Source organism: Bombus vancouverensis, chromosome 3, assembly GCF_051014615.1.
Source record: "Bombus vancouverensis nearcticus chromosome 3, iyBomVanc1_principal, whole genome shotgun sequence".
In the NCBI taxonomy this organism is placed as follows: domain Eukaryota; kingdom Metazoa; phylum Arthropoda; class Insecta; order Hymenoptera; family Apidae; genus Bombus; species Bombus vancouverensis.
Window position 1 is genome coordinate 12,658,741 of NC_134913.1, and position 282,651 is coordinate 12,941,391.

At 33.7% G+C, this 282,651-nt stretch overlaps 33 protein-coding genes and 4 long non-coding RNA genes across 63 annotated transcripts; 19 read left to right on the forward strand and 18 right to left on the reverse strand.

Moving 5' to 3' along the window:
* Positions 1–9,862: 9,862 nt before the first annotated feature.
* On the forward strand, positions 9,863–24,798 carry LOC117154306 (cholesterol transporter ABCA5). 4 transcript variants are annotated; one of them, XM_076628068.1, is made up of 24 exons: positions 9,863–10,134; positions 11,395–11,516; positions 17,031–17,204; positions 17,289–17,470; positions 17,558–17,762; positions 17,858–17,933; positions 18,080–18,233; positions 18,386–18,572; positions 18,647–18,790; positions 18,876–19,026; positions 19,110–19,183; positions 19,251–19,715; positions 19,802–20,151; positions 20,231–20,637; positions 20,710–20,970; positions 21,050–21,317; positions 21,455–21,629; positions 21,716–22,052; positions 22,214–22,488; positions 22,569–22,715; positions 22,791–23,170; positions 23,262–23,469; positions 23,555–23,894; positions 23,965–24,798. In XM_076628068.1, the coding sequence occupies exons 1-24, from the start codon at positions 10,107–10,109 to the stop codon at positions 24,066–24,068; spliced, it is 5,214 nt and encodes a 1,737-aa protein (XP_076484183.1). In that variant the 5' UTR covers positions 9,863–10,106; the 3' UTR covers positions 24,069–24,798. The 4 variants fall into 4 exon arrangements, with proteins under 4 accessions (XP_076484183.1, XP_076484184.1, XP_076484185.1 ...); XM_076628069.1 differs by having other exon boundaries at positions 19,263–19,715; XM_076628070.1 differs by lacking the exons at positions 21,716–22,052; positions 22,214–22,488.
* On the reverse strand, positions 14,056–15,778 carry LOC117154312 (tubulin polyglutamylase complex subunit 2). The gene is made up of 2 exons (XM_033329213.2): positions 15,535–15,778; positions 14,056–14,854 (listed from the first exon to the last, which is right to left on the reverse strand). Exons 1-2 carry the CDS (start codon positions 15,776–15,778, stop codon positions 14,250–14,252), a joined length of 849 nt encoding a protein of 282 aa, XP_033185104.1. The 3' UTR covers positions 14,056–14,249.
* Positions 24,799–27,476: 2,678 nt separating the features above from the next.
* Bre1 (E3 ubiquitin-protein ligase Bre1) lies at positions 27,477–35,811 on the reverse strand. 2 transcript variants are annotated; one of them, XM_033329191.2, is made up of 16 exons: positions 35,648–35,811; positions 35,366–35,539; positions 34,735–34,921; positions 34,475–34,663; positions 34,282–34,403; positions 33,977–34,213; positions 33,777–33,902; positions 33,383–33,556; positions 33,043–33,300; positions 32,820–32,951; positions 32,461–32,729; positions 32,236–32,389; positions 32,046–32,159; positions 31,565–31,967; positions 31,397–31,491; positions 27,477–31,288 (listed from the first exon to the last, which is right to left on the reverse strand). In XM_033329191.2, the coding sequence occupies exons 2-16, from the start codon at positions 35,513–35,515 to the stop codon at positions 31,007–31,009; spliced, it is 2,892 nt and encodes a 963-aa protein (XP_033185082.1). In that variant the 5' UTR covers positions 35,516–35,539; positions 35,648–35,811; the 3' UTR covers positions 27,477–31,006. The 2 variants fall into 2 exon arrangements, with proteins under 2 accessions (XP_033185082.1, XP_033185083.1); XM_033329192.2 differs by having other exon boundaries at positions 31,565–31,949; positions 35,648–35,810.
* Positions 35,812–36,839: 1,028 nt separating this feature from the next.
* Tektin-C (Tektin C) lies at positions 36,840–39,758 on the forward strand. The gene is made up of 6 exons (XM_033329199.2): positions 36,840–36,977; positions 37,221–37,511; positions 37,616–37,888; positions 37,978–38,200; positions 38,739–38,957; positions 39,040–39,758. Exons 1-6 carry the CDS (start codon positions 36,892–36,894, stop codon positions 39,175–39,177), a joined length of 1,230 nt encoding a protein of 409 aa, XP_033185090.1. The 5' UTR covers positions 36,840–36,891; the 3' UTR covers positions 39,178–39,758.
* LOC143305184 (uncharacterized) lies at positions 36,861–39,842 on the reverse strand. Its single transcript, XR_013061933.1, has 3 exons — positions 39,743–39,842; positions 37,215–37,338; positions 36,861–36,999 (listed from the first exon to the last, which is right to left on the reverse strand). It is a non-coding gene; the product is annotated as an uncharacterized LOC143305184 (long non-coding RNA).
* Positions 39,843–40,067: 225 nt separating this feature from the next.
* LOC117154303 (F-box only protein 21) lies at positions 40,068–43,807 on the forward strand. The gene is made up of 9 exons (XM_033329193.2): positions 40,068–40,434; positions 40,803–41,075; positions 41,146–41,581; positions 41,670–41,800; positions 42,109–42,259; positions 42,344–42,553; positions 42,616–42,711; positions 42,797–43,025; positions 43,105–43,807. Exons 1-9 carry the CDS (start codon positions 40,268–40,270, stop codon positions 43,293–43,295), a joined length of 1,884 nt encoding a protein of 627 aa, XP_033185084.1. The 5' UTR covers positions 40,068–40,267; the 3' UTR covers positions 43,296–43,807.
* A 121-nt stretch (positions 43,808–43,928) lies between these two features.
* Positions 43,929–49,785, reverse strand: LOC117154301 (uncharacterized). 4 transcript variants are annotated; one of them, XR_013061930.1, is made up of 17 exons: positions 49,436–49,784; positions 48,840–49,105; positions 48,536–48,746; positions 48,145–48,461; positions 47,849–48,058; positions 47,613–47,792; positions 47,428–47,542; positions 47,169–47,359; positions 46,737–47,079; positions 46,532–46,646; positions 45,881–45,983; positions 45,343–45,803; positions 45,029–45,221; positions 44,775–44,950; positions 44,634–44,706; positions 44,348–44,530; positions 43,929–44,167 (listed from the first exon to the last, which is right to left on the reverse strand). XR_013061930.1 is itself a non-coding variant. In XM_033329188.2 (16 exons), exons 1-16 carry the CDS (start codon positions 49,502–49,504, stop codon positions 44,506–44,508), a joined length of 3,045 nt encoding a protein of 1,014 aa, XP_033185079.1. In that variant the 5' UTR covers positions 49,505–49,785; the 3' UTR covers positions 43,929–44,505. The 4 variants fall into 4 exon arrangements, 2 of the variants coding, with proteins under 2 accessions (XP_033185079.1, XP_076484187.1); XR_004463750.2 differs by having other exon boundaries at positions 43,929–44,172; XM_033329188.2 differs by having other exon boundaries at positions 43,929–44,530; positions 46,737–47,076; positions 49,436–49,785.
* A 1,317-nt stretch (positions 49,786–51,102) lies between these two features.
* Positions 51,103–52,960, forward strand: LOC117153976 (lys-63-specific deubiquitinase BRCC36). Of its 2 annotated transcripts, none has more exons than XM_033328524.2 (7): positions 51,103–51,192; positions 51,604–51,771; positions 51,854–52,058; positions 52,144–52,232; positions 52,301–52,402; positions 52,561–52,663; positions 52,740–52,960. In XM_033328524.2, exons 2-7 carry the CDS (start codon positions 51,658–51,660, stop codon positions 52,880–52,882), a joined length of 756 nt encoding a protein of 251 aa, XP_033184415.1. In that variant the 5' UTR covers positions 51,103–51,192; positions 51,604–51,657; the 3' UTR covers positions 52,883–52,960. The 2 variants fall into 2 exon arrangements, with proteins under 2 accessions (XP_033184415.1, XP_033184413.1); XM_033328522.2 differs by having other exon boundaries at positions 51,109–51,479.
* Positions 52,961–53,143: 183 nt separating this feature from the next.
* Positions 53,144–58,403, reverse strand: ksr (kinase suppressor of ras). The gene is made up of 16 exons (XM_033328521.2): positions 58,056–58,403; positions 57,369–57,512; positions 57,128–57,275; positions 56,774–57,037; positions 56,558–56,711; positions 56,296–56,474; positions 55,959–56,222; positions 55,737–55,876; positions 55,229–55,352; positions 54,958–55,169; positions 54,701–54,877; positions 54,156–54,341; positions 53,940–54,073; positions 53,731–53,868; positions 53,532–53,661; positions 53,144–53,414 (listed from the first exon to the last, which is right to left on the reverse strand). Exons 1-16 carry the CDS (start codon positions 58,206–58,208, stop codon positions 53,262–53,264), a joined length of 2,700 nt encoding a protein of 899 aa, XP_033184412.2. The 5' UTR covers positions 58,209–58,403; the 3' UTR covers positions 53,144–53,261.
* Positions 58,404–60,288: 1,885 nt separating this feature from the next.
* On the forward strand, positions 60,289–65,971 carry LOC117153835 (ankyrin repeat domain-containing protein 13D). 6 transcript variants are annotated; one of them, XM_076617506.1, is made up of 15 exons: positions 60,289–60,557; positions 61,005–61,194; positions 61,307–61,442; positions 61,519–61,643; positions 61,977–62,022; positions 62,095–62,238; positions 62,383–62,454; positions 62,868–63,048; positions 63,133–63,358; positions 63,435–63,563; positions 63,640–63,790; positions 63,874–64,035; positions 64,126–64,226; positions 64,310–64,398; positions 64,809–65,971. In XM_076617506.1, exons 2-15 carry the CDS (start codon positions 61,171–61,173, stop codon positions 65,044–65,046), a joined length of 1,824 nt encoding a protein of 607 aa, XP_076473621.1. In that variant the 5' UTR covers positions 60,289–60,557; positions 61,005–61,170; the 3' UTR covers positions 65,047–65,971. The 6 variants fall into 6 exon arrangements, with proteins under 6 accessions (XP_076473621.1, XP_076473620.1, XP_033184156.2 ...); XM_076617505.1 differs by having other exon boundaries at positions 61,025–61,194; XM_033328265.2 differs by lacking the exon at positions 61,005–61,194 and having other exon boundaries at positions 64,129–64,226.
* Positions 65,395–68,860, reverse strand: mip40 (Myb-interacting protein 40). Of its 2 annotated transcripts, none has more exons than XM_076617512.1 (7): positions 68,788–68,860; positions 67,668–67,746; positions 67,426–67,564; positions 67,143–67,358; positions 66,704–66,887; positions 66,450–66,598; positions 65,395–66,327 (listed from the first exon to the last, which is right to left on the reverse strand). In XM_076617512.1, the coding sequence occupies exons 1-7, from the start codon at positions 68,788–68,790 to the stop codon at positions 66,306–66,308; spliced, it is 792 nt and encodes a 263-aa protein (XP_076473627.1). In that variant the 5' UTR covers positions 68,791–68,860; the 3' UTR covers positions 65,395–66,305. The 2 variants fall into 2 exon arrangements, with proteins under 2 accessions (XP_076473627.1, XP_033184171.2); XM_033328280.2 differs by lacking the exon at positions 68,788–68,860 and adding an exon at positions 67,844–67,985.
* Positions 67,889–70,923, forward strand: LOC117153836 (Multiple inositol polyphosphate phosphatase 2). 4 transcript variants are annotated; one of them, XM_033328271.2, is made up of 9 exons: positions 67,889–68,019; positions 68,625–68,815; positions 68,921–69,231; positions 69,304–69,429; positions 69,499–69,643; positions 69,723–69,823; positions 69,887–69,996; positions 70,074–70,268; positions 70,345–70,923. In XM_033328271.2, the coding sequence occupies exons 2-9, from the start codon at positions 68,647–68,649 to the stop codon at positions 70,511–70,513; spliced, it is 1,326 nt and encodes a 441-aa protein (XP_033184162.1). In that variant the 5' UTR covers positions 67,889–68,019; positions 68,625–68,646; the 3' UTR covers positions 70,514–70,923. The 4 variants fall into 4 exon arrangements, with proteins under 4 accessions (XP_033184162.1, XP_033184163.1, XP_033184164.1 ...); XM_033328272.2 differs by lacking the exon at positions 67,889–68,019 and adding an exon at positions 68,128–68,146; XM_033328273.2 differs by lacking the exon at positions 67,889–68,019 and adding an exon at positions 68,380–68,512.
* A 126-nt stretch (positions 70,924–71,049) lies between these two features.
* Positions 71,050–97,148, forward strand: LOC117153945 (venom acid phosphatase Acph-1). 3 transcript variants are annotated; one of them, XM_033328471.2, is made up of 8 exons: positions 71,050–72,389; positions 92,456–92,886; positions 93,000–93,124; positions 93,291–93,407; positions 94,570–94,783; positions 95,502–95,710; positions 96,050–96,391; positions 96,776–97,148. In XM_033328471.2, exons 3-8 carry the CDS (start codon positions 93,038–93,040, stop codon positions 97,037–97,039), a joined length of 1,233 nt encoding a protein of 410 aa, XP_033184362.1. In that variant the 5' UTR covers positions 71,050–72,389; positions 92,456–92,886; positions 93,000–93,037; the 3' UTR covers positions 97,040–97,148. The 3 variants fall into 3 exon arrangements, with proteins under 3 accessions (XP_033184362.1, XP_076473622.1, XP_076473623.1); XM_076617507.1 differs by lacking the exon at positions 92,456–92,886; XM_076617508.1 differs by lacking the exons at positions 92,456–92,886; positions 93,000–93,124.
* LOC117153837 (venom acid phosphatase Acph-1) lies at positions 72,874–77,292 on the reverse strand. Of its 5 annotated transcripts, XM_076617509.1 has the most exons (8): positions 76,054–76,306; positions 75,777–75,871; positions 75,253–75,451; positions 74,857–75,032; positions 74,522–74,768; positions 73,743–73,869; positions 73,395–73,597; positions 72,874–73,168 (listed from the first exon to the last, which is right to left on the reverse strand). In XM_076617509.1, exons 3-8 carry the CDS (start codon positions 75,439–75,441, stop codon positions 73,028–73,030), a joined length of 1,083 nt encoding a protein of 360 aa, XP_076473624.1. In that variant the 5' UTR covers positions 75,442–75,451; positions 75,777–75,871; positions 76,054–76,306; the 3' UTR covers positions 72,874–73,027. The 5 variants fall into 5 exon arrangements, with proteins under 5 accessions (XP_076473624.1, XP_076473626.1, XP_076473625.1 ...); XM_076617511.1 differs by lacking the exons at positions 75,777–75,871; positions 76,054–76,306 and adding an exon at positions 77,120–77,292 and having other exon boundaries at positions 75,253–75,445; XM_076617510.1 differs by lacking the exons at positions 75,777–75,871; positions 76,054–76,306 and adding an exon at positions 77,019–77,292.
* On the reverse strand, positions 78,837–89,909 carry Acph-1 (venom acid phosphatase). 2 transcript variants are annotated; one of them, XM_033328469.2, is made up of 7 exons: positions 89,739–89,909; positions 84,519–84,645; positions 84,089–84,199; positions 83,362–83,627; positions 82,702–82,985; positions 82,084–82,292; positions 78,837–79,746 (listed from the first exon to the last, which is right to left on the reverse strand). In XM_033328469.2, exons 2-7 carry the CDS (start codon positions 84,636–84,638, stop codon positions 79,510–79,512), a joined length of 1,227 nt encoding a protein of 408 aa, XP_033184360.1. In that variant the 5' UTR covers positions 84,639–84,645; positions 89,739–89,909; the 3' UTR covers positions 78,837–79,509. The 2 variants fall into 2 exon arrangements, with proteins under 2 accessions (XP_033184360.1, XP_033184361.1); XM_033328470.2 differs by lacking the exon at positions 89,739–89,909 and adding an exon at positions 85,474–85,656.
* Positions 97,149–97,328: 180 nt separating the features above from the next.
* LOC117153941 (uncharacterized) lies at positions 97,329–100,403 on the reverse strand. The gene is made up of 3 exons (XM_033328465.2): positions 100,085–100,403; positions 98,396–99,837; positions 97,329–97,941 (listed from the first exon to the last, which is right to left on the reverse strand). Exons 1-3 carry the CDS (start codon positions 100,332–100,334, stop codon positions 97,489–97,491), a joined length of 2,145 nt encoding a protein of 714 aa, XP_033184356.2. The 5' UTR covers positions 100,335–100,403; the 3' UTR covers positions 97,329–97,488.
* A 533-nt stretch (positions 100,404–100,936) lies between these two features.
* LOC117153946 (mitochondrial import inner membrane translocase subunit Tim13) lies at positions 100,937–102,292 on the forward strand. The gene is made up of 4 exons (XM_033328476.2): positions 100,937–101,049; positions 101,333–101,602; positions 101,676–101,744; positions 102,158–102,292. The coding sequence occupies exons 2-4, from the start codon at positions 101,498–101,500 to the stop codon at positions 102,254–102,256; spliced, it is 273 nt and encodes a 90-aa protein (XP_033184367.1). The 5' UTR covers positions 100,937–101,049; positions 101,333–101,497; the 3' UTR covers positions 102,257–102,292.
* A 463-nt stretch (positions 102,293–102,755) lies between these two features.
* On the reverse strand, positions 102,756–108,364 carry LOC117153942 (uncharacterized). Its single transcript, XM_033328466.2, has 6 exons — positions 108,192–108,364; positions 108,007–108,060; positions 107,281–107,550; positions 106,389–107,184; positions 106,113–106,321; positions 102,756–105,994 (listed from the first exon to the last, which is right to left on the reverse strand). Exons 1-6 carry the CDS (start codon positions 108,285–108,287, stop codon positions 105,917–105,919), a joined length of 1,503 nt encoding a protein of 500 aa, XP_033184357.1. The 5' UTR covers positions 108,288–108,364; the 3' UTR covers positions 102,756–105,916.
* Positions 108,365–108,891: 527 nt separating this feature from the next.
* On the reverse strand, positions 108,892–110,626 carry LOC117153984 (EEF1A lysine methyltransferase 1). Of its 2 annotated transcripts, XM_033328555.2 has the most exons (6): positions 110,490–110,553; positions 110,151–110,198; positions 109,711–109,943; positions 109,419–109,566; positions 109,122–109,331; positions 108,892–109,059 (listed from the first exon to the last, which is right to left on the reverse strand). In XM_033328555.2, the coding sequence occupies exons 3-6, from the start codon at positions 109,858–109,860 to the stop codon at positions 108,926–108,928; spliced, it is 642 nt and encodes a 213-aa protein (XP_033184446.1). In that variant the 5' UTR covers positions 109,861–109,943; positions 110,151–110,198; positions 110,490–110,553; the 3' UTR covers positions 108,892–108,925. The 2 variants fall into 2 exon arrangements, with proteins under 2 accessions (XP_033184446.1, XP_033184448.1); XM_033328557.2 differs by lacking the exon at positions 110,151–110,198 and having other exon boundaries at positions 110,490–110,626.
* Positions 110,572–113,956, forward strand: GlnRS (Glutaminyl-tRNA synthetase). The gene is made up of 10 exons (XM_033328553.2): positions 110,572–110,703; positions 110,893–111,197; positions 111,292–111,482; positions 111,578–111,833; positions 111,911–112,208; positions 112,359–112,738; positions 112,823–113,141; positions 113,224–113,444; positions 113,527–113,719; positions 113,787–113,956. The coding sequence occupies exons 1-10, from the start codon at positions 110,581–110,583 to the stop codon at positions 113,835–113,837; spliced, it is 2,337 nt and encodes a 778-aa protein (XP_033184444.2). The 5' UTR covers positions 110,572–110,580; the 3' UTR covers positions 113,838–113,956.
* A 65-nt stretch (positions 113,957–114,021) lies between these two features.
* LOC117153983 (parkin coregulated gene protein homolog) lies at positions 114,022–115,167 on the reverse strand. Of its 2 annotated transcripts, XM_033328554.2 has the most exons (4): positions 114,884–115,167; positions 114,501–114,819; positions 114,264–114,413; positions 114,022–114,198 (listed from the first exon to the last, which is right to left on the reverse strand). In XM_033328554.2, exons 1-4 carry the CDS (start codon positions 114,986–114,988, stop codon positions 114,038–114,040), a joined length of 735 nt encoding a protein of 244 aa, XP_033184445.1. In that variant the 5' UTR covers positions 114,989–115,167; the 3' UTR covers positions 114,022–114,037. The 2 variants fall into 2 exon arrangements, with proteins under 2 accessions (XP_033184445.1, XP_076473617.1); XM_076617502.1 differs by having other exon boundaries at positions 114,264–114,819.
* Positions 115,168–115,308: 141 nt separating this feature from the next.
* LOC117153816 (RNA polymerase III subunit A) lies at positions 115,309–121,963 on the reverse strand. The gene is made up of 20 exons (XM_076617500.1): positions 121,673–121,963; positions 121,267–121,402; positions 121,059–121,208; positions 120,647–120,982; positions 120,226–120,558; positions 120,016–120,153; positions 119,720–119,917; positions 119,031–119,267; positions 118,552–118,885; positions 118,227–118,476; positions 117,908–118,137; positions 117,482–117,832; positions 117,258–117,426; positions 116,861–117,200; positions 116,577–116,764; positions 116,308–116,455; positions 116,056–116,208; positions 115,799–115,999; positions 115,570–115,704; positions 115,309–115,463 (listed from the first exon to the last, which is right to left on the reverse strand). Exons 1-20 carry the CDS (start codon positions 121,714–121,716, stop codon positions 115,377–115,379), a joined length of 4,158 nt encoding a protein of 1,385 aa, XP_076473615.1. The 5' UTR covers positions 121,717–121,963; the 3' UTR covers positions 115,309–115,376.
* Positions 121,964–122,140: 177 nt separating this feature from the next.
* Positions 122,141–128,004, forward strand: Gnf1 (germ line transcription factor 1). Its single transcript, XM_033328213.2, has 17 exons — positions 122,141–122,340; positions 122,485–122,616; positions 122,744–122,884; positions 123,467–123,511; positions 123,578–123,683; positions 123,770–124,185; positions 124,259–124,438; positions 124,508–124,912; positions 124,993–125,158; positions 125,241–125,456; positions 125,964–126,190; positions 126,261–126,595; positions 126,867–127,085; positions 127,161–127,334; positions 127,416–127,491; positions 127,573–127,755; positions 127,833–128,004. The coding sequence occupies exons 1-17, from the start codon at positions 122,332–122,334 to the stop codon at positions 127,959–127,961; spliced, it is 3,159 nt and encodes a 1,052-aa protein (XP_033184104.1). The 5' UTR covers positions 122,141–122,331; the 3' UTR covers positions 127,962–128,004.
* LOC117153818 (angiotensin-converting enzyme-like) lies at positions 127,973–136,897 on the reverse strand. Its single transcript, XM_033328214.2, has 9 exons — positions 136,733–136,897; positions 133,146–133,503; positions 132,332–132,650; positions 130,906–131,130; positions 129,595–129,958; positions 129,142–129,303; positions 128,644–128,898; positions 128,386–128,561; positions 127,973–128,239 (listed from the first exon to the last, which is right to left on the reverse strand). The coding sequence occupies exons 1-9, from the start codon at positions 136,741–136,743 to the stop codon at positions 128,181–128,183; spliced, it is 1,929 nt and encodes a 642-aa protein (XP_033184105.2). The 5' UTR covers positions 136,744–136,897; the 3' UTR covers positions 127,973–128,180.
* A 4,545-nt stretch (positions 136,898–141,442) lies between these two features.
* LOC143302457 (uncharacterized) lies at positions 141,443–142,370 on the reverse strand. Its single transcript, XR_013057982.1, has 2 exons — positions 142,176–142,370; positions 141,443–142,057 (listed from the first exon to the last, which is right to left on the reverse strand). It is a non-coding gene; the product is annotated as an uncharacterized LOC143302457 (long non-coding RNA).
* A 202-nt stretch (positions 142,371–142,572) lies between these two features.
* Positions 142,573–144,600, forward strand: LOC117154282 (actin, clone 205-like). The gene is made up of 2 exons (XM_033329164.2): positions 142,573–142,731; positions 143,383–144,600. Exon 2 carries the CDS (start codon positions 143,404–143,406, stop codon positions 144,532–144,534), a length of 1,131 nt encoding a protein of 376 aa, XP_033185055.1. The 5' UTR covers positions 142,573–142,731; positions 143,383–143,403; the 3' UTR covers positions 144,535–144,600.
* Positions 144,601–148,272: 3,672 nt separating this feature from the next.
* On the forward strand, positions 148,273–152,311 carry LOC117154283 (actin, clone 205-like). The gene is made up of 2 exons (XM_033329165.2): positions 148,273–148,400; positions 150,905–152,311. Exon 2 carries the CDS (start codon positions 150,931–150,933, stop codon positions 152,059–152,061), a length of 1,131 nt encoding a protein of 376 aa, XP_033185056.1. The 5' UTR covers positions 148,273–148,400; positions 150,905–150,930; the 3' UTR covers positions 152,062–152,311.
* A 398-nt stretch (positions 152,312–152,709) lies between these two features.
* On the reverse strand, positions 152,710–153,967 carry LOC117154285 (uncharacterized). The gene is made up of 2 exons (XR_004463748.2): positions 153,814–153,967; positions 152,710–153,025 (listed from the first exon to the last, which is right to left on the reverse strand). It is a non-coding gene; the product is annotated as an uncharacterized LOC117154285 (long non-coding RNA).
* A 3,132-nt stretch (positions 153,968–157,099) lies between these two features.
* On the forward strand, positions 157,100–158,911 carry LOC117154284 (actin, muscle). The gene is made up of 2 exons (XM_033329167.2): positions 157,100–157,250; positions 157,343–158,911. Exons 1-2 carry the CDS (start codon positions 157,125–157,127, stop codon positions 158,345–158,347), a joined length of 1,131 nt encoding a protein of 376 aa, XP_033185058.1. The 5' UTR covers positions 157,100–157,124; the 3' UTR covers positions 158,348–158,911.
* On the reverse strand, positions 157,810–160,440 carry LOC143302458 (uncharacterized). The gene is made up of 3 exons (XR_013057983.1): positions 159,810–160,440; positions 159,510–159,686; positions 157,810–159,376 (listed from the first exon to the last, which is right to left on the reverse strand). It is a non-coding gene; the product is annotated as an uncharacterized LOC143302458 (long non-coding RNA).
* Positions 160,441–160,855: 415 nt separating this feature from the next.
* LOC117153820 (uncharacterized) lies at positions 160,856–165,147 on the forward strand. The gene is made up of 11 exons (XM_076617182.1): positions 160,856–160,870; positions 160,984–161,123; positions 161,210–161,546; positions 161,835–162,536; positions 162,600–162,933; positions 163,007–163,341; positions 163,415–163,640; positions 163,717–164,055; positions 164,156–164,309; positions 164,382–164,545; positions 164,634–165,147. The coding sequence occupies exons 4-11, from the start codon at positions 161,887–161,889 to the stop codon at positions 164,931–164,933; spliced, it is 2,502 nt and encodes an 833-aa protein (XP_076473297.1). The 5' UTR covers positions 160,856–160,870; positions 160,984–161,123; positions 161,210–161,546; positions 161,835–161,886; the 3' UTR covers positions 164,934–165,147.
* Positions 165,148–165,301: 154 nt separating this feature from the next.
* Positions 165,302–166,080, reverse strand: Sem1 (Suppressor of exocyst mutations 1). Its single transcript, XM_033328223.2, has 3 exons — positions 165,910–166,080; positions 165,724–165,820; positions 165,302–165,487 (listed from the first exon to the last, which is right to left on the reverse strand). The coding sequence occupies exons 1-3, from the start codon at positions 165,992–165,994 to the stop codon at positions 165,439–165,441; spliced, it is 231 nt and encodes a 76-aa protein (XP_033184114.1). The 5' UTR covers positions 165,995–166,080; the 3' UTR covers positions 165,302–165,438.
* A 791-nt stretch (positions 166,081–166,871) lies between these two features.
* LOC117153823 (sugar transporter SWEET1) lies at positions 166,872–173,863 on the forward strand. The gene is made up of 6 exons (XM_033328222.2): positions 166,872–167,416; positions 168,583–168,660; positions 168,925–169,048; positions 172,079–172,234; positions 173,343–173,462; positions 173,558–173,863. Exons 1-6 carry the CDS (start codon positions 167,340–167,342, stop codon positions 173,663–173,665), a joined length of 663 nt encoding a protein of 220 aa, XP_033184113.1. The 5' UTR covers positions 166,872–167,339; the 3' UTR covers positions 173,666–173,863.
* Positions 173,864–186,171: 12,308 nt separating this feature from the next.
* Positions 186,172–214,998, forward strand: Gyc88E (Guanylyl cyclase at 88E). Its single transcript, XM_033328221.2, has 13 exons — positions 186,172–186,563; positions 195,957–196,150; positions 197,390–197,603; positions 198,094–198,367; positions 199,706–199,829; positions 200,302–200,443; positions 202,182–202,308; positions 204,482–204,686; positions 205,290–205,436; positions 206,376–206,508; positions 208,510–208,737; positions 208,943–209,272; positions 210,128–214,998. Exons 2-13 carry the CDS (start codon positions 195,983–195,985, stop codon positions 210,511–210,513), a joined length of 2,478 nt encoding a protein of 825 aa, XP_033184112.2. The 5' UTR covers positions 186,172–186,563; positions 195,957–195,982; the 3' UTR covers positions 210,514–214,998.
* A 1,113-nt stretch (positions 214,999–216,111) lies between these two features.
* LOC117153937 (odorant receptor 13a) lies at positions 216,112–223,729 on the forward strand. The gene is made up of 9 exons (XM_033328456.2): positions 216,112–216,255; positions 217,810–217,935; positions 218,005–218,125; positions 219,006–219,267; positions 221,072–221,194; positions 221,322–221,412; positions 221,496–221,635; positions 223,155–223,287; positions 223,679–223,729. Exons 1-9 carry the CDS (start codon positions 216,112–216,114, stop codon positions 223,727–223,729), a joined length of 1,191 nt encoding a protein of 396 aa, XP_033184347.2.
* Positions 223,730–230,793: 7,064 nt separating this feature from the next.
* Positions 230,794–234,117, forward strand: LOC117154127 (uncharacterized). The gene is made up of 3 exons (XM_033328823.2): positions 230,794–231,089; positions 231,904–232,108; positions 233,839–234,117. The coding sequence occupies exons 1-3, from the start codon at positions 230,794–230,796 to the stop codon at positions 234,115–234,117; spliced, it is 780 nt and encodes a 259-aa protein (XP_033184714.1).
* Positions 234,118–276,902: 42,785 nt separating this feature from the next.
* On the forward strand, positions 276,903–279,165 carry LOC117154055 (uncharacterized). Its single transcript, XM_033328694.2, has one exon. It carries the CDS (start codon positions 276,903–276,905, stop codon positions 277,887–277,889), a length of 987 nt encoding a protein of 328 aa, XP_033184585.1. The 3' UTR covers positions 277,890–279,165.
* Positions 279,166–282,651: the final 3,486 nt, after the last annotated feature.

The window sequence follows — 282,651 nt, forward strand, 5'->3', positions numbered from 1 at the left end:
CTCGATGTCGTGGGGTGAAGACCCTGCTCGTCTAGCCAGAGTCTCCCGTGCATTTCGTATTTATTATTTATACGCCGGCAAGTGTCTACATCCGGTAGGATACGCGCGGGAAATCCACTTCGTTAAAAGTCTTGCGTCGTGCTCTCCGACGCGGAGTTACACGATTAGGGGCATCTCGTCGGGCACTTCTTAAAGTGAGCATACAAATTCGATATCGTGACATGGTAAGTTTTTTCATTTTATATATGTAAATAACGTAAGTAAGAACGAAACGAATTTCCAGGAATAAACAGTAATAAAATAGCTGAACATCTAAGAAAAAAGGTCGTATGAAAATTGATACAAAGAGGGTTAGGTTTGCGATAGGTTAGGATAAGTAAATTGAGAAATATGATATTGCGCGTGTGGAATCGTGGGGTTATTTACTTGGCATGAACGATGTTTATATTAATAGTTTTAAATCCAGAGAAATGTTTTTATTTTATATTTGTTGTATTTATGGTAAAATATTGTAAAGAGATATAAATATATTTTTTGATTACAAGTGTGATATTTATTAATAATTACGTATCAGAAGCTATATTTCTTATCATTTTCAGATATTAAAATAGATTACTTTCTTTTAAAAGCTAAGATAATTGTCCAGATATATTTAGCTATTATATGGTAAAAGATAATTGGGAAATTAGATAAAGAGAAATAACACAAAGGCAAAAATTTTCGAAAAATGAAATTAGCAAAAAAAATAAAATTAGATAATACTTCGTTACTCGTACGATAACAGTATATCAATTTTAATTTGTAGAATTTAGAAAAAGCCACTATCTTCTGCGTTATGTCAAATTCATAGGAATATTGGATTCTTTTCTTTCTTTGATGCGTGTGTGCGTATTTTTTGTTTGCTTGTAAGTACACGTATTCTCAATTGCTTAAATAACAAACGAACGTAGATATAAATAATTGTAATTCAGATATAAATGCTAGTGTGTGGTCGAGTTTTCTTCGGTCAGATCGTGCCATGTTTCATTATTCATTTCATCATGCGACATGTCACCGCTATAAACAACCAAGGTTTCCCGATAAGAATGTAATTTTGACAAATTCTGCCCTGTATTCCGCACCACGGAGAGATGAACTTCTGCGTCATACAGTTAACGTGGAGGAATTTATGAATTTCAAACGCACTCTTTGTTGATTACTTCGCCATCGTCAAAGAAATAGTATGAATGAAAAATATGGGAATTTTCAGACAGTAATATTTTATTACAAAATTTGCAACAAAAGGAAATTAATTGAAATTTTGTAAAATAGTTGAAGATTTTATAATGGAAGGATTTGATGAGTTATTATACTGTTTAATTTTTAATTTTCAAATTTTAACAATTTAACTCTGGTCTTTTTTACGAAATAAGGACAGATTTTAGGTTTAATTCGCGTAATGTTCAAAATTTACCAAAAAGAATAGGCTAAGATCAATTTTCTAAACGATGGGAGTATTTCTGTTTATTTAAACATGTTTAAATACTGTTGAAATCTAACCTGACCTGTCTCAATCTTTTTGGAAAATTGCAAATATTAAGTGAATTAATTAGATTGTAAAATATTACATTTCTACTTGTTTTTATGAAATAGGGAAAAATGTAAAAATGCGACGCTTTTTTTAATAATAAAAAGTGTATTAGTTTCTCATGCTTCTCCGATTGATTTCTTGTTTTAGTAATAAAACAAAGCTTTTAAAAAAATAAGAGTCAAATAACCGAAATTGAAGAAACTTTATTATATAGTAATATAAAAATTTTGTCAAGTAATATTTGTATTATGGAATTCACGATAAGGAAACTGCGAGAATTTTTTTAAAATAATCAAAGGTTTTTGGATTAAAGAATCTGTATAGTTATATTTATTTAGTGATATGAGAACAGCGATATTTTTTGCATTATGCATTATGAATAGTACGCGTAATGTCGTGAATATTGTAATTCTGAATTGAAGAATGAAATTGAAATGCAATGACAATTGGAATTATGTAAATTTAGATTACAAACAATGATTGCCATTCATGAACTAGATTTGAATAAGAATCTTAGAAAAGTGTTACCTTCGTGTATTGATTAAATCTCAAGTCAGAGTTCGAAACTTAAGTAGAATAATAAGATGAGATATCTACACGAGTTGTCGATATCGTTGTTGGTAAAACAAGCCACGATTCATGGCGAAAGATCGTGATGACCACACTCAATCATTTTAACTATAACCTAAGCGTTAATCTAACCAGCCTAAACGTTTCATTTTCAAATCTAATTATTTAGATCATGATTGTGATCACGAAATACAAGCAAAATATTTTTCATTTTCTTTGTAGCTACATTTTTACAATTTTTTATAATTAATTCGCTAATTATATTTTATTTCTCTGCTTAATACGATATGCATAATGAATTCAATTTGAAAGAAATAAGACGTAAAGGAGAATACTGATAAGGTAAAGGTATCGGTGACTGTAATTACAGGGTTTTCGATTTTCTGCTTCTCTACTTTGTCTACATTTGTAAGTATCGACAGAAAAGGGATATCTTGTAATAGAATAACTTTTTAATGAATTTTTGTTAGCCTTGTGACTGCGTCTTATTTCTAAAAATAGGAAGAAAGTATGATATAAATATGAGTCCACAGCGAAGTATAAGGAATGAAATGATATTAGACTGGCTATCGATATGATAGTGTGTAAGAATAGGTCGATGAAAAAGTGATGGAAAGAAAATGAAATCTCAAGGAAATGAAGCTATTAGAGAAAGAGTTCTTATTAAATATTTTAGTCGGGGCAATTGAAAAACGGAAGAAAAATACTTTTTCATTAAATTGAAAGAAATACTTATACGATATTATTCCAAGGAAAGTAATTTATTTTTAATCTATTATAGAAATGAAACTCAATTCGCCATAAGTTCTACTGTAGAGTTAAGTTTTTAATAAATATTATCTATATATTAATAATTATTTCTTCAGTGTTCGAATTCTAGAAATATATTACGCTTTTTTAACGTTTAAATTTTAATATTTATAATGTTTCAATAACAAATTTATGCAATTAAATTTACATGAAATTCTTTCGTTATTTTCCATAAACAATGCAGGCTGTTATTAATAAAAACAATAAAGTGGAAAGTTTCACGTATTTTCACGGAATATAAAAGTCGACATCGATATAAAGATTAATATTTGTTAAATTTCTGAAGCTCCTTTCACTTTGTTTTTTTCATTTTTCCATCAGATTTTTTATTTCTGTATCTTCTATATTTTCACGGAGGAAGTACTTTAAGAGAATTCCTGGCAAAATACGGTTTGCTGAAGATATAACATACCGAATCAAGACAATTAGAGTCTCGCGTTTCCGCACAATTCAACAGAATGAATCAAGTTTCAGGGACGAAGGAAATGTGGCGTGTTTCATGTGCTGACTTTTTGTTGAACGTGTACGTGACATCCGTGGATTCGTTTCCCCCTGTTTCTAATTGCATTTTAACAATATTTTAAAGGATACAAGAAATTATATTGACAATTTTCAGTTGTATTGTTCACATCTTAATATACTAATATATAATGATTAAATATTAATAATAAAGACGATGTTAAAATATTAATGAAATGTTAATTAAATACTAATGAGATTAAATAAAAAATGTTAGACATTTTTTAACTAAATATATGAATTGATTATCTCCACCTTTAATACAGCAAGTTTCAAAATTTGTGAATTCCATTTCATGAAAATACGCATGAAACTAATATAAGATATGATGTGTGCAAATGATTTCATTGAATTCAACAATTATATCGTATTAAGAGTCAAACATAAAAGAGGCTTGCTAAGATTTAAACATAAAATGGATGATCACTGCATGCATATTATTCCAATGATCGATCGATGATGATCTCACCAGGTGTCACACCATCTGCAGTGCTTTCTCAATAAGCCTGGCACCACGTGCGTTTCCTCTTCCTCTATCGTAACATCCATTATTTAAAGAATAATCGACGTAACATCCTTCGGTAAATCGGTGCTTAATTAAACATCTGCGTAAAAGTTCGACAGGGATTTTTACCATCGGCGAAAGATGCCCCGTACTTAAAACATTCTACTAGAAATTGAAATTCTCCTTTCTTTATTAGCTCATTCCGCCGTATCATATTTCTTCTTCGCCTTACAGCATTTACACGATGTCTATGTATCGAAAATCGACTTCAATCTTTCGCGAAATTACTTTCCTTCGGCTATTAAGTCCTTCGACGCGAAACAAAGCTTCTTCGTTCTTTGATACGAGCCATAACGAGTAAGTAAAAGAGCCTTTTCGTTGTTATTTGTTGGTAGATGAAAGGCAAACCCCTTGGTTCCAATCGAACGTAGCCCACATGGATGGAGCAAACCGGAAGGACTAAGAGTCCATCCCGAAACACGTCGACCCCTTGGCCTCCGACTCGCTTCCTCATCGAATTGTGTTCGTCGCCTGAGGATTGGATTGATTTTATCGTAGCCAAACGTGAGTGTTACCTTTCACTTTTATCGTCAGATATAATCGGCATTCTTGAAGATTTTATAAACAACATATCTAGTTCGACGATTCGTTGTCCAATGAAAAAAGAAAAACTAGTCCAATGTGTTTATGGTTATCATAGATAAGTCTATACGCATATTTTATAAACTTATTAATTTAAAAAATTAAGAACCAATCCATTACCACCAATTTCTTCTCATCTCGCGATTAGACTGCGTATTTTTGTGCATTCATAGAAATTTCACAGTGAAAAATTGCATAGAACACACATAATATGAAAAAATATATAAAATATTCAAAGCATACAACGTCTTCTATAATGCTTAGTAAATTAAACAATTTTCTACCGAGATTCTACTTTTTTAATAATATTGTATAAAAATCCTTAGAAAACTGCACTTTATTTGTGATGTTATTATATATGTAGAAAACCGCAAACTGCGAGAAAATCGAGATCTGTAAAGATTATTGACCAGTGTACAAGATATTTTATTCAATTTGCACAGGAATTTACAAAATGTAGCCATATTCTAAATGACTGATTTCTAATTCGAAAATGGATACAGTCGATGCATTTCCTGATGAATTGGCACGTTTGAATCATCCACCAAATGTGTATATCGATGTATATAGATTCTTATACAAGTAGTTATATCACTTTTCAGACATTTAATTCAACAGAACACGCATCTACGTTAACCATAGTGTAAACTCTAAACAGGTATATCGTATAACATGATTTCGATGAAGAGGAACTATTTTGGGATATACCAAGTCGACTGCGGATTTTCGTGCAATTATGCGAAATTTAAATATACGAAAATGCACAGAATGCATACATATAATATAAACAAATACATAAAATATTCACAATAGAATATTACTCCTTATAGTCTCATAATAGATACATAAAACGAACTTCTATTTGAGTTCTACTTTTTCAAGTATAAACTTCTATAAAAATCCGGAATTTGCTAGTAAGAGGATCGAGCCCAGTTAGAATTGGACCATAGGCTCATTGTCCATAAAGCGTCGCTTCTCAGAAGCGTAAAACCGAATCTACACTGTTCCATTCTGGAGGAACTTTCATTCCTGGATGGAGACGAGGATGAGAGCAACGTTCATCCACAGTGTTGCTCCAAAGTGAAACAGTTTCGGCTTAAGCATAGTCTATTAGACGTGACGATACGTCTACGACGGTGTTCGATCTACGAGGCGTATATTAAGATACATTTTGTTGTTACAACATTAAAATAGCGAGCGACGAGGAACAAGTTTTCATCCTATATATCACTTCATATTAGATATTAGATATACTATATGTCACTTATAGCTGCAACGTACGCCTCGTTACTGACCATGTTAACGCCAGTCATCATGACGAAAACGCGTAACGACGAGAACGGTTCGTTGCTGTTTCGTGAACGGATGCACATTACTTTACAATGAGCGTTGCATGGAAACGTACTGTTAGCATCAATGCGTCTAATACGCGTCTATGAAGCGTCACTTGGCGAACAGCAGGCCTTAGCCTACCGTTATATCTCTTATAATATTATCGATTTCGAAACTATACTCTTACGATAGAGACCACCTTGTTGAATTCCAACTGCAAGTAGTTATCGGTAAAATCATGTATGTATTTGATTGTTTCAGCCTGACGGCCTAGAAATTGGACTTGGTTTTACATAGTTTACAGAGACAAAACAAAACTACAAGTAAACTTATCTTCAAATATTTTCTCTTTATACAAATACTCAGCCCGCTACGCTTCATTTATCCGTTCGTTCCGTCATTTATTATCTATCTTATTAGTGCGATTATAAACCCAATGTGTTTGTTGAATTACAGCGAAGAGAAAATCACGGATAATCGGTGACGGGGACGAGGATGGCCAGGAGCAGCGGCATTACAAACGTATACCGGCGATGCACCGATTGCACCGTCGTCGTTCATCGCGATGCCGTTGTCGCAGCTTGTAGTACGTCCGCTCACGAGTCACGATCGATCGGAATCGGGTACGGTAGAAACGGCCACGACACTGCTACCTCTGACTACATCGACTATTCTGCTAATTTCGATCAGGGAGAGGGTACGGCCGATTAGAGTCGCCCTTTTCGATACAACTGTCCAGCAGCACGTGATTCACGTAAGTTCCACGCCCCCAACAAACTAATTCTTCTCTCCTCTTTGTTTGCTTTTTCATTTGTTGCGTCAGTCAGTCGGCTACGTGAGATTAATCTCTTCTTTCTGTTTAGCATTTCGGGATTTTTATTTGTTCCTTGTTGGTAGAAAGATATCGAACGACCCCATTCTTTTATTATCGAGTAGGGGGTTGTTAACGGATAAAGTCAATGGACTCTTTTTTAAGATACTTTATAGCAATCGAGGTTTGGATTTTTACGACCGAAATCTCATTAAGTCGTTACAAATGAAATGGTTGAATTCTTAGTAAAACTTGCAACGTTTATCGGGTCTTTTTTTCGAAATAGCAGTGTTCAGATTATGATTCAATATACAATGACTATTACAGGTGACAGTTCTAATTATTATATATATTATTATATATATTATTAAGTTCTAATTAAATACTTATACTTTGGTTAATTTGATAATTTCTCCTAGATATCTATCTCTTAGATCTTCTTTGTGGGAACAGATAATCTAATGTTAGGTGACGTCTTAAATCGATGGATAATTAGAAGTTGTAACTTTTATCCCAATATTTAGTTGTTTTTATAGCAGGATTTTTAAGAACGTTTTTGATTTTGCAGTTAGCTTTGTAGAGCGAAAAGGATCTAAAAATACAGTTCTGAAAGTGGCACAAAAATTGCTATCGATACCATGGCAATGTTCGGCCGTGAAAAAAACAGGTCTTTTGTTACGCAAACAAGTGTAAAGAAAGGGAATATTGATTTTTGCGAAGGTTTCACGATAAACGTGTCACCGTTTCGTTATCTATCGGTTAAATTAGATTCTAAATGCTTGGTTATCGGTTTTATTGCCAAGTATCGAAACTTTTATGATTCGAATTCTATGAATCATGTACGAGTATTTTTGTTTGTTATTGATGTAAACGTCTAACAGCTGCATAGTTACTTAATATACGATAAGCAACTAGTCGTCAGTCGTTCGTAGCTCGTACCATGGGACACGACTCAGAAAATTATTTAAAACATATATTCTTGGGAGAGTTCAACCGTAATTTCAGGTATCTATTTTTTCAATTTAATTCTTATCGTTTAATATTGTATTTTCACATCTCTTTTTAAATAATTCAGTTTCATTCGATAATAACGATAAGCTTCGTAAAAGTTACAAAGTATCAATAATATCTTGCATTTTAATAACTAGAATAGAATTTCCATTATGATGTTTGATAGGTAAAACACGCTTTTACTTAAATTCTATTTCTTTAGTCGTATCCATAAGAACATACGTTTGCATAAAAATTTGATGATTCGCTGGTCTCGATTTATTCCGCTTGGATCTCGATTTATAACAATAAGCCCATGTTTGAAGATTTAAAAAGTTGCTACTTATCTTTCCATGAAGAAGTTTTCCGACTGCAATAAAGAAGAGTTCTTTGATACGGCCGGAAGTTCGATTTGCACGTAGAATGAAGTCAGTGTTACGCAACAGCCGCGTTGTGATGCGATGATAGAGAAAAGAATGCATGAAGAATTTCTTATCGGCTGTTTGCATCGTTGATTATCGTTGCGCATTAATTATAATCGTATCACATGTGATCTTGCAAATTGCCATCTTTTTCTCGTTACTTTATGTACAACATGGTGGCGTTATTCGTGTATGATTTTTCTAGTCAGATGGCAAAACTTGATATCTACGTAGCTATTTTAAAGTTTGTTTATCTGGTAGAAATCATGATATTTTTAATACTAAAATATCAGTTATTTTTTGGTAAAAATTGCCACTGAAAAGGATAATTTAATACTATTCCCAAAACACGCAGTGATATTTGTATCTTTATAAAAATCAATCCACTGAATGTTTAATAGCGAAAATAATTTTTATTAATTCGTTTTTTCCAACTCTATGAAGCTGGTTTGTCCAAACTTTTGGTCGTCACTATTCATCGATTCCCAGATTTAATTCATTTTTATGTAGAGACTACGTATGAACTAGTTCAAACATTATTAACATTAACTTTCTCTGCCCAAAGAGCGATAGTAAATAGATTCTGGAAAATATTCTCGGCCACCCACGTAGTCAATCTTCGCGTGGGGGAAATTGTACCACAAAAGTGTAGACAGTAATGCTTTAAAAAGAGTAATTCAAAAAGACGTTCAATTAAATTACATTATATTTACAATTTTATAAATTTGCTCCACTCACAAAAAGATCCTGATACTTATGTGTCCTTTATTCTATACGATTAAATTAGCTCTAATATTATTGATTTCTTTTCTTATGATATTTCCATATATATATACACGCCAACAATAAAATATTGAAATGTCATTATATTAAATATTAAACACTGAAAGTATGTACTTAATAATTCATAGTCTCGTAATTTGGAATTAAAGTCAGTGTTGAAATTGAACTTCTTAATAAAGAAAGGCTTAATATACGTAATAGACTATATGTTGCAGAATGACATTATAAAATAAGAAAAATGTATTGTATAAATATAATAGAGGCAAAGGCTTATCAACTGATTCATTGGTATACCTTACTACCAGCGTATATCTATTGATTAATAGCAAAATTAAATCGTTTATAATTCGTGCAACAAGCCTTAAATTATGATTTTGAAAATTGGGTGAATTTTTTTTATGGGATTGATGCCTAAACTTACATCTTCTAAATGCCTATTGTCCAATTTTCATTAACATCTTATAATGCATAAAAGAAATATGACATAAAGGCATTCTAATATAAATGAATTTTCTATTATAAGATAGAATATAATACATACTTATAATACATTTATATATAAAGGTATAATACTCAAACATATTCTTCGATATACTTGGCCTTTACGCCTTTGATTCCTGCATCGAAGACGTAATAGCATATCTGCAAGATTACCAACTGCGTACGAATATTTTATCATCCATTATCAAATGCACGGACGAAGCACCGACGATGATCACCAAATAAATCACGCGTTTAAATTCACGACTTTCGTCAGAGATAGATTTCCAAGATTCATATTCCATGTCCATATCTTCTATTTCCGATCCCACATATGTACCTAGTTATTCCAGTTGCACCTTTTACTTCCGGTTCTTCCTACATATTCTTATCGACTAACGAACCATATTTTCTTTTTTTTTTCATAGGTCAATAATATGTATAGGAACTATGACGAAGACCTTGACATATTCGGTGGCATATTGCTCGCTCTTACACGCGCGAACGCTTAAATAGTGCAAACGACGAATTATCGACCACATCGCGGCTGTATCTGTGTAACTTAGGTGTACGTGGCACAGGCAGACGACTTTCCAACAAAGAGCTCCAACGTCGAAGTGAAAACTCTCGTCACGGCCGGGGGCCAATCATCGGCCAAACCGCCACTGCTGGATGTTAATCAATAAGAATCTTTCCCGCGGTTGGTTCGCCCGATACCGCGGAACTATAATTTCCTAATCTTTTTTGAGTCACGGTTCTCTTTTCTAATAGCCAAATATTCTATGATATCTCTTTTGACACGACTAATGATCATAGTGATGCAAATCAAGATTTTGAATAGTTGGATTTAATCACTATAAAACTATCATCCCCGTTAATTTAAATTATTACTTTCATTCTCTGCTGCGATATGTTTTCATGACTTGAAAGAATGCAATAAATTTGTTATGATAACAGATGGAGGAAATTATACATTAATAAATTGGAAGAATTCGCAGCAGTAAGAGGGCAAATCGCAACGTTTAAATTGTGTTTATTAAAAAAACAAGGAAAGGTATAGGTTTCATATTCAGAAGTTTTATATACAACAGTTCTATTCTGTTCTTCTTAAGCAGGTATAACATGTTGCGTTACGTTCCTTGAGTTATCAAAGATTAGAACTACATCATTAATAAAATATGGTAATATAGTTGTATTCAGGTAAATTCTAAAAACCTTCAGCTAAAAATAACCATAGCGACTCCTCAGAAAATATCCCATTCCAGTTAATGGCTGGAACCTATCACGTGTTTTAAACAAATATTTTGTTTATCTGCGCTATCTCGACCGGTTGTTATTGATTCCATTTTATTGATTCTAGTAGCTAATAGATAATATATGTAAATTCATATTTTTAGAAATATTGGTAAAAAAAAGTGAAATTCATGTGAGAAGTGCCTTATATTCTAAATATTGTAATAAGTATTTCGTGTATTTCAAATTATTTATTTTTATCTATTTTCATGTGTCTGTATTTGGTATAAACGCATAAAGATCCACGATCTAGTAATTAGGGACATCGGTAACGTTGTAATAGGGCACGGAAAGACGATTGTGTTCTGATAGGATTTGTTCGAATTAGGGAGAGCATGGAAGGTTTAAAGACGTTTGATTGGATCAGGGAATCGGATGAATTGATTTATGATTAAAGAGGTCGTTAATAAGGAATGATCAATGGAATGGAAGTTATAATAGAATAGAAAAAATCTATGGAAAGTAGCATGTTTTAGAGGTTTGAATAAAATCGTAGGATTTAGGTAGAGACATGAGCGTTGGCAGGATCGTAATGCAGTACTACAAATATCGTTAAGACAAACTAAAGCACGCTTGAACCAAGCTGTCGTGTTAATTAGTTTAAACAGGAGGCCCATATGTTCTTCTCTTTCAAATCCGATTCATTTGTTTCTCGTTTCTGTTGCAGAAATTAGAAAGACAAGTACATCTCGCAGAATGGACATGTGCGGGGTCTACTTGTCTCAGCTGCGAGCGATGCTCGTGAGGAATATCCTGTTGAAGAAGCGCGAGAAGCGGAAGACTACGGCGGTACGTTAATTATAAAGCAATTAACGCTTAAAAAATTGATTTAACAAGGTTTAACATCCTTTATGATGAGCGATCCTTGAAACTGAACAAAATATGTACTCTTATATAGTGGGTCATGAAAATATTTGATCGCTTGATAAGATTTTTTAAATATATTATGTATACTACACAGAAGATCTTGTATAGTGTATGAATCATGATCACATTGGTAATATTTGAAACAAATATTATTAAATATTATTTATTGTAAACTAGCCATTGATGCTATACAACTTAAAAGATCTTTTCACATGACCAACAGTTTATAAGTAATTCAAGTAGTGGAGTTAGATGACTTACCCTGTATATTTCCACATTGGTTTGAAATTCTATCATTGTAATCATGATATCATGATCATGTAATCGTGATGTCTCGTTACTCTGCTAATGAAATTGAAAAGTCTTGTGTAACGCACATATTATACTCATAAAAATACTAATACAAATACTTTCATGAATTACTGTATATTTGCTAGAGGATTTGATTGTTTTATTTATCGAATTCTTTATAGAACTTTCATTAAGATCGCTGTGGAATCAATCTTATCAAAATTTATATACATAATATAATTTTCTCTATAGAGTTAATTGTATCATAATTTATAATATGTGATTTACCAATTTAAATAGTTTATAATATGTGAATTACCAATGGCGAATATTCAGTGAAATATCTCAGGATAGAAACGACAAAACCGCAAATCATTCATTGAAATTGCTATTTTTATGTAATTAAATATCGTTGCGCAGCTGTTTGACCTCATTTTAAAGTTTCTGTAGAACCCTTCAAGTTTGCATTGAACGTGTCGGCATACATTGCGTTAACGAGAAACTATGCGCTAATATTTCACTGATTGTCGATGGACGGGCAATCTGACTCAAACAATCATGCAAAAGGAATACACGATCGCGGTTTCATAGGATTTTTATGTGACCGTCTTAACTGTTTTATGGCACAAGGCGTCTTAATCGAATAGTGGTTCGCGTTGGGAGGCCAGGGCTAAGTATAGATACAAATACTTATTTTATGTATAAATCGATTTTCTCTACCTCTAACGAGCTATATTTAGGTTCGCCTTTCCTCTCTTGTCTTCGATCTGCCCTTTATCTTAACAAGTCAACGCAGAAGTTTTGACGAACAGCGTAATACACGACCATACCCGAAAGAAGACATTCTATTAATACGGAACTCGAAGAAGAAAAGATCAAATATCACGATAATTAAATAAAATGAAACTTATTAAGAATTTCAGCGTCAACCCTTTAATACAGACCACCTGAACCGTTTATGAAACTTCATACGTGCATTTCTTCTAAGCAAAATTCTAATTTTCTTCAAGAAACCTTCAAACGTTTCAATTAAAAATGGACTGTATAATATAGTAGAAACTTCCATAAATGCCACAGAATTTTTTCAGATTGTTCGAAAGCCTAGAACAGATAAAAAGAGCTTGGCGTGAACAGTTTGCTCAACAGATTGCCCAAAATATGAAAATATGCTTGTTATGTACGGAGAACTAACGTAGAAATCAACATAACATTTGTAGACTGGACATAAATTCGAATTGGTAATTTCAACATTTGAAACGATCATTTATTTGCCGACCAAAATATTTTTGGAAACAATACCTGGGGGAGCTAGTTAAAAAAACGAAGATTTATACGTGAACGGATCGGCGGATTCGATGAATAGCATTGCTAGGGGATAAATCGAATATGCGATAGAAGAAGAACCGGAAGACGGAGGGAGAAAGAAGGAAAAGAGAGAAAATGTTGGATGCCAGTAAAGCTGCAATCCGAATTCACTGGCCACAATCGAGAGAAAGATGCGCGGATAGTTTCCATGGACGGCGACGAAGTGACCGCGTCCCGTGGACGTCCACGTTTGCCAACGGGGGAGGGCGTATTGCCAATTCGTTTCATTCGGTGTTTTTGCGTTAGCTTCGTGCCAACTAAGCCAAGGGTCGCCGTGGACGCCTACAAAATAGACGAAAAGGAGAAAAGTATACAATTTTCTGTCTTTATTGATATCTTTTTCTTAATCATCCTCGATTGCTTTTGAACAATAGATCAGAACAAAGCGCAGTGCCCACTTCATTTCATTGACTCACGTGACTAAGGATAGCGCTAAAATATTGAAGCATCGCATGATCTCAAGTTCTCAAAATAAACCTACTCATCCGAATGGTTTCGTCGTTTGCCTGGCCAATTTCAACAGAAAGGGAAAAGAGTATATTATTTCTACTGATTGCTTTATGCGGTGGAATAAGTTTTTTTGAGAATGTAAATGGTGGTTGGATGAAGAGGATATTGTTTGGAGAAAGGAAATATGGTATTATGATGGTAGGGGTTAGAGAGAATTTATTGCTACGAGAACTGTGGGTGGTAGAGATATTGGATTATAGGAGAATTTTGGAGAGTTTTGGTAAAATACATTAAACACTGAAATTCAATAGAGTTGTATTAGTCTTCTACTGCCAATATTTATTTCTTTATATAATTATATAGCAGGCTTCTATTCTATCATAGCAATACAAATATGATTATGTAAGGTTTCATCCGCAAAGTACAACAAGATCTTTCATTAGAACAGATTCCACTAAACTTGAATATCAATTTTATCTACTTGGGAACTTCATTTTGCTGTAGAGATTCCAATAACTACTACCAGATAACACCAAAAGATCATACAAATTACTTTTTCTTGGAGCTCTTCTGCTTTCCTTCCTTCCCTTTAAAAATTGCTGGATCGATAACATTTATGGGCCCGTTATTCCATATGGTAGTAGAGATGGTCTCCGTGGGCTCAACAGCGGAAGGAAGTAGATGAGGACCAATGAGAAAGTAGACTTGCTCGACCCATGGAGGCAGAGACAAACCAGACACGCAACACTGCCACAATGGCAAACCCAAATGGACCAGCATCATACGGAAATACACGGTGAAATTATTTGCCAAATGATACCATCTATTAGTATCTTCTCGATGCAACCAGATTGTTGGTGATTCTTCCTCATGTTTCATGCGGTATAATAAATAAACTTTGGCCATTCCGCTCTCTGGGAAGCATCTTGCGATTTCAAACATCTTGCAACCATGGTCATTTCCTTGCAAATTAATTGAATTTGGATTCTCAAGGTCAGTTATGCTATTGGAAGTAACTTCATTATCTGGCTTATGAGTGTCGGTGTCGAGTTCTTGCTTGGTGGAATCTGTTTGATGATCTTTGGGATTGTTTGCGTAGCGCTTTAGAGAGGAAAGCGTGCCAATTTCCATACGTCCTACAGGAAATTCTTCACCTGTGTAAAGAAGATGTATCGTGAGAACAATTTGAGAATAATAATTAATAACCATGTAGTTGTTTTCATTCAATGTGGGATCTCTAATTTAATTGCATTTTTTATGTATACGATCTATTATAATATCTGAAAATATCCATAGATATGAATATGTAAATACAATATTAAATAACTGCTTTCGATTGTATGACTTCGGTAATGAAAGTAATTAACATCTGTAGCCCTTCAAGCTGCCTATCAATTATTTCAACCATGAATTATTAATCATTATGTATTTGATATTCATTCTGAATAATAGGGCTGAATATTTTTAATCTAGCCAGAATTAATAGCTACTTTTATTCTTTTAAAACGATCGAAATCTTTATTTTTAGCAAGAAAACAAAAACAATTTTCTGGAAAGAAAAGCGAAAAAAGGATAATTTTCGTTGAAACAACACAGGATTATATAAGGATAATTGTTTTGAGGAGAAATGGAGTAAATAGAAGATAAGATCCGAGAAACCATAGCTACACAGCAAGAAACTATAGATGCAAGAATATATATATATATATTAAAACAGTGGAAATGACAATGTCAAATAACCACTAGTAATGTACGGGATCAGAAGGAATAGTTGCGAATGAAAGTCACTAAAGAGCATCATGAAAATGCGTGGACAATTTTAGGAGGGCCTTACCTGCTATCTCGAGGTTCCACTGAAGCAGGAAACCGTCGATTGCAGCGTAGAAGTTTCTAACGTTCTCCGGCAGCGTAACACAATGACGTTGCTCCCAGTTGGTAATGGCCATAGTCTCACATCCGTTTCTACGGTCGACTCGTACATTTTTTACGTATGGGAAACTCTCGAGAATCTTCACTACACCCAACGTGAGATTCTCGTAAAAGGAATCCTCCGTTACGATATCAACGAAGAACGACATCTAATTATGTATATGTATTTTTTAATTTGTCCACCAAGAAATTCCAAGCGATGAAAAATAATTTTGAAGGAATATTATCCAATTGGATTAGGTTGATATTTAATAATCTAGAGTACCGTGTTTCTTTAAATAATGGAAATTTTTAATTTCGATAAAGTTTAGGATATATCTAAAATTATGTAAAATAAATTTACGAATATTTGAAAAAGGTACGAGTTAAATTTCACTAAAATCGATTATCTTTTATCAGAAAGAAGAAATTTCCGAAATTTCCAATTTTAGAATTTTTAAACCAAAAATATTTCCAATAAAATGATAATTAATTATTTATGTAAGAATTATCAAACGTGCCTACAATAAAGGCAATTTCAACTTTAAAAAATCCGGAAATTAGAACCAATCCAATTGTTCTAGAATAACTTTTCCAGTCTATTTTACTTTATTGCCATGCGCCGTTATTTCTTGTTTTCTTATTAAATTAATTGTTTGGCGAACAAGAATTTGTGATATAGAAAGAAAATCGTAAATTGTTTATGAATGGCCGTAAAACTGTAAATCCAGAATAATCGTGCTGATGAATCGAACTAGCCTGGTCCGTTGTTGATCGTCATGGTGACGGAATACGAAAGCGAATCAGCATATCCACTTTTCCCTTATTCAAACGGACCGACAAGGGGTTGTATCGAACGCTTGCGCAGGTTTACGTTGCACGACAGGTGTAGGAGAAGAGGGTGCAGGTAGAATAATTATTATGCACGCACGGGGGAGGTACTTTCCAGAAGCTATCGTGTATACTACCTTCGCAACCCTATTCAATCGAAATCGTCGTGTACGATTTTTAACGTATGCATTATTAACCATAGGCGAGAGGAAACAGCTGCTGATGGTGACCGAGGGTCAGTTAAAAAGTTATCGATGTCTAGTATTAAAAATGTTTGTCTATTTGTTTCATATTATTTTCTAAAAACTCATATTATTTCTTTTCCTTCTTTTTTCGTGTAGCTAATTGCTCTCCTTTGCAGTCCTTCTAGTCCCTTTTACATTGGACAACTCATCATCATAAATCATTTGATACAGTTTGCCTGAACACGTTTCTGAAATATCATAAAATTCAATTTCTTATAAAATTTGTTCTTTCAGATAAATAAATTTTTAATCTGATATGATTTCTGTATTATTATAAAAGCAGATAATGAAGCAAGGTGTAGAAATCTTGATATGGTTTTTAATGATTTTTTTGTATTATTTACAGGAGATTTTCCTCCCCCTTTGCACCCTAGGTGTATTGATAGTGGTAAAAGTTTTGCCACCAAATCCAAACTATCCCGCAATGACGACGCAGAGGCAGGAGGGTGGTATATTCGAGACGTTCAATGGCTACAGGAACAACACAATAGCCGTTGTTCCAAACTCAACAGAAACTTTGGTACATGTTCCCGTCATTAAGACATTATAATCTGCCATACACTACAAACATGTAACCGTCTTTACGATATTATCCTTGTTTCAGACTTTTTTAAATTCGATGAATGCCCTGTGGGCATCAATGTGGGATTATCCTGGCAAACTTCCCTTAAATTTCATGGTGTTCGATACAAAGGATGATCTGCAAGCAGCGTATTGGAGAGACCCATATAGCGTACCTTTAGCAGTAATCTTCGAGGATTCTCAACCCATATCTCAGCGTCTCTCGTAATATTTAAAAACACTTAATAGAAGTAATCAGCTAAAAAAGCAAAAATCGAAGACGTTTAACCGTTATGTCGCAATTTGTACTAGATACGAGATAAGAACTAATCCATCATATACGAATCCACCTTCGCCAACTGAATTGTATTCCGCGCCAGTTACTTGCCGAAAGGATACGAGCCATTGGCTGGGAGGTGTATTGTCGATGGAGACTGGTGGATCATGTCCTGCGAATAACTATTTGCACTCAGGTTTCCTAGCATTACAAATGATAATGGATATCACAAAGATAAGAGTATGTTTTGTGCTGCTTATGTTAATAATCTTGTAATATAATAATGAAAATTTTATTATATACATCTATTGATTCTGTATATTGACAATTTGTAGCTAGACACAGGGAATACAGATGTAACTGTACCGGATGTTAAGCTAGAAATGTTCCCTAAAGAAGCTTTCACCGCAAGTAAAAATATAGAATATTTAATTATGGGTGATCCCTAATTAGTATATTAAATTCTTGTCTATAAGAACAAGACATATGATTTAGGATTTAAATTAATAATTAATGTGTCTTTTATGGGTACATTTCTAAGGATATTTTTTATTTAGACTGGATGCTGGCCTTGAGAGTTGTTATACCTCTTTTTATGGTCCTCTCTCTTTCACAATTCGTCACTTATCTTCTGATCCTAATAGTCGGCGAAAAGGAGAAAAAGATCAAGGAAGGAATGAAGATAATGGGCCTAAAGGATTCGATTTTCTGGTAGGTAAATCTTATTTGAAAATCAACGAGTAGATTGTGCTTCACTTCAAATATTAACATATACTAAATGATGTATGAATTATGTCGCACAAAAAAGATATATTAGAAGAACAAAATTCAGATTTCGAAAAATGAAAAAATTTTCATTACAGGTTATCATGGTTCATTATCTACAGCGTTTTTGTCTTATTACTCTCTGCCGTCGCAGTAATACTACTTTTCACACTACAAATGTTTCAACACACACACTTTTTACCGATATTCCTTTTAGTAGTGCTCTACAGTTTTTCCATAATCATGTTCGCTTTTATGATAACACCTTTCTTCGACACGTCACGAGTAAGTATTTCATTGATGCTATTCTACTCTTAGTGCGTTCTTTATTAAATTATTTATAACTATTTTCTTATCAGACTGCCGGTGTACTAGGCAATTTTGCAGTCACGATAATGAGCTTAATGTATTTTATCCAAGTCTTTGTGAATGACTCTAGTTCAGTTCCGTTTTGGTTAGTCTCTCTTCTTAGTCCAACAGGCGTTGCTTTGGCTATGGATAAGGTTTGTATTACAGTGTACAATAATATACTAGAACAATGAAGAATGGGCAATTCTATAAATAAAAACGATGTGTATCTTTTCCTAGGCTCTTGTATTAGATCTACAAGGAGAAGGAGTTAACTTTGACAATCTTTGGTCAGGTCCTGGTATACCATTTGGAGGAAGTCTTATTATGATGACTTTAGACATAATTCTCTATGCTTGCTTAGCTTATTATTTTGACTGCGTCATTCCAAGTACGCTTCTTAAAATACGTGTTATCATACTCATTATATTATTGATAAATAGTGAATAATCAAATATTATATATTTAATTTAGGTGAATACGGGACAAAGAGAACTCCTTGGTTTTGCTTCACGCCTGAGTTTTGGTGTCAAAGAAAAGCTCCACGGGTGAGTATCATTAACAATAATTTAAAGTGTTGAATATGAAAGAAAATAGAAAAATATATATTCACAGTCGTATTTGCAGGTACCATCATCAAATGGTGAATCAAATTCTTTTATTCCTGGTGAAGAGACTAATCGTGACGTTGAACCTGTGGTGCGCGAGATGAAGGGTCGTGAAGCTATTAGAATAGTCGATCTTTACAAGTCCTACCAAAAATGTCGTAAGCCAGAAATTAAAGCCGTAAATGGCATCAATTTAACGATTTACGAGGGACAAATCACAGCGATACTTGGACACAACGGAGCTGGAAAAACAAGTCTCTTCAATATTTTAACTGGCCTGACCGCACCTACTGCTGGCACTGCCTTGATATTTGGTTATGACGTTCGAGATTCCAATGATATGCAGATGATTAGAAGCATGACTGGCGTTTGTCCACAACATGATATCCTTTTTGATCTTCTCACACCTCGCGAACACCTAGAATTTTTCGCTGCTGTACGTGGTATCCCAAAATCGATGATTGAACATGAGGTAATGTAATGTATAGTGAACAAGTCGCATAAAATTTTTTACATACATTTTGAATAAAAAGGATTGTCGTGTATGATTACTTTTAGGTGAAAAAAACTTTAAAAGACATCGATTTAACTGAAAAAGCAAATACTTTTGCGAAATACTTGAGTGGAGGACAAAAAAGGAAATTGTCTGTAGGTATCGCCATTATCGGTGATCCGAAGATTATTATCCTGGATGAACCTACAGCTGGGGTTGATCCCTACTCCAGAAGACAGATGTGGTCTTTCTTACAATCTAGACGTCATGGAAAAGTGATTCTATTGACTACTCATTTTATGGATGAGGCGGATATATTAGCAGATAGGAAAGCAGTTATTAGTAAAGGAAAGCTGAGATGCTGTGGCAGTTCTTTGTTCTTAAAAAATAAATTTGGTATTGGATATCACTTAACGTACGTTGGTTATTTCTTAAATAACGAAAAGCAGAGATAAAGCATGTTTAATAAAAACATATTTGTGAATGTATAACAGGTTAGTACTTGAAGGAAATGCAAGAGAACACGCCATTACCAGATTAGTAACGTGTCATGTCTCAAAAGCGGAAAAAGCAAGACGTCATGGGCGTGAACTGAGCTTTATTTTACCTCATAATTCAGTAGAAAACTTCGCACCACTTTTCTCAGCTATAGAACACGAAATTAAAACCCGATCGAGTAGATTAGGTATTAGCAGCTATGGAGTATCAATGACTACTTTAGAAGAAGTATTTCTGCATTTAGAAAAGGATGAAGGCCCTGAATACACAATGGATAATTTATCAAAAAAGATGGTGCGCAATCGTGCATTAAGCAGATCTTTATCGTTGCAATCTAAGAGTACTTCTTATCAGAGTTTGCAGAATGAAGGTGTCACTGTTCAGAATGATGGTCAAGCAAAAGGTACATTCAATTCAATATTTAAAAACTGTTATAAAGTTCATAATTTATAAATTTTATTGTATTTTACTATAGAGGCAGGAGATTTGCCGGATGGCGTCCATAGTGATAGAAATCCTCCTGTTCTTGGCCTTGGACTAGACCCCATAAAAGTTCGGCCTAATTTCCTCCAAACCTTGTACGCTATGCTTCGCCTAAGGATACTTAGACTCATCAGGAACATTCAGTTATTGTACTTCACTATCTTCGCGCCTCTTCTTCTAGTAGTCGTTGGCCTCCATTTAAATAGCATTGAAACAGTTGAAATCAAAATGCAATCTCTTACATTGAATACTGGTATGTTTTAAAATAATTACATTTTTATGAATTTAGAAAATTTAGTGTCTACTTTAGTCTACCGTTTTTTCTTTTACAGATACTTATGGAAATGAGACTAAACTTTTGTACGCGAATAATACCGACCATGATATCACAAATTTAATCGATGGAATAAATCAAGATGTGAAGTACATTGAAGAGTATTACGGGAATTTTGCAAATTTGTTAAAAATCGCACCGCATATGTCTGCTTTCAATATCAATGAATATAGTCTGTCCAGGATCAATTTGACTGTCGCATATAATGATACCATGCAACATTCCCTACCAATTTTAATAAACTTGTTATCAAACACTTATTACAGGTACAGTCAATAATTTATTAATAATTTAAATTTAATTAAATAAAATAAAATTAATTATTAATAATTTAATTTAATTAAAAATTAAATCGTAGATTTAAATAACCACGTATAAAATTCATTTATTTTATTCCAATTAGATTACTCTCAAATGAAAACAATTTAAAACCGATTGAAGTTAAGACACATCCTTTCCAACAAACTTCTCAGCCACAGGGATTCAATATTGGCACAGCGAGTACCGCACTGTTTATTGGAATGAATTTTGTATTGTTGCCAATAACTTTAGTTGTGGACGTGGTCTATGATCGTGAAGTAAGTCTTGTTTTTATTAATGACATTTTTTAAATAAATGCTTGCTATTTAAAAGCAATACTCCTTATGGTATCTGTTATTTTCAGATAAAAGCGAAGAATCAGCTTCGTGTGAATGGTCTGTCATTTTCGATGTACTTTCTGACGTACTTTATTGTACTTGTCGGCCTGATGTTTTTCATCTGTTTATGTATTCTTGGCATCATATTTCTCTTTGACGTGCCTTCGCTTCAAGAAGTACCAGCGCTCATCACCCTAGCCGGTCTTTTCATGCTTTATTGCCCATCATCCATTCTATTCTCTACGTGTTTGAGTTACATCTTTGACAAGATGGATTCCGCTCAAAGCATTTTGCCCAATATTGCAACTTTCATTGGACTTATACCGTTTATACTAGTCACGATTCTTGACATGCTGGGTCTTAGTAAGTTATACATTCAATTTAACACTTCAGAGATTAAATTGTTTAGATATCGCTCCCAATTTTTATTAAGACTTTTATGTATAAATGAATATGAAAATAATGAAATACATTTGTTTAAATATTACAATTTATTACCACGGATTAATTAAAAATCTTCTTAGGTGGAACAGCAGCGTTTGTTTTACACGTAATTTTTTCTCTACTGAACACATTGTACGTACCATATGCTGCAGTGTATTATGTAGAAAGAGTACATCTAATGTGCTCTATCAATGCTGCTTGCCATCATCTGACTATGTCTGATTATTTAACCACGGAGATCATTCTAATGGCCTTTGGCGTGCTTCTGCATTGTCCGGTGTGGTTCTTCGTGCTTTTACTGTTGGACATTAAAAAGAGTGGTGGCAATGTTAGTGATGTATTAAAGTATTTCCTGGTTAGTGTATAATTGATATAATGGGTTGAAAATTGAAATATAAAACTGTTCCATTAAAAAATATTTCTTGTCATTTCTAGCGTAATGGCGGTTCAATTGGTGAAGAAATAATGGAGAACTCTGATATTGGAGAACATGAAGATGCAGACGTTAAAGCAGAAAAACAAAAAGTTTTTAATCTCATTACTTCATCTGCCGTTCAAGAACCACCTGTAGTTCTAGTACAGGTATTATTTTATTATATATTATTTTCATTATTATAATGTATTCATATTATACAACTAAAGTTAAATATTTATTAGAACTTGAGAAAGGAGTACCGACAGCAGGATACAGGTTCATGTAGTTGCTGTTCAAAACAAGATGAAGAAGCTAGCCAAATACAACGAAAAGTTGCTGTAAGGAATCTTTCGTTAGCGGTTGAGCCAGGAGAAGTGTTCGGTTTGCTGGGCCACAATGGTGCTGGAAAAACGACGACAATGAAGATTATCATAGCTGAAGAAGCGGCCACTCGAGGCAGAGTACAGATCGGTGGTCATAATATTAATTCAAGTATGACAGAAGCTTTCAAACAAATGGGATACTGTCCCCAACATGATGCTCAATGGAAGAATATTACCGTTAGGGAACATTTAGAATCTTACGCCGCGATTCGTGGTGTACCATGGAGTGATATTGGCAGGTAATTAATTCGACCCATTCGAATATCTGTACAATTCTTAAATAAATATTTAGTAAAAAATTACAAACAAGAACAAAGTTCCATATTATAGAATCGTAGATTTATACCTCACCGGTTTGCAAATTCATGAGCACGCCGATAAACAAGCTCATGAGTGTTCGGGTGGAACTAGAAGGAAACTTAGTTTTGCCATGGCAATGATCGGAGGTCCAAAAGTTGTTCTAATGGACGAACCTAGTGCAGGAATGGATCCTAGGTCAAAGAGGTTTTTATGGGATACAATCCTTGCTAGTTTCCAGGTTTGTTCCTCTACTGAAACTTGTCATTTCCTATAACACACGATTGTTGAAGGTTATTTCATTATTGATAAATTTTTTTTAATAGGGTGGTAGAGGAGCAATTCTTACCACTCATTCAATGGAGGAAGCTGATGCTCTTTGTTCTAGAGTGGGTATAATGGTAAAAGGAGAGTTAAGATGTATTGGTTCTACTCAACATCTGAAGAATTTATATGGTGCAGGCTATACCCTCGAAATGAAACTTTTAGGCGGTGATTGTACACCAACGACACCGTCCGGTGATAGGATTACGATTCTGAAAGAATTTGTTTCCAGTCTTTTTCCAGATGCAACTCTCGAAGAAAGCTTTGCCGACAGATTAGTTTTTGCTGTTCCCCAACATGCAGTTACCTCGCTGGCCGAGTGTTTTACGCAGTTGGAGAAAGGTAAACATTGAATAAACGATTCAATTATCATACATTACGTAATTAAATTAATTGAAACTTTTATTATTAGCCAAGCTCGAGCTGGATATCGAAGAGTATAGCTTCAGCCAAACCACTTTGGAGCAAGTTTTCCTTAAATTTTCCCACTATGACGAATCTAACTCGGGAGAATGATGACTCATACAAATGAGTGTATTTATTCCCATGTGTTGTATAGTGAAATACTCATGGAACTGCTCAAGTTGTGCAAAAAGTGTAAAAAATGTTATTCTTATTGGAAGAAGTGATTTGTTCTTTAGTGTTCCCACATACTATTGAAAATCACAATGACAGAGACAATTTCTGCATTCTAAAATATCAAGAGTATTCTAATAATTACATAAAAGGACCTTATATTATCTTTGGATGTGCTGACTTTGAAGATTACCATATAAACCATATTTTGATCTTCAACGATTCTGTGAATGAAAGAAAACGTATTTTTACGGTATACATCGATCGACCTAATTGCTAAAAAAAAGAATTACATATTTTTTTTGTGCCGATGTATCGTATTGTTACGTTCGTCAGAATTAAACAGTGACTTCCTGCAGGTAATGTCGTGAGATAAATGGACATATGTGTAAAATTCATTGAGCTGTAAATAGTGGGAAACTGTGGACGATTTATTCGATTGTCAGCAAAAAAACAGTACTAATACTATTTAAACAGTAATATTCATAATTTTGAAATTATATTGTAATATAGTCTATTATTCAATTCCTACGAATATTACGAATAGGTCTCACAATTAATATTGCTGTGGAATTGGAACGTTATTATCATCATTATAAATATAATATTAAATATTGACAGGGAAGAGAACAAGGATCCAAGGATCAATATTAAATTCTTTTTAAATGGAGTGAATTCAATGAATTACCTATCTACATTGATAAACGTAGGAAGAAAACACCTGTATATTCATTTTAGTGATATTTATGATTGCTCGCAATTATTTCGGGCACTGTTAAAAGGAATGGCACCGTTGTTCAGAAAGGGTGCTATTATAGCGAAAAAAGCTACGTAATATACAATCGGGTGATTTAATTTGAGCGTATAAAGTAGTGTGTAGTACGTATTTATAAATACTTCTCCAGCTCGTTTATGGTCTTTACTGAAGCCTTTTGAATAATGAGAAAAAGAGATGATAGGTTGTTAATCTTGCCTCGGTAGAATGTGACGATAATAATTTAATATGAAACTTCTGTGGCAGAAGCAATCGAAATATAATGGAACAACTTGAATTCAGTAAAGTACATTATAGGAAATTTTTAATAGTCCATGAATGATTTAACAATTTCTGTTAAAAAAATTTCATTATTATAAAATTATTTATAAATATCTCTTTATATAATTTTCTATTCCGCGTTATAATTTAATTATTTATTTCCCAATGGTTTTAGTTTTTCAAAAAATACTTTATTTTGCTGCAAATGCAAATATTGAGTAAATGAGATAGTCTGAACAAAACGAGTTGATACTGAGAAAAGAGCAAAACCTAAAAAACAAGAATTTTGTATTGCATTATGTAAAGCTACATTAAATTTAACTCTTGTTAGAAGTGAATTTCATAAGTAGAACTAAAAAGGGCTAGATATCTTGTTTTATATGATCAGTTTTCAAGCATAACCAAGAGAGCCTGGTATGTGTCAAGAGTAATTCATTTGAAACGTAAAAAAGAAAAGCTTAAAAAAAAATTAGTTGAAATGTTATGAAAAAAATATGTGCTCTCAAGATGTCCCATCAGAAAACAAATTTTTTTAGATATCTATGTGCGTACACTCGATCTTCCGTGATTAAAAAAAACTTTAAAATATTGAACGGAAGGAATAGTAAGAATACTGTTTGGAGGACTGAATGAAATATTTTGTAGATTATAGTGCATAGGTAGACAAAAAATAAAAATTTCATTGTGTAAGGGGGTATTGATTTTTGTAAATAAAATTCAGTGTAAGAAGGATTCTTACATCTATAGGAAATGTAAAATGAAGAGGAAACGTGCGTTGGGCGTACGCGCATTTATAAAGGGATTGTGTACGCACAATTCTTGTTCTAGCTAATACTACATCAATATACAATTTAGTCAATTATGGAATTAACTTGAATGAAAGGAAAAACTGCAGATAATTTTATGAACATTATATATATATATATAAATATATAAATACATGTATATTTATATATTTATATAAAACATGATATATACATATATGTATGCCGTTTTTTAACACCGATTATGTTTTAAGTATATCACGATTACAAGATACGGGAATATTATAAAACATTCCTAAACACAAGTACTGTTGCTACATTATGAAATAGAACATAACTTGCATTCACGCTAAGCGATTTTTATTTCTTTTTGTCTGTAGCCATATCTACATTATATCTTCTCTGCTCATATTAATCGCCACTTTTTGGCTTTTCCTGTTACGACTCGTTCATATTTGTCGAGCTTTTCACATCGATCGATATATATGTATATATACATATAATAAATTATATATATATATATTAATGATATATATTTATATTTATGTAATTAAAGAGTTTGCAATGAGAATGTGACCATTGATCCTTAGATTATCTCAAATTTTATTAGACTAATTCGCGAATTATTCGATTTAATCATAAATAAAACATAAAAGTACTTCTAATTTAAAATAAAAAGACTTCAAATTTCTCTATAAGAACAATTTTATTGTTACAAATAGGTGATATTATTATTAAAACTAGATTTCGAAGTTTCTTTCAAATATAGAAATCAATTATTATCAATTATTATCAAGAATTAAATCAAAGAATTAATATAAAGGTGTAGAATTCATAATTTGCTTTTAGTGCAAACACTTAAATTCATTTATAAGATATTGATATTATAATAATATCTTATATCATTAAATTAATTTGAAGTTCTTCTTGAACTTTACTCGTCCCGAGTAACTTTTATCGTTGCCATTTAAAGATTTCTCGTCTTTACATTAATTTGCAGCATAGCTAATGAAATGTATATAGAGAGACATCGCAAACAATCACAAGCATAGTCGAACTTGATGCTTGTAAATCAAACATAAAATCGATCGTCATTGGTTACATATGATTTTTTAGAGATAATATATACATATATTCGCATCGAGACATTACACGTAGGCCATTGTTCGGCCGACTTTCGTTTCAACGAAAGAGTGGAAACAAAAGAAGGAAAAATTCTTGCACACACATATATACAGTGGCGTGCAAAAGCTTCCGGCCAGATAGATCTTTCACTTTATATTTCAAAAGCGGTATTTTAAAAAATTTTAAGTAATATTATACAATTATATAACAGTGTTTGTGTATTATTTAAAATATTATTTAACATATATATTACAATATTATTTCAAATTCATCTAGACATCACCTTTCGAATATAATGTTAGAAATTTTCTTTTTCCGGCTGAAATCTTTTGCACACCAATGTATTTACATACACAACCATACATGCATGCACGCACTCATGCACTCACGCGCGCGACCGGTCATCGGATAAGGATTTCGCGCTTTTTAATAGATGCACTCACACACAAGACATTAAGAGAGAAAGAGACTCATATATAGGTACAATTATTAAAGAAAAAAAATAATGCTATTATCACGAGTAAAAGAAAAAAAAAGAGAAGAAAACTACACGTCGAATACACCCTGTCGATGAACGGTTGACTTTGCGAAACTACAATATTTGTTGTGTAAAGTAAATGTAATCGATTGGTTAAATGGAAGCTTTTTCACAAATAAAAAGATGATCAGTTGAACATTTACAAAGTGTCCTTCTTCAAGCGTTTCATGTTTTTTAAAACTATAAACAAAACAGATATAAAGAAAAAAAAAGAAGAAAATACAAGAAGGCCCGAAAAATACACACGAAATATTCTTGAGAAGATTCTTGCTTCTCAAAATCGATCCATACTGTTGTTTAGTATATAATTTTAGAGTAACTTATAGCAATGTACATTCGATCTAATTAATAGTGTTTGTTATGTACTAATTAGCAGAGTAATAGGATAAGTACTATTTCCATTGAATAAATCTTTATTTTTCGTAGAGCGTACGTTAGAGCGTACTGCGAATGTTAATAACGAAAATATCGCAGATGTTTCGATTATCCATAAATTCTGTATAAACTGATACGACTGCTTGTTTCAGAGCATAAATGTTTGGATAAGTAGAATTGTAACGATTACACAAAGTTTAAGCTTCTGATTTTTCTATTCTTTTTTTTCATTTTTGTCTCTCCCCATTCGGCAGTGGCATATTTTTTTTCTTCCTAAAAAAATTTCGTGTTTATACCTAATAAATTTCATGTATTTATTACTATCTTGTGAAACTATTAGAAATTATTTGCTTATAAACCAGAGATTTTTTATACAAACGATTTAATTATAGTAACGTATCGAAAGACACTAGAAATTTTGGGGAGAAAAATGAAATAAGTATTGTACTAACATAAACAATTCGACAAACAACTGGTGCCGTTTATTATAACATTGTTCATTTTTACAAAAAAAATTTGTTAAACGGGAGGTAAATTTATATAATCTTTTTATACAATTTAAAAAACGGTAGCTTTCGATTAAATTAATTATTGGCTCTGATTCTATTTAAGGTTTTATGTATAAACTAATTATATCTTACGTTTCACAGGGAAGACTAGCTGAAGAAGATTTTTTGATTATTACCATAGATAGCACGAATTCTATTATGAAATAATTAATACGAAATGTATTTGTCCTCCATTCATATTTACATTACAAGTTTTTACATACTATATACACGTATACGTAGGTACACGTACATAACTATATGCTTTTTGTCGGACAGAAAACTTGCATATAATAAAAAGTGTTCGTCATATATTTCATGAAGTGCAAAGTGTATCAAAGAATTTCCGATTACCCTTTAACAATAGCGAGTCTCTTTTAATAAGGTATTTAGATGATTTGTTTACTAATGATTGCCGACGATAACGATAATAATTAACTCTGTAAAAGGGACGTTAGGTCCCTCGCTTCGGATAAATAAATTTACAATATTGAATTTATTGTATTATTGTTATATTGCAATAAATATATGTATACAAGACGGTTTACAAAATTTACAAAATGTTATTTATAACTAGCTCGTTTTTTTCATCGGGTGTCATATTTTAATAAAATGTTCGTTTATGCGAATCTAAAGTAATATTGTAAGGATTAAATTCAATTTTTCATAAAACTTTAATTCAATATGCTACGTTTCTCGACATTTCCAAAGTTGAAAAATTTCTGACTGAACTATTGCATGTGCAATAATCTTGACAAATATTGCAGCTAACTTGAACTTCTTTGTGAAATTTAATTTTCAAGATTGTGATAATGATTTGCAAAAGACTAAGTGTCTGTGTATATTGAACTCTAATGTATGTGTACAATTGATTTATAATAATTTATTTTCACATTTCATGTTCAGTTTTGTTTGAAATAATTTCTACATTTATAGTTAAAGAATGTTCATGGATTATCAATGAGACCTTATTAATTCGTTGCTTCTTCACAAGCATGTCATTAAAAAGATGATAAAGTGTTATACGATTTACTATAGATACAAAATTTATTGTAATAATCTTATATAAATGAAATGATATAACTTTCTTTTTACCATATCAACATATAATAAAACCTTGTTTGTAGAAATTTGTGAAAATATACATATATAATATAAAATTGCTTTAAGTTTTCAAACATTGTTAACACAGTTATATATTTCACAGTTAAGTATATGAATATCAAAATGTGCATTAACAAATTTTTGTTAGATATTTATTAGTATTATTATCAATATTCTAATAAAGGAGGTAATTATATGTTAGTATCATGAAAGAAAATTTTAATTAAGATCAAATTAAAATAACAACAGACTTCTATGTAAGTTAGGAAACATCCTTTACTGGGTATATAACTTGATACATTTGTTAATTTCTTTTAAAAACATGATACAATCAATTATTATAAATCATTAAAAATTTGATTTAAAAGCTATTTTCTCTTCTATTTATGCTTTAAGCTATTGATATATATCTTTTGGTCTTTGTTTACAAAATATTCTAAATTACATTATTGAACGACGATTGTTATTCTATTTTTACATCATATAATGCATTTAATCTTGTTTATTTATATATATAATAATATGTAATATATAATAGGAATATTTTCATATTTCTTCGCTTCATAGAACTGAGATATTTATTAACAAAAGTAGAAAGATAATATTATACTAGGCAAAATCTAAAAGAACATTTCAATTGAATAAGTAGAGATATCTAAATTAAGCATTTTTTTCTACTTTTTACATATATTTTTATCATAATAAATTATGTCTCTAGTTTTCTAATATTTCAATTTCTCGAGAAAAGGATAGTATCAAGTGATTCTTACAAAGCTAAATGTCCCTTAGTATTTTAAATAAGGACTTTTTATAAAATAATAATTGTCAAACAAATGTTTTCATTTCTTTGTGAAATTACGATACTTTAAATGTCTATTTATAATATATTACAATATACCTGCTATTTCGAACCATTCATAAAATTGAATCTACTCCTCAATTCAAATTTTCTAACTTTATGAATAAATTTCATACAAGCGCTAAATTTTATATCTAAAATTATCATACATTTCAGTTTTTATTATCTTATCCATTGTGTTACTATCAAAAGAAAGAAAAACAAAAGAAACCAAAACACATTTTGTAAGATTTGATCTTACATAGAATTTATGAAAATAATATCTTATTTAGTGAAATCATCACAAAATAGATTAAAAATGTAGTACTATTTTTTATATCACATTCGAAGAAATAGTAGGAATATTTTTACAGAATTTGGTTTTTCAGCCTCCTTTCTTTACAAGACATGTGCAACTATATTTTTCATTTACCAATGATCACGACAATAAATAGAAAATATAAGAAAAGATGCACATCGTAAGAGTAAGAAAGATTTACACAATTCAGCTGAGAGACACATGAATTTTAATAATTTAAGCTTTTCTTCTTCATGTGGATAAATATAAACGATGATAATCATTAGCTCCAAAAGCGCAATTACATTTTGGACATTTTCGTTGCCTAGTCTCATATCGTGTACGTAAACAATCCCAACAAAATACGTGAAAACATTTTGTTAGAACCGCATCTTTACGTTTAACTTTACAAGAAGGACAAGTAAGCGTTTCTTTATATTCTCGAAGCTCCTCAGCCATTACTTCATCCAATGTTTCAGCAAGTTCTATTTTCTTCATTCTTTCAACTTTACGTCTCAATTGAGCTATTTCTTCCTATAATGAGATATAGCAGTGTTAGCAATAACTTGAATAAAATAATTTTCATCCTGTAATATTTCCTATGAAATATATAAAATATATTATTTGAGGCGTTAATATTACCTGTAATCTTTTTGTTTTATATGCTTCTGCCTCCAAAGAACTAGTTTTTTCAGCTACAACTTGTTGTGCTTCTTTCATTTGAGAATGATATTTTTCTACATAAAATTCAAAGTATATGAAAGATATTTTTATAAAACAATTACAAGTATCATTAAATAAATTTCTTACCAAGATGAAGTTTTAAATCAGCTGCAGACTGGGCACTTTCAATAGCTTTTCTTTTATGCATTTCCATTGCCTGTTGCCTCAAAGCCAATTCTTTTTCAACAGTAGCAAGGGAATTTTGTAAAAGGCGCTCCTTCTCTTCTAATTTACGAACGACGACATTAGCAGCTTCAACTTGAGTTGTTAATGTAGAAACTTGTTCTTTTAGAACATCTTTCTCCTCTCTAGCTAATTTATGTAATTGATTACTTTTAATTCTTTCTGTCATAAGTTTAAAATTTGCATCATCTTTTTCACGTAACTGTTGAATTAGCCTAGAATTCTGTTCTTGCATGTCTTCAAAAGCTTGCCCAGTTACCTCCATTTCGTTCAAAAGAGCCTCCTCCTCCTGAAACCACACACAATTCTGTTTAGCATTACCGATAGTTCAACAGTTTTAAATAAAATTCGTATTTTATAGAATTTATCAAATATATAAAGTTACCTGCTTTTGAGAAGCAACTTGACGCTGAAGAGTGTATGCCTGTTCTTCTAATTTCTTAATTTTTATCTGTGCATCTTCATCTGCCAACTTTTTACGCTCTTCTCTCTTACTTTCCTGAAAAAATTAACTTATTCATAAAATTCTAAAAAAGACAAAAGATTCACAATTAAAAGTCTACTTGCACAAATACCTGAATTTTCTTTATCTGTTGGCGTAATTCATCTAATTCTGCTCTCGTTTTCCGTTCAGCTGCCATTAATTGCACTTTATCTCTTTGTTCTTTTCCAACACCTTTGTACATATCTAATAATAATTTCATTTCTTTCATTTCATTCACAGCCTTTCTGTAATTAGAATGATCAAATGTAAATTATGATAGTGATTAATTTAAAATAGTATATAACATATGACATACTTTAGTTGCGCTTTCAGGTCTCTAACAAGTTCTGATTCCGCTACTTTCGTGTCTTTGGCACGATGAGCAGGATCGCGATGTTCGGTTTTGACAGCTTCCTTCTTTATATCTTTTTCACGTTTAATATCTTTTTCTTTCTTTAGAGTTGGAGACGTTAATGTCAAAGAATCTGGGGTACCTTTGTTTCCTTCTCCTTCTCCAACTTCGATAGTTTCTACTTCTTCTTCTCCAGATTCTCTTTTTATTGAAACTCCACTCTCTTCCTTTATCTATATTAACATAAAAGCTATCTAACTCCCAGAAACTTATTTTTATAACACACTTTGGAAATATAAGTTCCTTTAAAGGATTTATTTTACCTGTGCAGAACCTGGAAGAGAATTCGATGCATCTTCTTCTTTTCCACTGCCATCTGAATTATTCCCTTCTTTGTTCTCCTGGGATGTTTGTTGGCCCAACTTCGTCGTTAATTCCTCAATTTCTTTCTTCAGCTACAACAAAGCACGGATATCAACTGTAAATACTTTCATTCTTTTGTTAATACACTCTCCTTAAATAATTTGAAATCAATGATATACATACTTTCGGTATTTCTGATGAAGCTTCTTTGTACTTCCGTTTATAACGATGAACCTCGCCTTTAAGCTGTTGATTGTGATTTTGCAAAGATGTGATCAAATGTCTCATTTCTCGATTTATCGGTCCTGTTTGTTCGTTTGCAGCTAAATTTTGTTCAAATTCAATTCTTAACATTTCATATTCCTTTCGTAATTGAGCCAAAACATCTTCCAATTGTATGCATTCTCCACGTAGTTTTTTTTGTGCCATTAACTCTTCGCTCTGAAAATATTAACATATAAATATTATTTTTATATAATTTTATAATGGAAGAAGAAAAATAAATAAAATAAAATGCACTTGCCTCCATCATTTCAATATGCCGTAAGTGAGCGTTTTTACTGGATTGCAGTTGCTGACGAGCATCATCTAATTGTGTTTTCAATTGCATAGATTCATTGTACAATACAGAAAATTGCGATTGTAAACATTTGTATTCAGTCGTCTCAACAATTACCGATTCTGGAAGTTGTCGTATCTGCAAATATAAGATATTTTCGAAGTGAAAACAACATTTTATCATAATATTAAATAGGCTTCCACCCAATTTTTCTTATGTGTACTTTATTCAAATGTAAAGAAGTAAAACACAAGAAATCAGCGAAAGCAAGTACTACATGGGTATTTATTGCACAAGACATTAATTTACATTCTATACTGGACACCATAAACGTGTGTACAAAAACCAAAGAACTCACATCCATTTTTAATTTTTCTACTTCTTTCAATGCATCTCGATGCTGTTGATGTAGTTTATCCAGTTCTTGTAACCTGTTATTAGCTAACTCTCTGGTTTCTTCCAATTCCCTTTGCAAATCTTCGAGCTATATGATATGAAACAGGATTAAATATATACATTGATTTTAAATAAAAAGTAATAGACAACAGAATATTATACCTTTGTCTGTGACACACTTGAAGCAACTAAAGTATTGGGTTTATTACTTCCTTTTTCATCTGTACCGTGTATTTGTTGAAACGCTTTTAGTTTCTCAATTGCTTCTCCAAGGTGATGTTCTAATTTATCATTACGCGCTCTCACTTTATTCAATTCGTACTGAAGATCATCCACCTGGTTACGAAGTTCTGCGGCAAGTGTATCTTTCCCTGTTATGGTATCTTGCAGTTCTGACATCTATGAGAAGATATACTTATTAATACACAATAAAATGTAATTTATCAATATAAATAAGCTTAATTTACCTTCAATGAAATAGTGTGGTATTTTTCATGAAGTTGTATATTTATTGCTTGAAGGTTCCTATTTTCCATTTGTATCTCAGAATTTGCTCTACGCACAACTTCATCAATATTAGGTGCTTCTTCTGAAATATAATAACATTGTCATTTTTTATTTGATATATTACTTTCTTTTTTATACATTAGAATTAAATACCTCCATCAAATTCCCCTTTAAGTGCAAGAGTAATCTTTTCATTTCTTTGAGAAAGACGGTCAAATGCTTGTACTACTTTTGAAACTGCACGTTTGGACACTTGAACACGATTTGCTAATTTATCATCTAACTCTTCTTTGTCCCATGAAGAAAGCTGCATAAGAAATGATGTTGTAGCTTCACTTTCATCTATAAATCATTAAAAGTCATTAAAACATTTGTCTAAACATTTAATAGATCAGTTCATTATAACTGTTTACTTTTATTTTCAGATTCATCAGCTGTTTCAGCATCAAATCTCTGAAGTAATACACGTATATCTTCATTCAATTGATTCCAATAACGATTGACAACATTAAGCACTGCATCATCTTGCATTTGTCGTTTTTCCAACTGTTCAATTCGTTGCCTTAATTCAGCCTCTACTCTATGACGCTGCTCTAATCTCTACAAAATCAGAATAACGTAATATACAATACAATTTCATATCTTATAGTGAAAGGACTATATGAAAAAAGTAACTAACTGAAAAAAATCAATTTCAAATAACAAACAACAATAGAATATTGAAATATCATAACACGTCTAAATATAATATAATGTCTGTGTTCATTGATTCAGTATAAGATACAATACAAACTAACAATATAGCAAAGCTAGATCATATGCTTACATAATAAATTAACATTTTACATTGAAGAAAATTTTTTCATAATAATATCTACATTTACAACAATCATAAAATACCATATAATATTAATTATGGAAAAACAATATTTTATTAATTATAAATAAATTAATAGGTCAAAAGATTATATTTTATAGGTAATATTTTTTTCGATTATTGACGTTTTATAAATACCTTTGTCAAAGTATGATTTGAATACTAACCTGGGCCAATTTTTTATTTTGAAACTGTAAAACTTTCATGTCCATTTCTTCGAGGGTTGAAATAGGCCCGATTAAAATCGGTTCAAATTGAACTTTTTTAATAGGTGGTTGGGAACCCGAATCCCCACTATCTACAGGTCTTTTTGACATTTTGCCGCGAGCGTTTTTCTCTTTCTGAAAAATGTGAAAGCAGTTTTTTAAACGAACAAGGCAAACACTTTGTATTTGATTTCTCATTCAAAGTTTCTAATAATTTTATTATTGATCAAAAGTAATCCGTACCTCGGTAACGCGTATTAATACATCCAACGATCCTCTCCGCAAATACCTTACAGTTTCGATATCGCTATGTCATTTTAGACACCTAAAACCTGCCGAAAAGATTATTCTTTCGACAGTTTTTTACATTTTAATGAAAACGGTCGACAAAAAGTACGTGCTTATAACGGAAGCCGCCATTGTGTCACGGCGTTGCATACGCGGCAAATCAAAAAATAAGGCAAAAACATCGACATTCTCTGTGACTATAGAGTTCAGTTAGATGAGAAACGCAGTTACCACGTTGCATTTCCACCCTTGAATTCTATGGCTGGATTCATAAACGAAAACTGTGAGTCCATTTGATATAAGGTGAAGTAACTAAGAAGGCAAATAACATCACTTTTTGCCATTAAAGATACATATAATACAGACTCATACATATATGTATGTACATATTTACATATGCGAATTGATACTTTTATGGAAACAACTAATGAATTGGAATAAAGAGTTGTATTACCTTCAAAATATTCGAATAACTACTTTACTTTGAATATTTTGTACATGTATGTATATATATATATATATATACAATTACAATATACAATTATATACATACATATATACAATATACAATAATTATATACAATACATATATACAATTAATAATTATATGCATGTACATAAATTTAAATATTCCCAGCATATAATTTATATAAGTTATATTTAAATTATCTTTTAGTAAATAATTATCTTCAGTGGATAATAAATTATTACTAATAAAAATGAAAATCATGATTAGAATAAATAGAAACACTGTATATACATTTTTTTAATTAATTGGAATTTTACAGATTTCTCCGTTTCACCGTTAGATATCCATAGCTTTCAATTCTTAGCGATCCCTACCGTATCAACTGTGAGACAGAGTAAATTTATTGTGATACCTTAAGAGTCAATATATGTGAGCGCTAGGTTTATATTTAAATCATTTGCTCTTTTTTTAATTTCTTTATAAATAATCTATTTAATGATTAATATAGAGTATATGATTTATTTCGCTACAGGCAATGTCTTATGCTTAGTATATAATTTCCTCATTGCGAATGAATTAAAATAAACCATTTCTTAATAGGTTAAATGTTTCCATGGAAACCATCCTTACGCTGATTCATCCATATATAGATCAAACCTGTGAACCCGCCTCTTTAAAAGAGCGTTGATCCTTCAGAAGCACAACAGTATTTTCAAAATTGGAAAATACAATGCCGAACAAACAACCGCCTGAAATAGCTCCACCGCCTCCATTGAAATTTAGTTTGCATCAATGGCATCTAAATAATCGCCACAGGTACGAGTATTTAATTTCAATTCTATAAACAAGAAGTTATATGCTTTATATTTATATAATACTCCAAAATACTAACTATTTGAAATTAAAAAACATTATATAATTAATAAATTATTAATAAAAGAATTATATAATTATATTATTATAATTATAGAATTACAGAATTTTAGAATTATAGAATTTAAATTATAAAATTAAGAATATTTACATAAATATAGAAATTATCTATAAAATTACGATTAGGTATCGATGTTCTGAAGCACAGCAGGAACTAGCAGATCGGCTACTTAACGAATCTCAGCGTGTTTGCGAATTAAGCTCCGAGAAAGTACGAAACAATAAAGATGAAACAGATCACAGGCTGAAAGAAAAAATCGAGGACATCGAGTTTCGTAAAAGAGAACTGCTGCGTATAAGGAAGGAAGTTCTCCTTGAAATCGATGCTTTGTCAATATACAAGGAGCGTATCATGGATGCTCTGTCATCCGTGAGGAAAAACGCTTTTGTCATTTGCGAAAAATGCCTCATTTTTAGGTTCGATATACAAAACTAAAAAGAAAACTGTAACCATTTCATATAGGTTTAACTTTTTATAAAAATAGGATATCTGTTAAATTGTACTATTATTTCAATTATAGAGAGCATAGATTAGGAATTGATTTAGTTCACGACGATATAGAAAAAGAATTATTAAAAGAATGTGAAGTGATCAAAGGCGTCGAAAGTTTATTAGTTCGGACTCTGGAACAAACGCAGGAACAAATACGTCGTCTTAAAGCGACGCTTTATTACATGGATCACGAGCTCGAGGATAAAGAAAATAATTTGCGCATTGATAAGCACAACTTGACTTTGAAGGAGACCAATTTAAATTTAAGTATTTATCATGGTACATCGCGACTTGATCCATCGCAAGTATCACTTTAGCTCTCTTATTTTTCCTTATTTCAGTGTTTTCTTAAGTTTACCTAACTTTTAACATTTATTTTTATATATTAAGAACGATAGAGTTGAACGAATGGGAAATGCAGACTAATAACAATATCGTTAGCGCTTCGAAAGAGGTAAATAGCGCTAGACCATTGCGCTGTTATATCGATACAATTATAAAGCAAGTGATCAATGATCTAAATGATCAGAAAAATGCTACTGATGAGGCTTTTAGGCGGCGCATCGAAGAAACGAAAGAAGCGAAAATAAAATTAGAATTACAACACGCTGAGGTACATGGAAACAATCATTAATGTTTAATTAGAGATTCTTAAAATTTCTGCCACTATGTAGCGTGTCCTAAGGTTTAAAGCCAAACTTTGTTAGTGTATAGGTATAATCAAGCAACAAATGTTATATAAATATATGCCATTTAAAGTTTATTAAAAAGTTATAATAAAAATAAAAAAACAGTAACAGACTTGTGGTTACTATATTATAAGACAGAAATAGGTTAAAGAATCAATATATGTAATCATTAGCTATCAATATTCCATTTCAACAAACAAAATTTATAAAAAGTTCGATATAATATCTTAGAAAGCTCATTTCCATTTTGATGAACTATGCTTACACAACACTTTTTACTTGATTATGCTCATAGAATACACTGCATTTTTAGTTTAACCATTGGACCACGAAATATCTTGACATGCATTTGTATGTAAGCATATATAATTTGTTAATTATGCATGAATATTCATTGCATTTTCTAGTTTAAATATGAATCATTGAATAAAAACGTTACATGTATGTATGTACACGAAACAGATCATGCGACAAGCAGCGGAAATGAAGGATAATATTACACGCATTGAGAAATCAATCGCGGAGAAGGAAAGTTTTTTAGCTTTGGCGCATACGAGACTCGGTAATCGTTGTCAAAGGCCAGGATTAGAACTTACACGAGATCTAGTGGAAATTAATCTTGTAAAGGAAGTATATGATTTACGTGAGATTGTGTCGAAACTACAAGCAACTATATTCGAGGTTTATAGTTCATACGTTTTATAGTTTATCATTCTGTTGTTTAATCAGCTTATTATAAATGATAATACAATTATTGTTTCAGTCTCAGGCATCGTTGCGTTATTTACTCAAAACACAAATTCAAATTGAGGAAGATATCAATGTTAAAATAAACACGTTAAAAATCGATGAGGTCGACTGCATGACTCTTCGTCAAAGCATGGATTATCACACATATTAAATTAATTCGAGCATCGATTGAATCCATAAAAATTTTTATGTAATAAAATGCAAAAAAAGAAGTGGCGGTATTTATTATAAATAGACTGCAGGTTTTTATGTATTTATAGAAAATTTAAGAACGAGATAATACACTGAATGCGAGTAATATGCAAAAACATATAAAACTGTCAAGTACAAACATAAATCAAATAATTTTCTACATAAATTCCATTTTTTCAAACTTTCTTCATAAAAATATGAATTTGGATAAATATTCACAGTCTATTTATAAAGTTGAAGCAATCACTTATTTAAAAAACTCGTTATTTCTTAGAAAACTCGAATTCTATTTAATAAGTCTTCGTACATAGAAAGTTCTCTTATGTGTCACAATATATACTACTTTTAGAATTTAATTGTATTTGAGATTGTGTAGTGCTGATTTTCGGTAAATAAGTAAAAATGCATGCATCAGTATGTGTTGATGATTCCCCTGCATACAAGCGCGGTGCGAGTAAGATATGAAGGCTGCATGGAGGGTTAAAAAAAAGACGTACATATGTGAGAATAAAAGATATACATACATCTGTTACTAGAAAACTGTTGATATTCATACAATTTTTACGAATATAACTAAAGAAGTGGAATCTAAATATTTTACACTAGATATTTTATATATTTCTGCATACTATGTTATAAATTTTTACATATATAAATTTCTCATTAATATTCGCAGTTTGTTTATTAGTTTATAAACCGTGTATTTTAATACAGAGCTACTATTGGAAGTTCTTGTATTAGTTTAGAAAAGAATGTTGTTCCTATTGGTTAATACTCGTGACTCGTGCAATACTGACTGGCCGACTATTGCCATTACCGCGGTGGTAGTATTTTATCTGTAAGCAGCGGTATTAGTAAGAATTTTCCTCCTTGTCCACGTTTCTTTATGAAGGTGTCAATTTGAGTGTTCTCGAGTGTAGAAAACTTCTGTCGTTAAGCTAATGTAATGGCAGACATATATTGGGAATGTGTTTCGTTCAATTTGTTGATGATATTTTACGTATAGGAGATTTAGTTTAATCACACGTTAGAAAAGGAAATTATAAGAAATGTCAAGTGACGCAATAATCGTATTACCTGGGGAGGTAATTGTGCACATTTTGGAAGATGAACGACTTAGCTTTTCAGATATCGTTCATTTCAGTTTGAGCTGCAGGAGTTTGTACAAAATTGTCAATGAAAATAATAAACTTTGGAAGACAAAATTTTTTCAAAGGTATATCGCTATTTTTCAAAGTTATTATTGTTCAAATAAAAATTGAGTGAATTACATACGTCCTTTGTGTCCTTTGAACGATTATGACTTTACTTATTTTGAATAGATCAAATAAATTATTTTTGTACTAGCAAACCAGAAACGCAAATTATTATTTAAAAGTTCGAGATATAAATTCTTATTTATGTACTATTTATAAGTATAGATTGTAAACACTATAAATACAGAATGTCCCAGTTAGAAATATTTTCTTTGATTGTTACAAGATAAAATCTTTTCTGAACATAATTTAAACAACTTTTCAACTGATCTTATTTAAAACATTCGATATTATTTTTATTATCAATAATATTATTTTTTAATAACAGATGGCCACATTTGAGAGAAATATATCAAACAAATAATGAGTTGGATCATCGAATGATAAATTGGAAGGAGGAAATAAAGAGTAGCTTGAGTAGTAGAATAAAATTGCTTTCTCTTTTATCTTCTATGTCCAGTAAACATTATAGAATGCAAGAATTATCTAATTCGGAATTTAAAGAGTTTGATCCTTTATTTTGTCCAGAAGAAGGTGCTCATCCTTTAGCTTATTATTTTCTGGTAGATGAACTTATTAACTTAATCAAACATCCTGCTATGTAAGTATATGAATATAAGGTATTTTTGTCTTAGAATTCTGGGTAATGATGTTATTATAAACTTTTTCAGAGTCAGCAATTTAACACATAGGTATTATGCTCTTAAAATTGTTCGATATTTGAAACAAACCCATTTGAAGGATGAATGGAAAAAATTTCTATCTTTACCACCAAAACAACAGACCTTAGAACGTGGTGCAACTATTGTGGCACAATGGAGTCAACCAGAAAGACATGTGTCATATATTGCAATATCATCAACATTAGATACTATTGCAGAACAAACTAAAGAGCTGCTCAGAGAACAATATCCAAATCATACTATATTTTCAATTCCAACTGAAAAATTTAACTTTTGGAAAAATAATATTATTGGTGACAACCAGTGGGATGTTACAGAAACGAGACAACTAACAGATGCATTATGCGAAGTATTATTTAAAAGGTTAGGATTCTATGGAAACAGTGAAATGTATTATTCATCGGAAAATTCATTCATAGATCGTGTAAGTTATGAATATTATAAAAAGTAGAAAAGGTAACATGTAACTTCATATTATAAAATAAATGTAATATTTACAACTTTTCATCTAGGTTTTGGAACGTAGACGGGGAATTCCTATAACTTTAGCAATAGTATTTGAAAGTGTTGCTCGAAGACTTGGCATACACTGTGAACCTGTTAGTTTCCCATCTCATTTTTTGCTACGTTGGAAAGAAACATAGTAAGTTTACAAATAATATGGGTACAATTAATATAATTATACATATTTCAGAACTCGTATAGGGTTAAGTTGAGTTAAGTTAATTTATATTAAGTTTTAAGTTTTAGTTGTAATGGTTTATATGTTAGAAATAAGACTTATATATATCTACACACATACAGTGGTATATAGATGAAGAATAAACAAATAAAATAATAATATATATTTCAGATTTATATGAATCTGATAATCTTAATGCAATAAGCATTTGATTTTTTATTTTATCTATACTATATTTTTTTTAGATATTATTACATGTTTTATTTTAGTGGACCACAATTTAAGGATACGGAAAATTTTTATATTGATGTTTTCAATGGTGGTCAATTTCTAACTAAGAGGAATTGTCCTCGAATTGGTGGTGTTTCAAGATGTCCAGTAGAAAAATATAATATTCACGAGGCGGCAACTCCTATAGAGGTTTATACATTTTCTTTGACCTGAAAATTTTTTCTTTCTGTTGTTCTTTGAATATTTAATATGTACAGTAATACTTCTTAACAGGTAGTAACAAGAATGGCAAATAATTTGGAAATAGCTGCTAGGCAACATACTCATATAAACGGTAGAATTGCAAGGTTACGTTCTGCTCTTGAACTCCAATACATGATACAACCCAATGACGCAAATACGATTTTACAACTAGGTCGAATATATATCTCACAATTCATGGACTTAAGTGAATTAGTGAAGAAATTAGAAAACATACCAGAGGTATTTTATGAAATTAATATCTGTTACGAAAAATTAGTTTTCATTTACATAAGAAATTTTAGGATTTAGAGTTAATATCAAGAGGACAGGCAAATCTAATATTACAGACGTTTAATGTCCATATTTTCCAATCATATCAGAAGCAGTTAGAATCTAAAGTAAGATCATCAATAATATATGTCAAGATTTTCAAATAATATCAGCTTATTACAAAAATGTATAAGTTGCATGTATTTTATTCAGGAAGAAGTAGAGCCAAAAAGAAGAGATCCAAACGTAAAATATGCGATAGGGTTGATAATGAAACATAAAATACATGGATACATGTGTGTAATAACAGGATGGGACACCTGTTGTACAGCGACTACAGAATGGATGAATGAAATGAACGTAGGTGGATTAGTGGATGGTCCAGGTCAACCATTTTATAACATATTTGTTGATGATGGGTCATGCCATTATGTGGCACAAGGTAATATATTACTTATTATTCACTTATAAAGAAAAAAAAACAGAATATATTTAAATAATACATATGAATTTATTATTAGAAAATTTAGAGTTGGCTTCTAATCCAGGATGGATACATCATCACGCAATTGGCAGGTACTTTTATAAATTCAGTGGTGCTCATTATATACCAAATGAAGAGAAAGCAAGAGAATATCCAGAAGATGAAAAAATTTGCAATGAATTACTTGTTACATACATGCAAAATGGAATGATATACAGTACCACTTAACAATCTATTTTCCTTAGCTCTAATACAAGATAATAGTAAGATAAAACAAATATCTTTTTCTTATTGCATATTCCACATATAATACTAAAAAAGGTAATATTTTCATTAAAAAATTTTAATAAAAAACAATCATTTTTATTTGCTGTATGGTCCATTATTGAGTTTCTTTACTTTAAATAACTTTTGATATGCCTAAATAATTTTGGATAAGTCTCGTAAATAGACGAAAATAAAGAACAATACATATAAAAGATTTTGTAAAGCATACAAAATATTTGTACACACTATTGTATATCTTAATCACTGTTTTATGTATACTATTAACAGCTTAGATAAAGTAATAATGTATAAGCATCCTGAAAACATTAAGCTACTTCTAACTCTCGACCCCATTCATATGTGATATAGATGTGTACGAATGTATTTGTTATATGTGATGAGTAAGAAGTGGTTTGTGTTTTAATGACATTTTATTATGTAAATGTAATAAACGCCAAAGCTTGAACTGCAAACAGTAATTAACTTATACTTTTTATACATAAGTCTCTAACGTGTCGACACAATAAGACTCTTTTTTTACGTACTTATAGTAAGATTTAAGTACATAATAGGTAGAATAATAACGGATATATAATTAGTTATATTCTTTATTTTATTCCACTGTCATGGGCTGTGCTCGCTTTATGTATAATCACAAGCAGTCACATAAAAATAATATAAAATTTGTTCTCATAATACTTGTAACACCATAACCATCTGCAGAGATAAACGTATTGAGTATTTTGACTATACAATATATTAATATTGGAGCCTAAGTTTACTTAGATTTGGATATATTTTATATACATAGCATATTTTTTTATATATACCTTCTAAACTGAAAAAAATGGGTTTTGTATTACTAATGTTCGACTACGGTTTAAAGAAGTTGTTTTACAGCAAATACTGAATCACTCTTATATAATCGTGAATATACATGCAATATCTTATACTTTTTAATAGTATTTGGCACCTGCTGCAAAATATTGATTTTAATAAAGTATTTCACTTACCACATCAAAATATTGAAATATCAGGTCTCCAAATCTTACTGTTCTTACTATCGTTCTATTACTTTTAATAATATTAGTTAACATAACGTTTAGATAAATAAAAAAAATCACAGAACATTTGTAATGTTAGGTGTCACAGATGCAATTCAAAGCGAATTTCACGAGTTAGTTTCTTCTAACGATCTGTAACAATAATAATATCATTTTATGTTTTTAAATATACTATATTTATAAAATTAAGAAGTACAAGTAATATTTTATTAACAAAATAGTAAATTGTATTTACTTCTCCGCGGTACATTTATTGGAAGAATCATTAGAAGATGCTGGCATGGTAGTCTCTAAAACATTCTTCTGACCTGAAGTAAAATCATCTTAATGATTTAATATTCATTTAATATCATTATATATAAATGATTATACTAACCGTGTTTGTGTTGATACAGCGCTGGTGCCCAGCTGTAATTGTTGGGACTCGGTATAGAATCTGTTACTGCATTGCTTGTGGACGATAATGGAACATCATGTCCTAATGAAAGTGCAGTAGATTTGATAGTGGTAGTGACACAACCATTAGATTTTCCCTCTAACGGAATATTTTTCCTATTAATAGTTTTAAGGTATTAAAAAATGCAATTTTGTTAAATATCATCTTTTAAAATAATTAGAAATGATAGATACCTTAATTTATTGAAACAACTGGCAGTATCCTTTTGAAACATCGAAGACAATTGAATGGTCTCCAGCAATTGTTCGAATTCAAATATTTTGTTATTTTCATTATTTATAATATTAACGTTAGCAGACGATGACGGTGAAGATTGTCGTCGCGATAATAAATGCTTCGACATAATTTTATTGCTATCCAATAATACTGAAACAGTATGTATTTCAAATGATTATATATGTATATATAAATAAAGACATAAATTGTGAATAAATGTATAACATATTTTACTGTATGTATAACATATTGTATAACATATTTTACTTACCATTTGGCACTATCAAATCAGATCTGGATGTTTCTACCTCGTGATTAATTTTATTAGCGACAGATATATTTGGAAGTTCTTTTTCACAGTCTATTGAATTTGAGCGAGTTGCAGGTTCAGATCTTGTCTGACTTCCGCAAGCAATTAATCCGGAAACTTCTTGCTGACAGATATTAGATAATTGACTTAATTTTGGTCTACCACTGCACATCATTTGTGGCTGGCATAGATGCGAGGAACACGTGGAACGTTTGTCAGTAAATTGATCATTAGACGTTGAGTCATGTTCTGGTTGTAAAGGATTGGAATTATGGTGTTGTAAAGCTGCTAAAGACGTTCTTGAATCACAGTTATCATCTACATGTTGATTAAAGCATAGTGAACTCCAAGCAGAATTTCGATCTTGTATTTTGAATAGCTGCAACATAATCTCATCTTCCAAACTATCATTCCCGCCTAATCTGTAATGGCAAATTAAACTGTTAAAAATTATTTTGTAAAGCATAATTATAGCTATACTTGAACTTCAATAACATACCTCCGAATATCTCCTGTACCCTCTCGATTACTCTGCTGCTTTGTACGTTGCTTATTCTGAATCCACGGTGTCAATGATTCTGCAACTTCTACATCGTTTTCTCCTGCAAACATAATCATATTAAAAATATCTTTTTATTAATAAATATAAAGAGAAACATATATAACTATGTATCGCAATTGATAGAAGTTATAAAGCAAAATCCATTAGATTTATGAATAAATTAAGATCAAGTTTCTGTAACTTGAACTAACATAATACGTATACAGGAATATTTATTTTTTGTTATAGAATCAAACATAAAGGGACGGAGAATAATTAAAAAAGAAAAAGACGGAGAATTTCCTATGCAACTGCTTGAAAGTGATTGGGAGTATGGGGAGTAGGATTCTCTTTCACAAAATCTTCGTCTGGTTTCTCATTCGTGGGTTTTTCATTTTCGACACCTTTATCTAACTTGCTTTCCCATTGTCTGTGTCTCTGCATATCATCTACAGAACCTCTGTTTGAACTTGTACCTAGTTCAGTACATTAGTACATTATATTGCAATGTTATATGATGTAAAATAATATAAGAAATCAAGCTTGCTTGAATAATCTGATATTACAAATTATGGATATCACGTTTAGTAGAATGGTATCAATGTATACCTGACATTGTTTCATCATCTACATCATTCTCGTCATTAGAATTGTCATCCAGAAGGGTTAGATGTGGTTCATTATGTTCGCATTCATCCAAATATATATCATGTTCACTTAATTCCTATATATAAATATTAATAGTCAATTTAAATAGTATATAAATTCAATATAAATTAAATTATTCAAAAATTTGTTAATTTCAATATCTTACTCCACTATCACTACTGCTGCTACTAGACAGGAGATTTAGTTGTTGTTGATTAAGCACTGTCGGCGAAGAATATGAAGGAGGTGGAGAGTGAGTACTCGTAGCTGGACAATCTCCTACAGAACTATCGTTTGTACTATGCATACCAGGCGGTTCAGCTTCAACAACGCTTAAGTTATTTATTCTGTGTTGTTTTAAGCTTGTTTTGGACGAAATAGAAGATAACGTTGAAGAGGAACCAAGAGCACGCATATTTGAAGGTTCTCCCAATTCACACAAGGGCAATAATTGATCTGATAAAATACCACTGTTACCTCCACCAGGCAAAACGTTTTGTACTGATCTACTATATAAACAACATAAAATTGTTCAGGTCTTAAAACATTGTTTCTCACAACTTTGAAGATGTCAATTAGAAGGAAGATATTAATTTACCTTGTAGATGTGCCATTTTGATATGTTTCAGCTGAACGTGTAGAATTGGAATTAAGTAATGGATCACCAACAGCTTGTGACTGTTGCTGCATCATTATAGATGTCACATTTGATGTTGACCCACACAATGTTGCTCCACTAGGTACTCTGGTTGCAGCCATAGCATTTCGCGATATTTCAATTGCTAATCTCTACAAACAAGTGTATGTGATGAGGTATGTACAAATATACAATTGAATATTTCAAAGCTGCATAGTACCTCTTTCAATTCATTAATTTGAGTGGCATATTGATTCTGGACTGTAAGTAATTGACTGATATACCATTGTTGATCTCTGCAACGCTGATAGAATGTTGGTGGACGTACTTGAAACCTGTTATTGATTTTTATGTTATAATTACACAGTATTGTGACAAAGAAGAAATATCACATATTTAACTTACCGTAATATAAGAGTATCCAATTCAGTATTTAAATAACCCTCGGTTGCAAGTAAATCTAATCTGAAAAATCTATTGTAGCCCCAGCATTCACCGATTTCGAAATCAGAAGCAAATTCTCGAACGATGTTCTTACTTGTATCTCGAGATCCTTGATGAATCATTTCAACTCGATATTCATACCTGGAAAAATAATTTTTGACTAAAACGTAATTAAAAATAAAATTATCTTTACGTACTTCGATGTTTCCGGTAAACCTGCGCTTAGTTCTAGAAAAACAGATAAATAATTTCCGCGTACAACACCATTTCCATCAGGATATACTTTTAACCTCCAGCATAATCCATTCACGTGTAAGGGCGCAGAATATACTGGATCTGCTTTTAACTGCAATTGTGTAAAATTTTGCATTGCAAATGTAGCACTATCATATCCCGGAACGATTTCGCTAAAATAGTAAACTATTATTAAACATTGATATTTTCTTGACATTGGTCTTACATTGCATAGAAGCATAAAGAATAAATATGAAACCTATGAAAATCAGCTGGAACAGGAGCAGTAACAAAACTTGTCATCGGTTTCTTTCGTACTTGATGTATCATCCGCGAAAGATCTGTACTTTTAATTATAAGTTCGGAACGAGTACAAGTGTGCAATTGATGTTCTACTTCTTGCAATAAAGCTTCTAGCTGTTCTGTTTCTAATGTCAAAGAATTCTTTTGACCCATTAATGTTAACAATTTAGCTTTTAACTGAGAATCTAAACGTGCTATCATCAATTCAACTGCATTTCTAATTTCTCTAACTCTTTCATCTTTTGCAGCTCTTACAGATTCAACATTTCGTTCCTAGTAAAACATTAAATATAAAATAACACTTTGATTTTATAATATTCAATATACTGGATGAAATTTACACATACCACTTCTTGAACAAGACTTATTAACTCCATCAATCTTCTCTTTAATTGACCTACTTCTGCCTTTATTTGTGTAACATGTTGATCATAAACTTCTTCTAATGGCTTGAAAGTATGTCCTGAATGGGTACCACCCCAAAGAGCACATTGATGACATATGCATCTACGACAAGTCCAGCAATAAACAGACAATTTTTCACGATGCACAGTACACCTGTTTAAAAAATACATAGTTATTACTATATAATAATATATAGTTATTAATTACTAAACTAACAAAGAACTATAAGCCTAAAATTACAAATACCTGTCTCTATTGGAATCATCATGCCTAGAGTTTGAAATACCAACAGCTTGAAGTGTATCAAGCTGCTGTGTTACTTCTTCAACCCATCTACAATTAACTAATTCGTGTAAAAGCAAGGAAGCTCTACAATGAGGACATTGTGAACGTTGTTCTGTCAACCACCTCCTGATACACGTATAACAACATAATTTACTGCAATGGGGACAAAGATGTGCATCTGTCAATTTTTCCATACAAATGAAACACCTGAAGACTTCTGCCAATGTCTAAAATATAAATTCAAATTTATAATTAGCACATATTGGATGCTGAACACTTACTATTAAAATTACATTACTATAATATGCATGTAATCTTTAATATAATATGTGCATATATAGAATAATTACTATATATATAAGATTTTCAGATGTACAATAATGATTCTTTCTAAGTGTATGAATTGAAATATGAAATTTTATTGAATTAAAATTTTATTTCATTGTTTGTGTAATATTATTGGATGAAAGATTGAATAATAAAAATTATGGACTTATAGTGCATATTGTTAAAAGCAGTTATGAAAATTTGGAGTATTTCATTGCAAATTTACGAACCTCGACACTGTGGTCATCCGAGTTTTTCGAATTAATTGATGTTTCCCTACTAGCCATTCTATCAGTCATTTATTAATAAAAAATTAATTGAATGTTATTGATCGTTGCATGTATCGTCAGCTCTGAAAGTTAGGCACATTTCCGACATTTCATCTTTGCAAACTTATATTTGCTCAACTGTATAACCGATTTAACGAAACGTTATTTCCGTGAAATGTGTTCATTATTAATCATTATAACTTAATAATTATCAAACGTACACGAAATGCTACTCCAGGTACTCTTAAAAATTTGACGAAAATTGTTGAATATTAAGTTGTTATGAATCGTAATTCGCCTTGAAGTAAAGTAATCTATAGCAAGCAGTGCAGGAAACATTTAATCCCGTTAATTTAATTTATTTTTAAATTCTTTAAAACGAGTATATGATATTTTATTCAATAGCTTTTTATAATTCGATTCTGTAAAATGATTATATAAAATAAAATACGAGCACGTAGAGAATTACATATATGTCTATTGTGTATAGTCCTTTTTTAAAAGTAAACTGTTCTTCAATTTAAATTTCAATATATTGTTAATATTAAGAGAAAAATAAAAAATTAAGATTTATAAAAAATAAAGACTATTCTTACCAATATTTATAGATATAATAATAAATATTGTTAATAATATGCTACAATTTTTAATGAGCATTAGGTAAAATGCACAGGGTGTTCTGCCTAAGTAGACTTTAAATACCATTTGTTCTTGATGAATCAAACAAATTTCAAGGAAAAACATTATTTATTTTAAAAAGATAAGTATAATGGCGCAAAAATTGTTTTTCAAATCATATTTCTTAAAATATCAAGATTCTTATTTTTTTAAATTGATGTTTAATTAAAACGTATTAGGATATTTCAATTTGGAAATGATCTATTTAAAAAATATTTTAATTTCAAAAAATCTAACGTATGAAAGATAAAGAAGACAATACTTTTAATACCTGAAAATAATACTCCTGCATTTATATTTTTCTTATCTTCCATAAGTTTCACAAAATTAAAATTAAAATACCTTTCAAACTAATTCTTCTCAAATACAAGTACTTACTTTTAATATACTTCTTTTATAGAGAATGAAAAGAACGTCAATTGGTATATATTGATATATACAAAGACATATAGTTCAATTAAAAAAATAGGAATTTTGGAATCTTCGAAAATCCCCCATTTAAAAAAAGAAAGAAAGAATTATTGATATGATACGCTACAGTCCCCTTTGTAACATTATAAACAAAATTTTTTCCGTATGTCTACAAATTACAGAAATATTTAAAATGCAGAAGTTAGGCGGAACTTGTATAATCAATGTATTTGAATTACCATTTATAATTAACGAGTGAAATATTTTTTAATGTTCTATTCTTTTACGATTGATCTCTCTTATTAAAATAATTTTATCTTGTTCATTTAAAAAGAAAGATGTAATATTTTGTAATAAAATAACTTCTACAATTATAACTTTTTCACTCGTTTTAAATCTTTTATATACTTTCAGTTTAGCAAATTTCATCGATTTTAAAATATACATATGTATATGATATATATTTCCACGTGGTATACATGCATATTTACTTTTCATATGTACAGATTATATTTATTGGAAAAGAAATGTCGTTTAACGCCACCTACCTTGGTTGTCACATTTTCCAAATGCGAAAGGGGATTCCACTTAGAGTAATAAGTGCACATCGATGCATAATTAGTGACAAAGTTTAGTTTGAACATTTTAATATTTCACGAAATATAATTTGCATAATAATATATAAAAGTTTAAAAAATACGAGAATTTAAACAATATTGTTATTTCCGTTCCGAAGATTTGCATAAATATATATATGCGTGTAATTCGTATGCAAACTTTAGTGATTTTCAACATTAATAAAACAATAATTATTTCATAAGTTTGTTAAACGGAATAATTGAAAGTATAAACATTGGAATAACAATATGAATGATAATTGGTTTTAAGTTTGTTTTTATTTTAAATAGTATTAAAGGTTACTTTTTCTTTTTTGTTTATAAAGTTTATATTTTTAAATATAAAAGAATGATTATACTATTTACCTTTGGTTACTAATATAAAAGTTAATCTTTCAAATCTCATGTTTAATATGATTACAGGCTCTCCATTTATAAAAAACATTGAGAATAATAATTAAGTTTAAGATTTGCACAATGTCTGCATTTACATTGTCAAAAGTAGAATTACAGACTGACGTATACATGGTATGCTTACAACATGCCCTATCGACAGAAAGCTTTGAAGTAATGGGTCTATTAATGGGGGATGTATGTTCATGAGTATATATATTTATATAATTTGTTATATATGTAAAAAAATATATATTGCTTCATTAATAATTCATGTTAGACAGTACGTGATGTTGCAAAAATCATAGCTGTCATTATTTTACGACGTCTGGACAAAAAGAAAGACAGGGTAGAAATTTCAGCTGAACAATTGTTGAAAGCTGTTACTGAAGCAGAACGCTTAAGTGAAGAATTGAAACGTCCTGTGCGTGTTCTTGGATGGTATCATTCTCATCCTCACATCACAGTTTATCCATCACATCTTGGTCAGTATAGAAATTATTTTATATTGTTATGAGAACAGATTATAATTACAAAAGAATCATTTTCATGTAACGAATACTTTCCCAGATATTAGAACTCAAACAAATTACCAAACAATGGATCATGGTTTTGTGGGTTTAATATTTTCAGTATTTTCAGAGAGTAAAGAAACTAAGGTAAACAATAAATAAATAATCTTAATGCTGTGTTACATTTTCAGTTTGTTAAATAAAATATTTTTTAGGAACAAGAGATTTCTTTAATTTGTTTCCAATCTCACAATGAGAAAGTAATAGAGATTCCATTAGAAATTGTTCATACACCAATATCAAATACATGTTTAAAAGTAAGTTTTCAAATAATACGGATTTGGTTACTTTTGGTCTACAAGTAAATTTCAATTATAATTTAATTTTTATATATTTTTCAGACGAATACAGATTTGGTTATTTTTAATTTATAAGTAAATTTCAATTATAATTTAATCTTTATATATTTTTTTAGACAATGACAGATTTGCTAAAACTTTTGGTACAAGAAGAAGATGAGATGGCAGAAACATTTAAAGATCATCAGGATATTCTTGCCAACATATACAATAATGCTGGTTAGTTTATTTATTTTATAGTATGAAGAAGTTCTATTTGTTATAAAGAGAAAATTAATTGAGTTATTAATTACAGTGAGAACTCGAACATTGGTTCACATAACAGATATAATTACTAAGCCTTTGGTGCTAATGTTTAAGAAAAGGATAGCTTTAAATAAATTACGCGCTGCGTATCTTCGAAGGCAACTACAAGAACTACAAAAAATGTGTAACTGATGAAAGTTTTTGTTGTGGTTAAATACAATGTTTCTCAATCTTTTTGTGTGTTATAATATACCATATAAGTACATTAAATTCAGTATTTTTTTTATTTTATAACAATGAATTCCCGCTTAATTTTCGTAATATTTATTGTTATGAAAGATGAAACGATGTTTTGTATACAAACTGTGATGTTACTTAAGAAATAAAATATCATTAATTTTTTTTCATGCTTATTTTAATGACGTTTGTTAGCCTAAATGAGAGGTAAACGAATGAATCTTTCAGTGATTATTTTTATTTTACCTTTCACGAACAAAGATCTGGCAATACTTGCACAGTTCTATATTTACACTACGAGAACAACAGTGTATTTAAATAGACTTAAATGTATTCAAAACACGGATTCTGCAGAACGAGAAAGATGTATAGGGTGAGAAGGACTACGTGCTAACCTTTTGCGAGGCAGCTTTTCCAAAGTAGTTAACAATTTTGCAAAATCGGGCCGATTTTCTGCATGATATGACCAGCAAAGCATTAGGATGTCCTATGAAATATATAAATAAATCAATAAGAAATAAGAAAAAGACTTATGAATTTTCAGGGAAGCTTGAAAATAAATTAATTAGAACTTTATAAAGTAATATTTGAATATGCTTTGTACCTTTACATCACGCGAAGCTTGCAAATTAGCTAAGGTTTGCTTCATTCCTTTACCAACTTGCCAAATGATAGCTTCTGGAGGTTGTCCTTTAAATGGCCATTCTCCACATAAAAGCTCATACCACACGGTCCTATAGTAATTTTTTAATGAAACGGATAATATTTTTAAATTGCAGTTTATGTCATCTTTTTGCACTAACCCAAATGCATAAACGTCGGTAGCTTCTGTAAAGGGTAATTCTTCCTGATCCCAATTCTGTTGCGGTCTCAATCGTCGAACAATTTCAGGAGCTAAATAACATAACCAGCCAGGTGGTATACTCAGTGCATTTCCTTTTCTGTTTATCAAAAAAAATCGATAAATATAAAATCACATTTCACGCGATATAAAACTAAGTAAAGAACTTACCTGTTTACATAACAAAGTTTCGTAACGCTGAACAAACCGAAATCTGTAATTACAACTTTTCCGTTTTCTAAAAATATGTTTTTACTTTTGAGATCTTTATGAATTATACCACGAGCATGAAGATATCCCATTCCCTAAATAATGAAGGACATATTAAAGATTATTAAAGTAATTAAACTTTCATACTAAAAAATTCATATAATATTCTTTATGTACCTGAGAAATCTGTTGAGCGATGATAGTGGTTTTGTTCATATTAAATTTATCTTTACGTAAATGAATGTGAGTGTAAAGAGTCATGCCTTTGCTCATACTAGTCACTATCGCCAAGCGCGGAGGCTTCATGCAAGCTCCCATAAATAAAACTAGATTTTCGTGCCTAGTTTTTCGGAATGTAGCCACCTATAATTTCAATAATGCATATCAATTAATTCCAGTAAGTAGTATTAAAATAATTCTATATTAAAATATAATTTCATAATAGATTTTTCAATATTTATGTTTACGAGTATTTGTACAATGAAACCATTTGTACATAGAACAAAAATTTAATTAGAGATAATAGTTCATTATATCTTTAATCACATACTACAATTAATCAATCAGTTCATGTTATATATAAGCAAATACATAAGCGTTAGAGTAAGCTGTCTTTCTCGTAAAATACCTTATATGAAATTTTACAATTAACAGAACTGCACTATACCATATTAATAGAAGCATTCGAATTACGATATTTTTTTATTATGACATTTATTTACCTCCAATTTGAATGCTTCCAGTGTTTTGTCATCGTGTAAATAGTAGTCCATATTTAAAACTTTAATTGCAACATTACCATGCCAATAGCCCCTGTACACTGTACCAAATCTTCCAATACCTATAGGTTCCCCAATTTTTAATTCATCATAAGGAATGTCCCATTCTCGCATAGATAACTGTAATAAAAATCATCAATTCCCAGTCCAAACTGATTTAGAATATAATAATGTTGCAAAAATATATTGGCATTACATACACTATTCTGTCGTGGCCAACGACTATCTCCTGGTTCTCCATCCGAGACTTGAGAATCTTGCGAATCAACTCTAACCGGTGTTCGCTCGGAATCTGTGCTAACACTACCAGATCCAGAAACACTCACAGTTCTTTCACTATCACTTGACATGGTTGTACCTTCGAGTCGATGAGTCTCTAATGTAACACCTCCTTTCTCATTGAGCACAACATCTACAAGTAAGGTATCATAAATTTGCCATCTATTGCAATGAATATTATGAAGTAATTACCTGGAAAATGAAACTGTTGTTTGGCAGGTGCCTGTGGGGTTTGGCTAGTATTGGCAGGTAGCAAAGCTGGACTAGAAGGCGTTGAGCTGTTACAGCTCGAGGTATTTGAACTAGAATCCGCGCCCTAAAAAAAAGAAAGAAAAAAATTAAAATTATATCATTAACCTTTTAACCTACAATATCGTGTGAGAGACGTGGTACGTTGATCGGGCCAAACATAAACAACACGTGTGAGAGGTGGTACGTCGACGTTATTGATTTATTATTCATTTCAAGATAATAAATATATCTTGTTCAATGATCAATTGATAGTAATTATTTATCAAACATCTTGTAAAAAAAATTAGTTGTACCTTACACATGTATTTACATATTAAAAGACATGTGGGATTTGCACAACTTCAAACGCTCAGCCAAACCATAAAATAGCTCGACGTGTGTCCGACCTTGTTGTTGTTTATGGCACGCGATATTGGAACTTAAATCGTAAGGCAAGAGGTTAACATACCTGAAAAGGTATATTCATAGAAGAATGTGGATGCGATCGTTTTCGATCCCTTCGATTTAAAGAGCTCAATAAATTTGAATTATGATGATTGGGAGATGTTATACCAGGCTTGCTTAATATTGGAGAAACATTTACCATACCTAAAAATTAAAATTTACAAAACATTCTGAAGAGGAATTTGTAAGAAACGATAAAATTAAATTGAAAAAGACATATATATACCGTCGCCTTGTACGCTTCTTTTAAACTCGTCAAAGAGTTCCTGAGGTAGGCCACAAGAAGGTGGTACTTTGGATTCGCAATCTCGATGACATTTGTATTTACATTCTTTGCATTTCAAACCTGTGCCTATAAACATCTGCTTATCGCAGTAGTCGCAGGTTGTCATCATTTTAAACGTTTTGGTAAAGCGGTGGGCAATTATATGGCCCATTCCCCGGGTTACAGTCGGAGTACGCGGTGACTTTGGCACTTGGAGACTTGTTACTACCATAAATAAAAACAATTTCTAATATTCATTTAACAACATAAAATTTCTAAAATGAAGGATTATATTTACCTGTTCCCTTAAAACTGTTATCATCACTTTCAGCACTAGAATAAGGTGGTGACTTAACAGGACTATTACTATTTAGCAAGAGATTTTCCCCTGTAATGTCTGCATTACTACTGCAAGATCCTGATTCTGTAGGCAAACGATTTCTTCTCCCGGCAGAACCAACAGAATCATTTCCACAACTGTGAAGATAATACAAGGGTACTTAATATAACTTTCCTTTAAAAAAGGAAAAGGACCATGTTACTAAAAATGTAATTATTACCTTGAAGCTGTATCTCCATTTTCAAGACGGTTTGCTAATTGTGATTCATGAGACTTTGACTTAGTTAAAGGAAACACTTCTGGTTGTGATATTGTATTTTGTAAACCTATTTGATGTTTTTTGCAAGGAGGTGGAGTTGTTGGAAATTTAATTCCTGTTTGGAAAAAAGAACATTTTTTACAACTGTATAAATTAGAAAAAATAAGAAACACTTACCACGTCCTGGCCTTTGTAAAAGAGGTGTGGAAGGAGGACTAGTTGAAGATAAGGATGTAACGGAAGAAGCTTGTGCTAATATATCACTGTTAAGATTGTTGTTATTATTATGATATGGAATGCTGTCTTCTGAAGGAACAGAGCACCTTGTCGTACGTGATCTTGCTGGCCTAGGAGATGCTCCAGTACGTAAATGAGGTCTATCCCAAGAATCCCAATATAAATTCATATCACTGTTATCCATATCTCCTTTTAGGAGAACGTCTAAATAAAGTGTTATATAAAATATGTATATATATCTCAATATATATTTATAATAATAATTTTATTAAATATAATCAAATAAATCATTACCCGTATATCGACGAAGATTGTGCAATGCTCTACACAGTCTACGTAATTCTTCCTCATGTTTAATAGTAGTTTCTCCCAACATAGTACCTAACTCATGCTCAGATTTTTCTTGAAGAGCTTCAAGTGAGTTAGCTTTAGAACAAATCATCTAAAATTTGTTAATGATGTAGAAATAAAAAAAAATCTCAATAACTATTTAAATAAGAATAAGAATCTCATGTTTCTAAAAATTTATTTGTACCTGAATAGATTCTTGAGTAAGACCCACTACTCTTAACCATTGCTGCAAGGATGGATATTGTTCCATTTCTGCAGACAATGATTCTTCTGAAGCCATTCTGGCTTTGGTTACAAGTTGCTTTGAATATAATTTGATAAGTTTTCCCTAAAACATATTACATTCATATAAATAACAAAAAACAAATAAAAGAACATACAATTTGCATCTCCTTTAATAGTAAATTAAATAACTTCATTACAATTTTGGTTTAATTTTATGATTACCAAAAATGCTTCTTAATCATTGATTTTTAAGTCATGAACTATTTAAAAATCCTTCTTATTATGGAGTGGTTAAAAGATTGATTTAAAAAAAATCAGACAAATCTTTTCAACAACTCGAAAGACATCCTACTCTAAAATATATAAAGCACAATTCCTTAATTTGTATTAAAATCATTACCAGTAAAGAATACATAGTAAAAAAAAGTAGCAGAAGATTACTTTCAAAGGGAAAAAGCTTTAGAAATATTCATTATGATAAATCGTCAGCAGACACATAAATACAAATTTCAAGACGATAAAGAAATATATTTGCAACTTGTTGACAATCAGAAAGCAACCCTTCGCGAGGTCAAGGCAACCGTGCTGAATGTAATAAAGGATAAATTAGGGAAGGATTGAAAGGATCGCGCACTCTTCAAGGTACCTCAAGCGTTCGAATTTCCTGTTGAGTCAGTTCTGCGCTGGTGGAACATTGAGTCCTCAAGCCTTCAAGTCGATCAGCGGAGATGTCAATCATGGATTGAACGACAACTAAGGTTCGACCATCTTCTAGCTCCAACTCTTCATCGTCCGCCATCCCGCGCCACGATGACGGCCCCGATGTTTTGTTGAACGGGAGGCCGATTTCCTATTTCACAGGCATAATTTCGTTTCGCACGAGGCTCCTATCGGTCGCGGATTTATTACTGACTCTCCGTGTAACCAAACCACTTATCAACATTGACAACCATCTTGGCCGCCTATCGGTGACGTCAATCGGTGCCCGACAATCCGGGATCTCAGTGCTCAGTGCGTTCATTCGAGCGACATCCAAGCATTCCTAAAGTCGCTTTTCTCGATTGCACAGGGTGTCACAAAATATATGGAGGATTATTTATAGGATGGGCTTTAGATATCAAAACGATAAAAAAACATAGAACAAGAAATGAAGGTTGTTCTTTGAGTTATAAAGAATTTTACATAGATACATTATATTAAAAATATAAAATACTTATCTCTCTATCTCATTTACATACTTGATATCTTTTACTCTAAGACTGCTTCTTGATCTTTTGTCTACCACGGATTCCCTTTAAATAATCTTTTGTTGCTATGCATACCCAAGATTTAACTCAAAATTTTAATCCATAATGTGTTTGACATATGTATATTTGAAACATTCAATCAATTGCTCATTAACAAGATTTAGATTTAAAGAAGAGAGGTTTATTATAAATAAATACACATCCTATTAAATATTTTTTATTCGGATAATAAAATAATAACTTGCGTGTGTGAGGACTTCGCGGGCTTTGCGACACCAGGGAGTCCATGGATCACAAGTTAAATTTCCGAACTGAAATAAATGACGACATAGGATAAGTATGGATAGAATTTTGGCTGTTATATTAGAGTGAAATATCAATTATAATGCTATTATAATTGAAGGCTACAAGGGAAGGGCACAATATATCACATTTTTTATTTTTACAAAAGGACAGTTTTAATATTCAATATGTTGTCGATTCCATATAACTAAAATTATCCTTTTTTTTGACTTTGAAATTCTTTATAATTTTAAAAATATTGCTTGTTGTGATATTAAAACATTGGTAGTTTTAACAATTATTTTTCGTCCTTTTTAATAAAATTTCGTCAACTTATAAACTATTTTTAAAAGACCCATTTCTATCTTTGAATTCCACTTGCAATGTCATGTTAAAATACTTTTTATACCAAGCGTACTATAACTAAAATACATTTTAAAAATGCGTAATAAACCTAAGAAGTTTTGTATAAAATCACGACGATTATTGCTATATATTTACAATATATATAGGTATCAATACATAATTATAAAATGTTATAAATAACTATAACTATTAATCAACTATCAATATTTTAAAAATATATTCAAGAATAGTGAAATAGCAAGAGCACATATTTAATTTCTAAATTTTAAATAAGCAGAGAAATAGGTTTGGCTGTACGGAGATATAAATATTATATTTCCAATAAAAGATGAAAGTTGCAAATTATTATATTTCTTCTCTATAGTCTTCATTTATTATTTATTGTACATACAAAATGTTCTCTGTGCCATCGTGTGAACCTGATTATATATCTAGCGATATCGATACGTAAGGCAGGAGTGAATTTTGAAATCATCTATTAGGTTGTCCGAAAAGTGTCTTTCTTTTACAGACACGTCTTTTACAACAACGCATCTTTATACAAACATGAAACCTAATCTGTGGAACGTTATGATCTTTATTTTGATAGAACAAAATGGATCATACTTAATTTGATAAAATAATATAAAATGAAAAATGTTGTGTATCCATTATTTCCTTATAAAACGAAAGAAACTTTTCGGACGACCTAATATATACGCATGCAATGGAGTTGTATTTTAGATTCATTCTGTTTTTTTCCTTTTTTATATTTCTTACGATATGTGTAATATGTGTACAAAAACAGAACGATATATGTTTCAATGAATAAAAGACACATCAAATTCATTTGAAGCACAGGTGAAGAAGAATTAAGGCTGTAATAGCGTAGAGTTGAAGTGCATTGGTTTAGGAACGTTAAAAGTCTGATAGCGTCATATATGTATAAGCGCCACTTGCAACATTTCTTTCGTTGACTTTGGTGCATTCAATATGATATTCAAGGTTTCTTATCTAGCTATTTTGTTCGGTCAATGAATGATCAAAATTTAGTCGTTGCTTATTCGTTTCGGTGTCATGTATTTGTTAGACGAAATTTTATGTTGTTCATTCAAGTCGTGGAATTTGTAATAATTGTTGGTGTTGTATGTTACCGTTAACAAAACTTCAGAGAAATGGTGAATATAGACACGATACAAAAAAATTATCCGCTCCATTGGCTTGTGTGGAATAATAATTATGTAGAACTCGAAGAAGAATTATCTACAAAGCTGGTTGGTAAAATGATAAAAAATAGAAAGAAAAAGGGAACTGTCATTTGGTCATTAATCGTGTTTAATCGTACCTGTGATTGAACAGATACTGACAAGAACGATACGCGAAGCAACTATATTCATCAATTGTTTTCTTCTTTCTATAAAACACCTATAAAATGTATACATGACAGATGACAGTTTTTATTTCATGTTAGATATTAGGGTACTTGTTTCGTAATTGTCAAAAAGTAAAAAATATATATAAATATGATAAAAATAGCTCTATTGATATTAAAAATTTGATATAAAGAAATTGTTTTTTGCACATATGTGTGTTATTTAGATTATAAAATACAATATATACATACATATAAATTTTATTTTTCTGCTAATTATATTTTATTGCGTCAGATGGTTAATTTTGAAATTATTGAAATTGTTTACATATTATGATATTGATTTAAGATCATTTGATACACTGACAGAGAGGCTGCTGAGTGAAACCTTGTATGAGTTAGAAACCCTAAATGTTCAATGACTTGTAACTTCTGATGCTATGTGTTCAATATACCAATGATTTGATAAACCTTAATAAAACTACTGTGCTAGTTATTAATGTTGAGAGCACGTAATGTCATTTAATATTTATCCATATGTATGTATTTCTTAAAATTCAGATCATATATTTAAAATAGCTTAATAATATATTTATGAAATGTCTTAAATTGTTATATATTAATAAAGTAATAATATGATATTTTTTATAGCATGATATTGAAAAGCTTGATAACAGAGGAAGAACACCATTGATGTTAGCTGTGACTTTAAGTCATATGGAGTCTGTCGGAGTATTGTTGCAACATGAAGCTAATGTTAATACAGAGAACACTCAAGGATGGAATGGTAATAAACATATAATTGTATCTATTAAATTACCAAATTAATCAGTATTCAAATTTTAATCTTATTATTTTTACAGTGGTTCAGGAGGCAGTTGGTACAGGAAATCCTGAGTTAATACAAATGGTGCTAGCACATAGAGATTATCAAAGATATTGTAATCGGGTAGCTGGTATTCCAGAATTACTTCATAAACTTAAACAAGTAAGCTTATTAAGTCATGTATTTATTAGCCATGCAGAATGCTTGAAAAGTTTGTGAGCATTTGAAGATCTTATTCAGCATTTGTAGTAACAATTTATTAATTATTTCCATGAGATGAATTCTTATGAAAAAGAAAGAATATTTTCTTTCATATGTGCATAAATAATAAATTTTGTCATATTCAGAAACAGTGACAAACCTTCACAAACACATATACATGCATGTCATGTGCTTTTCATCAACCATTAAAGAAGCTTATAAGTGTTTGTCAATCATTCTCATGGCTGATGGAAATCTTGATTTGGTGAAACTGAAATTGAATAATATTTTTAGGCTCCTGACTTTTATGTAGAAATGAAATGGGAGTTTACTAGTTGGGGTAATTATAAATTACATAATTTTTTATTGTTTTTGATTAGAAACATTAAACTAATAATTTATTTATTATTAGTTCCCCTTGCCTCTAGAATATGTCCTAGTGACACATACAAGGTATACAAACAGGGTAGCAATGTAAGAATCGATACAACTTTATTAGGGTTTGATCATACAAAGTGGCAACGTGGAAATCGTAGTTACATCTTCAAAGGACAAAGTGAGTATTTGAATGTGGTTCTTTGCATGAACACATTAACATTCCTTGAGTTTATTTTAATCGTCAGGTTTTTTTTGTATGTTTTCTTTTATATTAATAGTAGAGTCTTTTATTTGTTCTATAATTGTATATATTAAATGCAAGCTGCATCACATGTACCTGTGGCAATTAGATGTGAACGGAGTTATGTGTTCAGTATGGTGGGACGAGAGTCAGGTGACAGAATTACTTTTAAAATTAATGTGGTGTGCAGAATGGTAGAGAATATTGTAAAACACTTCTGTGAAGTAGAAAAGTTTTCTTATCTACATATTTATTTATTTCTATTTCTATTTATTACTATTTTCTTACAATTTTATTACTTTTGAAAAGTTGATATAATAAGTTGAAATTCTAGATGGTAAGTGCAATCTAGACATTGTAACAAAAGTAATTACTACTAATATATTCTATATCTTTCTAAGTAGTTAAATATACTTAAATAAAAAAGAAATATTTGAAATGAATTAGTGTTGACGTAATTAGTTGTAGAAAATTACAAACTTAAATAGAACAATGTGAGAATTTTATTTCGATAAATCTTTCTTAAAATATGTCTTTTCAGTAATAAAAAAAATTTATTTATGCAGATGATGGAGCAACAATGATGGAGGTAGATCACAAAACAAGAAAAGTATATGTTGAGCATATTAAACTCGTAGATATTGATGATATGCAATTAATGGAACCCTCTGAAGAAGGTGTTTTAACCCGGCTTACGAATCCGATTGTTACTACTTATATAGATACGGATAAAATTAGCTTTGAACGGTAATTATTTTCCTTTATTATTGCTATTTTATTAGTGTTACTACATTCACGTGTTTTCATTAACAATTATTTATGTTCAACTAGCAATAAAGCTGGTTTGTGGGGATGGCGCTCTGATAAAAGTGAAATAGTTAATGGACATGAGTGTAAAGTGTTTAGTGCATGTAATGTAGAATTAATAACGAAAACTCGATTAGAACATTTATCTGATCCTGATAAGGCACGAGCTCGTGCTCCTCGTACACCTCTTCAGTCGTTTCTTGGCATGGCGGAACAACAGCAGGAAAACAGTAATAGCGCAACTACTAGTGTAATTTTCTTTTTTTTAAACATCTTTGTACATACATCATGTGATCATAATAAAATTAATTTATTATTCGTTTTAGGAAGAATATAACAATGTCGGAAATCCTTCTAATATAACAGCTGAGGAATATTTTGACCCAGACGTTGATTTAAATGGAAGAGATATAGGTAGACCAAAAGAAGTTAATACAAAAATTCAGAAATTTAAGGTATTACAATAAAACATTATACATACTAAGCTAACATCTGTATATATAGTAAATATGATTAAATATGAAATTGCAGGCAACTTTATGGCTTAGTGAACAGTATCCACTAAGTCTTCAAGAACAGATTATGCCAATCGTCGATCTGATGGCAATATCTAGTTCACACTTTGCAAAATTAAGGGATTTTATCCAAATGCAATTACCAGCTGGATTTCCTGTTAAAATCGGTAAGCTTTAAATTTATTTATTTTTTTTTTTTAAGTTAATTGGTATTATTTGACAAATGATGAAATTATTCTCCTTTTTGTAGAAATTCCTTTGTTTCATATATTAAATGCAAGGATAACGTTTGGAAATATTTTTGGCATGGATCAAGAAGTGCCTCATGTAGGACATTTAGAAGAAACTAACAGAATGACTTGTTTAGTTGATGATATTTGTTTTGAAGCACCAGTGGGATACGTAAAACTAGGTAAATTTAATATTTATATAAATTAGATATTAAAGGAAGATATCGAATATGCATTTTATCTACGATTATATTATGTAATTATCTACTTAGCAGGTGCTGAAGTTCGGACGCAATTTATGGAAGAAGAAGACGATCTTTTACAATTTGCTATACAACAAAGTTTGTTGGAAGTTGGTAGTGAACGCGATGAGGTACAGATGTCTAAAGCTTCTTATATCTCTCCAAAAAGATTTATATTGAAATAAATTCTAATAATGTAACTCAATTTATTAAGGTTGATATATGGGAAGCCTTACGAGCGCAGAAACCATCACGGCCCACAACGCCCAATATGACAACTGAAGAAGAAAGGCAATTACAAAGGTATGAAAATACGTCATCTATAGGAATGCATATGTCATTTCAGATATTTCGCTTTTATTGTAAAAGTTCTAAACATTTTATTTTGCATGTGTTCTTATGCAACAATTCAAATTCAGAAAGGTGGGTGATGGATTGCTATCAGTATTAGATGCATAATAAATATTTAAATTGACAATAAAAAAATTAACAACAAAATATATATATAAATATTTTTGCAGAAAATTCAAGGAATTGCAGCAAATATTAGAGAAAAATACAATTAATCTTGGTGTTCTATCTTTTGTACATGTTAACAATATTATAATAAATTTTGTTTAATGCAAATAATTTAATTACATATAATAATATAATATTCTTAGGAAATTTGTTTAATAAGTCATTGTAAATCTTCAACTTCATTTTTAATGCAGGGCGATTCAGGCAAGTCTGGCACTGTGTCAAGACAGTACTGCTGGGTGTGCGAGCGGTCGGAATAACTTGGATAAAACAAGTGATATAGAAAATGCTGACACGCTCGAAGACACAGCGGAACAATTAAGACTGGCATTAAGACTTTCGGAACTACAACAATTGGAAGAAGAACAACGTCGATTGTTAGAAGAAGAAACGTTTCGACAAGTGCTTGAGTTATCTCTTACAGACAAGTGAACGTGCAATACTTATTAAAAAATTTGATCAAATTATACTTCCACAACTATGTGAAATCTTCCAGCTGCGCAAGCATCATGTGGCTGTCATGCGCGAAATCATTTCCTACAGTTCACAAAACACATTAAATAAGTAATCCAGTTGTTTACAACAGACATTTGTTATTATAATATATATATATATATAGATATATAGTTACAGTATACATAACTATATATACATATACACATATATGTATATATATAGTTACGAATACAAGTCAAACGGTGGAGATAATATAACATTAACTATGAAAGTAAATGATTTAAATTATGTTATTTATTTCTTAGCTACATTTTATATGAGTGAAAAGATTGAGTAGTACGGAGGAACATGGTATATACGAGTATATATATATACTCAGAAGTCTTGAAAATTACAATTGCTCTAATAGAAAGGACGGAATATTCTCGGATATCCAATTAACATTTATTCAAATAACATCAAATAAATAGGGATAAAATCTCGTTGAAAGTACGTACTGTAAGTTACGACTGTCAATATTTCGAATAAAAAGCTTGTAATTCTCAAGCCTTCAACGGTATTCGTTTTGTCCTTTCTCCTAGTCTCTATAGACTCGAATCTTCAAAAACTTTTAGCATCAAAATCTAGGGATATATGTATCGGATTAATATTTTAATTAATATTCTATATAATAATCTACTAAAAAACTGCCTCTTAATGTTCGGGCAATTCCAAGTTCCTTTTTATACCCGTGATAATACAATTGTAAGTAGCGTTTCGATTAATTGAGAATAGTACCACTGTAATGAAAGTATATTATTTATTCTTTATAGTTTATTCATTGTAGACGAGTAATTTCGTTGATAAGTTTAGTACAAATCAAATGTATGAAATAAAAAACAAAAACAGAGTTATTACTTAACTTGTTGCCAGTATACCAACAGTTTATCGAAAAACAAACAAATTGTACTACATATCATTATTCTGTAAAAATTTTTATTCCAAAAATGAATTATTGCTTGTCATAACATTTCTTTCATAGATGAATTCATTTGTCTTAACAAAATATAGTTACAGTACATTAATTATATTGTAATAAAAAGGTATATTTCTACAAGCAGTATATAGCAGGTATAATTATGTGTATAAAATAAAACGTGTGTAGAAAAATACGAAAAAAGATATTTATATGACACTAAAACTAAAATTATATTTATTACCAATGGGTGATAGTAATCAATCTACCAGATAATGGGTTACTCAAATTCTGATTGTGCCCTGAAATAGAAATAATGTTTTTATAATAAAATTACCTTTCACAGTATAAAATATAATCTAAACGATATTTTTATATAATTCCATTTGTTTGCCTACGTAATTCCAAATTTTTTAATATGTACCTCTTAAATATAGTATTTAATATATTTGCACCTTGCGTAAAACGCAGTTCATTTTTATGTGCTTGTTGATGCCATTTTTTGCGCACAGCATTCCAATGTACTCTATGTTCTCTCAACAACATTTCTCGTGATTTTAGGGTTTGTCCGTCCTATAATGTATCATGTATAACAAGTATTTATATTACGCTGTAAGTAGTGATTATGATATCATATTAGATCGATAAACATAAGATTCATCAAAGTAGATATCTCACATAATCTAAAATCAATTCTTCTTTTTCTCTAGGTATTGGTGAAGGTATACGATTTCTAGGTATAGCTTCTTCACAAGGTAGTGGAGGTGGCAAGTAATAAACATCACGAACTTCTCCATTACTATCCAATATATTATTACTTATATTCACTTCATTCACTATTTCTGGACTTGGACTGCGTACTCTGAATATAAAAACAGTATAAAAATCATTTTTCTTTAATATTATATTTTAGAGTTCAAAATATATGTAATAAACTAATTAAATGGGTCCTTCTATGATATTTTATGAGTAATGTTAATTATAATATGTTAAAGTTAATATTTATGAAACTATAATAGAAATAAACAAATATTAAAAAATTATTATACATGGAAATCAAAATAGATGAATAATAATTGGAAATTTACAGCTTTACGACTGTCTTCTATTTACTCACTTTGGTACAAGATTAGGATTTCTTGGTTGATTTGCCATCCATGCTCTACATATGGGATAAAGTGGTGTATCTTCTTGAAACTGAGCTAAATCAACACTTCTATCAAATAATTTCATTACATAAGTATGATGAAATGCAGTATCTATTTGCACTTGTCTACGGCGTCTAACTTTACGTGGTTGTTGAAAACCCATTGATTTTGATCTGTACATATCACTGTAAATAAAAATATATTATTTAATTATAAGAAAAAGAAACATTTATACATATTAAAAGAAATTACATTTTTTTCATTGAATGTTTATAATCTTGGGCAGAACTTTCTTCACTTGAATCTGCTGATGATCCTGTATCACTATGCTGCAGTAATTCTCTCAGAGCACCTTTTAAACGATCTCTTGCAACAAGTACATCATTATCTCCTAGAGCAAAATATATTTTAATATCAATTATTTCACACAGTCAATTATAATATTCTACTAATTATTACTTCAAAAATTAGGTATAAATAATATTCTCTATTACCTAATTCATCTTTTATTTCTATCTTCACACGACCAGGTATTGGTACAGGTGGTGGTTGAATATTTCTCTTCTTCCCCATCTAAATCACAAAATGATTAGCATTCATTATGTCATATAAACATTTACAATAGTCTTATCAATTTCTAAAACTCTATAATAATGTATTACAAACATACCTTCCACAAAGGAGTTTAATTCATTTGAGCATTGAATTACAATTACAATTTACAAATTACAATTTTCTTTTAGAAACAAAATTGTACGTAACTATTATTGCGAAAAAGAGATATGATGAATCAATATTAAGTATTTATTAATAAATGTTGTAATATTGCGTATTCGAAAATATAAGGTTAGAATATAAACCCTAACATGATTCTATAATATTTCGACATAAACGAAAATGAAATAATTTTCAATTATATTTTTGTTTTATTTTTAATCTTTTCAAATAAAAGCTACGTTATGTTAGTTGGATAGTAAGTAATTATTGTAGGAACACAAATCAAATATATAAGCATCTCTGCATGTAGTCTCCAGTAGTTGTAAAAGTTACGAGTTTGTTCGCTATAGCATAGTTTACTACTGAATTATTCAATTTTTAATATTTTTATTGGTCCCAAATTAACTTTTATATTTTTGGAATTCGATCATGATGAATGTTATATTTTTTATTTTTACATGAATTATTAATTTAGTTGGTTATATACGTTTTTGTAACAAAACCTAAATTTTTCAAAATTGTATCTTGGCTAGTTGTATTGAATTACATTTTATTAAGTGCTAAAAATTTTGTAATTTTAATTGAATTTACTGATTTAAAAGTTATTGAAGTACATATGTGTGTATGTGCATATTAGAAAATTGTGCAATATAAAATTGTGCATTTTTGATAGTTTCATATCAAACAATGTTTCAATAATGTCTTAAATTAAATACTAATTTTGTATGTTGCAGGTAGTCAGAAACTAATAAAGAGATGCGACTATTAAATGCTCAAGTATTTTTAATTATTAATGCAATAAGTGCAGCATTTATCTTCGCACACAATTGCCTTTTGGACAATAGAGATTATAAATGTAGAATAGGAACTAAAACACCATATAGATTTATATCAAACCATGATGATTCTCCTCTTGAATACCCAGGTTTCAACCCAGTATTTAATTCAATACAATAATTCAATATATAAAAGATTAAAGTATTCTTTATCTTACTATTCAATACCAAAAAAGAATTTTTATTAATCACAGGTTGTATTTCAAGAAAAATATGGTTAATTTTAAGACATGGTACAAGATATCCTGGTAAAAAGTATATACCATCCATGATTGAAAAATTGCCAAAGTTACAAAAGATTATCCTAGATAACTATAAAGAGAATGAATCAGAATTTACAGATGAAGATATAGACTTATTTAAAGGGTGGAAAATTACTTTTAACGAAGATGATATTATGAAATTAGCAGAAGAAGGAGAAAATGAAATGATCGATATTGGAGAAAGATATCAATCCAGATTTCCCACTCTTATGCCAGAGATTTATGATAATCAAACTTATAGAGTAAAAATATACAATGTATAATATTAATACATATTTTTATTATATTTATTAAATAAAAATATGAATTTTTAGTTTAAGTACACTGCCACTCAACGCACAGAGGAAAGTGCTAAGAACTTTGCTACTGGTTTATTTGGAAGACACAGTAGTTATCGAGTTCAGTATCCAGAAGCAGAACACAAGGATCCTGTGTTAAGAGTAATTTTCAACTATATAATTCAATAATAATATTTTCTATTATTTGATCATTTTGTTTTAAGTTTCTAGTTTTATAAACGTTGTCAACGTTGGCGTTCTGAAGTGGACAAAAATCCGGATTCGCGAATAGAAAAAGAAAAATTCTTGAAGAGTAATGTTTATAAGAAGATGTTAGAAAACGTTTCTAGACGTATTGGTTATCAGGTTGATCACGGTATGCAGTATACATGGAAACTAATTATAAAACACAAAACTAAGAAGAAAAATGTATCAAAATAAAATTTACGTTTTAGAAATTGTACATTTGATGTACGTGATGTGTGGATTTGAAACTGCATGGCACAAAAACTCCGAGTCACCATGGTGTAGAATATTTTCACTAGATGAGTTCAAAGTAAAATTTTAAAGTCTAATTATTTGTTAAATTATTATGCTAAATTAATTGATATTTTTCTAGGTACTCGAATTTGCAGATGATTTGGAATATTATTGGAATGATGGATATGGTTACAAATTGTCTTATGAGCAAGCTTGCCCAGCTTTGAGAGATGTTTTTAACTTTTTTATGTAAGAATACATCATTTTCTTAGAAAATTTACTTACATTGAATATTATGTTATTAAAATCTTGTTCTTAATTTATAGGGCAGATGAAGGACTGGTAGTATCGGTGTATTTTAGTCATTCAGGAACCATTTTGAAACTATTAGCTCTATTAGGAATCGCTAAGGAAGATCAACATTTAACGCATGATTTATTTTCGTTATATGCGGAGAACAGAGCCTGGAGAACTGGGGTTATCGATACTTTCGCATCTAATATCGCATTCGTTTTATACAAGTATATTTATTTATATATTTTATATGTAATCTAACTATAATAATCTAATATAATAATGGTTTTCTTTTTATTTTAGTTGTTCTGGAGGTCCCAGTATTCTTTTCATGCATCAGGAAAGACCATTACATCTACCAGGTTGTCCTATGAATGTGCCATGTCCACTGTCTACAATGAAAGCACTTTACCCTGACCAAGAAGAGGAATGTCAGTTCGAAACATTGTGTTCAATGGAGGAATCATCATAAGGATGATGCAGGACCATGACAGACTTTATAAATTGTATCAAGTATATATATTTGCAGTTTATTATACTTAAAAAAAAAATGAAATGAATCGAACGTTCCATTTTAATATGACATGATATATGACATATGTATGTACCGACCTGAAATATCGACCTCGTAAAAGATCAGAGTGTTTGAATTATATACAATTCAATCATCGAAAGGGATAAAAATGGGCTACACGACATCGCGCCATTGGCTATGAAATTACAAATTACAAACAAAAATTATTTTGACGAATAAAACCATTTAGTTATAAAACAGCATCACTTAATCGGCAAAATTTAGACTGCACCGTAGAGAGCATAGTACTTAGCTTGATATGATATATCAAAGACTAATTGTTTGATATAAAAACAATGTAAAAATTATCTTTTAGAAGACTATGTTAATTACGAGATCCCTTCATAAACAACTCAATATTATAAGTAAATCTTGGCATTTAAGCTGTTAAGAAGAATATGGAATATTGACTCTACTTGCTCGCGTAGGGAGAGATATTTCCTAAGTTGCGGAATATTTATCTTTGTCCAGCGATATTTTACAAGGGAGTTTTATATTAGTAATTTTACTAGCAGCACTTCGTGTCAAAGATACTTATTTAACTTAGAACGGCAGAAAGAAAATGAAGTTACTAACACTTTATTCATAATTTTGTGTTATTACAAAGATCCGCATTCGTTCAATTTTGGAGTCATTAAATCAAATTCGCGAAGTTTGTATATAGACATCCTTGCGCAGGCGTATAAGAAAAAGACGGCCGATCAGCAGGACCGAGTTAAAATTTTTGAGACCTAGGATTATTGACCCAGAAGTGGCCTCTTTCATAAAAAAAATGGAGAAGGGTGTTAAAATGAAATAAATTTACGTAAATATAAAAAAAAGCTTATTTTTAATAAATTAGATTAACAATTTTTTAATATAAATTTTGAAAACACAGTTTTTTTTAAATATTTTCTCAAGACAAGTCACTCGTTAAATACAATGCATTTTTCTTAAATAACGAGGCCTGTGGAATAAATCTTATACATTCGCTCAAGTCTGTTTTAGTTTGTAATACAAGATTATGCTAAAATATTGCTCTAATTTATTTACTATTTTAATTATTTATATTATTTTATTTAATAAATAAAAAGCATTATATCCACTATACTTAATTATAGCAATATATAGTAAACTGATGAAGATAGCAAACTTTAAAAACTCCTTATGATTATCTATTTTAATACTGTATAGTTCGTTGACTGAAATAAACTTCCCGGCATATAATATTTTAATCTGTGAGCGGGTTTAAAACAAATGAAAAGCCGTTCTCAGCTAAGTGGGAGTCAGTTGGACGAAGTTTTGGCGCGGAATATCATTTTTATTGTGAAAAATCGTGGCTTCAAGATATATCCTTCATAGTGCGTGTTTTTAACTATGTAGTATTTGTGTTACTGTTTTATTATCTTTTATCGATTATCATTAGGTTCATTTAACTAATACGTTCTTATTTAGTATTTTGCTAGATATTGTTGTAACAAAGTGCTGTAGTTTTCCGAACTTCCTGTGTTCTTTTGTCGTCGATCGCTTATTTTAGTGTTAGTGTTACCAACAGCTTACATTGTAAGTTTTTGAAACAGAATTTGAGTTTGATTATTGCTTCATTTAGACACAACTGGTTCAGTTCTATATATTAACTTTAGACCTTTGGTTATGTTTTGTGCATATCATTTCGGAAGAATGGAGATATATAGACGTTATAACAATTAACGATGACAATTATGGTGAATTATAAATCGTCAACATTTGATGCGTAGCGATTATTAACGTTTGAGTTATTTTAACAAAAATGGATGTAAGTATACGTTTATATTGTTTTTTTTTTATTGATTTTATTGACCTGTGTGATAGGTTATTGTTAAGTATCCGATTAAATATGTAACATGTTGCGTATTCGCAACTTCAAAACATTTGAAGTAAACCATGGACATAGGAATTAATTATAAACAGAAGATAAGTGGCCGACCGTCGGAAACCAATACTTTAACCATAAGTTAACCATAAGTTAATAAGTAAACCATAAGTACAGTTATAGGCAGAATTCATTGTTATCGGGAGTTTTTCGCGAATATTTCGGAACTAAACGAGTATAGCTTTTATATTTATAAGAAAAGGTTGATCAAAATGTTGAGTTTTACAATATATCCAAAAATCATCGAAACCAAAGTTTAGACAGTCTTTTTACAGTTTTACCTTGTTATTTTGTAATTGAAGGAAATACATTTGAGCAACAAGATTTATAGGTAGTCTAAGTTTCGGGTTTTAATAAGCAGTTGTAGTACAAATGACATGTTTTTAATAAACATTGTTTTAATATTACACATTTATTATTGAATTTATATGAGTAAATAGTAGAATATTATAGAAATCATTTTATGAATCCATTTAGTATTGGTTTATTACTATCCATATTTATATTAATACTTTACTTTTTTATTCCTGTCCACATATTTCTTCCAGATTTGTCGGTATTATAGGCATTACAAATTTTTTGAACTTATCCAATGGACACATTTTGTCATCACAATTAGGGAATTTGAGTAATTGAATATTTTCTTTGTTTCTATAAAGCATCTGTGAATAAAGGTTATAATCGTGTATGTAGAAAAATTATGAACAATATTATTAATCGTGAAAGTTTCAAAAATTAAATGTTGAAATTTTCCGTAATATACATTTTTATATTAAATTGTATCTTTATCTCCCAACTTCAAAATTAATACTCTGTAGAGACATATTTTATAGAAAGATGATTTTTTAATAACAATTTGCATATATACATACGTAATCATATTGTTACCTGAATATAATATTCGTTATCCTCTTCATGTAATTCAAATATCAGAGTACTACCATAGTAAGGAATTTCGTTATCAAAATTGTCTAGTGCTGCAAGTATGTAAGCAATATTTAGATCATGTGCCGCATACATAAATGCTTTTCGTGTATCATTCTTATTTAAATGATCATCAACATGATTTAACCATTCGCGAATCCACATTCCTGTCAAGTAGAATTTATTTTAATTGTATAAGATAAATTAATATTATAGTAGATATTAAATATAGATATATGGGTAAAATAATTTTTATTCTGACGCGAACATAAGAAGAATAAAAAATTAAAAGTTATAAGATTTAATATTTACCAGCTAATAATTGCTTCATTTGTGGAGTACGAGTCCGAATGTAAATATCGTTTACGGCTAACTCATCTAGCTTTCCATGTGGAAAAACAGATTTTGTCCATTCGGGTAATTTTAAACCAATATCTTTCTAAATGAGTATTTTAAATATTCAAAAATATATCTATCACCTTGGTTGTCAAACCAAACTCACATTATTTATATAATTATTTATTAATATTTAGATATGTATTATATATGATTGAAAATGTTTAGCATATTAATACTATAAAAATAAATATGCAGCCGAAAATAAAAATAAATGGGCAGGTAGTAGAAATGGGTACTAATAAAGTTTCATTAAGTACAAATTGTTTACATAAAAATGGAAATATGTATTAATTTCCATTATTTTCTAGATACTCTATACGTGTATGCTATAAGAATAAGTAAACTGCAGATTTTTGTGCATTTATGGAAAATGTAAATATATTAAAATGCATAGGATACACATAATCTGTAAAGATATACCAAATATTCAAAGTACAACATTTGTTATAATATTTAGTGGTAAAAAACAAATATTTACTGAGGTACTATTTTTCTTTAGTATTATTCATAAAAATAACAATAAATAGCGCAGTCCAATGATAAATCAAATTTGTGTTGTATAATATTAGTACTAATTCGAGTAAACCTTACTGATACCTATTTTCACTACCTGTTACTTATTTTTATCTTCGATTGTATATTTATTTTAAACATCTAGCTCGTAATATTTGCTATGAAAAGATATTATTTACCTGTGCGTACAAGAATTGACGTAAGTTGAACGTTCTAGATTGTATGATATTACCACCTGTATGTTCAGATAAATACCTATAAACATCTTTATTCTGTTTTTGAAATTGCACTATAGCCTCATCTGTTTTCTCCACGTTATTTCTCCATGTATAGAAATTTGTTAAAAATTGCCCATTATACAGGCAATCGTTCGAATTCAGCGGTGTCCATACAGGTATCGGTTGCCAATTTAAATTAGAATCCCACCTATAAAGCTTATTTTTTTAGATCAAATTACCGTATAATTGTATTAGAAGTTAATTGTTTATCAGGCAGCTAAAATTTTATTTAGGACCTTTGTTCTTCACACGGAGGATATAATCCAGCTGCTACTAGTTGTCCACTCATTACAACTCTCTCTACCTCATCGGCACGGAACCAAATATCTTTTGAAGTGTAAATTCGTCCTAAAAATTGGTCGTATCTTTCACGAAAATATTGGCCAAGTTTGTACAAGGACAGTTTACCAACCTAATATATAAATTAATATTTTTGTATCGTCAAAATCATTTATTATTAAAATGAATTGATTTATTATTGACATTAATTATTTTGTATCATCAAGCACCATTGACATTTAATTTATCTTCTATTGAATGTGCAAAATTTGAAGGAATCGGAATTTTAACACGTGCAAATTCATAAATATTTCACAGTTTTTATGATGATAGTTATACAAGAAGTAACATACGTTTGTTAAACCTCCTCGTCCGGCTGGTTCGTAAGTGTAGTTAACGTAAGGATCGTTCGGATAGTACTTAATATTCGATGGCATTCTGTTTCCATGTCTAAATATCGTTTGTATGAGCTTCAGCTCGGCCCAAGATGCTTGACAATAAAGGAGGCAAATGATGATCCTTGAGATCCATTTAATATCCATGTTTCTGGAACTAATTGAAAAATGCTCAATACTTTGAACAAATTTTTTTAATTTAAGGTAACATCATTATACATATTTATTATCATGACGTTGCCTTAATTTATTGCATGAATTTTATGATGCTTTATTTCAGTGAGGCATGTTGTAGGACTCGTTATAAACTTAATTGTAAAGTTACAATATTTCAATGGAATTTAGTAAGAATAACATAGATCATTGAACTTTTTAAGCGCTATTTTCACTAAATATTTACATGCTTTGAAACTTTTATTGACAAATTGATAAAACCTGATACTTTTATAGTATTCATATAACAGACCATATTGTAACCTTACCGAATCTCGTTGACTGTAATTCTATTTTAGTGAACTCGCTCGTTCATACTGCGAAATTTCATTGGTGTGTCACATAAATTATCATTGAAGATAGTCTATCGATAAAATCAACATTATCAGTTAATTCATATTCTATTGTTTTTTTTTTCTTATGGCTATAGAATAAAATATATCCACGATCATAACGATTATGAATATTTTATTCACCGTATTATTTACCACAATATAATTTGCCAGAAAGTTCGATTAAAAATTTTTAAGAAATTAATAAATATACCTAGAAGAGTATTGTACTCTGTAACACTCTATTGATTTTTAGGAAATATTTTCGCCTTAGTCTTGTTCACTTTTTCAACTTATATTTACATAACACTTGATTGCTTTTTAGGAAATACTTCCGCCTTGTTTCTGTCTACTTGATTTATATACTTCTTTCAATTTATGTTTTATGCATAGCACGTGTCAATAGACTAAACGGATATAATCTGGTTCTGCAACATCGTTCTGATTATTTAAATTTCGATGACGTCCGAGTTATGTGGTTCTAAAACATTTAGAAAGTACGGATACGTTGTAGGTCACTAGTTCTTAAAACTTTGAATTTACTATTATACAATTCAATTATATAAGGTTTTATAAATTTTGAATAATTTTGTAGTTTCCGTAGACATAAACAAAACGTTAACTTACTTAATCTCGTAAAGTAGTCGATAATATAATATTTGAATCGATATCGCAGACACAATATATATATGTATGTCATATTCATTAGATATTCGTAAACAATAAAAAAGAAGTATTGTTATCTGTAGACAATGTCATTTTTTTGTAGCTTGCTAACGTCAAACATTCAAATGAAGAAACTATTTGAAACACTTCGAAAAGCTATTGATAATATATTCAAGGAAGAATAAGTCTCTAAGAGAATGACAATAAAACTATTTTCCATCCTTTTTCTAATGGTAGCGATAATTTCCTTCTATATGAATAATCACAGAAACAATATGAGAATGTACTATCATTCATTTATTTCAGGAAGGTTAACTTTATTCATACTTATGAACGAACGTTTTCTTTCCAGTAATTTCATTGTGTTCCATTCTCCGTATGTAATTTTTTATATATATTTCACAGCAAGCATAAAGAAAAATTGTGCAAATACGGAGAAATCTATTATTTACTAATCGTATTAAAAGTGCAATGAGAAAAACTTGAGAGTTTTCGCTTGAATTTTTTACTCACTTGTGTATTATGTTGACACGTTGAAGAAACAGGAACAAAAATAACTAAGTTTACATACACAACAGATAACAATTTTCTGAACTGTACTTTTTATACAATACCTTTAGTGGATCACAGACTCTTACAATAATCTCAGAGTCAAGGCTTTAAAAATAAAACACGGTATGTGCGAATGTCAATGCAGACTGAAACTGGCATGAATGAAGATGATATGAAAATTGTTTTAAATTGTTAGTACCGGGAACCGCGAGAATTCATATGTTGAAATTCTGTCATAAATTCACAGTGACGCATAGATCTTTTTCGCGTGTGTCACTACTAGACAAAGAAATTAAGTTATGTAAGATTTCTTAAATCAATAACATATTTTCTAACGCTATTGGTTCTCACGAATAGAACTATATAATCGCACAGATACTTCAACCTCTGGTTTCCTTCTTATCGAGCTGACAATATATTAAAGGAGAAACGTAGCAACATACGAATAGGGAAAGAAGGAAAAAGAATATTGTGAGCTATAAAAGTAACAAGGATTTTTCAATGTTATACTGATTCTTAAATCGTTCATATTTAGTTTAATTCATCAACAAAATTATCATCCGCATTCTATAATGTAGCTTCCACCGTGCAGTTATTGCTATTGCATTAAACGCTAGAAATACTATAGTTTCCTTATTTTGGCACTTTTATTCTTAATATTTTTCGCTTTTAGTATTTTTAATCACTTATCTTTGTTTCCGAATAATTACAGTTCTTGAAAATAACAACTTTTATCGATACGTTAATGCGTCACATATAATAAATTAATTAGTCCGTCTGCATATGTGGCATTAATTTAGATTAAGCCTACAATTTAGCGAATAAAATATTTTTGAGAATGGACTGTACGATAGCTACAAGATTTCTCGAGAGTTAAATACGTATATCATATTATTATTATTATAGTATATTTACGATGGAAATTCCATAAGAAATGAAAATAAAATAAGTTGACTTATTATTTTTACAGCAGGTACTCCGCTTTAAATTCAGTTTTCTTCTTCGTTGTTGCTTTAAAGTAATAATGCCATGGATTGTGAAACTCGTCTTGTTACAAACTAAGACATAGCATTGCGAAAAAATAGATATTAATAGATATGCAAAAAAAATGATCTTGGAATGAAGTTTAAGACGATTTTTAGGGAGCTTCTTTTATTATCATCAGATACGTATCTTGAAACTATTCGTTCTTATTCTTCTTATTCATTTTTTCTTAGCTTTAACAGCTGCTAAAATAATTTGCATGTTCGATTTAAACGAGATACTCTGTATAAGTACATTATTTTAGTATTTCCTTTTGACGATCGATCTTTCTTTCTTCAATTACCAATTTTTATGAATACATCCGATATTGCGAGTATATAAATAATATATTATAATTTGAGCACCATCCTATATATTTGAAATTGTACATTTTTAAATAAAATCGATATTGCAAGTTATGAATATAAGGGCATATAAATGAAATGAAACTAGACTTGTAGATTTTAAATGTATTTAATTGATGTTAGGTGAATTGATACATAATACATCGAATAAATATGTATTCAGAATGAAACAATGCATTTTCACTATGAATATGTATATCAAGTCGTGCTTTGGTTACAAAATAAATAATCTATTAAATTAATCGCGCGTTAAATACTTTAATGAATTAAATACAAAATAATTATATAATGTGCATAAATATCATTGTATATTTAAATATATTTGAATACCTTTGTGGCCAATAATTTCTAATTTCTTTATAGTAAAATATAAATAATTAAATTGCAAAAATATCGGTGCTCTTTCATGTATATTTTTTACACACATAAAGTTTTATAAACTATGTCATCCCAGAAGTAACGTCGTTATTTATAAAATACATACGTACAGAAATTTTATAATATGCTTTCGATATACATAATATTTTCTGCCATTTAACTCGTCCAGACTCTGAGTGGGAAAATGCAACAAACATATATTTTAAATGTCAGAAGATATTAATAACGCTAATTACAATTTTGAGACGATGCTTTTGATGAACCATTAACGTTAATTTTCAGTTTGATACGGCATATTATTAAACATTCTACAAATACGAGAGAACCAAAGATACTAAAAAAGGGACAGAAACTTCGAATTTGAACGATAATACTGTTCTTTATTTGAAACAAATTCGTCAAATAACGTACCTTTTTAGTAGTATCAAATAAGTAAAAGGACGATATTACTTATAGGAAGAGCAAATATAATTAGAAATATGAATTACATTCCTCATGTCTAATCTTGTCGCATAAGATCAATGATATGTAATTAATATCGCTAATTTATAAATTAAAAGCTATTCTAAATTCATTTCTATTGTATATTACGCATTTATTATGTAACACTTCATTTTTAACATGAAGTTTTCTTTGGTTTCAAAGGAATGTAATTCATCTTTAACAATTACATTTTCATACACGTATTATTTACTTTCAATGATTCCTGCAGTTCTTATCAGATTGTATTTCAATAAACTCAATTCCTCGATTGACTTTCTGTCTACAAATGCTTGTGACAGACCTTTGTCGCAAATCAGTTCGTCGTTTGATGGCATCACTCCTTCTATCAACTGTAAATACTTGTCCAAAGGACAAAGTATCTCACATCCAGGTAGTTGAAGTTCTTTTGCTTCGGATGGAATGCCCAAGTAGTTAAGTACCTACGATGATAACAAATAATAGAAGATACATAAACAAATAATTTTAAGTAATATAGAAGATAAGAGTATAGAAGAATAGGAGAGGAAGCAATAGTATATATAGGAGAACTCTATTTATTTGAATTTATCAGGAGATAAACAGTTTATGTAATTATGTAATTCGAGTTCATATAATAGAAGCTCGTTAACTATTATTATTTTCCGTTCACGTAACAACTCACGTTCAGATACATATTAATCAACTAGAAGAAGTTCAGTTAATCCCTTAAAATCTACCTCCGTAACATTACTTTCGACAGATATACGATTGTCTTTTCTGTACTAGATTGATTCAGAGGGGACTATGCAGTAATGAGAAGATGGCTCGGCTAAGAAAGGGGATTCGATTACTATATGTGTAACGTAAAGAGAAACGAAATAGAGCAATATTCCTTTTGTCCCTGTGCCATTCTGCTGGCCATATTCTCATCTTTTTACAGCGCAGTAGTGGGATAACTCGTACGAATATCTAAAGAATATTTTTTGTTCGATTAGTTGAGGATTATCTTTGGAAGAGAGTTGTACACTTTCTATAATCTATCATATTGATTAGGTCGTTTTTCTGTATTGTTGAAAATAGAAGGCTTCTTCGAAAAATTCTGGTCGATATAAATTTGTTAACATTTATATAATAAAATAATAAAATAAAAATAGGCGATTACTTATTGCAATTTAATATGTCCTTAAGGGATTAACGGGACATTAATTAAAATTTCATTCGGATAAATAGAGTTCTACTGTATTAAGTAATGTTAATAAGATAGGTTACTAAAAAAGATATAGTAAGTAAAGATATAGTGAGGAAATAGGGAATAAAAAAATGTAAATGAGAGAAGTTGAGCGAATGGGAGAAGTGAAAGGATAGTGTTGATAAATGTAGTGTACATATACTAGCTAGGATTCTATAGACAAAGCTAATTTCTTAGTCGCTAGGCTGAAGATAAAGAATATTATTTAGCGAACTAAGATAGAATGTAAAAATTATTTCAAATAAATATAATATTAAATATCTTGAATAAAGATTTTTTCGAAGTAGCAGAACATTAATTTAAAGCCGTTTAATCACTAAGAAAATTATTATCGTGGAAGATAATAACTTTCTATATAAAATTCTTGTATAATGATCCTTTTTTTGGAATATGATACAAAGATAATTACATACAATATTACTATGCCAGTATAGCATTGACTCGTTGCAAAAGGAATCTATTAACGAGGGGAGTAATTTTCTGAGTAATTGTCTCGGTTCATTCGCTACTTAAATGTATCAGAGGTTCCATATTGTAGAGTAGAATAATTCATTCGATAATTATTTCCTTTTTATGTGTCATACTGTCATATTAATTAGATCTGATGTCTCATATTATCCGTATAAATCAAATTCATTTAAACATAGTCATATTTGGTATAAGTTCTATTCGCTAGACCGCGGCAATTTGACAAGGATAATAAAATAATTGCAAACTAAAAGCTATAAAAATTGTATTCTTATTTTTGATGATTCATAGCTGATCGAGATATGATGAGTAAGAAACAACACAAAGTGTCGGAACAATTTCTATGAATGGCAGAACTAATTCCACGTCTATTAACAAGGCGTTTATTAATTGTAATTCTTCACGACTATTTATGTAAATATATACTTTCTAGCTATTATTAGAGTCAAAGGTTGAAAAATATTTTTAAGTGAGTTAATATTTTCAATTTTAAGAATTTTCTAAAATATTATTCTTTTAGTTAAATTTACACTAATTCGCTATCTAGATCTATCATATTCACTATATACACTGTACTATACACTATCGAAGATATTCCGTATCTAAATTCTTCGAACACTCTTCGTACAACAATCAAATGAATATCTAGCGTTGAAAAATTTTTTAATTAGCGACTAGCGTTAAAAGTTGATTGTACGAAATATGAATACAAAAACAACATAGGGATCTCAGACTTTTAATAAGCAATAATTCACGTTATCACAACTATAAAAGTATCGAAGAATTAACGTTAACTTTAAATATGTTTGCAATATTGTATGCACATGTACACATATCAGAGGAAGCAAAGAAAATGAGAATATTAATGAGATCAGCTACTAATACATTTTATGATCGTTGACTTTAAACTCTGGTCGTTAATAAATAAGATATTCGTTTGTTATCGTCGTCAAAAGTCAATATTTATATGAATATCATAAATTAATATCGGCATCGGCATTAATTCGATGATACGCTGTCTTTGGAAATATTACTTTCATATAAAAATGTGGATGTGGCTTATGCACGTCTCATTACGTACCTTTACGTAGTAAGCGTTGTTGTTTTGATGAAGTTCCAATATAACAGAACTGGAATATTCGGGAACGTGTGGATAAAAAACTCCAAGAGCGTGCAAAACGGCGGCAACGTTACTTTCGTGTCCACTAAATAAATTAATTTTTCGTTCTCGATTTTGTGCACCGGTTACATGATTTAACATATGCCTTGTAACGATCCGGAGGAACGGACCTGAAATTGAAGTGGCAATTTAAATTGTAAAATCGAAGAAACACGATACAAAACAGCGATGGCGATTGGAAAAGTGCAAGCTCGATAAATCAGCGTGCAAACGATTTATTAATAACTAAACATTTTATAATTTAACGAAATAATAAAATTAGAATATATTCAACATGAAGTGGTACAAAAGGTGCATTTCAATAGCTTATAAAAATGTGAAGTTTATATATGCAATAATAATTGATATTATAAACAACAATAAAATGCACTGAAGTTGAACGAAAATGTAGAATAACAATGGGCAGAATTATAGTTTGACAGCGGTTACGTTTAAAATGGTTATACTACTACAAGATTTATAACAGAAGATAATTAGCAAGTTTAAGCTCAATGAATGTGCAAATACAAATTATATTACCTCCGTACAATCTTTTCAACAAAGGAGTCGAATTAGCGATGTTATACGAAAATATCGTTGCATTCAATAACTCTCCATTTGGAAATATTGCGTGTGACCATTCTGGTAAAGTAAGACCGAGAGAACTCTCGGCCATCAGTGTATGATATATGTAATACATATCCCATGGTGTAGATATGTTTTTACCAGTCCACTCTGTTAATTGTCTCATAAGTTTGCTATATTTTCCAATTTCCTGTTTTCCCGCCGGTGACTGCAATACTCTATTATATTCGATCGTAAACCTGTAATCGATAAATTAATATTATAGAAAGAGAAAAATTAAGTAAATTTTACATACTACGCTTACTACGTTTCTCTGTAAGAATAACATACACAAAATTGCATAATATTTCCATAAATTCTACTATAGCTTTGATACTTATTTGGATAATAGCAATTTTTATTGTATAAAAAATGGGCTTATATATAATTATCTGATCCTATCCACTAATTGTAAGTATGATTTGTATATCGAACAATCCTTAATTTCTGTTACAACTGAAATTTCATTTATTTATTAAATCATCGTTCTCGTTATCCTTTTTTCTTTCAGAAAATTTTTTACATATCGAATTGTAATACGATGTTATTATTATATAATGTCAGATTGTGACTTACAAAAGACAATCCTCTGGCAGAAAGAGATTATCCTCGTAGCGTCGTAAATATTTCGCGGGGATAGGTTGCCAATTTAGATCGTGATTCCATCGTTGCAAATTACTTGGCGGGAAGAGACCAGCGAGAACAAGTTGCAAAGACATTTTCGTTCTGTCATAATCTGAACTGATAGCTGAGACAGCTTCGCTTCTATAAACATCTCCGAGGAAGTGATCGTACCTCTGTCTCAAGAATTGTCCCAGTACATATTCTCTCATTTTGCCATTCTAAATTTCACATAAAATCAACATCCTTTTTATCAAAAATCCCTCAAGTGTTTCATGTATATATAACATCATCATGTAATGCATTGAAACTGCTTTGTATTCACTTTCCTTTTTTGTAAGATTTGTCTTACGCGACAAATGCCATCAATGATGTTTGTCGCGTAAAACAAAATTAAACGACTTAAATCCAAATCATTATGGATCGTCTACGGTTCAAGAGTACTAAACGAGGGTTAATAAAATAGATGGAAATATTAAACTCTTACTCGTTTGAACAGATCATCAAACTTTCATTCCCTTAAACTATGTGTTATTAATATTCAAATTAAATTTTAGTATCAAGGACTAAAATTTTTAACGATCGATCAATTGCAATTGCCAGAAAGATGCTACTGCTTATAATGTTCAAGCTAAAAATTGTTCAAGGAACGACGAGAATTTAGAAGAGACGAGATACTCACGTTAGTTAACTGGCCCCGACCCATTGGATAAAAAGGATTATCCAGGTAAGGGTCGTTTGGATATTTTTCATCGTTAGTGGCATCGGGTGTCCTATCGCCATGACGGAATAACTGAAATTATACAAGGTACGTGTAAGATCCGTGATTAAGCTATCCTTTTAACTGATTTCGCTTTTTCACGAATGTGCCGTAACATTTGAATCACTCAGATTCGTATTTCATTTAAAATAACTTCAAATACTCGAGATTGATCAAGGATTATCGCGAGTAGACTGTTTCACGAAAAACCAGAACATATGAAAAATTTCGAGCACGACTGCGTTGCTTATTTTAACTTAAAATTATTCAAAATTTGACATAAATCCTGAGCGCTTGAACGAATGTCTCGGGACTAGGGAACGCGCTAAGTATAAATAACCGTAATTTTTACCACATTCACTAGTTTGAGCTCTGCTTGAACAGTTGTAATACCAATTATGGCAGCCAAAGCCACGACCATGTATATCGATACGAAATTCTTGAGATAATTAAACGAAACCATATTGTTCATGTTGGACCTGGAAGCAGTAAAAATGTTCGAATGAAATTTCTTCCATTAATAAAATAATTATTATCTTTTTAGTTGGATAAACAGTAAGAACATTCTGTAAATATTTTCAATTTGTTTTGTTTGAACATTTGTTTGAAATTTGTTTGAACACTTTTATCTATATGTTTTCTTTAAATTGTCCCTATACAATTCTCGTAAATTGTCCAAATACTGTAAGTCAGCATTTACCGGTTATCGGCAAGAATTTTAAGGATGCAACATGTTTCATTTGTTGATCAAATAAACAGCGTCATAAATCAAACAGTTAATAGCCATAAAGACAGTGAAGTACCAACGGATAGATTGAAGAATGGTCTTCTGCATATCTTTGCGCGAAAACGTTAATTTTCAAGTGCATACTATTCTGTAAGCTATGCGAAGCAATGATTTAGCAAAAACCGGTATCTTATATTCATGGAATTTGTTATTTAAACAATGGCGAAAAATCTTAACGTAATGTTTTCTGCATGGAGAAACTACTATCTCCATAGAAAAATTGTAGTAATATTTTTATTATCAGATACCATTGTATCCACAAATTTTTATTTATATTTATCGATAATATCTTTTAATATATATATATATTTTTTAATTTTAGTAATATACATATCTTATAATTTAATAATAATTCTTAATATATATATATATAACTCAAAAAATTTTGAAGAAAAAAATTTGTGAAAGTAATTAAAAAAAAATAATCACATAATAGATCTCTTATATTCAATGCAATTTTAATTTTATCGCCTCACTCTTTTTTTTGTATTAGTATAGTGATAAACTGAAATACACTTACGTCTGCACAATTTAAATATCTATCGTAATGGTACACTGCAACAAGCAATTAATATCACTGTAGTATCGATTGTGAGACCAGCCAGTGAAATACTGGTCATGTTGCCTATGTGCAAATGATTTTAAAGGACAGTAATACGTCAAACGGACATATCTTTCTGTGGAATGGTTTCACAATCGCTGATTTCGGTGCCATTAGAATATGCATGGTATTTATACGAAATGGAAGTCCCCATTTTCAGGTTACATGCGAAACGCATTACATATGGGCCTTCATCATATAATTACACGCAGGACGATAAGAGAAACCGTATCAAGGTTTTTTAAATGATGACACGTGTTCCAAATGGTGGTCCTAAAAATGCTATGTCATGGGAATTAACAGGATCACTACTCATTAGGAAATATTCAAAGAACACCGAAATTTCATAGTAGATCATTCCTTTTCCTTGTGTACTTTTTTTCCTTGAATCGTCATATATCTTATATATATGTATACAGGGAAAGTAATTAAGAAATACTATCTAAAATAAACATTTTAAATGAGTTATGACTATAATTACTACAAAGATAATGTTACGAAGACACCGTTTTGTGTCTTTCCTTGTCTTTCATACATTAAACTTGACAAGTTAAAGTTAAAATATCTAATAGCTACGTAGATAAGTAGCTTAAGTATTAAATTTAGTAGCTAAATTCATGGTTTTTCGGCATAAATAACTTAATCTTTTTCTGTAGAGTATCCAGCTGGTACGACTAATGTTATAAAATAAGTGCTATTTAAAAAACTCAAGGTTAGTTTAATATCTCAGAAAGTATAAGATATTGGGAAATAAAATTGTATCCATCCGATAAATCCCTTGAAATGCTAAATCATTCATTTAATACGTTTTTCGATAAAATCAATAGATAACGAGTTATTTTATATAATACTTCTTAACTCACTCTGTATACATATTTGTTGATATTTCCTTGATTGTTCATTACACATTGGATAGCGTTTAAAAATTACCTTTAGTAAATGTTTAATGGTACAAACGATATGGAAATTTGCTATTGGATTATATTTATATACACAGCAACTACTAAAAGTATTTGCAGATATTCTTATTTTCCAATGAAGCACTTTCTTTTATGAGATTTCACATTTCACTTTTAATATCAAAATTTCATAATCATATAACGTATTGGTATTGGTAAACGATACGCAATTTAATATACTTGGACCGAATTAATCAATATATAGATACTATCTATACAATATACATACAATGTACATATAATAAAATAAATACAATCGTGTACAAATACTTTTTGTATCCACCATTAGATAAGTAGTGTGCTATAACGAATCGAAAAATAGTGAAATAAGACAATATGAATCTGGTTTAGCATTTCCATATAAATAGTGGAAGAAAAGATGTTCTTGTAATACGTGTGTCTGAATATTTCGTTTGTATAATTGATTTATTCTAGTTGTATATAGCAGGTATAACATTAAGGAACGAAACCAAATAGTATGCAAAATGCAGTTGTCTCAAAGTCTAATAACTTGTACATTTTAGTGACAATGAGCGTCAACGTTTTATAGTCTTATCTGATATTTTATTCACTTCTTAAGCTTTTAGAGACAAACGTAACTTATTGTACGCTGTTTAATACGTGGACAAACACACGAAAAGAGAGAAAGGAAAGAGATGTATTAAGACTCAGTTTTTATAAGATATAGGAATTATTCAGCAATTGTTCGTGCGTACTTTCTCGCAATATATTGATAATAATGACACAGCGAATAAATTATTCTTGGAAAAACTTATCGTTTCTATTGAATTGGTATTTCTATAAAGGTGATCCATGTTAGTTGATTAAATCTATATTTACTGATAGCGACATCACAAATAACATATCACAGTATATTATGATATAAATACACGAAAATGACTGTAAATAATAAATTATAAGATACGTAACAATTTTCAAAGAAATAGCTTTATGAAAATAATTATCTTTGCAAGTGGGATCGCTATTCGCTTACAATTTCGATTCTTTTATGAAATACGGAAGGCACGAATATTTTATCAACATAGAATTACGATAGACATTTATCAGGAGTTACTAGTATATATGAATAGAAATTATATCAGATTTATAATTACGAAATTTATATAAATAGAAACACGATTTTTTAGACTGATCCTTTCTTAATCGCGTGTTAATAATCAGATAGAATATCAGATTAATGTAATTAATCAATTTCTATTTCATTACATTTTGTAGTATCACGAATTGGCTTTAATTGATTAAACTTAAACACAACACGTGCAGCTTATCGCACAGTACTGCACGATTTTTATTACTATTTTTATTATTATAAAAGAAGGATACTAATATAGAGAAAGTTCTATTATATTATTCTTCTTCAAAAATCACTTGCAGTTGTCTTACGTATAAAAGGTAGGTGTCTGGTAAAATATCTATCAGTTAATATATTAAGAATTAAAATTCAGTTGTATGTTACTTTTTTTAATGGAAATGATTATGTTTAAGAATACAATGTCATCTTGTTGGTCTATTTTATATACTTTGAATAAAAAGTATAAACTATTTTTAGTCCATATGTAAAATATGGTGAAGGTTACTTTCCATAATCATATGTTCAACATTTAGGTCAATAATTTAAAGAGAAAAAAATAAGACCTTAGAAAAACATATTTATAATACAAATGTACTACAGTTTTCTATAATAACTGATATTTTCGCTAATCAATTTAATATTAATTATCATGGTGACTTCTTTTCACCGATATAGTATATTTATACATATTAGTATATTTATGGTATAATTTAACATATCGAAATATGTTCGAAATCATCATATCATGATCGTTAAAGACTTCGTCTTTAGTAAATTTGATTTACTCCGCAAATTAACAACTGTACCATTGGATATTTTGAGGAGCGTAAGGATGTAGCACAATTGCAACTACACGTACAAGCAGTTGTGTAATTCTTTCGAAGCTTTGAAAAACTATAAAATCACGTAATCGGTTCGATCATTAGCTGAATCGTTAAACCATAAAATTTGCAGTTACTTAGAAACGATATTCATGAAAGATCGTACGATGATAAGTCGAGGATTTATACGAAAAATTAGCCAATCTGCGATTTTGCGGATACGGACTCGTAGTTACATAAATTCCGGTAGAATAATGAATACGAAACGAACACATTATACCTGTGTGACTGATATTTGATATACGATCAACAAAATCATTAATTTTCTCACGGCAAAGACACGCTGTCGCCTTCCTAGTTCTCTTCGCGTGTAATTATAAATAATCAGGCGATTGTGTGCGAAAATACGAAACTATAGCATAAGCATGGTATATATAAAAACTAGGTGAAGGAAAAAAAACGTGGCATTTAATTATTATTTGCAAGTTTCAATATTAGTTATTCTTTCACCGTATTTTTAAGACAACATGAATATCGAGAGTACACGATTGTTTCGAATTATTTTTGTGATAATGTGAGTAAATAATAAATATATTAAAATATAATAGCAATTATTTAAGGAATGAAGATTAAAGATTTTTTTTTAAAGAATTCTTTTACTTAAGAATAAAGAGAATAGATTTACAAGAAAGGAATATAGTTTGGAGAATTCATTAAATATTACTCTTAAGTAGTATTAAATAGAATTGCAGTAGCACAGGGTGAAATTTTTAATATAAATAGCTTAAAATTGTATTAAATTATTCCATTCATACGAACATTCACCAAAAGTTATTTTTTCATTTCACGAAAGAATCTCCCCAAATAATGTTTAGTATATCGAGAATAATTCAGTTGTATGCATGTACTCTTTGTTCTCTGTATCATTGTTATACGCACTTCATTATTATGTTCCATTGTTATCAGTACAAAATGCTTGCTACTGTACATAAAAAGTTATTATCGTGCCTAACCGAAAATAGTAATCTACAGACGAAAAGAAAGAAGAAAATTTGTATTTATCAAATCCTTATCTATATGTTAGCACTAGAAAACATTGAGAAGATTTTAAGAAGAAGCTGATCACTAGTATTAATAACAAAAGAATAACAAACTTTCGTTCGATATTTTTAATTGCTTGCTCTTCGTGGTTAATATTTAACACAAGAAAATATAAATCTAACACACAATTTCTTCATGATGTTTGAACGAAACGTCTACTTTCAAATATTATGCAGAAACGTATGCACTTTTAAAGAATTGACGTCTTACCTTTGTTTCCAGTTCAAATATCAACTGACGCCGAGCGTGGATTTGGAATTGATATATGTACAGGCAGGTTTCTAGCGCAACGTTCCAAATATTGCGTGTGAAATGTGAAAAAGTAAACTTTATCAAGCGCTAAGTTACACACATTCCTTGCATTTAAATGTTCAGTCTTGTTGATAGCTTACTTGCGTACTAATCGCAACACGAGCGCAGAAATGTATTATCTCAACAATTATTCGACCAGTAACTCACGATACTATCGTTAAATTGTTCGCGGTAAATATAAATCTGTACAATACTTAAACAAAAGAAATTAACCTCGTTGAACAAGATTAAGTTTCGAAATTTGATTTAAAAGTAAATCGACGATGATAACAGATAATATCATCTCATAGTGGAAGTAGGGAGGATAGATTTCTTGTTTGGCGTAGTCTTCATAAAGATAACTGAAACACGCTAGTTTTAATCTAAGTATGAATACGTTAAGAAATGGTAATATTATCCGTTATTATAGCGTACCATGCATGTTTAGCACGTGGTCGTATGTTTTATCACGTGAACACAATCTTCAAACCTGAAAGTAGATGATAAGGTTTATGATTTGTGCTGTCACCAAACATGTTCCACTGATATGCAGAAAACTGGTTTGTGGAAACCCGGTTACCGATAAACAAAATGATCAGAAGAAATTTATATGGTTTTAATCATTTAGAGAAAGTCAAGTTGAAATAAAATTTGATACCTTTCTCTTTTGAACAACTATTAACAAACATGATACTTGAAAATCAAACGAATCAACATATTGAACGAGTTGTAATTAGTGACGACTGTAGCGAAATAATTTTTTGTCTTCTGCAGAAATGTTAGACAATAGAATTTCTATACTTATGTTATAGTAATGTAAAAGTTAAAAAAGATATTTTCCAATATCATCGTTAATTAACGCTAAGAATATACGATTCATAGGCGTTGATTAGCAAAAATTACGAAGCGTCGCAATCGAAAATTCTGATTAATTTGTAAATATAAGTACACAATATGAAAATATGGAAAGTAATGATTATTCGCGAATTAATCACGTATTATTGATCAGTCTCTATGCACTGAGTTTCTATTAAGCATATGTCATGTTCGTTAATTATTATTTATCTAAAATATGTTATTAAAGTTTATCCTCTAGGTATTTTTCTAATTTAATTTGATTCCTAATTTTAATTTTTCATTTGGATGAACACATGCAAGTACTCTTATTGAAATAATTGTCTGTCGGAATCGGAAAGCATATTCAAAATTTTATCGATAAAAAATAATAATCATTTAAATGACTATAAAAGTATGTCTCTACAAGTTGATTTATTTGTTCCTGTTAAATATATTTATCATATTATACTGCACATCTAATTTGTATCTAATGGATACATTACAAAATAATAAACATATGACATGCATATTCAGAAAGATGTATTTTTATATTTTTCTATGTATACAATATAAACGTAATTAAAAGTTTCTTTATCTGAAGTTAATATATATATTTAGAATTATACAGAGATTAGATTGCAAAATATCATTCATTGATTCCAAGAGTTATTAATTGCAAATGATATAATTTATCAACATTTCTATGTCGATAGGCTTGCGAAATATTGTAGTCTATTTTCAACTCGAACGTCTAATTTTTCGAAAAGAAAGTTGTTCCACTCCTTTGATCAGATGCATTTCTGTCATAATTAGACTTACTTGTTAATTACGTTTCATTGTGAATTGTTCTGTGTCAAAATAAAAATTCTCGCCCGATAGCCCAAATAAATCATGGAGCATCGTGATTCCACCCCCTCTTAAAAAGTTCATTTTATCAAAATTACGTATTATCTGATACAATTAATAAAAGTGAGATAGTGGAGGTTATCGTTCTTGATATTATAAACGTACGCTCTTTCATTTAGGAGATTTATTGTCATAAATAGAAACAAATTTATCTATCAGCTTCTTATCGACTATTTACAATTCTTACAACTGTTTTATCGAACAAATTACTACGACTTATCCCAGAGGATCTCTAACAAAAATAGTTTACAAGTTCAAAGGACCGATCTAGCTCTAAGAAAGTTAGTGAAATCGTCAATAATTTCTTGTCCTTCCAATATCCAAAATGAAAATGTCATGGGTTCTTGTATTACAAAAGGTGGAATTTATGATTCACTCGAGCCAAGTAATACTGTTTTCAAGCTATAGTTTTCACGTATTATGTGATATCGTCAGAATTCAATTGAAGGATGAATGATCTTTTGAAGAAAATATTGGAAATACAATTTTAAAGTGACACAACGAAAATGACGAGGAAGTCACGGTAGAGAAAAGAGGTAACGACGAACGAATCTTCGAATACGTTGTTCGTCAGAAGCATGATCCCTTAAAAATGATAAATTTTATTGTAATTAATTGATTAATTAATCGATTCAAACTCGCGTTAATAAAACGAAAACGTGAAAATAATAATATTAGGGGAAAAAATGCCGGTAAACGCTCACTATACGAGAAAGCAACAAACAATCAAGACGTTCTTACTTTGAACTGCGATACCTCCCATAAATCGGTGATAAACTCATACCATGGTATGTCACAAGATTAAACAATTTCGATCGAATGCGCTTTCATTTTATAAGATCCGTGATCTTTTGATTACGAAGCTTTATAACTGGAAGCGAACTGATTGCCAGGAATTGTACAAAGCCCAGTAGATCGCTACCAGTGATAAGTTGACGATTCCACGCGAAGGTTACCGATTAAATTTATACACGGCTGATGCACGAATGCTCGGGGACACCATCGAGAAATACTTTATCTAATTGCTATCATCACACCAAGAAGCAGACACTGCGACGCGGTTACCATGGGAAGTTAGAACAAGTGTCAGCATCACAAATGTGTCTGCGGTGAACACAAAAGCATCGACAGGTAGATAATTGCCTATAAACACGCCGGTATTATTTCAAGGCATCTGTCGGTCTAATAATTAATCGTGTAGTTATCTATTCAAGCAAATCATGTTCTATTGTTAACGAAAGACTAAAAGTGAAACGACTTAGAAAAAATATTTACTTCTTTCGTTCGCCGTAAATGAACGGAACGTTCCTCTTAATTTGGAAAGGTAAGATAGAAATATGAAAAAAAAAAAAAAAATAAATAAATACGATAGTGTCGCGAGAGACGAAAATGAAACTGTAAGAAATAAAATCTTAATTAAAGTCGAATGGTTTTTAGGGATTTGTGTCGTGAAATAAGAACCGAAAGAACTGAAGATGAAAGTGGTTGTATCTGTGCTAAGCATACTGTATATCGTAATAAGATCTGCCGAATGTGTACCAGAATTGCAGTTAGTGCAGATCGTAAGGATCAGGATATTTAAATAAAATAAAAATTGCGTGAGACCAAATGCGTTTCGTTAAAAGCTTTCTTATTTGTTTTTCTTTTACTTTAATTTTATTTTATTCTTCCTTAAAAAGCGAGAACCTAACAGAATAAGCTGCTATAACACTCGAAATAATTTTTCAGGTATTCGCTCATAAAACGCACGCTCCAATTTTGGATTTGATAGGTAACAACGACATGAATTTACCACGCAGTTTAACTTACGAATACTTTAACACAGCTCCACTCAGTATGCCTAACGTAAGTTCCTTTCCTTCCTTTTAAAAAAAAAAAACTGATAAATTAAAACGCCCTGCTAAAGAAAGTTCAGTACTGACCTTCATTAGTAGAGAAAATTAAAATATAGTTTTGGAAAATATGTCAGCTAATTACATATATTCATGTATTATCTACGAGTATATGTAGACATTAACATTGATAACGAGCCAGCTTATGTAATGAATTTTATTTTCAACAGAAAACTGTTGTGTTAAAATTACATATTAAGCCAATTGGACATTTTTGTCAATTTCTTTCTAAAAGAAATGAAATCAGTCATTTCTGGCTAAAGTTTTCGTTAATTCGTTTTTCATATAATATTTCGTCTTTTAATCATCCAGAAATTTATTTACTCGGTCGGTGGATAATTTTTAATTTGTTTTATTAGAATATTCTCCCATTGATTTCATAGCCGAATTCTTACCATTGGTGTTGAGTATCTTCTGTATAGACAATTTCCTGGAAATCTAAACAAATATTGAAGATAATCGAAGCAAGTACAGGAGATAACTTATTGTTCTTTGATGGAAATTCTTAAAACAATCTTCGTACCGTGCGCGTGGATACAGCAATTGATCCAAAAATGATTATATCGTTTTCATAACTCTTTTTATAATTTACATTTTAACAGTTACTATACAGTTAACGATGCAACTTTCTGATGAATCTACAAATTGATATTTATCTTATATTTACTTAGCGCTTTATGAATTATACAAATTTTTATAAAAATTTGATAGAAATAGCATTACAAATTATCATACGATATTTAAAATTACACGCGAATTTCTTTTTATACGTTGAAAGATATTTGTTCATTAAATGAAAGTTGTACTTTGAACAACTATCAATAGTGACTCAGTCAATATGATGAATCTAAATAACTTTAATGACTTTGCAAGTTTATCAAACAGACAAATACTCCATAGAGTCGTGGAAATAATTTAAATTTATGATCAATCATGATCTTTCGATCCTTTGGAATTCATCCTGATCGAAATTTTTTGGAAGTATCTTTGTATCGTGCGTGTGGATAATACTTGATTTAACATTTTTATTTGTTCTACTACTTAATAAAGCATGATATAAATTAAGAGCATGACGAATGATAACTCTTGTTTAACTGATTAATCTTGTTTAACAGGCCAGCATGCTTAACATGTATAATCTAGGAGTCCATTTACGAAAGGTGTACGGTGAATTTTTGGGTGATCTTTACATGTCTGAGACGATGAAAATGCAAACGGCCGAATATCCACTGTCGATGCTATCTGGTCAATTAGTAAATGCAGGTCTTTGGCCTCCAGCAGAAATTCAAAGGTGGAGCGCCGATATAAATTGGCAGCCAATATCCACAGGTAAAAATTCATAGCATTTTCATTCATTTCTCATTTGTTAATTTCTATCAAATAATGAAATATTCGAACAAGTACTGTCCTTAGTTCGGTACTAAAGAGAAATAAGGGAAACATGTCAATTTCGTTCAAGAGACAGTGGTACACAATGTTGGACCTCGTATATCCAAATGGAAATAATTTCTTTCTGACAGTGAGACGATCTCATCTGGAATGTGCCTCTACTAGTCTTATTCATCGAATACAACATAATGTCATCATTAGACTGCAGATACAATTTAATGGCAAATTTATATTTTTACTAAGATATAGATAAAGAAGTGGAAGCTACGAAAAAATTTATTTCTCCCCTAGATATCAGAACAAATATTATATTTTGGATATTTTATACGTTTTTGCATATCATACTCATTCTGTGGATTTTTTCATCTTTAAGTTCCTCACAAATATAAATATAACTGTATAAGACAAGATATTAAGTACTCTGTATAGAAGCCTATAAAATCTATTTAAAAACATTCATTATCGAATGGCGAAAAATTTTTTCAAGAAGAAGCTTACGAAGTCGTAGATGATAAAACGTGTAATTCTAGTTGAATCTTTTTTAACTTTCGCTACAAATTTTTCAAGCATCCTGACAAACGAACCTGTGAAAAATTCGTAAAGAAAGTGCAATAGGCAAACGATATAGAAAAAATATAGTAATTTATCAATTTTGTAGATTACACTGTCGCACAGGAAGATACTTTATTAATGGGAATACAGTGTCCGAATTTCGTTCTCGAAATGGGAAAAGTGCTGAATATGGCTCAAGTGCGGGATAGAGTATCGGATTATTCATCTTTGTTCGATCATATATCTCGATCTATTGGAATAAAAGTTCAACGACCATCGGAAGTGGCTTTACTATATGCTGTCCTTGAGACAAAAGTAAGATATTTAAATGAGCAGCTCCTTGTAAAATTGGACATGAACGAACATGATGTATAATCGATACGTTCCTATTATTAATCATATCTGAAACAAAAATATCGCAATGTAAAAGTTTTTTGAGGTAAAATGTGTGTACATCGTTTATAATGCTTAACTTTTATTACTTCGATAGTCTTTCGTTATTTTTTAAGTTAGAAGGTTTTTAAGTTAGTTAGGTTTTTTAAGTTATCACCGTCGGATTATTATTATTGACGACAAGTTCAAAGTGTCAAGCGTATCACGTGTATCGGTTAAATGAACCTTAGAGAACATAAGTGAAAATGAATGTCATTGCAGGCTGACTTAGAACAATCGCTCCCGCACTGGGCAAAAGACATCTTTCCTGATGGAGCAATGTACACTGTGTCGTTGTTGGAATATGATCTCCTTTGGCAAACCTCACTACAAAAGCAATTAAATGGAGGAACGATTCTAAAAGAAATTTTAGCAAATTCGCTGATGTATATCAATGGACGCATTCCTAAACAACGGAAGCTCATGATGTATAGCGGCAATGAAAGAAATATCGTTGGTGTTTTGAAAGGCCTAAATCTATGGTCACCACATATTCCTAACGAAGCCGCCTCTGTGATATTTGAACTGTACTTTGACAATGAAACAGAAAGTTACGGAATGAAGGTATACATACTCTTACATTATTTTATTTCATTACAGATACGAATGTTGAAAATAATTACGAGATTCGTAAAATAATTAAAAGTTAAAATATATTTTCGACAATAATTATAAAATACGATGATAGTGCTATTTACTTAAGCAAGATAAAAACAAAATAATAATCAATATGGAATAATTAAGAATGTGACATACATATATTCATAAGAGAGAAAGACGTAACAAAAGATTTTATGTAATAGTTAATTAAAAGAACTTAATTTAATTTTTATTAATCGATAATATTATTAACAGTGTAATTTTTCTAATTACTTTAAGCATTTATACATACATAATAAATCCTATTAATTAACTGATTAAACGATATTAAAATTATTATTATTTTAGATTAATTACTATACGGGAGTAGATGGTATCACTCTCTCTTTGAAAATGCCAAATTGTACAGAAATTTGCCCGATTAAAACGTTTTTGTATTCGATAATGGATCTATTACCGCAAAACGCAGAACGATTATGTAACTGGAAGAAGATTGATCTTCCTATAATACCAGATAATGCTATTTATAGCAGATCTGTATCGCATACATTGAAAAGTATTACATTTACGTTGTTATTAGTTATTACTTTATTAGTAATCAATTTGTATTAATCAATTCAGATTCGTTGCAAATATTCGAATAATTTTAAAAAACTCTTTAAAACATCTCTCTCTCTCTCTCTCTCTCTCTCTCTCTCTCTCTCTCTCTCTCTCTCTCTCTCTCTCTGTAATCTCTTTAATCTCTTGCTCTCAACATTGAAATCTCAATATCTTTAATAACAGTTTATAGTAATATAGTCATTGTATAGGTAATTGGAATATATAAAATATGATATATTGAGTACGTAGATATTATAATTTACAAATAGTTGTGAAATTTTAATGAAAATTGTATAAAACAAATAAAGAACATACTTAATGCTTTAATATTTAAAATGTATTTACTATATACAAAATATTATAAGACTTTTATATACATATAGAATATGATATTTAGTACCTGGTATATATCTCAATATACTAAAATTACGTTTAAAATGGTGCACTTAAAACGAAATCATTTATTCATACGTCAATAAATTGACTAATTTTTGCGCTTTTTTTGCAAATTGAACAAAATTTTCTATAGCAATTACTGCAAAATCATCCAAAATCATTAACCACCTTCGTTCCCTTGTCTGTATACTATCCTTTACTATTATACCTTCGAAATTCAGTTGTTTTTTCCATAAATCGACGACAGGTGGTATTACTTCTTCTTTTTCAAGTTGATTATTTTCTTTATTACAGAAAACTGCTCGATATTTTTGTAAGCAAAAATTTAAAGTATAAAAGATAATATGTAATTGATTTATTACACTATGTACATCGGCCTTTTTGTTATTTATCAGAGAGATTAAAATATTTCCGTAAGATTTTAGTTTTGCAGTTAAGTAATTTATTATTTCGACACAAACTTTCATAGAACTGCATAATTGTAAAATAATGGAGATCTGATGAGTCAGTATTGTAACCTAAATAAAAAAAACATGACATTAAATAAGAGAATAATTTCGTGTCTAAATATTACCATATAAACATTTAAAAAATTTTTAGGAATATCTCCAATTCTAACAAAGTGTAAAGATGTGTTTTGTATTTTAAAACAATGCATTTTTTAAAAGCTACTATCATAATTTCCTTGTATTATGACTAATAACTTTACCCATTTATTATGGCTATAATTTTTATGTTCAACTTTTACTTCTCCTCTTATCTCTAACGACAAGGAATTGACATATTCTATTCCTTAAATGTCTGTGCATATATTATACTTACAAGTATATCTAACATGTATTATGCAATACGCGCTATAGCATTCAATTTAACATTAGCAATTGCGCATTAAAAATTATTATTAAAAGTTAATAAATATAGCTAATTTTATGTATTGTATCCATAATAGAAATTATATATATTATAATTTACCTTGTTAAACTCACTAGTTCCTATACTCTTATCCAGGATATCAGTCACTACCTGCACAATTTCTTGCGTATACTCATTAGTTTTATTTTCAGCTTCAGAAACGTCACAGTAATCCAATATCGCGTTTACAGCCTGTTCTTCTAAAGTATCTTTCCAACATCTTTTTCTCATATATTGTTTCGCTATTCTCTCATTTTGGAGAACCATAAGAATCGCCTTTATCGACTTAAAAGCAATGTCGTCCACATTTAGAGTATCAAGCGTAAATTTCAACCATTTCGAAGAAATTTTCTTCTCTTCTTTTTTGGTAGCCTTAGATACAGTCGTTTCATGGACAGATTTTAATTTCTTTCTCTTGCTGCTACTTCTTTCGTATTCTGCATCTTCGATCAAATTTTTATATCTTTGTCTATTTTGCACGCACAATTCTTCACCGTCATCGTTTGTGTTTTTATCGTTTTCTTGTTGCGAACAAGATAAATTTTGTTTGGAAGTCCAATTTTTCTGTGTCATATCTATGGTAAGAGACTCCAGATCATGCGTGTAATTCACGATATCTTTTTTTTCATAAGGAGTAATATTAGCAATTTTTTGACTAGGCGAGATACTAATATCTTCATTATAAATGCAATTCGTCGTTGGTAACCATTCTGCGCTTAATTGATAAGTATCGTAAGCGCTGTCTTCTTGAAGCGAGCATGTGTTATTAATCCGATTCGGTGAAATTATGGGACTTTCATTGAAAAAATTCGAATCACAAGTTTGTGTCAATGGTTTCACTATCTGCTTATTCGATTTTGAAATTAATTGTTCTCTTAACTGACTACAATTCTGTTTATATGATGAATAATTTTTGTTAGATAAAATAATGTCTGAAAGATCGTTATCGTCTGAAGCAACAGTTAGATCATCTCTCGTTCCGAATAAAGTTCTCGTTAAAACATCGCTGTCCTCGGAAAATAATTCTGCCGATTTTTCCTTGATAAAATCGCTTTCTTCGAGTAATGTTTTATCTTTCTCGTTTCGTACTATGTTATTAGTATTTTGACTCTCCAGAGAATCTTTAATTAGGTCAGAAACAGAAGAGCACTCTTCGTCTGAATCTTGAATGATATAATTTTTCATAGTAATATCTTGATGCATGCAAGGTTGTACATTGAAGAATCTATCAAGACTTTGAGAAGAAGTAAAAACGGAGGGGCTGACTCCTTTTTCAGTGAAAATTCCAATTTCTTGATTTATTTGTTGGTGATAAGGTTGCAATGTGTTATGTTTTTCATTGTGTACATCGCGTGACGGATCAGTATTACTAATATACTCTGAATCAATGTCGAAATTTGTATCATTCTGTTGATCATCATTTAATGAATTGCTCAAATTTTTATGATCGTCCTCTTCAATATCAGACATTAAGTTTTGACTATAAAGATTAAAATCTTTTCCTAGAAAAAATGTAGTATACCCTTAAATAGGAATTTTATTTTTATTATTTTACTACAACATATTAACTAGCCGTTTGAAGATACAAATTCACATGAAGTTATTTGAAACAAATACTTAAATAATCTGTAATAAATTCCAATTGAAATTTGACTACTTCGAACTAAATAATGAAATAAATGAAATAATTTAATATATTAAAAAAGATATCTGTTAAAAATATTAAATATCGAGTTCTTGTATCATTACCTGTGTTCTTCCATTGTTTATAAAATACCGAATGAAATTGCTCGACGGAAATAGTTTTCATAAACATTGTGGCTGACTTTAACCAGACCATACTTTGCACAAAATTTAAATCATCCACACATTCTCCCGTATAATCCGATATCTTCTCAGAAGTTTGAATAAGATCTCGAGGAATATTCAACAAATGTCTACACCGACAACAGCTTGTATTATTACTATCACTAAATTTTTTTAATTCCCTTCCATTCATTTCTATTAAAAGATCCTCGACGATAGAAGAATACAATTTTCCATCTGTTTCTGATAAACTACTTGTAAAATTTCCTGTGCATCAATAATTATTTATAAAAAAGTTTATTAATATTTTATTAATTGCGTTGAACATAATTATTCAATAATTATTATTAGGTAGTCATCAAATTTATTAGCATAAAGATGAATTATATTAAATAATTATTGAATAAAGATAACATTTATCAAACAACCTAATTCGCATGAGTTACGGTACGAATATTTCGCATATGCACATTGTAATTCAGAAATAACATTGTTCCGGCTTTCAACATGTAGTTTCAATCGTTCATTTTTATTAATATCGTTTTCCATCTTGGACAGAATGATATGTAGAATTATAAAGTAATAACAGGAATTTTAAAAGTACACCATTATAAACTATATATTGTGTCATGTTTACTGATATATTTTTTAAACAATATATATATTTTACTAGACAGCATTTTGTAATGTTTCAATTTTCTATTCAACTCAGGTTGATGCGCCCGTTAATTGACTTAAAAACAGTACTGCCAATCTCACCACGAATCATACCTAGATCATACACTCTGCTTTCCATTGTCATGCATTTCCATGCTATGTACGTAAGTACACATTACGCACGTTTTTCCCATCGAAAGAACCGGAAGAAGAAACATGCATATAGTTTGGCCGTTTGATCGCTAGGGACGGTAATTCGTGGAGCATACTTTTGACTCAATTTCTTCTATGCTCATCGGCGATATCCTTACTAATCTCTAGTGTATACAGTTCATGTGTTCCAATTCTTTGAAATGAGAATAACATTTAAATTAGAATTCATCCTAATAGTTTCGTAACACCGCGATTATAGTAGATATGCATAAAGATAAAAAAACATTAATGAATGCATAATAACTAAATATCTTTTAATATAATATATACATTAATATATATACAAATGCATTACAAACATTAATTCGTTCAACATTTCAGAATTGTAAATTTGTAAACGACCTTTTAAGATGCAGTTTCACGTGCTTCCGGTTTATCGATCGAACCGGTAAGAACATAGTAGTTTGGATTTAACAAACGGGAGCAAAGTGGTTTTTGATTTTGCTATTATTACATTGAAGAAACACTTAATACTTTACTGTAAATATGAATTCACTTACATCTGAATCCCTGACTGATAAAGAAAAGAGTGATCTTATGCAACAAATTAAACAAGAAGTTGCCGTTGCAAATGCACAAGAAATGCTTTCGGTACGATTGTAGAAATACATTTGCAAATTTAAAATGAATGAATAACATATATCACCTGGTTTCGTATTTTCAGAAAATGTCAGAAAAATGCTTTAAAAAATGCGTGATTAGGCCCGGTACTTCTCTGGATAATACCGAACAGGTAACCTCTTTTGTTTGTAGAACGTAACCTTAGTATAAAATGTAACCTATCGTGTTCGAAGCCTTAAAAGTATAAAATAAATTTAAATGTAATATTTTTTATATCACTATTAAGTAAATATTATTTAAGCAGACGTAGAAAAGATATAGCAAATATTTTATTAAATACGAATAATAAAAAAACTATTTAATGATGTTATATAAATATTGTGAATATTTATATAAACAATATGTGGAAATTATATTAAATATATTGAATTATACTATATATAAATGTAAACAAAGATAAAATATAAGAATAAAAATTGTTATAAGACCTCATAGAATATAAAATATATTAATGTATATTTGATGTAAGTGCACATTTTCATTAATATTAATATAACAATGTAAGTAATTTTAATTTACTTACAGAAATGTGTAGCAATGTGTATGGATCGATATATGGATGCATTTCATCTTGTATCAAAAACGTACAGTGCTCGAATACAGAGAGAGCATGACAGAATGTAACAGTACAAATTGTTAAATAAATTGTTTCTGGTTGTACATTGTGTAATTGTATACCAACTATTTTTCAAATATTGTTTAGGAAATATTATAACTGTAATTATTATGTATATTTATTAGCAAATCTATGTCATTTATAAATATTGAATAATTTTGTATATAATGTCATTACTTCTGATTAAGTTTCAAGACAGAATAGATTTTTACATTTGTAACATTTTAAAAGTTAGAAACCCAATTTTAATATTACACAGTGACATTACACTGCCACCTGTATTTCTAAAACGTTAACAAATAAATAAAGATGCATAAATTTATAATTTGCGTCTCATTTATTTAATGTACTTTTTTCCCATCTTTCATATATCTGTTAATATATCTATAGATAATCTCTCCCAGAGTTACAGAAAAATTAATAAATACTTAAAAATATAAAATTTTGTTAAATAAGTATGATGAAGTATAAGCTAGGATTGATTATAAGGTGTAAAATACACAGCAATTGCAAAAGAGAAAAATCTTTATAAAATAAATAACATATACATGAATATTGTTACATCGTACTTCAAAATCATAAATAAGTAACTTAGGTATTTTGTAAATCCCGCAATTCCATAGTATGTATTTGCATTGTTTCTTATTCATACACACTAAAAGGCACAATATAGCTACCAATACTTCAACGTGGTTACAAAAATAAATCTCTAGAACTGTATGAAAAAATATTGTGAGTGGTTTATTAATACTTCATCTGTTCAATTTGATAATATAAATTAGTAAATAACAATAATTACAACTATTTCATATCAATGTTTGCAAAATCTATAATTAATTTGCATACCAGTGCATTATATGCCATTATCATATATACAGATCAATACAGACAGTTTGTAACATAACAAATCGATGTTATTAGTTATACATATCTTTTTGTTATCAAAAAACAGCTGCAAAGATATGTGTATATAGGTGTAGATATATATGTGTATAAAAAAGAAATTCATTAATATTTCTTCTAATTTTAAAAAATATATCTTTTCAACCTCTTTTATACTGTACTTACTTATATGTTTGGTATAGAAAATAAAAGATTATGTATTCATGTTATGAATTTTCCAAAGGGAAAAAGAAAGAAGTATTTATATACAGAGTGAACCAATGAAAATTGTTATCTGAAATATCCTGATGTCCGTTGATTTGATTAAAAAGTGTTTCATATGAAATACATTGCCTTTGAGGGGGTATAAGGAAGTTAAAATACATTAATTGGATCCTTTGACTCTACTATGCATTTCATATGAGATATCCTTTAATAATAATGAGGCATTTCAGGTAAGAATTCTTATTAATTCATCCTATATATATATATTTATATATATATAACAAGACTTCCATATATACCAAAACGCATATGAAATGTGAGATTTCATATTAATCAGCTTAGGATTAATTGAAATCATTTCCAAAACTACATAAATATAAAAATGTTTGTGTACCCTGCAATAGAAATGCTTACACAAAAACACTTTCTAGTTTCATCAGAATGTGAAATAAAATTTGTCGATATACTGTGATAAGTTGTGAAACATTTCTTAAATTACTCTCTCTCTTCTTCTCTCTTATAATTTATGGTGAAAAATACTTATGTAAATTTCTTTACTAATGCTAACAATACAACAAAAGTGCAATAATCTTAATAACAATGGAATGTATCTATATTTTACATTCTATAAAGTGTAGGAATGTTCAGTATCATCCTGAAATTGTTTTTATAAAATTATATGTTATATCAATATTAAAATGTAACCACGTTGATTGGTCAGGAACACACCTGCTTTAATATATACATAGAAATAAAAGCTGATTCAAACTAAGGGATTTCATTATACTTAATACTGTAAAAGTAAAGATTTTACTTCATTCAAATGATTTATATGATTAATGGTATAATTTCTAAATAAACAACTTATTTTTTAATATGTGTTATAAAAAAAAGATGAAAAATAAAATATGTTATAACAGTATTTTGTTTTACTAAAAATAATATGTTTATTTATGTGTATATCTTAGATATCTTTATAATAAGAACAGCAATTTTCTGTAGAACTAGAGTTATGTGGTATGTAGAATAAGTTAATGACATAATTATAATATTATTATAAATAAACTCTTGTTATACAATTAAAATTCTAAGGCGTATTAATCAACTATGAAATCTCTTTGTTTGAATCATTTACAATATTTACTATTGATGACATTACAGTAATTGTGTGCTACTCAAAGTTTTGTGAAGGAAGCAGGCTGTACAAACAGATTTTGATTTGTCAAGCATCCAGTTGATCCATTATGAATTGTACTTAGTTATTGCATCTTATTTGGGGCATAGTATATTTATAACAATATGTTTATCAAGGTATTGGATTGCCCAAAAATTGAATTACTTAGTCTAAAGCTCTCATTAGTTATTTAAATATTACGATTCATGGATGCAAGAAAACATATAAGCACCTAATCTTTCATTGAATATCAACTTCAACTTTTATAAATACTTTTCGTTTTATGCATTTAGCACCATTATCTTTGAAGAAAAATAATTTTATATATTTTTTAGGCAATCCATTTTTAGACGGATGATTTACTGATATTGCTATCAATACTATACCAGTAACTTTAGTTAAATGAGGTAATGATACTTCAGTCATAAAATCAGACACAGGAATTATTTTGATAAACATAACAAAATTGCTACAAAATTTTTTCAGAAAGATATAACTAAGTATTCAACAACCATTAATGTAACTGATTACTTTTCATTTTTTAAGATATTTTAACATTGAGATAATTGGCTTTATAAGTAATAATACTAGACATATTTACAGAATAACGTAGAAGGCAGTTTGTCTGAAAGCTTACAAGCAAGAGTTTTAATATTACTCTTCTAATTTAGTTAATAATGTATCATAACTTAAAAAGATGATTTAATAGTATATTCACTTTAATTAAATAGTGTTTCTTTGTTTTTGATATCAACTTAATTTTTGAATTTTTAAGTAACTACTTCTTATTACATTATAAAATTATAAATATGTTTACAACGTGTATTTTATAAAAAATTTTTAATGGAACTTTTATATGATTCTTATTTTTAATATTCTCAATTACTAAAAATATAATTTAACACTTTATTACAATAATAGCAGAGAGTAATGGCAGTTTATCAGTTTATAACATCTCATCTTTTTTAATAAAATTTGTGTAATATTTTTATAAAAAGTTGAGTTTTCTCATGTCATAACCAATATAATATCCTTCGTAGAATATTTTTTGTTTAAAAATTATTTTTCTTAAATACTGTTAAAATGAAATTCATGATTTATAAAAATACATTTTTGACAAAAAGTTCTTACAAAGTAGTGAAAATATAACATTTATAAATATATATTCAGACATTTCCCTTCTACGTTTTTTTGTAGGGAACTTATAAGTATTGAGCCACAAACGGCAGTGCCATGTTAGAAACCAAAATAATTTTGCAAATTCATGAATTCATAGCAATTTGCATTAATATACTTGATGCCCTGACATAGGAGGATATTGAATATCAATGCTCTAAATGAAATAACATTTTAGTTCTTACAGTAATTCACTAGTGCAATTTATGAATTACAGTTCCTTTGCACAATTTGCTGTAATACCCGTTGCAAAATTTGACATGTTTTTATCCATGTTTATATCTTCAAGCTAAAATGGAATTATACATGCAATACTCAAAAAAAATGTATATATATATGTAAAACCATCTTTATATGGAAAATTATGTATCAAAAAATGCATCTAAATTCATATAAAATTTACTTACACATGATGTGCTGCTTAGTATATCATTTATATCTTCAATTTCTTCACTTATGTCCTCGCTATTAGTACTGTGAATTTTATCTTGTTTTTTCGTTTGTAATTTTATTGGACTATTTGATTTTTCAGGATCCTTCGAAGGACTTTGATCATAAGCACTACCAGACGCAGATGAAACAAAATCTTCTTCATAATTATCTATACCATCAGTTCCTGAAAATATTATGTTTATGATACAAAGATTATGAGAAATATGTTTCAAAGATATGCAACAACATACCAAGCCCAATATCCATTAATTCCTTCAAATCATTAATATTAGTTTTTTTACTATTTAATGGTGGGAGATCGCTAAGTATAGAATGTGATTTTTTATCTAAAGATGGTAAATCTTGTAAAAAGGTATCAGTATTACGTATATCATTAATATTTTCTCTTTTTCCGTCAACAATAATTTCTTCGAAGTATACAGTTTTTCCAAAACTGTTTCCAGTATTAACTGGTTTTCTGTTTTGTATATTATTTACTATTTGTAATTCCAAACTATTTATATTATTTTGCTTACTTATATCTTCATTTTGATTTGTTTGCATTTCAGTAACTATAGATTCATCAAACTTAATTAAAGGCTCGGTTTTATTTAGTAAACTTGTTTGAATGAGTGTATCTATCTCAGTCTCCTTTGTTGTATGATTCATCACTGTACTTGTGCCATTTGGACTTTTAGGGAGTGTATCAAAATTCATACTATTGTTCCCTTTGCTATCAATTCCATCGTTCTTTTCATTGTATTCAGAAGTTGTACTATTCCTGAGAGAATCATTTTGCATCTCACACTTTAAATCATCTATTGAAACATGAACAGATGTTTCTTTATTTCTCTTATCAGTTATTGTCACATTTATTGGAAGTTTTGGACTTTGCTGTGAAATGCTTTCTAATTTATCCGATACATCATTATCATTTGACAATGATGTAGTTTCATTATTTAATACTTTTGGAATGGAAATTTCAAATGTGGCATTAGCAATATTTGTTGTAGTTTCAGTTGTACTAAATTTGCTGTCAGTTTCATTCTATAAAAATATTCGTAATTGTAACAGTTTTATTTCTGGGTAATTAATTTTTTAAAATATTTATAATATTTTATCTTACAATCTTAACCTACATACCTTCTGTGTGTTATTAAAGGCACTGTTCATGCTATTTTTTAAAATTTCTCCAAGCAATGGCTCATTGGATTCAATACCTAATTCTTCACATAATTTATTTCTTCCAACATAATTATATTCTTTTCCAAAATAAGTTTCTGGATCATATACAGATATTGTATAATCAAGACCAAAATACTCTAGGAACTCCCTAACCAAGGAAAACAATAATTTTCCCTCTGAATTAGCCAGGTACTGTTTTACAGTTTTATTGAGAAGTGGTTCAGGGTTCTGAAATATTTAATTTACATGATGAAAACTATAATTATAACATTGTCTGATGTTGTTATTTACTTTAATATATATCAAATGTATATTTGCTATTTATAAATCTATATAGGAATGAACATTTATTTAAATAATGTAAAAATAAACTATGACAAACTATGCATACACACAGATGCTGTAGTGCTGGAGCAACAAAATACATTCTTCTATTTACTGTTACTGATGGACATCAAAATTATGATCAAAATTAATTAATCCAAAATAATTTTGTTGACTTTGACAAATATTATATAATTTTGAAATTTAATTGCAACTCTTATTAATTCAAGTTTGTTATTTACTTTTGTTATTTTGTACATTTTATTATTACCAGCTATGATTTAAAATGATGTAAAAGAACAACTTTTGTGCATGAATATATAAAAAAAATTGTTTGCATTTATCTACTGTAGAACATACCATTACAGATTCTTGTTCTTCTAGAGCTAAGAAAACACTTGCCCTGAGTTCCGCCTATAAACATTATAAAAAATTGTTAAATCAATACTACGACAAAAAATATAATTTTGATGGGAGAAAGTTCTTTGATGTGATCTACATAACCTATAAAAAAAATATAGTTCTTAGAAAAATTTTTATCATACCCGGACTTTTGCAAGAACACCATTGTTTTCAAGTGTTTGTACCACCAAATCTCGTAATTCTGTATCCTCCTCCATGGAAATGTTTCCGTCTATCATGATTATAAATAAAAATTACTCTCACAAACACTCAAGAAATGTAAATATTTACGCTTTCCATCGCGTGTCTTCTTTTCACATCTGTTTACCTAGAGATTATATTTTTCTGTCTAGGGAGTTTAAATTCAGAAACTGAAAAAAATTTTATTTCTATCTGATTATTGTTATGACCATATATTGATTGCTACTTTATATATTAGTATATATAAAACAAAAGTAGAGCATATTTTATAGTAGACATTGTAAAATAACTAATATGTAGTAAATTGTAAACTAAATTATCAAATTTTATTATTTTATTCGAATATGTTACAAATGTATCAGTATTACCAATATCTTTCACTTCCTAATTAAAAGGAATTAAATTTATATAAAAATTTTCTTTACAATACTGAAAATTACTTGATTAGGTAGAAAAATATTTTCATTAAATATTCGATAATATTCGTATACGAGAAACATTAAAAATTGTATTTAATATACCGGAAGTAACATAAGCTCAAAAAAATATATATGAAATTTGAAAATAACGAATAATCGTAAATTTAAATTTCTTTTTATATTGAGTTAAGTTAGTAATACCAGGTAACATAGAACGCTAAAATTTTATATGTGTACAATTTCTTTATTACACAGTTTTATTGTAACATTTTATCAAAATCGAAATTTGAATAACAGTAAAATTCATTTGCAAGATTATTTCGATGTTGAGGTACAAAGTTGCAAATTTTAACATTCAATAATCTCTCTGCCAAATCGCTCATAATAGCACCTGCAATGTAAGAATAAAAGTAATTAAGAAATAAAAAATTGATTATTGATTATGAAAAGTACCTGTACAAAGTACAATATCCTTTTTGGCTAAGAATTTTATTGTAAGGGCAGTTTTTGTTAAACATTCATCAGAAAGAAATGGTGGATCAGCTATCACTAAATCATAAAAGTTTGACATATCTCCAGGTATATTTAAAGGAAATTTATAATTGTATGGTACAAAATCTGAACCATATGCTTTAAAACGTTCATCATACTCAAAAAGGGTGACTGTAAATAAATAATTAATATTAATAATAACAATAACATATTTGATATTACATAAATCATGAAATTACAAATAACATATTTTCAAACCTTTTCGTTCACCAGAAGTTTTTTTCAGTTTACTATAAAGTGTAGGGCATGATATTAATGCAATTTTTCCATCAGACTCTGTACACCCTATAGCACCTTTTACAAGAGTATCTGTTGTTTTGTCATCATACCAAAACTGACTTAATTGCTAAAATTCAAATTATTAAATCATTAAACATCTTAATCATAAAATATAAAATTAATTAATAAACTATTTCACAAATTACAAATTTACAAATAAATATGAATTGTTAAGAAGGACTACTAATCTATTTAGTAAAAATTAACTTACCCAATTCTCATCAAAAGAGACATCTAAATGTTGATTTTCTAAAGTATGTTTTAACTGATTTTCTCTTTCTTCCTTTTCTTTAAGAAACTCTTTTAAGGCAGCAAGTGTCGTAGGACATAACTGTAAATCATCATCATCGCTTTCATTCATTTTTAACTACTTTTTGTATATGTGTATGTACATATATGTATTTTATTTATAAATAATAATTTAAAATGTCACATTTTGTGTATCTGTTGAAAAGCAATTAGTTTTAATTGTACACAAATATATGTGTAACATAACCAAATATTAACTTTTAATTAATTAAAACATGTGTTAAATTTGTATTATTTTTAAAATAATAAATATCAGTTATATAAAATTTTTCAATGAAGAATACTATCAATTTGACATTTAAGATAATATAGGTATCTTATCGAAAGTAAAACATATTGTACCTATCTATTAAAAATTTAGTAATTTTATGATAGTTGATTAGGATATTTCTGCAAAATAAATTTTATATTTTTAAAGTTTGTCAATTTATTAATTTATTGATTTCATTATTTAATATTAAAGTAATTTAATATAATCCTTATATAAAATTTGTATATATATAAATTTTTTATCATATTTTTTAATTAATAAAATGTAAAAATCTTAAATGTAATTGATTGGTTGTAAAACATAAGCATAACGATAAATATACGAGATTTAATATGTAGAAAGATATAATAATTTCCTTGGAAAAGATTATATTCCTTATCACATTATTGCTTTAAAATCCACGTATTTACCAAGTAATTTTACCAAGTATCTTGTACACATATGTCTTAATTCCCGGCTTCAAAATCACACTAAATTACGTATTGAAGAAAAGAAGAAAATATGATGATGGATTCACAAGACGACGTAAAATTATTTCAGTCTATTGGTTTAAGTGAACAAAAAGCTAAAGAAACTCTAAAAAACAAACAAGTTTCCAATAATTTGAAACTTGCTATAATAGAGGTTAGTAAGTTATACATACAAGATATCTTTTTAATTACGTTTTTTATTATTTAGTGATGTAATCTTATAAGTTTGAATTACATATTATAAACCTTTTCACTTGTTTATATTTGAACAAAATGTAAGCATTATTGCTACATATGGTATACCTTTGTAATATCTGATTATACCATGTGTTATTTTTTGTAGGCTAATAAGTATGGAATTATTACATCAGAAATTGGAATTTTGTTATATCAACTTGCTTCGAAAATTAAGAATCAGATTGCAAATAAATTGTCATTTCTTGCTAAATACATAGCTGAAAAGAAATTAGATACAACTCAAAGATTAGATGCTGGGTTAGATTATTTACTTAATCATATAGAAGAATATGTCAATGTATCTGCTTTTGAGAAAGAATGTGGTATAGGTATTGTTATATCTCCAGAAGAAATAGAACGTGAAGTTGAGAAAGTAATAAGCACACATAAAGTGGAAATAATAGAGAAAAGGTATATATGTTATATTTTTAACATTAATATTGAAAATTTAGCATTCATATTGTTAAGAATTTTATGAGTTTTACAAAACAAAATGTTTTTACAGGTACCATTTTAATATTGGTCCATTAATGCAACATGTACGTAATACTCTAAAATGGGCTGATGGAAAAGCAGTGAAAAATGAATTTAATGTTCAAATGCTTGATTTGTTAGGTCCAAAATGTGACTCTGATCTTGTACCACTACCTAAACCAGCAAAGCAAGCAAAAGCACAAAAATCAGGAAAAGAAAAAGGTAAATCAAATGGTATTAATGCAAATAATATGTTCATCTATATGTAATTTATGTATTATAATTCATTATTTAAAAGCTTCCTAACTGTTATTTAGTGGAACCAAAAGGTGTGACAGCAACAAATGAGAAAACAGATGCTCAGACAATAAGTGAATTAATGAAAACTAAAGTTCATTTTCATAAACCAGGCGAAAATTATAAAACTGAAGGATATATTATAACACCAAATACACACAAATTACTTCAAGAACATTTAAAAATAACAGATGGCAAAGTAATAACTAGATTTCCACCAGAACCTAATGGAATTCTACATATTGGTCATGCAAAAGCAATTAATATTAATTTTGGGTAAGCTGTATCCTATTATAGATATGATTCTTAATTTCTGTAATATAAATTATATTTCAAGTATAATTCCATTGCAGGTATGCAGCAGCCCATGATGGAATATGTTATCTACGTTATGATGATACAAATCCTGAAAAAGAAGAAGAGAAATTTTTTATTGGTATTCGTGAAATGGTAGAATGGCTTGGGTATAAACCAGCTAAAATTACTCATTCTTCCGATTACTTTCAACAGTTGTATGAATGGGCTATAGTTCTCATTGAAAAGGATTTAGCATATGTTTGTCATCAGTCTAGTGAAGAAATAAAAGGTTTCAACCCACCTCCAAGTCCCTGGCGTGATAGACCTATTTCAGAGAGTTTACAATTATTTCATGTAATAATTATTTATTTCAGATAAATTATTGTAGCTTAAAATTTTTGATTATTTAAATGTTTTTAATGGGTTTAAATGTTTTATGGGTATGTACAAAATTTTAAGTTATATCATAAAATTTCTTGATTAACTCTATAATTTTCTATATAGGATATGAAGGATGGGTTGCTTGAGGAAGGTGAAGCTACATTAAGAATGAAAGTAACATTAGAAGAAGGGAAACAAGATCCAGTTGCATATAGAATAAAATATGTTCCTCATCATAGGACAGGAGATAAATGGTGTATTTATCCAACTTATGATTATACACATTGCTTATGTGACAGCATAGAAAATATAACTCATTCTCTTTGCACCAAAGAATTTCAGTCAAGAAGATCATCTTATTATTGGCTTTGTAATGCTTTAGATATTTACTGTCCTGTGCAGTGGGAGTATGGTAGATTAAATGTATGCTATACAGTTGTTTCTAAAAGAAAAATCAGTAAGTTGATTGATGAAGGTATTGTATCTGATTGGGATGACCCAAGGTATGTTTTAATGTAAAAATTCATTACATTAATACATTTGAAAATATAAATTTTTGATGCTTATTGTACATATATTTTTTGTAGATTATTTACATTAACAGCTCTTCGCAGACGTGGTTTTCCACCTGATGCTATAAATAATTTTTGTGCACAAATGGGTGTGACTGGTGCTCAAGTAATTGTTGATCCAGCTGTTTTAGAGGCATCTGTGAGAGATTTTTTAAATGTAACTGCAAGTCGACATATGGCAGTTCTAGAACCATTAAAAGTAACCATTAGCAATTTTCCTCATGAAAATTCTATAAAACTAACAGTTCCTAACTTTCCTAATGAACCAGATAAAGGACAACATGAGATTGTCTTTGATGAAATTGTATATATTGAGGCATCTGATTTCAAAGAGGTATATATTGCTATTTCAGTTCGAATATATGATAGAAAATATTTGTTATCATTCTATTAAAGATGTCATTACGCATTTATAGAAAGCAGAAAAAGATTTTAGACGTTTAACACCAAACCAATCTGTTGGTTTAAAGCATGTAGGGATAGTATTAACGATCAAAAAAATTGAAAAAGATAACATGGGTAATATTGTGAATTTGATTGTTACACAAGAATCCATTTCTGAAACTAACAAGCCTAAAGCTTTTATACACTGGGTATCAAATCCTATATTAGCATCCATTAGATTATATGAACGTTTGTAAGTATTGAGTTAATGTAATAATTTATTATTATTGATCTAATAATTACAATGTTCTATTTGTTCATAATACAATTTTCAGATTTAAACACAAAAATCCTGAAGATTCTAATGAAGTACCAAACGGTTTCTTGAGTGATATTAATCCACAGAGTAAGAAAGAAATCGTTGGATATATTGATGCAAGTTTGGCACGTTCAGCGAAAGTTTTTGAAAAATTTCAATTTGAACGTATTGGCTTTTTCTCTGTAGATCCGGATACAATATCAGAAAAAGTAATTATAACTGTGGTATCTAAATTTAAATATTACTATTCTTACTAATTTCATTCGCTTTTTACAGCTCGTTTTTAACAGAACGGTAACGTTAAAGGAAGATGCTGGGAAAGTGTAAATGAAATGAAATGAAACATGCATTCAAACATTATGTATGAATAATTGAGTGTTATATAATTTACCATGCTTTATAATGTTTTGTATAATATTTATAAATAACAATTATGTTTAAGATAATATGTATTTTTTTATAGTTTTAGAGTTTTACATCTTAAAATCATTACTAGATAATTAGTGGACAATATAAATAGGTATTATTTAATTCATCATACAAGATTCGTATGTAGGAATCATATATTTAATATTTATAAAAGCATCTTCACCTCCATATATTTCAAGTAATTCAAGAGTTTCTTGTATTATATCTGCGACGTTTTCACCTTTTTGTTGTGAGTAATCGATACCTTCTCCAAGATTCACTGGAATGTCAAATTTAATTTTTATCATTTTTATATAAAATTATAAATATAGATTAAAATCTTACCATTTCTATCTTTTAATAAATTAAGCACTGGTAAAATTTGTCTAAAATACGGTACTAAAGCTTCTCCAACACAATCTGTTGAACGTACAAGATTTTGAAGAGCTCTAAGTGTTGTACACATAATTTCTGGCATTTTTGTATTTAAGGCTTCTACAATAAACAAGAATTTATAAAATCGTATAAACACAATTTTATACAGTTTGCAAAATCTTTTATTAGAATAAAAAGAAAAATCACTTTTAATAGGAATTATTAATTGTGGCACAACAGGTAAAATTTTAGGACCACCGTGTTCTAACATGTCAGATATTCCCTGTTCTACTATAAACTTAATCGGTTGTTCAGTTTCCGTTAACCCATCAAAAAATAACGGTAAATAATGATGAAAATCTAAATCCTCAATGTTAACTTTCCAGCTAAGTTTTGTCCCATATTTATCCTTTTCCAATGCAACTGGAAATACGCCCCATTCATAGAATTTTCGAAAAGTTGATGGTTTAGGTGGTTGAGGTTTATACAATTCATATCGAGGAGGTTTTTTAACTACAGTGTTTTCCTAAATATATTATATACAAGTATCAGTTCACATAAATATAACGTTTAGAATATTGAAGTGTTACCTGTAAAGCTTGAATGGTGAAAGCAGGAACAACTCTGGGTTTTCTCTTTTTATATCGTGGTAGGTCTTTTCGAATTTCATCCCAAAATTTTGTTTCATTTACCATTCCGATGTTCTTTTCTCGCGTTTAATCAAAAGATGATTTGATAAATGAAATGTTGTAGAATATCTTATACAATTTTATTCATGAAGAAAATATTAAAATTCTAAACACGTCACCGTAACTAATATCGTCGATTCATCCTAGATATATTGCGTTATGGTAATTTAATGTACAACAAATATGGATCAAACATGTTTCTTAGCAACTATACTTACATATGTTACATACAGCTATACATATGTATATCTATATTTAAAAGCACATTTTTATTTTAAACATAAGTTCTAAATGAAACAAATTACTAAATATAAAAAATGTACGAGTTCTATTAATATACATATTTTTATTTATGTACATTAAATATTTTGCTATAAAATATACAACAGTTACTTTACAATTTTTTTGTGGTTTTTGTAGTTTTGTTGAATTGTGGATCGTCAAATATCAACTCCTTTATTCTTGGCTCATCTTTGTCAGCTGTATTTTATTATTAAGGAAAATAATATATTAAAAATATAATAAATAATTAAAATAGTAAATTGACTAGTCTCTTTAAATTTGAAGAAATGAATTTGAAAAGGATATTTGTGAAGTAATTTGAAAATTCCTGTTCCTACAGGAACTGGAATACCCATTATGATTGATTCAGACACTCCACAAATAACATCTTTTTGACCATAATAAGCTGCATCAAATAGATGATCAGATGTTTTTTCAAACTGTTAAACAATCATCTATTAGTATTTTTGTATACGTACATAATATATATTTAAATGTAATATTAAAAATGTATAAATATATATAACATTTTACCGAAGCTAAATTTAAGACAGATTCCTTCATTTTCGCTAAGCCTTGTCTTGTAATACCCAGTACTTCACCTCTACTAGTCATTAAATCTGCTACAAGCATTGGATGTCTTCGATCAATACTCATTCCATGATTTTCCATCACCAATTTGATTTCTGTCATTATAGTTGCTCTTGCAGCCTCAATTCCTAAAGTTTTGAAAACCTAAAACATCATATTTATATAATGGATAAGTAAATAAAAGTGAATTTTATACTTACCTCAATAGTATTGTTTGAAGTTGTTTTTCTGCCCAGAACGCCAAGAGTTGCCATTACTTCTCGCATATTGTTTCCTTCTACAAACAATTTATACCTTGTTTTACCACTTGAATCATCGTTATGAATTACAGCTCTAGAAACTGATGGTAAACCCTATAAATTATATAATCATAAAGACATATACAGTTTAAAAATTATGGAAATATATTTATTCATAATGAGTATATTAATATGTATATTTTCTCATTTTACCTTTATAACAATATTTGGAATTGTCTCTTTAAGCTGTGTGAGGGCATAATTTATGCTGTATTTACTTTTGCTTGGATTTACAGTGATAATAGAATCTCCTCTAACATTTACTAATTTTGGATTCAATCTTAATTTTGATGTACAGATCCTACATAAATTATCATTTATTAATTTAATTATTTAGTTGTCAATTAATTAAATGTATACTTATGTAAATTTTTATTACCAAAAAATATATTTTATTTTATGTTGTAAATTTGTACACTTACGAATAACGTATGGAGTTAACATCTACTTCTAACTTCAATAATTTTATTCTATCAATATCTAACTTGACCAATAAGAAACAATCATCGGGCAAATAAACTTCTTCAATATATTCTGTCACTTCTCCTAAAATAGTTTTTTCAATCCTGCCTTTTACTCTTCTAGCATATTCCGGATCTACGTCATTTTCCTAGTAAATGAATCAATAAATAAAACATAACATGTTTATTTTTTCACACACATAGCTATTGAGATGCATTATAATGCATTTAAATGTAGAACTTACTAAAGCTGCTGAGATGATTGGAGTACTAATCTTAGGATTTGCATTAATGATTTCTTTAATACGCGGTACACCCTGAGTAATATTCATAGATGCTACACCGGCGAAGTGAAATGTTTTTAATGTCATTTGTGTACCCGGTTCTCCAATACTTTGTGCGGCAAGTGCACCTACAGCAGTACCTGGTTCTATTTTTGCTTTCATATATTTTTCTTTACAGGTATGAATAAATTCAACTAATTGAGAAACTGTGATTCGTTCGAGTTGGAAAATTACAGGTATATTCGATGGAGCATTATATCGTAGGTGTATTATTTTGCGTGCTACACCTTTAAGGAATGTGCTGCAAAAATAAATAATATTTAATATCTTATTTTCAGTAGTTATGCTTAATACTTACGATAATTCTTGTTTAAATTCTTCACTGAGACATTCACAATCTTTGGAACCTAGTAATTCATTTGTAGCTTTAATAAGATCAGGACCGTCTAGTGGTTCTTCATTTTTGCATGGCGACTTAGCTGTTACATGATCCAATACTCTCTTATAATCCACTGGACAATCTTTTCCTATTAAAATAATTGTTTGATTACTTTGTGATCGATATTATAAATAATATCTTACCTTCCATGTATGTAGGATCTAGACCATCTCCACCATACAATATTTGTACAATATCCCCCACTGAATTACGAACTGTCATATCATAATGAAGGCACAGATCTTCTAAACTCTTAACTAGTCGTCGTTGCATGTAACCAGTCTCTGCAGTTTTAACTGCTGTATCGACAAGACCTTCTCTTCCACCCATAGTGTGGAAGAAAAATTCCGTTGGCGTTAAACCAGAATAGAATGAATTTTCTACGAAACCTTTAGCTGCAGGGATTTTTGAATGTCTTTCAAAGTGTGGTAGAGCTCTGTCTTCAAATCCATTTGGAACTCTATGACCGCTAATAGCTTGTTGTCCCACACACGCTAATTAGAATGAAAATATTACATAACAAAATATTCTTTGTATATATATACACATATGTATATAGACAAGCATACCAATCATTTGAGAAATATTGATAAAGCTTCCTTTACTGCCAGACAATGCCATAATTAATGGACTGTTACTTGGATGGAGTTCTTTTAAACATGCTTTACCAGCATGATCACGAATTACTGAAAGTTCTTTCAATATCATTGCTTCTAATGTTTCTTCCTCTGTACAGCCAGGTTGACATACAAGACGTCCTTCTTCCATTTGACGAATGTATTCTGTACATTTAGAATACCTAAATCATAGTTAAAAAACAAATCTACCTTATTCGTAGATACTTTTATTCATGATATTTAATAATTTACAAAAAAAATGCACATTTACCCGGCATTTAAAAGCTTTTCTTTGGCTTTAAGAAGTCCTTGTCCTGGTGTAACATCTCCAATACCAATAGAAAAACCTCTATTCATAAGAAAGAAACTTGCCATTCTTGCTAGTCGCCACATAGCTATTGTTGCAATATCTTCGCCCCAGTCGCGTAATAGAATATAAAATATATTCTGCTTTGATCCTGAACCTAAAGTCGATTTATCCATGGTTCCTGCTAATAATTCTGAATTCCGGATAATAACATCTGCAATTCATCACTTTCATTATTTTCCTGCGGTTTTAAGGAGAGCAACAAATTATACTACAAAATTATACGTACAAGAATCATTAATACATAATTCTTGATTGCTAGTATAAGCTCTTCCTTTTGTTTTTAAATTAGCTTTAATATTACAAGTACTATTAGGTTTTAAAATTAAACTAAAGATTTGTTTCCCTGTCCATAACATGCTTGGCTTTAAAATAGCTGGTTCAGGAAGAGTTATAGACATGGCAATATCAGGTCCTGCTAGAAGACAACCAGCTAGTTGACTTGCTTGAGCTTTATTTAAAAACATGTCCTTTTGTGTCAGCAGATATCCACCAGTAATGAAATCTTGTGTCGCAGCTATTAAAAGTTCTCCATTGCGAGGTGTAACTAAATTTGATTTATTCTATAAGCAAGTAAATGATAATATTATTATAATACTATAATATATATATATATATATATATATATATATATATATATACACATTAATATGGAACATAATATAATTCACCCCTTAAGCAGGAAATAATATAACATTTGCATATTACCCCCATTAAAATTAAAGCCTCTGCTCTTGCTTCTTCAGTTTGGGGAAGGTGTAAATTCATTTCGTCCCCGTCAAAATCGGCATTATATGGTGTACAAACACACTCATTAAATCTAAATGTTCTGTGATCTAATACTTTTGCTTTATGTGCCATGATGCTTAATTTATGCAACGACGGTTGCCTATTGAATAATACTACATCATCGTCTCTCAGATGCCTTTCGACGATATCACCGTACTATTGAACAAAATGTATATAATTATTTTGCTGCAGTATAATATGCCGGCCAACATCCACTGCAAATATCCCATTTAGAAAATATAGTCTAAAATGTTTTAACTTGGCACTAACACAAGCGACAGTCTAATAGCGGCCCCATCCTTATCTAATCCAAGCCAATATCGACTCATTCTAGTAACTGACATACTGATGATACACATATGCCAATTTCACTGGCAAAAAGACATTCACGAGAAGGAACAATATTACCAGCGTCGGGTTTATACATCTTAGCCTGTATTTTCTAAATAGGTTTGCAATAGTTGAGACCCTCTTAGTTGAAGTCCTCTACTTCTAAGCTTTTCATTAATATACCATATTCCACTATGCACTATATAATTTAGGCTAATTATGACTAATTATTTTGTACATATAAAGTACATAACAACATTTTATACACGTGAAATTACCTGTAAATCTTGAGCAATTTTTTGTCGGTTACCATATTTTAAAAATTTTTTAAATTGTGTTTTCCCTTGTTGTATGAAATTTGCACCTGGATGTATATCTGGACCATTCCTTACAAGTTTTCGCATTAGTTCTATATTTGATGGATTTACTCTTTCAGGATATGTTAAAATTTTGGCAACATGAATAGGTACACCAACCTAATAAAAAATGTAAAATATATATATATATTCAATTTTATTATTAAATATATATATTATTTAAATGTTTGAAACAATTTATTTAAATGAAATCTTACTTGCTCAATCCTCAGATTAGGATCTGGTGAAATAACAGTACGACTAGAAAAATCTACACGTTTACCGGATAAATTTCCTCGAAAACGACCCTGTTTTCCTTTTAATCTTTGAACCAATCCTCTACCAGATTTTTTTGGCTAAAATAGTTCAATAATTTATCATTAAAATATTAAAGTAAGCAAAAGATTCAATAATTCTTTATAACATACTTGCATATTAAGGGGTATACCAGACATTTCACTATTTATATAAAGGGCACAATGCAATTGTAGAAATTCCCAATCTTCATTGTACATTTGTACTTTAGCTCCACTTTGTCTATGTTTCTGAATAACATCATTGATAAAAACAATTTCTGATAATTTCATTGTTAAATGATCTTCTGTTGTACCAGCTTTTAGATCAGACACAACACTAGGTCTAATACAAATTGGTGGCACAGGAATTCTTGTCAATATTAAGTCTTTTGGTAATGCATACTCCGAATTCATCAATAACAAAGGAATGTCACTTTCCGGTATTTTTTCCAAAATGCTTTGTACCTTAAAATATGACATAGTTTCTGTAATACAGAATTTTACAAAAAGAGGTAAATAGAAAAAAATATTATAAATGAATTTTATTTTTTACCTCCAAAGGATTTAATACACTAATCAAACCAGTTTGAAGTACTCCTTCTAATGCTTTATTATCCTCAAGCACATTGTTATATTCTGCTAATTTTTGTTGAACAATAGCATCTATTTTCTTTTTCCCTTTATACTTTTCATGCACTATTTTAAGTAAACCGGCTTTTTTAACAGTTCCGTTAAGATCCCGACAATGTTGACAAACTGTAGTTTTCTTAGCTTTATCTAGAATCTGTTTACGTAATGCTTTACGTGTTAAATATCCCAAATTAGGATTTAATACTCTGGCTAAATAATGCTTTTTGTCTGCTTCAGATAGCATAACATGAGAACAATTCTATGAAGTAAAATATTACAATTATTATCACTGTTATTAACTAATTTGAAATTAAATGAAATAAATGATGAATTACTTTACAAATAGTTTGAAGAATACCAATAATAGACCTAAAATAACCAACATGAAAAACAGGCAGTTCTAAATCAATGTAGCCAAAGTGTCCAATACATTCGTTTAAAGATTTACCACATGATATACAATTGGTAGTATTATTACAAGTACCCTATAAATTAACATTAACAATTATTTATAAAGAAAGCATTAACATATGAAAAAATTACCATTTTCCTATCGAGAACTCCATATGGAACTGGAGTATGTTCAACATCCTGATTATATAAATTTTTAGCCACAATATGTATATGGGCTTGCCTTTCCATGTTATGGCGGCTGTCCACTCCGAATGATACATGAGAGCTAATTAATTATAAAAAGTGAATGAATAAAGTAGATAAAGAGTAATAGATATCAGTTACATATGATAAGCATTACAGTTTTATTATTAACTTTTTCCATTAACCAAAAGATCTAATCAATTAGATAAATACAAAGATAAATAATTTAACAAGAAATTCAGTTATTCATATTATCAAATCTATATATTTTTCTAAAAGCACTTAATATTAAAAATAATGGAAATAATAACAAAAAATCTATTAGAAAAACAAATTAAAGTAATTTACATACATTTTGCGAGCTACGTCTGTTTCTCTGAATTGTTCTTTTACCATTGTGAAGGTTATATTTTATTTCCTTTCGTTCAATATATGCTATCTATAGTATAAGCTTATTTATAAATATTGTACGATATCAAATAAATAAATTTCAAACTATTGTAAAACATGCACTACTCTTTTACGTAGATCATTTATTAAACATCCGAAAGAATTCAGAGAATTCTTTAAACACGTGTTGTTCTCTACTCGTGGTGCCATCTTGAATTTGACAGTTTTGTACAAGCTGTCTCACGTCGCATTACGGCATTACCCACAATCTTATGTCAATTAAACAACCGCCTTGCAATGTTATAATATATGAATGAAACTTCTTTATGGCAATATTAACATTAATTGATTCATATTTTTCTCACTAGGTCAGATTTTATATATCTTTTTATGTTTTATATAATAGAGATTATAAGTAGACTTAGATTCGTTACTGAAGTTCAAAATTATGATGCCAACATACCAATACTATAACAGCATGTATCGTAAAAGCATGCGTTGATGCGTCATTCATTAAATCAGTGTGCTTTTAATTATATTATCTGTTTATTTTTCTCGTATAAAATATCATTCGGTTGATCTAAATATTGCGTCTCTATCAAATTAAAGTACGTTTGAAACATGCCAAGGGTAAGTTTTGAAATTTTCTATTAAAAACTAATAATCGAGGTTAACTACATTTGTTTTCATCAGTATATCTACATTTTAGGATTACATACTTATTGAAATTAGAATTCAGGTTTTATAACTCAATATTTTGTTATTTCATTTTAGGATATACGATCCTATTTTCAAACTATTAAAACAAATTCCAATGTTGCTCCAGCGAAAGCTACCAAAAAACGAATTATTATTTCGTCTGACGAAGATGAGGACAAATCTCAATCGCCACGTAAACGGCCCAAGGTTTTAATATAATTGTTTATCGTAGTTTAAGTTATTAAAGTTTCAAATCTTGGTCATTACTTTTAAAATGGGGATATTGTGGTATTTGTGTCGATAAATATAATATAATATATTCTGGTTGTCATAGAAGACAAAGTTATTGGAGAAGAAAGCTATTAAATCTGATTCCAATGAAGATATTAAAATCATTTCTCCTGCTGATATGTTTGGTAAAAATCCAGTAAACAGACAAGAAGCAACTAAGATATCTAGACAGTCATTAAAGCAGGTAATACATATGGAAGACAATAAGAAAAGGATTCAAAATTTTTAGAACAAATAATACCTGTCAAATAAAGGAAAAGAGTTATAATAAATATAGGTCAAAAAATTATTTTCAATGTTACAATATAATTCTTTGTCTTGGTTAAAACAAGTAACTTGCTAAAATACTACATGAAAACAATAAATTATCTGTTCTGTCAGAAAGTAAAATATTTTACCAATGAAATAGTTAAAGTATGTCTAGAAATCTCTGAAAGAATACACAATTTCTAGTATAAAGTTGTCAAACATATATATGGAAGGAACAGGGTGTAGAAATCTTCTGTAATCAAACACTTATTTTATCATAATAAAATAATTCATTATTTTCATCCAGCATAATAGTTCTCAAAGCAAGCAGGTCATTTGTTTTAATTGAAATGAAAAGTTTTTATAACTGAAAATATTAATTTTTCCATTTACATTTATTAGGGCTTTTTTCTTCATTTTCCTAAAACTTCTGAATCCTTCTTCTTATCATCCTTTATAATATTTGAATGATAATATAAAGTAATTATATACATATTAATTTTATTAAATATTATAGAAAGCTGAAGAAGTACCTAAGATATCTAAAAAGTTACAAAAGAAGGTAATTTACAATATTTGAATAATGTTGCAAAGTGATTATATATACATATTTTATTAAATATTACAGGAGGCTGAAGGTCATAATGATGATGATTTTGAAGCTACCTTACGTCAGTTAGATACATCTGATATTGAGCAGAGATATTTAACAGAGAGAGAGAAAGTTAATGAAGGTATCAATTAATCAACAAGTTGTAATAAACAATATGCCAAACTTATTAACATATTGTGTTAATATACTAATTGTTTGTATTTATAGATACAAGTTTACATGAAAGCAGTATTGAAAATAAAGAAAAGACACCCATTAAAAATAAAGAGGATGTTAAAAAGAAAACAAGATCTGATAAAACAAATCAAGAAAAGGATAATAAAGAACATGAACCAAAGAATAAAAAACATTCTAATAATATTTTAGACGAGGACATTAAGCATAAGGGGTCTGAAAATAGTAGCAAATTTAAACATACAAAGAAATCTTCTAAAACTTCATCTGCTATTTCTAAGATGGAAGTAGAATATCTGAAAGAAAAAAGCGAAACTTCTCCCAAAAAGATAGACACTTCTGATGTATATGAGGAAAAGATTGAAAAGAAAAAACAAAATGCTGCAATGTATCAGCAATATCTTCAAAGAGGAGGAGCCAGAAATCCAGGCTCAAAAGAAATTCCTGTTGTATGTAATAAGTGAGCATTATCGCTTGTAGAAAAATTTAAAATATGTCTAAAAAAAAATGTCTAAATTTCAGGGTGCTGAACAGTGTCTAACAGGATTAAGTTTTGTAATAACTGGCGTTTTGGATTCTTTAGAAAGAGAAGAAGCTGAAGAACTTATTAAACAATATGGTGGACGAATTTTACACCAAATTTCAAAGAAGACTGACTATGTTATAGTAGGTGACCAAGCTGGTCCTGCAAAACTGTCAAAGGTAATATTGATTAACAATATATATTTAAATCTTATTTAGACATTATATTGTATATTATAAATTCTTTAGGCTACCAACTTAAACATAAAAAAAATATCAGAAGATGATTTGCTTGAGCTGATACGTACAAGGCCTGCAGGTCAAAGTGATAATGTAACACAACCTCGTACAAAATCAAAAGAAAGATCAAAGAGAAAATTTGCAGAATCTAGCGAAGAGTCAACACCAAAGAAGAAAAAAATTACTGTAAACGAGGAAACGAAAAAAGCAGCAAAAGTACATTCACCACATGAAACCGAAAGTAGTAAAAGAGAAATTGAGGACTCATTAAAACAAGAACTTTATAATAAGGATGAAAAAATAAAATCTTCAATTGAAAAGAAACAGAATGAATATAAAGAATCGCTTGTACAGGATAAAAAAGAAATAATTGATGTGAAAGATATAAAAATACAAATGAATACTTTGCAAGATGTAAGAAATAATAAATAAGTATAATAGTAATAATATTAGTCCTTTTTATCAGTTTTATATTGTCTAGATTTTTCTTTTAGATAAGTGGGAACATACCAGTGCAGGCATTGGTTGAAAAATATAGGCCAAAAACTATGAAACAAATTTTGGGGCAACAAGGGGACAAAAGTAATGCTAAGAAAATACACACTTGGTTAATGAATTGGCATAAAAATCAAAGTGGTCAAGTGAAACATACAAGACCTAGTAACTATTTTATTCTTCATGTGTAAAATATTTTTGGTATATGCTTAATACAATTTAAACCTTTACTAATTTTGTTTGTTAGGTCCTTGGGCAAAAGATGATAATGGAGCTTTTTTCAAAGCTGCTTTGTTATCTGGTCCTCCTGGAATTGGGAAAACCACAACTGTCCAAGTTGTCTGTAATGAATTAGGTTTTGATCTTATAGAATTTAATGCATCAGATACCAGAAGCAAAAAACTTCTGCAACAAGAAGTATCAGAACTTTTATCTAATACCACAATAAAAAATTATTTTAAAGGTATATCTATTTATTAACATATTTTCTAAGTTAGTTTGAAATAACTAATTAATTCTTATTAATCCGTATTTTACTAATTATACTAGTGAAAAAATGTAAATCTATAAATATTTTATTTCAACAAATAATTTAAAGCTTTAGACTACAAAATAGATGTTGACTGTTTAATTAAAAAAGTGATCTTTATTATATGGAATATAGAAATATCCTTATATATTTTAAATTACATGATGGTGTTCACAAAAATCTAATAAACAAATAATTGGTCTTCAGTGAATAATTATTTGAGATGTTTTTTTAGTGGAGAAAAGGATTATGGATTAGTTAATTTTAGTTATTATTGTATATATATTATTAGTATTTATTTCTTTCAATTCTTATAGAACGCATTTTTGTAAGTATAATTAATAAAATACACTACTAAAGTATAATTAAACGCGCTAAAAATATCAAGTTTTTAAATTTAAACAAAATTACATTGTTATTTTTAAATGCTCTATATTATAGATGTTAAAAGCAAACCATCATCGAAACACGTATTGTTAATGGATGAAGTAGATGGAATGGCTGGTAACGAGGATCGCGGTGGTCTACAGGAATTAATTACTTTGATCAAATCAACTGATGTACCTATTGTTTGTATTTGCAATGATCGAAATAATCCCAAAATGAGAACGCTTTCTAATTATACATTTGACCTTCGATTTCCAAAACCTAGATTGGAACAAATTAGGGTAAAACAATATTGAATTCAACTATGTTTAATGGTTATTCACATTATTTGACTTTTTTCTTTTCATGCAGGGTGCGATGAAATCTATGTGTTTTAAAGAAAATATTCAAATTTCGAATGAAGATCTCGATCGTTTAATTGAATCAACTAATCAGGATATTCGTCAAGTTATAAATCATTTGGCATTATTTGTTGGACAAACTGGTTCTCAGGAAAAAAATGAAAAGAAACATATAAATAAGGATTTGAGATTAGGTCCTTGGGATGTTGTAAAAAAAGTATTTTCCGTAGAAGAACATAAACATATGAGTATAAGTGACAAAAGTAACTTATTTTTCCATGATTACAATATAGCACCATTATTTGTACAAGAAAATTACTTGATGGTTATACCTCAAGTGCCAAAGTATGTATTTCAGTAAAATAATGTATTTATTCTTTTTTTCTTCTATATGTGCAAGGTGGATTACGTAATTTAGAGTCTGTTGTCTTACATACCAGAAATTATAAAAAGATACACAAGAAAATGAATTATATTATAAAAAGAATTAAATTCATTTAATAAGAAGTTGTTATCTATGGAATATTAAAAAAAATCAATATTAGTTAAATGCCTCATTCTTTATATTGATTTTAGCATTGTTTGTATTTAACGTTATTTTTATATTTTTATATAGAAATGAATTGTTAGGAAGGGTAGCAGAAAGTGCTGAAAGTATAGCATTAGGAGATGTAGTTGAAAAATCCATAAGAAGTAATAATGCTTGGTCTCTTTTACCAATACAAGCTTATTATTCTTCTGTAATACCTGGAACAGCAATGTCTGGTCACATTGGTGGTCAAATTAATTTTCCAGCTTGGCTTGGACGTAATTCAAAAACTGGTAAACTTAATCGGTAATGTCATAATTATTAGCTTTTTCATTTATTATTATATTTTGTATATGAAGTTTTTAATGATATGATTTATAGCTTAATGCAGGAAATCACTTTACATGCACGTTTGGCTACGGGTGCGAGTAAGGAGGCTATAAACTTGGACTACATTAGACCTCTTAGAAATACTATTCTCAGACCTTTAGCAGTTGGAGGTATTGAAAATGTAGATACAGCAATTGATGTTATGAACCACTATCATTTACTCAGGTTAATATTTCATTAAGATCAGTTATATAAAAATTAGAGTTTTTTGTAGTATTAAACTTTATTATTTTTTATTGTTAATAGAGAAGATCTAGATTCATTGGTAGAAATTTCTCTATGGCCTGGTGATCGTGATCCGTTTCAAATTATAGATAGTAAGGTATGTTATAAATTCCAGATAATTTTTAATCATTTTGACATAGTGATGTATAGAAAAGTATAATAAAAACTCATTTTATAGGTGAAAGCTGCTTTTACAAGAGCATATAATAAAAGTTCTGTGGCTCTACCTTATATAGTGAGTGGAACATCAAAGAAAAAAGTAACATCAAGTATACAAGAAGAAGGTTTCTTAGAAGAGGAGGAAGAAGAAATTGACTCTGATCAAAACGACGATAACCTTGATGCAGATAAGATGATTAAGGTTTATTGGAAAATAGTTTACATTATTGAAATTATATGTTTATTATGATATTATTTATTGATTAGAACGCATTTCAGGCAAAGAAAGCTGGTATAAACAAGAATACTGAATCAAAGGGTAAAAGTACTGATAAAACTGAGAAGAAAGACAAAAATAGTAGTGATAAGTCTAATAAACGTGGAAGAGGACGGGGGAAAGCAAAATAACACAAACATCGTAAAATTGGAATGTGATTTTTATTTGGAAAAAGTAAGAATTTACGATTTCGTAATGTACTTATTTATCACTGGATACTTACATATTTTTGTCTTTTATTCTGCAAGAAATAATGCCATAAACTATTATTTGATGCGTCTTTTATGTCAAAACGGAGAAATAATTTTTTTGGAGTATTCAATGAGATACTATTCAGAAGAATGTATTTTTTACTCTAATGCTTCAGTTGTTTCAACAGCTGCAAGTTCTGATCTGGTTTGTACACATTCTGGAGCAAATAAATTTTGATAAATTACTACACATTTTTGTATTGTTGTATTTGTGTAGTCGTGTATTTTGTGTAGTGTAGTTGTATTTAAATTGAATTGTATTGTATTATATATATGAATCATATTTTATTGTAAGAATACATACGTCTTGCTCTAGGTTTCCATCCAATATATTCATTAGTTTTCTTGTTTTCTTCTGTGAGCCAATCTGTCAGTGGTTTGAAGTATTCCAAGAGTCCAGCAGAGTCCATGTTTTTCTGGCCTGTAATTTTTTCCATTGCATCTTGCCAAGGTTTCGAGGCTCCCAGTTCCAACATGGACCTATATTCCAATAATAAATTTCCATAAATTCTAAGTCATTTTATATCAAGTGAATTATAAAATTGGAAAAGTGGAAACTTACTTTAATAAGTTTCCTGCTGCTTTGTTATTATAAATATCACATTCATGTAGTAGTTTTGAATTTGGATTTTGTGGATCGTATTGTTTTGCTTCTGTACAAAGTGCTTTATGGAATTGGAATTGCACCACAAAGCTTACGAAATATCTCAAATACTCAACATCTGCTATTATATGATATTTCGCACCAGGGTCAAAATCATCTTCTGATCGATCCACTGGTGGTTCAATACCTTGAAATTCTTCAGCAAGATCCCACCTAATTATTAATAATTAAAAATTTATGAATTACAAGTTAAAAAGAATACATCAGCATTATAAAATCGTTGTATATCAAAGGAGATATATGATAAATTAAATTTAATAATTACATTAATCTATAATAATTAAATTATTTTAGTCAATAGAAATTGCAATTTTTCGTTTGTCTCTTTCTCTTCGTAATCTCTCCAAATTTTAATTATTGTAATTTATATATTAATAACTCAGAGACAGTACTAACCAGTTACAATTATAATTATCTGGTGTGACTCGTCCCTGGAATACATTCCAGCGCCATTTGTCCATCATATATGCAAATGGTAAGAAGACAATTTTTTCAAGGCCTTTCAGGAAAAGGTGATTGATATTGGTCTCCATGTCGGTTGAATCATCATCCAATAATCTAAGATATAATAAAATGTATTTCCATTATAAAATATTCAGTTTTTAATTATCAAATTTTTATATTTTCATACACTATGATACAAGGAATTAATTTATATAAAGATTACGTCCCTACTAAAAAAATTGCACATATATGTAGTTGCATTAATACCTTATTAAATTAAATGTATACAAATTATTTCAGTATTTGAATTCATTATATACACTTTATAGATGGACTAATCAAAGTTTGAAGTTCAAAATATATAAATTAATATTTTGTAAAGTATGTATAATTAATATCATTTACTTAATGGTTTTCAGGTGACTCGGTGTAGATGCGCTAAGCGATATAACGTCGCCGACAGCTTCATGGAATCCAGGATTCGCACCCTCCTTGAAAATGTTGGGTTGATTTTTGTATTGCAAAAAATATTCCACGTGACCCATCTCGTGATGCGCGGTCAACAGATCTTCCATGTTAACTCTGGTACACTGTTTAATTCTAAAGTCCTTGCCATCATAGAAGTCCCAAGCGCTCGCGTGACAGATCAGTTCGCGATCCTTTGGCTTTTCTAATATCGATCGTTCCCAGAACAGATCTGGCATTGCGGTGAGATTGATTGAGGTGAAGAAATCTTCAGCAACACGGAAAATAGTTGTTGCGTTGTATCCTGAGGACGATTATATAAAGAATACAGGAATCTATCTGTAAGTTTGACTTCTAACTTCTTAGCTTGATACATTGATCAACATAATGAAAAAAATCTCGTATTTGAAGAAAAATTGTATATCAAAAACTGAAAAGATACGTTAGATTTAATAACATTGAATTTATATGAAATGTTGATATAGTAGCTTTTACATACTGGAAGTAATTTCTAAATATTATTATTTTTTAATTATCAAATGATCTCTAAATATTTTAAGGCATATGTTATCGATTGATATATCTATTAGTATTTCAGACGTATATTATACTTATAATTAAAAATATACTATACTATAGTTTCCTATTTTACAAATATTTTTTGTATATTACTATTTATGCATATTAGTATTTACCATTATTCTGATCATCATACGAGAAGTTCTTTTTTAAACATATTGTCTATTAATCTTTTAAGGATTTTAATCCTCTATAATAATTAATATTATTGTATTCTTTATATCCTACATCGACATAATATTCCTCCTGTGTTGTTAATATTGGTGGATTTTCTCCACTTAATTTAATCTCTACATATTGACTACAAAATCGAAATATAAAAATAAATTAGCGACCTTTGAACAACTCGTCAGAATTATAAAGTAAACATTTCAAAATGTTTCAAATAATTTTGTACTATCAGGATCAGAGATTTTATATCTAAATGTAAAATTTACAGACATAATATAAACACCAGCATAATGTACGCCGGGCAACGAAACGAATGCATATAAATTAGAATATAGCACAATAGATTCGTTTATACATTCATAATTAATATGAAATTACAGATTCTAACGTTATAGAGAGTGAGTTATACAATTTCTGTTGCCAATTTTTTCTTTACGAAATAAATTCTACTATATGTATGTATATGTACGTTATTAATTGACGTCTAAATGCTAATCAAACCTTGTTTAATCATTGCATTGGTGACATCTGGCATTTGTTTTCCCGGATATGGAATAGCGAACTCTGCGACGTTCGCCCAAGTTTGCGCCCACATATTGCCCAATAAATGTGCTGGGATGGGGCCATCTTTCGAAACGATATCCTCACCGTATTTTTTCCGAAGTTCTCGGCGAACGTATGCGTGCAATTGCAAATAGAGAGGTTTCAGTTGTTGCCAGAGTGCCTCTGAAAATATTTTATTACAAATGAATGTAGCATTTCAGTAATATTTATTCGGACTTATGTTGAGAATTAGATGTTAAACAGTGTCACTGAAACATTTTTGAACTTCTATTTTCATAAGTATTATTGAAGTCAAAGAAAAAATATTTTCGTTTTGGAAGCAAGATGATTATTAAGCTAGTAAGCGTTTCAATAAAATAAAATGTTATATGTATTATGTATATTTACATAAATACATTTAGATAGTTTATCAGATACTTGGTAATAGAAATTTCACGTCTCATATGTTGATGCAAGGACCATTTATGACTTTACAGTTTCTTCAAATAGGATGGAAATAGTTGTTGGTTTCATCATTGGAAGTCTAATATTCAGTGACAATTAGAATTTATTTTCTTTTGTCTTCGATTTTTAAGCACACAATACTTTTCGTAGAGATATATTAATTTTACTTTTGATAATATTGTCTTTTAACGACAAGGATTGAATTTAACGAGAGAAGTATATTTCCTTGAAAAATATAATGTATTGTATTAAAATTAAGAAAGAAATATTAATTTTAACAATCACGTTATGTAACGAAAATATTAATTCATCACAGTTCATATATCGATGCATGAGACGCGATACGTATTTCGTTTCTGAATATTTTCTAACTCATTAAGTATTTATGTTAAGGACTAGATACTTTTTTTTCATCTTTTTCTGTTTGAACAATTTCGAAACGATTACTAAACATTCTCCTGTAAACTTTCTACGCTTCTTACGAGATATTTGTATTTTCCCGCAATAAAGTGTTTATAGAATATTTATAAAACATCATTCCACGTTTCACTTGTCATTATCGACAGAAATATTTATATTTTAATTAAAACTTGCTAGAAATATTTCTTACAAAAGTCGCTACTTCTGTAAATGAATCTTTTATGAGATATTAATTATAGTAGAAATGTTTCTAACGATAAATTTATGAGAGAGTCGTTTAGAGCTGTATATTTCTCTTAATATTAAAAAGATATTAAATCTCCTTTAAATTTTTATCAAATTATAGTTTAAATTATAATATTATCTGCTGTTATTTCCTATTTTTGTTCCAACTTTTTAATGAAATTGTAGATCTATGGCTTATGCGATATTTATTTCTTATTTTCTCTTGTAGAATACGCTGTATTACTGATATATCATCTCTCAATGTTTAACTTACCAATTTGCTCGGGGAAGTCATCAGCCTCGTAATCCTTCAGCCAGTAAGCCGCGTTGTCGGAATAATTGTTTAATGTAGCAGCCAAGTTGCTCAGTTCAACGTATCTTTCATACAATGGTTTCATCTTTTCGCCAGTTGCTTTCCTCCATTCGACCCAAATGTACTTCAATTCCTCCGGATCGTGGCTCTTCATCAGAATCTCCGTGAGCTCCGGTTCCAAAGCGAGATCGCATTTACTTCGGTTCTTGTAATCGCAGATTTTCGCGGTGCTATAGATGTTCTCCATGTCACTTACAATTTTCTCGTATTCTTGGTAGCTCTGTAGCAAACGTTCGATCGATTATCATCCAGCACTTTTCATCTCCGGTTTCCTCGGCTGTACGTACAGCGGCTCTCGAATATATCCCAACGCTCACAGAAATTTCTTATACAAAACATTTTGAAATTTCGCTGATATTGCGACGAGAAGCGACTATCGTCTTTATATTGGTAGAATTTCGAACGAATCTTTGCAAATCTTCGCAACGATCACCAACGATAGTATTAATTTAAACAATTTAAATTTAATGAGATAATTTTTAGTACTAATTACATCTTCAAGACCATTATTCACGCGGTATACTAATTTTTGTATCAAATATATGTTCGCAATAAATGTCTTGTAACTTCTATACACATTTTCTGATCGATTTCAAATTTTACCAATGTGATCACGATAATCGTACAATTTTGTGTAGCGAGCGTTTAAATACTTTCGTGAGCCAGTGTACTTGAAAGTCAATATGCTGTAGCTTGATAATAATTGAATCGTTACATCTTCGGGAAGCGCTGAACGTCCTAAAACGCTGAACTTCTTGAATTGCCGTCTGACATTTGGGTCCTTAATGTCGCTCCAAGGATACTCGTTCACTTTCTTCCAGGCGGATTTGAAGTACTGTGCCGCTTCTGTGGACGTGTTCAGTTTGTTTGCTAAATTTTCTGAAGTCAAATTCGACGCGTAGTCCCAATCGGCCAGCGTATACTTGTTGCTCCATTGCGCGTGTTCGTTGTTGATCTTTTCGAGAAATTGTTTGGCCTTTAGCAGATCTGCTTCCGAATCTACTGCAACGTTGTCGACATCCTGGGACGTTGGTATGCCCAGTGCCAGCGTCATCAGGGCTGCCACTAATAGTCTGCGAATTTTTACATAAATTTCGTAACGTTCGATAGATATTTTAATGAACGTTTCAATAAATAATTTGTGAATGTCGAAAATCTAAAGATAGGATTTTTCTAAATCTAACAGCAGATCTTTTCTGAATCTAACAACAGAGTGGGACGTTATAAAATTATGAAATATTTGAGCCAAGTACTCGAAGGCTCGTCAGTCCTGGTGTAATTTTTACATTTTTATATTTCAATTTAGCCCTCGTTTTCGCAAATATAAAATTCTGATTTTTAATATTCTTGGGAAATCATTAACTTCATGCTAAAGTGAGAAATTATATAATAAATGTAGCGATAGAAGTAGTTTCATATTTTGATCGAAACTTGTGGCAGGATTTACATAGAAAAATGAAATATTAAACTGTTTTAATTTCTCAAATCTCTCCGTACCTTTTGACTTGTCCTTGTATTTCCTCACAACGTAATTATGAAAATTTTACGCCTAAAACTAATAATATTATCTCTAATCCAAACATACGTCGACAGAAGAGAAGGAGACAGAAAAACACGTCTAAGACGTTTCACTATAAATTGATCATTTAGGAACGTTGTTATCTATTTTTCTCGTTTTATACTCGGCCATGTGCGACGTTAGATTCTCAAATAGCGACGAGGTCGAGGATAGTCGTTTGGTTCAACGATTTGAAAGTCTACATCGTCGAAGAACTCGTTAGAATATTTTTCATTTGGTTCGTCCGTATCCTTCTAACGAATTGCCACATTGTTGCATTCCTATCGTGCATTGAAACGATCGAAAACGGATCATGGTCCAAAGAGTATGTAGAAATCGTCCTTCGAGATATCATTATAGTGAAATTTTATGACTAGTATCCGAAGGCCTTTAACGAGTTCGAAATACGTTTTACATTTACTGATATACAACAAATACTCTAACTCGTACAGTAGGATACATCGTCTGTATTATATAAAACATTTTGAAATATCCTTAATAGATTCGTATTTAGCTTAGATCGATAGCTTTCGTATCTTTATGAATATAACTAATAAAAAAAAAAAAAAAGAAAAAAAAGATCGAATCGAAATAGAAATTTGTTTCATTTACGAAATATTATAACAAATATTTTGCTTTGGATATTTCATACATATTTGCATATTATATGCGTTCTCTGCGCTTTTGCATCTTCGAACTTCTCATAAACGCATAAAAATCCGCAGTCTGATCGCTAGCATCGAGAATGAGACACGACTATTACGATTATGTAGCTGGCCCTAATAGTTTTAAAAGATATACATTCGAGTGTAATATGCAAAGTAAGGTAAAAGAATTGAATGAAATTGAATGGGAAACTTGGTAAAAAAGATATACTGTAGGATATTTATTTTACACACATATATAGGCGATAAGTAACGAGTTCTGATAGTATAGTACATTCATGAGAGTAAGCGCGTTAAATTATAATATCGCGTGGCCATAGTGCTTTAATCATCCGCGGTCTTTGTATTTTTCAATCGACTAAAATAAGATAACTGCTCCTAACAACCAACCGTGTAATGTTACAACGCGATAGGAATAAAGGAATAAATCTTCTAACAAATCTGTTCTTTATTTAAAAGTACGTAAGCAAACGAGTCTAACTAAATTTATCACTGTTACAGACAGATTCATGAGGATTCGTGAGAATTCTAATGTTTGGATTGACTGGTCACGTAAAGGAAAATGTTATAATCCAAGTTGGTCGTTGTACAATCGGATTAATATTATTAGCGAAACTCTACAAGTCACAAATTACAAGTTATTAGCGGTAACAAATACCTTTGCGTAACAGTAGGAAGTTTGGTAAAACGAAACAAATGAAACTTTGCTTTATTTTATCGTAAAGTTAATTTTATAAATTATAATAAGATACAAATCTACCTATTCGATGTAAAATTATGAAATGGTAAAAGAGAAGTCTGTGACCTGTAACTTGTAACTTTTCAATTTACTAATAGCTACTACGATCAAAATTACTAATATCGATAATTGTATCAAAAGTTTCGTACTTTGTATTTATTGCGCGATAGTTTTCAAATTTATAGAAATACTATGCTTGATAGTTTAATTAGACAAGTGCAATAGTTTCGTTCATATCTGTGTCCGTTTAAACAAATTAACAGGATGTAATTACATTTCTATTTGATCGTGAAGCCAACGATAAAAGACAACACGCGTTGGAATCTATTGAAACTTGATCGTTCCTCTATAAATGCTTATCAGATTCTATTAATTTTGCTCAAAAATGTTTATAACATATCTCGAGCTTTGCTTCTATCCGTGAATATTAAAAAATTAGATTTATCCATGTTCAATAATAATAAAGTACAATAATGTAAAGAGATATATGAAACGAATATAAAATCAAATTTGATATTTACACAGCTTAAATGTAACTGATAAAAATGTTTCCATAAAATACACGTATTTTTTGATGAATATTGTATACGTGAAATTTCCTAGTTGAAACATGAATTTCATTATACTATTACGAAACAAAATATCTCCAAAAGTAAATAAATATTACATAATCCTATACAATAATCTATCTCACTCATTAATTTGTTATTAACTTAAAATTACTACAGGTATTAATTCTGAAGCAAATTCCACGATACTAAATATCATCTAATTTCATAGCAATCTAACATACGCATTAAATGTGGTTTACTCTACTTTCTCGAGACTGAATTTGTTCAATTTTTTTGCTACATACATCAGATATTCGTATATCAAATTTTCCATACCACTTACAAATTTCGCTTTTCCTTAAATACGTACGTCTAAATTAATCTAACTCGTGCACGTTGCTCGCGTCGTTTTGCATTTCCATTTAATAGAAGAAAATATTGTTTCAAAATCAAATTACAATTGCTGCAGCGAGCAGGAAAAAGAAAGAGAAATAGCAGTGCGTTCTGATCGTACACCATATCATTTCGTATCACGTCGACAACTGCATAATCTGATAATTATGAAAAGTTCGATCACGATACGATTGGATTTTCGTTACGAAACGTAGATAGCGAGCAAACGTCTGTTATGTATTTACCAGTGTTGTAACGAACTACAGGAAAATAGCGAATACTTGTTGATGGCTGGTCGAAAATCCAATAACAGTTGCTAGAACCGTCCAAGTTGGAGTTTAAGCGATCGAACGATCATTTTGTCTTTGGCTTGTACGAAATATAGCAGATACTCACGGGCGCAGCATTTCCTTTCGTAGCTCGCGTTGAAGTTGGATGAATCAACGGAACAGTTGACCGACGATTACGTTCGATTAAGGAGCAACTTTCACGAGTCTAACAAAATCCCCGTTGCCTTGTGTAACACTCTCTGGCGAACACACATCGAATGATGTCGAACCACGAGATACGCCAACTTTTATGCACCGTCCCCACTCTCTGCCGGTGTAATGTTTTCCTCACTATGAACAAACGCGACATTATTCGCGGCGGACCTGTTCTGCTAATATTGACGGACCCATCGTCTTACATTGTAATGGGAATTTTACTCTCGATCCTTCTTTTCGGCTTTTATTATAGAGCAGTTACTTTCAATGTACTGTATGTCGATTCCGTGATCTGCTACACGTTGCAAGATTTGTTTATCTTCATTAGATCGATTCTCTGTCCATGAGAGAGTAGAGTAGCCTGGCTGATGAAGGCTTTGAGCGATGTACTTTTTTGCTCGCAAATGGTCGTACTTAGAAACATAGGAAATTTACTTCGCGGATATTATAGTTTCTTGCGTTTTAATATTATCTCTATCCTCGATCTACATTGAAACATTTCGAATGCATAGCTAAAATAATAATAATGTATTTATTTGTATTTTAGACTCGTAGATTATAGTAAGGAGGTTGTTGGGTTCTTATTTCTAATTTCTCGCATCGTATTATATTCTTATATTTCTCTCTCAGTTACTACGTTGTATTGTTAATATCATTGCCTTCGGATGAACCCATAAACGCGAACAGTTGAAGGAACGGCCGCGACCGTAGCGTTTGGAAAACCTTGAAAGAACACGTTGCATCGTTGAGCGCACAGAACCGTAGCTCGACTTTCCGCAAGGTCTTGCGGATTCATTTTTATCGTTTATCCCTAGTCGAAACTAACGACCCGGTTGCTTAATATTATCAACTGGCTGTTCAGACATCTCAAACGACCAGTTTAACATTCCTGATTCGTAGGGTCGAATGTCCTTGCCTGTTTACGCTGTAATGTTCTCCGGTTTCTTTTTTAATGTTCGCTCGCGTACGCACGATCATCATTGTACTTCTCGGTGATCATGCTCATTTCAAGGGCTCCTCTTACGGCAATTGAATGCAAAAAGTCTCATGCCGCTTGTACGACGATTGCATTTATGAGGATCGTTGTGAGATCAGTGGCAACCGCTGTACTTCGAACTATAGTGGCGGACAAAAGGAAGCTTACGAAATAAGAGACACAAAAAGACACGACGACGATTTAATATTCAATAAGATCGATGAGTGAATGTAACGTACACCGTAGAATAGATGGCTACTGCCAATATGGTAAAACATTTTTCATGCAGAAGTTGCTAAAATTCATGGTATACCGATTTGAAAATTCATTTCAGCAGCTACTGTATTTTAGGAAATTGGTAAGAACGTGATTGATAGAGTATTTGGGAATGATTAAAAATTTGCAGCTTGACTTCCCTTTTGTGAAGGGAATTTGTAATATTTGTTTATTTATTTTATTTATTTTATTTATTTGTAATATGATGGAAAATCTGACATGTTTTTGTTGATATTTTTATTTTGATGTCACTTTAAGACTAAGAAAGAAGATTTAGAAGATTTTATTTATTTGTAATATGACGGAAAATGTGATATGTTTTTGTTGATATTTTTATTTTGATGTCACTTTAAGACTAAGAAAGAAGATGTAGAAGATTTTATTTATTTGTAATATGACGGAAAATGTGGTATGTTTTTGTTGATATTTTTATTTTGATGTCACTTTAAGACTAAGAAAGATTTAGAAGAATAGGAGAAAGTGGACGAAATTAAAAAATTTAAACGTAAGTGGATGAATTTATTACTTGATCGTGAAATGCAGCGATTCTGTATAATAATTTTTCTAATTATAAATAATGACAGAATACAAAATAATTCTCTGTAGAAAACACTGTCAACGTTTATCTAGAATTTACATGTATCCGAATTAAAAGAATTCAATTTTGCGGAGAAATAAATTCCCTAAATTGCTGAATGTTAGTTTGAACATTATTATTGGCGGCTATAACAACAACAACCTCATAAACCAAAATGGAACCAGTCTCGAGTTTCATCGTCATCTAACTTGTATGCAACTGCAGTCCACGAAATAAGTTTTATCTCTCAGCATCAGCTGTTTTTCTGCTCGAAATGAAAAATAACTTTCTTGAAGAAGCTATCGTTCTTATTATTACAATAACAAAAAATGCTTGATTTATGCTACTTCATAGCCAGGACCGACCACTTATCATATCGTACAATTTACGAATTAAATATACCATGAAAAATTGAGACTTATGGGAAAAAGATTATGATTTTGTGAAATGACTTTCAAGATTTCCTTTTCGTCGTATACTTCAATTTTTTTTCATATGAAATAATAATTTTATTCGTGTGAAATATTACTGAAATATCTTGAACATGTTAAAAAATTGCAGACAGATATTTTATATCGCGAAGAAGGTCAGAATACGGTAACGATAGATTTTTTCTTGCAACTGTAGGCATAAGGAGGATTTCAAGGTCGACTTCATCTTTTTTACAGAATTTCTAGGCCTCCTTCGATTCTTTCTTTTTTTACAACACGAAATTATACGATACCACGTAGTGGCCGGTAAATTGATATCAATATTCCAATATATTTCTCGAAAACATTCAACGTAATTTCGAAAAAATTGTTTGCCTCGCTATTATTATTACTTTGGAAAGCAACTATTAACATTTAGCAAGCAGACTCTCTTCTATCATCTGTGCACATATGATTATCAACGCATAACTTAAAATTGTTTGTTCTTGTGATCGATGATCCATATGCACGTGCACAGTTTCTAGTTGTCTGCTTAATGTATCGACAATATTTTTCCACAACTCACTATAGCAGATTAAAATGAATTTACAATGTATATTCGTAGTAACGGCACCCAATATTATTTAGAATATAAAAATGACCTGTATATATAATTATATCTGCTTATGTTCAATCAAAAATAGAAATAAGATATTTTATGGAAAAACGTTTCTATAGAATTTCCTTATTAACGAACTTTATATTTTTATTTAAAAAATTGTACAATAAAACTTGTTACATATATCATTATAAATAACTTCAATAATTCCATCTTCTTTTATACGAATAATGTGTAAGATATCTGATCATGATGTCGTTGATTTTTATAATTAGATGTCGACAAGATATTCAATGAAATTGTTCCGATAAGGAATTCGTCGCTCGAGATTATATTCAACGAAGAACAGTAACAAATTATATAATTGTGAAATTTTACTCTTAATATTTTCGCTATATTCTTGGTTTTGAGAAATAAATAAAGTACGAAAGAATCAAATTTTTGAACAAGAGAATACACGCGATAAAAATAGTAGTAGCTACTATCAAAACCAGTTAAGAGATTGGTTACTTAGATAAGAAAATACGCATGTCATCGGTAAAAACGTGTTAATGTATACGAATAGTTAAATTCCATTTTTAGTTCGATAAATTGATCTGGATGAAATAAATTAGAAGGGTGCTGTGCTGCAACTGTATTCCTCATATATCTACATACAAGATCTACATAAAGTTTAAAATAGCACCCTCGACATAGTAAAGGCATTATTCACGAAATTACTCACATGTTTGCGAATACAACTGGCTTTTAAAGGAAATATATTCACCTGTTTCAGATCGAAATTCCAGTCGAATTCACAATAATTAATATTAAATGCAACTTATGCACGGTTAACGGTAATTACGAAAGCCATAAGGCTTTTTATTTGATTAAATTTTTTCAGCAATTTTTTTCGAGCATTGATATTTTTAGAAGTATACGATTTAATAATTCGAAACTTTTATTTCGAGAAGAAGAAGCAATTCTAATTGATTGAAAATCATAATTCACGTTATACTGTATTAAAAAATGATATTAAAGAAAGATAAGATAGGTGTATGACAAAAAATAAAAAGACGAAAGCAATTGTGTGAGAATATAACCTGAGAAATCGAATTTAACACTATTTTTACTTAGAGAAATTGGCGTCATTTTTTAAAGAAAATTAGAAGGTAACACGAATGAAAAATATTCTGAATAATCGTGTACGGAAGCTTGACCATACTCATTGAATGTTGAAAGTAAGTGAAATGCATCCTTCATGAGTCAGACACGATAATAGTGAACCTCATTATTAGACCGCGGATGTTTATGTATTTGAAAGTGTAGAAATGCGCAGAATAGACGTGTACAAAACTATATAAAATATCCAAAGTATAGTACCTGTTATAAGCTGTAATATTCGGTGAAACGGACCTTTGGTTATCTTCTGTTTAGTTTAAAAATATAAATTTGCATAAATTGAAATGAATTCGCACTCTACCCACTATTATTTATAGTTTGAAATACTTATCGTTTGTAAATAATGAGCAACCGTTAGTAAAAAATATATTAACAACTGTGAAAATATGGTAATGCGAGGAAAGTGATGTATTTAAATAAAAAACAGTTTAGCGCCAAAATGTAAAATTATAATTTTATAATTTGTAAATAATTAAGATACACTCTGCTAACATAAAGCTCATCGTATCGGCAAAGACTGTTCTCTTACAAGAGTAGGGAAAAGAAAATGTAGTAATTTTAATTAAAGGAATGAAAATATTTGCGATAATGAAGTTCATCGGTTAATTTTAAAAAGAATACAACTGTTTATTGGAATTATCAGAAAATTTGCTGATTTGGAAGACAGAGTAATCTTACGTAATGACGCAGCGAATATACTCCACGCGCATATTTTCGTGCACAATATCGGTGTGACGAGTGTAACAAATTTAACACGATAAACAACCACACTTCCTACAATTTGCGATATTCTTCAAAATACGAAATTTTCTTGTACATTAGACATACATCATTTCATAAAAAAGAAGTCGTATGAAATTATAGTAAATTAAAAAAATTATCATTGAAAAACTGATTAAATCGTCATGAAATAATCCTTGATTATTAACTTTGATTATCATAGATTCTGATAAAAGTGACAAAATCCTCGTATTAATTTAATAAATTATCATCTGTGCCTGGTTCAATTTGCAGATACAATTTTAGGGTTGATAGCTAAATTTTAGACGGAATTACGACTAATCTACATAAAATCAATCTGATAAAAGCTGGAAAGATTCAAAATAATGATTAATACTTGTCTCCGGTGCCGTCAGTGCCTTGATTTGGTTACACACGCGCTCAAGTCGAGCCAGTGACCTGTTGAATTACCGGCAAGCTATAAGAACGTTTCAAATCTGCATAGAAAAGCGTAAGAAATACGAATTAGCTTCAAACACATTACCAATGCGGAATCACCTCCTGATTTCTATCATTAACTTAGTAATAAACATGGAAATATCGATGAAACCTTACTCTCTGATAAAATCAATTAGCCATCGCGAAACGTTTGATGATGATACACAAGCAACGTTTGAGTTCCGAATAAAATATCAAATTATCCTGAACGTTGATCGATTTACATAGCCATATCACGTAGGAAGCGACGATTTGTTCGAGCAGCGTGCTAACGTTGAAAAATCGCAAATACCGATGGTTCAATGCAAAAACTAATTCTAGCCAAGATTATGCGCTACTTGGATAAGGTTGGGGAGCCGGTGGGAGGCAGCCGCATAATTCTCCCCGCTGTTCTCGGACGGCCAGGGCCGTCCAAATTCGTATTACTGTCCACCCTCTACCGAGATTCCAACGCCGAGCGCTATACTAATTTCCTGGTTCGTAGCGTGTCTGGTCCGCAGACATCGTCACACGAAGCTTTCGCGTGGGCAGACGCACTGGCCAGCCCTGGAGGCGTCCCGCGTGCCCATCTTCGGTAGCGTCGCGTACGCTGCGGATGTTATATCTGGCGTCGCGGCGCCCTCGAGCCTCAGCCGCTCCTCAGTCGCCCGTCGATTCACAACTCACCCCCACGGTTAGTAATTCTGCCAAGCCTCCACATTACATTTTTTTTTCTCTCTTTCGTATATCGAAAAGAAGCATCGAAGAAGGTTGTGTAGTGTAGCGCTCGTCTTGGACGATCGGTGCTTTGTGGTGACGCAAGTGATCAACTAGGGAATCGATTAATAGGATTTCACAATTGTCATGTGGAAATAGGTGCACGGATACATTTTATCGAGTGTGGAAAATTGTTACAAGGGTTGGACGAAGTAGACAAACTTGGACGAAAAGTGAAACTGGCATCGTCCTACGATTCAACTATTTTGAGATATCGATAAAGATTTTGAAGTAGACAATAATTCTTTTGAAACACTAAAAAGATTTAGAAGTAAAAATTAATTGTTAAATCGATAGAATTGGTACATTCAAGAACGATCGGTAATAGAAGCTTCTCTTATAAAACTCCTTCCTTACGAAAAAGTGTCATGTTTCTTGCAAATGATTAGTAAATTCGTAAGCAACAAATTCAAATTCAATTCACCTTTAGTACAAAATTTCTAACTCTTTAATCTTAGACTCAGTAGTTGTTGGATGATCTATAAATGTTACGATTGAAGTTTAGTTATGAAGGAAGGAAATATAGCAGCAGAATTGGTTGCATAACCGACGATAAATTCTTTTTCAGAGACACTAAAAAAGCAGCAAAATGTGCGACGACGAAGTAGCAGCCCTTGTTGTCGACAATGGATCCGGTATGTGCAAGGCCGGTTTCGCCGGAGACGACGCTCCCCGCGCCGTATTCCCCTCGATCGTAGGTCGCCCCAGACATCAGGGTGTGATGGTCGGTATGGGTCAGAAAGACAGCTATGTCGGCGACGAGGCACAGAGCAAGAGAGGTATTCTCACCTTGAAATACCCGATCGAGCACGGTATCATCACCAACTGGGATGATATGGAGAAGATCTGGCATCACACCTTCTACAACGAATTGCGTGTTGCCCCTGAGGAACACCCAGTCCTCCTCACCGAGGCTCCCCTGAACCCAAAAGCTAACCGCGAAAAGATGACCCAGATCATGTTCGAAACCTTCAACAGCCCGGCCATGTACGTCGCCATCCAGGCCGTGCTCTCCCTGTACGCGTCCGGTCGTACCACCGGTATCGTCTTGGACTCCGGAGATGGTGTCTCACACACCGTACCCATCTACGAAGGTTACGCCCTTCCTCACGCCATCCTCCGTCTGGACTTGGCCGGTCGCGATTTGACCGACTACCTCATGAAGATCCTCACCGAGAGAGGTTACAGCTTCACGACCACGGCTGAGCGAGAAATCGTGCGCGACATCAAGGAGAAACTTTGCTATGTCGCCCTGGACTTCGAACAGGAAATGGCCACCGCTGCTGCCAGCACCTCCCTCGAGAAGAGCTACGAGTTGCCCGATGGACAGGTGATCACCATCGGTAACGAGAGGTTCCGTTGCCCAGAAGCCCTGTTCCAACCTTCCTTCCTGGGTATGGAATCCTGCGGTATCCACGAAACCGTCTACAACTCCATCATGAAGTGCGACGTCGACATCCGTAAGGATCTGTACGCCAACAACGTACTCTCTGGCGGTACCACCATGTACCCCGGTATTGCCGACCGTATGCAGAAAGAAATCACTGCCCTGGCCCCATCGACCATCAAGATCAAGATCATCGCTCCCCCCGAGAGGAAATACTCCGTATGGATCGGTGGATCCATCTTGGCCTCCCTGTCCACCTTCCAACAGATGTGGATCTCCAAGCAGGAATACGACGAGTCCGGCCCTGGCATTGTCCACCGCAAGTGCTTCTAAGCGCATTGCTGACGATTCAGCAACGTCGCACGAACGTCGAAGAAACATCGATCGACTTCGGGGAAATCGAGAATACGATCCATCGGTTTCCTTTAAGCAACTCACATGCTGCGATAAAGAAATTTTATCAAAATATCACGATATCCAGATCATCACCAGATCTCATCGAATGTTCATTATTGTGGTCATCTGTGTCGCTCTGTAAGATGCGACAACCTGGCTGATCATATATATGTTGACTCTACAACTCTTTAACGGGCTGTCAAAGTCACACTCATCCGTTGTTTCATCATGACCGAGGAACCCGGCAAAGGTGTTGGTTCTCGATACAGAGCTCACTCGCGGATGGCCATTCCTCGTCTAGTATCAAAACGAGGCCCATGAACGATGCCAGATCGGCTGACCTACCTACCAAATGCATCTTTCGATTATGAAAGGGACATTCTGGACACGCAAGAAGAAAACAGGATCTTCGAGAGAATTGGACCAACTTCGAGGGAAGCTGCGCTTGTCTCACTGTTACGCGAGATCCCTGCACCTTCAACAAATTTCTCAAATCCTACTTCTACCTAGCCTGCTAATTGAAGCGAACTCACCATCGATATATACTTCTATTTTAATTTATTTTGTAAATATTATACATTATATTGCTATATTGTTATACGATATATCAAAAAGTCAAATTAAATATACATTCTCTCATATCATTAGTCATATCCTTCAACTTCGATGCGTTAATTATGCTTTGTTACATTCGGCGTATTTGCTTTCCTTAATACGTACCTAAAATGTACGATGTCCTTGCTCGAGAGCAGAAACTCTTTTGGGAAATGTTCACGTTCGATCTCCTTAAGAATGTTGTTCCGTCTCTCGTAAGTCTGCGATTCTTGTCGACTTTGTCGGTGAAACACCTGTAACGTAAATTGTTACATAAAAATATATACACTTATTCAAAAAGCTCGCCCCTAATAGGATTAACTAGACATTGACTTTTCCCTAGATTTCGATATCCTTTCGCGTTCACTCTGAGCAACGTATCGCATATCGGCGTTGCTGAATTTAAATTATTCAGAACTAAGTTTAGAGGATAAGCGATCAAATACGGAAATACATCTCAAACACAAACACAACAAACACAACTCTCGTTTAATTATAATTCCACATGTCTATTATCCGTTCGCCAAATATTTACATAGGAATTTTTATTCGCTACATATTATCAGCATCCGATGCTGCACGTGTCGTATGTGTATCTGTTATACACGTGTTTCATCGTACATGTATCTGATATACAGGAATTTATGTAGAAAAGAATTGCTCTTTTCTTCGCGATGCTCAAGTCCGAATATGTCTGCGAGAGCAGGGTAAAGTCGGCGTTCGAGTGGTTTTAAAATAACTATTGTTGTGACGTGGACTTAACGAATGACCTTGGCCTAAAATGACTAATCTACTCCTGCACGGTCCCCTTTACTATATATTTTTCTAAATCCACGGAAATATTCACTAGAAAAATTCAAACTTTCTTTTTTTACTCAGCCGTTTGGTAACCGTGCAACGTGCCAGGAGTTTGGTCATTTTCGTAATTTTGCCCGCTTCGTTCACCGAAAGCCTTTTCCGTCGATAAGCGAATACGATGGCCGATAAAAGAGCTACGGATCCTGCGATTTATTTTCGTCCCGGTGCGTAATCTCGAAATATTCCTCCTACTGTGATATCTGGGGGAAAGAGGAGAGCACGTATCGCGCAGGGATCAAGCTCGATCCGTTGTCAGCCTACGAGTAAAACTAAATTTGTTCGTATTGAAGAAACGATCTGCTCAACACATTTGCAGCTGATAATTTTACGAGAATCTCAAAGCAGAAAATGGCAATTAAGGTCACTGGTTGCTACAATTAATTTCTTAAATAATTTCTATAGTTACGATAAGAATTGAAATTCTTGCTTTCTTAGTGATTAACAATTGGCCATGTCAGTGGCAGCTAATGTGTTAATCCATCGAGACGTCTATATTTTCTGTAGCAATCCGTTGTTTGTATTTTATGTAATTTTAGCACTGAACGATTCCCTAGTAAAATCGAAAAATAATTTAAATTTCATGACCCATCATGTACTTTTTATGAAAAGATCGATAAGGATTATAGTAAACGTTAGGTTTGGCTCAGGGAAAATGTTTGTGGAAATGTATTAATAATTTAAACGTTAAATGAATATGGATTAAAGTTTGTACGTGCTGACAAAACATAATCTTACAAGAGTTTATTAATCATTAGACTTTTGACACTGTCTGATAACTATGATAACGTTTGGAGTTAGACAAATTTTAATTCGTAGGAATGAGACATGCAACAAATATACTATTTTCTATTTTATGAAAGATAAAAGTAAGTGATAAGCATGGAAGATAATTTTTCAATTCACAACAGCACATTTGGTATTTGTGGTATTGAAAATTCTTAGCGTTCGTCGTGTCCTATATTTCTAGACGGTGATCGTATTTTGCGGTGAATTTCACTCCAAATCAAGCGGAAAAGCTGTCTTTTTCTTAGAGAGAAACGACATGAAATTTCTAGCACTTGTTCATACCCACAGAAATAAACAAAAATTTGAAAATATGCTTCAGTTACGTGCCACATTTACGTAACTAAAACTACGATTGCCTCTTACTTCTCCATGGAAAAGTCTCGTTTAACAACGAGTCGAGACAATTTCCAGACATTGAAACATTAACAGTTAACAGCCAATTTGCATCTTTCTGAAGTACGATATTAAGTCTAGCATAAGTACTTGGAGAATTTACGCGGAACTCTATTTGTACATGAGATAAATCAGTGCTCCCGCTTTCTATATACATCATACTCCGTGCAAGCAAAGCGCAGCCAGCTCTTACATTACATGGCACTTTAAGCAAAACGATAGAAGCACGAAAGCCGACTTCCGTAATAAAACAAGATGAAAACCTAACTGGTGACTTGGAGAACTAGTAGCGTACACCTTAGCCCCTAAGTTTAACTTAGCTTTCATGGAACATGTTGAAACAAAACAGGCTACTAAACGCAAGCTCGGGCACAAATTCTCTGATAATCCGTTCGATAAAATTCTCCGTTTGTTTCAGTTAATTCTTAGAATGAACGATTCGCGATCTTAAGATCAACGGTTCGCCGTTTCTTCCCGAAATGGGAGAAGAAACGATGCTTGACGAAGCTCCCTTAGAAAAATTATTCTTCAGATACGAAGAAAAGACGCAAATGAGACGGAACGGTATCTATGAAAACTTCTGTCGAAACTATTTCAGGAAAATTATTCCATAGATTCGAAGAAAAGCAACGGAAGAGGAAACGATATTTACGGGAACTTTCTTTTAGACATTTTTTCGAAGAAATCGTATTTCAAATACGAAAGTAAAGAAGAAAACAGAAGGAGAAACGGTATGCGTGGAAATCCTTCTCGAAACTGTTTCGAAAAAATTATTTAGATAAGAGAAAAGATATTTAGGAAAGAAACCAGAAAGAAGAAACGGTATCGATGGAAACTTGGACGCCGTGTTTCGGAAAAGATATCCTTCGGATACGAAGAAGGGCCAAGAGAAGAAACGAAGCGTTATAGAGTAAAACAGGAACGAAAGATGGTAGAAGCATAGGAAGAGACGATAGTGTGAATTTTCAAAGCGGCGCATTTTCCTCGGTCCGCTTAGGGCCTGGGGCCGCCTAGTTCGGCGAGCGTCGCGACGCCACGCGAGGCAAGCCTTTTTCGTGCCTGTCGGGCAAGAAGCATCCCACGAGAATGCGGGGGCGTTCTGACGAGAGCATATATTCGACGTCGGGACGCTCCCGAGGCACAGACGCCACTCCAACTCTGTCCCGTGCACGGTACGTAGAAACTGTTCTCTGGAAACGATATTTCATTTATCACGGACGCTATCGGCTACCACCAAGAACCCTCGACACCATCGAAGATACCGGAAGCCGATCGATTCCTGCGATTGATTTTGTTATATCGATCGGGTCGTAGGATTTTTCAACCGATCCTTTGGATAGAAGAGAGCCATAGTTGGAGGCGTAGCGGTACGCTGTTAGACTTTTAAGGGAGTGGTCGAGTTTCCTTCCGGTATCTCGCATCTGAAATAGCATCGAGGGTTAATTGCGCGTGTTCTGAGAACCAGAAGTAATTTTCTAGCATTTGTGTAATAGAAATCACTTAACTGATTAATTTTTTTTTTACAGAAAACGATCGATTATTTACGATTTAGATTTGTACGATAGCTTAATTTTAAAAGAGTTCCCTCAGCTGCATCGTGTACGTTAAATCGTATTTCGATACTTGTTTGCAGCTTATTAATGCGATATAGAATCTTGGCTTTTATCGAAAAGTTCGGATAGTAATAATTGGTTTTAGATTTTCTTTCCGTCAAATGTCGAAGCAATTGTTTTATTCGATCTTTTGATATCTACCTTTGTTTTAAACGCAACAAGTAATACGATCTCTTTAGGAAAATTCGTTCTTGCAATCGAAAGTATCCAACACTAGATATCTATTTTTTTGCTAATATTTTATATATTTTTATCGTAATATTTGAAATACTAAATCAGGTTAGTGTTTAAATTTCATATCTATTTGTAAATTACGCATCAACGAATATTATATTGGGGATATTTATTTTCTAAAGGAATTTTTATTTCTTATCGTCGATTTGAATCAATCATACGGCACCGTTGAAACTTTTTATTCGTTCTATACGTTTTGTGTACACGATTTCGCTGGCCTTATTAAGTTACCGAGAATAGTTAGAAATACTATTTTTAGAGTAGAACAAATTTTCTCGCTTATCGTTCGAATTTTTAAAAAAAGAAAGATATATATGAAATATAATATTACCACGCTATCGTTTAATTTTGACATACGAGAACCTTTAAATTGGTCCAAGTCGTCTTTGCATTATTTGATAACATTTATCTTAGTAAATTTGAGATCATTAAACAGCAAGTTCTACAAATTACATCTGTTCTCTGCACTCACAAAATATCTACTTTAAAATCATCGCATCTTGCTAACACCTATCCAACGGTAAAATCATAAATTACTATCCCATTTACGGCAACGCAAAATCCAATTAACGATATGAAAGGATATCGAAACCTAAAACCTCAAACTAACTGCTTTCTGCTTGCAAAATTACATATAACTGTATACTCGAAAGAATACTCGCTCTGATTACAAAAGACAGCTGTCATCGACGAATTTCCAATCGTTTTAAAAATTTCCTCGCTGGTGTATCGTCATTTTACGCGCGAATTTCTTCTCTCGATATCGAAATTCTTCTAACCAGCTAATCACGAGTGCCAAAAATACCTGCGCGGGGCGAATGGCCGACTCTATCGTCATGTTTAGGCATATTCGAGGTCTTTGCCCGTGTGCGAAGTTAGTCCTTTTGCGAGCAGAGCATAATTTTGGCAGGCGCGAGCCACGTCGTTATGCTGTATCTTTCGTGGTCCGAGCGGAGTCGCGGCGAGCAGAGACGATGTTACCCACCATAATCGTCGCTTGCACTTATTAGGGATCGTCCGTCGGTCGTACGTCTAAAGTTAGCGTCGCGGCGCCCCGAAATAGTGCCGCGACGCCGGGGCCGCTTGCCTATCGTTTTATAGGCAACTGGGTCAATTCTGGCGAGCGTCGACGCTTTCCGCGAAAACTTCATCGCGCTGCACGATGCCTATACCGTTTCACTAGCTTCCTACACTTTTGCGTACACATATTTTCTAACTGAACGATATTTATCGAGCGAACGATTGTTTTTTCTTTCGTTGGAGAATTATTTTGAATTCTTCTTTTTGTTTTCATTTTGTTTCGTGAGAATATTTTTGCTACTTAAACACTGACTCTTAGATTTTCGTTTAGTAAATTAAATATAACGTAAAGTAGGATTTTGCAAGTTATAAAAATCATTTTCTGCGTTGTTGAGTTAAAATAGAAGAATCGGGATTTTGTACGAGAATTCTTTCTCTCGAAATTATTGAGTTGCTGAAAATGATGATAGAATTTTACTCCTAGCCCTTTCAGCTACACGTACATTTCTTACGATTTTGCTCACATTTTTTTCCTGATATAAACACGATTGTTTTCCATTGAAGGTACATTCGAACGAATTTTACAACCCATCAAGTATCAGTGCCATACGTCACAAATCTCCGACAGGTTTTCGCAATAAATCAGTGCAAAATCTACGGAAATAGATTTACTCGCTACGATAACATTGGAAACAGATATGTATTTGATAAAATCAAATATTTGATGACACTAGACACCAATGTTATCAAACGGTCATATAAAGAAAGTAACGATGTGAAATTAAGAACGACTGCGATTTCTGTTACAGACACTTAAAATCGAAGAAAAAGCAAAATGTGCGACGACGAAGTAGCAGCCCTTGTTGTCGACAATGGATCCGGTATGTGCAAGGCCGGTTTCGCCGGAGACGACGCTCCCCGTGCCGTATTCCCCTCGATCGTAGGTCGCCCCAGACATCAGGGTGTGATGGTCGGTATGGGTCAGAAAGACAGCTATGTCGGCGACGAGGCACAGAGCAAGAGAGGTATTCTCACCTTGAAATACCCGATCGAGCACGGTATCATCACCAACTGGGATGATATGGAGAAGATCTGGCATCACACCTTCTACAACGAATTGCGTGTTGCCCCTGAGGAACACCCAGTCCTCCTCACCGAGGCTCCCCTGAACCCAAAAGCTAACCGCGAAAAGATGACCCAGATCATGTTCGAAACCTTCAACAGCCCGGCCATGTACGTCGCCATCCAGGCCGTGCTTTCCCTGTACGCTTCCGGTCGTACCACCGGTATCGTCTTGGACTCCGGAGATGGTGTCTCGCACACCGTACCCATCTACGAAGGTTACGCCCTTCCTCACGCCATCCTCCGTCTGGACTTGGCCGGTCGCGATTTGACCGACTACCTCATGAAGATCCTCACCGAGAGAGGTTACAGCTTCACGACCACGGCTGAGCGAGAAATCGTGCGCGACATCAAGGAGAAACTTTGCTATGTCGCCCTGGACTTCGAACAGGAAATGGCCACCGCTGCTGCCAGCACCTCCCTCGAGAAGAGCTACGAGTTGCCCGATGGACAGGTGATCACCATCGGTAACGAGAGGTTCCGTTGCCCAGAAGCCCTGTTCCAACCTTCCTTCCTGGGTATGGAATCCTGCGGTATCCATGAAACCGTCTACAACTCCATCATGAAGTGCGACGTCGACATCCGTAAGGATCTGTACGCCAACAACGTACTCTCTGGCGGTACCACCATGTACCCCGGTATTGCCGACCGTATGCAGAAAGAAATCACTGCCCTGGCCCCATCGACCATCAAGATCAAGATCATCGCTCCCCCCGAGAGGAAATACTCCGTATGGATCGGTGGATCCATCTTGGCCTCCCTGTCCACCTTCCAACAGATGTGGATCTCCAAACAGGAGTACGACGAGTCCGGCCCTGGCATCGTTCACCGCAAGTGCTTCTAAGCAGTTATGCTCGATTCAAATTATTATTACTATCGATATTGTTATTGCTACACCTTTTCCCCAAACACACCGTTCACTGCCGTACCGCTTCGTCTAGCTGCGACTCCGTTAGTTCAATTCTATCGGCACTGTTTCTACGTGGCGGTGAGATTTTTTCCGACGAACATGGTCTGAACATACACGTCATCTTTTGTATATAAGTTTACATCTACGGAATAAATCAGTCTTATATTCTTACAACTAATCAAAACGTAGCTTTTCATTTTACGATTCCCTGAATATCAATTGCTGTTTAATAATCGATTTATTTTCAATTCTATTATATCTTTCGCACATTATTCTTCAATCACGAAGTATCTATTCTTCTGATCCAATCGAAAAATATTTCATCTTTGTTTGATCAAAACATTATTTCACACTACATTACGATTAAATATGTTACAATGAGATACAAACCGGATAATTTCTCATTAGAATCGTGCATTTGCAATGGGGGGGACACTGCAAATATTAGGATCAAATTGAAAGAAAGGGGCTAGCCATCAATTACTATACGTTCGTATTGATAGGCTGTACTAGAAAAAAGTTTTGCATACATCAATAAAAACTGGGTAAAATGTCGGCTTAACAAACTTAAAATTTCTAGAATTTCTAGAAAAATATATTTATTCAAATCTCAACACTCGTATTCAACATAAATAACATTTTGGAAGGGACAGTAATATACGTATCGTCATCTACCATGCATGGATTGAATTACGCGAAGGAGTAACTCATTGCTTCTATCAAAATTACCGGGGTATCCAAACGGACTTCTTTACGTTATCGTAAGCTTCGTCGCCAATTTGTTAAGGATAGACGCGCCCTCATCCAGGAACACGCTCCCCTTTAATGCTGGCTTTCTCCTTTAGCGTAGTCCATACATTGAGTGCTTGTCCTGTTTGTGTCTTTCGCATCGCAGTATCTGCAAATTTGCATTCATCACGCTAATCAATTGCTCAAATTGTGATATTTATACAAAAGGTAGTCCGAATATCCTTATACGTAGAATTATTTTGCCGTCTTCTTACTTCCTTAAAATTGTCGAATTACACACTAAGCGCACATGCATGAAAAGAAGAATTTGGTTCTTCAAAATTCCTCCATACTTCTATAAAGTTTCCACTCTCTTGCAATTGCGATTCTTGCAATTCTTTACAACTCTATAATATACTCTACGGTTACGATGAAAGATATCAGCACTTAAGTTAAATAACAATTATTATCGTCGATATCTTTCTTTATCCGATAATTACATCACTGACAACGTACATTGATAAAGTACTTTAACGTACTTAATTCTCCGCGAAAGCTATACTTTAATCAAAGGCCTGATAGCAAAAACGACTCTTGTTTATGTTTGTCTTTTCTCAGGAAATTCAAAGAATACCCCGCAGCGTCTTTCGTACATTACAATTTCTCTTAACGAAATATCCATCGTATCGCATTATAACTACGAGCGTGTCTCTAAGTATATCGAGCTATATCCAACAGCTATATCTAATTCAATTATAAAGTTTTGGCACAACTGTTCGATTTTCGTTCGACGATAGATCAGGACATAGATCATTTTTCGTAATACCGATTCCGCTAAGTCGTGAATTTTCTGAAACGCGTTACTATCTAAATAGCGAAAAGGCTTGGCAAGGGTCGTCTTTGTCACGAGCCCCTCAATCTCTACCGATATTCTTATATAAATGAAAATCTCATCACCTTCGAACATTCCACCGAACATTGTCATCTTCTTGCACGGTCACGAAACTTGCAAACTGTTGGTCGATCGATCGAATCACCGTCTGTATGCGTACAAGGGGATTCCGTGTGGAAGTTCGTTTGCGATAAAGACGTGCCGTTTCGGGGTTGAAACACGGCAATGCGAATCTGCGAATCGGTCGCACGGTTCGACGGTGGCTCTTGCAAAAAGGTGGAGGGGATCGGTGGTGGCTCGAGCTACGTGGTCGCCCCGTGCACTCCCAATTATAGAAAGCAGCCTAATCGTCCAATAATTCGATTCTATATGCATTTCATCGGCCGTAAATGGCTGATTGAGCCATTTACACCCGGCGTTGCACGCAACCATAATATACGGATCGTTTAGCATCGAAAATGGCGTCGCGTCCCAACTGTAATTCGGATTATTATTGTTGGCACGCTGCGGCCATATCAAGTCATATATTATTCGTTTACGAGTATGAACGACAGCCGCGAAATAATGCGCTTGTCGTGAACATTTTAGAGATCAGCGGCCTTAAAAATTTAATATTTCAAGAGAAAAGTTCCGAATTTATGAAAGTTCGAAATTACGAAATCAGAGAAATCGAACGTCAATCGGTGAAATTAGAACGATAATCGGTTGGGCTAATACGTTCGTTTTAGAGGGATAATATTTAAATTTCTATTATGCTACTTCTATAGCTGTTACGCTTTTGCTTTTATGCTTTTCGTTGTTTTAGTATTTTACTTTTCGTAGATTTTAAGCAGATCGATCTTTTTATTTATTTCGATCCGGCACTTTTTTACAGTTTTATCGTTGTACCGTAAATTCTGCGTGGAAATTTTTGTACAAATTTTTTAAATTTGTTACGGGTAGTTCCGAGATATTGTCGATTCAGTCGGAGGAGAACGCACGAAATATATTTCGCAAGGCGCGCAAAATTCAACTTAATTTCAGTTACACGTATCTAGCGATTAAATTTTAACTATAACGTGTTTATTGAAAGATTTCTTTTGTCGAGAGATCATCTCGTATTTAAGAAATTTATTCCAGGTTTCTCTTTGGGTTTATCCCTTCTTATTAACCGGATGCGTATCTTCCTAACTTGAATTCGAAAATAACGCAATCCTAAACGAAACATTCATTAATTGATAAACATTCATTTACTACGTATCGTAAACATCGAAATCCACTTTGTTGAATCTTCCTTTCATGAAGCACGTTTCGTCCGAACCTCATAAACTTTCATGTCTATTAAAAGCTACCGACACACCGATCTAAACTTTTCATTCAAAAACATTGCAATCTCAAGATCCCATAAGCTTCACTAAGCTCTATATTTATAGACTATTACTACTGCTAACACCCACATAAATTTTTTTTCTGCTTTTAATTAATTAAGTTCAACTTACACGTAAATCCTAATTTTCCGGTTAAATACAGCAGCAAGTATTTATACACTCGTAATCGCATTACCAGATACAAATACACAAATACACGTAGATTCATATTTAAGACAACTAAAGAAATAGAATCTAAACAAAACACCCGCCAAATATCATAAACTTCGGACATTTTATATACATTTTTGTACCTTTGATCCTGCCATAAATGCACGAACGTTATAGCCTATAGTGGTTCGGAGATCGCCTCTTCCTTTCTTCGACGATGGAAATCAAATGTTCTATCTACATTTAAGTTGAAAGGAAACTAAACTTCGTCGTCTACTTTAAATCATCTCCGTTGTTCTTCGATCGAAAATATTTTGTCATTTTCTTACAGCCTTTGTCTATAACGTAACTTTATTTAAAACGTACCAGGTACCTCGAATGTTCCAACGTATTTTGAAAAATGAAGAAACATCAGATACAGGACACGTGAGGTAAGAAGAACAAGCTGTACATGTGCTCTGTGTCTACCTTCCGGTTAATGAATATGACGGCACATAAATTGGAGGATGAATCAGATTGGACGCTGGTGCCCTTCGACCCTCGGCCGATTAGCGCCTAACGGAAGACGGCCCTGGCGCGTGACGAGTCCTTATTTGGATTGGGGGGCCGTCGGCCGCCGCCTCGTCGCGACGCACGGCGTCTCTCCTTCTCGGCGTCACGGTTAGGGCGGCTAAGGACTAGGCGGTGGCGGCGGGCCGAGACGAGTGTTAATGCACGATAGATTTCCATCTAAGGGGCGGATCGCTATTTTCGGCTGCGAACCGATATGGATAAAGGGACCCCACAGAGCCGGCACTGTGCCACTCGCCGCTCTCGGTCTCTTGCACGACGTACGCCCTAAGCGACCATTGCCGATCTCTCGACTCATTAGCGAACGGTAAATCGAACGAGTGTTCCGTTAGTTTGCATCCGCTGAAACAGCGTGCTGGTGTGTAACCGGTGAGCTTTCTTCTTGATCGTTGGATCGAGACGAGGGTTGCACGCATGATAATCGCGGACGATCGGCTCGGTCCTCGTGCCTTGGAGAACAGGAAACAGTAGTGTGTAGAAACGAGGTTTTTTGCAAGGTGTAATTCGCGTCGTTTCAGTGACTTCGCACCGGAAATCAGTATCGACCTTGCCAAGAGAGTGTACGAGGACCGAACGCAGTCGATCGTTGCAGGATCCTTGCATGTCATCGAATCCTCATTGTGAAGTGATGTTCCGCAAATGTGATACCAATGCCTGTGCTCTTTTTAGCATACGTTGCTACCGTTGGCTTTAATAGGCGATTCTTTGTTCGATTGGTATACAATTAGACGCTCTTCTTTTAAAACAACGAGTAGCAAACGTTTAACGATGATAATTATTCGATCGTACAATTATGGTAGTATTTTAATAATCAACGATTAGATAGCTGCAATATGTCGACTAATTCTTATGACAAATATTTAGTTTAAATTAACAGTTCCTTTTTAGTATCTCTTGTTAAAATTGCTAACGATATTTATTTTGATATTTATTCTGCTTGTAAGTAGTATCTAATGAAATTCTCGATATTTTATTGATTATACCAAACATTCTTTTTCGCAATTCAAATTCTAGTGATTGAAACGGATTTCTTCTACCTATTTTTAATACCGCGCATTTGCTCCATAAAAAATCGTATGATTTTCGTCCTTTTACTGATTCAAACCCCTAATTCTCAAATCTCTTATCAAGATGCCTGCGAAGAAGTAAAAATCGCATTAAAGTATCAATATCTAACTATTAACCACCTAATAAAAAAAAAATATGATCGGAAACAAACGCACGAAATACAGGTTCATATGCATTTCAAATTTCATTTCTACAGTAGGTAACACTAATAATCAAACAAGATGTGTGACGATGATGTTGCGGCACTAGTCGTGGACAATGGGTCCGGTATGTGCAAGGCGGGATTCGCTGGAGATGACGCACCGCGTGCTGTCTTCCCCAGCATTGTTGGCCGCCCACGTCATCAGGTATGGAAATTTTGAAAATTACCATGAAATTCCAATATGTACGCCATTTTTTTGTTACCATGTCTCGCTAATACTGTTAATAATTATTGCAGGGTGTGATGGTCGGTATGGGTCAGAAAGACAGCTACGTAGGAGACGAGGCCCAAAGTAAAAGAGGTATACTTACCTTAAAGTATCCTATAGAACACGGTATCATTACCAATTGGGATGATATGGAGAAGATCTGGCACCACACCTTCTACAACGAATTGCGAGTTGCTCCTGAGGAACATCCAGTCCTTCTCACCGAAGCCCCTCTGAATCCGAAAGCTAACCGCGAAAAGATGACCCAGATCATGTTCGAAACCTTCAACAGCCCGGCCATGTACGTCGCCATCCAGGCCGTGCTCTCCCTGTACGCTTCCGGTCGTACCACCGGTATCGTCTTGGACTCGGGAGATGGTGTCTCGCACACCGTACCCATCTACGAAGGTTACGCCCTTCCTCACGCCATCCTCCGACTGGACTTGGCCGGTCGCGATTTGACCGACTACCTCATGAAGATCCTTACCGAGAGAGGTTACAGCTTCACGACCACGGCTGAGCGAGAAATCGTGCGCGACATCAAGGAGAAACTTTGCTATGTCGCCCTGGACTTCGAACAGGAAATGGCCACCGCTGCTGCCAGCACCTCCCTCGAGAAGAGCTACGAGTTGCCCGATGGACAGGTGATCACCATCGGTAACGAGAGGTTCCGTTGCCCAGAAGCCCTGTTCCAACCTTCCTTCCTGGGTATGGAATCCTGCGGTATCCATGAAACCGTCTACAACTCCATCATGAAGTGCGACGTCGACATCCGTAAGGATCTGTATGCCAACACCGTACTCTCTGGCGGTACCACCATGTACCCCGGTATTGCCGATCGTATGCAGAAAGAAATCACTGCCCTGGCTCCATCGACCATCAAGATCAAGATCATCGCTCCCCCCGAGAGGAAGTACTCCGTATGGATCGGTGGATCCATCTTGGCCTCACTGTCCACCTTCCAACAGATGTGGATCTCCAAGCAGGAGTACGACGAGTCCGGACCTGGCATCGTGCACCGCAAGTGCTTCTAAGGTGGTGCACCGATCACAGGGGTTCATGATTTTCACCTGCTTTCTTTTCTTTTTTTTCTATTCGTGCTCGAGCTGTGACCCTTTCACATATGGATTCACCGATGCCAAGGGGAAGAAAGAGAGAAGAAGGTAGAATGGGGGAAAACGAGATTTGGGAAAGGAAAATTACTGAAGTGCCTTTATTCTACACATTTATCAGACTGTACTTTACTTTTTAGTTTGTACAACATGACTGTTTGTTATTTTAACGTTAATTAATTTATTGATAATAATCTCCTCGGCCATTGCAACAAGCCCTTCTCGGCCTTGTCATTATGTATACGCTGACTTACATGTATCGTACAGACACGCACACATACACATACAGATACAAAGGCTTTCTTGAAATCGTAAGCGCACGTAATTTGGCATTTGCGATACGCACGGGGTGGTAATCGACGAGAGTGAAGTATATGATATGGGAAACCATGACCAGGCGCATCAACGTCGGCTCATATTGCTGCCTGGCGTATTGTTCTTATTATATCATATAATTGATGATAATAAAACTGTATTATATAATAATTCAATGTCGGATTATGTGAACCTTATCGTACGTGATATTTCTGGCGGTTACTCAAAACAATGACATAATGGACGGGTACAAATTACGATTTTATAGATAAAGTTCAAGAGAATTATTGTGTTTTGGGTTCTCATGACATTTAACTACAGTGTGCTCTGGCAGCTGGCCAGTTTGTGTGCAACTTTAAGTGACTATACATATTTTCATTTCTTTCAGCAGACTATAGAGTTACACAGTAATTAAGAAAAATTATGAATAATTCTCTGTTCGCTTATCATTATTATTATTATTTATATGACACTGAGAATTAGATATAATGTAAGCGTTAAATCTTCAAGAGGATTAGTTACTCTATATTAAGAACCGACGATACTTCGATCCAGAAATAGATCTACAGGCTACACCTGTTCAGCCATAACAATTTACGAAGACATTACGAGCCAATTAGAAGATCACAGCAAATCCTTTAAAATAGAAACAATTAAATTTATCAATTCTCCGTACGATTTATTCGTGAAATTTAATTTCATCGTAAAACGAAACATCTCATTTATTTCCTTGTCCATTTATCTTTCTGGATATAATTATCTAAATTACCTAATATTTATCTATTACTCGTTTCGGCATCAATCAAAATAATTATCTCCAGCATCAATGACCGTACTTTAATCCCACAACAAAAACATCTTTCACATCTTTCGAGTTCGAAGACGGTCGATTATAGACTCTTGTACGAAGGAAAATCCGTAACCCAAGACGAGCGATAAAACTGCGCTACAAATAAAGAAATAACAAAAATAGAGTTGTCGGTACGTGGATGCCGTGGCTGTCGGGGAGTGCATGCCGGGGGTCCCCGGGATTGCCTCCCTAGCCTTACAAGGCCCCCGGGTGACTTACGCTTATTTTGACGCTTCACCAACTAAAATTAGAGCCCGCACTCTTTGGGAGTTTTGGGACGTGTATGCATACGTGCGTGCACCTGCATGGGGTGGAGGTGCTCCAGTTTAGAATGACTTTATCACACTCCGTGCCTCTTCACGAGACAGCCACGTGTTGAAAATGCTAATGCTAGAAAACGGATAGCTTTACGAGCAAGCTCGACGAGTAATTCGTATGTATTACGAATCGTTGCTCTTTACCACTTAAATTATTACCGTATCGTATGACTTGTCTTTGTATGAAATAGTGAAACGTGAAAAACGACTGTACGGCATAATTCTTCGGTTTATTATACGTGTAACGGAATAGATACAGAAGGAAAGAATTGATAATTTATTTTTTCAAAGATAGAGTCGTTAATTACTGACTTTGGCTGAAAGAAAATTTAAAAATTTATTATCAAGCGTCATAAATAAGATTTATTAGATAAGTTAACGAACAGTTTTCTTTTCTAGTTATGTGATAATATAGATATAATGATCGTGGTTTAGGTTATAGATAAATTATGTTCATCGAGAACGGACAGAAAATTATTGGTTTCTCGATGATTATAATGAAATTATCTTGATCTTCTAAACACAGGTACATATTACACGTATATACCTAATAATTGTAAGTAATAATAATTAAGTGATTTGAATCGCATACTATAAATATTTCCTCTTTTTAATTGGAATTTCGCTTTTAATAAAATATATGAAACATTTTCCTATACACAAATATCTTTGATAAATTTGTACCTTATACATGTCATACTTATAAATAAATAATAAATATATTATTGGAATCTTAAATAATGTTAATTAATTGTTCAATTATAACTTGTATTATCATTATTAATTTCTAAATATTTTTTTAGGTATGTCGATAAATAATTTTAATGATAATATGTTGAGATAATACATATATATGGTAATATAACACATAACATATTGTTTTGTAATATCATAATTAGACTGCGGATTTTGGAGTATAGTTTTAACATTTACCAATTTTCAAATTCAATTTGTATTAAATAGGTATGAAAATCCTGATTTAAATAGTGATATTACGTGTACGATTCAAATACTTTCCTAGATTTTATGATAAAATAAAAAAATACTAAACTTATATCTATGCACTCTGTATTCAGTTATCTTCTACGTTCTACATATTTAAGTACGCATGTGTCACAACACTTGCAACGGCGCATACATATGTAACGTGGTTCTTTATCAACAAAAAGCGAAAAACAATTACTTTCGTAACCTCGAATTCGAGATACAGTACCAGGTACGTTTTATTATCTAAGGACTTTATTTAAATACAATTTAACAACATATCTTGTTTGTATAAAGTATCGTTTATTTGTGAAATAGTTACAGTGATTATTACTGTCATGTGTATCTTGTATCCTATTCTATTAAAACGAGAATAATCAAGCGATGACAAAGATCGCCATTCTTTCTAAAATGTAATCTATGTCTCATCGTATAGTCACGAAAGAAAATAAAATGTTGATAGAAATTCAGATGTATTTAAGTATAAAGGGATTAAGTTAATGATCTGTGATTATTAATGTGTATCTGTGAAACGAGTTACGTTCGTTAAGGAATTTTATGATCCAATTCGAACGAGAATAAAACATGCCGAGGTTGCAGTATAAAACATCAATATGTCAATACAAGTAATATAGGAATGTTTTAGATACATAAGGTAAATTTCATAAATTATTAAAGTCGTTTTAATAGGAAATAAGTTTAATTTAAAAAATGATTTAATAATTACAAAAATATTTGATTTTCTAACGACATAATTTTAAATGATACAGTAAATTTTTTATGCAACAATGTTATGTTAATTAATGCTTACTGAAAGGAAAGCTTTTTATGTTCCCAGTATTAAAATTATTATAAAATTATTATATGAATAGCATTTCTGTATTTATATCTGAACAATATGGTAAGTTTGTAAAGGAATAAAAATATTTATTTTTTTTTTCAGATTTATATTATATTGGCACAAAATGTAATATTAAAAGTAGTATTCTTATATTATGTTTACAATGAAGGAAGTTATACCAATGAGCTGGTTGAACCAGATATTGTTGATTTTAAGTATATTAGTTACATTGTTATCTGTAATTATACAAGAATGGGCTGGTCTGACACCATTATATATTTCTATTTCATGGGCTATTTTTATTATAATATTATCAGTGTGGCTCAGTTGTTTTTTATTTCAAGTTGCATTAAAAGCTAATAGACCACTTAATATAAGGTTTGTTAATAATTGGTTATATAACAAATTTGTAAATAATTTGAAATTACAAATTGATTCCAAAGAAAAGAGTGAATGTATTAGTAAATATCAGAATGAAGTAAGAACAAATAAAAACACAAATTCAACACAAGTATCTAAAGAAAAGCGAAAGGAAAAAGTAGTAATTAGATCTAGTGGAAAAGATACTTCTTTAAAAAGAAAGAGAGCAGTAGAAATATATAATTTAGTAACAGAAATAAATTTAAAATGCATAAAGGTTTGGTATAAATCTATCAGTGATGATAAATCATTCCCTAATGAAGCACAAGAATTGCTAAAAAAATTACTGACCAAACTGTTTCATAAGATCAGTTTAATAGACAAAATAAAGCTTACTCATAAGCTGTTTAATGTGTTCTTATTACATTTAAAAGAATATCAAAGGTACGATGTTTTATATATATGTTTATAATATAAATTATTCAAACTAATTATATTATATTGTAGAGCATTACGACGGGTTGAGAAAGGAACTGCACCAAATATTGAAGAAGCATTTAGATATTTACATCCTGGTTCTCGTAATATGCCAGCGTTAGAACATATGCTTCATCGAATGGTTACTATCCTAGCACAAGAATTTTTACAATGGGAGTTAACAAGTTCATTACCATGTAAACTGTTACTATCTATCTTAGCAAAAAGATTATTAATAGTTGTTGAAACAGTAAGTTCTCCAAATTGGTTATTTCAAAATTTATCTGACTTTTTACTGCAACAAACACCAAAAAATGTTGCCAAAGTTCAAAGTAAACAGGAAGAGAATATTCCACATGTCAAAGTATGTGCAGAATTCTATAATGCTTATTTTACTTATCATTGATTATTACAAACTAATAAAAGAACTATTTCAGAAAGTTATATCCAATGCTCTAGGAGATGGTATAACATCTGCAACAGCAGCTGTGATTCCACGATCACTACCAAAACCAAAATCTGAATCATCTACTAAACCTTTAATTAAACACGAGAATACCTCAGTATCTATAAATGATAAGAGACCTACTTTACATTTACATAACTTAGGTACAGAACATAGAGGTCTATGGGGTCAAAGTATAGTAGAGATGGATGCTGAAATAGAAGGGGATAAAATATCTCCTGTATATGAGGAACCTACAGATTTTGCTACAACAATTGCTAGACTTAGAAATGTATTACAGCAAAAGTCAACTGTAAATACACCATTGTGGGTATTAATATTTTTCAATTTTAATAAATAATTTAATAAATCAAATATATATCTATATTATATTTTTCAGACATGTGGAAGAAAAATCTTATGTAGTATATGAAGGTAGTCAATTTACAAATTTGTCAATTCCTTGGACAGAATTTCATACAGCTCTTGATGGATCACAACAATTACTTTATTGTATTCAATTTGATGATATAGAACAACGGGGGGTTGATCTATTTGAAACTACAACTGCTACTGTTAGAAGACAATATCGCGATTTTGCTCAGTTACATACTAGTCTACAAGAGGTGAATTTAACATTTTATACCTATTAACTGTTTTATGGTACTTTTTGATTTATTTTGTGTAATGTAAAATATATAGATTCCAGAATTAGCATCTATTATGTCAAATTTGGTATTACCAAAAGGCGGTCGCCTTGAATTAGAGAATTATTTGAAAACTTTAACTACACGCTTGGCTAGTGAATGTCCACCGCAATTGCGACATTTTTTACGTCCAAGTAGTAACGCTAATAAAAAAGCAGATGTGGTTGCACCTCGATTTGACAAGTTTTTAGTCAAAACAGTAAGTGGTGTTTTTAATACTTTAAGAACAGTCGTTCCAGGTTTTGAAATTGAACAAGAAGAAGAAAATGTTCCGTTACCAACATTAATGCCTTTAGCTGATATTCCGTGGAGATTCGTCGAGAATATTAAATCGGTAACTAAATGTAAATTTTAATGGACAAAATATTTCAAATTAAATGAAATTTATAAATCATATCATTATATATAAAATTTCACCTCTCTTATTATAATAGAAAAGTCTAGCAGCTGAACTTCAACAATTAATAACTGAAAGAACTGAATATTCTTGCGTGGATTCTGCTTACGAAGCTGTTGATTCAATGGAGAGTGCTAATGATTCTGCATTATTAACTCATTGGTGGGAAACTGTAAAAAGTTCTTATGAAGGTAAATATAATGTATTATAAAAATTATTGAGTATGTTATAAAATGTTTCTTTTCTTTTACTTTTATTTTCAGAGGACCTTGATGATTTGGATTCACATCTAATATTAACATGTGTTGCTGTCGATCTTATTTGTGAATTATTGGCAGGAGTTGGAAGTAATAATGCCTTGCAGCAAGAGGCAGTTGTTCGATGGGCAAAGCTACTCTTTGGAAATGTTACTGAACCTATATTACAAGTAATAATTCATATTTATTTATTATTTTTTATTGTTATAAGAAGTACTATTATTTTTATGTTCAGTTATGAATTTCTTATAATTACAGACTGTTACTTTACAAATTTTTGATCAATTGGGTAATATATCACTTCATAACGTCCAAAATAAACTTTCTGAGGAACCACTGGAACTATTAAAAAAAAGACTGTTGCAAGAATTATTAGTTAAACTTCCAAATGATGTAAAATTAGTATTTGGCGAAGATGACACGTTAAATATTTTAAAGTATTTACTTGATTCTTATGAAATAAAGAAGATTAATGTAGACTTAAACCTACAAATATTAGATGTTCTAGCATCACAGCTATTAAGTACATGTAGGTCAAAACATAGTACAACTCTTTAATAATTTAATTTTATTTTAATTCAATAACAAAAGGTTGATTCAATTCCTTTTCTCAATTTTATTTAGCCATTGATCAAGTTACAGGTCTTAGGAGTTGATAATTATGTTTTAAAATATGTTTAAAATATGTTTTAGTCGAAAGGAATTGATGTGCCATATGTAACTAAATTTGTTGATTTAATAATGTAGAATTATATAAAATTTTCAAAAAACAGACTATGTACCTGATTATATAAACTAAGGATGCCAAGTATTTTTTTCATTAATACAGGACTCTTTATGAGTTGTATGATGTAATTCACGCATATTAGGTACTATATGCATTTAAATTGTACATTTGTATTTAATGTTTAAGTTTTGTACAAATATTTATGAAAAATCATTATATTTCACAATTAATAAAAGTCTATCAATATACATCAAATGAAACTTATATGTATGCAAAATCTTAGGAAATTAATACATATTTATTCTTATGAATAATAATATCTAATTTATAATTTAATTAAGAATCCTTCCCTTTGTTGTGACCCTTTTGTTTTTCTAATTGTGCCCTGAAACAAATAATTGTATTTTAAAAAATTATATGATTTGACAACTTTTTAACCACTCATAATGTTCTTAATATTTTAAAGGAATTTATATTTTTCAGTATTAAACAATATTGCTATAAATTGCAATAGTATTGCAGTAAAAATATCATACTAATGAGATTGAATTGTTTATTATTTGATGGTTTATAAACCTGAAAGCCATGTGCTTCTTAAAATAGTGTTATGATAAAAATTACCTTAATTGTTGATTAAAATCATCTTCTACATCATCATCATCCCAGTTGTCTTCCCAAACGCTAATATCTTCATTGTCTTCATCAACTGCAGTCCAATCTATCAAGTCATTCAGTCAAATTGAGGTTAGAATACTGCACGAACCATTTTAACAATTATAATAAGTGTATAGCATTAAATTATTGTACCTTCTGCAGGGAACTCCTCAAATTCATCATCTTCCTCTAATAATCCGAGATCAACCTTTGCTTTATCGTTCTTGTTTTCTGACATTGTGAAATTTTATAATTATCACGTGAATATGTCACTTACGGAGGTAGAGACAGAACACGTTTGAATCTTCTAGAGACTTTCCTTGCTGCATAAAAGACGATCGAGCATGAAATAAAAGTTCAAAGCTACCAACTTTGACTCAGAAGAAGAATTCTATAAATTATTATAATAAATTTATTTTAATATAAAGAAATTAAATTATCGTTCCTCACGTATTTTTCTATAAGCGAATAGTGAATTTTATAAAAAGATATTGATTCTATAATAGTATTCTTCATCATATACTAAAAATGTCATAAAAAATGCTTAAAATAAGTAATATAGGGACTATAGCACTTGGTTTGAAAATTATTGCACTTGACTTTAAAAAAGTATCTATAATTTAACCAGTTCTCTTAATTGAAACTGATTATATGATATTAATAATAACAATAAATAATAAAGCTGGCCCGATGAAGATAATATAATTATTTTAATCTTTTAAATACATATATCGTAATATAGATTAAATAGATATACATAATATAAATTAAATAAATGTATTGTAATTATATATTTTGTTAAGGAAAAAATATAAGTAATTGAATTTCTCGAAATCGTCAAATCATCATAGGCATTCAAAATTTGCGCTAAAGAAAGTTAAATCTTCGTTATATCACTAGATTGCGCTGACCACTGATAGATACTTAACATTAATTTACTATCTTGTATGTACTTTTAGGTATAAAATACTATTATAAGCAAAGAGTAGGGATACAACTATTGTATCCATGCATACCCCTACTCTTTGTTATACGTGTATGTATGAACGTACATCCACTGCTGTATAATAAAATTATATCACAGAAAGTACTGTGTAAACCGAAAACCATAAATTTCAAATCTGTAAATTAATGATTGATATCGTATAATTTAACGTTATCAGGTATACGAATTACCAACACTTTTAAGACATTAAAGATATATATAACTAAGTATATATTCGATTAGCTTATCGTGTACAACGGAAAATTCCTTGTATTCTTTTTTTCACGTGACGCAACATAGGTAATCGTAAATATTACGTTTCACCGTTGATAGTTCAATTCATCAGAAATTAAAATTAAAATTGGAATTCGTGTTGATAAGCAAACGAGTGTAAGAGTGCGCTTACCGGTGTGTCGCATCGTAGTGGGGCGAGGGGCAACACACCAATGTCGTAAATGGAATAACCAATCATTAGGTACTTTTTTCCCCAATCTCCCCGTTTATGGTGGGGACATTCAGTTTCGTAATGATGAAGTGATTCGTAGTCGTAGTCTCATAGTAGTCATTGAGTATTAAGGAAGATAACTGTTAAAACGCGATGGGTTTGGAGGATTACAAAGAACTTGTGGCATCATGTGCCTCAATTTGTACAATGGCCCAAATGTCAGCTGGCACGTAAGTTGAGGAAATAAAAAAATTTCGATTTATGTTTTTTCTGAAATACAACGTTCGATTTCTATTACAAACTATACGTTTTGGAATAGAAGTGTATTACAAACTACGTGAGCGTGTAACTGTTCTTTGACATTGACATTTATATTCAAACTACTTTTTTAATATTCCACGTGATACGCCGAACAATAGATTTCTTTGTTTTTTTCATGCATTGCGGCAAAATTGAGAGAAGTTGTGTTACTTTTATATAAAGCCATCAATTATAAGTTATAAAATTTAAAAAATATGTATATATGTACTAGTAAAGTCCTGAATGTTATGATATAATTTAAATCGTAAATGTATGTTTCTTTTAGAAGTGCCACATCATTTTTTTTCATTATTACGGTATTAAAATATTTGCGTATTAATAATATATTAAAGTTTATTTGCGAATATGCGTATGTGTCGCTCATTTTTTTAAATGACTAATTATAATGTAACGAATATGTATATATGTTTTTATAAACTTATCATAAGAATAATTAGGTATATTACATACGAAATTTTTATATATGTTTCACATTGATCTTTGTAAATTAAAATACCAAAAATGATAGTATTAATTATATGTTTGAACTATTATTGATGTACAATAAAAATATCTATTTGATATTTTTTATGTATTTATAACATGTGAGATATGTATAAAATTGAGCAATTAGGATTAAAGAAATTTATAACTAGTAACTAATTAGTAACTAAAATTAACAAATAATTACTTTTTATATGATTAATCGTAAATATTTATACATAAACTTTGCAAATTTCATTCTCGTTATTTGTACCTATACCTAATAATAATTTTCAAGAAAAGTGCTGACATAACATGATTCATGAATATATGAAGTTATCTAATAGCATATAGTTTATATAATAGAAATATAATATACCAATTTGTATAAGCAAATTGTATATATAATATATTATATCTATCATATGTAGATTTATAGGTCATTTGAAATATTAAATTTTTGTATTTTATCAATGTGACTTCAAAATATTGTAAAGATATAAGTCAAAAATTGTATGTGTGATTTTACATACTAGCTGTTTACATTATTACTATCAATTTGAAGTATATTAAGTAATAAAAAATAACATTTTTGATTGTCATTTAATTGTAGATTGATATGTAAGGATATTTATCAAAAGGGCTCGTCTAAAGGATTTGATCCCATGCCTTTTTTGGGTGGCATAGGAATGTAAGTGCATTATTATTTAACATAGATGACATAAAGATAAATACGCAGTGTGTAATGTTATTTAAAACATATTACTGGTTGTTCTGTTCTTGTGAAGTAAAGATATCTAAATACAGTATTAATACTTTTGCCTATAATAGAAATATTTCATGTTGTTTTCCGTTCATAACTGTGAAAAAAGTATTATAGATCATAGTATAAGAAGGAAATTCATATATACAGACTATTCAGATAGACATATAGTGAATCAAAAACTTTTTATAGGTGCATCTTGATGCTTCAATATGCATGGATTGTGAGGGATCCTGCAATGATTAATGTTAATGTTTTTGGATTACTCACAAATACAGCATACATGGCTGTATATTATTATTACTCACCACACACGGTACGAGTTTATATTTCTAAATTCAAATGCATGATGTGTTACTTTCTGGCATGTTACTTTCTTTCTTTGTAAATTATTTCCCTTTTTAGTTTCCATGTTTGAACGTTTGAATTAATATTCTGTTACGATATACACCATAGATGAAGTTGTATGTTTTGCTGCTAAATTTTAAGAAACTAAAAGACTCTTAGAAGCATGTAGCTTTAATTTTTGTATATATTGCAATTTTCCTTATTGTATCATACATCATGCATCATACAGGATGAGGCAGAAGTAAAATATTACAAGTTGTTTTCTCCGAAGCTATTGCAGATATCAACCTGAAATTTTTAGATGTTAAATGGTGCAGAGAGGCTACAATTTTAGATTGTAAGATATTGAGAGCATGAGTGTTTTAGGACTGGAAAGGGTGCTACGGCCACTTTTTTATCAAATAAGATGACATATTAATTTTTCGATATTCGGGCAGATGTTATCAAACCTAACAACTTTTATCTAAGGCACTGTTTCAATTTTGTATAGTTAAGGAATTATAGCGGAAAATAACTTGCATAAGTGGAGCTCCGCGAAGATGTCGAAAGATATCAAAAGAAATGTATATTGCTTTGAAAATTATTTTGTTAAATGTTCAAAGAGTTCCCCATTCGCTTCCAAACACGCATTTATTCTTGTGATAATAGCTTTGCGAAACTTCGCGAAAAAATGCTTTAGATAAAAGTTGTTAAGTTTGATAACATGAGCTCTAATATCGAAAAATTAATAGCTGATTAAGAAAGAACGAGGATAGCATCATATATCCCACAATATTTTACATCCCTAAAATGTTGGTGCCTCTACCCTTCAATACCTAAAAATTTCAAATTAGTATCTACAATGGCTTCGGAGGGAACAGCCCCTAACACTTTATCTGTCCCGCCCTGTATACAAAATTATAATATTTTCAGTTTGTTGGATTTCTTTTTCTCTTTTTTGCGAAACCAAAATGTAGCTACATCTAGCAAAGTCATGTATCCATCAGTAGTGCAAAAGGCGCGACAAACATTCGCAAACACTTGTAACATTTTCAAGATAACGTGTACGTGTATTTACTATTTGCTAATCTGTTGCACAGCCGATAGATACGCGTCTGAATATATAACGAGACATTGTCTTTATTGAATTACAAACAATTGTAATAAAATAAAAACACAGGATATCCGATAGCTGGTAGTATAACCGGCCAGTGGCTGATCCCGCATGAAAAAGTAAGTCGAAAAGAAAGACTAAAATTGTTTCATTTCACCCTTCGCTTTTGAGAAAATCAAGTTTGAAAATGTTTGCGGTACACGTACATTTAACCCAGCTCAGCGGATTTTACTGTAGGCTATCTTCATCCATATTACTAAACGTTTCTAATAATAGTTAACAATTTCAGATGACTTGAATGTTGAGGGCACAGGATGAAAGAAAGTGTATATTGCATGAGTGTGGAAATAGTGCAAGAATGATAGAAAAGATTTCTGAATATATTGTAGAAATCCAAATGTCGAGCGACTGTTTTCTATGTACATATATAACCCTCGCTCGGTCATAGTTTTTAAGATATTGGCCAAAAATTTATTTTGTTTATAATTGTGTCTTGGTAATAGCCTATGCGTTAGTATTGGCTGCCAGCAGCCTTGTGGCGAGCAGGTATAATGACCCAAGCGAAAACTAGCGCTTATCTTTTATTTCTGGTACGTATAAACGAGAGTTTGGCGAGTTTGGCTAAAGGTCCGTGCACAACTGCATATGCGAGATTGTAAAAAATGTGTGTTATAACTTACAATGTATTGGATTTGGGCTTGAGTTAGTTCTGTAACGAATGAAGTTGTTGCGTAAGATAATAACAATTATTCTTTTCGTAAAATAACATCAATTATTCGTTCGCCTGCTATTTTTATAATTAATTTCTTATCGTTTCACGTAAGCGTTGCCAGCCGCCTCACGGTAGCCAGATTCAAAGGACTAACGCGAAGCGAAAACCTAATATGTAGATTGGTGTTCTTAATTGAATTATAACTGGCATTTCTTGCAGCCTCGCGTGTGCAGTTGTGCACGAGGCCTTTGAAGGGGAATTCTCGTGTGACAACAATAGAAGGAAATGATTTTTGTAAATCTTTTTGTAGACTAACTACTAATTATATGGAACTAGACGTTTTCGGGATGCAAATACAGTCTTAAAGTACAAACGTAATCTCTTTTATATCAATTCTTCTTATCGTTTATTAAATTTTTAAATTGCAACGTTTGGCAACTTTTTAAACTGAGAAACTGACTGATTACTCAATTTAGGACAAAGTTGATTTAAATTTGACCAAGGGTTGAACCTCAAATTCAAATAGTCGATTACTTATTAACAATATCTTTTTAAACAATAGAAAAAAAGTAAATTTTTCCTCTGAACGCTAGAACTTTCCAATCTTTCGTGCTTTGATTTCAAAAACAGTTTCAATCAAAGTGTAATCTATATCTGCCTTTAAGAAAATTTCTGATGACTGTGACAGATGCTATACTGTACGCAAACAATGGCTACATTGTCAAAGATGATAACAAGACTCGTATCCACTTAACTTGGAATTATGCTTTAACATTAACATAGGAGAATGGCTACAGTGTATCATATACGCTTACTACTACAATCAAATGTCGTTATCGTCTATGAGCTGTTGCTACAAGTATAATTAGGCGAGTGCGATTTGGTAGTCGCCAAAGGATTTTAAATTTAACGTCACAATAAGAAGAGTATGTTGATTTCTACAATATGCTCAAAAATCATGGAAATCGGCGAAGTTGGTGTACCTATAAATATAATTATCTTATTTTTTCATGTAGAACCACCCCCTGTCCGGTTGTACTATCAGTTATCGGACACCCTGTGTATCGATAGTCAGGCAAAATTAAGACTTTACGTAGAACCTAAGTTGGTGTTTTGCGAAGAAACTTTGAACAAATATTTCTAACCGTATCAATGTCTGAATAAATATTTTACATCGTCTTCCGCATTTTTAGAAGGATACACGTGCTTTAATAGGCAAGGTAGCAGCCTTTGTAGCGGCCTTCCTCGCGTATGCACAAGTGGAAGATCCCGAGAAGCTCGAGTTCAGATTCGGTTTGATTGTGACAGGATTATTTTTCCTCTTAATAGCGTCTCCTCTTCTACATATTGTAAGTAAAATTCCACGAACGTAGCTAAGAGCTCTAACAAACTTAATACCCACGAAACGAATAATACAAGCATTATTATTCGTTTGCATAAATCTTTCTTTACTTATCTTACATCCTTAGCATTTTACTCTAGATTTTTATTCAGTTCTTCAAATTTCGATAAATATGTTAAATGTTAAAAATAATTATTGAAAGATCATTGCATGTATATATGTTATATGAATGTTTTATCTTATCAACGTAGTTCTGTCGATGATACAATGTCTCTTTTCAAATAGTTAGCTATTTTTTTTTTTTTATGCAATAATCGATGAGAAATTTTGCAATCATTGAGTAACATTTCTGCGTTGCGACAAGAAGTTGTAAAAAGTTGCGAGCCGTGACAAACGAAATGCGAAATCGTGTAATCATCCAAATAGAAATAGCGCAACTGGATTGGAAACTTTCAGATATTGTTATCGTAAAATTTTATTGCCTTCAGTAAGATTTCGATGAAATTTATCGAGCTTCTTTAATCACGATTGCGATGTTTTAAAGAATTTAACGTTGATTTTATGTTCTTCAAATTTTCTCGGCTAAATTAGGATATATCTAACAGCCGTATTATTGTAGTTCCGCTACGTATTGCCTCAATTTCTCGTTGACCGAGATGTTCTTTGCACGCCATCGAGCGTAACAGTATTTTACCAGATGAGATTCATTTTCAAACGTGTAGCAGTTTCTGTGTACTTTCCTGAGATATTATACATCTTAGTATCCAATTTATTCATACAAACAGTTCTAAATATATTTCTTCGTACTTTTACTTGACTTCGAACGAAGAATCAATTTAGTTAGTGAGTGATTTCTTTGTTAAACGTATTTCTATTTCGAACGAATGCGGCACAAGAGCGAGTTAGAAAAACATACTCTGATATTCTCAAACATAATGTTTAAGAAACACTGCTATTATGGTTCGCATGAAACAAATAATACGAATCAGAAGTTTCGTTAATAATTTTTTAAACGCTAGACATTACCTTTAATGATATTTAGATTGTCTGAATTAACTGTATTTACGAAATTTGTTTATACGATTGCAATAATCTTTTGTTTTTTGATTCATCAGAGGGAGATCATAAGGACGAAAAACACGGATATCCTTCCGTTCCCACTGATATTCATGGGCACTATTGTTATATCTTTATGGCTATTGTACGGGATTATAATTAATAACGTCTTCATTATCGTAAGTAGATTTTCTATTTCTTATTCCTTCGTACTATCTAAATTACTACAAAATTCGCAGATTATCACTCGCTAATGTATTATGTATTTTTAAAGTTTCAGAACTCGGTTGGTTTTGTTTTGTCTGTGGCGCAATTGTCCCTGTTCGTGATATATCCATCGAAATCGAAAGGCAAAGCTTCCAGCCAAGAAAAGAAGGATTAAGAAAAGTGATATTGTAAATATTGGAACTGTGTAGGATGTCTTGTGCCTCCAACTGTTACAATTTTTCTACACGCCTACAAATTAGCAACTAAAATAAGGTCTACAAATATGAATTGGATAATAATTAACGCCGATAGCCATTGATGTTAATTGTTATATCTAGACGATTCTTATTAAACGACGAATTTTCTAACGAAACATACATTTTTTTAGATCCTGAATATTCTCGAGCGTAAAAATCTCTATATAGGCTAAGACTTTGTTTAATGCTGTTATTTTTACACGTAATCTTTACCAGATTAATTTGTACAATTAACGTGACACGATAAATCAAGTCATCAATTTTCAATGTGCCGTAAAATACATATTAGCATAATTTAAGACATATTAGAATATACATATAGGAATCAAATAATTGAAAGTTAATCAGAATTTGTGTACATTGCGGAAGTTTTACGGCGGAATAATACTTAGACGATTATAGTCGGAGTACTTTGTCAACTATTAAAACAGTTGACAAATTTATAAATGCTTCTATCTTCTAAATCATCGATTGTATATTTATATTTAGCAATCTTCATATTCTACGCTACAAAGTAACTTCTCTTCAGAATTAAAATGCACAATATTATATATAATCGTGTTTAATATGATGGCTGCGATCGTGAAGTTTATAATTTTATCAGAGTAACATATTTAATTAATCAGTTAGATATATCTTTTAATCGCATAATCTTTAAATAATACTTTAAGCTTAAGTAAAACATTTACGGTACATGAATTTCCAGTGTACAGAGGTTTCCATTGTCGATATTGTACAAAATATGGTTAAAATCTTCTCCAAGTCTATATTACTTTTAGTATCCACAGATTATTAAGCGATATTACACTTTTATATCTTATTTCTAGTTACACATTTAAACTTCCTATAAAAATCCATTCTTTGTACGTGTATTAATAGTACCTGGTACGCAAAAAGGGGAGAGATCTCTCCCCTGTTATTCATTCAGTTGTACGTTATATTTAAAACAGGAAGATCTTTTCAATTGAATAATAATGCTCCAAATGATGGTAGATTTTGGTAAGTGACTACATGCGATAACTCTTCGTTATTAACCATGAAGAATCAATTTATTTCTAGTTCAATCGCAATAACCGAACGTTTCCTATTATTCGTTTAACTAACCGGACAATCATTTCATTAGAATATTTTAAATGAAAAAAAAAGCAAACAAATTTTGAATATAACAAGGATCGCTTTTGCTACGAGTCTTTCAATCTTATCATTTTAACTGTTCACAGGTCAAAATGGTTAACTCCGCTTCTTGTTAAATTTTAGCCAACCGTTTGATTGCCCAAACGATTCATTGGTTACGTAATTTCATCAATTCCCTCTACTTGTTATCTCGTAGAGTTAATCGATCTGGCAAGTAAGTGGTTCAGCCGTATTTTTAAAAACGATTTATCTTTTAAAATCACTATTTTCTACTATTCCTTAGATACGTGTAATGATCGTAACGATGAATCTGTAGCGTAATAAATCTTATCTTATCTTTATTATTCTCCTGAAAGTCACGGTTACCGACTCCGCTAACAGAGGTGCGTTTCTTCTTCCATTGAATTCATTACGTAAATTCAATTGTATGTCTACTAATAAACGTATATTTCTCAATGACCGACACGCTCTTCGTATGATGCGGAGCGTGTGTGCGCGCTCGCCTCGGATCCGCGCTATTAAGAATAATCAAAGGTGATTACCATTTTACTTTCTACGGGGGCCACGTTACACAGCATGCAAATGCAATATTCTCTTGGCAACTGGCTGCGGTTCCCTTGCGATTTACGTCTGCGATGGCTCGTTAGTAGTCGCTCTTGGTATCGGCTTATTATATGAACGACGTACATCATCGCTTGACTTTCTGATCGAGTTTGCCGACTAATAACAGGAAACAGTGACCTTCTATTTAGTAGACAGTAGCATGTCTGGGTATGTGGTGGCCAGTAAAGTGTCCGATTGTTTGACGGGCACCCGGTACTCTATGATTTTGCACGCTAAACCGACGAACGTTCAATTATTTTTCGATCTCCACGACAGATCTCGTTACGTTCGTTAAATTACAGAAACGTTCGAAATATTGCTCTTCTCTTTGTCTGTTGGTAATCTCATCGAACAGCGTGACAAATTAGCAGCTTAATTGTACGTCTCGTATTAGTAGAAAAAGCGCCAGTGACGCGAGTTTCTTGAGTTTTGCAAGTTTCGGCACGATACGATGTAAATGATTTTCGTAGCAACGCGTGTTTCATTTGTGCTACCTTGAGCAAGCAGGGTAATTGTTTGCAGCGTGTTGGAAATTTCAATAATTTCTTTAGCTGCTTTGATAGCCTCATTGCCGAGGAACGGTCTAAAGAAGAAGATGGCACGAGGTAAGTGTGTCTCGTTCGATTTTCCATAATGAAATCCTCGAGTTACTTGTTGATGATTTGCGTTGGTGTTATCAGGTTTGTTCGTGTCTCAAGCGTTCCGATGTATTGAACGAAGCGACGTATTACTGGCTATTGTTTGAACAAAATTCGATATTTTGTTTATTTCGCGTTAAATTAAAAGATATCGATGATCGTAAGTAAATTTCGTAGTTTTCGTTTGTGTTTGAAAATGTACGGCTTTGTCGTTTGACAAAAAAGAACTTGGAACGAAGCGCAAATTATAGCAATATTATTGGAAATTTCAGCTCGCCAAATTTTTATTTGGTGCATGAAAGGATCCTTCATGGAGCGTGAAGAGACTAGGTTCGGTAAAAATGAGTCATTGTGTGAGCAAAAATAAATAATTAATTATTGTCTAATTAAGATACCATTTATTACCGCATCTAGCGTATTCATTAAATTCCATTTTAATTTCAATCTTTGACTTCGCGATTTTCATCGATCTCCACGACTGCAAAAGTACTTGGCCGAAGGAAATTTTTGTCAGACACAGGAGTTAAGACAGCTTGTATTGGCAATTATTGGTAAATATTTTGATGAAACGATCTTGAAGCATCGTTGGTTCAAATATATCAATGTTAAAGTTACGTTGAGAAATAAAAATAATTTGGGAGGTACACTGTCTTTCCATTCAATTCTGAGAACATTTCTAGCGATCCAGGTAATTTGAGAGAACTGGCTCTGTAAAAGGTATCGAAATAAAATCTGTCTCTTTCTAAGTAACTGTGTCGTATATTGTATATTGTCATCAGTATCGTTCAATGGAGAGAATTTTATTCTTAAAAGTTTGAAAATATCGAATATTTTTGTTACCATGATCAATCTTGATTTAAAATTCTGTTTTTAAAACGTGACTAACAAAAACATCGTTTGTCTCCCGTGAAGAAGACATTTTATACGATCCTGTGCTAAAAGCTTGAGAACAATATGAAACTCCTGTAACTTTCTATTCCCCTTTCCCATATAAAACCTGTCGCATGAATGTTTTACACTCCGCGGAATTTCTATTTCGCATCGCAATACCATATTATCATTAATTCAAATAAATGAAAATCGTACGAGTTCTATTTCATATTGTATATAAATGTATATAACGAAAAAGGCATGGAAAGAATTTTCATGCAACGGAAACATAACCCGATACTTGTATTTCGCATTATACTATGATATTACGGATTCCATATTTATCTTAACGAAAATGCGACAAAATTTCTACTTTCTTAAATTAATGTTGCAAAACATAAAAGAAGCATGATTCACGACCGACACATTTGGTCCGCGATTTACGTCACGAAACTGTGACTGGCTATCGTAATTCAACAGGTTAATTGACTTGAGGCAACGTGACAAAATAAAATTAATATCTTTCTTCCATCAAAATTAATATCATTCTTTTTCCTTCGAAGAAAATATGTGTACACCCAAGGATGCCTTCAGACGATCGCTAATATCGTCAATATTTCAAGGTTTTCAACGAAGATAATTCGTCGATAAATATTGACAATATCGATGATACACACGCTTGTATCGATCCTTTTAGGTTAAGAATATCGAATACGGTAGAAATTCGTTTATACGAACCTGTCCAACCGGGGAAAGAGTCGATTCGTATGTGTCGACGATTACGAAAAGTGGCCAGAGTCAAGAATCTAGCATAAATGAGTTTATCGTTTATTTCACGTTGCGTTTATTTACGTTACCCTATAATCCGACACCATCTTTGTAGAGTAGTAGAAGTCGAGTCGTAGGATCGAGTCGGTTTTGCAGAAGACGATCGTTTCGCGCCCGTTGAACAGAATTCATTTCTTTCCTCAAACGCAAAGCTGTAAATATCTCGAAACGAAAAGTAAACGACTTAAGCCATTTTTATAATCATCCACACGATGTAACCACGTCGTTCATATGACAGGAGTCCACCTATTCCTCTTCACCACTTACGATGTTTCGTTCAATCGATAGCAGTTCACTTACGTATGAGAGGATTTCACGAAACATTTCCTCTTTAAACGGATAACAATGTCGCGGACTTGTATCGACTGCAAGGCGTTATAGCGTGTCACAGTAGTCGTACAACGCGTGCCTCTACTGTTTACATGTGAGTGACGTTCGTAAAAGCGGTTCGTTGGTAATAGGAGCACAGTTAAAGTTCGGTTAACACTAACCTTACCAGACCCGGTCGTACGAGCAGTTTCACAATTTAATTTAAAATCGTACATTCGTCGAAGTTCACGTAAATTCTTATATTAACAAAAATTGATCGATCAGACAATGTAGGAATAATAAAGGAATCGCATAAAGTTAGATGAACGAAAGCAAAAGCAAATTTTAAAACTGCTGATTCGATCAGGTCGGACATTACTAACATTTCGTTCTTACGAATGGAGTTCCATTCTATTGACAATATACAGGGTGTCCCAAACTTAAAGCGCAAGGGCATAATCTATCGAAATTAAGAAGGAAAAGAATATATCGTATAACGCTTGTGGATAAACGCTTCGTTAGAGAATTATAAGCAAATAACGATCGTACGTATGAAACAGACAACGACGTACTTTTTATCGGCGCACAAAAGTTACCTATATCCTTGTGTAGTTACACGTTTTCCATTGTGCGGTGTTTTGTGTGGTTAACGGTCATGATAATGATGCAATAAAAAGTGATTAGCTAGTATTTTTAGTTTCTCGTTTGAAAACGTCGTTCTTGCACTCGGACACGAGCTTCACAACGATGAATCAATGAAGATGAACAATGGAGTTAAAATAACGTCTCGCAGCTTCTGAGAATTTTGTCGACTTTCAAGAACTGCGCTTTCCTATTCCTCGCGCTACTTCTTCGCGCAAACTGGCTCCCGTGAAATGAAACTTTTCTTTTATAGTTCGCCGGGAGTAAAAATCAAACGGTGACCTTGGAGGTCGAAAAATTGGTCCATAACAATTTTCTATCCATCTTTCACTATACTTGGCAGAATTGTACGTACTTGGAAGAATTAACACAAGGAATAAAAAACGCAATTTTTGAAACTCAAGAAAATCCTTAGAAATTGCGAGATGTTAGCATTCCGTTGTTCATCGACGCGAAGCTCGTGCCCGGACGCAAGAACATCTTCGAACGAGCAACTAAAAATACTAGCTGATCATTTTCTATTGTCTTATTATAGTACAAAAATTTCAAAAACTGCTGCTTTTTTGTTCTTTGCGCTAGTTCTTCGTTCAAGTACACCGATAGGTCATGGTGGACCAGTTCATCGGCCTGCAAGGTCACCGGACCTTACACCCCTTGACTTTTAGCAACCGTAAAACGAAAGGTTCATTCTACGCAAGTGACTTTGCACGAAGAATTCACGCGAGGAATAAAAGACGCAATCCTTGAAATTCAACGAAATTCTCAGGGCCCGTGATATGCTAATTCCATCGTTATCGATATGAAGCTTCGAGTCCTGCCACGTTTATTGTCAGAACTATGGACGACATGGAAGTGCTACCATGTGATAAAAAGACGCGTGACTACACCCACACCATAACACGGTCGACTTTCGTGCGCTGTAATGAAAAATCGATCGCCGTCTACTTCATACGTACGATTACTCCTTTGTAACTCTGTAACGCAGCGTTTATCGACGAACTTCCCGTAACATTCTTCCCTCTTGGCTAAGCCCTTGCTGTTCGACGACTCAAGTATGCAACACCCTGTATATCGACGATAATCTGACCGCATCCTGAAAGTTTCGAAACTTCCTGGTAAAAAACAGCAAATAAAAGGAAATTGCAAGAGAAGAGAAAAAAGAAGAGAAGAAACACGACGAAGAATTCGGTACGGCGGTTTTCGGTGCTGACAAACGTGGTCGCACGAAGGAAGTTCGATCGTAGCCGGAAGAGTCGCGTGGATGGCGCGCATCCACGAAATTCATGTCCGCGCACGACTTCCCTTCGTGATTGATCCCGAGTGTGCGCCTCGGCTCGTTGTTAGTATAATGTTCACACACAGGAAAATAGCTAGGTTAACGTGAGTGTGTTCCTGTTCTGTGGAGGTGGACTCGTTGTAACACCTGCTGCATCCCCTGATCCTCTCGTCGCGTTCGAGTCATGTGAATCAGCTGATGGTTCGTATAACAGAGCGCACGGTCAGATAAACATCGTAGAGAATAAGAACTGCCATTGCAGCCGCGCAAATGTAGTTTCCGCGATTCCAAGATACGTAGGGTAAATGTGCTTGGCAGGCATTTCCCATCAGTCAAGCGTTCACGATCCTACGTACACGTGCTCGTATTACCTTTTCACCACGTATAATACAACATATAAGAGATGTTCGAGATTCCACGAGCGGGATAATAAAGGAACATCGAGCCAAATGAATACGATTAGTCCATTTTTGTTGACCTTTTGTACGATTATCGAAGTATTTTGGCGGATACGAGATAGTCGAGGGGCAGTGAACATTTTTAAGATACGACAAAATTTCTATGATGTTTCGCAAGAAACGAATAATAATTAGCTTAGGTGTTGTTTTAATTAAATTGATCGATATTAGTCCGCGTGATTTAACGGTATTCATATTTTTGAGATACTCAAAGGAAAATCGAACTAAATTAGAATCGACTAACGCAACGAACTAAACGCAACGAATTAAACAATTATCGTTTTATGCAAAAATCATGGAAAATATGATTTCTCATGTTTTTCGAAAAAAGATCGTAAATGGCTGTAACGTTTATACGTAGACCATGGAAATGATTCTTTCGATCGTCGAACAGAGAGATTCTGAGAGAATTCGCAGAATAATTTTGTTCTGTATCGAGTCTAATTAAGCGTTCGATACATATATATCGCTGTACATTTGTGTTCGCCTAAATATAATAATAATATTCAACTACGATGTTATTTGACGTTTCAAATTGATAATACGTCAGTAGGAACGCGATTATAAGCATTCGATATTCGGTGTGTTAATCGAATGAGAAATAATGAAATCGTAATTAAAAAGCAATTAAGCGAGAAGTTATTGACGAAATTGTTAAATGAGATCAATTGATGGCGAGGTATCTTTTTACGATGAAATAATTCCATGTTTAACGATCGAATATATGCTATAATTATAGTCATACATATAATTATTACCAGTCTTATACTCCTCACTAAAATATAACAATTAAATTATAATTATGTTATCATAAATACGAACGTTTCATGATCATCACGCGATACACGTAATAAAAATGTATGAAGCTAATTTCTTTAATGTCAGGATCTCGAAAGGCTGTGATTAATTAATTAAGCGCGGATTATTATTCTCGGTAATTTTTTATATTTAATCATCAGCATAAAAAAGTGGTCTTTTATATAAATCGATTCGCAAATTGTAAACTTTATTTGGTATGCTCGATATATTGGCACGTTTATTTATTTATTGCAAATAAATGTTCCATTAAACGTTCGTACAAACAGTATATTAGCTGCAGCTAATAGAACGTATACTACCAATTAACGTCATTAACGATCGATACGAGGAATATTTTATATTGAAATTTCTTGTTCGTAGGACGAATATTTCTTTCATCGCAGGATGATGCATATTCTGTTGATAAGTTGGTGGATTTTCTCTTTTACAGACAAGTCGATACTTGGATCATGTCTCGTTAGATCGAATGGCGTATTTCTTTTTTAAAAATCGTTCTCAACCTTTCGCTTGCTACCTTATTTTCACTGACGTCGTCTGCATATTGGATCGTTTAAGTGGGTGTTTTTTAAGGGCAGTTTCTCAGATTTTCGTGCTTCGACGAATCCCTGAAACTTCTTGAATAATACTCTTCCAAGTTTCTATAATATCGTCCAACAGATTCTACTGCTACGCTTTACTTTAATCGTTTTGAGAAAAAAGCAAAGCTTGAAGAAAAAATACAGAGAAAATGAGAAACTACTGGTCGACTCGGTATATACAGTAGATGGAGGATTAATTGGCAATAAGCGTAAATTGTTCGTAGGTTCCCAATCTTTCTTTCCAATTTTATTCAAATTAGAATAAATTCTCCGTTTCAATTTTAGTTCAGTTTTCCTTTTAAACGAGAACGTACTATATCGAGGATTACAAATAACAGAAAATAGCAGAAGAATAAAGGATATATATATATATATACGTAATTTGGAAACTTTTTCCTGAACTGTCAACGTGGTCGATGTACTTTTTCACTCGCCTTTTCGAAGCAAGTTCGTAAATTATGGACGCTACGGAAAGTAGAACGTTTCCCTCTGCGTTCACATGGCAGAGGCACATCCAGAAACGGCAGCCCTCTCTCCCATTAGACTTAATATCAATTTAGAGCACAATACAGGGAGTATTTCGATGCCGTGTAATTTGCTTGAACGTTCGTTAAGTATATCTGGACAATTATAACCGTATCCAATAATGACGAGGTCGCACGAGTCGGTCAAATGGTTGCAACACGCGCCCTTAAGGATCTTATTAGCTAACAAGACACGCTAAATTCTGGATTTTCAAGAAGTACCAACAACGATGAAAAAACGAGAAACAAGAAGAATATTAGACACGTACGTTCGTATAAATCTGCAACGAAAATCGCACGATGAAAATTCTCGAAATTTTCCAATTACACGTCAGTCCGAATAACTCGAATTCATTTTTCAGCAACTGTGACATCACGACGAATTAACGTATGATATACAATATGTATGTATCTGTATCACGTTTTTACGCTTATTTCGAGCGATAAATCGAAAGCAATTCCTTCTTTCTGTTTTTAATTATTTAGCGTCACATCAACCGCTTACGGTTTATTATCAGCGACGTAAAGCTCGATTCACACTAGCGGCCAGAGCTCTACGTCACGATCAATCAAAACCTGTGACTTTATCGAGGCATTCGCACTAAACGACGAGAAACGATCGAATGCTAATTTCCATTTCATTTTGCGAGATTCGTCGCAATATCTTTAATGACCAAAATCATCTACTTCGCTGTAGTTTCGTCTAAATTCGATTAAATGAATTTCTTTTCATTAGATAGATTTTCATTTGACTTAGCCGAATCGCTTACGGCAAATCTTTCTCGTTGGATTACGTGTAAGGAATTTTGGCGTTGACGGGTGTCTGATTGGTGTGATCATACCGTAATCGCTGGTGTGAACGGAGCTTAAGAAGCAAGTTCACAGTTTGTTATACGATTTGGCGAGCTTTAGGTAATTTAGGTGTCTTCGGATTGTTTGTCTCGTCCTTTCAGTTCGGCTTTACGTCCACTTATCGTCTTAAAATGTCACTTATATTCTTTGTTACGTGTTCGTTCATATATATTTTTTATAGTTGACGAATCGTGTTAATCGAGTTGCGAAATTGCGTAAATTAATCGTGGTGGAATTCGTCGCGCGAAACGGTACGTTTTTAACGCTGTTTGTATTCTTTTCATCGACTTCCCTTCTCCGAGAGAAACGCGAATAATGGTGAAAAAATTCTAATAGGAATCATAAAACTGTCTTAACGTATCATCGAGGGGAAGGGAGGACGGTTCGTATTAATTTGTAAGTTTGAAGGGAGGAGGAAATTTGGTTGCAAAGAACTCATAAATCCATAGAAATGCGCATGAAAAGGATTTTCGGAGGGACTAATTATTCGTAACGAGTGTAGGGCAAAATTACTGCATAACCAAAGTTAGGTATTGTACAGTGGTGACAGATGCTGTGAGATCGTCTGAGACTCGTATTTACAGAAACTTTCATATGACGAAAGTTTCCTGTTGGCAGATTGGAGCTTCGATATTTCACTTTGAAATGTTTTCAAAATTATTCAGTAAGAATGTATCAGAAATGAAAATTGTACGAGTTCGTAATGCGTTTAATGAAAAAAGTATTTCAAAAATCCTTGTAGAGTTACGCGTACGTAATGTTCATATCGTGATGCTATGCACGTTAATTTGGTTCGATTCAAAAATTCTGTTTTAATTCTTCTAAAAATGTCTATGACGAAGAAAAGTGTAGTAAAATCTCGTGAAGAATAGTTAAAACAAAAATGAAATATTACATAGAAATGTCTATGATTATTAGCGAAAATAATAACTCCTGTCGATTTCTTCACCAGTCGTCTTCATCTAATCGAATTTTTGATGTTAAAGAAATGTATATTAAAGGTAGAAATTTTTCTTACTTCGATCCTTGATTTCTTTAAATACACTCGTACGAATTGCACTTGTTACGTATTAAAAGTGGTGATTCCATATTAATCAATTGTTACTTATGTACATACATAAAATATAAGAAGTCTACTAGAAGAATATTATCAGTCTACTTACTAAAGAAACTAGTTTCTAGCGATTGATATCATGAACACACCTATCGTTACTCGTAACATATACAAAATCTTCAAAAAATATTTCTATTCGAAAAGGTTTCTTCTCCATTCTTTACAAATCTACTTACGAAATAAAATATTCCTGATAATTGATAGCAACACATAAATTTTTATTTATGATACGTATAAAATGTGCAAGAAATATTCTAATTCAAGAAAGTTCCTTCTCCATTCCTTACAAATCTACTTACGAAATAAAATATCTCTGACAACTGATATCGTGAACACACTTATAGTTACTCGTAACAAATATTACAATCCTAAAAAGTTATTCATATTCAAGAAAGTTTCTTCTCCATTCCCTTACAAATCCACTTACGAAATAAAATATCCCTGATAATTGACATCATGAACACATATATCTTTACTTATAATACGTATAAAATGTGCAAAAAAATATTCTAATTCAAGAAAGTTTCTTCTTCATTCCTTACAAATCTACTTACGAAATAAAATATCTCTGATAATTGATAGCATGAAGACATAAATTTTTATTTATAGTACGTATAAAATGTGCAAGAAATATTCTAATTCAAGAAAGTTTCTCCTCCATTCCTTACAAATCTACTTACGAAATAAAATATCCCTGACAACTGATATCGTGAACACACCTATAATTACTCGTAACAAATATTAAAATCCTAAAAAGTTATTCATATTCAAGAAAGTTTCTTCTTCATTCCTTACAAATCCACTTACAAAATAAAATATCCCTGATAATTGACATCATGAACACATATATCTTTACTTATAATACGTATAAAATGTGCAAAAAAATATTCTAATTCAAGAAAGTTTCTTCTTCATTCCTTACAAATCTACTTACGAAATAAAATATCTCTGATAATTGATAGCATGAAGACATAAATTTTTATTTATAGTACGTATAAAATGTGCAAGAAATATTCTAATTCAAGAAAGTTTCTCCTCCATTCCTTACAAATCTACTTACGAAATAAAATATCTCTGACAACTGATATCGTGAACACACTTATAGTTACTCGTAACAAATATTAAAATCCTAAAAAGTTATTCATATTCAAGAAAGTTTCTTCTCCATTCCTTACAAATCCACTTACGAAATAAAATATCCCTGATAATTGACATCATGAACACATATATCTTTACTTATAATACGTATAAAATGTGCAAAAAAATATTCTAATTCAAGAAAGTTCCTTCTCCATTCCTTACAAATCCACTTACGAAATAAAATATCCCTGACAACTGATATCGTGAACACACCTATCGTTAGTCGTAACACACATAAAATCGCCAAAGAATCTTCGTCTTCTATTCCATTCCCTAAAAAACCTGCTAACAAAAAAGAAAAACAAAAGAAAAATGACTATGAAACGACGCGGTGAGCACGTCGTATAGTCGACTTCGTCGTTGACATGACACCTGCACCGTCAAATTCTATCTACCATACGAGTCGCGTTAACGTATACAATATATAGTATACAGAAGGACCCTTGATAGCGATCGTTCAATTCCAGCAGGCGAGGGAGTTGTCCCGGAAGCGAAGGTGGATTTCGTTTCCTAAAAGGCGGTGGAGATCCGCAGCTTCTGACGTCGCTGTAGTCTTGACGAGTCGACGACGGAAGGAAGAAAAGGTGGGAGCAGGGTGAGAGGGGGATGAGTAGGATAAGACGGAAAAAGAGGGAGTTCCTGGCCGGCCGACTATTCCGTACACGGCACACTGTCCCGCAGGACACGTGAATCGACGCTTTCACGAAATGTGTAACGCGCCGCTCTAACCAACTCGAGAGGATCTCCCTTTCGGTTTCCCTGGCCGACGAGGCGCACGGCCGCGCCAATTTTCCACCACAGTTTTAACGACGATTCCTTTCGTGCGCGCGGGTAACGCCGCGTCTTCTTTCCGGCCGCAACTTCCAGAACGAGTGACGCAAGTGAAGTGACACACAGTCGATAGATCGCACGGTCGAGAACCGTCCCGCAGAAAGAATCTCCCCCAAACGGTCGCTATTTACCGCTTCTTACACCCGTGTTTCCGCTTCTGGGCTTGCGACCTTTCGATTCTACCGTCGAAACCAGTTCACGTAAGTGAGGCGAATGCTTTTTACCGAAACTTTGTATCTTCGCGCGGACGCTTCTTTTTGTCGCTACGTTCGAATCGAAGGGAGAAGCGAACGAATCGGTTAAGAGATCGCGCTGTTACGCTGTCGGAATGTTTAAGGATTTGCGACTGTACTTGGCGAAGTTTCGTGACAGTGACTCGATTGCTTTTTATCAAAATGTTTCTTCGTCCAGGATTTTCTTCCAACTTCCTAAGAGATCGTGTAATAGCTATTTCATACGTTTGCTTTTGCGATCTTCGCGAATTATACACATAGCGAAATTCGATACGAGTGACGCGTATATAAAATTATTTTCAATAATCGTTGCTTCTCGCTTCTTACCGATATGTTTCATATCGTACGCTCTTCTCGTTCTCTATTTTACATTAGAATTATTTTGAGAAAGGAAACGATATCGCGAGATCGAACGATAGTCGTTCGATACACCGTCGGTTCTTTAGATTTTCCAATTACTCGGCCAAATTTCGTGCGAGTGGTGCCGATTGCTTTTTATCGAAACACGGTATTTTCCTATCGAAACCTCTCGAAAAAGGAGCCAGGAAAGAAGAAAAAGAAGTTGAAAAGTCGAGTAATAGTTATCTGATGCATCGTCGATTCTTTGGATCTTGCAATTACGTGGTCAAATTTAATTCGAGCGACGAGATCGCTTTTTTTCAAACGTCTATCTGTGCACGTATCTTTCAATTATTTTTCCAGCCTGTTTCGTAAAAGCAAGAGAAGAGTAGCGCATTATCGGCAGATCAAACGATTGCTATTTGATACACTGTCGGTTCTTAAGATTTTGTCGTTACGTTGCTACATGAAATAACGATGATCTCGACGTATAACTGCGCATTGTAGTCGACTCTACGATCAGTAACATTTCTCATAAACACACATTCCGCTATTTTTTAATAATGTTTGGAGAAAACACGATATTTCCCAACCGATACACTTAGCAGTGTTCATAGTTCTAACTGGAGAATCACATGGGACATGTGTAACGTGCGTTACGAATATTAAAGGTTTTTAATTCATATTCATTATGTCATGTCTAATTCTATTTAAATACGCGGCTACGTGTGTATCGTTATATTATATAATCGATACATGGACATTTGACTGTCTAAGTATATTTATTCGAACAACTTGTGAAAGAATACCATGCATTTACGAATATTCAGGTTTCACAAATTTCAACGTAACGCCTCCTAACAAGATTTCATCGATTAATCGTCCGCTTTGATACAACAATATCGAGATTACCAAACAGGTATTTTGTTCTTAAATATTCGTGTAAAAGTTAAACCGCGAATATATTTGCTCGCGTGGAACAGAGCTCCTTAATGAGGTGTATCAAAGAAATTGATCTTTAAATAACTATCACTCTGAAGATATTATAATTTTGCCCAGTTCAGTCATTAGAATACTATCTTTTTTGTAATTTTCAAATTCAAAGTATTGATAATTGACGTTCGTGAAAATTTCGTCTCGGACGAAACTCGATGTGATTTGATCAAAATTGTAATAACAAAAAATTGGAACTACTTGATATCGTATGAAATAATTGAAAAAAATTATTCGTCGAATATCCTTCAACTATAATTATCGCACTAAGTAACGTTGAAAGCAACAGAACGCCAAAAGTGGAATTATTCGAAACACAAAACGCGTCGATTCAACGACTGTCTAGTTTGAATGTTCGCCTCTCGGTTCTAGAAAATTTCTAACGAGAACAGAAGCTTCTTAACGCAACGATAGTTCAGTGTTTTGATAGACGAAACACGAGAACGGATTACTATTTCGATATCGTTTACTCGAGGTTAAAAGATGAAAATCGTCGTAGCATGTTCATGACGTGTGCTTGAAACAAAAACAAGTATTCAAGACATGCATGCATTTATTACGCGAAATGCAAAAACGTAAATACAACGAGAACGAAATGTCGCGGCGGTGTATCATTGAGCATGCAAGAAAATGAGCGTCGCGGAATCGTAGACCGGCCGTTAAAATATTTCTGACTAACAAAGGAATAAAATCCGCGAATCTTTGAAAGAAAAGGTCCTTACAATTACCTAAAGTAGTCGTGCAGTCTCTTTCTCTTGAAGCAGATGTCTCCCGCGAGCGTTAAACTTGTGCATTAAATATGCGCATATTAAACACGTGCAAAGTTCTCTATCGCTGAAATTTCAAGATAATTCGCAAAGTTTTCGCCAAATACCAGAGTACGAACTACCTGGCAATTTTTTGCAAAATTTCTCGAAATCCTAGAATTTTTCAACGATACTAAGCACGCGTTAAAAAATACCCACGTAAAATAACGGGAACCGAGTAAAATCCAATAAATCAGGTAGCAGCGAGCTTTCAAGAAAATGTGTGGTATTTGAATCCGAGTGGTGTAAATTATAATAAATTACACTGTATAATAAATTATCTTACACGGGGAAATTTCTTCTTTATCCGAAATTCCAAAGAGTCGCGAAACCAATGAAATTGTTTTTTTTTAAACGTATTAAAGTCCTAGAATTTGTTCGTAACGCTATACGTTGGAACGACGTAGAGAAGAAAATCTGCAGAAAATTGCCAATGTGTATTTCCATCGAATGGTACACGCATAAACGATCCTACGCGTGAAAATTTCTTTTCCATCGAAAGCCGTAAGAAGCCTCGGATAAAAGTTGGACCGATCGTAGTCGGCGTTCACAACAGAAATTGCTCGTTAAAGTAAAATCATTAATAGGGAGGGTGTTTATTTCAGGATATTTTTCTAGTGACTCCGCGGTCCTCCGCTAGTCCATCATATAAATAGAAGTTGCAGATGCGGCTGCCAGATATGTGTGCTTCCATTGATCGTTCGAAATTTATCGTGAGAAAAAGAAAGAAAGAAAGAAAGAGAGAGAGAGAGAGAGAGTATCGATGGTATTACAAAATTCAAGCGATATAGTTTTGCATCGTGAAAGGTATAATTTCATCGGTAAATAATCGAAACGCGAGTGAAATTTTGTTCTTTGGTAATAAAACTAGTTTTGAACGTTTCGCATTGGTGACGTTGTTTTTCAATTTCGTCCACTTTTCTAATAATCTGTAGGATAATGTACGATAATTGACAATTTCTTTGAATTCCACGGTGCTGTGATTTGCTCGTTAAGATCGACTGGACCTGAACGATCGTAAGTAATTTTTCGAACAGACGGTTTTTGGGGAAAGACGTTCTTTCCTTTTTTACGTAACGTTGACGAAAGATCGGAGTAGAAGAAATTTGAGAGCAGAAGAGAAATGGTCCCTTAGAGTTAATAGGAATGAAAGTAGGCGTTGGAAAAGCTCGATAGCTGTTGTTATTTATAAAAGCACATTCAACGAGGGATTGATGAAATTTTGAAGAATTTAATTTAATCGAATTATTTTCCACGAAATCTTCTAAATCGGGAACAATTAGCACATATTCTTTAACAAAGTATTTAGTTAGAAGCGGCATTTTAAAATTCGAAATGTTTCTAAGCATCTTTTCTTCTATTTTGAAAAGTCAGTTATTAAAGTCATAAATAGCTAATGTTGCTGTGAATTTCGAAATGAAAATGAACATTTTTCTAATTATCGGTGGCATTAACGACCCTTGCTGATTTTTTAATAGGTCAACGTGACCCAATTGATCCTTTGGTTCGTCTCCAATGTTAACAGAATAAATATTAAGCGTGAATATTTCTCAGCTGGTTTCGTGGAAACACGTAATTGCATGGGACGAGTTAAATTAGTAGATAATGTAATAACTGTATATTTTTGGAAATTGCGTAATATCGTCTCTACGATCTAGAACCGCGACGTTTGATCATACGTCGTTATTTATGCTAACATTGAAATCGTTTCGTTTTCTGTACGCGCACAATGTAAAACTCGCCTGTTCATTTAATTATTGCAAAGCAAAATCTCTACAAATTCCATCGTAATTATTTCGCGAGAAATAACTCGCAGCACAAAGGTTTAACGAAATGCTAAAAATTTAACTGCGATTGAAAGTTAAAGTGATCGACCGATGAAGTTTAAACGCAATTAAAATTGAAATAACACGCGAAAGTAAAATTCCGAAGCAAATTCGATTATTTTCTAAATTTACCGAAACGATAAAACTTTTAACACTACGTGTTGTCGTTAAAAATGTCAGACGCTGTAAATCGTAGCTCAACGAAATAACACGTGGAATACGATAAAAAAAAAAAAAAAGAAAAAGAAAAAAGAAATAATTTACACGAAATAGAATTACCATATAAACAGTGACCAATAACAAAATAAAAAAGTAAATATTAAAAATACGATGATCGATAAAGTAATTACTCAAAGTCAAACTTCTCCTTTTTTATTTATTTATCGCAACTTGAAAATTCGTCCGATCGACGTTCGGTAAATTCTGCCACGCTAGGAAAAGTAAAAGCGATCGCTGAAAAATCGTGCAGCTACGTTCGGCCACAAAGGAAGGTGGACTCTCGTTTTTCATCCGCGGGCGAACCTATCCGCGTATATCCATCGGTAAAGGTGCATACGTGAGCGAAATTGTGAACGGTCTAATAATAACCAGGCTCTTACTTATATGGACGCTTGATTTTAATTCAAGCTAAACCGTCGGCCAGACCTCGTCCTTTGGTGCGCGGGGTCAGTGATCATCATAATCGAAAAACGCGAGGAGCATCCGAAAGCGGTCAAAATCGTCCCGCGTATCGCTCGGGAAATATCGTTCCAACGCGAATTCCTTGATCTTCAGTTATTTTCGTCGGTTATGGTAAAAGGACTTGGTCCAGCGACAGCAACGGGCCAGAATAAATCGCGACAAGTGAGAAGATTTCTAAAGTTTATTTTGTGCAATAAATATAAAATCCAGCTTTTTCTATTATTCGACCTGGTATCAATGCCAAGAAGCGATGTAATAAACAGTTTGCTTAACATAGTTGAGTTAAGTGAATCGGATTGCGTCGGATATTTGCATACAGCTGGCTCGCGAAAGTATTCCCAACTCGCTCTTCCAAACTTTTTATATTTCTTCCTGATTTATCATCGCTTCGGTCCTTTCTTTCCGGATTAGAAATTTTTTACATTTGGATTGCATAGTTTTTTTTTTAAATTTTTTAACCGTATTATTGGTCTCATGTCAACGTACGAAACGATATAAAAATTTCCGTGTTATCGAATCGACATATTGACCGGTCAATTGAGAGTAATAATTTTAAAAGTTAAAAATAACTTACTTAATTACTTAAAAATAAATTTAGACATACTATATTACTATGACGAATATAAGATATCTTTACCATTCGTATCTTTGACGGCTCATCGACTTAAGCATCCAATGATTAACACGATTCCGACAAGTTCTAAATGTACGATCTTTTCAATGAAATATAGACAGTTTGTAATATTCTGTAAGCTCTGTAAGTATCGTCTGTAATTATTGGAATCTTGAAGGAATCACACGTAACATTTATATATATTGTAACTTTCGTGACACTTTTTTTACCTTACTACAACTACTTTGTGACATTTATATTTATATTTATATTTACTGTGTTTTATTTGCCAACAGTTGATACAAGCGAGATGAAAAATAATCGATGGAACGAAATTTTCTAATTAAACGTAACGCGCAGTAAGATTACACAACACAATTATCTAACATATAGCGGACAAGACTGTTTGCAACGTATCTATTCTTATGACAAGGATTGGAAATCGTCTAAAAATCATTAAACGTAATTAGGCTAGAAGATCGCTTGAAATTAATTGAAATATGCGATCCTTTAGAAACTTTTTTATATACAGGGTGGTTGGTAACTGGTGGTACAAGCGGAAAGGGGGTGATTCTACGCGAAAAAAAAAGTCGAAAATATAGAATAAAAATTTTTTTTTTTAATTTTTCCATTGAGACCGTTATAACGTACCGCACGCGTACCGAGCGAAAATTCAAAGTCGATTTTCTCGAAAACAAAGCCTCGAACGAAAAATTTGTATTTCGACTTCCTTTTTCGCGTAGAATCACCCCCTTTCCGCTTGTACCACCAGTTACCAACCACCCTGTACAAAACATTTTCATTCAAATATAAAGTTCACTGTAACGGAACACGACCATCTCGATCATAGTCGTAATAATTGAAACGAATGTGAAATTTTATATAAACGTTAGAAGATATCTATTGGACGTACGTATTATACCTTGCAAAGACGACCAAAGTATTTGAACAGTCGGTCATTCGCTATATTAATAAGCCACGATATCTGAATGATTATCATCTTTATCATTAACTGTATTAATTGCCACGTACCAATTTCTGACCAGGTGTAAAAAAATTGGCAATAAATTTGTCGTAATTTCTATGGTTTACTATTATTTTTTAAAAATTTGTTTCAAAGTTTACAATTATAAATCACGATGTTATAATGACGATGGCAGTGGCTCGTTACACTGGCAACGAAATTTCCGAATGTTTCGCGTAGTGCGCACAACGTGTTGATAAAAATTTATCGTGCTAAGTGTTCGAACACTTTTGCGAGCGGCTGTATCTATTTTCGAAACGGGATAATTAAATGTAAGTTAAGTCAAGTTTCTAAGAGCATCGCTTTTATCGAGATATCGCAAGCGATCTACTTATGCACATAGTCATCGACAGTTATCTGACAAGTGTATCTGATAGAACGGTAGAAAGTCAGAAATGAAACCATAGAACAGATATCGCTATGATAATAATTCAGTTGCAGAAAAGATATTTGGGTAATTTCATGAATCGAAATGTGGAGGATAATTTACACTATCTTCTTGGAGGAAGCAAATTCTGGAAACAAATCTCTCGGTTTTTCACACGTCGAATATTAATCGTATTAAATGTACGTAATAAAATTGAAAATTGGAAATTAATTTGAAACGTGTAGGGTATTATGATATACTGTATATGCAGATATATTGCATATATAACAATATCATTAGTTAAATATAAATCAGAATACGTATTATTACATTTCGCACTTCAGAGATCTTGTTTGTTGTTAAATTATTTTGTTGTCGTTGCGTTAAGTTGCAAGAAGCTTATGGTTTTAGGAAATTTAAGAAATTTTCTAAACTTAATGTCATGTATGTATCATGTATTTGACATATCATTGATAACTCTATGATCAACTGGTTTTCTATCGTTACAACTAAAATACACATTAATTCGTCACAATTAAAATACACAATAAAGCGGAGAATAAAAATTTAAGAAGTAATTTAAGAAATACGAAATTTACGCTGATATCGAGGTATTTTCTTTCTCAATAATAAAGTATTTTCTAACATTTCCTCTAGTTTTCGTTTTACGGTGCATCACCGAGGCACGAGATTGATTATTATCGGATTCAATTGTAACGTTACAACTGAACGCGACACAAAGTTAACTTCTTACAACTTTTACGATTTTGTTGCCCCCATGTGATCTTTCCTTTTACAAATATATCGTTCTTTGTTTCAACGTGTCTTCGTTCTCGGATTTCTGCTTCTTTCTGTACACGGTGCATCGACTATTTTAAGAAGATTAAGTTGAAACATTTGAAATGTAAAGCATTTCGGAAATAAATCAAATGCACTCCGCTCATATCTGACAAGCATTTCATTTTAATTCCATGCTGAATCATTATACAGATGTAAAGTGGTGAAATATTACGAGCTTTGTGTCATAAATCTTGCATGGCCCATTCGCAGAAGACTCTTCGTCTTCGGATGAAAAATATTTTACGGGCAGCCACTTCAAACTTTATATTGTATCCTATCTATATTATGTTACATCCGTAGCGATCAATATAACAATTGATCGATATTTTACGTTAACAGTTTGACTAATCATCGTATCGGCTTTCACGATCATAATCGATCTTTTCGTTTTTAAGAAAACGGCGTGGTGCGGATCGGTGCTTACCTCGGATAATCGAAAATTCGGATAAAATGTTGTGCTTCTATTATTTTGTTCTACTACTACAAAATGGACCATACATGATGTAGTGAAACAATATGAAACATAAAATGTTGTGCTTCTATTAGTTTGTTCTACTACTACAAAATAGACCATACATGATTCAGTGAAATAGTATAAAACATAAAATGTTGTGTTTCTATTATTTCGTTCTATTATTACAAAATGGACCTACATGATTCAATGAAATAATACAAAACATAAAATGTTGTACTTCTATTACTTTGTTCTAGTACTACACAAAGGATCCTACACAATTCAATAAGGTAATATAAAACAAAAAATGTTGTGTTTCTATTGTTTTGTTCTACTACTACAGAATGGACCACACAAGATTCAGTGAAATAACATGAAACATAAAATGTTGTGCTTCTATTATGTTGTTCTATTATTATAAAATGGACCATACATGATGTAGTGAAATAATATGAAACATAAAATGTTGTGTTTCTATTGTTTTGTTCTACTACTACAGAATGGACCACACAAGATTCAGTGAAATAACATGAAACATAAAATGTTGTGTTTCTATTGTTTTGTTCTACTACTACAGAATGGACCACACAAGATTCAGTGAAATAACATAAAATATAAAATGTTGTGTTTCTATTATTTTGTTCTATTATTACAAAATGTACCTACATGATTCAATGAAATAATATAAAACATAAAATGTTGTGTTTCTATTATGTTGTTCTATTATTACAAAATGGACCTACATGATTCAATGAAATAATATAAAACATAAAATGTTGTGCTTCTATTATGTTGTTCTATTATTATAAAATGGACCATACATGATGTAGTGAAATAATATGAAACATAAGATGTTGTGCTTCTATTATTTTGTTCTACTACTACAAAATGGACCTACATGATTCAATGAAATAATACAAAACATAAAATGTTCTACTTCTATTATTTTGTTCTATTACTACACAAAGGATCCTACACAATTCAATAAGATAATATAAAACAAAAATAAAATAACATAAAATATAAAATGTTGTGTTTCTATTACTTTGTTCTACTATTATAAAATGGACCACACATGATTCAGTAAAATAATATAAAACACAGAATGTTGTGCATCCATTATTTCCATATAAAACGAAAAGAACTTTTGTGGCAATTTAATATTGTACTATTTATCGTGCCACTAATAACAAGTTTCCGACTTGTACTTCGTTACATCGAATAGTAAGCATCGTTCGTAACAGAAATTGGCGAATTACAAGATAAATCGTATAACTTGACTGGAAATCCAATTTTATCCCATCATTTGATGTTAACGGAAAGATCGATGCGTAGAAAATGAAATAAGAACCTCAAGCTATCAAACTCTTCGTTTTTTTTACATTCTCTATACTTTTTCTTCTTCTTCTGTTTATAGTAGGAAACGAGTGAAAATTAGCGAAGATGTACGGCCTAATTCTGGAAAACATGTCCGAGTACATACGACAGGTGTACGGGGAAGATAGATGGGAGGAGATCCGACGACAAGCATCCGTAGATCAACCTAGTTTCAGCGTTCATCAGGTCTACCCTGAGAACCTTATACCGAGATTAGCGAAGAAGGCTATTCACGTATGTGTTTGTTAATTTCGTTGCGCAAGTGCATGATTAATGATCGATTGTAAAAGGAACACATGACTTACAGTAGTCGGAGACAAAAATAAGTGGACATTTAGTGGAAGTAGGTATCGATGAAGTTTAATCAGACTAATACTAATGCTATGTACTTAATACTTGTGCTAGGTACTTAAGTTATTTCCATATATGTATATCGTTATAGTCAGTGTTGGTCAAGGTCCTATTTACCAATTAAATAATAAATAACATAATGAAACAATATTTTAATCTCGAATAAGATTTCTTATTTAAACAAAAGTCGTTTGAACGACGCCAGAGATAATTTATTGTTTTATCTTATTTTTCATTTGGATTTAAATTGGAAACAAACGATAATACATAAATAAATGTTCTTTCTTGTACAATGAAAAGAAGATGAAATCAACATGGCTATTTTTCGATGGTCAAGTTCATATTTGCTTTTCAAAACTACTCGCTTTTCGAACAAGTTGTCCGCAAGACTATTTTATCTCGGCATATTCAGCATAGTTAATGAATATCATTAAGACTAAAAGTTTTCATTTAAGAGACACACATCGGTGAGACACGCGTTGTTTAAAAGAACAAACTTGAAGAAAAGAACACGTGCAAATAAAAAGTTTCGTCGAAAGAAAAATGCTTCCCTTGAAGCCATTCGACTTTTATCCGATACATTTTCCGATATAATTAACCAGTTAGCTGTTTCGACTTCTTTGAAAACTCTGCAAAACCTGTACCTAAAATATGTCGCAAAAGCTAAGCGATGACGAGTATACTCGTCAAACACAGAGTACGCGTGGCTGTTATAACATGGAATTAAGAATTAAGAATTGTAATAAAACGACTGTTTTTTAATTTTACTACTGAATTACAGGGCTCGCTACAACACGAAACATTGCCGTTTCTTCGTGACGAGTATACTCGTCGAAAACAGCTAATCGGTTATAATAATATCGAGAACATTTCAGTTTAAACTCTTAGGTGACTCACTCTGCACATAGGCAGCTTGAAAGAGTACACAGACCACTTTCTTTCTACGTTTCCTCGCTAATGTTACGTTTACGTGACTATCACGTGCTATTTCACTGTCTGGTTTTTTAATGGGTTAATTAGAAAAGCTTTACTCTACCTTATCACTTACGTACCTTTATACTGTATACCCTGTGTATTGATATCGTTTAATTCAATCGAATACATTTCTAACTTGTACTGCAGGTACTTGGCGTAACGGAAAAAGAATTTTTCGATCAGATGGGTGTACACTTCGTAGGATTCGTTGGCCAGTACGGTTATGATCGTGTGCTTTCAGTACTTGGGCGTCACGTAAGAGATTTCCTTAATGGATTGGACAATTTACACGAATATCTGAAATTCTCCTACCCTAGGATGAGAGCGCCTTCGTTTATTTGCGAGAACGAGACGCGGCAAGGTAAAAAACTTCCAAATGAATCGCATGTACCGCGAAATTACGAGATTCGTCATTTCACACGATCATCTCAGAAAGCAAAACGATCAATCGCATTTCTTATAATAAGCTTTGCGACGTCATTGGTCCAGCTAGAACGAAGAACGTTTAATTCCATAAAGATGAACCACTCGTTTCCGCAAGTTTACAAAAAATAGCGCTTTTAACGTCAAGAAGTAATTTTTGCCCAATTTTCAATTTTCCGAGTCGATCGGCGTGACCCTTGCGAGTGTGTAGATTTTACATTTTTACCAGCGAAAGAACAAAGCAGCATCGAGCACGCGTCTATTAGCCAAAAAGTACTTCTTTCATCATCAACTGTCATCCTCGTTACTCCCAGTCTCACTGGTCTATAATTACGAAGCGTTAAAATAGAAAAAACAGACTATTCGTAATATCATCGGCTAAGAATAGAATTCGTGGTCTACATTTACTTTCATTACGTGCATTGCAGGCCTGACCCTCCATTACAGGAGCAAACGACGCGGATTCGTTTATTACACGATGGGTCAGATAAGAGAGGTGGCCCGACACTTTTATCACAAGGAATTACAGATCGAGCTGGTGCGCGAGGAGATTCTATTCGACACCGTGCACGTCACTTTTCAGCTCACCTTTGATAACAGAGCTTTTACCCAAGCCTCGTTGACTATGACACGCGAGGAGAAGCATTTGCCAATAGGAGCCTCCGTCTTGTTTGAAATATTTCCTTTTTGTATCGTTTTCGGGTATGTTGCAGCAAGTTTATTTACATTTTCGTTCATAGAATATCAAGAAAACCGAATAACAAACCGTGAAGTTCCGAGGAATCTTGTTACAAACTCTTAGGCTCGCTGTCCACGAACGTCAGCGGAACGTCGTGTCCATCAGAGTCGCTTCGTAGACGCGCAAGACATTTGGTCTGCTGGACGATCCATCTACGACTAGCAGGACACATTTTGTCGCGTTATTAAAATGTCACGCTTTCGTCCTCGATCGCTACGTTCTTTATAGTTGCAACGTGTTACCGGCGATGTCATAGCCGAATTTATGTTCTTTCACTTTGCAGGAACACGGCGGATCGACGCTGCCTTCGTCCTCGTTTCTTGCGCCGATCAGGCGAGCACGAGGGCATCGTTCGTTCGTCGTGTTCCGCCAAACTGAAACCACGTAAATTCGGCTCAATTCGATGACAGATGCACGTCCGACAGATGTCTTCAGCTGATCAATAACATCGTCGATATTTCGAGGTTCTCGACGAAAATCCAATTTGTCAATAAATAATGAGGATATTGTACGGACGATACAGGTTGATCCTGTAGCGGCACTCGACAGCAAACTTTCCAACGGATTGCTACACAAAGACCCTATCCTCGGCCAGACGACGGCAGAGCTGTGGTTTGCGCGACTGGTTACGAACGTTCAAGACCAGGTTTGAATCCCGGCGCTCACAGTCCGGGCTTTTACGCGATTCCTAACTGAGAAGAAGGCAACCCGGATGAAGACAAAATCTCGTACACCAGCAGCAGTGCCTATCACGACCTATCCACCTCGATCCTTTTACTTGAGAACCTCGAAACGTTGGCAAAATTCACAGTCTAAGATCATACGAATGCGCGACCCTTCGTGGACAGCGGCCTTTGGATTACTTTGCTTGGGACATTGGAACATAAAGAATCTACATATTCCACGGTTGATCAGCTAGTTTGCAACTGGCTGGTACAGCATCGGTGACGTGTCTAGACGAAGCTAGTTGCAACGCTGACGACACGTCAAGCAATTTGTTCTTCTCGAAAACTGTCGGATTATTTCATTTGGAACATTGGAATATAAAGAATGCACATATTCCGTTGCAAGTAGCTGATACAGCATCGGTGCGTGTCTAGAGGTCACCGATGAAGCTAGTTGCGATGCTGGCAATGCAGAAACGTCTCGGTCAGAAAATCTCAAGACTGTCATCGTTTATAAATAATACAATAAAACATTTTCCTTATCCTGGTGAAGCTTCTATCTTTACCAATGATATTTATTTATCTTTTTATCGATCGATCCGCGTGTACAGCGCGTAATTAAGCTTTCGTTTTTAGATCAGACATGATCGTAAGGAGTATCGGAAATTCCTTGATGGTAATATTACCCGATCTAGTTGGCAAAAAGATTACACACTTCTTCGACCTTGTCAGGCCACTCATTGCATTCAAATTTCACTCGGTACGTATATTTTTAAAAAATGTTCTATTTTTCTCACCTCTCTGCTCATTCTGTACTGTGCTTTTCTTTATTCCTTGATCCCTTTCAGCTTTCCTTTATTTTCAACTGGCAATACGAACTATCTCCCTTTGGTAATATCTTCTTACCATTATGTCGTTCTTTAATCTCTCTTTTCCTCAGTTTACTTCATTGGATCTTGCCAAAATCTTGTCTTTCCTTGTTACTCCTGTTCTATGTTATAATTTACATGTATAGCTTTTATTTCTGCGTATATTTAAACCACGAACCTTTGCACATTTCTCAGCAAAATGGACATTACGAGGGAAAAATATCTTAAATTGTTATGTTTAATTTGTGTTATACTTAAATCTTCGTTCAGGTCTCGTTTCTTTAATTAGGTTCATACATCGAATTAGATCGTTAAAATAAGCTACGCATATTCACGGAAATAATCGTGACCTGTTCTTTGCAGATTTTAAACAGAACGAATAATATCTTCGAGCTAGTCACCGTGGAACCAATTCTCACAGAACGGCCACCGGATCGACAGAAAAATGAAATTTTATTGAGCGACGAACTCGACTCGGTAGATGACAGAACCTTGAGATTGAAAGGTAATTTCTTTGACATTTCCATTTAACGGTTTACACTCGTAAAGATCGATTATTCTCCCACTTGATACTGTTATTTTGTTTCGTTAAAGAATTTAACACTATACCATTTGTTTATATCGTGTATCGTATATCTCGATTTTTCGTACTGTTTTAGGCTTTTACAAATATTCCACTTACAACGAGGCGAAACATTCGCTGTTACATCGAGGCTCGTTCTTTTTTGCTTAAATTAGATCGTGTATCGGTGTCCCTCGACATTATCACCTCGAACGATGGAAATATTATTTACGATAACGTATATCTATGTATATAAAATAGGTACGTGAACGGTTCTAGCGAAAGACAAGCATTTTCTTTGTAAGACTCACGGCTAAGGCGGGAAACACACGAAGCAGCGATCGATGTTCTGTCAGAAATTGTTCGATCGATTACTTCGGGCAGTCGTATATTTTCTAATTAATTTCTAATTAACCGAGCCTAATAAACTCGGTGATCGTAGCTCTTGTTATCGGGCTGTAGTTAACATACCACGTTATTGGATAATATATTGCTGCAATTTATACAAATTTACTTGCTATCGCCACGTTGTTACGTGCTTTTGTAAATATATTAATTATTCCGTTGAATTAATTAGCCTACCGACGCAAAGGGCTCTGCTAACTTTGACAACAATTTTAACTTAAAAAGTTCTACTATCTGTAAAAACTTTGCCGATTTTAAATTGATTTTACGTCGCCGTCAATTAGCGAAACAAATATGAACTTAATCAGAGTCTTTGAAATTTCTTCTCAATGTATCATCCTCGTATGACGTAATTGCAGTATAATTTGTCCATATTTTCTTTTATTTGAATTCTTGATTAAATTGACGCGTCGCCTGAAATTATGTACATGCAGAGTGTCTCGCAAGTTTATAAATCATTTTTATGCAACACGAAGAAGATAGCGGTGATTTTCTATGTTAACTGTTATGTCGACTGAGTTCGAACGACACGTGTTTTGCAACGTTTTTTCTTTAATTTAATAGACGATAGTGACAAAAAAAATTTTTTTTTTAGTTCTCTTACTCTATTTCCTATATTTTACGTATAGTCTGTTCCAAAGATAACGACTCTGTCTGCTTTATAATTTAGATTGTTAGTTCCGAGAAAGAACATTCGCACAATCGTAGACTGGGAAGTTTATTAAAATATTCACGTTACACATAGCCTTGTTCGTCGGCATTAAGACACGCGAAATAATGAGAAGAACCATTAGCAAATTATCGATACTAGAATTATTATCTCGTTTGAAACACCGAGGCCGTAAAACACCCATATGCTCAAGAAAAGAGAAAATCATCGTCGACTATGGCGATCGTTCTAATTCCGAAAAATGTTACCCAGAAATGTTTCTATAAATGAATCTTGCACACGCTTTTGGAACAGACTACGTACGTATCAAAAGTGTAATACATAGACATTGTTATTTAATGGAAGCTTCTAGTTTGCAATTTAAAAATCATCGATTTAGAGAAAAAAGAACGCATATTGTCGAGTAACACGTATAGTTTAAAATATTTTCCGAATTCGAACGTGTAAACGTTTCGAGCGATTTAATTCGAAACGAATACAGTGAACCGCGTGTTTCGCGTTCGTAAAATACGAGACAACGTAAGAACGCGATAGACACAAAGCAATTTCATCGTTTCAACATTGATTGTTTGAACCTTTGTAACAAATATCCACGACGTTCATTAGGTCAGATGATATACATGGATAACTGGAAGATGATGATGTATCTTGGTACGCCCGTTATGCCAGATTTGAATTCCCTGATCGCAACGGGTCTCTACATTAATGATCTATCGATGCATGACTTTAGCAGGTATCAGTGCATTTCTTTATTACTTCTGCCTTCCTAAGTTGCCCTAATGTACATGTTGTTTCGTTTAAATTCGGAGAAAATTTTATCGAGGTATCGTTACGTATCATTTTTTTTTTCTTTTGTTATAATCTGCGTACGAGCAATCTATCATACAATAAATTGACATGGATATTATCGATATTATTTAACTTACGTCGTTAAATTTGTATGGTAGATGTATAAAGCGACGTCTCTTTATTTTGTGTATTTTTATTTGGTGTACAATAATTTCATGGTTGGGTTCATTGGATCATTGGGATGATTGTTCAGCCGTTGTTGATGCAATCTGTTATTTACTTGTTGCTTACACATCTATTTATATGCTTTTGTAGTATCGTTACACTCTCACTTTTATTTGTTAAATTTGTATTATCTATTTTCATCTTTATTTATCTATTTTTCATCTTTCTAAATTAAATTTTTATTTACCTATTACCGTTTATTAATTATGCTTGTAACGGGCGAAAGCCTAACGCAATAAGAATAACAATAAAAGGGAAAAAGAAAAAGTAAGAGGATTAACTAGTGATTAATAAGTAAAACAATTCAACGTTGTTAAAAGGACGTAGATTATTATTTTTCCAAGGTTGAGAAATATATTAGAACAATGAACATATTATACAAATTGGAAACAAAAAATAATCTAGCAAACAAGTATTATAGTTTATTCCAGTACTATAGAGTACTTCAATTTTTTCAAATTCCACAAAAATTACAGCATCCAGAGAGGAATATTAAACAAATTTTTGGAATTCTTTCTCATAATTACGGTACAAATAGCGAGAATCGATTAAAAAGAAATCACAGACGAATGTTGGTCCTTAATGGGTTAACTGTAAAACTTTAGAAAGTTTCTACTTTTCTTTTTATTTATTAAGCCCCAGAATGTTAATATTTCAGTCGTTGTTCTTAAGAAAAGGAGCGATAAACTTTTCACAATTCTTAACAAACGGCGCTTTGCCAATTAACGTCGACTGAGAGACGAATTTCGTACGCGATATCCATAGAGATTTATCAGCACGATACATTGTTATACGCAATTCTAATCATAGCTACCTTTACATTTAAAATTTTCACAGTGGCGAGACGTCGTGATATTGGTTTCTTGGCAGCACTTGCACTTTGCACTTTGCACTTGCACTTTGCACTTTGCACTTGCACTTGCACTTGCACTTGCACTTTGCACTTGCACTTGCACTTTGCACTTTGCACTTTGCACTTGCACTTGCACTTTGCACTTTGCACTTGCACCTGCACTTACACTTGCACTTGCACTTGCACTTGCACCTGCACTTGCACTTGCACTTGCACTTGCACTTGCACTTGCACTTGCACTTGCACTTGCACTTACAGTTGCACTTACACTTGCACTTGCACTTGCACTTGCACTTGCACTTGCACATGCACTTGCACATGCACATGCACATGCACATGCACTTGCACTTGCTCTTGCACTTGCACTTGCACTTGCACTTGCACTTGCACTTGCACTTGCACTTGCACTTGCACTTGCACTTGCACTTGCACTTGCACTTGCACCTGCACTTGCATTTGCACTTGGAGTTGCACTTGCACTTGCACTTGCACATGCACATGCACATGCACTTTGCACTTTGCACTTTGCACTTGCACTTGCACATGCACATGCACATGCACTTTGCACTTTGCACTTTGCACTTGCACATGCACTTGCACTTACACATGCTCTTGCACTTACACATGCATATGCACTTGAACATGCACTTGCACTTGCACTTGCACTTGCACATGCACATGGACATGCACATGCACGTGCACATGCACATGCGCTTGCACTTGCACTTTCCTTTATCTTTTGCACAAACGTTTCGTACACATTGCAGTCCACTTCTTGAGAGCAGACTTGAAAGTGCAGCGTGTACGGAACGTTAGCGCAAGGAACAAACAGAAAATTCAGGTGTGAAGTGCAAATACAAAGTGCAAGTGCGAGTGCAAATACAAAATGCAAGTGCGAGTGCAAATGTGAAGCGTAAGTGCAAATACAAAGTGCGTGTGCGAGTGCTACAGTTGCTCGGTTGCTGCGAAAAACCAGTATCACGATGATTATGATGAAACAGATTGTATAGATAGAAAGCACGTGACCCTTTTGTTATAGAGATCTGATGCTTGCTGGCACTCAACAATCGGTGGAACTGAAGTTAGCTTTAGACCAGGAGCAATTGAAAAGCAAAAAGCTAGAGGAGTCTATGAGAAAGTTGGACGAGGAGATGAAACGCACGGACGAATTGCTGTATCAGATGATACCGAAACAGGTGGCAGATCGTTTGAGAAACGGCGAGAGTCCGATAGACACGTGCGAGGTAAGAGCAATGCTTTAAAACGAATCTTCGTTGTCTGTTATACGCTAATAAATCGTCTATCATCCATCGAATACCGATACTACGAAAGTATTTTTCTTTGTCATAAAGCAACCAGTTTCTCGTCATCGTCGATGTTACAAATTGTAGAATTCGAACGTCTTTATAGATTTCGCGAATCACATTTTTCATCGCGAACTTTATAACTCGATACAAGATGATTCGATGTACAAACGTACACGACAGTTTCGAATCTTTGAACATTTTAGCGTATTATTTTAGAAATTGTTTCTCGTCTAAAGTTATCGGTAATTATTTGCCAAATTATTTCATTGAAACAGAAACTTTGCAATAACGCGTACAGGTAAAAGTTGTTCGGAACACCGACCTTGACAACGTATTTCAAAGTGGTTGAAATCGATCAGATCGTTCCTTTTGTAAATAATTACGAAATTATCGATTGCTACGTTTACCGAAATTACGTACCGTGTCCTCTCGTTACGACTACCATTTACGCTATCGTACGTGAAAGCGATGGATGTCGAAGAAGAGTAATCATCTCTGACCGTGATTGATTAACACGTTTCACTATCATGACTATTTCAGATGTTCGACAGCGTTTCAATTTTATTCTCGGACGTAGTGACATTTACAGAGATCTGCAGCAGAATCACACCGATGGAGGTGGTGTCCATGTTGAACGCGATGTACTCCCTTTTCGACACGTTAACAGAACGGAACCGGGTGTATAAGGTATTCTTAGGTAGTAAGAGTTAGACATTTATTCGTCCTCAAAATCATTCTCTTGCTTTATTCGACAACGCGACGCACGATCATTAAAAGAAACCGCGCGTCTTTTTCAAAATTCTTTCTTAATCTTGCTGCGTTCTCCGTCATCCTCGATGCGAGTCTACTCTTCTAACGTTAAAACGTTCAAAAAAAAAAAAATACCACCATACGTAACATTCGAGGTATCAAATATTTCAGCGGATTACGTACGAAGAAATTATCGTTGAATATTTCAATCACACCAATTAGTAACGATTTAATTAATTATTTCGTCGGAATATCGGGAACGTTGTATTCTTAGCGAAAGAAGAGGAGATGGAAAATTTGTAGAAACTTGAGAACCAGCACGGTTAGTTTGCTTTAACCCTTTCGCTTCGAGCGCCGCTTATACGCGATGACTCCTGGGTCTGACACCCCATATATCCGACATCCAAATGATGCATATACAAGTGCTATCTGTGGTCAATAATATATTTTTTCGTTATCGGCAGAACATTTTCTGTTGATTTTATCGACATATTTTGTTAATCACTTCTTAAAGTTACTCGTTGTTGAAACAACATGAAAACGTTTCACGCAATATATTTCAAACATTCAAACGATCGTATAATGTTTCATGCTAAAAAATTTATTAAATCCATTGACAGTGAGACGATATTTCATATACGGTTCTTACAAGAATTATTGTTATTTTAAGACTTAGGAAAACGTATATACAGCAACCACGCGCACTGTGCGTATCTCTGGCGAGCGTTTCCGTTCAGTGACAGTACTTAGGCGGACTGGACTGCCGAGGCGAAAGGGTCAAACGTTCGTTTCCACGTATTTCGATAGTTCTCTTCATCCAGGGTATTGAATATTTCCCGTATATTTGATGACAATCCTTGCAATTTGTTCCGCTAGGTTGAAACTATCGGCGACGCCTACATGGTGGTATCTGGTGCACCAGTGAAGGAGAACGATCACGCAGATCGTGTGTGCGATATGGCGCTCGATATGGTTGAAGCGATAACGGATCTCAAAGACCGATCCACAGGTAAATTTCCGCGGCAGGTAACTTAATTATATTTCGGATAAAATTCTGTTCGCGTTAAGAAGATCGATATATTTCGCGAAATGTTCTGAAAAATTGATTTATGTACAGATACTACGTATATTGAATTTCATTTGAAAAAGGAAAGATACGTTTCACGCTCACCGTGTATATCGTTGCTAGTAAAAGCGACATTATAGAAATATTATTAGTTATTTATATAAATTAATATTCCCTCCTACGATCTGTTCTTTCCATTCCCATAGCTTGACTCACCCTGTATAGGATTAAACGATTCTGCCGCTTACAAATTCTTTCTTCGGTTTCAAATAAGTAGAACAACGAGTCTGCTCCTCCTCCGCCCACGCTTTCGCCTCCTAACACGTCCATAATGCGCAAATACTGCGAATATTCACTCTTGAGCCAAGAGGAAATGTTAAAGAACGCTTAGCACTGTATATAGCACTTAGCAATGGTAAACGTATTTTTGCGAATATTTCGAAGACTTGATCATTAATTTTATTAAAAATGATTCGTTAGAAGTATCTCACTATTATATCTCATTAGGGTTTGCGGCGTGTAACGAATCTCCATTTGGATTAGCCATTGTTGTTATAGAATGTGGATGATATTTATTGGTACAAATATGATTAGTGGCGATTAGATACTCGAGATGCTAATGACAATGATCTTAGGTTCAATTAACGAATCCACGGTCAACAGGGTAGCAAATGTTTTCTTTTAATGTGTTTTCTTTTAAAGTCTAAGTCGAACTTAACTTACTGGTCCACAGCAAGTAGAACTAACTTGTCCACAGTACAAGTAGAACTCAACTTGTCCATAGTACAAGTAGAACTAACTTGTCCACAGTACAAGTAGAACTCAACTTGTCCACAGTACAAGTAGAACTAACTTGTCCACAGTACAAGTAGAACTCATCTTACTTGTTCACAGTACAAGTAAAACTCAACTTACTTGTCCACAGTACAAGTAGAACTCAACTTACTTATCCACAGTACAAGTAGAACTCAACTAACTTGTCCACAGTACAAGTAGAACTAACTTGACCACAGTACAAGTAGAACTCAACTTACTTGTCCACAGTACAAGTAGAACTCAACTAACTTGTCCACAGTGCAAGTAGAACTCAACTTGTCCACAGTACAAGTAGAATTCAACTAACTTGTCCACAGTACAAGTAAAACTCAACTTACTTGTCCTCAGTACAAGTAGAACTCAACTAACTTGTCCACAGTACAAGTAGAACTAACTTGACCACAGTACAAGTAGAACTCAACTAACTTGTCCACAGTACAAGTAGAACTCAACTAACTCTCTTTGTCCAAGTCGAACTGCATTTATATACTCTTCTCCGTATCTTTCTGTACCCCTCGGGTCAACTATATTTTTAAGGAGTGCTATACAATTACTCCGTAACTCTGTTAGGTAAAAACGTCCATTCCGTGACTGTGGCTACGTTCAGCGATCTGCTGTGTCACTTCGAACCCAACCTATTATCATAAATGCCGGGCACACATAATCGGATTAAATCATAAACAACTACTTCTAAGTTTTATTATTTAAGCACAGTCATAATGAAAAGTCCAGACTAAAGTATTGGGGGTCTTCCTAAAAATTCCAAAAAAAAAGGCGCCGATATCCTTTCATCTTCGACATATATTAGCTTGTTCCAAAAGTTAATTTCGCTTTAGAAGGAAATAGCAGACGCACAACATTTTCCAATAACAACAAAATGGATCGTAATTCAATAAAATGATATAAAGCAAAAACCGTTGCGTGTCTATTATGTGCTTACGAAACGAAAGAAACTTTTGGGACAACCTAATGTACAGGGAAAAAATGATTCATAACGACGATATCGACGACGTACTTTAAAGTCGTTGAAATCACACGTGGCTCCTTCGTCCTGCGTATTCATCTCCTCTCTTCTTTTCGTTTCTTTTTTTCTAGCGATTGTAACACTCTTGTAATTTCTTACTTCAGGTCTTCATCTTCAAATACGAGTCGGTATTCATAGCGGTGCTGTGGTGGCCGGTATAGTCGGCTTGAAAATGCCACGATATTGTTTGTTCGGCGATTCGGTGAACACGGCATCTCGTATGGAGGCAACCAGCCAGGCAATGCAAATACACATATCAGAATCCACGCGAGAACTATTGTCACCGTCGTATAAAGTTAAAGAACGAGGGGAGATAGAAGTGAAGGGTAAAGGTATGAAATTAGCATTATGAGATATATTGACTTGGCAACTAAGTGATTGCAGATTTTGTCAATACCACCTAATGGGAAAATCCGCAATCACTTAGTTGCCAATCCAATATTACAAATATCGTCAAGATCCAACGAAATGGTCGAAAAAGGTGGCTTCGAAACGACTCCAAACGTGCAGCATTACAGAATATCGCGTGCATTTCAGGTACGATGAAGACTTACTGGTTAGAAAAAAGGGAGCATAGATCGTCATCGACGAAAGGAATTACCATTCAAGAACCGACACAGTGGAACACGAGAAACACCGAGAAGAGAGTATCCGCAGGGACGCCGGCTGCTTTCACGGCAGCCACCATGTACGAAAATCAAAATTGCTTGGACACGTTGTCTAGGAGAGGTTCGAATATTGTCTCGCCAACGCCTGCAGATTCGACGTTCATCCCTGAAGAAAGAAGAATTTACTCGCCTATCACGTTCCAAGACGTTGCTCGTCGATCAGTGGCAAATTCACCGACGAAGAACGCCGATTCGAAAGGTAACTAAAATTCTGAAACAATAAATCATTTCCTCGTAAACACGATTGCGCTATAGGATGCTAGAAAGAGCGCGAAGAGTCTGAAATTTCGATGGCTTGTAATTTACAAAAGCTATCCATTGGGAGATGTAAGAAGATACTCGGTAAAGATAGAACCGAGTGTTAAATTTACAGTTTCGCACGATATTTTTGTATTTTTACATTCTACCGTTCGAGTTTCGTATTTCACGTTTCCGTCTGGATTTTCATGTTTTCGAAGTTTAGGCGATGCGACAAGTTTAGGTGGTAAAAGCACAGAGAACGAGGAACACGAGACGCGCGTTCTAAGCTCGAGTTTCAGTTGAGACGTTAACTCGGTGGTTGAAAGTAGAGCCAGGAGGCGGAGGACAGTGAAAGATAAATGAAAGGGAAAGATAGAACAAGAAATTAATTAGAACGTTGTATTTGTACAAGGCAACGATCCAAAATACGCGGCAGACGTAATTATACGTTTACGTGTGCTTATACGTATCAGCTTGTCCACGTCTTATCGAGAGATTCCCCGACGAATCGAATAATTCGAAATCTAAATTTGTCGTCGAAATGGTTACGCGGTGATTCGCCGATCTCGACAAGCTCCTTTTTCTTTTTTTAATGCAAGCTGAATGTGGTAGCTTTCACAGCACGACCCTAACAATGATATTTAGAATGAAATGGGACACGACTAAATGCCACTAAAGACACCTTGCAAGAAAAACCGAACGAACTCTTCGGCCAACTCGATAGAATTAGGCCATCGGAAGGCCATTATTCATTATAGTGATCCTTACCAGTGAAACATTAATAATTTCTCCCTCGAAACCTGTCTACTTTCAGAATGCAGGTCGAACTCGATGGGTGCGGTGATGACCAGGAACTCGGAGATGTTCAGCTGCCTTGTGAGCGACACCGAGGAACACTTCAGACAGCACAGGGACAGTTTATCGCCCCGCGCGGAGAATCGATCGGCCGGGATACACCCGAAACCAGAGCTGAACGTGACGAGCTCGAGCTCGTCGTCGGAGGAGTCTCGCGACGACAGAGCTGCGTCTGCCGATTCCGATGTCTCGAAGCGACAGAAGAGCAAAGAGAATTACACCACGTTCCATAGCGATCTCAGCAACTCGCAGTCGTTGACGCACCAGGATCAGTGTTGTCCTGGTTTCACGATGTCGAAGAGCGGCAAAACGCGCCATCAGAGCAACGGATGCTGCATCGCCTAGTAGGACAAGCCGAGAGTCTATCCATCGATTTGCCTTCTCGACGAGTTGACCTCGTTGTTTCGACGGTGTGTACACCGAGCGTGATCGAACTCATGGTTGCGAGTATACAGAGTGTCCCACGCAACTGGAACAAGCTACAGCTCTGAAAGGATAGAAGATAGAAAGGAAAATTCGTTGGACAAAATCAGTCGGGGGCGATGGTAATTAATCGCTTCGAATATTCCGAAATCACCTGTTTAGAGTAGCAGGATCGTTCAGAGACTGACGACCCAAGTAGTGTTGACACGACGACGATACAAATGCATTCTGAAAAGATTCTTTGATCGCAACTTTGGTACGTGTACTTGGGCGTTTCTCGCGATATCAGTTCGATTCGAACGATTACAACGTACACTTTCGTCGCGAGTTCACCCGAGCATCGACTCGCGCCGTTTGTTCGAATCACCGTTTCCTGAATAGCGTTCTCCACTCGAGAACTTTTTCAATTTCGCAAAAGATATCGCGTGTCTGCTTTGACACGTCTGTTGAGATTTTCTGTAACGAAAAATGGCCGGCCATCGAGTTCTCGCATCTTCGTGATCTTATCGTTGTTTGAAAAAACAGGGACGATCTTAAGATTACATTAAGATAAAAGCGAAACTCTGTCTAGCGAAACTCTCTTCTATCTTTTAGCGTGTCAGAAGGACAGTTTGTCCAAGTTGCGTGGGACACTTAGTATATCGTTCATTTTTCATTGGTCGAGCACTGACACCCTTAGGACGACGTGGAACCCGCTTTATATTTCGCTGATGGTCGCTTTTATATTTTGATCGCGGGATTAGCGTCGCAGAGGTTGCGTCAGTCGTTGGAAACTGTCGTTTGAAATATTTTCGTTTATTAAATTCGAGAGAGATAAATTTCGACGTTTTACTGGAATTGCAGTGTTAACTTTGTGACGGTGACACACGCTACTATCAACGTGTGAACTCCGATAAAGCTACACTATCGCCAGCATAAGTTTAAGACACTTTCGGTGTGAGACGAGATTGCGCCATTTGACGCAAATTCCATGTTTCTCGTTGTCTTCGTTTTCTAGTTGTTCTACTATAGATCTATCGTTTCATTCATCGTACGTATAATATACAAATATCATGTCATTGTACATTATTGTTCAAAATATGAGATCGTTAGGTAATCCCATGAAAAGTAAAAATTTGCAAGAAAGCTTTACGTGCGGAATTTTATTCGAGCAAGAGATACCATAGCATTGATTTCGAATTAATATGTCTATTATGTTTCGAATTAATCGAAATAATAAACGAAATTGATAGACGATTCGCTGTATATGTAAAATACAGTTGAGCAAGTGATTTCAAGTTGTCCGATAATGTACGTAAAACGATACCGAAGAGAGAGAGAGAGAGAGAGAGAGAGAGAGAGAGTATAGTAAGACAAGCTGAATAATTCCATTTTTTAAAAAATGCCTTAACGTTTCTGTTAAAATGCACGTTCGTCGATTAATTTGTCGGGAATCGAACGATGGATGGTTCTTCATACGCAATGTTGGAATTTTTGAATTTATGTACAGATACGTAGACATAAATTTAGAATTCTAAGCGCTGCTGTTTTAAGAAAGTATTTATTATAGATACGTTACAGACATAAGAAGGATAAGCAAAGTAACGTTTAGATAGTAGTTTAAATTATTGAATTTTTTAATGTTACGAGGAACGAAAGATGTAACATCAATGACGAAAAGAAAAGATCTCGATCAACAACAAAAAAAAAAAGGGGTAGAGATTTATTATCATCACCTTCCTTTTAATCGACATTAATCTATCGATTATAAATAATAGAAATATCGTGTCTATAGATGTTATTAAATAATTAGACTGCGGATATTTAAGCAACTTCGTATCTTTGTAAATAATTAAAACGAAACCTAGATAGTTTATCTTATCTACCAAATATATTAACAAACGATAAAATACTCTGAATATTTTGCGTATATATATTCGCGTATCTTCATTCTGTGTATTTTTGCATTCTCAGATTTCCCAAAAAACGTATAAAAATCCGCAGTCTATTTACGATATATGTATACTGACTCACGATAGTATTAGAACACTTACGATTTTAGAACAATTTTATGTGCATATTGTATATTAAACATTTTGAAACTTTGTTAGTACTATAATGAAAGGTATTTGATAACGACAATTCATTAGTACTACGATACTTGTCACGATTGTATTGGTAAAATATGAAATCAGTCTGAATATGAATATAAAAATTGCAAAACACTTATTGCAAATGCGTTAATAAAAAATTAATATACAGTTACAAATAGCCATCCGAAGGATACGATAACAATAATAATTGTTAATATCCAGGTTTAACAATGTAACGCTTAATCGACTGTTTTTAAATACTTTTGTCATCTCTACGAAATATAAATACAGAGTCTGTTCGACTAACACGTAAAATCGGGCAGGACGCGATTCTTTGCGGAAAAATAAGGAAAAGTATGGAATCAAATTTCTCGGATCAGTTTTCGAGAATATGAAATTCGAAAATTTATCGAGTACACCCGAACGTGGTTGATTCGAAACTGGACAGGGTTAAACTATCAACGAGAAGTTATTCTACGCGTGAAAATAAATCAGAAACGTAGAATGATATTTTCCCATTTAAAATTTTATTTTCAAGAAAATAGGATGAATTTTCAAACTTATTTTTCTCGCAAACGAAGAGTCTCCCGAACAAACGTTACTCTCACACGTACAACGATTATTTATTCCTGTCCAGCCCAATCAGTGAAATCGGCCACGTTCAATTATACTTGATAAATTTTCGAACTAGATTTTCTCTAATAATTAAAAGCTTAAGTCAAGAATAAACAAATTTTACTTCACGGTCTTCTTTCATCTTTCCACGTTCGATCGCGTCCTGCTCGCGTGTTCGCGTTAAATGCCTCGTAGTTCTATGTACTGACATCTTCAGATCGATTTGAAACGTTATCAATGTAATCATGGTAATCGAGTTTCAGTAACAGTGGCAACAACAAATTTCAAAATGTTTTCTCGTATAACGCACGCAATACATTGTCCGCGAGTAGTCGAATAGTTTTCGCGACTCGGTGCACGAATAACATTGTTTGCTGTACGTATAACGCGTATTTAATATTTCAAACGACAGTTTGCAGCGATTTGGCCGGCGCACGAAAAGGGAACAAGCGAGAAACGTAGTAGCACTTGGTTTTAGCGGAAATTTGAAAGTGGACCGTGTGCGTTGTCGATCGAAACCGACGTTCTGCAATTCTCAACGATTGCAATTCAAAAGTGTCTTAAATGAAATTTATATATAGTATATTCTTGTCACGTAAGTTAATATCGATACTCGTATCGTACATTTTAAATCGAATAAGAAGCAGAAAGTCACCAAGAACTTAGGTTTCTTTTAATACTCGTCGCGTGTGACTCTTCCAGTTTCTCTGTCAGATACTCCTTTCGTATCCGATTGTAATCTCTGTTTTCGCGAACATGGTTCGTCGCGTCGATAGCTTTAAATCTATTAAACGGAGGTGACGTTTATCACCGATTGATCGACGAAATACGATAAGATGAGATGTAACGAAGTGAACGAAAAATTGACCAGATAAGCGAACGAATTAGCGGAGACGTAGTCTCTTTTCTTCATCTTTTGATAATTAATTTTAAGCTTTGTCTGTGAAGAATATCGTTTGAAATGTTTGCCTGCATTAATTGATTAATTAATCTTGATCTCAAGCGTTAATTCGTTACGATGATATTATAAAGTTAGAACTATTTTCTGTTACAACTTGCACCTGGCGCTATAAATTACGCTAAAGTCTGATAGATTCATTTACATTTAATTCGCGTAATAAATTCATTTCGGAACAATTCAATTGGCACGTAATCAACGGAAGATCACGAGGTTAATCGGTGTTTTCTTTTACATTGATCTGTTGAATTTTCATTGGGTTTATTTAATGAGGAATATCATGCTGTAAGAAGTAACATAAATAATAAATATGTTAAGTATTTTCAATATAATTATGGATGTATCTCTTAATATTTATGCTGTATTTTATAAAAACAATTCAAGAACCAACTTCTATAAATTTAATATCGTCCCCTTAACTGAAAATTAATTTTCTTCGATCGCATATCTGTTGGCTGTCAACGAACGTTGCTCGATAAATTCGATAAAGGAATAGCAATCGTGTTACGTTTACAAAACCATACGTACGACTTTACAGCGAATCTAAAGAATTATAGCAGATACGTAAAGAAACAATTTTGAAATAACGAAAGATTAAAAGACTAAATGTGTATAGTTAACAACATATTTTGTTTTTTAAAACGAAGATAACGAGCGTTACGAAGTCGTTGTGTATTTTCAAACTGTTCAATTTTAAATCTACGACCGAAGAATTGTATACAAAAAAAAAACTTACCCTGTTTCTTAAAATAAAAATGACGAATATATGTAAGAACTTGTTATATATGTAATTTTCAAATTTGCAATTGTTTCTTGATAACGTTATTTGTAATAGCGTAATTACTCGCGATATTATTATTTCGTCTCATCGTACGTATTACGAAATATGAAAAAGATCGTGTTATTAAATTATCGCTGTACGAATAATTTTCTGAATATCGTTGCTTGCTCCAGATTTTAATGCGATTGAAAATCGTTAATCCTTACGATTATATAAATATCGAGAATAAAAATTTATATTACGCAATACTTACTACCTTCCACCAAGGGCTTTTATATTCACCTTAAAACGCATCTCTGTTCGTTTCTTGAAATAAAAAATAAAGAATCGAGTAACATCACGTGCACATTCGCAATACCGTTTTATTCCGTATTATTATTCATATTTTATTTCAGAATCCAGCGTAATATTCACGTTGGATGGCCGACAAAAATAAATTAAAATAAACGAAATATCTCGACTATAAATGTTTGAATATAAACACGTTTAAAAAGTTTTCTCGCAAATAAAATATTTTATTGCCAAAAAAAAAGTACGACTATTTGCTATTTACAACTTGAAATAATATTTTACACAGCTGTGACCAATACTGGCAACCAAGAACTGTACCGCAAGTTAGATGTCCATTAATTAGCAATCGATGCTGTATCCTTTAATTATAAATCGAAACTGGCATGTAACTTCGCAGAATGTCTCACTTCATTTTACGTATTTTCCAGATTGCGTGTACCAGCATGAATAGTCGATTTGAAAACGCCACTTCGGTCGTACGTTTCTCATTCGCCTTTGATTCTTTATGCAGAAATAATAGATTCTCGGAAGAATTTAATTAACGCAATTCAGTCTTTCAATTAAACAAATCGTCAACCGTGGTTTCACCTATTGCTTGCAATCGTTTGCGTGACGGATTGAACGAATCAATTTCGCGTAGCTGTTCCTTGAATATCGACTATGAAACGGAATATTTAATGACAGTAATCGTCCCTGTTGAACGGATCTTCAATGTTCTACAATTGATAGGTCTGGCTAAACTTCATAGGCCAGTCTTTGGCAAGTAGTCGTGGAAAATACATTGAAACATCGAACATCTCGGCATGGATAGTACTCAATATGAGTACTTGAGACTCAATAAGTACCTTCTATTTACGATCGGCATCTGGCCGTATCAAACTACTCTGCAAAGGAGTTTGGTTGCGATCGTTTTCATTCCCATCATTGTTGCTCAAGTGATCCTACAGGTATTGATGCACATTGTGAAACAAATATATTCCACCTCACAGTCAGATATCGGACTTGATTTATAAATATCTATATCTGCAGAGCTATTTTGTTCATTGCAACGAACCTCGAATTATTCGCACCTCGACTTATTCCGCCGATTAATTACGTTACTCAGTGTATACTCTGCCGTTCGCTGAAACCCGGCGAAACAAATATCAATGTATCGAAATAACTGCGCGTATTTTCATTTTCGTTCTGCTATCAAATATAGTTTTACAAACGTTATATTTTAAATATTTTCGACATCCGATCGTCTTCATGCTTTGACAGTGTAATAAAGCGGCGAATGATTCAATGAACGATTTAAAAAATAACTCCACGGTGGTCATTGGTGACCGGAGAGCTCGAACTTCTTACAATTGTAAAAATTGTATGAAAATTGACAGTTAGGGCATTTTGAATATAACCGATGAATAGAAGATACCTTGAAATAAAAAGTGCCCCATCGAGCAATTAAACATTTTTATTAGAACGTCAATAAAAAAAAAAAAATGAAAACAGTTCTTGCATATAACGGTGCACTGTGTCTGCATCCATATCTTTGAGGAATAATCTACGAATATTATTATAAACACAGCTCAGAAAGTAATCGTAAATGCTGCTTTCTAATCGTATAATTGAAGTTAGAAGCGTGTACATATCTTACTATTATACATAGAATGAACAAATACCGTTTACTAATATCTTCTACACGTTTCAACAATATACAGATAACTGGTGGTACAAGCGGAAAGGGGGTGATTCTACGCGAAAAAAGAAGTCGAAAATATAGAATACAAATTTTTCGTTCGAGGTTTCGTTTTCGAGAAAATCGACTTTGAATTTTCGCTCGGTACGCGTGCACTTTATCGCGTCTCGTTATAACGGATCTCACTGTAGATCGTTGTCTCGATGGAAAAATTAAAAAAAATAAATTTTTATTCTACATTTTCGACTTCTTTTTTAGCGTAGAATCACCCCCTTTCCGTTTGTACCACCAGTTACCAACCACCCTGTATTCTGCGCGTTTCGCTTACGACGAAATAACGAATGCGAATGGTTTGTTGAAATAAACGAAGCCTTGTTACAATATGTCGCTGTCAACTGTTACCAAGGTGCCACGGTGGTCACCGGTGACCACCAATAAGATAAATGGTCCATTGGGAAGAATATCGTCTTATATGATCAATTTATTACTAGTTTGCCATTATATGTTTTGAATAATAAAAATACTCTCGTGGGGTTCTAAGCGAACCTTGTGATTTCGGCGTGGCAGTCAAAGTGTTGATAGTTGGTTTGCGTGTAACGATGCTGGAAAATTAATACAAGTTGAGATTCGCGTAATTATTTCCATGTTATTTTACTTCGACGTACCCTGTATAGTCTGATGTGAATGTAATAGTCTTGTGTTACGTAATAGTCGTTATCATATGCTATATGTATATTATTAAGAAATTTTCATTTCTTCTCTCGTGGAACGTTTTACCGAAATATCAATTTCATTGGAATTTGTATGGATTTCCTTCTTTCAGGGTGGCGGTATGATAACTGCCATAACTGCCAACGACATAGACTCGCTACTGGAAGGTTTCGCGCCTTTTATGATCAGTTTGATGTGCCTCGCAAAGTATATCAATTTCTTTTACAATTTCAAACAGGTAAGTTTGCCGTCTCTGCGTAAGTCTCTCGTGTCGAAGTTAACGTTAACGTTCACGTGAATCACACAGATGAAACGTTTGCTGGATATTATGCGAGAAGACTGGGAAATTTACAAAAAGCTGAGAAACGAGTACGATCTTCTTTGTGAACAATACGCGATAGGAAAGAAAATTACTATCAGTTTTGTAGGTAAGGCGACCTTGCAACTTGCGATACAGCGTTTAAAAGTGATTAATACTGTGAGTATCTCGTACGTACTAACCTTCTAATAATATTTATATTAGTAACGTATACGATGCAATATATTAATAACATTTACGTCATGTATCCTTAACGTAGATCGATTGTAAGAAAATTTGAATGTCCTAGAAACCTGAGAATATTTTATCCATTTCACTCTGAAGCTATTGCTGTATCGTTCAAACATAATATCTATGTATTTATTATCTTTTGCTCTTTGGCTTTAGTTTTCCAAATTCTATGCCCACTTATTCTGATCTTACTCTTTAGCGAACGCTATATAAACTCTGTTCAAACTTTTGATAGATAAATTTTTATATCGCGAGCATTTTCGAAGATTCTCAAGATATTCGACAACGCGTGTTAAAATTCTTTCGGAATTACTAGATCGAGCGGAAGATTTTATACCGAGTTGCTATTATTATTAAAATATTCTAAATCGATTTAGAACTTTCAACAATTCGCACTACATACAGTAAACTAGCATAATTAATATCGACAAATTGAAATCGCACGATACGCGTGTTGTCGATTATATCGAAGATTAATGCGAATTCCAGTCAAAGCGATCTTTATTTCCTAAAAAAAAAAAAAAAAAAAAAATGGGCAAAATTCGATGAGCAGTGGAATTTGTTATCTTTGTCTCGCGTCGCTCGAAATTCAGATTTCATTTGGCGAAGATAAATATCAGAAATACGTTTTACGAAATTTACGAGCGTCCAAGGAAGTAAGAAAATTGGAAAAATAAGAGAAAAATGAAGGGGAAAGGAAAACAGACGAAACGATGCTTTCAAATTTCCGCAACTTTAATTCGTTACGTTGACCACAGCTTTCTTGTTCGGATTAATAACACCGTTTGCGGCAATGCCATTGCTGCTGAATGCAGCTGACGCTTTAGGACTCTGCAATATATCCGACGACCGACCGTTGGCGTTTCGTGTTGAACATTTCGTCGACGTGGACAAATACTACTTTCCTCTTTTGGTTCACTCGTACATTGGTACTTTGGCGTACACCACAATTGTTTTGGCTATCAACTCGATAATAGCTGTCTATGTTCTACACGAGAGTGGACTTTGCGAAGTTTTAAGGTAACCGTATCAACTGTATGGATAGAAATTTCCGTCGAAACTTTCGATCGATCTCCGTGCAGTTTCGTTGTCCTCTGTTCAATTAAATTTCACGAAAATTTCGCTGTTAATACGACTACGAATAGAGAGAAAAATTGACAAAGATTGCGATATTTATTTTGATGTGAAAAGTGGTATGGTGAAATTGAAAAATAAAAGTACGATCTGCGTAAAATTGTTGGAAAGTAAGAAGCAATTAATGAAAATCGTTGAAAAGGAAGAATTTATTTATCAAGCAATCGATATTTTTTATGAAGCTTTTAAAATCTTAGCAAAAGTTTCTTCGAGTGGTAAGGTGTGTACGATATTTGTGCAGGCAAAAAGTGCATACGTTTTTATATTTCTGAGAAATTCCTCTGATTGATCTATGGACACTGACAGGGTTAATATAACTATTTAATGAACAATTCTGAATTTCTGAAATTAATTTCCTCCAAAAGCATCGAATATCAAAGGTTTCTACATTGTGACTCGATGTTACCAGAGGCGACGAATTAATACGAAATATTATTGCATATACGTTTTTAACGTTAGCCGATTTAAAAACGAGATTTCAACGTTTAATACGTTAATTGATTTCTCTCAAGTGCAATCTTCGTTAATCGAAAATTTCGAGATCTTTTTCATACTTTCTCAAACGTGTACGATTACCTACGAACTCCTGCGAAATTTGTGTTTTTATCATAGTTTAGAACGTTTCGAATTTTTCAAATTGTCACGCACGATTAAATAAACTAACTAAATAAATAAACTAATTAAATAAAGCTAACGAGAGACATCGTCTACGATGAAATCTCATATTTTTAATAAGAATCGAAAGAGCGCTCTACGAAGCTGGTAAAAATATTTTGAAAAATGCTATTGCAACTGATTTAGCAGTCAGCTCCATTTGTCGTTTATTAACTTTCTTTTGTGACAAGTAAGTTACAAAGGTTTATTTTGTACAGTGAGTGCGTGTTGCCACGTTGTAATCGAATATTATTTTTTCACGAAGAGAAGCTCTATGCGTTCGTTCAAAAATATCCTAATAGATAAAGCGACAAAAATTCGCAAAAATAGATGCAACTCCCAAATTAATCTCTAGACAGTAGATCTTTATCCATTCAATGTATGTTCGACTTTAAGGCTGCAAAGATGCACAGAACGTACAGAAGATGGAAGAATCTACGAAATATCAAAAGCATAGCACTTGTTGTGATATTTACAGCGAATAAAACGATCTTTTCTTTCTCCTCTAATCGTAGTCATGAAAATATAAAATTACACAGTCTGCAGATCGTCGATAGCGTTGTTTAAATTATTTTTGCCAACATTGTACGCTCTTTCAAATACTCTTTCAATCTGTATCGAACGATTAATGCAATTAACGTTCCTTGTAAGAAGATAAACGAAGAACTCTTTTAATCGTCAAATTGTTAATCGTGAAATCGTAATTGTTTAGATTCAAGCTAGAAAACTTCGTAAGCTGCAAAGATGCACAGAACGTACGGAAGATGGAAAAATCTACGAAATATCAAAAGTATAGCACTTGTTGTGATATTTACAGCGAATAAAACGATCTTTTCTTTCTCCTCTAATCGTAGTCATGAAAATATAAAATTACACAGTCTGCAGATCGTCGATACCATTGTTTAAATTATTTTTGCCAACATTGTACGCTCTTTCAAATACTCTTTCAATCTGTATCGAACGATTAATGCAATTAACGTTCCTTTTAAGAAGATAAACGAAGAACTCTTTTAATCGTGAAATCGTAACTGTTTAGATTCAAACTAGAAAACTTCGTGGAAAGCGACGTGATGGACGTGAAACTACATGCCAATAAACGCGATGATAAATGGTATGAAAATGCCAGGGACTGCGTAATACTGCACAAACACATAATCGAGTCAGTATTATTATTAATCGTCTCAGATCGTTCTCTATTCGCGTTCTTTGTCGCGTTTCTCTTCGTTTCTAAGTGTTTCCAATGAAATAAAAATATCGATCTTTACATCTCTCCTTCGCTAATCAAGATTCGCTAATATACTCGAGGACGCAAATACAACGTCTTACTTGCTTCAGATAGGATTCAACATGATTTGCGTAAGCTTCACACAGTTCCAGGTCGGTTTCCAATTCGGATCAAGTTCATTTTATCGTTTCCCAGCAACACGATATACACGTTAATTGTTTGTCATTGCGATTAGGCGGTAATAAACATACAAGAAAACGCAGCCTTGGCTTTTAGATATATCTCGGTGACGATTTCCTTGCTATGCGATCTTCTATTCGTAAGCTGGCCAGGACAACAGCTGTCGGATTCCACCGAACGTATATTCGAATTTACGTAAGGATTTTTCTTTAATCTTTTCTATCCATCGACTTTCTTCTGACGAATGAAAAGCGCTGAGGAAGGATCTGCGTTAATTAAACGCAGAGTGTCTTATAGTTTGGCAGAGATGCAAATTTTGTCGGTACGTTATACGAGTAAAATGAAGAACAAAAATGTTGTAGGAAAGTATTTGGAATTTGAGGTTTTGGTAAAAAATTGTAATAGAAATATGAAATACGAAGACAACGATACTTTGGCTATAATTTCCGCGATATTTCCGCCCTGATTTCACGTTATGTTAGATTTTGATGCGCAGCTAATATTAGAAAAATTAAAAGTGCAGCTTTCGATGAGAACATTCCGCTATCTCGTGTTACGTTGGAAAACTTGTTAATTATGTTATATCTTATGCACTGTTTAAAAATGATTGAACAAATGACGATAGTTTATCTTATTCGTGTGCTTTTTAATATCTTCGATATGAAAGAATATAAGAGAGATGGATATATAAATTATTTAATCGTCGTAGATTGCATGGAAATTTTAACTACAGATAGTATATAAACAAATTAGAAAATTATCCTTTCGTAGTACATAAATTTTAATAGCAGGACTTTTATAATCCTGCAAATTTCTTTCCTTTCTCAGTGGTAAATTTCATGTTATTTAAGGGGCTGTCCTGAATTAGAATGTTCTAAAACAGCGTCTTTTTGTGATTTTTTTTAGAAGGGAAGCAGAGAAATGAAGTTATTGAATTTTGAGGTATGGTTTTATATATATTTAACGAATACAAACAAATTTTTTTTAAAGTACAATAAAAAATTGTAACGGATTTCTAAGCCTATTTCATGGACTGCAGTTTTCAATCGGCTGGAAGGATCCACCTCGTAATTCTTGACCGAAAGAAAAAATCAAAAAAGGATTAAATTATTATATATTTTTCTTCTCGATGAACTAAAAAAAAAAAGGCAGAAAATAATGTGAAATTAAAAGTTTCGACGGGTTTAAAGAAAACATGTGTTTTATAAAAAGAAAAAATAAACGTTAAGGTGCTACAACAATTATTTAAATAAACTTTTTGACGAACTTTTTTGCTTCAACTAGAAGAAAAATATACAATAATTTAATCCTTTTTTGATTTTTTCTTTCGGTCAAGAATTACGAAGTGGATCCTTCCCGTCGATTGAAAACTGCAGCCCATGAAATAGGCTCAGAAATCTGTTACAATTTTATATTTTACTTTAAAAAAAATTTGCTTGTATTCGTTAAACATATATAAAAGCATATCTCAAAATTCAATAACTTCATTTCTCTGCTTCCCTTCTAAAAAAAATCACAAAAAGACGCTGTCTTAGAACATTCTAATTCAGGACACCCCCTTAATAGAGTTTCATGTAGTAGTCAAGTAGGTGATTCTAGTACTACTTAATAAATAGATTCGTGAAGTAAAGTAGACGACAAATCAAATTATGTAGATTAAAGTAGAAATTGTAGATTACAAATTAAAGATTCAAAGGAACGTACATATTTTCAGAACAAACGGCAAATGGTATCTATCATCGATTAATTGCAGGAAGCTTTTAATGATGATGCTATCAAAAAGCATAACGCCTCTGAAATTAACAGCCTACAAATTCTACACTTTAAATTTAGAGAGTTTCAGTGCGGTAAGATTTATTTTCTACATTGATCGTTCTCTAAATCGTCGTCAAGTCATTCTCAAGTTGAATGATCATTCAGGTCCATATCGTATCATCATCATAAATACCAAATTTTACACATATATCGATATTGACAATTAATTAACGTTAATCGGAGGATCACGTAGACCATTATTTACTTAATTAACATTCATTTAAGAAAATCTCGTAGTTCATTTTTATTTCTACAATCAAACTTTTGCTTGATTGCTCCATCAAAAACACCCATTTTCACTGCTGCTACTTTATTAAATATTATTTTCATATGTATTGTACATATGTATAATATTATTATCTTCAGACACGAAGCAGGTAATTAAATTATTTACTACATTTTTATTATCTTTCACGTTTTAAGGTTGCACGAACGTCATTTTCTTACACCATGGTTTTATGCTCCGTTCAATAATTATCAACCAAAGAACGATGATTATTGACGATTATTTGCAAAGAAGAAAGAGAGTTTATAAAAACAATGTAAGCGTCTGTTGCCACGAAAGAAGCGTAGGTATCGTAAAGGTGATTGAACTATGTACTTGAAATAAAAAATAGTCTAATTGTTACTCTTTCGATTTTCCTTTAATTGCTATTTTTTTTTTTTTACTCATTTAACTAAACGTTATGTTTTCAGCTTAATCCTATTTTTCTTCGATTATTTTTTTACAATACTATTTAATACTATTTAATTTTTTTACAATTTTTAAATACTACGAGAATGTAGATATATTGGATTGGCGACTAAGTGATTGCGGATTTTGTCATTAGGTGGTATCGACAACAACCGCAATCATTTAGTTGCCAACCAAATACGTAGTTGATGGATTAATTCCGCCTAAGATCTTGCGATCTCTGTATAATTTTTCAACATACGTTTATCACCTAATTTCGTACTTTCTTCACGCTATGACGAACAAACGTCAGAATATTAAGGGTTACCATAGTTCTCCTTGCCATGACCGATTCCACTATACGTCCACGCACATGTTGCCCTTTGGATTCATTCCGCCCTTCGATGATTAAAATTGCTCTCCGATGGTCAACGTCATAGACTGTGACGAGTCGTTAACAAGTTTTTATCGACATTCGAATGACTTGTCCGATAGATAGGTGAACGAAAATCAATTAAGCCCAGGTGGAGGTGGGGCGCGTGCCGAGCCTCTGATAGATCGGCGTTGCCGGTTTCGTTGTCGACAATCTATTTTTCTCGAAAAAGAATCGGCCCCCGGCAACCATATGGCACGCCAAACATACGGTTCCTTTCGATAAACGTGGAACACCGTTTGCGCATCTTTCCCTTTCTCTTCTGAAACGTAAGATTCGGCGACGAAAGCTCCCAAGCTTGGTCGATCGAAACTATCGAATTATTGGGTTGGCAACTAAGTGATTGCGGATTTTCTCAATACCACCTATTGACAAAATCCGCGATCGTTCAGTTTCCAACCCAATACAACGATTACAAAAATAAGGGAAAACTTGTGCATCGACGTGGTCCAAGTTCGTGGGAAAGAGAGATACCTTCTCGTCGCAAAGAAAACTCGATGTTCCATTCGCTTAACGCGGCTTACCATCGTACGAACGTTGCTCGCGAATCTGGCGAACGTAGCCTGGAAATTTGCGAACGCGGTCAGCCAGTTTCGGTGTTTCTCCCGAATCGTCGTTCGAACGCCGCACTGTGCGAGCGTGTTCTCCCATCGATCGGTAGGTTTCCGGTCAATTTGCGTCCTTGCCGGGTTAACGGACTCGAATCCTTGGAAGGACTGTACGTGTACGACCGGGCGTTCACGGGACAAGGTTTTTTCCCATCGGTTGGCCGTCTTTATCCTGAAATCTGCCGCGTTTGCCAGACTAACACCTTGCGGCTCCTTTCGTCATGCGCCCTAGTTGCTCGTTGGCGCAGGGCACGCGCCGTGCCAGGGGCCCCTTTCACAGGGGTAGATCCCAGTGCAAGATGGATATCGCTAATTGTCTCAAGGCGATTCGTCCCGAGCAACGACCGTTGCATTCTGATACGTTCCCCTCCATTTTCCCCGTACGATCAACCATGGGTCGTACGCTACTTAATTAAGTTAATTAAACGAATTGAAACGTACTGGAATTTTGATTGTCGAAAGATGGCAAGAGGAATACTACGTTCGTTTTTACTAACTCGCAGCGTTATTTCAGAAACATCTTAGAATGGGTCGTGTGGTTCGTTTGATGCGTACGTACGTTGTATGCTATTCGTGGAATATGGAAAATACAGTATGCGACATGTGGACAGAGGGAAGATTGAAAAGAGGCGTAATGTTACGAAATTGAATTATGACAGTCGAAAATGACGAATGTACGATACGAATTAGACGATCGATCCTGGAAAATCGAGTTTATTTTGGGAATAATTAAATTAAATACAATAACAGTTAGTAACAAATCTACGGCAAATTTTACTTGGAAAATAGAAAATCGATTTTCTAAGTTCTAAATTACTGTTCTTTTCTCGCGATCTGTTCTACTCAGCAAATGACTACCGGTAAAATAAAACGAAAGTAAAAATGTCGGTTGGCAGGTAGTTTGAATTCTATAGAATTTACTTGTATATATTAGAATAGACGGCTATGTTTCGATATGTTTAGTACGGAAGAAAAAACAGACGAAGAAGTCGTACCAGATGCATTTTCGAATATATATAAAAAATCATTGCTATCTTTTTCTCGTCGCTTTTCGATTTTCATGTTACCGGGTTAACCAGAAGAGAACAAGTAACAGTTACCGGACTAATCGTAAGAATCGGTCGCATAAAACGTACTCCGAAATATTATACTAAATTATTAAATAACTGCTAAAAATAAAGTAGACTATTTGTTACTCTACTGCCGGAAATATAATGATCAACGCTGTTTCCTGCAAGGTAGACCAATAAGTAGAACAATTTGTCAAGTTTACTTTCAAAAATCCTTTACGGGGTGCGTAGTTAAAATCGAGCAATGACGAGTATGCACAAGGAATGCAGTTAATTGGTTAAGGGACAGCCTTCGCGTAGAGAGAATAAGAAACCTCATCGAGTTCCTAGATATAATTAATGTAATGTCAAAAATAATATAAAATAGTATAGTCGTCGACGATCAAGCAATTAACGCGATTTAAATACCAAAGGAAGAGACAAAAAGATTTGATTTGATACGAAAGTTACGCATGTAACTACGCAAGTATCGATTACAAATCTTTTTTCGTCCACAGCGTATTCCATGGGATTAGAAAGACGGTGTAATGTACGATACGAGACGACTATCAACTAGAAACCAAAGACTATACAAGACTATACAACAATCTACAAAGTGTATATCGTACAACTGTCCACAATAGTCAACGAGTAGATATCGTATTACAAGAAGATTATTAAAAAGACGGTGCAATGTACGATACGCGACGACTATCAACTAGAAACCAAAGACTATACAACGATCTACAAAGTGTATATTGTACAACTGTCCACAATAGTCGGCGTGTAGATATCATATTACAAGAAGATTATTCGAAAGACGGTGCAATGTACGATACGCGACGACTATCAACTAAAAACCAAAGACTATACAAGAGTATACAATAGTGTACACAGTGTATATCGTACAACTGTCCACAGTAGTCAGCGTGTAGATATTGTATTACAGGAAGATTATTAGAAAGACGGTGCAATGTACGATACGCGACGACTATCAACTAGAAACCAAAGACTATACAACGATCTACAAAGTGTATAGTGTACAACTGTCCACAATAGTCGGCGTGTAGATATCATATTACAAGAAGATTATTCGAAAGACGGTGCAATGTACGATACGCGACGACTATCAACTAAAAACCAAAGACTATACAAGAGTATACAATAGTGTACACAGTGTATATCGTACAACTGTCCACAGTAGTCAGCGTGTAGATATTGTATTACAGGAAGATTATTAGAAAGACGGTGCAATGTACGATACGCGACGACTATCAACTAGAAACCAAAGACTATACAACGATCTACAAAGTGTATAGTGTACAACTGTCCACAATAGTCGGCGTGTAGATATCATATTACAAGAAGATTATTCGAAAGACGGTGCAATGTACGATACGCGACGACTATCAACTAAAAACCAAAGACTATACAAGAGTATACAATAGTGTACACAGTGTATATCGTACAACTGTCCACAGTAGTCAGCGTGTAGATATTGTATTACAGGAAGATTATTAGAAAGACGGTGCAATGTACGATACGCGACGACTATCAACTAGAAACCAAAGACTATACAACGATCTACAAAGTGTATAGTGTACAACTGTCCACAATAGTCAACGAGTAGGTATCATATTACAAGAAGATTATTCGAAAGACGGTGCAATGTACGATACGCGACGACTATCAACTAGAAACCAAAGACTATACAAGAGTATACAATAGTGTACACAGTGTATATCGTACAACTGTCCACAATAGTTAACGAGTAGATATCATATTACAGGAAGATTATTAAAAAGACGGTGCAATGTACGATACGCGACGACTATCAACTAGAAATCAAAGACTATACAACGATCTACAAAGTGTATATTGTACAACTGTCCACAATAGTCGGCGTGTAAATATCATATTACAAGAAGATTATTAGAAAGACGGTGTAATGTACGATACGCGACGACTATCAATTAAAAACCAAAGACTATACAAAAGCATACAACGATCTACAAAGTGTATATCGTACAACTGTCCACAATACTCAGCGTGTAGATTTCATACTACAAAGGAATTCTCCGAAATGTTGTCGATAACCAAAGAAGAGCAAGCGAAAGCAATACGCTAAATTTTACAAGCAATGTTAAAAATAAAAATGATTTTTCTGCTTGAACGAGTAGACTCGAGGATGTTTAGAACGTAAGAGTAGAAAATAAGAAAAATCTCTGTGCTCATGGAAATAAGATCGCAATAGGTGAAAACCGACAAGCAACTGTTACTATTGTTATTATTGTTATTATATAATTTTCTTTTGTTCGTCACCATAGATAATTGTTCCTGGAGGAATTTGAGCGTTTACGTCATCGCTGTACGTAAGTATACCGATACAAAAAGCCATAGATATTCGTCTCTACTAATTTTTAACGTTATTTCAGATATCTTTCAGATAGTAGGATTTATTCTATGTATTTTAAATATGTTGTACATTATTCGTTGAATATTCAACACAGGTGTAATTGCTCTCGGAGGAATTTGAACGCTTGAAACGTCGCGACGACTCATCGACGCGCGTAAATACGCTCGATCCTCTTCGTTTTCGCTTCTTTTACGATTATTTTCTATTTGCAGCGACAAACAAGATTCACATATTACGCGTGCTTATTGTATTTCCTTCATCAAGAAGACATCTGTCGTCCGATCGATGCAAAGAAGCGAAGCAGCGAGACTTTCTATCCTCCGAATTGTAAATGGTACAAAGGGCGGAAAATTGGAAATTCGAAGTAAATTATCACCATGGAATCCACTCTGCCAGTTTTAGATCGGCGTTCGAAATTCTTTACGAATAATAAAAGATGTTTCCTCGTTGTCATTTGTACGCTTCGATGCGATTTTAAATGCATTTCTCGACTTTTTAATCGTTTTGAAATGCAACGAATTATGCTTTGTAAAACACAATAAAATAAGGAAAATTACTTATAATTTATCGTAATACAAAGTACGGCGCCTCGCCATGAACAAGTCGTCGATTAAAAGAAAATTACCGAACCTTCTCCATCAGCCCAGATAATTTTGTATACGATAAACCTATGTCGAACACGTTCCTCGCAAATTCCACATATTCTCCGTGTATATTTGCATATTTTATAAACATCCGCGGTCTAATCACCAGTGTCCCCATAGCGGAGCCAATAGAACGCAAAGGGCCGATAAGAGTCACCGTATTACGTTGCTCTCTCGCGATCTTCGCTCGCAAACAATTTGCCAATTTTTCTGCGTTTATGGCAAAGTCCGAGGGCACAGAAACGCGCATTCCGCGTTCAAAAATATAAAGAATATTCAAAGTGCAATATACATTACAACACTACTTCTATTGCTCGCGTATTGCACATTGCACGACCGCGAGTTCGTCCAAATCCAAAAGGAAATATGCAACTAAGAACTGGAACTAAACTACCGGAATATGCAACTAAGAAGATAAGTATCGCGCAATAATTAAAAAATATACCACGATGTTTAACAAACGAGACGAATTTCTATTCGGATTTCGTTTAAAAATATAGTAAACGCGCTCGTATAGAAATAGAATAATATAAACGTGGAAATAAAAATCCACGAAATCCGCAGTTCAGTTGCAAGTTTCTGCGACTTTTGCTCTTTAAACTCTCGCCGCGGATCACGCAGCACCGAGCGAAATTTCAATCAACAGGTACGCTCGCTCCTCGCGTGCCTGTTATCTAAATCAACAGGTTACCTCTTCCGTCGTCCTTTGGCAAGCGTTTAGCTGCCGTGTTATACGGCGGACCGATAAAGGGCTCGGACACAGGAAAGAAGAGAAGGAAAAAGGCGAGCACGACGAGCGCGGCTCGTGGTGGTGGGTTTCTGCGGGGTAAAACGGTGCCGGCGAAGACAAGGAGAGGGTAGATGCAGAAGGAGCCAGAACGGGCCACCAGGTGCACCTACAGAATGGACATAAAACGAAGTGGGAACCATATGTTGATGCGGTGAAGGACGCCACGGCACGCGCCACACTCAAACTCCAGCTTTTACGTCGCGAGCATCGCTCACTCCTCTCGATTGTTGACACCGCTGCTGTTGCTCGATGAAACGACGAAACGATCCCGGTGCTTCGCGTACTTGGCGTGTTTTTAGAATCGCTGCAAGTACAGGAAAATACGAGGGCCGATGGTCGACGATCGACGCTGACTTTTCGATCGACAACCACGCGTTATTTTAAACGATGACTTTAACGTTTGCTGCCATACGACGGAACATTGCCGAAGGTGGATGACCGAAAAGACATTCGTCGAAGCTTGGTATTTCGTTACGAGTGAAACGGAAGTTAAACTGTGTTTCAGTTTAGTCGAATCTCGATGGGTAATTGTAACGAACGTTGTTGATTCGACACGATCGAATCTCGTAACATGTGAAACCGGCGCACTATCCAGACTGTACTGTGATCGCGGTGCAAATATATCGCCAACGTGGAAACCTTGTCGATTAGTATTTTCACGAAGCAAAGTAAAAGTGTTTTCATAAGGTGGAAAGTAACTGGAAGAAGAAGATCGGTCATCGATCGTCATAAGGATTCTACAGAGACTAGGAATTCTTCAGATTCGCCGCTGTTGAGAGGAAAGCGCCGCATGGAAATTCGACCCGATGGAACAGCAAAGAATTTCATCGAGATCGTCTTTCGAATTGTCGAGATTTCGCGTTTGTGTTGAGAATTAATCTATTTTAATGAGATATCGTTGGAAAGTAGCCAAGTGAGGAAAAGGATGGCTCTACTGTCGAACCACCACGAATATCCAGTTTCTACTGAGATCGTAACAACTACGTACCCGACGACGACCAGGACTTACGACACTTTGTATCCGTCGCCGTACAATTCCCCGAATTACGACTCTATCAAGGTCGCGTATAGTGAGAATTACGCGCACAAAGGTGAGATCACCCCGCAAAAAGGAGCAGAGACGATCAGTTATGGGAAAGAGGTAGTTGCGAAATATTCCAGAACGCCGGATTCGTACGAAAGAAGCTCGTTTAGCGTTCTGACACCTGTAACGCCTCAAAGGTAAGTTGATATTTTCGCTTCGAGTCCTGCGAATATTTCTCGCCGACTCGTCTTTACGATACATCTCCGCTAGTTGCGAATCAACGCTTTCGTGTATCTGTCGCTTGTGCGAAATCGCGTATTATCGTAGCTTTGTACAAACCAAATAGCGGTATACGTTTATGTAAAACGAAAGTTGTATATAATTGTTTGAATGGAATTCAGTCGAAGTTGAAGTTTCCTACAGTGGTTTTTATTTCGACAGATATCGAGGGAAAATTCATTCGAACAGGTTTGGTAAGTAAGTGATTTTCCTCGTCGTGTAGCTGCCTAGTTTCGGCATGTGTTCTATCGATAGTCCAACAACGACTTTATCGTAATCGAACAGCATGACACGAACGTTTAATACGGTTGTTCTATCGCACTTAATTTGTAAAATATAATCAATGTGTATAATCATGATTATATATAATTATGAACGTTAGACAAGTGTGGAGATCATCGCGAACGATCTGCTTTTGCTTGGTTCGAGCGTGAAATGATGTTAAGATAATAATTGCCAGTTTTGAAATCGTAACACTAACGTTGTTAGCGCAACGACTATCGAAATGACTAAATCGTAAAAACGATCTCGATGGTCTGTTACAACGCATGTGTATTTTACACGATATCAATACAGCTGGAGAACAAACGATACGAGGTAAATAATCGAAATAGTTATAGTAGTAACGTATATGAGAAGGATGTACAGCAGCATTTTTCTTGCGAATGCGACTCGTTACGTGTTAATCGCGTGGCTTGAATGATCACATTATAATCGATATAATTTTGATAGGTACGAGCCGCAGCACGCGATAAATCACACCGCCTCTCCGGGAACGATGCTGCACGAGGACAGTTCCGTGGAGTATCATCCGCCAGCCTATTGCTACGAAACTCCGCCTCAAGAACAAAAATTTCAGAGCCTCGAGGCCGGCAAGCCGATGCAGATGATGGTCGAGCAAAGAAGCAATTGTTGGGAACCTGTTACATCGGCGCAGGTAAATCTCAATGGATCGTAGTTTTTAATTGAGAAGATCTCGCGACTTTGTTTCTGAAAGAAAATGACATAAACTTGAGTTGAACTGACGTGGCTATTAAGGGGGTGTTCTGAATTAGAATGTTCTAAAACAGCGTCTTTTTGTGATTTTTTTTAGAAGGGAAGCAGAGAAATGAAGTTATTGAATTTTGAGGTATGGTTTTATATATGTTTAACGAATGCAAACAAATTTTTTTTAAAGTAAAAAAAGAAATTGTAACGGATTTCTGAGCCTATTTCATGGACTGCAGTTTTCAATCGGCGTGAAAAATTCACCTCGTAATTGTTGACCGAAAGAAAAAACTAAAAAAGGATTAAATTATTATATATTTTTCTTCTCGATGAACTAAAAAAAGGGCAGAAAATAGTGTGAAATTAAAAGTTTTGACGGGTTTAAAGAAAACATGTGTTTTATAAAAAGAAAAAATAAACGTTAAGGTGCTGTATCAATTATTTAAAAATACTTTTTGACGAACTTTTTTAGTTCATCGAGAAGAAAAATATATAATAATTTAATCCTTTTTTGATTTTTTCTTTCGGACAAGAATTACGAGGTGGATCCTTCCAACCGATTGAAAACTGCAGCCCATGAAATAGGCTCAGAAATCTGTTACAATTTTTTATTTTACTTTAAAAAAAATTTGCTTGCATTCGTTAAACATATATAAAACCATACCTCAAAATTCAATAACTTCATTTCTCTGCTTCCCTTCTAAAAAAAATCTCAAGAAGACGCTGTTTTAGAACATTCTAATTCGGGACACCCCATTAAGACGAAACACTGCGTACGCGGGAGAATGAAAACGCGTTTTATGAATGAAATTTATGAATAAATAAAATAGGTGAAAATACGTATGTGCAAAAATTCCAAGATGTTTAGTAGAGAAAAATATTTATATTAGGTGAAGAGAGGCCTAAGAAGAAATAACAGACCCACAACGTTTTTTCTTTTATTTTGTCGAATTACGTACGATCCATTTTCTCCTGTCGAGATAGACACCGTGACATTTCATAGACTTGGTTTCACGTTTGTACGAAGGTGCACTGTTTTAAAAAACACGTTTTGCGAAAGAAAAACACTTTCCGGACAACCTAATATATACATACCCATTTTGTTCTATTATTACAAATAGTGCACAAATGTGGTGCATCTATCGTTTGCTTACAAAACGAAAGAAACTTTGGGAACAGCCTAATACATTTTTAAAATATCAAATATCTTGGAATTTCTATTGGGTTGGCAACTAAGTCATTAAGTGATAATGACAAAATCCGCAATCACTTAATTGCCAATCCAACATGTGCGTTATCGGATTAGCTTCAAATTTGATGAACAACGTGGTCTCTCGTTAGAGTGGGAATCAAATTTCCAAATTTTCTTGGCAAGCGGTTTGCACGATCGCGGCTCCAAATTTTTCTATCAGATGTTAATTTCGATTCGCGTGACAGGAGCCTACGTTCGGACAAGCGAATTCAACCGGGTATTTATCAAAATTTACATGGCAGATTCGCGAAATCTCGTTTCAAACGCACGGTGCTCGTAACACGTAAACGACGTAACTAATCTGAACGAAGCTTCGTCTCGATACATCGACCTGTCGGATCGACGCGAGAGGCGAATAAAGGTTAACGAATGAACTGTCACGAATGAACGATTTACATTGACGCAAGATGTGTAAATTGGTTTTGTAGAAACAAGTGTCGCCTACCAGCAGCCCTCGCAGAGGAAGACGACGCTCCAGGGACATTCCGCCATCGCCTAGCGTGTTGAAGCGCCGGCGTTTGGCCGCGAATGCGCGCGAAAGACGTCGAATGAACGGTTTGAACGATGCTTTTGATAAATTACGCGAAGTTGTACCGAGCCTTGGGGCGGATCACAAGCTCAGTAAATTCGAGACGTTGCAAATGGCGCAGACCTACATCGCCGCGCTCTGTGACCTCCTTCAGAGACACGATGGCAAGTGGCAGTGAAAAAGGAACAACTGCGAAAGGCCAACGTTCCAGTATCTACGTTCTACGTATGTAAACTATCGCTTACAAGTATTTAGAAATGTATTTTTCACGCGTATGAAAATATTTTCGAGCCTGGCGATTCCAATGTTGCGTTAACTTGGTGTTAACTAATTGGCAAGGAAATTGCAAATAAAACTGTAATCGTATCGAGTAATAATCGTTATAACTTTGTAAACTGTACAAGTAATCTTTCTGACAATGTGTTTAGATTTTTAAGTCTGCAGGGCAATATTTATTCCATTGATATGTGTTGTGTGTATTGCGTTCTTAGTTAATTTGCATGTAATTCGTACTTTTTATTCGTGGATCGTACACGACTACGATCACAGACGGCTAATAGTCCAAAGATATATTAGATAAACTTATATATAGGGTGGTTGGTAACTGGTGGTACAAGCGGAAAGGGGGTGATTCTACGCGAAAGAAGAAATCGAAAATATAGAATAAAAATTTTTTTTTTTTTAATTTTTCCATCGAGACAACGATCTACAGTGAGATCCGTTATAACGAGACGTGAAAAATTTTTATTCTATATTTTCGACTTCTTTTTTCGCGTAGAATCACCCCCTTTCCGCTTGTACCACCAATTACCAACCACCCTGTATATAATTAAATTATTATTAAATCGTTTTTAAATGTCTACGTATTATCGTAATCTATTTATATTATTGCTGTCGCGATACATACTTCGTATCACTGCTAATTTTCTGCTACGTATGTAGAATTTAACATAGAATTTCATTCGTTTAATGTAAATTTATTCAATGTTTTAGTCGATAAAACGCGCCAGAAATGATAGAAATAGTGGGAAAGCGTAATTGAAAGAGTAATAGGATAATTTAAAAGATCGGTGCCATTATTGTAATACCTAAATAAATACTAATTTCACAGACATCGTAAACATATTGTATTTATAATAAAAATTAACGCGAGATCGTAATAATTATTTATCGTTTAAGAAGCTTTCTAAATTTTTACTTATCACGTTTTAGATTCGTAACTAGTACCATGCTCTTCTGTTTCGATTTATTAGGTTGTCCGAAAAGCGTCTTTCTTTCACAAACATGCTTTTCACAACAGTGCACCTTTATACAAACTAAGTCTGCGAAATGTCGCGGTGTTTAGAATAAAATGGATCGTACGTAATTTGACAAAATAATATAAAACAAAAAACTGTTGTACGTTTATTATTTCCTCATAGAACGAAAGAAACTTTACGGACAACCTAATAGTTTATGAACTAACGTTCAAGAGCAACGCCAGTGACTCGTGCGTTTATTGTATATTTATGTATTTATTGTGTAGCTAGTCAGGAATTGGAAAAATGCGATTTCGACATTTATCGAGCTAGGAACAATAATATTTCGTACCGTCCATTTGATAGAATAAGTAATTCACGAAGCCAAAGAAGAATTGTTGAACGACGCGAAGATTCGAGGACGTCGAATAACCGTAAGTGATAATTTCTAGATTAAGTCGTTTAAAAGAAGATTCGTGTGAATATTATATCAATATGTTATGGGAAATTTATATCGATGTAAACTATTGTAAATAAAATACCCGAAGATTCGAACGAAAGATTTTCTCGTGTCTTGAAAATTTTCAAAGTAAATTAAAAACGACAATGTCTCGTAAGTCGTTACGCATTACCCTGGTCCATCCAAATTTTTCCAAACCGAAGAACTGGCAGCTGTTTTCAAAGGCAAAACGATCAAACTTGTCGATCATTTTGAAAGCGGAAAACCAGAAGAATAAATTTCGAGGCTTTGATGAATTAATCTTCAATGGGAAACTTTTAAAATTGTCAGTTTAATAGACTAACGATGAATTAGTAAATTTGTATATCTATGGAATACGTGTAATTGCGCACGCTGATAACTTGCCAGGGAATCTAACGATAAATAATCATTAAGCGAATAAATAAAATTTTCTCGTTCACGCGTATTCATCGTGAAATCAACGTAAACGATGTTTTGTATCTGATTAATAGAAGATGGCTGTTTTAATAACATGTTTAATATAACATAGCGTTATTACTACGTATAAGATAAGAATAGCGAGAAAACTAAACGGAAAGACGGGAATCTTTTGCGATTCACAAGGAAAACGATGAAGATATTATCCACAGAATTTCCAAAGTAACGTTGCCCTGTCGAAGTCTTGGAATTTCGATCGTAAGAAATTAAAAAGGAACATTGGTTGGCGATGGAGCGGATAGGAAAGGATGACAGTGATCGGCAATCCTTTTCCATGCGGCAGATTGGCGAGATTGAAAGAAAAAAAATGTCTGTTTGGAGGTGCGTGGGCGGACAGCGGCACGTGCCGCACAATAGAACTCGTTAGCAGTTTTGCATCGATTCTCTCGTTTCTCTTTTTCTCCAAACGAACATCCACCTTTCTGTAATAAATAGGCATTTCTTCCGATCTTACATGCTCGATGATTAGAGATCATTAATTACTCGGATGGGCAAGTGCCACGACTCATATACTTCGCCAAGGCTAAAACGAGATCACGAGATTCCTGGAAATACATGGAATTTAGTAAAATTCACACTAAAATGTTGGTCGAGTAGAAATAAATTGAGAAAAATAATTTGTTCGTAGCACGTGCACGATTCACTCTGATATAATTTCGTAGAGGACTTGAGTAGAAGATGGTTGATCGTGAGATTTCTTAGACGAGATTGCTCGTTGTTGAAACCGTCAAGTATATTTAAAATGTTAAATAAATAAATACAGTCACCGTTCGTAAAGACAGTGTACAAGTTGCAAAATAAACTCGTTGATAACTGATCGATACTCGGTAGATACTCGTTGGTAATTAAAATCTTTTCGGCTGCGTTTTATTTATTATATGTTCCTGATATATCGAGGCAAAACAACAACATGAATCGTATTGTTTCCTAGCTCATGCGCCGCTGCAATTCACTTGATTCATCTTCCACTTTTTCATGATTCCGGATCGATTAACGAGTGATCTGTTACGAGCGATTATTACGTCGACAGTGGACTTTACATTGAAATTTTTAATCATTTACCTTTTACGAATAGAAACTGCGATCGTCTCACCGAATACGTACATCGTCCTGCTCGTGTATTTTCGACTTTCTCAAAAATTGCAACCGGCAAAAGCATATAAACCTACGTGTAAGAGACATTTCAATCAATCTTGGAAAATCGATCGTTCAATTAAATCAAAATTGCAACTGTTAAAACTGTTTACGTAAACCGATATCCTCAAAAGTCGTAAAGCTCGATCTAATAAGCTCGAGTGAGTTTGCTGGTCGCTTATTACAGTCTTTGATACGTTGAATTAAAAACAAAGTTGAAAATAAATTATATTTATTCGCGATTTTATTTATCACCTTCCCTCGGTGTTACGCGAATCGAACAAATAACAAAATCGTATGAGCAAAACGCGTATGTACCAACTTCTACATGGAATTAATATCGATAAGGATGATGATAAAAAGGAGATGGAACAAAAGGCGAATCAGCATCAGCAGAGGCATCTTATTTTCACGAGATCTTCGATATAAAAGCGTGAAAGTGTAAGAGCGAAGAAACACGCGTAAAAGTGTAAGAGCGAAGAAACACGCGTGCGTATCCTTTTTTCTGTCGATGAAGATTTCGTGGAAATTCGACTCGCTGTCAAAAGGACGTACGCCTGGACGTTGCGTGTAATCGAATTAGCGACGCGAACGAAGAGTGACAAAAGAGTACAATCGTGAAATTTCTGAAAAAGACAACACGTTTCAGTTGCAAGCTGAACGCTGAAACGACGTTCGTCTGACAACTGAAACGTGTGTTTGGTTTAATGGAGCACGCGGGGAAAGAACAGAGCAGAGAATTCACGAGACGAATTTGACCGAGCTGAGAGCTGGAGTTAGGGCGTGACCAAAAGTGGTCGACTTTTCGAAATTGCTATTTCAGGTAAAATTCGTGCCGCTTACGATCTTTCACGCTGGTTTATTCGACGATACAAAACAGCAATTTTCGCACTTCTCTCGTTGACTCTTTGGCGCGTAATCCGATTGTAGTTTTTCGTCTGCGTAAAATTCGGTGCGAGAATATGGAAAATATTATTCCAAGTAATCAAATTATTCTTTTATCTAATCGATCAACACTTTTCGTTAGGAAAGTGAGGGTAACAATGCCCATTGGTTATGACCCACGTTAATGAATGAAAATAGGAGGAGGAAGCTCATGGCTGCTATCGTTCATGGAAAACCCAAGCTTTTCCCGTTAAATAAGTACCCGCTTTCTCTATCATTTTCATATTATTATCACGAATAATAAACCTAAGGACTGTTCTAAGGACCACTCGTAAATCGAATATCCTTGCAATTTCGTTATAAAGATCCTGTTTATGGTGGTTCCTTAGATTTATTAAGGTGCCTGGGCCTTTGACGGTCAGACAATTAACGACGTCACACGGATCATTACGAACGCGACGTAATAAAGCTTCTCGTATAATAAATATTTGATTTGAACAGCGATTTGAACAGCAATACGTGCTTATTCCAGATAACTTTTCAACTGGACGTTGTTTCAAATGTTTTAACATTACGAAAAAATATTATTAAGAATATTTATTACATGCGAGGATGTCGTTACGTCCTTTCCAAATCTCAATGTATCGGCAACCTCTGGGCAGAGCCGTAAATTACAACGTTGAAATAGTTGGACAGCAATTTGGTCATAGAGGGAAAACAGCAACGAAAGGGCGGTTTCAGAGTTAAACTCGCGCGCGACCGACGATTCTTTGGCAGAAATTACACCCTAATTGCTGTGACGTGTTGTTCGATAACGAGCCATAGCCACGGTTCTAAGTGCACGGCATCCTAAAGGAAGAACGATTCGTTCCAGGTTTGCGAGACCGAGCGTACCATTGAGAATTTTGTGACACCTCGCTACCCTTATGGTGTCAAAGCCAGCACCCTCTATGGAATTACGATCCCAGCCACCTGACTCCGTGTCGAAAGATTTTGCCACCGCTCTCTTTCTCTCTCACTTTTCGACCGCAAAACTCGTTAACCCTTTTCGTGATGAAAACTCTCGTTGACCTAACCCGCAAGGAACTGGAACCCATAGGATAGTTTGTGTTGGAAAAACCTAGTCTGACCTGGCTTCAGAGAAATAACACGGTCGAAATTCGTCTCGAGTACTCCCATGGCGCCGTGTTTCTTAGTTTTTTTTTTTTTCGGAATCCATTGTGTTTGTCCAGTATAACGTAGACTTTCCTGGAATAGGGGGAGCGGAAAGAATCGAGGGAGGAATCGAAACGATATCCGAAAATGGCACGGTGTTCTGTTCGTACCGTTTCGTAGAGAAATTCAAAACAATCTGAGAGAGTAAATTATCGAAAGTTGTATAACAATTCAAAGATAAATTTTATTATTGTATACTGGATTGGTAGATGGAGATTTCAATTCGTTTATGGAATATCTGGAAACGTTCATTAAGAATCTTTTGTCCAAGTGGCATTTTTTCACTTATATTCGTAAACTATATTTGCAGAAATTATATTACGTTTGCGCTATAATTATAACATAACTAGGAAATAAACCTGTTTTAAGTTTGTTTTCTTAGAGTGCCTATGCGACGATCGCTGTGGACGGAGTACTTTCTCGCTAGACTGAACTCTGTTGATTGACTATTCAAAGCGGAAATCGTAATAAGTTATAGTAATTCTTTTGCACGAGATTAAATGATTCAAGAGCGTTATTTTTTAGTATTAATTATTTATTATAAACGTTGAAATTTACAATAAACTAGAATTTGGGTAATAAACGAGAAAACGATAAACTATAAAACTAAATTTAGTAAATATAACACAAGTTAATAATTCGGTTGTGTGTGAAAAATTTCAAAACAATTATCGATACATAATCCGACATCGCATTTTCTGCATTCGTATCACGTGTCGCTCCTTCGCTTATTTTTCACACAAACGACACATTTTCTTTTTGATAATTGTGTTGTATCGACCCGATTAAGGCATTTTGATGGAAAATGCCTATCGATTAAACGAAATGGTAAATCCTCAGACTTTCTCTTTCCTCCTTCTACCATGCTTCTACGTTGGAAATATTTTCGTAAAATGTCTCTTATCAACGCTAAATGAAATTCACTAAATTTTTGTTTCGAAGCAGTAGATTTTCGATATAAAATATATGCATTATATATAAGGAATTTATATTTATATTTATATTTATGTCACACAAAAGTAATGGTATTACTTCTGCGTAGGTGTTCGGAAAAATTGACAAACGCATATATTATAGAAACTGAAAGAATTCTTTCTTACCTTTCTCTAGTAAGATATAAACTTATAGTTACGCTATAAGCAACGAGACAGCGATTTAGGTAAACATGAAATGCTGTTAAAAAAAGTCGAAGAACGAAGAAAACTGTCAAAAGATGAGGTCAAACGTCGCGTCGTTCATCGACAATGAACTAAACTTTCGTTGGAAAGAGTGAGAGAAAGGAGAAGAGAGAAAAACACCTCAACATGTGTTGAAAACACCAACACGTATATGGCAGAGCAGTAAATTCCGAGTGTTATACACACGGCTTTTCTCTTCTCGTTCAAGTTTGATAACCGCGTGGTGACGCACGAAACATGCGCAAGTATCAAATCAGTTGTTGAACTAAAGTAGTCGTCACACCACACACTCCAACCCAATCTCGAACGTTTTTTGAAGAACATCAGTGCGAAATAACAATGAAGAGAGGAGAGGCCAATGGACACTGCCATTCGAAACCTATCATTCCACACATCAGGTGAAAAAACGCTATAAGACGATCAACCAGTGTCATAAAACACCGCTGATGACTAAAGAAAGATAGAGGATAGAGGTGCTTCGTTGAGAAAGTCGTTCGATGTAGATGTCGACGCCTCGGACCCCACCAACGTATAACGTTCGAAATCGTTATTATATAGAAACTCGTACACAATGCGACCACTAGCGAGAAACCAGTTGCACTTTCTGCTACGCCTATGTACCGCAAGGAAGTATGATACGTTTGTTAGCCTACCGCTAGGCGCAGCAATAACGATAACTGCAGAATTCGCCATACCTTTCACAGAGACTGAACATCGCAAAGGTTATAAACGAGGACGATCGTTAAAATTCTAGAAGTCTAATACATAGAAATGACGATAGTAAAAATGTATTAAACAGATCTTATCGTTTAACGGAATTACGATGGTTTTCAGCGAGGAAAGTATTCGACGTTTGTTGAATGCTTGAAAATGCAGGAATTTGAATAATTCGCTGCGATGTACGCGTAATAGATTTCTTCTGAAGCATTCTGTAATTAATTTCTGATGACAAATGTTCGAATAGGACGGGAAGCAATTACGAAGCGACCATCGGCTTTTTTAATTAGTTAGGGAGATAAGAGCGATACCAGCGGTTCGGAGACCAAGCTAAATAACTTCGCATTTTGAGATTTCTTAAACTTTAGCCCCGAACCACTTGCTTCGTACTTCTGTCGCGTAATTTCATCGATCTTTTCTACTTTTTGTTTCGGGCAGTTGCTCGATTTTACAAACGAGTGGCTCGTTGCTTTTACCCTGATGCTACGTATCGCTGTTTCGCTCTGACAGTGGTACAACTCAAGGAAAGCAAACTCTAGCGGCAGGGGCGTTTCAAAATTTACAAAGAAATCTTCGCGGATTATTTCAACGACGTTACGAGGTCGACTTAGCGCAAGATATGGCACTACTCGCGAAAGCAGTTCAACCTTGCACTTGCAGCGTCGCGAAAGGTGAACTCAGGGTTGTTCTGCACGGAGTATGGGGCTGCACTTTAAACATAAAGTAAAACTTTAAACTTCAAACTGCTTTCAAGTTTGCGCTCTTTGGATTAAAAAATGGCAACACTAAGGTCAACTAGATAGCTATAAGCAACAATTTTATTCTCTAACGCGTTTTATCCTTCTACACGCTAAAGATGCAAACATAATGCTTTTATTCGCTAAAAGTAAATTTGAAATCGTTCGGGCTGCGCCCAAGCAAAGTATCGACGCATAGTTTCAGACGAAATCTTCGCAACGTCCAAGTAAATGGAAAACGTGGAACGTTTCATTAAGAAATTCGTCCATTTCATCCGCAACGTGTATCAACGTGTAGCAACACGAGAGATCGTTGGTTTCTTGCCACCGCAGCTTTCCACGTCTAACCATCGTCATCCTCCTAAAGTCTGCGGTGTGTCTCACGGTGTGCTGAGACTGCTGAAAGCGTCGCCTAAATTACGCTTCGATTAGGGTGATGATCCCGAGAATTCGTAATATCCAGTTGTATTATATCGACGCAGGTATTCGAGCAACCGCAGAGGCGTCGTGATGCGGCGACAGAAGTAGACGCGAGGAGAAAAAAAGTTGGCGGCGAAATTGCCGAATTCACGGTAGGACATCGGCAACAGCGAAACCATGCATCGTGTAGTTATTACAGTTTTAGAAAAAAATTAGACTGGACCGCGTGTCGACAGAAACGCAAATGCTTGGCCGCTTTCAATGCAAAACTCGCATCTCTTTCCTTTCTCTATCGTCGATCGACCTCTTGTTCGCGTTTTTCGTCTCGTCCGCTCTTACGTAACTGTGATTCTTCGACGCGTCAGTTGCTCGAAAATAAGAAACTCGAAATCTCCAACGTGTAACTGCCTCCGAGCATGTAACAAATCCAATCCTTCGACAGTAACATTTACAAAAGAGAAAATTGTTTCTTCATCGACGATCTACCGAAACTTTGATATATTATTACTTCGTACATATTGTTTCAGATATTATGCGTGGTACGACGTTACGAAGACCAAGTCATGGAATCTTCAACGGAACTGATTGTCGCGATTATTTCATCGTACAGCATCGAAATACAGGTTTTCTATTACGATGTTATAGTTGCATTTGCAGGTAAACGTATTTCGGTTATTTATACGTGTCGTAAGAATTTTTAATCCAAAGAGCGCAAACTTGAAATCAGTTTGAAGTTTAAAGTTTTACTTTATGTTTAAAGTGCAGCCCCAGACTCCGTGCAGATTTTGACAAATAGACGTCGCGTCGCAGCTAAGCTACGCTGTATAGCTGTTCCAGGTATGTACCATTTTGGTAATAATTTTTGCAAATTAAATATTGGTTCGCGTAATGTACGCTCGTATTAATACAAAAGGCTTTTAATAGGCATATTTACTTCCGAAAGAAAAATAAATACCACCGCCGCGGATGAAGATTTGCCTCATTAAAGATACCAATTATTATTTAATCATCGGCGCGCTGCTCAATTTCGCTCGACTGTCGAACCATATGTTTCATTGTCCGTATAAATTGTTACCTCGATGTCAATTTTTTCGGGCTGCAATTTTTTACCTCTTGTCGTTGAACACGTACCATCGTATTATCGACACGGCACGCGCCCTGTCCAAAATATGGCGAACAGATGATCACGATGAATACCCCGAAAGCTGTAGGTGCATTCACAGTAGACATCGAAATTTCGTGGACGATCGTTTCGGTATCACGGCTGAAAGATGAATAAGCTTCGTGTGCCGAACAAGTGTTTCGAACAGATCCAACGAATCCAACCAGATCACGAACGAACAGATATTTTTTGTTCTATCAAGCATCTGGAAGCTCGTACGAGATTCGTTTCTGTCGTAGAAACGCGGACACCAATTACACGATACTCGAATGACAACTCATAAATTAAGTTGAAACCGTTCGTTCTAAATTCTATGATCAGGATTTTTCAAAAAGCTTGCGACAAGTGTGAACAGGCTGATATATTTGCTTCAGCGATTATCGCGTCTATAGTTAAGGGAAGGTATAGTTTAATTCCTTGCAGTCGTCTCGTCGAGTTCAATCGTTGTGAGTCGTAAAGACAGTATCGCCTTGTAACGCGATTTACGTCTTGAACTGCGTTTCCAAATTCACATTTAGGATCAGTGATAATATCCACGCATTTTTACGTGTTCACGAATGCGATCAAACAAGCAGAACCTAAATCTGGACTTAGGAGTCAGATCAAGTTAAAATAGGTCAAGTAAAAATTAGTAAAAAGGCTGTCAAAATTACATTAAGTCTATATTTTCCTGTAACCTAACGCAAAATTAATATACTTTGGGCTCTGGGAACCAGAAATAGAAATTCGCTTCACCTGCTACGTGCTACAATAAATATTTATCTTCTGCAACTTGAAAATTTCGTACATTTTTGCATATTACACGCATCGTATGCATTTTCGTGCTTTCCAGTTTCCCACAAATTTATGAAAATCCAGTCTATTCGCGTCGGTAATCACGGAGTCGCGGTAATTATACCGACTGTATATTTAAAATTCGGCTAAGTGACGAACAACACGAGCACATCCTGCATCGTCCGTTAGAAACGCAGAGAACGATGCTTGTCGATCGGTTTATATTCCTCTTTTGTCCTTTACTTGTCGTTCGAAAGCGTCGTATCAAAGCCATATAACTAGAAATTGCTTGTCGATGACAAGGTCGCTCGTTATGAAACAATTTTTAACTATCGATTCGCAGTGACAGCGTTCTGCCGGCCAATTAGAAGGTAATTGATCCCCTGTGCTACGTTTATAGTAGCCGGTTACCAAGCACGGTCACGCTTTGATGGTCAGGATGTAACCGATGCAACAGATGACACCGGCTTCTCGATGCCACCACCCAAGCCTATCACTACACCAGGGATACCGCATTTATTCTCCGCCCCATAGACTCGTGCCATGTGGCGATCCCTTCGTCCACGTGGAACACATCTTCCGACACGTCATCGATACAGTTAATTTACGACCGTGCCACGCTCTGTCCCGAACAGATATACCTTTCGACTTTGGTGAACCCAAAGGATCGGCTGTGTTCACAGGATTGACGAAACCTTCAGGTTGTGGATTGTTTTTTTCCAGGAAGGTTTTGGAGTAGGGCGAAGTAGTAAGCTTACTCGTCACATCGTAAAGTAATTCGGATATGTTTGTTTATAGCTCAAATGTGTAGTACGAATTTAAAGTTCAAGTTAATGTTAATGGTAAACCGGTATTTTTATTGCGTTGGCAACTAAGTATTTTTCTTTTTTTTATTTAATATTTCACATTCACAATTTGTCCTATTTGGACATTTCGTAGAATCTTTTATCTGTTTGATTATCATGTGGGTGGCTACCCCTATGTAATGACAAAATCCGCAATCATTTAGTTGCTAACCCAATACAACACGGTTTGAGAAACTGTGGAAAACCTCGTGCAACGCGGTATCTCCATAACGCAATTTCGCTCTGTCACGGTTCGAGAATTGGAGAAATTGGAGTCTCTACAAAAAAAAAAAAAAAAAAAAAAAAATAGAAGAAAAGGAACGCAATGAGAATTTTTAAAAGCAAGCAACGTCATTCGTTGTTTCCTGGTCGAGTCTGTTTTTAGTTCGTGCAGTATCAATCCTTTGCGCTCGAGAATTTGTTTATAGGAAAGTGGCAACTCCAAGCTTCTCGGATAAACAGTGGATGATACTTTTTACGACTAACATAAATAATATTAATGTGTAATATTTTGATAGTAACTTTACAGTTGCAAAATTTAATATAAAATTGTACATTCACTGTTGTTTCTTCTGTTCGTCTAACCTTGTGTAAATTCTTATATTTCTATCAATTTCTCAATTTTTGTTAATACAAGAATCTACATCAAATTACACGAACGAAAGAAACAACAGTGAATGTACAATCTTAAATTAAACTTTGAAACCGGTCACTTGACCGAGCCTGATAAGGCTAGCGTTCAATTAATTATTGATCGTTTGAATAAACATATTTCTCTTAGTTGCAAAGAAATACAAACAGCGTGCTTTTGTTAATTAATCGAAACCTATCGTTATACGAAAAATATCCATACTTCTATAATCGTAATATCACAAACATACCAAAGTCTATATAAATCTAAATCCGACTCGCTCGATTCCAAACTTCGATCGACCTACCAGTACAATTTCTACAAAATTATTTCGCAGATGTATCGGTATCCAAAATAGACGAAGAATTCAGCGTGATGCGCGAGTAAATGATCACTTTTTCGTATCTGTATTTTACTTCTTTCTCCATCACATTTCGGATAAATACCAACGATATTTATCGTTCTTTGAGAGAATATTCCGCAAGTAAATTTTTCATCCGCGAGAAGCTGCGAGAACGACCATTTTTTAACATTCCTCCGTGTCGGAGTCTACGAAAAATTGGACCGACAGTAAACGCGTTAAAAGAACGCACTACCGACAAGCGTACCAGAGTCTGTAAAACTAAAACAAGCTTCTTCAAAGTAGGCCGCATTCTGAGCGCTCGGAACAAACGCGTTATCTGCTCGGGGTTGAGTCGCGTGTAGCCAAAGCCAAGTACCGTACTTACACGAACCAGGTAATGATGCAAGTCTTTATCCTGGCTTTGTCGAGCGGCACTTCGCACAATGTCGTCGAAAGAATATTCGCGGCTACGTTCGCGACGATTTCTCGAGCTTCGACAGGAAACGTCCATTAGCGTTCCGCTTAAACGACGATTTATGGCTACGGTACCCGTTTTCTTCTCTCGCCACCTTATTTTCTTCTTTCTTTCTTTTCTTTTGTTTTTTTTTTTTTGTCGTCCCTTCCCCTGCTTCAGCACCCCCGCCTTGTTCTCGTTTATCCGACAATTGTCAAGAAAATCGCAGTACCAGCGAGTCACAGGTTTACAGTAACAGGCGGCAGGTGACTGGTGAGTTTTTAGCAACGAGGCTTCCGAATCGGTCAGGTAATTTTAACGACGATGTAACGCCGGCGTCACCACCCGTCATAAAGCACGATCATCACAGAGATCTGTCTCGGGATGGCTCGGCTAAGTGAAGTATCATGTTCCTGCACCGAAGTTCGACTACCACGGATTTGCTGATTCGATCAGCGACGAGCTGTGTACACGCAGGACGATGGCTACCAACGAGTAGAATTATTTCGTTATTGGGTGGAGAAATTATATCGGTGAATTTTATTGATTGGATATCGATTAGATCGTTCGTTCGAGGAAGTAACGGTATGTCAGATTATTAGAGTTTCACGGTATGATGATTAGACGACATGTTTGTGATTCGTCTGCAATGTTGTTACTTTCGAAAATATATTTTCGTCGATTCTCTCCATTCCTTTCTTTCTTAATTTCTCACCAATTCACGAATATCTTCTAGTTTCATTGTAAGACTCGACTCGCCCAACGGTGATTGTGTCGGTTATGCAGCGAAAGATTGGAATATATTGTACGTACCTCTTATTTTAATTGCAAATTCGAAAATAAATAATTGCTGTGGAAATTTTATTTCGACGCGTCCCATAAAATGGAATAGAATTATAATGGGAATAGAAACTAATTGTCGAAGTAATTGCTTCAAGAAAAACTCTACGTCTCTTCTTTTGTATACCCGTGACCTGGAGGCTGCTATTACGAAGAAAATAGAATTTAGCGGAACAAATTCAAAACAAGGAGAGGTCCATATTATTGTGCCCTTGAATAAAAATATTATTTTGGGTTACAAGGTCTAGGAAAAAAAAGAGCTATAGGTAGATTTCTATTGCTGTTTCTTGTGGCCTCCAGCTACAGCTACCTACCGAGAGTAACTTTTTGGTAATGTCCTATAAATATGCGAACGTGTACCCTATTCTATTCTATTTTATTGTAACACTAAAAGAGTGAGGATTTGGAACAGCATACGCTATAGTTGTACATAAGTATAAACCTACACTTATTTCGATATATTTTTTTTATTGCAAATTCATCCACTCGTTCCTCTATCAATCAACCTCGATACGAATAACATAAAATCAGACAGATACGTGGCATCCTCGAAAATTAAAGCCGATTGCTTCGTTTAGCTATAATCGTAGCGAACTACGAACGAGGTAATAGCGAAAAAGCTACTGGGTTGTCTGAAAAGTTTCATAAGGAAATAATAGACGTACAATGTTTTTTCTTTTATATTAGTTTATTGAATTATGCACAAACATAATAGTAGAAATATAACGAAATGGATCATACCTAATTCGATAAAATAATACAAAACAGAAATTGTTGTTCATCTTATAAAACGAAAGAAACTTTTCGGACAACCTATATGTATTTCTATTACATTTGTTGTACATAACGAGACACGGTGGCCAATAAGTATCATATCGGATCGATTACATCCGAGTATAGGTTCAAAGATCCCCCTTGCAAGCATGAAAAGTTTCATCCCTTTGGTTTCTACACCCTATGAAACACTTGACTGCTAACCCTCCCTTCTGTCATTCGAGTTTCCTCCTTTGAACTCGGTCGACCGTGATAAAACCTAAACTGCGTCAGAATCATAAACCGTGTCGTTGAAAATATAAATTACAAATAACGAGCGCGCTAGTATTTAATAATTTGCGCATACGAGTCTGTGTAAATAATATATGTCGGAGATGAAAGGACATCGGAGCCTTTCTTTTGGAACGTTTGGGAAAGTTCCCGATACTTTAGTCCAGATTATTTATTATAGCTGGACTTAAATAATAAAACTGAGAAATGGTTGTTTATGATTTAATCCGATTACGCGTGCCTGAGATTTGTGACAATTGGTTTGGGCTCGAAATGACATAGCGGCTCGCTGAGCGTAGCCACGGTCACGGGAGGAACGTGTATACACACGTATGGAGGTACACAGGTATGGAGTAATTATATAGCTCTCCTTAAAAACAAAGATTGACCCGAGAGGTACAGACAGATATGGAGAGGAACATACAGGGTAGTTGGTAACTGGTGGTACAAGCGAAAAGGGGGTGATTCTACGCGAAAAAAGAAGTCGAAAATATAGAATAAACATTTTTCGTTCGAGGATTTCTTTTCGAGAAAATCGACTTTGAATTTTCGCTCGGTACGCGTGCACTTTATCGCGTCTCGTTATAACGGATCTCACTGTAGATCGTTGTCTCGATGGAAAAATTAAAAAAAAATTTTTATTCTATATTTTCGACTTCTTCTTTCGCGTAGAATCACCCCCTTTCCGCTTGTACCACCAGTTACCAACCACCCTGTATAAGGGTAGTTCCACCTGGACCGAGATTCAGTCAGACAAGTCCTACTTGTACTGTTGGACAAGTATGTTGGGTCAGACCAGAATCGTGGCTAAATGGCATTCGTAACTTCCTAATAATCACATTTGTATCAGTAAATATCATCTATAGTACATAACAACGATGGCCAATTCGCGTGAAGATTTGTTATACGCCCCTAACTGCAATGGTAACCCGACATAAATATCTAACATTTTACGAGTTTTCTTACGTGATAACGATACACAATGAGTTGTGAAATTGTTAGAAATTGTTAGAAATACAATGATACAAATTTCTTCGTGCTACTCTGCAAAAGAATTTGCTTTAGTTTTTGCGCTCTGTATTTTCCGGTGTATTTTTCGTATATTTTCAGGTGTTACGCACGAGTAAGTATATCGCGTATTTCGTTCGGAATTTCAATGAAAGAAGAACGTTCAGTATGAAAAATGCGCATTGTACCAGGTTGTCCGAACCAAGCTTCGTTTAGCGATCCCAGTGTTGAACGAATAATCCCAAAAGCGTACCACGTAACGTGAAATTCCTTTTGTACGAAACTAATATTCCGTTACGTATTTTTTTTAGAGAAGACCAGTCACTTTGACCGGTTCTGGTAGAAATAGCTCGGTCTTAACCACTACGACGAAAAACTACCTGAAGCAGATCCGTGACAAAAACGAGAGATTAAGAACCGCCGGTCTAGAGGGTCTCTTACGCGCGCCAATATCGAGAACCTGGAACACCACCGACGAGTAACAAGTATCGTATCGGCAATAATATCGACCATCGACCGTCTGGCTTCTTGAAAAGTACTACAAAATGCAGGAAAGCGAACCGCCAACGAACAAACTTCTCTCGGAGGCACGCGAGAAGCCAATTTCTCCGAAAGAAAGTCCATAGAGAAGCGAAGAAAATGAGAAGGTCGAAATGCATGATTTCACGTATACAATTGCCGAGGCGATACCTGTTCTCTGGCCATAACGTAACGATAGGTTGGCCGTGTCGCGTAACGGCGTCCGCGTGGCAGCGTAATTTCCCCGAAACGAAAGACTGGAGCGCGAGCGTGACGTTCGTGGCAGAAGTGCGGCTCACGACGCGAAATAACAACCAGCAGACGTATTATTCGAACAGGGTCCAGTTATCCGCGAAAGGGTAACAAAGGGGTTAGCAGAGAGACCGCGGCTAGAAATGATCGGTGTGCGTACGAAGGCAAAAGCGAAGGGCAAAAGCGAAGCGAGGCGAATCAGCGGGGCGTGACCGAGGCGAGGGGCAGGCTGGCGCAATTGCGGGCCACGTGCCGGTCGCGTGGCACCAACCGACGATTGGGCCGCGATGCGACGGCACGTCGGGACGACGGGACGCCAGGAAGCCCGCTCACCGTCTCTCGTAATGTCCTATTCCGATGTGTCATGTGCGAGAGATCGTTGGGCCCAGCGGAGCACGACGGCACGCGACCACGGAAACCTCTTCTTCCTCTCTTCACCTTTCTCTTCCTTTTCGTGCACCGCGAGGCGCTGCCTGTTTCGTAGCTGCCCGAGCACAGCTTACGTAGGTATAGGAGAGACGACAGCGGAGGAGCTGTTAGGCCGGTTTCTCAGTTTTTCACTTTTAAATTACGTAGGCGAGATGCCGGGTCATCCCACGAGTTTTGCTACTTTGTCGTGTTAAGTCAAAAGGGCGTACCTGCAATTTACGTTTTTTAAATCAAGTCTCGCGCTGTCGTGTAGCGGCGAAATCGTTTATTTATGCGCGTATCGAAGTAGGAGACCCTCGCGTGTATCCATCGGGACTGAAGATACAACGGTTTATATTTCCAATATGTAGTATCGTGAGTGCTTAGGGTGTAGATTGTCGCTGCTGGCTACGTCCGCTGTCTTCTCATTTTTTGTATCGTGGAAGAAAAATTGGACTCCGGGTCGTCGGGATTGGAACCCGGGTTCCGAACGTTCGCAACTTAAGGCGCTAACCACTGCTTTTTAAATAATGTTTATTACATCAAGATACATTTTAATACATTTGGGTATAAACTATTTGGGTATTCGCAATAAACTAGCGCTAACCACTAATTAGTGTCGAGTGGTGGTATTTGCTATCGAGTGCCGCCACAGGCCTTTTTTCCACGATGCTACAAATATTTTTATTTTTTATTATTTATTTAGACGCGAAATCGACGATTGCTCGTTGAATGGTCGTTTTTCTCGAAGACACCTTTCGACCGATACCGCGATATTTAGAACAGAATTTGAAACATTCCTGTAGATGCTATAGAAATATCCAATCATCGTCTCGTTCTACTTCTCTTCGCTTTTCTCGCAAATACGTTTCACCTGTACAACTTTTGTGGTTCTTCGAAGATACGTGTTTCCAGGCAACGTTTCGCGAACGATCAAACTACCTCCATGGGCAAGCAGATTTTTCTGGTTTTTACAAACACTGCAATCAGCCGGTCTTTAGGAAGATTCGCTTATTAAAATCGCCAGAAGAAAAAGTACTTTGAGTTATTCCGCCGATTGAAAATGATACTCGAAGCGTAGCGTGATGATTAAAATGCTGGAAATGTCAGCAATATGAAAGTGGTACGAGAAGACAATGAGCCATAATTCGACTTTTCGAATTTAATCGGCGAATAAAGAAGCATCTTGCTTCGAAATTTTGTTCGATCTTGAATAAATAATTTGATCGATCGTAGAGTAAGGTACCACTTCTACGTACATTGACGTAAATTTTCACCGAAGAATTTGTCGATAAAATTAATAATAACGAACGGCGATGTTAAAATGGAACAAAAAAAATGATATCGTATTGGAACAATGGGAAACGTGTACACATATCGTGAATAATAAAAACGAGTATAACGTTGAAAAGTTTTTGCCAAATACTCCAACTTTTGCTACGAACAACGTTAAGCTTACAGATTGTTATCCTTTTGTTAAATGTCTTTAAGCGGAGTCACGTTGGATGGCAAGAAGTTAGCACACGAGACATCGTGACTCTTGGAAATTACGTATCCGTTGTTCTTCATTTAGGATTTATTGCTGGTAACGGGAAGATGATGACTGTATGGTTATCTTAAGTATCGTCCCCTGTCTCCTTCAATCTTCCGTGTTTTCATCGCCATCAAGCTATCGTTATAAGCCGTGTGATTTACATTCTTTTACAACCATCGTAATATTTTGCAAGTGCAAACGGCACGCTTACGTAAATGATACTACGATTAGAAATCAAATCGTCGTCGTTTTTTTTTTTTTTTTCATTCCATGAATTGCACGTTCTAATGGAACACACACGTACGTACGTAAAACGTACTATGACTAAATTTTGAACGTACTGAGGATTACGTACGTTTAGCGATACGGTATGCGAAAATACGTTTCAAATGGGAATTTAGGTTTATTAATTTGACTCGATCGATGCAATTGAAGTTTAAAATGTGGTTAATGCGCAACGAATTTTTACGCAAACGCGTATCCTCATAGAAAGTCGATAAGAAAGAGAGAAATTCGTAACAAGTAGGCAGATTTGGATAAAAATTTGTCTTGCGTTTAGCAAGCTTCTATCGTATCGATACTATTCATTTTACACGTTCAATATAATTTGCATATGTTCAAGAAGCATAGGATATTTCGCGTATGTTCAAATTTAGATTGGTCGTATATAGGTAGAATTTCAGAATTCTCAGACTCGTTCTTTTCGTTCTTCGCAATTAGCGGAAATAATTAGAATGATTGTTGAGACGGCTGCGACTATTCATTCGGAACTTTCTAAGAACATAATATATGAAACGTGCTAATAACCTTTTGAAGTGAAATTTCTAGATTGACGTCTCTTCAATCACGTCAAAGTAATTCCGTTCGATGTGATATTTATTTCAAAGGAATCGGATTCACAAAGAAGAGTTAATACCCGGTCGTCGATAATACCATAATCTCACAATAAATCAAAATTAATAGAACGATGATAGAAAATGTGTGCGAGGATGTGTGGCATTTTTAGAGCTTTCTAACGGTAAGTGAGATCGGAAGAAGACCGAGTATAAAGCGTAGATTAATATAAAATCAGCGGAGCCGTGTTACTGCATTTTAGAAAGATACGCGATTAAAATGCAAGGATGATTGGAAAAACGGTAATGAATGAGTATAGAACAGCTGATCTGGTGTAACGGTGTCTTTTACGTATAAATTTCTATAACCGTTAAGATAATAACCTTCGTATAGATATATTATCGCTTATAATCGTGGTACCATTTACTCGATGAGAAGGGAAGAACGCGAATTTTCTACTGTACAATGTATCGGGTTGGCAACTAAGTAATTGCGGATTTTGTCATTAGATGGTAATAACAAAGCCCGCAATCACTTAGTTGCCAACCCAATACCATGTGTTTGAATTTCTATCTACTCTAAATCGATACCTAGATAGTTGCAGCGAAGAATTGTTAATTTGTATCTATTTGAAACGATTGAATAATAATTCTTCGTCTTTTCTATTTAATTTCCTTCGATCGTATTTCATCTTACACCGATTACGTTTACTTTCAAACGCGACGAGTACCGTTTTACAGCAAAGTTAATTAAAATCTACCGAGGCGACGATACACCTACCTTACGGTGTATTAAGGTAATCTCAAATTAGAGAAAGACTAATAACGATACGAATATAAAAAAAAAAAAAAAAAAGGAAACGCGGACAGACAAATCGTAATGTGTATGTTTAAGAGCAGCAAGGTGTTAAAACGAACGTTTCACTGGCCAATTCTATGTAGCACGCGACTAAAGCACGCGATTTAATTCGAGCAATTTGATTTACAGCTATCACGCGACCGTTGCGTACTCGTGGGTAACGACCCGTTGCAAACGAGCCAAAGAGGATGCCTTCGATGGAAGCATCCCACTACGTGCACGTGAATTCCAATGAGCCCGATGCATTTCGACCGTTACACTCGAGACGGCTGCCGCCGCTTCTACCTAATCTACGAAATCTCCCGCCAAAACGGAACGTTCTCTGTCAACCGTGACAACTTACGATACAGCGAATATTCAGCTTTACAGAGGAGTAACGTCGTTTTAATAGGTCGAGATGAAATTTTATTTTACGTACGACTTGATTAACAAACGACGAATAAACGCTATTATATTAAAAAAAAAAAAAAAAATACCATTCAGCGTTTCTTCATTTTCCGACGATTTTATCGTATTACGTTTAACCATGGAATTTTTAATCCTTCTGCGGTGCAGCATAAAATATGGAAAAATGGAAATATGGAGAAATCGTGCGTGTTGATAAATATTCTCTCGCGTCTTCTCCAAATGTATGGAATTTTCTAACGATGAAAGAGTACGATCTGCCCGAAAACGATCCAAAGAATGCAACGGGGTTAAGATTTTTGTCGTACGTTAACTACGATTTGGATTTAAAATACAAAAGCGTGGAACGTCTTTTTGGTAGAGTACATTGTGCCTCATTCTGATGCATTTAATTCAGCACCAAGGCCGGACAAACGCGAATTTTGTTGTTCAAATAACAACCTCATCGTGTCACGGTATTTTCGAACGCGTACATCGCTGTAACAATTACAGGGAATAAAATTTGTTTAATCTGATTTTTTTAATCTGCGAGAACGATCAAGGGGAATCTCGTTCAGCGGCGTGTGCATAAAATCTGACGAAGGAAACACGAGACTCAACTTGTTCTTAGGTGTGTGTTGACTTTCGCGTATCTCTTTTTTGAACTTATTGGGTCGTTTAATGCGCATGAAGGCATGGGCCTAAGATAGGTCAATTTCAATTTGATGCATAACCCTGCCTAATGATTTATAAATTGGCCTGACTCACCCCACGCGAATGCTGTCACGCTTCATCGCCATTCAATTTTCGGTAACGTGATCACGCGATCAATGACCAGCCATCTCTCCTTCTTCCTCTTGTCTCGCTACTCTGCAATGGAAAGAGAAAAATAGCGGTGATTACTTAGATGCAATGTTCTTAACGTTATCTAACATCAAAATTAATTGCACACAGTACGAATTTATGAGTATACTTATAGGAGCGTTGCGTGTAAATATAGTAATTACGAGAAGTGTGAAACAGGTTTTGGAATGTCAAGTGTGGCCACATATTGGAAACTTGCGTTCCAAACTATTTCAGACGTTTCAGTCTAGCGGAAGAGCGACGATGTAGTTTGTTAAAGTGTAATGTAAATTAGCGTGTAAGGTAAAGTATGTGAAATATTGTTCAGGTAAATGCAAGCGTAAAATATAAATATAATAAATGTAATTAAGCGTAGAATGTTATTTATATCAATTTAAACATCGGTATAGAAGCTGTTCGAGAAAGGAAAAAACATAGTGAAGAAACATCGTTAATAGCATTAGTCGATAATACTGTGTGCGTCATTATTTGTTATTTTTCGTAATCCATCGTATCAAGTCCGATGTGTCTGATATATTCGAACTAATGGAACGATCAATCAATTTAATCTCTGCACAAATAATTATGTCGCTTGTAATATTCTAAATACCTGAGTCGTTATCGTTGTACACTCTATAACTAATTTCCTGACTCTCGTGCCACTCAGCGATTAAAGAAACATAGTTTGAAATAAAACAAGTTGAAGAAGTGGACGAATGGATTCTTTTTCTGATAGATGCTTTTAGAAGAAACGAATAACATTAGTCCAACTTGAACTATATTAGCGTGTACGACTAGTGTTATTTGTATTTTTCAAATGTCCAAGAGCATGACAAAACAGATGTTCCATCTTCAAAATCAAATTAAACAAGTTGCTATTTCCATGGGAAATAGACCGACGATGCATTGGATTTTAAAATTACTTTTCTACGAAAATTGCTTACAACTCTCAAGCGAATACCACACAATATATAATAATCGATGAAACCTACTAATGTGAAGATATCGGTGTACAAAGAGCTCATCGAAAAACACAAGCGGCTTTGTTATCAGCCACTTTCTCTTCATCACGCAAAATGAATCAATGACAAACTTTGTGACTTCCTTTCCAAAAATTATCGCTGCAATTACTGATAAGACATTCGATTTTCAAGCACCGATAGCAACGAAGTCGGTTTTATTTATCAGAGTACACCAATCGCTCTAATTAATCTTCCTGCCATCTTCACACGTCGCTGGGCACACCTTGCCTGTAATTACGTTACTCGTGCGAACTTCAAATTGCCCTCCATCCGATACACTTCCTACATTACATGCTATTTATTTACGCGCATTTCGCGCACCTATACGAACACCGCGTCGAACGAAAGCGAAACTATCGTAGAAATATCAATTTTTTTAATATTTTTTTTTTTTGTCCAGACGTGCCAAATATCGTCAACAGATGTTTCTGACTAGCACGTTTCTTTGATTGTTCAAAACCCGCGAGATATTATACCGTTTCGATCGATAAGATTTTTATTTGTCAGCGTCGGTGCATTCGAACGGTTTATTTAATTATTCGATATTTTGGTCACTTTTTTCGTCGTACGACAAATTTATCAATTTTAAGGAACAGAATCGTATGGCTGTCTTTGGCTCCGTGTCTTTTTTGAAATATAATATCTCACTCTTTTTTTGCGTAATTTTATTTGGTTTCGTCAGGTATATCTCGAATATGTTTATAATACTAAAATTTCGAATGAATTTCTGAAAGTAGTAATCTGTGCTGATAAGAAGCAATCCGACGAGCAATTTTTATCGAAAAAGTATCAAAAGGTATTACTTTATGCTCGTGTAGTTAATAATTATCTGTTCGGGATGCTTTCACGTAGGTTACGGCATTTATCAACATCATGACCAATCATTTCCCCATCACGGAACATCAAGCCAATCACGCATCTAAAACCGCCAGGCGTATTTAATGAAATATCGATACATCTCTCGGTTTGGTGCACGAAGCGTCGAAGTTTAATCAATTTATATCAACGTTCACCAGTTAGAAGCAATAATTTTTCATGTAACTTTTTGTACCTCTGCTACATTTAAAAGAAAGATCGATGTCCGTTTTGTTTTTACCTGCTACGGAATTAATCAACTTGAAGTAACCGATTTAGAAATTTGTACGGTGAATTTAGCAAAATTCAATATCTACGTATTTTTGGTCCGACGAACGCAGCTCCGAAATTATAATACAACTTTCACTTCTTCTAAAAATAACGTTTAGTTGTTTTATTATTCATACATCTTCGTCATCCATACACTGTACGTATTTTGTGTTTAATTCTATGTTCTACTGCAAAGTTTTCATTTTATTTGAAAAATTGTATTAAATAATCGTATTAAAAATATATCCAATATGCCCCATTTTTTAAACTATTCTCCGTCATTTTCATATTGGAAATTTAACTAATAAATTGATGTATTATTTATGAACTCGAGAATCGAACGACAATGCAACAGTTGTCGGAATAAAAAATCAAATATCAAAATTATAAAATAAAAATAACATACTATATGTACATGGTATAAAAAGCGCATACAGCATGATATATAAATAAACAGTCGTATAATAAGAAATACGTTGTTTTCCGCTCCCATTAAACCAATATAATTCACCCTTTTTGCATAAGCCGCGTTATCCTACCACCAATTACAGCGATGTAACTTATCAAGCTGCCTCACCGATCCTCCATGTGCTCTTAATTCTCGTGCAGCATTCAACGTGTTAATAAAAGCTGATCATCCACGGTACGATATATCTACGCTTTGATATTACACCTCTGACGTTGCTGCAGTCACCAGGCTGACGAATTATGACGAGTGGTAATGGCGAAAGAAAAACGGGTATTCGTTGTTTTAAGGTGCTATTATGGTAATCACCGGTGGGACATAAATTAAAGAAAGTAGCGTGTTGCCCGAAGGCGTCCGCGTGTTCTGCCACGAGTAGTCAAGATGACGAGGCAACTGTCAGAGCTCACAGTCACTTCCTAGGTGGCGATGTACCCGGTGCACCTGGTCACCCGTTATCCGCGACCAGGACAACGTCGATGCTCCTACGATTCTCCGATTAACGCAACTACCGTCTGTTCTTACTCTGCTCGCCCCTTTCTCCTTGTCCTCGATTTGTCTGTTGACTAATTGTAAGAAATCTGCGACCATGATACATGGCCGATCGCGACGTACTTTCGTCCTGATCCGAGCAAACCTTCCGATACTAGGCCTGTGTCAATGAACGCTATCTTTCAGCTACGTCCGGATTAATCGTCAGCTGTTTCTTCCAACTCGAGTATTTTATTTCAGCGTGTTATTGGTTCTGCAATTGGCAGGAATTCTCTATTATTTTTTAGAAATTGAACATCCTTTGCGAGCATCGTGTTAGTTCTTCGATTGGGACTATCGCTTTTTACATTCAGAGTGTTTTATTTGGGTATGTCGTTAGTTTTCCTTTTGGCACAAGTCGTCTACTATTTTTTTAGAACTCGAGTGTTTGGCTGTGTTGTTAGCCCTTCAATTGGGAGACTTTGTGCAGTATCTTTTAGTTGAATATTTTATTTGAGCACGTTTTAGTTCTACAATTGGGAGGAATTTTCTACTATTTCTTAGGATTCGAGTATTTTACTCGAGCGTGTTATCAGTTTCCTAATTGGGCTGAAACGCGGAACCAGCATTTTTCAGCTCTGGCGTCTCCTCCATGGCGGATGCAAATATTAGATTTTTGATCTTCGCGTGTTTTTTAAATTACGTATTTATATTTCCTCGGGTCGCCATCACGTTGTACGCGGTTCAATGCTCGTCTCAACATCTCGCGGACATTCCACTTCACCGTTCCAGCTCAGACTTGGAACAATCGAAACAAATAGATACCATCAGAAAGACGATCGAATCCTGAGAAAACTCTAAAGTAGTAAAACTCTTCGTTCTTGTTGACCAGGTTTCTTCGTCGATTACCTTTTTCTCTCATCTTTTAACATCTTAATCTTATCCATTTATCGACTTGTATTATCATTAAAAAAAGAAGAAGATGCTACGTCGATCGAATCAAACGTTATCGAATTACAATTAAACTAAATATTAACAATTTTGCACCATTTGTCGATTATTCGCGTTTGTAATCTCCCTCTACGATGTTAGAGGACAGTTTTCTTGAAAATGAACAGACTCTAATGTACAACACAGGAAGGAAAGGAGGCGAATTATGAGTTTCGGAAGACGAAGGACTGCGAACGCGTAACGTTTACGGAGAACCGCAAGGAGAGAGATTCTCCGCGCTTTCTTTGCGTAAGAATAAATAATTAACTAATGGCCAGAGTGAAATTCATCCGTTCGGAAGGTAATCCTTTGGAACGAGTCGTCCAGCGATATGTCTTTGACTAAATCGCACGAAACAGTACGAATAATCCAGTCGCAAAGTCTATTCGTTTTCAAAAAGACAAATCGTTATTCATTTAGAGGCTGTTGGTGGACGATACGGAAAAAGTGACGAGAGATCAGTGAAACCAAAGTTCAAACGTTCACGGACGACTTTCCCCGTAGCTGTTTTCGACTCGAACGCAGTTCCGTGGCTAGACACACTTTGTCGCTGAAACGTTCAGTTAGAAAAGCGACGTACGGTAGAAACTACAGTTTTGTTGCGCGGTAACGAACGCATTGTCGAACAGGTCATTCGATTCGCGTCTTTGAAATATCTGTTTCTTCTTTCAGATTTCTTCTTGCAAGTATAGTACGATACGTGGCATAAATTGTTACATATATTGTTGTAGCATCGTAACTACTATAATTAGTTTATTAATGATAAGTAGATTGAACAGGTGTTAATTGAACAGAAAATAATGTTCGTTAAACATGAACTAATCGCAGCAAACGTATAATAATTAACACGACTAAGTAATTAATCAGCGACTCTCATCGACGCAATCCGCACTCTCTGACATCTCAACTCGTACTGCTGTTAATTCGTTTATTGTCCTCCAACAACCCCCGGTCTTTTGTCTTAGCCTCGCTACGTACACGCTCAGCAACCGCTTGTTTATAATCCGCACAACACCCTCCAGGCCCCTCGTCCATGATACTACGTTATGAAACAGGATATTGTATAAGTATTTGCAAAAAAAAAAAAAAACATTTGACGTGAAAACTGAGGAGTAATGATCGATATAAAGCGGTGTAATGACATAACGGTCTAGAAATAAGCAAATAAAGCAAAATTCGAGAAATATGGATTTCATGGATTCGAAAGGTACGCGGATATGTAATTCGTAAGTCGGGCGCTACTATAGCGTTTAAAAGCGGTAATCTAAATACTTATTTGGCAAATTAACATATTAGAATAATTACATTGCTCGTCTGTAATTTAATATCGTAGGACAAAGAAAACTTTGCTACGGTAAAATCATAAGCAAAATTCCATTTATTAACATAGCGATGTTTGAATGCTCGTGTACAAACGTATATATACAGCTATGTATACTCTAACGCCGTAATTATTATGGTCGTTTGTGTTTGAAATACATCAATCCTGTCAGTGGCACGCGCTCATTATATAATTTACGTTTTCGTTACATCTGCAACATTTCTCTCCCAAGATAAATCGCTAAAAGTCAAGCGTTTTCAAAGAATACTAGATTTATGGTACGGAGAATTTGATAGAATCCAGACGAAGGGAAGGGAAAAGGGATCTCTTTCAGAGTAGATTAATTAAATTTCATTAAATCTATGGAGAGCACAAAAACTAATATTTGCCTATCTTCATTTTCCAACGAGGTATTTTCTTAGCAGATCCTTCGGTTCATTTCCACGATAATCGACGTTTTCTACCGAGTTCCAAGAAATTTAATATACTTCGATCTAATTAATAAGTACGCGTATAAACGTTACGATAAATACGACACCGGAGAAATGGATTTTTTTTTTTTGTTTTATACAGCCACTGTATAAATTACAACTCTAGAGGAACTACGTATAAATATTAACAAGTAAATATTTTAATTCTCAGTGGACTGACAGGAAATTTGGCAGGAAAAAATAATTAAGTTCCAGTTATCATACGCACCGGTGTACGAACAAACGAATATGAATAAATACGAGAACATAATAGATTTGCACGCACCGGTTAGGAGCGGCGAGTTTTTGCCAATGGCACGTTCTTAAAATGTTGGAAGACACGGCACCTGCCTATTCTCGTCTGTTTATGAGGGGAATTACCACGGTACAAGATGCAAGAGGGATTTCAATTAACACTATCGATCTACGTAACGACTGCAACATTCGTTATATCGCAACTTCTATCGAACATCGAAACGTTTGATATATCATTCACCATAAATCTTTTTACTACTTCGAAAATTATAATTATATCGATCTACTTCGGTCGGGATTCACATAAAATATCAATCTGATGTTAGATCACACTAACGTTTCGCAGGTGCGCCACTACACCTGCGAATGAAACAAGGATGCAGGAAATTACACCTTACGAAATCATTTAATCTTTCTCTTTAGCAATGCTTTCTGCTTCTCATCAGCATAGATATATGTCCTATCAGTTTCGTACATCATCCTGCATATTCATCCGTGAATCTTATTTTAAATGCTGAAATCTTCCTTTCTTTTCTAATTATTCCGTAGCCTTGCCTATTCATATCATTTCCTTTAACTATTTTTCTCGGTCGCTATTATCTAGCTTATTGTACAGGGTAGTTGGTAACTGGTGGTACAAGCGGAAAGGGGGTAATTCTACGCGAAAAAAGAAGTCAAAGATATAGAATACAAATTTTTCGTTCGAGGCTTTGTTTTCGAGAAAATCGACTTTGAATTTTCGCTCGGTAGATCGTTGTCTCGATCGACGTTATTTTTTTAATTTTTAAATTTTTAAATTTTTATTCTATATTTTCGACTTCTTTTTTCGCGTAGAATCACCCTCTTTCCGCTTGTACCACTAGTTACCAACCACCCTGTATATTATATTTGTCTCTCTTTTTCCTATATATACATCTTGTATATTAACTCGCTTATCTCATTCTTTACCCTTTGTTACCTTCTTTTGCGTTTTTTTCTAAACTTAAGGACCACTGTGTCATATATCATGGATTGGCAACTAAGTGATTGCGGATCTTGTGATTAGATGGCATTGACAAAATCCGCGATCACTTAGTTGCCAATCATATTATATGTCACGGTATTATATGACAATATAATAAAATGAAAGCGCGAATCCACTTGAAGAGTAAGTTAAGCGCCAAGACCTCGGACTTCCCGCTCTAAATTCCAAGCTCGATGCAATTCTCTCTACGATTATTAGGCTTTTGACATTGACACGTTCGAGATACTGTAACTTCCATTACTGGCTATAAATATGCTCACGAGGTTTCACTCCGACTTTCTGAAACACCCTGTACAATTTCCACTCTCAAACGATTACTTTTCCTTCCAAAGCACTTTCTTAACGTAACGAGGCCTCGTTGGAAATTTCCTCGACATCGTGGCGCTCACCAGCCAAGATACTTCCCGGACGGGTTAAGAATAACCTGCTAACGATTTTCCGGCTCCTGTAGAGCTTCGTCATGCTTGCAAACTATCCTTCGCGCGGTTATCACACGTGCAGATACTGATACAAGCGTAGGTCGCGGACTACGTGTGATTTTCTCTTCGATATGTGAACGCGTGCAGCGTTCTGTGTCTTTGTCGCGTCCGAGAAATGGCTACGAGAAACACGGGATATATAGTTGGGATAATTGGTAGTTTTCTTTTTTTCATATTAATCTCACACCGATTGCAACTTTGTAAGATAACAGTCTTTGCGAGAGAACTCTTAGAAATATAATTTTAATCGCACGATATTTTTTCACGAATTTTCGGATCACGAAATTATTCGAACGTTTCTGCAGATTTTTCACCCGCCCATCGTAGAAAACGTTTTGAAATTTCATCAGCACCGTGATTAAAACGCGATTATATCGGTAAAATTGGCAACAGATTTGCGAACGCGTATTATAGAAGTTACGAGATATTTATTGGAAGTAAACACTCGGCAACAATCGGTAAATTGTTTGAACAATCGATTTATTATTTTATAGCGAGGCAATCGTTCGTATTAATTGTATGTTTCACGCTACTCTTCACGCTGCGTATACCAATTCTTTGCTACGTGTATGTTCGCGATAAACGTCTCGTACCTCCCACATACATATGTTTTTTGTATTTATTTATTACTATACTTATTTATTATACTATATTATTATTATACTATATTACTTTGTACATACTTAAATGTTATCGATACAATCGCGATACTCTTATTACCGCGCTAACGAAATTTCAAAGAAGAACTTACGCACAACGCGCACGATATAATCAGCCAAAACGAAACTTGCCTGGTAAACATTCGAATACTTTTACAAGCGTAAAATACATAATCGAAAGATTAGACGTACGAATACGAAAAAGCGAATTTCAAAGGTAGTAGCAGCGACAGACGCGAATCTAGCGAATAAGTCTCGGTTCAAAGATTCGTTGATTAATTGCTAATAATTTCGCGAAACGGTACAAACCAACGTTTTAGCTGGTATCTTGTGGTATTCCAGATGCGCCAGCGAAAAGGTTAACCGCCTGGTGTTTTTCACCGCTTTCTTTTCTCTCGGTTGTACGCGTCTTCTTCCAGGCAAGTTTGCGGTGCTCGATGTGAACGTAGCTTTAAGATCGTACTCGCTCGCAAATAAGTAATTAGCGCTATTAGACGCGCGTGCTGCGTCGAGCCGATGGTAATTAGAAATAAACGATCCAACCAGTGGAATACGCGTTACGGCGCCGCGATACGCTGCCAACGTTCGCGGTGTGTTTAGCGAATAGCTATTCGTGTTTTAACCGCCTAATAAATCAATAAAATGTTGGTAAACCTCGTAGGAAAAGCAAGGTGATACGCGTTTCAGTCGTACGCGTGAAAACATGGTGAACCGACGAAACGATTAGCATCGATATTGTACGACGCGAAACAGACGAATAACGATGATTGCACGATAAATTGTTCGATTAATTCTTTCTCACCTACTTTGATTCCAGTGCTACGCATAGGGTGTAAAATTGATTTATTTCGGAACGTGTTTCGTTTCGATGGAAAACGTAGAAATATCTCGTAGACGATTCGAGAAATGGAACATCGTTGTCGTAATATTCGCTTGATACGGAGAAGATTATTTGTATTTTCGTATGATAGAATGTCTGAACGAGCAGAACGATTTTAAAAACGTCTTAGAACATAGAAACTTAGAATCTAAACGAGAAACTATATACACGTGTATATAATTTATTAGACGTTATTGTGTGTTATTATCAGCGATTTTGTTTTTTTAACTTTCTCAGATTGAAACTTTTCTACCGAAGTAATCTCGAGGGTAGGATATTAAAATCGTGAAAGTTAAATACCGTCAGTCGCAGTTGCGATACCAGTTCCCCGCAACTTGAATTAATACCCTGTAATTAACCAAATGCTTACGATAATTAACTTCGCTCGGGACTTGGTACGAAAACGTAATAAAGATATTGATTTTGTAAAGGTAAAACGAGTAAAAATTGATTATGGTATTGCTCTAACTATCGTCGCGTTAAAACCATCCTATACCAAATAATCAATTTATTACGATCCTATCTATCCTGCAGGGATAGACGAATCCACCGCGTACAATTCGAAATTACCACAGCGGCATATTTCAAATCTAATTCAATCGATGTTACAGAGAAAGAAGTTGTCTAATAGACCAATAAATTTGCCAAACATTTGACAGTGTAATTCGCGTCTACTACGCCAAGCTATTAACTACTTGCTATGTAGTACTACTATATAGTAGCTGTTAATTATTGCTGGTAGAAAATCGAAGAGTCGAGCTTCTTATTCTCTCATTGATGTCCCCAAGCATTCTTGTTTAATGGCATCCCGGCGATGCCTGGTAGCGAGGACATCCACTATCTTTACTTCGTTATAAACGCCTCTGGAAAACCACCGTGAATTAAAACGAGCAGTGCCACTCGGATCTTCGGGTTTTATTGGTCAGTTAACAGATTATTACCGTTGTTAATTACACTGCAGCTATTTAGAACGACCGAAAAGTAACTGTACAGTATGTGTGCGGAAGATGCTTCGTACCGATGTTAACGAAACGGTACACTAAGTATCATCGTGCCGGAGAGTATTTTTACGCGTGTACCTAAACGATCGCACCTTGCGCAATAAACATTCGAGGAGAATTATCGTATATCCGGGCTATATTTTTTCGAGCAAATACTGCAACCCTTATTGACAAAATGGACCATTCTTTTTATTATTATTATTCTTTTTCTTTTTTTTTTTTTTTTTTTGATGCTGGGAGACATTTCCTGGATTTTTATCGAAATTGTACGAATACTATTTTTGGATGATTATACATTCCCTCTTGTCGTTGATTTGTTCTTGTTTCTCGTAGGTTTTAATTGATATCGATGAATCATAGACGATCCATCGTTTGGATCGAGTTATTTAACTTCGCAGGACTTCATGGTAATTTGTTATATTTTACATAAGGATAACATTTACTACGTCGAATATAGGAATATAAATTGAAAGTAAAGATACTTTAGAATTAAGAAGGTACTAATGGTTTTACGGTATAAATACGTCGGCGTTGTTTTGTAGAGAATATCCAGCTGGATCGAGTAACGTTGTAACAAATATACGATAGAATTTAAAAGACTCCTGGTTACCTTGACATCTCGGAAAATCTGAGACGTTAGAAGATAAATTCGTATCCATCCGACGAGTTTCTCGAAACGCAACGTTAATTCGAAGATATATTTCAATGAAACCGAATAGATAATGAGTTATTTTAGATAATACTTCTCGTTGACTTAGCCTGTATATCAACTTAAATCTGCCACAAATTATTGCAGTCATCGACGATACTACCAGCAGGATAATTATCATTTTTCGTAGTATACAGAGAGTTGGTGCAGCGGCGAGGATATAAAACGGGAAAAGTGCTTTTAGCAAGCTCAACTTAATTTATTTCGTAATTATTATCCGAGATAAAAATCTAATAGCCATTCTATATTCATGGTGCCTCGAAATACAAGAAACATATTTTTCTGCCGCGTGATTATCCTGGCGATCGAATCATTTCACGCGACTATCGCAGGTCGGATTCATCAGGATAATAGCGAAACGGTAATGTCATCCTCTGTTGCTTGGCTTTCTCAAACTCTAATCACTGATACGAACCGTTAGCCGTAGAAATTAATGAATGTCTTCTCTCTGCATAAAACATTGGACAGCCGACCTCGTTGCGACAAAATTTATCATTGTTGCAATTTATCCCATCTACCGTGAAATTAATAATTGCCCCGGAAATATGCTTTCGCCGGGTCTGCGCGTTTATACGCGAATATCATTGAATTTTTTTAATACGAATCTTCAAACCTTTTACAAATTATACGTATCTATTATTTGGACTGGCTAACGTTTGCGTTTAGTCGTAAATACATTTTTAGACTTGCCGTGGAAATGGACGCGCAATTTATTATTATTATTTACCTATTCATTCAGTCGATTAATTTATTAAACAACAATTATTAAACAGCCAAAGATTATTTGCTATTGATACGTGAATATGGTCGAACCTTGCTCATCCGAACTAATCGTAGGATCACACGCAGTTCGAAAACGCGTGTACGTTAATTATTCCTCTGACCGTGAGAAATGCGAACAAATTTCACACAGAAGTTGTTCGAGTCGGTAAAAGATGCTCAAACGTTTCAACTTTTTCTCATATTCTCATAGTCCAACTTCCTTTTCAGTCTGTTCGTTGAAATGTCAAGGCAGAAGGTTGCACGACCCCGGAGACTATGTTACAAATTGAGATCAACTTTTACGAGTCTTCTGGTTCCTAATTTTCCTAAAGACAAAAGGAAAAAAGAAACACGAATTCTATACGCGGGTCTCGTTCTATGAACCGACCCTCCTGGCCACAGATCAGAAGGAAAAGAAACAAAGAAGGCGTTAAAATGGTTCATTTGCGATGTCAGATATAGTGCGAGCTAATCAGATGTAGATTCTAGCGTAGCCAACGCCCACGCTTGTCTACTTTTCCTAGGATTAACGATCCGTTAGTGAAAAAAGGGCAGAAATTGGCAGGACTGGAATCGTTTTACGCCAAAGGCGCAGCCTCGGGAAGGCTCGAAAACGCCGCGGCCAAACCTGTAATTAGGACACCTCGGTGTGATTCTAATTAGGGGCCCCGGTTTCCCATAAATCTCTGCCTGTTACAGGGGTCATGTTTGAATGAACCCCGAGGAATCGGCATCTTAAATCATCTGGAAAATCGAGCCCTCGTTGGCTAACAGAATCGAGATGAGTAAACGCTTGAGTTCGTTAAATCTGTTTGTAGCGTCTATTTACTGATTGTCGTCTAACGAAGGGAACGACGTTAATTTGTTGAGTTCACGTTCATATACGTTTCGTATAGGGCGTTTACTATACGATCAAGTTTTCGTTTTCTCGCTTATTTATTTGCATTTGTTTACTCGTGTCATCGTCTATTCGACGAATGGATATTGTTGAAAATGCTGGAGTCTTGCAGCGATGCAAGCGTTAGATACATGCGACAGTAGCAAGTCGCTCCGATTTTATTTTCGAGCACATTGGTATCTCAGAATGGAGAAAAAATATAAATAAGTAGATAAACGAACGAAAAGACGACAACTTTTCGGTTTGTTTTCTTGGCGATTTTTTTCAAAGTAGAGCGAGAACGAAACGTTCCCGTTGTTTTCACATTTAATTTGGGAACACGCTGTATAACATGTAATTATTATTTAATAGAATGAGTATTTTTCTAAATTATCGTCGTTGAAAGTGCCACCTATCGCAAGCTTCTTTTTTATTTAATATTTCACAATTTTCAATTTGTCCAATTTGGACATTTGGTAGAATTTTTTAGCTGTTTACCCCCAGCTAGTACCCCAGCGGGGTACCAGCCTATTACAAGTGACGATAAATTTTAACATTAAATTATGAAATGTACAACGGTGATTGTATTTGTTTGTCCGAAAAGCTCCTTTCGTTTTATAAGAAAATAATACACTTTTGTTTTATATCAGTTTATTGAATTACGCACGAACATAATAATAGAAATATAACAAAATGGATCATAACTAATTCAATAAAATAATACAAAACAGAAATTGTTGTTCATCTATTATCACCTTATGAAACGAAAGGAGCTTTTCGGACAACCTAATGTATTTTGATACACGTGACTTCGGCAATTGGTACAACGTGAATTATGTTGCCGATAACGTTATCATTATCTTACGTTACTTATCGTTGCTCCATGAATTAAATTTACTTGATCTTCGATTCGACGGAATCCACAAGCATTTAGAAACGTTTCGACTTGGTCTTTAATTCTTTCCGGACGCAGTAGCTACGTTGAAGAGTGATTACTCGGCTTAAAATTTGTTTGTTCCAAGAAATCGCTGAACCAACAACCGACGACCATGTGAATTCGATTAACCGATTTCACGACCGCGCTAACCAACCGTGTACCTACTTAAGTACTCGTTTACGCGTGTCTTTGTAACCCGTGTACACGTGTCTTCGACAGCTGAATCCACGTATCACGTGCCACGTGCATTTCAAAATCGCGATCTCTCGCGTTGATCCGTTCGTGCAACTTGCAACCAACTGAAAAGTACCTTACACTGGCGTATATCAGTGCGGTATATGCATCGGTCGAACACGAATCATTATGTTGTAAATCATCGGCACGGTGGACCGAACTGTAACTGTGCCGCGGTCAACTGATAATCAATTTATGCCCTTCATCGGCCGCAATAAATTTATTATTGCTCACCGGCGTGTTATCCGTCCCCTGGCCGACAGATCGTTCGTTCCTCCGCCGCTATTATAGATCGATGCTGCAAAGAACGTGCGTGCAAGCGTGACAAACCGCCACAGCCAACAGGATTGGATCATACGTATGGCGAGTTGATTGCATTTGCATACATGTATTACCCAAGCAATCGGAAAAATAGAGTTTCTTTTGGGTAATACACGGCTTCCTGTATCTCTCGCGGTGCTCTGCCGTCAGACACGCGGCTATAACTTATAACGTAGCGGACGCGGGGATTTATTCCCGCGTTTTTATTTTCATCTCGGTTACCTGCTCGTGATCGAAGACTGGATGTGCAGCATGGACGTCATAAATCATTGGCTCGCGTGATTTCAGGCTGAAACGGTGCGCGTCGATTGATTAAATAAAATAAAATTAGCGGGAAAGCGGCATGGAATATTAACAATTTGTCGAGTACGATGTTGCTTCGCGTTATAATTACGCGCAATGGATAAGTTTGGAAATGGTAGGCGCGTGTGGCTGATGTTACGCGTTTGGAAAATATCGGTTTTCGATAAAATTGAGGGGACGATGGTTTTGAATGGTAGAGCGCTCGAGTAGAGAGAGAATTAACAATATTAATATTAATATTAGGTTGGATAAAGTTTTGGGCAGTTGCAAATAATAATGTGCGGTTCGCGTAGGTGGGTACTGGTAGAGTTTTCCATGCGATAAGAATGGGGAAATTCGAAATTTAAAATTCTTTATGGCTACATAGAATCTTAAAATTTGGAAACAATGTATTATTATTTATAAAGTATCTTTGGAAAAGTGGGATAAAATAGAAATCATCGTAGGTAGCAAGTAGCCCATAAAATGAATATAAATTTCGTATATTCTACAATTATTTCTCCACTGAAACACATTAGTTTTAAAACGATACGATAATAGTTCGTACAAAATTCAGATAATGAAAATTAAATTAATACGAATTGATATCGATACGAAAGCAGTTGCCATTCGCGTTACTAGCAAACAGAACTAACAATAAATAGACAAAATGCAATTAATCGGTAGAAGTGATAACTTTACTCGTCATCCAACAAGTGTACAAATCAAAAATAGATATTTTTTCCCAGAAATAAAACAATTTAAATCGCCATGAGATATGAACATGTCACAAGGTTATTGCATATACAGGGTGCGTATACAAGGTGATTAATAAATGAATAAAATTTTTCCACTTAAGGTTTACGTTTCGAGAAAATCGAGCTTGGAAATGTATCAAGTATACTTGAACGTGGCTGACTCTGAATTGGACAGTACTAAATAATCGACAGGAGATCGTTCTACGTATGAAGATAAGAAAACGTGGAATAAAATTTTCCCATTCGGGAATTTCATTTTCAAAGAAATAAAGTTCGAGCAGATTTAGTTAAAAATCAAGCGAGTACAAACGTATGATAAATTTGAAAATTGGTTTTTCTCGGGAACAAAGCGTCTTGAGAAAAAATTTCCGAAATTGGCCATATTCCAATATACTTGACAAATCTTCGAATTCGATTTTCTCGCGAACTAAGCCTTAAATAAAAAAAAATTGTACTCCAGATTTTCTTCCTATTTTCCCATAGGGAATCACCTGGTGCCCGCTTGTACATGTCATTCGGCCGCACTCTGTATGTAATAATTAGCCAGATTTTCGATACACCCGATATATGTATGTATATATGGAAGACGAAAGATTTCTTTGCATAGAGAAGAAGCAACATAATGGTCCTTCAGAGAATACCGGGTTCGATAGATCGATCGATGGTCACGCTCGAAGACGGGATAGTGGCTGGTGAGGTTCATTTGACGCAAATTACTCGTATTCATTATGATTGACCAATTTTGTGTAGCGTAATAGCGACAAGTCTCGGCGAAATAATGTCTCGGTCATGAAACTGCTATCTCGATGCTTAAACTTATCGCTCGATTGTAGGACATGATTCGCTATTGAAAAATCGGAATCAATGCACAGAGAGGACGAGGAAGAGATAGGCTGCGACGATACTCGCTGTGTATCATTCATCGCCTCGCTTCTTCCTGCTACAGCGTATAAACAAGAGGTGGTAATGGCTTGTCGTTATTCGCGATCCAACCGGATTTTTAAGAATACGATATTTCACTAGCAATGTGAAAGGATCTCGAGAGGTTCGTAAGTCGATCTGAATGGAAAATACTATATTACATACGAACAAATTGTCGAAAATATCGTAGCATCGTGGACGAGGGGCCTGGGGGGTGTCGGGTGAGTTATAAACAAGCAGTTGTGGAACATGTGCGTGGCGGGGCTAAGACAAAAGACAAAGGGTTGCTAAGGGACGATAAACGAATTAACAGTTTTGCGAATTATGGGAGAGCGTTGGATCCGTGGTGACGAGAGTTGCAAATTAGCTATCTAATTGTCTTAATTATAATACGTTACTGTGATTAGTTCGCGTTGAACAACCATCGTTTCCTGTTTAATCAACATCTGTTTAATCCATTTATTGTAACTAAACTAATTGTAGTAAAGATCCTACGATATTTATACAGCTGTAACGATTTCAAGCTTCGTTGTTATCGGCATAAAATTGCACGTTTAACAGAAAACTGTAAGAAACGAAAATGAATTAGAAAGTTTGTCGTGAAATATCATTTTCAATATTAGCTTCGATCGAGTATCGCGAAACGATGGAATAGAATCCAATGGCATAAACGATTGAAATAATTCGAGAAAATGAAACGAAAATGAACGACCACGCCGTACGTTCCAAACGATCTCAAGACGATTCTAAGCGAGAAGGAAGAAATGAAACGACTCTTACAGTTCCTAAAAGACGCGAAGCTTTCCCACTTGAGCGAAGTAACGGCATTCGCTACAACTGACACGTGTCACAAGTATAGAAATATGCTCGCCAATGCGATGTAGATATTGCACGTATTTATCACCAAACAATAACGTACACCAATGTAATATAGAATTGTACAAGTCTATGACATACAATAATTGTATAACTGTAGTCGCTAACAGCTCTCAGAGGTGGATGCGAGTCTAAATAAATGAATTAAAAAAAATAACAATTGGAGAACATTTGAAACAAAGTCGTAGTACCTGCTCGCATTGTTCAAACCCGCCCCAACAAGATGATTCTTTTTTTTATTACGAATATTTTAGAACGATTATAGTAGGATAAATTTCATACACTCGACAATCTCCAACTCAATAACGCGAATGTCTCAGGCATAATATAATATTGTACAAAGAAAAGCTATTGCAAATATAACATAAAAAACGTTATCACTGGTGGGGGGGGGGTGATGTAGCGGCACATGAGTTAGAGGACAATTCAAATCATGTTGTTATTTGCCTCGGAGTATCAAGATATAAAAAAAGATATAAAAAAAGGTCAAAACAATCTCGTCGCTACGTGCAACTGTCGAACAAAGACGAATTTGGATTTCCCCCCTGCCCCACCACAGGGATGAGTAGTATCATGGACGAGGGGCCTCGGGGGTGTTGTGCGGATTATAAACAAGCGGTTGCTGAGCGTGTACGTAGGGAGGCTAAGACAAAAGACAAGAGGTTGCTAGGAGACAATAAACGAATCAACAGCACTACGAGTTGAGATGTCAGAGAGTGCGGATTGCGTTGATTAGTATTGTCAATTAATTACTTATTTGTGTTAATTATTATACGTTTGCTGCGATTAGTTCATGTTTGACGAACATTGTTTTCTGTTCAATTAACACCTGTTCAATCACATGGACGAGCCCCCAAATTGTAGTATGGTAACTACTATACTTAGTTTATTAATGATAAGTAGATTAAACAGGTGTTAATTGAACAGAAAATGATGTTTGTTAAACATGAACTAATCGCAGCAAACGTATAATAATTAACACGACTAAGTAATTATTCAGCGACTCTCATCGACGCAATCCGCACTCTCTGACATCTCAACTCGTACTGCTGTTAATTCGTTTATTGTCCTCTAACAACCCCCGGTCTTTTGTCTTAGCCTCGCTACGTACACGCTCAGCAACCGCTTGTTTATAATCCGCACAACACCCCCCAGGCCCCTCGTCCATGATACTACGTTATGAAACAGGATATTGTATAAGTATTTGCAAAAAAAAAAAACATTTGACGTGAAAACTGAGGAGTAATGATCGATATAAAGCGGTGTAATGACATAACGGTCTAGAAATAAGCAAATAAAGCAAAATTCGAGAAATATGGATTTCATGGATTCGAAAGGTACGCGGATATGTAATTCGTAAGTCGGACGCTACTATAGCGTTTAAAAGCGGTAATCTAAATACTTATTTGGCAAATTAAAATATTAGAATAATTACATTGCTCGTCTGTAATTTAATATCGTAGGACAAAGAAAATTTAGCTACGGTAAAATCATAAGCAAAATTTCACTTATTGATATAGCGATGTTTGAATGCTCGTGTACAAACGTATATATACAGTTATGTACATGCTCAGCAACCGTTTGTTTATAATCCGCACAACACCCCCCAGACTCCTCATCCGTACTATATGTTTTAAGACTGTTAAGAAACATGACACGAACGACGCTACCCTTTTGTGCACGTTGCTCTCTCTTTGTGGGTCGGGCACGAAGGGTCGGCTCATTTGTTGGGTATTAGCAGAGGATAATGAGCCTCTTGAGGCTGCCGCCTTTTGCAAACAGCCAAGTGACTTCGAGTTTCCGAAAAAGAGGAGGGAAATAAATGAGGTACGCCCATACAACCCTGAACTGGAATTTCCCTGGGACCGAGAATTTCGAAAATCACTGGTTTGCGGCTGCTGCCGGCCCAAAGTTAATCGATTTTGCCTCATTCGTCTCGTTACGTCGTGTGAAAAAATTGCCACGTCGATTATTATATTTTTGCCCGTTGATACGAAACTGTGTTTGATCTCTTTCAACAAAATCACTTTCCTAACGAAAGGGTCCGAGAAGAAGGAGCTTATTCCGCGAACCTCGAACGTTATAACGCGAATGAATTTTATGTAATTGTTTGTTCTTCGTTCAAGTTAAAAAGAATATTTTTATTTGTCGTATCCTTCGTTTTGTTTTATGTTATGATACGGAACGAAATAAACGATTTTGTCAATTTTTATTTTAATATTACGACAACTGTAAAAACGAGGTTGATTTTATAATTATGCACGGAACTGTACGTTAGTCGTTGAATGGAATTCTGTGTCGTTAGTCGTTTAATGGAAATATACGGTAGCTGAAACAAACGTCTCGCCTTACGTTCTAGTTTCCCAGTTTTGTCCATAAAAATATGGATCTCTGTGTACGTCCGAAGCCTAAATACTAAATTACGCGTAATATTAAGTAAACCAATTCCAATGGAACAATGTAATTTGTTTAACACTGTTATCCTAAATGTTTCTGCAATATACCAACAGGAGATCGTTTATATAACATCTATTAAATCGAAAATGTTCATAAAGTGTCGTGAGTCTAAGTGGTATGGCAAACTCGAGGACCAACATAGCTATTTACGTTGGTAAAAATATTCGCGTACAATAAGATTCGTCAATAAAGGCGTTTTCGCGTGAATTTGTCACGTCTGTAGCGTGAAACGTAGAATTCACATGTTTCGCAACATGTGAACTTGAAATATCGAAAACTGATTTTCCTTGTTCGTAGTATTCTTATGCAATAGTCTTTGCCACTGTTACGCCAGTTCTGCTATTTGTACAACGTATAAACGTATTTTCGAAGACGTTAGAACAATAAACCAGTTTTACAGAAATATTTTCAACGACTTAGGTTGATCGTAAAACTCGTACTAAAGAACTTTTACAAACCAAAGAGGAGAGACATTAAAGGTAGCAGTATTAAAGGTAGTTTCCCATAGATTTTTATAACTATTTCGTATTATATTTTATAGTCGTGTTGACTTAGTATTATCTTTTTATGCATTTAAATCTTCCATTATTTTCCTATCTTTTTTACACTTATGCTGCAAGTAAATTCATCGTATATCCTTCTATGAACAGTTTGAAAAACAATTTACGTTATAATTTAAATATTGTTCGCGCACATGATTCATCACGATGAATAAAGATTTTTTTAACGTAAGTACGTAATACTTGACGTAAATTATCGATACACACGGTACACTGTATAAAGTAGCTGGAATACATACATTAAAGGAAGAGATACGATCTCTGATAAAAAGCGGAGATTTAGAAGGACAAAAAAAAAAGCAAACCTCTCGAAGAATCTGCACCATCTACACGGAATGGACGTGCACCGCGTGCAACCCTCGTAAACCAGTCAAATTTGTCCACACTTTCCAGCCCCTCTGTATTTAAAGTGCCATAAAGTACGACGGCGACGAAGAGGAAAAAGAGGACGAGAAAGAAGTTGCCAACGAGTCGCATAATTACTTTGGCCCTCGTTTACAGGTTGCAAAGTATCTGCGTGAAGGACAATGATTTAACGTCCAATTTATATTCTTGGGAAGCCACTGTTTCGTGCGTTCTTTTCGCCATTATTCTGTTCACTGATAAATTGCTTAAAGTAAACAAACGTATATATTTTTCATCGTATTATCATCCTTTTGATTTCCAATGCTATTTTCTTTGATTAATAATTTTTATCCGGAGCGTTTGAAATCTCAGGCGAGATTTACTTCAGCCGTATAAATGTCCAAAATATTTGTGTACATGCAAAGAATCACGAAAACTTTATTACTTAATTTTTGAAAGACAGAATCAGAAATAGACGATATGTATTAATTATAGCCTGTGGTTCGTTTGCACGGTTATTGACGGGTCAAAGGCCATATTTCGCGTCGTCGATAAAGGCAAGAACTAGCAATCGAATGACAACTGCAACGAGAAGGGACAGCATAAACAGCTGTAAATTTCAAAGAGAATTAAAACAAAAAAATCTTCGCAATCGTCGTTTTTCTACGCAGTTTAATCTGCGAAATTGATCGGCGTTGCTTCTGAAGTACTCGAATCCTTGCACGTTTTTCGAACAGACATTTTGGAACGATTTACAACAACAGCGATCGTATGGCAACTCCGGCCGAAATCCCCTTTGCGCGAGGGTCACGAGATGGAAGCGCGTCCGCAACGAAAAGTCGAAGGGAGAGAGGAGGGGAAAAAAAAGAAAAATCGAACAGCGGCTAGTTGCCGTGTCTCAAATGTCAAGAACGCGGCGCCTCGTCCCATGACCGTGCGTGCCACTTGATAGAGCGCCTTTCTTTCGCGTCGATCGTCTTTTGACTCTACCTTCCAGAGCCCCCAGCGAAGAAGGACGAAGGAAGACGAGGGGCGTGTCCGGTCGTGCGGCTTCTACAAAGAGATGCCCACTTCCCTGTAGACCCCTTCCACTCCTCCTGGATCCCTTCCACGTGGGCCCCAGTAGTCCTCCATCCCCACCATCGGGCCCTAAGAAAACTGGGCAGCATGGTCCAGACCACGAGATCGCCAGGTAAAGTCAGTTTACGCAACGCTTCCGTACGCGAAGCATACACGGTCATCCAAAGGATCCAGTGAGTCCATTCGATTCTTCCGATCAGTTTCACGCATCGATCAAACATGATGTATCGCGACAGGATCAACCAATTGGTAGTTTGATCGTACGTTCTGTCCTCTGGAGGGGGCCGAATGTTTCCATCGCGAGAACGTCGACTTCGTCAATTCGTTCGTCTCACCAGACAAGATGACAGTTGCCTGAGGAGATCGTTCCTTCGAACAGTTCTAGTGTATCATGTTCTAAATACCACGTTACACGTCGTCGAGTATCGTTAGTTCGAGTAAACCGAAGAGACACAGACGTTCCGTGAGAATGACCGCTTACACAAGTTTCCAACAGTACGATCTGTTAGACTCCGAGGGTTACGGGTCGGCGAGTAGCCCAGAGTCGAATCCTCGTAGCTGGATTCATCAGGAGATCTATCCTCAACCGCCGAGATCCAGGGGTAGCAGCTGTGGTAGCGTGAGCTCGTTGGATTGTCAAAATCGCGAGTATCAAGAGATCGGTGCAGCGAATGGCAGCTTTCACGTGACCGCGACTGGCTTCAACTTCACCGAGTTCTACGAGGGTTACTACCAGGAAGGTTGCCGAAACGAGCACCAAATCGGCCATTCGAATAACATGAGGACGGCGAAGGAGCCGGCCAGGCCGGCGTTCAGAATGAACGAGTGCGCGGAGAACGTTTACGACGGTGTATCGAACCGGGCCGAATTCACCGGTGAGAATGCTACGGCCAAACAAAGCGCCGACACCCCGCCAAAAATGGAGCACCACACGAGCAATATCTTTAGCAACGGCAGGTGCGAGTTCGGCCAGAATCAGGAGAGTTTCTTCGCCGCGAAGAGTTATGGTATCCCGAAAGGTGATGGTTTTTTGCCTAGAAATAACGGCAATCCTTATGGGCAGAGGGGCGACATTCTTTATTTGGGTGCCACGTACAGCGTGCAGAGAAACGAAAACTACGTTCAGAGCCAGCAAGGCGGCAAATGCGAGCCGTCCAGGTACCACCAAAAAAACGACGCTCTCCACGTCTCGCCGATGGAGTACCCCGGCCAAAAGGCGAAGGAGAGCATGCAGAAGATCAAAAACGGCACGCCGGGTATCGAGGTGTTGAGAAAGAGACGGCTAGCGGCGAACGCGCGCGAAAGAAGAAGGATGAACAGTTTGAACGATGCTTTCGATAGGCTACGGGACGTCGTGCCTAGCCTCGGCAATGACAGAAAGCTCAGCAAATTCGAGACTCTACAAATGGCGCAAACGTATATCGCGGCGTTGTACGAGCTGTTGCAAAGGGAGTGAAAACTCTTGCGACGAAAAGCTCCAGATAGCCTTCGAAGGACCTACTTTCTTTGAAAGAAGGAAGAGAACGACGAGAGGCAAAGGCGAGGAGCGTCCCTATCCGGTCGGAAGAGAAGAGTCGAGCGCGTAAAAAGGCTCGAAGCTAAAGTACTGCATCAATTTCGAGCAAATTCGTTGACGGAGGGACGCGGATGGCCAAAACAGGCGTCTCAAACTCTCCGGTTCTTGCAACCGGAGCATGGTTTTTCGCATCACCGTGAAATCTTTCGTCACCTGCGAGAACGAGGGGAACTGTAGCTACGTAGTCGCTCATCGACGACGACAGAAATGGTCTCGAAACGATGTTCGAGCGAACGTCCAGCTGGAAGAACGCCAGGACGAATGGGATCGAGCTGAATATCGTGGAAGCTTCGTTGCACGGTCCACGATGTCAATCGGCGCGTAAAGGTAAAAATGGTACGTAACAAAAATCACGAAGCGTCGTTATCAGCGCAGATATTAACGATTACAGACTAAACTACGGAATCGTCGTGTTTCCCAACTTTCTCGTAGAACGTGGTCGAGCCGCATTTCTCGGCGAGGAGAATTTTAGTTTCGATCCCGGCGAATAGTTTAATTAGCAATAATTGCCGCGTGCAGACGCGGTACACGATGCTACTCGTTAATGCTTTTTCCTCGTTCGGCCTTGTTGCCGGATTCCGCGATATTTTTCGCTTGATCGAACCGCGATAACATCGTTGATACGCGAAACGCAACGAGTTTGATGAACTTGCTAACCCTAGGGGATGAGATCTAAGGGGAGGCAGAATAGAAGACGAGATTATTTAAGCGTATTACGAGACAGGTCGACGCGGAATACACCTCGTTCGCTTTGCTTAGGGTTTAAGGATGATTTACATTATCCATACGGACATCGGTACAAATTTCGTTATGGTATATCATTGTATAATTCTTTATACAGCGTGTTACGTTCCACCATAAATATTTTTCTATTTATGAGAATGAGATTTTCTCCGTTCGATAATTAAAAATAAATACAAACTAGCATGGAACGACGTGCACTGGTACGATACGGAGAAATATTCTTACGTCGATACTGTCAGATACCATAATGATGAATCACTACCGTAAACGTTATTCGACTATTGTCCGAACGATTATTTTCCTCGCCGAATGCGTAATGTAAACCGATCTTTAGACAAACAGCGGAAACGAGCTTCGCCTGAAGTTTCATTGTAAATAGTAAAATATCGTGTAGCGTGTTTTAGTTGTAGGATTTGTGTAAATATCTAATTAGATACAATTAAGTTATTGCGACGTTGTTATAGGTAATTCTGTACATATATAAATAAACGGACAGGGATCTCTCGATCGCGATGATCGATCCATGTGACTGCGAAAACGTAATATCGTCTGTAGGCGAGATTCACGACGGTACTTCATATTGTGAAACGCGTGGCTGATCGAATCGTTTTTAAATCGTTCGATTTTGGAACGTACGACGACTTGGATTCCGCGTGACAAAAAATTAAACGTCGAGCTACAAGTAGCTCCGAAAATTATTGGCACGTCGTTGTGCCTGTTGCGACATATTTACGTACCAATTGATTACGCTCGAGCGTGTTAATGCGACTAGAAAAATTCGAGATCCGACGATGAAAATCGAACGTAGAAACCGATTAAAAACGCTTCGTTCGAAGCGAAGGGTAGGTGGAAACACTTTCTGTAGCCACTGTGAATGATTTATAAGAAGAAAGTCGATGGCAAATAACGACGTAAGAAAAGATTAAGTACCTCGTCGATTACAAGGGACAACGAACTTTACAGTCCATTAAAAGATTTCAAGATAAACCAAAGAATCCGTAGGCGTTAAGTAAGACACACTGCGTTCACCTCGATTATTTTCCCGGTTACGAACAATTGTATACAGCACCAGACATATAAAATTGGAATTACACGTTTAATTGTATTAACACGATACGATAGAATCAGTTCTATTTGATTAAATTTACATACGAAATGAAATTTGTGTCGTTATTAACCCTTAACTATAGATCTCTCGTCTATCAGAGAAGGTTCGACTCTTACTTCGTTCTTATTAGATCACAGAGTATTATGCCAATTGTATATTTTTACAAAATACCATCTAAACAGCCGTTTTACGTACCTTTTGCATATCGTACGCGAGCTTACGCTCTTAAATTGTTCGCATAAGCGCGATGCATAAAAATCTACGATCCGATCATTACGATGTCGATTTAAGCAGAACTTGACGAGTTCGATCACTCGAGTATCTTCGTCGACTTATTAAATCAATAGTAAAAATATGGACGCGTGTAATTAAGGGTTAATACAAACGTGTTTAGAAACATTTTTAAGCAAATCAGGCAGCTTATCGTTTGTCTGAAACGAACTACCGATTAATCGTTGAAATATTGGCGCGTTTCTCGGAACGCGTCGCGACTCGAAACATTTCGTCGACTATCGCGTGCACGTTGCTCTCGCGAAGGCTCTAAAATCGTTTCCCTCGGGATCGACGTGACCGTTTGACACAGAGACTCGATAAAGAAGTTAACCGAGGAAGAAAAGCGCGAGGACAGGTTTTTAGGGTTCTTTCTCGCGTGGCAAATGATTCGGCCGACCGATTCAGCGGCGATGTTCCTCCCGCAATTAGGGATATGCAAAAATCGGAGGACAAATGGCGGTGGTCGGCCACCTCCACTTAGCAGTCAATCACAATTAAATACAATTTTGCGCGAGCTTCGGGGCCTGGTAATGGCGCAAAAAGAGAGCAAATTGAAATCTCCTAGCTGACAGAATGATAGATGGTGCCGGCCAGACGCGAAAACACGGAGAACGAGGGAGAAAGAAAGGGGAAGAAGGAGGGAGAAAGAGGGATAGAGACGGAAGAGAGTTACCTTCCTTCCCTGAACGCTGTGAGAAAGCTCGGCTCTCTTTGCTTCGAGCCGAGAATCGCGACGACGAACGAAAATACAAAAGTCAAGCGGCGGCTGACGTTAATACCGCTACACCGAGCCGATTTCTCCCGGCCAATATCGTTAATCCTCTTCATCCAGAGAAAATGGCAATCCGATCGTACCACGGAACAACGACACTGCGCGTAGCCGATCGAACGAACGAGTGCCACGATGCAGGAAACTTGCAACTGCAATGCAACGTGACTACACGAAATCCTTCGAGCCGATTACCATTGTTTTCTCTCGGCGACCACGGCTGAACGCACCAATTTCGAGGCGAAGCGTTTTTCTTCGCTAGAAATTGCACGCCAAAGCGCTTTTCATTCGCTTATTACCGTCAAGTAGAACAAGTCGTTATTTAGCGCTCGATCTCTAGAATTTTCCTGGAAAAAATATCGAGCAACGTGTACGCTTTAGAATAATCTGTAAATCACGAATTCCTCGGATCCAACAGCCACTAATTTAATATCTGTTGGATTTAACAGCGTGCTTCCTATCTTCGTGCGTGGACGAAGAAAAAAGATAGCGCAAAAAGTGCATCGTTCTTGGTAAAATCTAATTAGAATCGTTGGTGATCATCAACGAGCGCAATCGTAATCACGCTCTAACCTGATCGTCGGGATACCGTCCAAAGTGAAAAGATCGGCTTATGAAAAACGCAAACGTCGCATTATCACGCATGCTCAATTAAGCCGTAGAAATTAGCGCTCGGCGGGCAGGTAGCCCGAAGACGGTAGCGACGATTAATCGACGCTCGAACAAAGGAAAACCGGCCTCTTTGTACGCGGCACAAATCTATTTCCGCGTAGCTTCCTCAATTAAGCCGATAGAAATTTATGCGATTCGCTCGTCGATTAGAGAGAAAAGGCTAATTATTCATCGACTCGTTCGCTCGAATGGAGAGGATGTTTAACGCGTGGACAGCGAAGGAGGAACAAAGGGGAGGAAATGATTTTAACGTCAAAAGTGGATGCTACGTGACGGCATGTGTGGCCTGTCTTCTCCTGGCTACACGCTCCTTAACCCTTTGCCGTACGATCCGACTTTCGTTTCCTACAGTGTCGTATGCTAACAAATAATTTTCTTACTTACAAAATATTTTCGCGAATATATTACGCGCACTGTACGAAACATTAAAAAAATTTCGTTAGCATCTTAACGAGACACGATTACATTGGCAAACTTGGAAACGTATACGAAACTGTATATAAAAGTTACAAAATAATTATTGCGAACGTAGTCGATCTAAAATCAGCATAAAGTACGAACAGTAACGTTAAAGCTACAACTAGTGGCAAAATCGTCCAACTATATACCGTGCTTTATTAACACAGCGAATTGATTGTTCGAACGATTTGATGATATTTGCGAAGCCTGTGCTATCTTCTAACTTCCATATACGTTTTCATATCCGTTTCAAATTTCATCGATATAATCTCGATAGTTGCATCTCGTTGCAGCGTTAATGAAATTTCAAACGATCTTTCGTGTACGTACATACATACGCAAAAAGATCGTACGAGCGTCCGAATACTTTCGCGAGCCACTGTAAAGCTACTTCGAATTTCCTACACTGCCAGGTCGTTCCCCTTCGTTTTCCATTTTTCCCGCGATCTTTTACACTCTGCGTACCGCAAACCTGTGATTCGCGATTTTCACGTGAAAATAATTCCGTATCGCCAGTCTCGCTCCGTGTTACGTTATTTATTATATGGCAAAGGGTGGACACGCTCTGTCTCTGTTCGGTCACGGCGCCGGCAAACAATGCAGGAGTCGCTAATCAG

What these genes read in the sequence shown, in the direction of transcription:
- LOC117154306 (XM_076628068.1), top strand. Translation starts at nt 10,107, where the DNA reads ATGTTAATCAATAAGAATCTTTCCCGCG. An exon ending in TTTTGACTGCGTCATTCCAA is followed by an intron (nt 19,027 to 19,109) that starts GTACGCTTCTTA and finishes TATTTAATTTAG; the next exon opens with GTGAATACGGGACAAAGAGA. An exon ending in TTTTACGCAGTTGGAGAAAG is followed by an intron (nt 23,895 to 23,964) that starts GTAAACATTGAA and finishes TTTTATTATTAG; the next exon opens with CCAAGCTCGAGCTGGATATC.
- LOC117154312 (XM_033329213.2), bottom strand. Translation starts at nt 15,778, where the DNA reads ATGTCGTTCTTCGTTGATATCGTAACGGAGGATTCCTTTTACGAGAAT. An exon ending in GTGGAACCTCGAGATAGCAG is followed by an intron (nt 14,855 to 15,534) that starts GTAAGGCCCTCC and finishes TTCTTTACACAG; the next exon opens with GTGAAGAATTTCCTGTAGGA.
- Bre1 (XM_033329191.2), bottom strand. Translation starts at nt 35,515, where the DNA reads ATGTCAAAAAGACCTGTAGATAGTGGGGATTCGGGTTCCCAACCACCT. An exon ending in TAAAGGGGAATTTGATGGAG is followed by an intron (nt 34,404 to 34,474) that starts GTATTTAATTCT and finishes ATTATATTTCAG; the next exon opens with AAGAAGCACCTAATATTGAT. An exon ending in CTTCATCAGAAATACCGAAA is followed by an intron (nt 32,952 to 33,042) that starts GTATGTATATCA and finishes GCTTTGTTGTAG; the next exon opens with CTGAAGAAAGAAATTGAGGA.
- Tektin-C (XM_033329199.2), top strand. Translation starts at nt 36,892, where the DNA reads ATGCCGAACAAACAACCGCCTGAAATAGCTCCACCGCCTCCATTGAAA. An exon ending in TAGAATTACAACACGCTGAG is followed by an intron (nt 38,201 to 38,738) that starts GTACATGGAAAC and finishes TACACGAAACAG; the next exon opens with ATCATGCGACAAGCAGCGGA. An exon ending in TACAAGCAACTATATTCGAG is followed by an intron (nt 38,958 to 39,039) that starts GTTTATAGTTCA and finishes TTATTGTTTCAG; the next exon opens with TCTCAGGCATCGTTGCGTTA.
- LOC117154303 (XM_033329193.2), top strand. Translation starts at nt 40,268, where the DNA reads ATGTCAAGTGACGCAATAATCGTATTACCTGGGGAGGTAATTGTGCAC. An exon ending in AAGACAAAATTTTTTCAAAG is followed by an intron (nt 40,435 to 40,802) that starts GTATATCGCTAT and finishes TTTTAATAACAG; the next exon opens with ATGGCCACATTTGAGAGAAA. An exon ending in CTACGTTGGAAAGAAACATA is followed by an intron (nt 41,801 to 42,108) that starts GTAAGTTTACAA and finishes GTTTTATTTTAG; the next exon opens with TGGACCACAATTTAAGGATA.
- LOC117154301 (XM_076628072.1), bottom strand. Translation starts at nt 49,504, where the DNA reads ATGACTGATAGAATGGCTAGTAGGGAAACATCAATTAATTCGAAAAAC. An exon ending in GCAGCAGTAGTGATAGTGGA is followed by an intron (nt 46,647 to 46,736) that starts GTAAGATATTGA and finishes ATTTATATATAG; the next exon opens with GAATTAAGTGAACATGATAT. An exon ending in TGATTTGATAGTGCCAAATG is followed by an intron (nt 45,222 to 45,342) that starts GTAAGTAAAATA and finishes ATACTGTTTCAG; the next exon opens with TATTATTGGATAGCAATAAA.
- LOC117153976 (XM_033328524.2), top strand. Translation starts at nt 51,658, where the DNA reads ATGTCTGCATTTACATTGTCAAAAGTAGAATTACAGACTGACGTATAC. An exon ending in TGGGTCTATTAATGGGGGAT is followed by an intron (nt 51,772 to 51,853) that starts GTATGTTCATGA and finishes AATTCATGTTAG; the next exon opens with ACAGTACGTGATGTTGCAAA. An exon ending in CAACATATACAATAATGCTG is followed by an intron (nt 52,664 to 52,739) that starts GTTAGTTTATTT and finishes TATTAATTACAG; the next exon opens with TGAGAACTCGAACATTGGTT.
- ksr (XM_033328521.2), bottom strand. Translation starts at nt 58,208, where the DNA reads ATGGCGGACGATGAAGAGTTGGAGCTAGAAGATGGTCGAACCTTAGTT. An exon ending in AGGAAATTCGAACGCTTGAG is followed by an intron (nt 57,513 to 58,055) that starts GTACCTTGAAGA and finishes AATATGTTTTAG; the next exon opens with GGAAAACTTATCAAATTATA. An exon ending in AATGGAGATACAGCTTCAAG is followed by an intron (nt 56,475 to 56,557) that starts GTAATAATTACA and finishes TTATCTTCACAG; the next exon opens with TTGTGGAAATGATTCTGTTG.
- LOC117153835 (XM_033328264.2), top strand. Translation starts at nt 60,459, where the DNA reads ATGGTGAATATAGACACGATACAAAAAAATTATCCGCTCCATTGGCTT. An exon ending in CAAAAATTCAGAAATTTAAG is followed by an intron (nt 63,564 to 63,639) that starts GTATTACAATAA and finishes ATGAAATTGCAG; the next exon opens with GCAACTTTATGGCTTAGTGA. An exon ending in AGTGGGATACGTAAAACTAG is followed by an intron (nt 64,036 to 64,125) that starts GTAAATTTAATA and finishes TTATCTACTTAG; the next exon opens with CAGGTGCTGAAGTTCGGACG.
- LOC117153836 (XM_033328271.2), top strand. Translation starts at nt 68,647, where the DNA reads ATGCGACTATTAAATGCTCAAGTATTTTTAATTATTAATGCAATAAGT. An exon ending in ATGATAATCAAACTTATAGA is followed by an intron (nt 69,232 to 69,303) that starts GTAAAAATATAC and finishes ATGAATTTTTAG; the next exon opens with TTTAAGTACACTGCCACTCA. An exon ending in ACAAGGATCCTGTGTTAAGA is followed by an intron (nt 69,430 to 69,498) that starts GTAATTTTCAAC and finishes TTAAGTTTCTAG; the next exon opens with TTTTATAAACGTTGTCAACG.
- mip40 (XM_076617512.1), bottom strand. An exon ending in AAACATTCAATGAAAAAAAT is followed by an intron (nt 67,359 to 67,425) that starts GTAATTTCTTTT and finishes TTTTATTTACAG; the next exon opens with TGATATGTACAGATCAAAAT. An exon ending in TTAAATACTATATTTAAGAG is followed by an intron (nt 66,328 to 66,449) that starts GTACATATTAAA and finishes TTTCTATTTCAG; the next exon opens with GGCACAATCAGAATTTGAGT.
- LOC117153837 (XM_076617511.1), bottom strand. Translation starts at nt 75,441, where the DNA reads ATGGATATTAAATGGATCTCAAGGATCATCATTTGCCTCCTTTATTGT. An exon ending in CCTCCGTGTGAAGAACAAAG is followed by an intron (nt 74,769 to 74,856) that starts GTCCTAAATAAA and finishes TAAGCTTTATAG; the next exon opens with GTGGGATTCTAATTTAAATT. An exon ending in GTCAATTCTTGTACGCACAG is followed by an intron (nt 73,870 to 74,521) that starts GTAAATAATATC and finishes ATACTCATTTAG; the next exon opens with AAAGATATTGGTTTAAAATT.
- Acph-1 (XM_033328469.2), bottom strand. Translation starts at nt 84,638, where the DNA reads ATGAACAATATGGTTTCGTTTAATTATCTCAAGAATTTCGTATCGATA. An exon ending in CTGCCAGAGGATTGTCTTTT is followed by an intron (nt 82,986 to 83,361) that starts GTAAGTCACAAT and finishes TATCGATTACAG; the next exon opens with GTTTACGATCGAATATAATA. An exon ending in GTTGAAAAGATTGTACGGAG is followed by an intron (nt 82,293 to 82,701) that starts GTAATATAATTT and finishes CTTCAATTTCAG; the next exon opens with GTCCGTTCCTCCGGATCGTT.
- LOC117153945 (XM_033328471.2), top strand. Translation starts at nt 93,038, where the DNA reads ATGAAAGTGGTTGTATCTGTGCTAAGCATACTGTATATCGTAATAAGA. An exon ending in TTGGCAGCCAATATCCACAG is followed by an intron (nt 94,784 to 95,501) that starts GTAAAAATTCAT and finishes TCAATTTTGTAG; the next exon opens with ATTACACTGTCGCACAGGAA. An exon ending in ATGCTGTCCTTGAGACAAAA is followed by an intron (nt 95,711 to 96,049) that starts GTAAGATATTTA and finishes ATGTCATTGCAG; the next exon opens with GCTGACTTAGAACAATCGCT.
- LOC117153941 (XM_033328465.2), bottom strand. Translation starts at nt 100,334, where the DNA reads ATGAATGGAAGGGAATTAAAAAAATTTAGTGATAGTAATAATACAAGC. An exon ending in TAAACAATGGAAGAACACAG is followed by an intron (nt 99,838 to 100,084) that starts GTAATGATACAA and finishes CATTTTTTCTAG; the next exon opens with GAAAAGATTTTAATCTTTAT. An exon ending in GAACTAGTGAGTTTAACAAG is followed by an intron (nt 97,942 to 98,395) that starts GTAAATTATAAT and finishes TTTTTTATTTAG; the next exon opens with GTTACAATACTGACTCATCA.
- LOC117153946 (XM_033328476.2), top strand. Translation starts at nt 101,498, where the DNA reads ATGAATTCACTTACATCTGAATCCCTGACTGATAAAGAAAAGAGTGAT. An exon ending in ATGCACAAGAAATGCTTTCG is followed by an intron (nt 101,603 to 101,675) that starts GTACGATTGTAG and finishes TCGTATTTTCAG; the next exon opens with AAAATGTCAGAAAAATGCTT. An exon ending in CTCTGGATAATACCGAACAG is followed by an intron (nt 101,745 to 102,157) that starts GTAACCTCTTTT and finishes ATTTACTTACAG; the next exon opens with AAATGTGTAGCAATGTGTAT.
- LOC117153942 (XM_033328466.2), bottom strand. Translation starts at nt 108,287, where the DNA reads ATGATAGACGGAAACATTTCCATGGAGGAGGATACAGAATTACGAGAT. An exon ending in ATTAATGGATATTGGGCTTG is followed by an intron (nt 106,322 to 106,388) that starts GTATGTTGTTGC and finishes TAATATTTTCAG; the next exon opens with GAACTGATGGTATAGATAAT. An exon ending in TACTAAGCAGCACATCATGT is followed by an intron (nt 105,995 to 106,112) that starts GTAAGTAAATTT and finishes ATTCCATTTTAG; the next exon opens with CTTGAAGATATAAACATGGA.
- LOC117153984 (XM_033328557.2), bottom strand. Translation starts at nt 109,860, where the DNA reads ATGAATGAAAGCGATGATGATGATTTACAGTTATGTCCTACGACACTT. An exon ending in TCTCTTTTGATGAGAATTGG is followed by an intron (nt 109,567 to 109,710) that starts GTAAGTTAATTT and finishes TTTGAATTTTAG; the next exon opens with CAATTAAGTCAGTTTTGGTA. An exon ending in GGATATTGTACTTTGTACAG is followed by an intron (nt 109,060 to 109,121) that starts GTACTTTTCATA and finishes CTTACATTGCAG; the next exon opens with GTGCTATTATGAGCGATTTG.
- GlnRS (XM_033328553.2), top strand. Translation starts at nt 110,581, where the DNA reads ATGATGATGGATTCACAAGACGACGTAAAATTATTTCAGTCTATTGGT. An exon ending in GCAATTAATATTAATTTTGG is followed by an intron (nt 111,834 to 111,910) that starts GTAAGCTGTATC and finishes ATTCCATTGCAG; the next exon opens with GTATGCAGCAGCCCATGATG. An exon ending in TCTGATTGGGATGACCCAAG is followed by an intron (nt 112,739 to 112,822) that starts GTATGTTTTAAT and finishes TATTTTTTGTAG; the next exon opens with ATTATTTACATTAACAGCTC.
- LOC117153983 (XM_076617502.1), bottom strand. Translation starts at nt 114,988, where the DNA reads ATGGTAAATGAAACAAAATTTTGGGATGAAATTCGAAAAGACCTACCA. An exon ending in TCACCATTCAAGCTTTACAG is followed by an intron (nt 114,820 to 114,883) that starts GTAACACTTCAA and finishes TAATATATTTAG; the next exon opens with GAAAACACTGTAGTTAAAAA. An exon ending in TTTATTAAAAGATAGAAATG is followed by an intron (nt 114,199 to 114,263) that starts GTAAGATTTTAA and finishes TTGACATTCCAG; the next exon opens with TGAATCTTGGAGAAGGTATC.
- LOC117153816 (XM_076617500.1), bottom strand. Translation starts at nt 121,716, where the DNA reads ATGGTAAAAGAACAATTCAGAGAAACAGACGTAGCTCGCAAAAT. An exon ending in TTCTTCAAACTATTTGTAAA is followed by an intron (nt 120,983 to 121,058) that starts GTAATTCATCAT and finishes TTTACTTCATAG; the next exon opens with AATTGTTCTCATGTTATGCT. An exon ending in CAATATTTCTCAAATGATTG is followed by an intron (nt 117,833 to 117,907) that starts GTATGCTTGTCT and finishes CATTCTAATTAG; the next exon opens with CGTGTGTGGGACAACAAGCT.
- Gnf1 (XM_033328213.2), top strand. An exon ending in CTAGATTGGAACAAATTAGG is followed by an intron (nt 126,191 to 126,260) that starts GTAAAACAATAT and finishes CTTTTCATGCAG; the next exon opens with GGTGCGATGAAATCTATGTG. An exon ending in TTCAAATTATAGATAGTAAG is followed by an intron (nt 127,492 to 127,572) that starts GTATGTTATAAA and finishes CTCATTTTATAG; the next exon opens with GTGAAAGCTGCTTTTACAAG.
- LOC117153818 (XM_033328214.2), bottom strand. An exon ending in GTTCAGCGCTTCCCGAAGAT is followed by an intron (nt 132,651 to 133,145) that starts GTAACGATTCAA and finishes CGTTTGCTACAG; the next exon opens with AGCTACCAAGAATACGAGAA. An exon ending in ATGGAAACCTAGAGCAAGAC is followed by an intron (nt 128,240 to 128,385) that starts GTATGTATTCTT and finishes TATTTGCTCCAG; the next exon opens with AATGTGTACAAACCAGATCA.
- LOC117154282 (XM_033329164.2), top strand. Translation starts at nt 143,404, where the DNA reads ATGTGCGACGACGAAGTAGCAGCCCTTGTTGTCGACAATGGATCCGGT.
- LOC117154283 (XM_033329165.2), top strand. Translation starts at nt 150,931, where the DNA reads ATGTGCGACGACGAAGTAGCAGCCCTTGTTGTCGACAATGGATCCGGT.
- LOC117154284 (XM_033329167.2), top strand. Translation starts at nt 157,125, where the DNA reads ATGTGTGACGATGATGTTGCGGCACTAGTCGTGGACAATGGGTCCGGT. An exon ending in TTGGCCGCCCACGTCATCAG is followed by an intron (nt 157,251 to 157,342) that starts GTATGGAAATTT and finishes TAATTATTGCAG; the next exon opens with GGTGTGATGGTCGGTATGGG.
- LOC117153820 (XM_076617182.1), top strand. Translation starts at nt 161,887, where the DNA reads ATGTTTACAATGAAGGAAGTTATACCAATGAGCTGGTTGAACCAGATA. An exon ending in CATTTAAAAGAATATCAAAG is followed by an intron (nt 162,537 to 162,599) that starts GTACGATGTTTT and finishes ATTATATTGTAG; the next exon opens with AGCATTACGACGGGTTGAGA. An exon ending in AGAATATTCCACATGTCAAA is followed by an intron (nt 162,934 to 163,006) that starts GTATGTGCAGAA and finishes GAACTATTTCAG; the next exon opens with AAAGTTATATCCAATGCTCT.
- Sem1 (XM_033328223.2), bottom strand. Translation starts at nt 165,994, where the DNA reads ATGTCAGAAAACAAGAACGATAAAGCAAAGGTTGATCTCGGATTATTA. An exon ending in TGAGGAGTTCCCTGCAGAAG is followed by an intron (nt 165,821 to 165,909) that starts GTACAATAATTT and finishes ATGACTTGATAG; the next exon opens with ATTGGACTGCAGTTGATGAA. An exon ending in GATTTTAATCAACAATTAAG is followed by an intron (nt 165,488 to 165,723) that starts GTAATTTTTATC and finishes TATTTGTTTCAG; the next exon opens with GGCACAATTAGAAAAACAAA.
- LOC117153823 (XM_033328222.2), top strand. Translation starts at nt 167,340, where the DNA reads ATGGGTTTGGAGGATTACAAAGAACTTGTGGCATCATGTGCCTCAATT. An exon ending in TTTTTGGGTGGCATAGGAAT is followed by an intron (nt 168,661 to 168,924) that starts GTAAGTGCATTA and finishes AACTTTTTATAG; the next exon opens with GTGCATCTTGATGCTTCAAT. An exon ending in CGTCTCCTCTTCTACATATT is followed by an intron (nt 172,235 to 173,342) that starts GTAAGTAAAATT and finishes TTGATTCATCAG; the next exon opens with AGGGAGATCATAAGGACGAA.
- Gyc88E (XM_033328221.2), top strand. Translation starts at nt 195,983, where the DNA reads ATGTACGGCCTAATTCTGGAAAACATGTCCGAGTACATACGACAGGTG. An exon ending in AACGGAACCGGGTGTATAAG is followed by an intron (nt 205,437 to 206,375) that starts GTATTCTTAGGT and finishes TTGTTCCGCTAG; the next exon opens with GTTGAAACTATCGGCGACGC. An exon ending in TCTCAAAGACCGATCCACAG is followed by an intron (nt 206,509 to 208,509) that starts GTAAATTTCCGC and finishes TTCTTACTTCAG; the next exon opens with GTCTTCATCTTCAAATACGA.
- LOC117153937 (XM_033328456.2), top strand. Translation starts at nt 216,112, where the DNA reads ATGGATAGTACTCAATATGAGTACTTGAGACTCAATAAGTACCTTCTA. An exon ending in CTGCACAAACACATAATCGA is followed by an intron (nt 221,195 to 221,321) that starts GTCAGTATTATT and finishes TCGCTAATCAAG; the next exon opens with ATTCGCTAATATACTCGAGG. An exon ending in TAAGCTTCACACAGTTCCAG is followed by an intron (nt 221,413 to 221,495) that starts GTCGGTTTCCAA and finishes CATTGCGATTAG; the next exon opens with GCGGTAATAAACATACAAGA.
- LOC117154127 (XM_033328823.2), top strand. Translation starts at nt 230,794, where the DNA reads ATGGCTCTACTGTCGAACCACCACGAATATCCAGTTTCTACTGAGATC. An exon ending in ACACCTGTAACGCCTCAAAG is followed by an intron (nt 231,090 to 231,903) that starts GTAAGTTGATAT and finishes TAATTTTGATAG; the next exon opens with GTACGAGCCGCAGCACGCGA. An exon ending in AACCTGTTACATCGGCGCAG is followed by an intron (nt 232,109 to 233,838) that starts GTAAATCTCAAT and finishes TTGGTTTTGTAG; the next exon opens with AAACAAGTGTCGCCTACCAG.
- LOC117154055 (XM_033328694.2), top strand. Translation starts at nt 276,903, where the DNA reads ATGACCGCTTACACAAGTTTCCAACAGTACGATCTGTTAGACTCCGAG.